The 224,334-nt window shown below is 40.9% G+C and overlaps 15 protein-coding genes across 29 annotated transcripts; 8 read left to right on the top strand and 7 right to left on the bottom strand.

Annotated features, from left to right (window-relative positions):
- Positions 1 to 1,262: 1,262 nt before the first annotated feature.
- Positions 1,263 to 2,903, bottom strand: LOC117735787 (hydroxycarboxylic acid receptor 3-like). Its single transcript, XM_034540623.1, has one exon. It carries the CDS (start codon positions 2,809 to 2,811, stop codon positions 1,837 to 1,839), a length of 975 nt encoding a protein of 324 aa, XP_034396514.1. The 5' UTR covers positions 2,812 to 2,903; the 3' UTR covers positions 1,263 to 1,836.
- A 3,178-nt stretch (positions 2,904 to 6,081) lies between these two features.
- hip1rb (huntingtin interacting protein 1 related b) lies at positions 6,082 to 25,308 on the top strand. Of its 2 annotated transcripts, none has more exons than XM_034541949.1 (32): positions 6,082 to 6,601; positions 14,232 to 14,295; positions 14,816 to 14,958; positions 15,266 to 15,322; positions 15,520 to 15,600; positions 15,725 to 15,801; positions 16,016 to 16,077; positions 16,784 to 16,924; positions 17,066 to 17,123; positions 17,426 to 17,501; positions 17,710 to 17,835; positions 17,983 to 18,038; positions 18,124 to 18,196; positions 18,709 to 18,892; positions 18,981 to 19,069; positions 19,169 to 19,285; positions 19,381 to 19,482; positions 19,682 to 19,876; positions 20,255 to 20,402; positions 20,523 to 20,609; positions 20,720 to 20,827; positions 21,055 to 21,191; positions 21,724 to 21,834; positions 21,953 to 22,011; positions 22,287 to 22,317; positions 22,450 to 22,512; positions 22,656 to 22,756; positions 22,901 to 23,006; positions 23,170 to 23,293; positions 23,380 to 23,441; positions 23,891 to 24,121; positions 24,224 to 25,308. In XM_034541949.1, exons 1-32 carry the CDS (start codon positions 6,521 to 6,523, stop codon positions 24,230 to 24,232), a joined length of 3,159 nt encoding a protein of 1,052 aa, XP_034397840.1. In that variant the 5' UTR covers positions 6,082 to 6,520; the 3' UTR covers positions 24,233 to 25,308. The 2 variants fall into 2 exon arrangements, with proteins under 2 accessions (XP_034397840.1, XP_034397839.1); XM_034541948.1 differs by having other exon boundaries at positions 6,083 to 6,601; positions 17,710 to 17,877.
- A 392-nt stretch (positions 25,309 to 25,700) lies between these two features.
- LOC117736769 (RILP-like protein 1) lies at positions 25,701 to 31,037 on the top strand. Of its 3 annotated transcripts, none has more exons than XM_034542314.1 (8): positions 25,701 to 26,606; positions 27,044 to 27,194; positions 28,711 to 28,829; positions 28,969 to 29,244; positions 29,372 to 29,551; positions 29,990 to 30,072; positions 30,144 to 30,242; positions 30,636 to 31,037. In XM_034542314.1, the coding sequence occupies exons 1-8, from the start codon at positions 26,316 to 26,318 to the stop codon at positions 30,724 to 30,726; spliced, it is 1,290 nt and encodes a 429-aa protein (XP_034398205.1). In that variant the 5' UTR covers positions 25,701 to 26,315; the 3' UTR covers positions 30,727 to 31,037. The 3 variants fall into 3 exon arrangements, with proteins under 3 accessions (XP_034398205.1, XP_034398204.1, XP_034398203.1); XM_034542313.1 differs by having other exon boundaries at positions 29,912 to 30,072; XM_034542312.1 differs by having other exon boundaries at positions 25,702 to 26,606; positions 29,909 to 30,072.
- A 6,709-nt stretch (positions 31,038 to 37,746) lies between these two features.
- On the top strand, positions 37,747 to 40,377 carry rilpl2 (Rab interacting lysosomal protein-like 2). The gene is made up of 4 exons (XM_034542234.1): positions 37,747 to 38,243; positions 38,343 to 38,494; positions 39,368 to 39,490; positions 39,953 to 40,377. Exons 1-4 carry the CDS (start codon positions 37,950 to 37,952, stop codon positions 39,972 to 39,974), a joined length of 591 nt encoding a protein of 196 aa, XP_034398125.1. The 5' UTR covers positions 37,747 to 37,949; the 3' UTR covers positions 39,975 to 40,377.
- Positions 40,265 to 44,689, bottom strand: kmt5ab (lysine methyltransferase 5Ab). The gene is made up of 8 exons (XM_034542232.1): positions 44,554 to 44,689; positions 44,232 to 44,335; positions 43,367 to 43,514; positions 42,869 to 43,076; positions 42,650 to 42,737; positions 42,446 to 42,505; positions 41,882 to 42,072; positions 40,265 to 41,329 (listed from the first exon to the last, which is right to left on the bottom strand). Exons 1-8 carry the CDS (start codon positions 44,561 to 44,563, stop codon positions 41,119 to 41,121), a joined length of 1,020 nt encoding a protein of 339 aa, XP_034398123.1. The 5' UTR covers positions 44,564 to 44,689; the 3' UTR covers positions 40,265 to 41,118.
- A 464-nt stretch (positions 44,690 to 45,153) lies between these two features.
- Positions 45,154 to 46,561, bottom strand: c9h12orf65 (chromosome 9 C12orf65 homolog). Its single transcript, XM_034540654.1, has 3 exons — positions 46,433 to 46,561; positions 46,049 to 46,327; positions 45,154 to 45,856 (listed from the first exon to the last, which is right to left on the bottom strand). The coding sequence occupies exons 2-3, from the start codon at positions 46,325 to 46,327 to the stop codon at positions 45,626 to 45,628; spliced, it is 510 nt and encodes a 169-aa protein (XP_034396545.1). The 5' UTR covers positions 46,433 to 46,561; the 3' UTR covers positions 45,154 to 45,625.
- Positions 46,562 to 46,620: 59 nt separating this feature from the next.
- On the top strand, positions 46,621 to 87,080 carry LOC117735795 (membrane-associated phosphatidylinositol transfer protein 2-like). Of its 6 annotated transcripts, none has more exons than XM_034540645.1 (25): positions 46,621 to 49,852; positions 64,439 to 64,674; positions 68,693 to 68,907; positions 69,649 to 69,770; positions 70,380 to 70,613; positions 70,744 to 71,079; positions 72,633 to 72,728; positions 74,835 to 74,939; positions 75,025 to 75,089; positions 75,987 to 76,231; positions 76,460 to 76,649; positions 77,004 to 77,123; positions 77,335 to 77,543; positions 77,668 to 77,843; positions 78,133 to 78,303; positions 80,802 to 80,966; positions 81,841 to 82,131; positions 82,646 to 82,794; positions 82,892 to 83,008; positions 83,197 to 83,313; positions 83,404 to 83,552; positions 84,010 to 84,159; positions 84,265 to 84,445; positions 84,658 to 84,786; positions 85,042 to 87,080. In XM_034540645.1, exons 2-25 carry the CDS (start codon positions 64,597 to 64,599, stop codon positions 85,408 to 85,410), a joined length of 4,179 nt encoding a protein of 1,392 aa, XP_034396536.1. In that variant the 5' UTR covers positions 46,621 to 49,852; positions 64,439 to 64,596; the 3' UTR covers positions 85,411 to 87,080. The 6 variants fall into 6 exon arrangements, with proteins under 6 accessions (XP_034396536.1, XP_034396541.1, XP_034396537.1 ...); XM_034540646.1 differs by lacking the exon at positions 46,621 to 49,852 and adding an exon at positions 61,690 to 61,835; XM_034540650.1 differs by lacking the exon at positions 81,841 to 82,131 and having other exon boundaries at positions 48,290 to 49,852.
- Positions 87,081 to 88,837: 1,757 nt separating this feature from the next.
- arl6ip4 (ADP-ribosylation factor-like 6 interacting protein 4) lies at positions 88,838 to 90,970 on the bottom strand. 2 transcript variants are annotated; one of them, XM_034540652.1, is made up of 5 exons: positions 90,437 to 90,970; positions 89,967 to 90,356; positions 89,624 to 89,741; positions 89,473 to 89,542; positions 88,838 to 89,390 (listed from the first exon to the last, which is right to left on the bottom strand). In XM_034540652.1, the coding sequence occupies exons 1-5, from the start codon at positions 90,600 to 90,602 to the stop codon at positions 89,334 to 89,336; spliced, it is 801 nt and encodes a 266-aa protein (XP_034396543.1). In that variant the 5' UTR covers positions 90,603 to 90,970; the 3' UTR covers positions 88,838 to 89,333. The 2 variants fall into 2 exon arrangements, with proteins under 2 accessions (XP_034396543.1, XP_034396544.1); XM_034540653.1 differs by having other exon boundaries at positions 90,033 to 90,356; positions 90,437 to 90,959.
- Positions 90,971 to 93,185: 2,215 nt separating this feature from the next.
- On the top strand, positions 93,186 to 94,678 carry LOC117735926 (C2 calcium-dependent domain-containing protein 4C-like). Its single transcript, XM_034540844.1, has 2 exons — positions 93,186 to 93,993; positions 94,190 to 94,678. Exons 1-2 carry the CDS (start codon positions 93,376 to 93,378, stop codon positions 94,634 to 94,636), a joined length of 1,065 nt encoding a protein of 354 aa, XP_034396735.1. The 5' UTR covers positions 93,186 to 93,375; the 3' UTR covers positions 94,637 to 94,678.
- A 1,517-nt stretch (positions 94,679 to 96,195) lies between these two features.
- vps13a (vacuolar protein sorting 13 homolog A) lies at positions 96,196 to 130,508 on the top strand. 5 transcript variants are annotated; one of them, XM_034540640.1, is made up of 76 exons: positions 96,196 to 96,382; positions 97,005 to 97,048; positions 97,154 to 97,196; positions 97,284 to 97,379; positions 97,864 to 97,965; positions 98,671 to 98,780; positions 98,987 to 99,046; positions 99,219 to 99,278; positions 99,512 to 99,592; positions 100,022 to 100,079; positions 100,927 to 101,054; positions 101,246 to 101,352; positions 101,466 to 101,637; positions 102,206 to 102,268; positions 102,976 to 103,108; positions 103,275 to 103,369; positions 103,985 to 104,127; positions 104,397 to 104,598; positions 104,686 to 104,800; positions 105,439 to 105,575; positions 105,667 to 105,799; positions 106,035 to 106,152; positions 106,292 to 106,421; positions 106,631 to 106,742; positions 106,880 to 107,034; positions 107,179 to 107,335; positions 107,469 to 107,548; positions 107,655 to 107,714; positions 108,009 to 108,213; positions 108,322 to 108,438; positions 108,600 to 108,703; positions 108,996 to 109,163; positions 109,739 to 110,046; positions 110,182 to 110,329; positions 110,578 to 110,749; positions 110,969 to 111,093; positions 111,199 to 111,368; positions 111,732 to 111,988; positions 112,151 to 112,335; positions 112,451 to 112,594; positions 113,196 to 113,405; positions 113,605 to 113,748; positions 114,017 to 114,118; positions 114,224 to 114,376; positions 114,461 to 114,719; positions 115,176 to 115,336; positions 115,506 to 115,609; positions 115,766 to 116,078; positions 116,680 to 116,816; positions 117,054 to 117,348; positions 117,813 to 117,917; positions 118,078 to 118,224; positions 118,599 to 118,730; positions 118,917 to 119,050; positions 119,658 to 119,726; positions 120,905 to 121,037; positions 121,290 to 121,347; positions 121,713 to 121,884; positions 122,533 to 122,686; positions 122,840 to 122,986; positions 123,118 to 123,199; positions 123,297 to 123,366; positions 123,686 to 123,800; positions 123,964 to 124,077; positions 124,339 to 124,484; positions 124,596 to 124,677; positions 124,786 to 124,899; positions 125,211 to 125,286; positions 125,669 to 125,832; positions 126,026 to 126,071; positions 126,273 to 126,396; positions 126,629 to 126,743; positions 128,560 to 128,645; positions 128,755 to 128,878; positions 129,015 to 129,089; positions 129,341 to 130,508. In XM_034540640.1, the coding sequence occupies exons 1-76, from the start codon at positions 96,283 to 96,285 to the stop codon at positions 129,389 to 129,391; spliced, it is 9,810 nt and encodes a 3,269-aa protein (XP_034396531.1). In that variant the 5' UTR covers positions 96,196 to 96,282; the 3' UTR covers positions 129,392 to 130,508. The 5 variants fall into 5 exon arrangements, with proteins under 5 accessions (XP_034396531.1, XP_034396532.1, XP_034396534.1 ...); XM_034540641.1 differs by having other exon boundaries at positions 112,154 to 112,335; positions 129,341 to 129,391; XM_034540642.1 differs by lacking the exon at positions 119,658 to 119,726 and having other exon boundaries at positions 96,197 to 96,382.
- A 49-nt stretch (positions 130,509 to 130,557) lies between these two features.
- Positions 130,558 to 138,205, bottom strand: LOC117736552 (guanine nucleotide-binding protein subunit alpha-14-like). Its single transcript, XM_034541954.1, has 7 exons — positions 137,786 to 138,205; positions 133,723 to 133,907; positions 133,355 to 133,509; positions 132,341 to 132,469; positions 132,100 to 132,229; positions 131,858 to 132,011; positions 130,558 to 131,304 (listed from the first exon to the last, which is right to left on the bottom strand). Exons 1-7 carry the CDS (start codon positions 137,904 to 137,906, stop codon positions 131,114 to 131,116), a joined length of 1,065 nt encoding a protein of 354 aa, XP_034397845.1. The 5' UTR covers positions 137,907 to 138,205; the 3' UTR covers positions 130,558 to 131,113.
- Positions 138,206 to 139,756: 1,551 nt separating this feature from the next.
- Positions 139,757 to 156,531, bottom strand: LOC117736126 (guanine nucleotide-binding protein G(q) subunit alpha). Its single transcript, XM_034541221.1, has 7 exons — positions 155,477 to 156,531; positions 147,858 to 148,042; positions 145,386 to 145,540; positions 145,044 to 145,172; positions 144,666 to 144,795; positions 143,733 to 143,886; positions 139,757 to 143,286 (listed from the first exon to the last, which is right to left on the bottom strand). Exons 1-7 carry the CDS (start codon positions 155,610 to 155,612, stop codon positions 143,096 to 143,098), a joined length of 1,080 nt encoding a protein of 359 aa, XP_034397112.1. The 5' UTR covers positions 155,613 to 156,531; the 3' UTR covers positions 139,757 to 143,095.
- A 3,090-nt stretch (positions 156,532 to 159,621) lies between these two features.
- wdr31 (WD repeat domain 31) lies at positions 159,622 to 167,731 on the top strand. Of its 2 annotated transcripts, none has more exons than XM_034542658.1 (10): positions 159,622 to 159,911; positions 160,629 to 160,699; positions 161,170 to 161,302; positions 161,557 to 161,631; positions 161,741 to 161,885; positions 162,425 to 162,525; positions 162,718 to 162,785; positions 164,002 to 164,143; positions 165,082 to 165,244; positions 165,402 to 167,731. In XM_034542658.1, exons 2-10 carry the CDS (start codon positions 160,653 to 160,655, stop codon positions 165,602 to 165,604), a joined length of 1,077 nt encoding a protein of 358 aa, XP_034398549.1. In that variant the 5' UTR covers positions 159,622 to 159,911; positions 160,629 to 160,652; the 3' UTR covers positions 165,605 to 167,731. The 2 variants fall into 2 exon arrangements, with proteins under 2 accessions (XP_034398549.1, XP_034398550.1); XM_034542659.1 differs by having other exon boundaries at positions 165,377 to 165,567.
- Positions 167,732 to 167,901: 170 nt separating this feature from the next.
- Positions 167,902 to 173,216, bottom strand: bri3bp (bri3 binding protein). Its single transcript, XM_034541708.1, has 3 exons — positions 172,885 to 173,216; positions 171,622 to 171,724; positions 167,902 to 171,522 (listed from the first exon to the last, which is right to left on the bottom strand). Exons 1-3 carry the CDS (start codon positions 173,059 to 173,061, stop codon positions 171,101 to 171,103), a joined length of 702 nt encoding a protein of 233 aa, XP_034397599.1. The 5' UTR covers positions 173,062 to 173,216; the 3' UTR covers positions 167,902 to 171,100.
- Positions 172,414 to 221,596, top strand: stpg2 (sperm-tail PG-rich repeat containing 2). The gene is given in 16 exon segments (XM_034541709.1): positions 172,414 to 172,559; positions 174,684 to 174,867; positions 175,349 to 175,449; positions 175,692 to 175,859; positions 177,594 to 177,710; positions 177,712 to 177,762; positions 180,624 to 180,739; positions 181,696 to 181,807; positions 186,764 to 186,871; positions 193,009 to 193,168; positions 194,468 to 194,631; positions 194,740 to 194,826; positions 211,256 to 211,421; positions 213,252 to 213,367; positions 220,889 to 221,065; positions 221,479 to 221,596. Coding segments are annotated over 14 exon segments (1,716 nt in total). The 5' UTR covers positions 172,414 to 172,559; positions 174,684 to 174,761; the 3' UTR covers positions 221,033 to 221,065; positions 221,479 to 221,596.
- Positions 221,597 to 224,334: the final 2,738 nt, after the last annotated feature.

Raw genomic sequence — 224,334 nt, 5'->3', positions numbered from 1 at the left:
TCCGTGGCTTGTCTCCGTAAAAACAGTTATAACTTCCGCCGTCCGCCATGAAAGAAATAGCCACTATTTTCTACTCTGTACTTGTTGTGGAAATACCACAAACGTCGGAACATCAGCCGCCGTCGTATTTGGGTTCATAACATCACCCGTCGCCGCACACAGCTCGGTGAATGTCACCGTCTTCTCCAGGAACTGCGTCTGGATGACTGCCGCTTCCAGCGCTACTTCAGGCTAACCTGTAGCTGTATTAAAGAGCTCGGGGGTCCGCAAACCGCTACGATGTCATCCATGTTTTTCTGATTCAACAACGGCGGCACAGTGACGGGCGGAGCATCTCAACGCTGATTGGCTGTCGCTCGAGGCGAATTTTAACGCCCGACGCCAAAGTTGAAATATTTCAACTCGGGCGAAAAATTCGCGCCGCCCGATTCGCGTCTAACGCGCCGCCCGACGCGAATTTGCGTCAAACGCGTCTGTACGTTGACTTTACATGGGATCCGGACGCGCGGACAAAAATTCGCGTTTGGTGTGAACACAGCATTAGAGATGAAATGACTGAAATGTCAAACTTGTAAAGTTCAGTTGCCAGTTTCCTATTTTGTTTTGTTGCATACACATACATTAAGTATGTGAATGTATTGTAGGTTTTGTTCCTATATATTAAGCCTTAATTTGTATTAATTTAGGTATTAGCTATTTTTTTTGTGTAAAATGTGTTACTTTCACCTTTTGTGAAACATATCCGGCCTGAGTAAATCATTTTAACTCAAGTCTCGAGTATATTTAGTAATACACATTTGAGGGCTACTTTTTTGAGATCCTCATCATTCTTAATGGAAGACTGATAGTTCTGCAGGAAGCAGGAAACCACAATGAGGCACCTTTGCACTGATCTTTACTCCTGCGAGAGAGTATTATACGAAAGAATTCAAGGATATGCAGCCCTGCATTTTGTCATTGCGGAGAAAAGGCCCACTTAGTCAAGGTTCAGTTTATACTTGGTAAACGATGATAAGTGAGTACTCACAGATACCAAAGCAGCTGATGTGGTAGTTAGTGGCTGAATTGCATGCACTGTTCTTTGAAAGGGTGCTTCCGGTTTGATTCATAGAATAAGGAAGGACCAAACCACAAAGTATATATACACATGTATAATGAGGAGGACAAAAGTCGTAATTACTTGTTCCAATAAGGAGGACTTTGCAATGACCAAAAACTAATATTTGGAATTTTCTAAAATACCTTTATATAGAGAGGTCCTTTTTAGATGAAACGGAAAAAAATCATTAATAATCATTATCATTAATATGACTTGGTATCATAATGATCACAGATTGCCTGCTTAGAGAAAGCTATAAGTCTTGAGTCATTTGTATCATCACAGTTGATATGTGTGTTTCCATAATTATGATAGTTTTCACTTTATATTATATTTTATTCATAAGCTGATATTATTCTTGAAACAATGTCTGGTTAATGTATTGGTCTTCAGTAACACAACAACAACACAGAATGTATGGTGAGTTTAGACAATTGTCTGTAAATTGAACAAAATATTATGTAGATAAAGGATTTCACAGCTTTACAGTAGCATATGTTATACAAAAGAAATATTCAGAAACGTGCAGTCAATATATGGACAAGATAAAAATAAAAACGTTGCTATGGCATATGTTTTCCGAAGGCAATACATTTTTTGCATTCAATATAAACTGGATAACTGCTTGTTACAAATAACATCGCTAGCACTTCCATGACAATTTTGAAAGACACATGAAATCTTAAAATTGTAACTACGGAGCTGCATCCATCTTAATGCTTTCCTTGATTGTGTGATCAGAGCTGGCTGAGCGTCTGGGAGCCTGTTTCTCGAGTTTTCCTCTCTGTGCTTTTATCAGTGTCGGCCTGGGAGAGACGAAGAACTTTCCTGTAGATGTTCTTGAAGGTAGGGCTGGATAAGTAGTACACGGCAGGATCCAACACGCTGTTGAAATAGGTCAGGCTAATGGTGACGAAAAACACAATGGTCAGGTCTTCCAGAGCAGAGCAAGCTTCAGTATCGGGGAGTTTGCTGGCTAGATGTTTGGTCTGGATCCAAATCACCAGCTGTGCGATGTTGCTTGGGAGGTAGCAAATGATGAAGAGCACCGCCACCACAACGATGAACCAAAGAGCCTTCTTCATCTTCGCCTGCTGGGCCAACTGTCTCCTTCGCAGGTGGCCAACAATGTGGAATGTGCAGTAGAGAACCACGAGCAGAGGCACATAGAAGGAAAAGAGAAACTCAAACTTGTGCCAGTTCAGATTATGGTGCATTTCAGTATCAACCATGAAGCTCTCACAGCGGGTTGTGTTGATGTGTTTCAGATTGAAGACATGAACTGTCAATGAGATGGTGAGCAACCATATTGCAAGTGCACCACACATGGCTTTGGAGATACTCAGAGAGTTGATGGGATGATGGGGATGCACCACACGCATGTACCTGTCCACAGCGATAGCCATCAAGAAGAAGGTACTTCCACTGCGGTTCATTGCCAACATGAAGAGGCAGATGTTGCACAGAGCGTGTCCAAACTTCCACTGGATGTCTGAGATGTAGTAGATGGCACGGAAAGGCAAAGCCATGTTGAGCAGAAAATCCGCCATTGCCAGGTTGAAGAGTAACACTGTGCTGCTCTTCCAGGGCCTCGCGTGGAAGCAAAAGATCCAGAGTGCCAAACCATTTCCAAGGACTCCAAATAAAAACTCTGTGAATAACACTGGCGGCAGCACACTGATCAGCAGAGTTCCATTGAAATTGCATCGCATGTTGACTAACGTCCTGCCTCACTGGCTGCAGATCAGATAAATAACCCCTTGACAACTGTTTGCATTCTTTAAAGGGAACCTTGAAATTTAAAAAAAAAAGTGTTTGTGGGTTTTGCATTTACAGGAAGCTCGACAGTTCCATTTTGTAATAATGTTAACCCACAGAGTCATCTATGTTTTTTCAAACATGCTATATTTCTCCAGAAAGCTACAAAGGAGATGGATTACTGCTGGACTTAAAGGACCTAAAAAGTTTTTTAAAAAGTACTACTTCACAATCTCCTTGCATGATGAAACCTATATTATTTACCCTCAAGTCTTGTATAAAAATCACTAATTACTTATTTATTTGATTGCATCAATCTTCAATTAAAATGAATCCACTTGACTAAAGTATGTAATCATCCACGTCGGGGACCCTTCCCTGGAAGTAAATACACCTCTTTGTAAAAACGTTGCTTGTGATTCCAGAGCTTAAGGGTCTAACTTGCTCAATTAACATCCCTGTCACTGTAATTGACTGCTTATTTTGTTTCAATTACAACTATTATTAAGTCTCCCTGAGAAACTCTTTTTCTTGGTAATTTAGAACTGGAAATACGTGAATTTGTTGGTTATGATTTTAGCCCCTTCACTTTTGCCACATTTTGCTGTTATATAATTAATTTTAAATCTTTGTAAATTAATAACAACCCCATTAACAACAAAGCAAAAGCATGCATTTTACTTTTTTACAAAGGTTAGTTGTCAACTAACCTGGCAGCTTTACAGTGCATGTGAAATGTGTGAAATTGCAGCAACTGCAGTAAGCCACACGACTCTGGTGTTGCTCGCAACTTTTAGGACTGCTAAGAAAATTAATTGTGGCCTGATCAGACAAAAACTCATTGTTGAACTACAACTGTGGAAAAGCAGGCACCACTCCTCATCACAACCTACAGTGAAGGTGGTGGCAGCATGATGATGCACCCCCGGAACAGAAGTCAGAGACTCAGGATTGAGAGGACAATGAACCAACAGGTGTTGGACAAAAAAACTGACCGAAAGTAATCTAGACTTCAGACTGAGTTGAAGGTCAAACCCCATCAACCTATTCTTTTTGTAAAGTGAGGGAATCTGGGAGGTCTGACATAATTTGTACAGATAGGTGAATGGCCAATTTAAATATAATCAATTAATTGAATTACCAGGCAAATTAATGTAAAAAGAAATTCACATTCAGGACAAGTGAGTCTATCAAACAGCAACGTAGTTGCAGCAGCAATGTGAAGTAAACCCAAAATGGTAATGCTTTTGTTTGTTGAGTTGAATGAACATGTTACTGAATTAGGCCTTTCACAGCCTTCCAAAAAAGAATATCTGGGTGTTTGTGTTACTTCCTCTGGGTAGAGCAGCTTTTTATTGTGAGTGTCTTCTCACCAGCACTGCTGAGGCAGATGTTTTAATGTTGTGCAAGTTCAGATGTATCTGTGGATCCTTGTTGGTGCACACACACATGCGGCTGCAAACATTGGCAGATTACAAGTACTATTTACAATGACTAATTATTCTGTGCTGGGTGAAGTGTGATGGTTTTGTAACTCAGCAGCATTGTGTAAGACTGAACTCAATTGAACTTTTGTGCATGAGTTCATCCTTTAACATTGTTAATAAAGAAATAATCACAACAAAAGAAGAGTAGTAGTTTTTGTTTAATCGAATACTTTATCTGGAGAATGCTTTGGAAATGATAAGAAAGGAGGCTATGAAAACATTATTTTTTGTGTTTTGTAATGTGGTAAATGTGATGTTTTATGTTAATTTGTTCAGTTATCAACAGTGTCAATTAGTCTTGTTGAATGAATTGTGTGGAGAATTAATTCATAAACATTATTTAATAATCAGAGGCAACAGAAGGCTGAAATGGGATACGAGGGAGCTGTTTGTCACACACTCAGTTTGTAACCCTCTACTGCAGTCTAGTGGATAGCATTTGAAAATGCTGCCTTTGCGTTTAGGAGACCAGAAGCATGTTTCCTCGACTGCGGGGGAAAACCCTAACCCTAACCCTTTTGGATTGCTATCCATAGACTCACAAGTGTGCACTAAACTATTCTCACATGACTTATCAGTCACTATCATGTCACATGCCAGGGCTCCCACTCAGTAATGTATCAATGGATGTGAGTTGGGCCTTGCCAGTTCAGAGACTAGCAGAGCAGTTTTAAGACCATGCGTAAAAATGTGAAAAAGCCAGTTTAGCCTGCAGGGCAAACCCTTGCTTTTGTTCCCTTCTCCTGTTGTCCCATCACCTGCATACTTGGGAACAAAACATCAGTCACAACTCTACCCGGCGCAACAAACGCGAAATTCCAGTCCTACAACCTTGACGAGGTTTGAAATGAAGCCAGAGCCTAAAATATACCTAAGAAACAAGTGATGTGTTAGTTTTCTTATTCCAGTGTCAAACAATATAACATAATATGCATGTTGTCCAATTTTTTTAATGTATGACCATTTGCTTTGTATCTTTCCTTCCCTGAATAGACCTCTTCCTGAAGGTTTGGCCTGGCGCTGTGAAATGATAAAAGCTGAAGGAAGCAGATAAACAAAACAAGTTATTCCACGTACCTCAGCTCATGTCAGCCAAGTCGAGTAAAGATGAACAAAGCAAGAGGCGCCACCCTCCAAATCCATTTAAGAAGGATATAAGTGAGAGGAAAAACATATTTTCATTTGTTGATTTACTTTATTAAAGCTAACCAGAAGACATTTAAATAACCAGAACCAGATTAATTAGAGTGTCTGATCCATTGCTGACGTTTTAAAGTTGTGAGCCTCATAAAACAGCTGCACCTCAATGTGAGGAAAATGTCCCTGAGTGAATGTATCATAAATGAGTACAGGACATTGGGGTTTGTAGTCACTAAAGGGAAATAAATCATAGATTTATAGAACTCATCCATGTTCATAATATCTTCACACATTTATCTACTGTTTCTGTCACTGAATTATCCGGAAAGACTAAACATTTTGAACAGTGTTAATTTTATTTTAGAGGACTTATAAGCATTGCTTGCGTTATTTCCCTCTCCATTTTCATCAGAGCTGCTGTGCTAAATACTGCCCTAAACATTCATCTAAACTAGTACCATTTTTGTAATATATTGAATAGTACGATGCTTTACGGTTATGGCCTGGCCCATGTTTCGACGTGTCACAGCAGTAATCTGAGCATCATTTCCTGGTGTATTATTTCACATCTACTTGACTGTCATTTTAAAAGCATATGCAATATCGGGATTATTGGAGAATCACGAGAGAAGAAAAACATTATAATCCTCATGTGTTTGGATCTCATAGAGGTGACGTCACTGCAGCAGGATGAGAAAGACGGCCAGATGAGCATGCCTCGTCAGAAAATAACCGAAAAACAATAGCACGATATAGAAAGTAAAATGCTGATTCAAAACACTTATCCGCGATGATTTGGGCGGTAGTCGATATGATGATGGTTTCCTCCACCTTGGGGGCGGATCTATCGACGTAATAGACTCGCTGCTCTTCCTCCTTCAGTCGATGCAGCACTGAAGCCGCAGCTTGGAGATGTCCCAGACACCATGGAGTAAAGATAAAAGAAGACGCCGCTGACATTTACCTCGAGCCTGCACGTATTTTGTGTATAACATTTTGGTTTTCTCGCTGAAACCTTCATTGTCACAACGAGAGGATGAACAGCATGAGGCACGTGAAAACCCGACGAACGGAGGCCAATCTCGGAGCGGAGAGGGAGCATTTTGACAAGCAGCAGGTACAAATACAGCCGAGACCGCGAGACTCTGCGTGTGAATGAACGCTCACTGCGGGAACGAGCTTTCTAAAAGTGTGTGTGTGTGTGTGTGTGTGTGTGTGTGTGTGTGTGTGTGTGTGTGTGTGTGTGTGTGTGTGTGTGTGTGTGTGTGTGTGTGTGTGTGTGTGTGTGTGTGTGTGTGTGTGTGTGTGTGTGTGTGTGTGTGTGTGTGTGTGTGTGTGTGTGTGTGTGTGTGTGTGTGTGTGTGTGTGTGTGTGTGTGTGTGTGTGTGTGTGTGTGTGTGTGTGTGTGTGTGTGTGTGTGTGTGTGTGTGTGTGTGTGTGTGTGTGTGTGTGTGTGTGTGTGTGTGTGTGTGTGTGTGTGTGTGTGTGTGTGTGTGTGTGTGTGTGTGTGTGTGTGTGTGTGTGTGTGTGTGTGTGTGTGTGTGTGTCACAGTGAAGGGTACCGCATAGGCCACATTTTCAATTAACGCCTTGACTTGGGAATTGAATGTTTGAAATTTAAAATGTAAATGGGGCAAAATACATATTGTTGTTCTTACCTGTAGTGTCATGTATACATCTCGATTGTTTCTGAGTGAGTGGCCGTGTGTTGGCGTTATCTGCCTGCTCTCCAACAGTTGGGACTATGTGGCACTCGGCTCAAAGCGACACCAAATACAACAAACAAAAACCCCAATTTAATTCAATGTCTCCTCACGTGGGTTCTTAAAACAATTCACATACCTTGTTGTGTACACTCTAGATTGATAAATAGCACCACAGGTAAGGTCATTGGTGGTGGACCTTTCCTTTTTTAAATGTCTTGAAGGCATCTGACTGAATGTCCATGCATTGTCACCATTTAGTCCTCCCTGAAGTCTGTTCATTGGCATCATGCTGATCGAGTCCTTCCTGTTTGACCACCCTTCCTCCCATACAGACATTTGTTTCTCTGTCTTTTTAACAGCCTTGTTGTTGGATATAGCACGTTCTCATGGAGTTATATTCATTACCGGTGTGGAGTACTTCAGCAAGTCAGATTCAGTTTCCTTTCTGTGTGCACTGACGGAATGAGGTTTGTCACATTTTTCGTGCAACAACAGGTGCTTTGTAGTTTCTAGCAGTTACCTCACTACATCCTCTGCCAAGTATCCTCATTTATACTCTTTACCATCTAGATTCTTCAATGTAGACAGTGTTGTTGACTAGGCACTTCTATCTATTAAGGTCATGGAGCTGCCCTCCCACTCCCCCCCCAGTCTCGCATGGAAATGTGAGATTCAGACAAGGTTGAGTAACTACACAAACTGAAACGGTTGCATAGGAGTTCAGACTAAAAGCACGTTCGGTATTATGCTAAAATGGGCAGTGCTTTTCCTCCACTTGGTTTATATTCCTGTGTCAGTGTTTTATTTGCTTATGAAGCACGTGCAGAGAGGTGGAGCCAAGGTGCTTGGACTCCTGCTTGTCTTTCATCTGCACCGACTCTCTCCCGAATACATCATCTGTAACCATTCAATCATAATCACACGTGTGTGTGTGTGTGTGTGTGTGTGTGTGTGTGTATAAGAAGGAGATATATATATATATATATATATATATATATATATATATATATATATATATATATATATATATATATATATATATATATATATATATATATATATATATATATATATATATATATAATCTTTTACCCAGCCACCTCCCTACTGCATGTTTGTTTCCTCATGTAAATGTTGCAGCATATTTGTTAAGAATAACAAATGGCATCAAGCATTGTTGCCCCACTAAGTTTTATGCTGTGCAACAAATATCCAACAAGGCATGTTGTGTGTAAAGGACAAGTGTTGTTTAAAATGCACAGTTTTTTCAGAACTGAGTGGAACTAGTAACATTTTAAGCTTAAAACAGGGGTTCTCGTTTATATGAATGAGTGCAATATGCAAATTAAGTAGGCAGTACTAGGCAGAATCTCCTCCTAATAATTGTATGGCTCTTTACCGCCTCCTGATTAGCATTTTACTACAGGTAGTTTGGTGGACGTGGAGACTTAACTGGTTAACTACTTGCAAAATGTACTGACTAAGCAGTTTTAAAATGGCAAATGGACAACAATTTAACCTTTTTATATGTTTTAAAAGGCTGCTGTATTTTGGCTGAAGCCCCTATAATCCTCTATTATTTATTTATTTATTTATTTATTTATTTATATATATATATATACATACGCACGCACGCGCACACACACACACACACACACACGTGTTTCTGAGTATTGCTGAATCATCGAGTGCCCTGACAGAAACGCCTTACTGAAAGGAGTGACAGTGCTGCACCTCACTGTCACTCCTCTCCTGCGCTCTCTCCTCTTCATGTTGACCTTGGTACCAAGGTGAAATGTCTCACACAGCGTCCTGTGTGTTTGTGTGTCATGTTTGCTTTCCCTCACTCTTGTTGCCTGAGTGAGCGCCCATGAGAGAGGGAAGGGGGATGGGAGTACCAGAGGGCAAAAACGCAGCTACTGAGTAAGAGTAGAGAATTAAAAGCATGTTGGTGAGGATTGTTTCACTCTTTAATTAAAAAATAATAATAATAATAAAAAAAGCTGAAGTGTTAAGTGAATACTTTGTTTTTGCAGTGAGATCTGATGTCAGTGTTTGTCATCAAACAAAAAGGCGATGGCTTCAAGCTTTGACTTTACCTTTAACCGCTTCTATCAGTGTTTCTACGCACCAAATGCTCATGATCTTTTTTTAGTCCCGTTTTTGCGAAGTCTAACCATACAAACATTATTTACAAAATGTGCTCATAATGCCCAAAATAGCACTGAATGTAATCATAATACTGTCTATTGTATCATATCCACCAGGTTATACAGCAAACTCATAATCATGAACATCATGTGAATCATTAGCTTATTAAACGGCTCTGACAACTGGCCAAAAAACATTCTGGTTGCTAAAGAACCGTTTGTCTTTTGAATATTTTACTTACTTTTAGACAGAACCTAATAATAGAACACAACTTTATCTGTGCAGTCATTCAATAAATATGTCAATTATTCACACTTTCTTAAGTTCCTCCATCATGCTGCTTTCGTTAACATATTTCATGAAAAGAAAGTTAATTCTCTTCAGTGCGAGAATTTTGTAATGGATATGATGTATGAACACTTTGTTAACTTATAGCAATAAGAGTAGACGGTGAACCTGAGGGATTACAATTCACACCACGTGTGGTTTTGGGGCTGGAAAAATGCTTTTTATATTTCTGTTTAGTGACGGATGAGCAAAACTGGATGTCCACTGTTGGTTTCTTTGTTATGAGCATTGTCTGTTGATGTGGGAGAGGCTGGCTTAGTTTAATTAAAAAGGGACAAAGAAGTGGTGGGAGCACAATAATACATTAATAAAAAGCAAAAGTAACCCTTTTTAAAATCATTTGATCTGAAAAAGAATATAAAATTGACAAAGCTGTTAAAAGCGAACTGAAAACTGTCAAGGATATCCTTCATTTGGCGTTTGCTTTATTGCGTCTGTGACTCACGGCTTCCACTGATTTTGATACACCGGTCAGGTGAATTGTTAGCATTCCTGTTAGTGCTTCATCGAGCTAGTGTGAGCTGTGCTAAAGACTGTTTGTGACCTTGTCAGCCAGATCTCCAGCAGCAGTCTGTTGAATTAAGCTGATAAGGACTTGCAATAAGTGCTCTTGCCTCGGGTCACTATGTCCAGTGAGAAGCAGCTCAGGTGTCGCGCTGATGCTTTGACTTCATTAACTTCATACACTCGGCCACACCAGGATGTCCAAGCACATGGACACACTGCTGAAAGGCAAAGATGACAAGGTAAGGCGGAGACGCCTCAAGGTTGGAGGTATTCATACAGTGTGGAGACTGTGGAGGCTACAGTAATGCTAGCTGGCAATACACCTCATGGCAGGCCTCAGGGATTAGTCCAGGCTTTCCCTCCATCTCACTTCTCCTCTCTGCTGGTCAGAGGATTTACTGACGCTTGAGCCACATGCAGCATTAACTTGTTGGCCAGTCGACAGCATGTCTGGTGCGCTTGGACCAAATTGCTCCGTTAGTAAAAAGTTTGAATTTCAACTGACTTCCATTTGACCATGATATTAAGAAAATGGTATCTGGGTTTGTGTGTGACCTGGGTGTAGGTTGACGAAAGGCTAAATAGTGAGACTTGTATCATGTGTAGTTCATAAGATGTGTATTATTAGAGATTTTCTCAGTTTATTACAGTAAACTAAGAAGTAGTTGCATTTTAATGGAATTAAACAATGGTGACTCGTTATAACAGCTGTCACGAGAAGTTGATTAATTGATCGAATAAAACGACATTTGATGAAGTCACCTTGATCTCCAAGAAATTATGATGTTCTGTAGACCCACGGGTTAATCAAGGAAATAACAGGCAGATTAATCGATTATCAATAATCATTAATTGCAGCACTTCTAGTAATTGAAGGGCTGCAACTGTAGTTTGGTCCCGATTGAACCAATGCCTTTTACTTCTCCAGTAGCCTTGAGCAAGAGAAGGTAAGGGTATGTACACTGCAGTGCCACCCCCCCTCCCAAAAAAAGCCCACTACCTGGTGGTTGTGTCTTTATTCTGATAGTTAATCGGATGTAGTATTCCTCCATCACCCTCCATCTCTTGTCCTGCATTCAGTGTCCTCCTTGCTGTCCCCTAAGGCTGGGCATCGATTCAGTATAATAATGTATCATCTTTCTATGGAATCATATCGTGATGAAATCGGTTATGGAGATATTGTGGTACACAATCACCTTGTCTAAATTGATTAAATATGATTATTTGTGCACTAAAGTTCTTAATTAAATGAGGAAACATAAACTATTTATTTGAGTTACCAGAAAACATGTTGTGATATGTATCGTAATCGAGATATGAAATTACCAATATGGGGGGTAGAGATTTTGACCAGATCTCCCAGCCCTACCGTCCCTTCTCTCGCTGCTCTCTGACGGACAGCAATTCTGAATGTACCATGAGAGTCTCCCTGCTCAGCGGCCATCTGTTGAGGCCTCAGTGCCAGGCTCTGTGAGCCAGAGAGCGGCCCCCATCCAACCCAATCTTCTGCCCCAGCTGTCGGCCTTCCTCCCCAAACAAACCCCTCATTGTCACACGGGCCTCCATGCTCGCCCTCTGCCCTTGCCCTGAGTAAACGCCGAGGCAGCGGTTCATGTGTGTCAGAAGCCGTCCACCTCTCTCTCGCCCTGAACGCCACAGTAGCCCCTCTGTGCTTTTTTTATGTGACCATGTATGTTTTGGTGGTTCTGTGTGTGTGTGTGTGTGTGTGTGTGTGTGTGTGTGTGTGTGTGTGTGTGTGTTGTTGTTGGAGGGGGGGGGGTTATTAAAGAGGCTTTTATCGGGTTGGTGTGATTAGGGGCATCTGCCACTGATATGTTATTATGTTTCAAACAAAGATGTGACATGGATTTCTAAGCCTGTGTTTGAGGGTAAGACCAAAGAACCAGAGTATTATGCAGTCATGTAGTGGTATGTCTTTACATGCTTTGGTTACACGTGGTCTAAGGACTGTTTTTATGCGGGAAGATACTTTGGGAAGAGAGGCCGAGATTGAAGATGCTTCTGCTTAAATACTTGAACTGTATTTTGGATTAGTCTCTTATGTAATACTGTGATGGGGAAGCTGGCTTGCCAGCATCATGGAGATTATATTCGTCTCAATGGATGTGTTAAAAGGACACAGTGTGCACATAAATAAGTCCATGTGAATTTGTAGTACATCTCTGACTTAGTTTTTTCTATTTTGTTGCAAATGATTTGACTGAGGTCCATTAATACTAAATAAGAGTTATTACAATATAACATGTATTTTCCCATTTCTGTAAACTGCACCCAGCTGTTTTTAACAAAGACTATCAGTTCTGATTGATTGCAACACCTCAGTGTAGATGTTCTCTTTAAACAAAACACAGCACTGAATTGTGACTTAAGGCGAGGCCCGCCACACCGTTTTAAAGCCTAGTTGTGGGTGTTGTCACAGTAGTCCAGGGTAATTGTTAATGCCATTTAACAGCATCGATAATTATATAATCATTATGTGTAAGTGAGTAATTGTTTCAAATCGCAGGCAACAACATAGTCATTGTATAAGAGTTCTACATCTGCTGTGCATTTGGGCTCAAATTGAAATGCATTTTTACTAGATAATCCAAAATGTATTTGAAAAGCCAGGAGGGAAGGAGAGGGTTAGTGTTAGTGAATGTTAATGAATATCAACAGTCCCAAGTGATACTCGTTCTCCCAATACTATTAAAAGTATATTTTAAATGACCTTTCAACGGTCTGAAAATGCAGTTCAAACACATGCTTTTCTTTGCAAATCACAGCCCTGAGCACAGCTGCCGTCAGCCATTATCGGTGGTTATTTCAGCATCAAGATACTGTGAAGAAATGCATTCTTCGGCTCTGAGAAGGACAGTCTTTGTTTTCAGACTTGTGTAAAGAAATTATGCGTGTGCATGAAGGACGATAAAAGATACAGAAACTGAGCAAATGTTCTTTTTTTTCTTTTTTATGCGCACTGCTCCGTTTTTCTTGGTTGCTCATGATTGAAAAACCTTGTAAATCATTTGGCATTAAAAGTAGTCCATGAAAGAATAGCATACACTTCAAGAGGGATTCATGGCTATCACATTTATTTGCAGATAAGATTGTTTCTAAAAACATTAATAATTATGTTCTAAATGTGTTTGTGTTCAACAAAGTCCTTTTTTAATATATCAATCAATTGGCACAAAAGGGGGATGACCACAAAGAGCACCCTGATGTAACATAACCATACCAGTTATCATATTGCTTTTGTATCCGAGGTTCATTGACATAAGTGACTGTCTTTGGGGGGACACATCCGACAGTGAGGAAGTACAGACTGTGTTTGTCTTTTTCTTTTTTCTCCCTCCCTTCCTGCTCCTTTTTTGCAACACTTGATTTACCTGCTGGACAGGTTGCAGAGCAGCTTGTGTGCTCTGTGGTTCTGGTGACGCTCAGTCTTTCCTGATCAGGCGGATCGTTTGTGATGTTATCTTTAGATGCAGGGTTTGCTTTCTCTGACCTGACTTCACATAGATGACTAGGCATAAAGCGTAACGCCACACACATTATTTTTGTTGACATTAGAGGTAGGTTAGCAGCACTAGATATGGAAGTACTAGGTTTCAATAATTCATATCTTAATCAAGATCGTGATATCGCACCAGCAACGGAACAAAGGGAATCTGCATGCCTTCTTTTCTGTGGCCATCTTTCACTTTAAGTCAGTCTAAGCTTCGCATCAATCTAGTTTAGCTGCCAGTTCATCCTGAATTACTAATTTAGTTTTTGGTCAAAATTAGGCTAACCACAAGGTGAGAGACAGAAGTCCTTCTGTGTGTACACAGTGCAGAGTCATTGTTTCTCTGATTCATTCCCGTCACTGCAGCGCAGCCTGTAATCATTTCTTTGTCTCCAAATCTTTATTTAACTTCTCATGACTTGTGTATTTGTCTTTGTCTATTGTAAGCCCTACATTTGATGGTTTTGTGGGTGGAGAAGCAAGCCGTACAAGATCAAAGATTAATTCCTCTCCTCTCCTTTCAGCTGAGCAGTATCAGCAAGGCCATCAACTCCACTGAGATGCCTGTGAAGGAGAAACATGCACGACGTATCCTTAAAAAAAAAAAAAAAACAGCAGAGTTTTACTGTTTGGTTTATCACAACTTGTAAGGTTGTTTATTTGTAAAACGTTCATATCCTATTAGTGTCACGTGTATTATTTAGTCATCATGAAACAGCATTTTCTGAGACTGTTTGTTTATTAAATTTATTTATTTTATTTAATATTATGATAGGATCTAACAACAGAAGGCACAATTCAGAGGTGTAAACCAATAAGCTACGAAAGGCAGAAAGAGGCTATTGTATATGTTTGTCAGAAGGATTGGGCTCAAATCTGTGATGGCACACATCACAGATTTAGGGGTTACCTTTAAGAATATGTATGTATCCAAGGAGGATAAAGTAATGAGATATAGATAGATAAATACAAATGGTCACCAAAGATTTTTCCTAAAAAGATCATGGATACCTAGCTATCAGGAACATGTTTATTTTCATTTTGTAGAGTGTGTGTGTGTGTGGGAGTGGCACATGTTGTACGTGCTTCCTTAACAACATGACAACAGGAATCATCCTGGGGACTCACAGGGAGAAGGGAGCCTACACCTTCTGGTCCTACGCTCTGGGCTTCCCTCTGGCCAGCAGCTCCATCCTCAGCTGGAAGTTCTGCCATGTGCTGCACAAAGTCCTGCGGGATGGACACCGCAATGTACGGCACCAAGTAGCCCTCTCTTACTGCCTCTTACTATCTGTTGAGTGATCAAAGACTGTTGCAGCACCATGAGTTCAACAAAAAGCATGGGAAAATAATTAAACATAAGCATTTGTTAGTGTGATCTAGTGTAGAAGAAAATAAACTTGTGATTATTGATTATTAATATTGTCTTTCTTACTTGTTCTATTATATCTGGTAATAACATCTGAAACGGTTCACTTTTAAAGTGTAAATTAAGGCTTTTTAACATGAATTTCAACGTAATGACAAGAGTTGTTCATTAAAGCTGTCACCTTCATAGGTTTTACAAGACTGCATGAGGCATCACAGCTCTCTTGTTGAAATTGGGAAACTATGGGTGAGTCCTTGCATCTTTTTTATGACATAACTTTCCTAAATTATTTCAAAAGAATGCATTGTCAGAAAATATACATTTGTGGTTAACTGCATTGTGTGTAAAGGCTGAAATAATCTCCCTCCAGTAAGACAAAAGGCTTCAACTTGACAAAATAGAATAAATGTATAAATATTATTCTTGCCCGCCTGCATTTCCAGAGCAACCTCCATGACAAATATGGACAGTTGGTGGTTGTGTATACCAAGCTGCTCTGCACAAAAATGGAGTTTCATGTGAAGGTAAGAGCATCCTCCGTCGTATGGCTCACCACATGGTAGATGGTACACCTAATGCATGACTCGGCAAAATGATATGAATTCACACATGAATAGACACTAAACCTCCAACAATGCACCTCTGCAGCATTCAGAAATCCCTCCGAACCTGGAAGCCACCGATGAAGTCCTAGAGCGCACTGCAGGAAGCGACATTAATAATGTGTGAGTTTCTAAATACTGCAGGAAGTGACTTTATTTAATTATCTGTTTGTCCTTATATCTACAGTTATAATCAGCAGTCATAAGCACAGCTGCTGGCAGCCAAACCACAAAAATGGACAAGGCCTGCTGCTCGTTTAATTCTACAGGATCACATCATTGTTTTTTAGTGGGGCCTCTTTTCTGTCTAAGAGCGGTATCAACTTCTCTCCTGCAGGTTCCAGCTCACAGTGGAGGTGTTTGATTACTTGGATGCAGAGCTGAGACTGGCTGAGACAGGTGAATAAAAAACCTCCCACCTTTCCCCCATCCTACTCTTCCAAGGAAGAGAAACCTGAGCTACAGTAGAGGGCTGCAGCCTGCTGACATGATCTATTTATGTTCAAGAGCCAATAGCCTTTTGAAGAATGGGTTATTGTGAGCAACTCTTGTCCAGCCTGTTTTCACATAGACTGTAGTCCTTTTTTTCTTATCTTTTTTTTAAAGTGATTTAAATCACTTGGTCCAGTTTTAACTCGTGTTTAAGGAAATGCCTTCAATTAGAGGACATTAAGTTGATTTCCTCCAGTGCATCTGCAATGGTATGCTCCTCCCATGCCTGCAGGGCGGGGGCCCATAAACCCATTGTGCAGCTGTACTGTTAAAGAAGTGTACTTTGAAGGACAGCAAGACACTTAAGTAGCAAGATAATCAAATGTAAAAAACTAACTTTTCAACAGTAGCTGACTCAATAGAACCATCTGCACTTTATTTTATCAGGATGATTTACAGAATGGGTAAAAGTACATGATTGTACAAGCCTATGATTGTAACACAAGAGGCCTTTAACAATTACCCAATGAGGCTTAGACATGGGCATCATTTAGAGGCCAGCATTTAAAGTGTTCTGCAGCAAAGATAATAACAAAGGTAAAGCACACAACAAAATGTTTGGTGTGACAGGTCAAAAGTGATTCACTGTATGCTTCTGTGATCTCTCTCCTAGTGATCCGACAGCTCAACACATCCATCGCCATCTCCACTCTTTCGTCAGGCCAGTGTCGGCTTTCTCCACTCATTCAAGTTATCCAGGACTGTAGTCACCTCTACCACTTCACCGTCAAGCTGCTATTCAAGCTGCATGCCTGTAAGAACAGTTATTACCTATAAATTCTAGGATAAACTTGGTAAATGTGCTCTATCAACAAAATAAAACAAGTCAGTTATGTCTGTAATTCAAGCTATTGTTTTAAAGCAAAAGACCGTTGTACGATGATGTGGATTTCAGGTCTCCCCGCTGACACTTTACAAGGACACCGTGATCGTTTCCATGACCAGTTCCACAGGTAGGACATCCACAGCCTCAGGCTACGAGTAAATCCGAGTGGCTGCATCACTGCGGACAGTCATTCTTTTACCAAAGGTAGAGTGCAAAATAATCATGGCTCACCCAGCAGTGCCCATGCAAATGTGCACATGCACTGCTTCCCATCTCCCGCCCTTTGTGGTGTCAGATGATGTCACGGTCTTAAACTCTGCTGAGTTCAGTGAGGATGGCACAGTTTGCCATACCTGCCAACTGTAACGCATAAAAGCCATCTAATAACTCTCAAATGTATTATATTAACTTGTGTCCTTTGTTCCACAGCCTTAAGACCTTCTTCAATAAAACCAGAGACATGCTGTACTTTAAGAGGCTGATTCAGATCCCCAAGCTGCCTGATGTAAGAGCTCAGAGGGTTAGAGAGAGGTTGGATGACTTCAGTCACAGCCTCCCTCTTGGATATCAATGACCTCACAATAAACCTAATGCTGCTTATGCTATCTACAAACTGGGGAAATTTGCTTTTGTTGTATTGTTTATTTAGAGAGCTATAATCTGTTGAATCTTCCCATAAAACGGTAACGTACCTTTGTCTGTCTCCTTGTCAGTCCCCACCTAACTTCCTGCATGCAGCCTCACTAGCTAAGCACGTAAAGCCAGTGGTGGTCATCCCCGATGAGTACGAACCAGAGCAACAAGAGGACGACGACGATGATCCCGAGCCGCTCATCGAGGTCAGCGCCTTCTCAACATCCAGCATACAGGCACAGGCACCGGTATGGCACATAGGACACTGATGCATGCATGCAGTCACTTGCACTCATACAATAGTACCCTGACGGTGTGTTTGCTTTTTCACTTACTATTTTACTTTTTCTCAGCAATTGGACATATTTGATAAGACGTTTGGACCTCCAAATGGAGGATTCGATGACCGGTGAGCCAGAGTATTTTTAACTGTAACCTTTTGGTTTCAGTATGTAATCTGTGCCAGCATATTATGACTGTTTTATCTCTGGCAGGGATCTCCAGATTGAGAGCCTCAAGCAGGACCTGGAGTTGTTGAGAGCAGAGCTGGAGAAGGTCAAAGCAGAGGTAAGGAATGTTGGTCCTGAATCTTTTGTGTGTGCACAGAAGACGTGTGGTAGTAGAGGGCATTATTATCTACGTGCAACAGAATCTGGGTGTTAGGTGGATGCAAATGCTGCTCTGGACATCTAGAATGTGGCAAGTAGTCTTTGAACGAGACAGGGGTGTCCACTTGAGATTTTTGACGTCACGTTTGGACTATAGTGTTTTAATATGTCTGTTTCACAGCAGCCATTTTTACATTGCAGGGTAAACATCGCTGTGATCCATAACATTAATTATGGCCCTGTTCCTTTTAGGTGAGCCAGGGCCATGGTATTGTGCATGCTGGCTCATTGGAATGACTTTGACACACTAAATGGAATGGGACCATGATATATTTGATCAATTACACCTGTGCAGACGAGCTGATGGTGTTATACATTAATCTTGTGAGATGAAAATGTCACGTTGAATATTGAACAGCATTTTTAGTAGATGGTTCCTAAAATGCAGATCTCTCTTTTCCCCTCCTGAAGGCTCAGCGTTACATCACACAGCTGAAGTCCCAAATCAACAGTTTGGAGGCAGAACTGGAAGATCAGCGTGCACAGAAGCAACATGCTCTTGTGGAAAATGAACAACTGCGCATGGAGCTGGAGGCTACGCGTCGCCGAAACGCAGAACATGAGAGCACACAGTCCGTCTTCATTGAAGCAGAAAGTAAAACATAGTCGATACTTTCTCTCATATACAGTCAAAATGTGGTCCTGTGCATATGATAACGCTTTCCCCTGTCTTTGCTGTGCAGATAGAGCACAGGCCACTGAGCAGCGCTACAATAAGCTGAGGGAGAAGCACACAGAGCTGGTGTCCAGCCATGCCGAACTACTTCGGAAGGTACCGAAAGACTGCAGACCAGTCCTCGGATGTTTGTTTAAATTAGATGTCAGCACCTGGCTGTGTGTGGTAACACTAAATGTGTTAATGTGCCGACAGAGTGCAGACACTGTGAAGATGCTATCAGCAACCCAGCAGACCCAGGAAGAGGTAGAGAGGACCAAACAGCAGCTGTCGTTTGAGGTTGATCGAATAAAACAGGAAGCTGAAATGAAGGTTGGTGTTTTTTCTTTACAAGAACATGGAGGTTTCAAGGTAGCAGTGCAGTGCTAGTGTACACGGATATAAATAATGTTTTATTGTCACTGTAGCTGGAAGAGCAGAAGTTTGAAATGGAGAAGCTGAAGAGGGAGCTGGAGGAGAAGATGGCAGAAGTGATGCGCGTCAAGGGGACTCTGCAGACCAGCGAGATGGTGTGGAGTGTTCACCTGTAACCGTATAATAAAGCCACCACCTCAATGATGTTTAGCCAACTCGCCACCATTTAGTATTTAGAGTTGTTCTGTGTTTGGAGGCTTGAGGCTTGTCACACATTTCCGGATGGACTTTCCTTCCGACTCTCAAGGCCATCTGCCTCTTCTGGCTTCCCTCATCGCTCTCTCCCTTTGCCAGACGTCGGAGCAAATGAACAGCTCAGTGACGGCTCTGCAGGCGGAGAAGGATCGTCTGATGCGATCTGCGTCTGAGAAGGAGGCGGAGCTGTCGTCTCTGCGGCAGGCGGCGCAGGCGCAGCAGTCGTCACTTCAGCAGGAGCGAGAGAGGAACAGCAGGGAGCTGGGAGACCTGCAGGGGAAACTGCAGGAGAAGGTCAGTCAGGACGGTCGGGCCGAGCTCGGCGGTGTGAATCGCAGACAAGTCCCCCCCCATATTCTTCGTCCTCACTTATTCCCGAGAATTATATTTGTACAATGGCTATATTTACATGAATGCAGTCTTATAGAAGTCAACTTAAAATAATACTCGCGATCCCCCCCAAAATTTGGATGTAGAATTTCTTCCATCTTAGTACAATTATTGACATGCAGTTTAGACCTGTACTGTACAGTATAAACTTAACCAAACGTTGACATGCAGTCAGTTTTTAAGGATAATGGTGTCCTAGCTGATGACAAACTTTCTACCATATACACCATACACGTATGCATGATCTTTTGAATGTGTAATTGTGTGTGCGTGTACATGTAGACGAATCTGGGGGAGCAACTTAATCGGAAGCTTCTGGAGGAGCAGTTTGCTCTGCTGCAGGGTACCGTCACAGAGGCTGAGAACATCATCCAAGATGCTGTTGCCAAACTGGAGGACCCCCTTCATATACGCTGCACCAGCTCTCCAGGTCAGACCTCTCTTCTATTATTTCCACAGTCATAAACTAAAAAGATTAAGAGCAAAGTGACTTGAACAATCTTGTGTTTTTTTGTTTTTTTTCAATTGTATGTTTGTCTTCCAAACACAGATTACCTCATAAGTCGGGCGGAGGCCGCGCTGGGCTCCGTTGACAAAGTGAAAAAGGGTCATGCAGATTATCTGAGTAACATGGGGGGTGAGTTTTCTCTGCTTCTGATTCAACATGACCCTGCTGACCTCATGACAGTTTGTGGCTGGTTTGTTGATGTGGCATACTGCTCTCTTACTGTTTGCTCTTGTAACCAGATGCTGGAGGACTGCTGAGGGCTTTGACCCAATTCTCCCACTTGACTGCGGATACAATCATTAATGGCAGCGCCACTGCACACACGGCCCCCCCAGACCATGCAGATCGTAAGGAATATGAATACCTCATTGGCATTACATTAGTTGTATTAGTATTTATTATCCACACCATTCATTCCAATGTAAAGCTAAATCTCCATCATAAATATAGCTTTTTCCAGTTCAAACTGCTTTAGTGCTTCAAGCTAAATTTAAGAAGTGAGTTTTCAGTGTCGGTGTAAAAAGAACACAGCATTATGTCCGATTGCTGATCACTGCTCTTTTACACCCAACAGGACTGACTGAGAACTGCAGAGGCTGCGCCACTCAGAGTCTGCAGTTCTTCAAGGACCTGAAGTCCAAGACCACCCTCCAAAGGGCAGACCCGGCCTCCATTCGAGTGATTATTCAAAAGATCCTTAACTTGGGCCAGGTGAGATAAACTAACGCAGCATATCTATATTAATTTTGTATTGAATACTACTTCCAGTAATCGCCAGTGCCTTCACTTGCATTACAATAAGGAGACCCAGGTTTACGATATTATATATGAATGATAGTTCTATAAAGAAGTATGTTCTTTAAATGAGTAGACTTCTCTGACAGTTTCCTGCTTGCAGATACTGAATGTTGCTGCAAAAACAAACAAAGAGACAGTGCTGTTTATCTAGCATTCATTACTGATGCATTGACAATTTTAGATTCCCTCTACAAAAATATAAAAATGCATAGCATCTCCAACTACCTTCTGCATTATGAACACTGGTAATGCACCAGTCTGTTCTAATGCTGGATGTGGATATACAATTTGTGGTCTTGTTTTACATTGGTATTTTATGATTTGTCTGGATATCAAATCTTATTTCTGCAGCAAGACTTGTTAACATTTAGATTATTTTTCTCCAGTGATGTTTTAAGTCCTTTCTAATAGTGCTCACTAATCATGTTTCTCTTGTTATATCTAGGAGCTGCGACCAAAAGGCATGGATGTTCGTCAGGATGAGCTAGGAGATCTGGTCGATAAAGAAATGGCTGCAACATCAGCAGCTATTGAGGAGGCTGTCCGCAGGATTGATGTAAGTAATGTAACAGTTGCTTTAAGATGTGCTAGTATTATCTGTAAAGAATGTACCTGGTATGTTGTGCAGTGTATCTATTGTAACTGATAAATGTTGTGAATGGTTTTGTATGAAGGAAATGATGGACCAGGCACGAAAGGACACATCGGGAATAAAACTGGAGGTCAATGAAAGGTTTGTTTATTTTTGGGACTTCAAACAGCAACTTGTAACAAGATGCATCATCTGTTTAAGTCTAATATCAAACTGGGAGGTACAGTTATAGTGTTTCAGATTTAAAATCTCTCATCAGACTAATGGCACAATACCAAAATGCATCCTCTTGTCTTTGTTGCCCTTGTTACTCTTTTGTCATTCTTCAATTAATGTTAAATGAAGAAAAACCTATGAATAACTATCACCACTGACTATTTCACTCTTTTTTTTTTTTTTTTTTTTTTTTTAAAAAGAATCCTCAACAGCTGCACAGACCTGATGAAGGTACTGTAGTTTGATGTGTTTCTACTAATATACTGTATGTTCTGTACTGCCATAGTCCACCTTGCTTATATCCTGTTTTTAATTATCCACCTAATTTGTTGGTTCTTCTTTGTTATCATTCACTTTTCTTAGGCCATCCGCATGCTGATTATATCATCTACAGACTTGCAGAAGGAGATTGTCGAGGGTGGGAGGGTGAGTCACATTGTTCTAATTTTGAATCCATAACTCGGTTTTGTTTTGAGTTCAATCGCTTTTGTTTCAAACCGGGAGCTGCTCTGTTCCATTCAGAAAAACTGCTCACAGGGACTAACGGTATTATTGTTTGGCTTGTTCAGGGTGCAGCAACCATGAAGGAGTTCTACGCCAGAAACTCTCGCTGGACTGAGGGGCTAATCTCTGCCGCCAAGGCTGTGGGATGGGGAGCCACAGAGATGGTGTAAGTCATACAGCACATTGCATCTTGTATTTCATTATAACACAAGGATTATTACAGCTGCCAGGGCTAGTTTTTCAAGGCACATTGCTAGACATATTGTGTTGCACCTCAAGCGCAGTGAACATATTGACCTGTTCCTCACAGGGAGTCTGCTGATAAGGTGGTGCTGCACACAGGAAAATATGAAGAGTTGATTGTCTGCTCCCACGAGATTGCTGCCAGCACAGCACAGCTGGTTGCTGCCTCAAAGGTAATAAGTCTGATTTCTAAGAGAAATACAATGATAACTATACCTTTTTGAGATACTGTATTATTGTAGCGATAAACTACATTGTAATATGTCAATAGGTCTGTTTGTTTAGTGTCTAAATTTAGCCATCTGGTCTCACTCAAGCTCTCTCCTCTGCACTCAGGTTAAGGCAGAACGCAACAGTAAGAGGCTCTCAGTTCTCCAGCAGGCCTCTCGCCATGTGAATGAAATGGCAGCTAATGTGGTGGCCTCAACAAGGACGGGCCAGGAGCACCTGGAGGACAAAGGTGAGTACAATTTGATCTGTGCACTAGATTATTTTGGACTCTGATGAGCATCTGTTTAATGACTCTTAAACACTTTTCATGTGCAGAAACCATGGACTTCTCTGGGTTGTCCGTCATCAAGTTGAGAAAAGAAGAAATGGAGTCACAGGTGAGTCATGGTCACAGAACTGTGAGCAGTTTCAAAGGCTGGAAGTGTACCTACCTTACTTTTGATATTTACTAATGAAAACATTAACTCCTCTTAGTTCTTTAGAAATAAATGTACGTTTTGTAGTTCGAAAGGCATCATCTAAAACACAGGTCATGTCATATTTTTTTGATCTCTAAATTATATTGATTGCAGAAAGGTACATGTTTGCAGTGTTTCTTATCAAAAACTGGACCAATTCAAATCCAGACATAATTAAATTGAAAGAAAAAACAATTTAACACTGACATATTAAATGCAAACACAGGGTATAATACTATAATGATGCAGAGTCATTATAGTATGCAACATGCAATTGACATGCAACTGATTTTACATGGACTGCAATTAAATTAATTTGAACACGATAAGATGGATCGATAACCTCCTGGTTATTTCCCGCCGCTCAGGTGAAGGTGCTGGAATTAGAAAGTCATTTGGGGAAAGAGCGTATGCGTTTGGGCGAGCTGAGGAAGAAGCATTATGAGTTGGCCGGAATTCCTTCAGAGCAGATTTCTGAGGGGAACGGTGAGACCTCTTTGCTGGACCATCCTGTCACCATGTCACCAAAACCCAGCAAGCCTGTTCTCCTCAAGAAACCTGCGTTGTCCCAGAAACCCAACATGCCACCCAAAACCACGGTAAGGGGTGTGAAGAAAAGTCTGCGTGTTGCATGTGATGAAATATAATGGACATGTTGATAAATCCAATCTTTGTTTGTCTCTTTGTTCTGTATGTTACAGTTTAAGTAATGCCTGAGCAGAAGAGGACAATTCTCCACAAATGGATGGTCGGTTTGACCAGATTCACCATGTTGTGACCATACGGTTCCTTAAGTTGCTTGCTGACAATCCTGTGCCTCATTCTGCAGCTTACTGTTTTCCTTTTCTTTCTTTTTTTTTTTTTTTTTTTGTTGCCAAAATGGACCCGAAGCCTGCTTTTGGACCCTTGATGCCTGTTAGGATTATGCTGTCTTTACTTAACCCCTTTTTTAAAAAGACACATGCACATGCTTATCCAGGCAGAACCCTTTTGATCTTAGTATTTGGCATCAAGAATTTAAAAAAAAGGTCAATATTATACTTTTAGGCTGTGTGAAAATATTTTTGCATCACAACAACATTTTATATGATAGTACTAATGCTGCTTTTAGAATAGAAACCTTGATAATAACTATAAATCGATGGCATATATTGTAGTTTTTATGTTATCATGCATTGGACAACCTTTTTTGCACACAATGTTTAATCACAGAGCGTATCACATGTTGTGGTGGGAGGTAATGGAAACCTGCGATTCACTTCATGTGTGCATGTTGCTGCAACAGTTTTACATACATCTGGCTTTGCCTTCATGATTGACAGTTTTCCTTTTTATGTGCAAAACAGCTTTCTTTCTCAGCGGGAACAAAATTGTCTGAGGCCTTGGAATGTACTCTACTAATGCATTAAATCATACCTGTAAAGACATACAGTCTGTTTAGGACTGTGCCACTCGCACTAAGTATAATTTATATTCTCCTGGATATTTGTGTGACAAATATCGGATGTCGGTGTCTTTAATTGTCAAATTCTTCTTTTGGGCTGACTGAAGATTTAGGGTTAGCTATTCTACATTATATGAAGGTTCCAGATCAAGCTTTCTTTTCCCCTGGGAGCCTTTCATACAGGGTCTTAAAATGCCTTTTTTATGTTCTTTCCTTTCTTCTGTACGAAATATCTTTATACACTCGGATCTATAATATATTTTAGTAAAGATAATAGTGGTTTCACCTTGTAAGAAGTGTAAATGTCAAACAGATGAATAATAAATGTTTAATTTAGTGTCCCATTGTGTTACTTTGTCTCTTATTAAACTTTTTTTTAGCTTTTATTTGTTCAACGATTTGATCAATAACGACATCACAAAAAAGCACATTTCAAGAAGACGCAAAGACTTTTATATCCCAATACAAATACTAGATACTGGCAAGGTTGGTTACTAAAAATGAATTCAGTGAATATTCCATATATACTTTATTTTGATATTCTGAACAAGAAATTCACTTACCTTTTTTGTTAATACAAAATAGAATAATTACACACACATAAATACAATACACTTTTTTTTGTCTCAAATTGAATGTTTTATTGCTTAATACTGACTTCCTGTACCTCAATTGCAAAGTAGAGCTGGGATATTTTGAAAGCTGAAACGGTGTAGGCTTACATAGAAGGTCAAGGCATGCGCACAAGGACTTTGAGTCAACGTGGAGGTAGGGCTGCTGCCTTCAGGAGCGACTGTAAATATGGCGACTTCCACAGACATGACGGTGATTCACGGAACAGGAATATACAATGCTAGTCAAAAGAATGGATTAGTAATGATAGATATGTTTTTTATTGGTCAGTATAGGGCAATATTAAGTACTGGTGTTTCAAATAGCAGCTACTAGCTCTTGTTTATGCCAGTTTGGCACATTGTCTGACACTATATTGTCAATTGTAGCACTTCGCCATTTAGCTTGTTTGACCAACAACAACAACAACAACAACAACAACAACAGTACAGCTACAATAACACGACTTCGGTACATGTCACTGAATATACTGTACGCTCATGACCTGTACGAGGCTCAGGGAAGGCAGCATCAAAAGTAACGCACTGAACTCAGACGTCGGCAACGTTTACGACTGTCAACTAACTGGAACAAGTTTTCTGCTCGTCCGCACACGCTTCGGCTAGTTTGTGTAAACGAGTTTGTTTTGTTACCTCCAGAATGTGAGTCTACTAAGAGTGTCAGAGGATAGACCGACATGTTGAATGTCGGAGGTGTAAATAAAGCAGAGGGCAGACATGGAAACCTGCGTTATGTCCGCGCTGGACAGACCCGCTGCGGAGCTCACGGTCATGGATGTGTACGACATAGCGGCGGGGCTCGGACAGGAGTTTGAGCGGGTCATCGAGAGGTTTGGGTGCGAGTCTCTGGTCGGGGTGGTGCCCAAAGTGGTGCGCGTCCTGGAGCTGCTGGAGGCCCTGCTGAGCAGCGGAGCCGCCGGACAGGAGGCCGAAGAGCTGCGGAGGGAGCTGGATAGGCTGCGGCAGGAGCGGAGCGACAGATTCGGGCAGGAGAAGAAGCACCAGAAAGTGCGTGTGCGTGTGCGTGCGTGCGCGTGTGTGTGTGTGTGTGTGTGTGTGTGTTCGTCACAGATAAGGTAGATACTATATGTTATATTACTATATGATTAAGTGATACTATTGCATGAGATTAGTGGAGTTATAATCTCTTTCCAACACACTTAATTACTATCCGATCATAATGATTAGGGAGCAATTAATTAATTCGTGGTATATTTCATTAACAGCACACTTTCAATAAACTCAAATAATGTGTGATCACAACAAAACAAAGCGATTTTGAAGGCAGCTACATCTGAAGTAAAGTGTTGTTGTTGACTGTCGCGCATGCCCTCATGTTCACCCAGCTATAATAACACGTTTCAAACAAATACCACTTTGTGCAGATACTTGACTGCGTTGGTGTTTTCCCTTATTTATATTTGTTGTTTATCCCTTATGCTCAGGAGTTGGAGCTGGTGGAGGATGTGTGGCGAGGAGAAGTCCAGGACCTGCTCTCTCAAATCACCCAGCTTCACGCAGAGAACCAGAGGCTGTTAGTGAGCCTCTCGCTCAGAGAGTTCCCCGTCACAGAGGAAGACCTGCAGAAACCGGAGGGTGGGTTGACTAAGTTTGGAAGGTTTCAACTAAGATCAGATATGGGATAAGAAAAACGGTTTTCTTTTTTAACACACCTCATCATGCCATTTTTTTCTCGAAGGTTTCTTCAACTTTCCGGGTGGAAATGCAATATTTAATTTTCAAATTATATGGTGATAGATACCAATCCGATACGGCGGATTGGTATCTATGCCAGTATCGACATTATTAAGAGAATCGGGTATCAGCCATGACTTGACCGATCCACAGTTGATACAGTTTTTTCCCCAATGGAATTTAAAGAATTAAGTGTTTCCAATATTAGTTGGATTCTTTCAGTGACAGTAGGCTGCCAACTCAACCCAATGAGTTATATGCATTAGTTAAGATAGATATACATCAGAATCAACATCAGGAGAGAAATAGTTTCAGTTAATCTCTTTATGGTGATTATAGAAGATGGTGATCTTTATCAATTTCAACTTAATTATTGTCACAAAGCGCTTTAGTTCATAGGAATTCACTAATGCCTATGAACAAAGACACGTTACTGTGAAAATTAGTATTGCAATGTAAAATATACAAGTGTTAAGAATATGAAAATGTACTAAGCATTTAGTACAATAACTACTAATAGCCACAACACAGACATCTGTTGTCTGTTGCCATGCATGTCATGTTGTACAGTATATCTTGTGATGACTCTGGATACTAAATTAGTTTAGTCTTGGCTGAGAGTTCCAGTACAGATTTGATTTATGTTAGGAATATGTGCTCACTGCAGATTTGTGTTGCGCTGATTAACCATCTGCAGTACGCCACACATAATCACCCTATGTTGTCACATGTCATCCCACAGTATATGTTGCATGTTGACATGAAAAAGGGGGGCTGTGAAGAAAGGCAGTCAGGAGCTTGTAACGGATACTATTTAAAGCACACCAGAATATATCGCTCCTGTGTGAGACTTTCATGGTGGTTGCAGCTATACTTACCATCAGGGCCTCAGTGTCCAAAGTGCTTATAAACATGCTCATCCAAATGAATGGGTACCGTGTGATATGATTACGGACTCGAAATACATTCCTGGGGTAGTATATGTTTTAATATATTGATTTCCTATCATTCTAGTCAACCATTAGTTGTACTTCATTTTGGTGCAGTGTGACAATCAACTTGCAGAGGCCTGAAATGTGTTTGAGATAATGCAATCCATCTCACTGAGGGTTTGACTTGAAAAATTGCATTCAATTATATTTCCATTGTCACGTGGTAGTACAACTGCAAAAAGTATCTTTTCTGAAACTCTTTTTAATGATGCTTATATTTAGATGTTTGAGTCGCCTGCCAGACATGTTGCACTTTGAACCTTTCTCGTCAAATGGATTTTTATTAATTTGGTCATTTAATCTATTAAAAGGGTTGCTGTTTAGCCCTAACCCTATGGCAAAAGTGTATGGTAAGAAAGAAATGGTTAAGAAAGGAAATTAATGTTAGATTGCATTTTTTTACATGTTCTTTTTGATGTTCAAAGGAATGTCAGAGAAAGAAAAGCAGGTGATGAAGAAGCTGAAAGACTTGGTGGATAAGCAGAGGGATGAAATTCGGGCTAAAGATCATGAGATGACACAAAAAAACGAGGATATTGAAGCGGTGAGCATTTAGACCATATACAGCACATATGCTGGCACCTGACGGACTTTTTACATTAATTGACAATTTAGCTCCATGGACCAGATATTGTGAAGTCACAATATAATATACATTATGATATACATTTCCTCAACTATAGTTCCAGACGCAGCAGCATCGGCTGATTAGAATCAACCAAGATCTTCGTCACAGGACGGGAGTGATGGAGGCTCAGGGCAAGGCACTGATCCAGCAGAGGGCTGAGCTGGAAGCTGCAGCCCAGGCACGGCAGCAGGAGCTGGTCACTCTGCAGCTGGAGGTCACAAGGCTGAGAAAGGAGCTCCAGGGTTGGGAACTGGAGAAAGAGGTCACTGATATGGAAGAAACCACGCTTACCAGATCTGGGATGTCGCCACCTACATTGCCACAGATGTTGGTAAGAAAAATAAAAAGGGTTTATCTTCAGCAGGCTGGAAACCATGAACAACATTAGTTTGAAATTAGGTTCGGCCATAGTTCAAGTCTGGCAGGTTTTAAGTGGATCTTTTGTGTTACCAATCCAGTCCTCGCCATCTAACTCCATCAAACCAAATTCAGTGTGGGTGGAATGCGGAGGGGATCCTGGTTTCCTGGCAAACTGCTTTGAGTCTGACAAGAGTCCTTCACTTCTCCCAAGGTCATCGAAAAGAGAAAATAATGAGGAAGAGGGTGACAAAGACAATGGCACAACAACGTTGTTACTGGTAAAAACCTGTTTAACTTCCCGCCGTACACAGTCTGACTGTGGTTATAGTGGATGCCTACACTATTTACATAAAACATGAAGCATGATCATACTGTCACGCTGGTGTGTCCTTAAGGCGGAAGCATGTTGGATACATTTCCTATCCCATGAAACATTTACAAAATCTTTTTCTAATGTTTTTTAATCTGTTTTGTGTACAACTTCAGTGTTCCTCTTATTTTATTGTCGCATTGCTTCATTCTTTCATAGCCAATTGTTGATAGGAATTACCACCACCACTCTGCAGTTGGCAGAAATATTTATCAGTTTAAACCTCATGCTTGAGAGAAATGCTGAATGTATGTTTTGACTGCAGAAGGTGTCGGATGATACAGACTCAGTGCAAGACACAGACAGCCTGGAGCAGGACTCAGACAAACCTCCCTTCACCCTGCAGGAGCTGCGGGATGTCCTGCAGGAGAAGAATGAACTCAAGGCCCAAGTGTTCTTGCTACAGGAAGAGCTAGCATTTTACAAAAGGTATGTCTTGTTTCCAAAATGATGACGTGACTGATGCAAAAGTTAACAATTACCTCTTATGTATCTCTCAGTGAGGAGTTTGAGGACGACATTAGCTTCATGGTTTGTCCTCCATCTCCTCCACCATGCTCCAGTTCCACTGATCAGACCGAATCGGGAATTAGACGCTTGTAAGTAATGAGTTGACTTGGCCTTCACACACTTTTCTTCTTTTACAAACCTTTACCTTTGTATTTGTCAAGAGGGCCCTTATCTCTCCGCCCTGTTCTAATGTTTTCCTGTGGCACTGGATTGGTGTAATTTATCATCATAATGTGTCTTACAAATGCCATCAGAGAAACATTCTTAACTGATTGTACAGTAATCTGTAAAACAAATAGTGCTTGTTTTTGTATCTTGTGAGGTGTCAATAGCGAGTGTCACTGTGGTTCATTGAGGGTAACAAAACATATAATAACGATTAGAGATCACAACCCTTCTAATACTTTTGGTGTGTTTTTTTTCTAAATATCCCTCTGTCTCCATCTCGTTGTGTCACCATTTCCATTGTCATCTCTGGACAGGATCTTCACTGCCATAATGCCGATGGTGGCAGCCGGTTTGATTGCAGATGACCCTACGTTGTTGCCAATCAGAAGACTTTTCTTTGTATAAATTATATTTGTTTAAATGATTGCTCTTATTTTTTCCACTCTGTGTCTACACCCGTTTATTTCTCTCAACAACGGTTGTCCATCGACATATTTAAAAAAAGATGGTGTTACTGTATACCTGCAGCACTACATTGTGGCACCACATTCTGTAGTTTACACCAGTGCAATCACACTGGTAAAACACCAGTAGGACCAGTACCTATTCCAACAAGAGTTTCATATGAGTAAAAGCATGCCCTAACAGCAAGTATGTGCTGTGTTGCATCTGGAAAATAATGCTTCTCCAAAATAAAGTATTATAGTTTTATTTTTCATCTTTTTAATGTTGTTATTGTGCTAGAAGTAGGTACGTTTTTATGTCCTTTTGTGGAGGCAATAAACTTTCCCTGGTCATTTCATTTTAATAAATAAAAAATTATAGAAGATAGATACAAATATTCCTCTATTGAATCCTGGAGGAGAAATTCAGGAAAACGTACCGATAAATTGAGAAAGTAAACTATTATTAGAGGAATCTAAAATTAATTATACAAGAGCACTAGAACTCAAAGTTCCAACATAATGTTGTGATAACTAGCAGCAACGTCAGCAATGTAAACAGTGTACACCAGATCAATACTGTATATATGATAATGAATGATACTTGGTGGTTGTACGTATTAATATGGACATATATAGTACGTAATGTAATAAAACAATAAGTAGTATAACACCAAAGCAACATGAGAACATTTATTTATATATATATATATATATATATATATATAAATAAATGCAGTTTATTTGGTGTTGAGGTGACCAAATAATATCCTTGAGGGTTTTCCATCCACTTCATCTCACTTTTCTTTCTTTAGCTGCTTCTTCTATCAATTTTGAGCTTTTTGCGCATGATAACTGCCGAAAATGTATATTTATTCATCTGGTCTGGGGATTTCCTGATTTACAAATGCATGCAGCATTTCCCACAGTGAAGCGTTTGAAACCACTTTATTTTACTCTTACCATTAAAAACCTGTGACATGTATTTTAATTAAAACTTGTTTATACTCCCAGTGAGTCTTGGGAAAAATGTGAAACGTTCAAATAGGAACAAATATAGTAGTCCGATACATCAACGATTCCTTCTAGATTAAGGGTATTCAACTAAAGTTCAGCGAGGTCCACTTAGAAATAATTTCCTCCTCCAGAGGTCCAGAACATCACGTCAAATGTTGCGCTCTATGGTTTTGTGCCATATGTATTGAGGTAGCCAACAGTTGTATTAATGTCTGTATATCGTCAACAACTTAAATAAAGTCAAATTAAATAAAAAAGTTCAATTGGATAACATCTAAACAATATTTATTATTACAGATTTGAAATGTAACTGGATTAAATGTAAATAATACATACTCTAATAATAAATACAGTATCTTCTCTTATTTTAAAGTAATATAAAGGCTGGATTTACAACAGAAAGCTTTTGAAAAAATGTGACTTAAAATAAAGCACTTCATTTTAGAAAGAAAAATAATTTTACTGAATTGGCTGCACGGTGGTGTAGTGGCTAGCACTGTCGCCTCACAGCAAGAGGGCCGTGGGTTCGATTCCCGGTCGGAGCGGTCCTTCTGTGTGGAGTTTGCATGTTCTCCCCGTGGCAGAGTGGGTTCTCTCCGGGCTCTCCGGCTTCCTCCCACAGTCCAAAGACATGCTGCAGGTTAATTGATCTCTAAATTGCCCATAGGTGTGAATGTGAGAGTGATTGGTTGTATGTCCCTACATGTGCCCTCGATGGACTGGCAGCCTGTCCAGGGTGTCCCCTGCCTTCGCCCTATGTCAGCTGGGATAGGCTCCAGCGCCCCCGCGACCCTAATGAGGATAAGCGGTATTGAAAATGGATGGATGGATGGATGTCCTGCAGCTTTAAAATCAGTTTTACACCCTCTGGAAATACAGGTCTACACCCTCTCTTAAAAATGCAGTTTTACACCCTCTGGAAACACAGGTCTACACCCTCTCTAAAAAGTGTCAGGTGGCGATCTGTGGACGAGAAAATAAAAAAAATGGTATATTATATTATTACAATACATCACATTAGAACCTAATCCTACATGTTTTTCGGTGGAGAACATGTAAACTCCGTCCCAGAGTCCCACCAACTCCATTGTCCAGTAGAGAGGGGTAGACGGCACGGTGGGCAAGAGGCTGTGTCAGTATGTTGGCGGGAATCGTACATACTGGAGGCACAGGTCTACACCCTCTCTAAAAAGCGTCAGTTGGCGATCTGCGGACGAGAAAATAAAAAGATTGTATATTATATTAATTACATTAGAACCTCATCCTACATGTTTTTCGGTGGAGAACATGTAAACTCCGTCCCAGAGTCCCGCCAACTCCATTGTCCAGTAGAGAGGGGTAGACGGCATGGTGGGCAAGCGGCTGTGTCAGTATGTTGGCGGGAATCGTACATACTGGAGGCACAGGTCTACACCCTCTCTAAAAAGCGTCAGGTGGCGTTCTGCGGACAAGAAAATAAAAAGATTGTATATTATATTAATTACATTATATTACATTAGAACCTCATCCTACATGTTTCTCGGTGGAGAACATGTAAACTCCGTCCCAGAGTCCCGCCAACTCCATTGTCCAGTAGAGAGGGGTAGACGGCACGGTGGGCAAGAGGCTGTGTCAGTATGTTGGCGAGAATCGTACATACTGGAGGCACAGGTCTACACCCTCTCTAAAAAGCGTCAGTTGGCGATCTGCGGACGAGAAAATAAAAAGATTGTTTATTATATTAATTACATTATATTACATTAGAACCTCATCCTACATGTTTTTCGGTGGAGAACATGTAAACTCCGTCGCAGAGTCCCGCCAACTCCATTGTCCAGTAGAGAGGGGTAGACGGCACGGTGGGCAAGCGGCTGTGTCAGTATGTTGGCGGGAATCGTACATACTGGAGGCACAGGTCTACACCCTCTCTAAAAAGCGTCAGTTGGCGATCTGCGGACGAGAAAATAAAAAGATTGTATATTATATTAATTACATTAGAACCTCATCCTACATGTTTTTCGGTGGAGAACATGTAAACTCCGTCCCAGAGTCCCGCCAACTCCATTGTCCAGTAGAGAGGGGTAGACAGCATGGTGGGCAAGCGGCTGTGTCAGTATGTTGGCGGGAATCGTACATACTGGAGGCACAGGTCTACACCCTCTCTAAAAAGCGTCAGGTGGCGATCTGCGGACAAGAAAATAAAAAGATTGTATATTATATTAATTACATTATATTACATTAGAACCTCATCCTACATGTTTTTCGGTGGAGAACATGTAAACTCCGTCCCAGAGTCCCGCCAACTCCATTGTCCAGTAGAGAGGGGTAGACGGCACGGTGGGCAAGAGGCTGTGTCAGTATGTTGGCGGGAATCGTACATACTGGAGGCACAGGTCTACACCCTCTCTAAAAAGCGTCAGGTGGCGATCTGCGGACAAGAAAATAAAAAGATTGTATATTATATTAATTACATTATATTACATTCGAACCTCATCCTACATGTTTTTCGGTGGAGAACATGCAAACTCCGTCCCAGAGTCCCGCCAACTCCATTGTCCAGTAGAGAGGGGTAGACGGCATGGTGGGCAAGCGGCTGTGTCAGTATGTTGGCGGGAATCGTACATACTGGAGGCACAGGTCTACACCCTCTATAAAAAAGTGTCAGGTGGCGATCTGCGGACGAGAAAATAAAAAAATTGTATATTATATTAATAATATAATTACATTACATTAGAACCTAATCCTACATGTTTTTCGGTGGAGAACATGTAAACTCCGTCCCAGAGTCCCGCCAACTCCATTGTCCAGTAGAGAGGGGTAGACGGCATGGTGGGCAAGCGGCTGTGTCAGTATGTTGGCGGGAATCGTACATACTAGAGGCACAGGTCTACACCCTCTCTAAAAAGCGTCAGGTGGCGATCTGCGGACGAGAAAATAAAAAGATTGTATATTATATTAATTACATTATATTTTATTAGAACCTCATCCTACATGTTTTTCGGTGGAGAACATGTAAACTCCGTCCCAGAGTCCCACCAACTCCATTGTCCAGTAGAGAGGGGTAGACGGCACGGTGGGCAAGAGGCTGTGTCAGTATGTTGGCGGGAATCGTACATACTGGAGGCACAGGTCTACACCCTCTCTAAAAAGCGTCAGTTGGCGATCTGCGGACGAGAAAATAAAAAGATTGTATATTATATTAATTACATTATATTACATTAGAACCTCATCCTACATGTTTTTCGGTGGAGAACATGTAAACTCCGTCCCAGAGTCCCGCCAACTCCATTGTCCAGTAGAGAGGGGTAGACGGCACGGTGGGCAAGAGGCTGTGTCAGTATGTTGGCGGGAATCGTACACACTGGAGGCACAGGTCTACACCCTCTCTAAAAAGCGTCAGCTGGCGATCTGCGGACGAGAAAATAAAAAAAATGGTATATTATATTATTACAATACATCACAATATAACCTAATCCTACATGTTTTTCGGTGGAGAACATGTAAACTCCGTCCCAGAGTCCCAAAATCATGCATTTCTGCTCTAACCTGTCAACTGGAATCGGACACACTGGAGAAAAAAGTGCTCCACTAACGAGTCGGATATGTGACACAAACCCATAACCTTGTGATAAAGGAAAGGAGGTATGTGTATGAAGCTTTTTGAACAATACAACAATTTATGTACCTTCTTCTGAAGGAAGGGATATGATATTCTGAATTTCCCCATAAACACCATCGCTGAGCTTTGCAAAACCGTCTCTGCATCTCTTACTGAGGGTATAGCTTTTGCCGGTATACACCAGTCCTTTATGCACCATTCTCTTGTGCACTACCATTTCATCGGGTGCTTGTTTTTGTGCAGACACAAAGGCACTCTGCTCATCAGTAGTGGTCTCTGTCACTCTTCTGTTATCCAGAATAGTTGTGTCTTGAAATGTTGTGAAACGTTGAACTCTTCTGTCATTTGTCATCTCCAAACATAACTCCTTGACTTGCTCCCTTACTGCATGTGTAACATAGTTGAAAAAGGTTCACGTTAAATCAAGCTAAATGGGGAAACTGCCACCTCCTGTTGTAAATGTGTACCTGCGCTGAATAATAGACGCAAAAGACTAGGTAACGTGTCTGTGAATGTCTGTGGACAATATAGTGTTAAAAAATTGGGAAAGTACATCAAAGTTGAGCTGGCTTTATTTATTTGGATAGAAATGGTCTTATATTATACTCGCCATGTTTTCATTGAGTTAACTATTCGTTTTGTACGTGTTTTATTGCCAGTAAAGAATGTCTCCAGTACAGCTAGCTAGCTAACACTAACACGATGCCGTCTTTCTAGACTGAGCATGCGCAGTTGCCCACACGATATGACCGTACTCATATCGGCGCTTTTTTAAATGAAAGAATATATTTTTGCAGTCGTTTCATTCTGCTGCTCAACGTGTTAATGTTGGGGACACAGTGACATAAAAGTGACACACTTATGAATGTGTAAAATAGCCTCCTTAAATATGAAAAACATCACAAGATTGTTGGTATTGGGTGAATTATGAACATTTTCAAACAATAAGGATTACATATATTGTCATGCGTGCATCGCTTATGATCTGTATCACCTAACTAGCTAGATGTCATATTTAATAAAAACAAACGTCATGTTTTATTAGTAGTTCTCATTATTTAGTTAGCTACTAGCTAATGCCAATGGTCGGTTCTATAAAACCAAGCAGAAAGCAGCTTTGGTTGAGATAAACATGTTTAAACTTGGTCACGACAGTCAAAAAGTCAGTCCTAGTGGATTAATATACACTAATAATTAAAAATATTAGCAATGTTAGCATAACAATGTGTATTTTGGAGGTTCAGAAAGTCTCTGGTAAAATACATTGAACCCACTCTAGAAAGTGTAAAAACCTCACCTTTTCTTGGAAATAGTAGTCGGTTTGATCACAAGTTGAGGGTCCATGTAGAAAAACTCGCCGTTTGAAGGTTTTTTTCCGAGATGTCAAGTGAAAGGAGAAATAAATACTTTTCCGACTAATCCAGTGAACGTTGGATGATTCTGACAACAGAAGAACGCGCTTCATAGAATCACACGCACCTTGAGAACTCTCATAGGTTGTTACCGTGGCAACCGGAATCTTCAGGTTAACCGTCAATCAAACACAACTTTGTGAGGAATACACACGCTGCCTCCTGTCATGTGACCTGCTCAGAGGTCCACCACAAGTTAATTTCAAAACCTCTTACAAAACACGGTCTCAGATCAAATTAAAATTAAAATTAAAAAACCTTTACCGTCTTTGTTTTGTGTTTAAATCGGACATATTTGCCACAACGTTACATTAAATCCGCTCACGATGCAACTTCCTTTTTAACTCCACGAGCCGCCTTCAAAATAAAAGCATCTTTTCTCAAAACAGGAAACAAGACACGTCTTGCTCAAGGCTGTCAAAAATATGCAACAAAAAACAACCGAATTAATTGACAAACAGTTTCCAAAGCCAAAACACAAATTGTGTTACTTACACTCCCATCAGATTATGAATGTTTTCATATTCCATTACATGAACTATGAATATGTTTCACATTAGTATCAACAATGTCCCTTTCCAGTTATGAGCTTAAGAAGCCTCTAACAACAGAACTAACTTCTGCACTGGGCGCTCCGTTATGGAGAGTTTTCTAAGGCTTCAGTCTCTTATCTCCCACTGAGTTTTGCTGGTGAAGCTGATATTTTAAACGTGTTTTCTTTCATTAGTATCATGACTTCAATATTGTAATTAGGGTCATACCATGTCATTTAGCTCTCAAAAATGTTACAATTAAAATTAGGATATACAAATAATATAGTGATCATGGCAAGAATCTACTCATATTGTGCAAATCATCAATGTTGTCATTGTAACGTGAGAAAAGGACCCGCATTGAGGGCGTTAATTGAGTCATCTGTATAGCTATATACGATCTTTGTGTCTACCTGTCGCTAGGATACTTTGCCCTCCTCTCCAGAGAGTCACGTCATTGGTGGAGGGCCGATGGAGGAAGCGCTGCAGCTCTGGAAGTTTTACCTTCTGCCAGTAAACGTGTTGAACAAGACAAAAAGAAAGAAAGAAAGATATATTTTACAGCGTTGTGAATAGTAGATAGCAGAGGAGAGTTCACTTTATTTCGGACTCGTATCGTTCCGCCATGGAGCTTGCCGAAGAGCCGTCGCCGTCTCTGGCTTTCGAGAAGGACGCGTTTGAGCTCACGGTGGAGGACGTGTATGACATCTCGTATGTGATCGGACGAGATTTGTTGAAAATAAGCAGCACAGGCGAAGAAGTGTCGGACTTACAGTTCAGAATAGTCCGCGTGTTGGAAATGTTCGAGACTTTAGTGAATAAGTACAACTTGTCCCTGGAGGAGCTGAGGATGGAGCGGGACAACTTGAAGAGCGAACTGGACCGGGTCGTCCACGAGAGCTCCTCCGGGCAGGGCACGGTGAGTGTTACGGGCTGCATGGAGGCGACGGTTGGCTGAAGCTCGTTGTCAGGCCTGAAGTGGACGTTGAGAGATGCTTTTCTTGTCTGCCATTTAAAGCAAACAGCGGGTCCAAACCAGCTGCTGGTGGACCTCACGGACCCCAATAGGCCGCGCTTCACCATGCAGGAGCTGAAGGAGGTTCTGCAGGAGAGGAACCAGCTCAAAGCTCAGCTCATGGTGGCTCAGGAGGAGCTTCAGCTGTACAAGAGGTGGAGTCCACTCTATGATGGGATTTAAAATGTTGTTATTGTTTTATATATATATATATATATATATATATATATATAGTATTTACTATATTAAATATATCTTATATCATGTCACCTCTTTTCTAAAAGTGCATCTTTCAGAATGTGTCCACCTACATTTACACACAATACACCACCACCTCTAACTACAGCTTTAAAAACGACCTCATAGCTAAATCAAATCCTCTCTCAGTGACAACCAAATGGAACATCATAAGCTTTTTGCAGGGTTGTTGTATAGTACTGCATAAGATGTTTGCTAATTAAGTTGTTTTAGGTGGAAACTCTAATGTGAAATCCAATTGTTACCACTTATTCTTGTTTTAGGCTGATAAATAAATAAAATGAGAATGAGAGACATTTGAAACCATCTGTTGACCTACATACAATATGCATTCACATCTAACACTCATAAACACTAGTGATACTTAATGGACACTATTATCCTGTATTATCACATCCATATCTGCCATTATTAATACAGACTCTGTGTATATATACAGACATGACAGATTTGTAATCATCTGGTTTTCATAAACACTTGTATATTATTTTTTATATGTTGTTAATTTGACTAATGTGATCCTCAAATAAACCGCAACAATATCAGCACCACAGTTATAGACACCAGCTGTCGAAATGGCCTATAATTGTTATAATGCTGAAATTAGCCACCATTGCTATTTTCATCTTTTTGATAACAACACTGATTGCAGTTTAGAAGGGGAAGAGATTAATCTCATTCATAGCTTCAACTTGATCGTGTGGATTTTGATGTACAACAACTTCGCATTAAAACATTCTCAGTGACCAGAAAACTTCTTTCTTCTGCAGTGGGATTCTGCCACAAGCTGAACCAGCCATGGTGGAGGTGGATCTGGAGACACAGACACCCACGGGTCACAGGCCAGCCATAATAAATGATTCAAAAGAGGAGAAGAGCACCATAAGCAAACTGTGAGTAGAACAAACAAGGTCCATGTGTCATTGTCGTTGTACAAGGACATGCAATTGTAGTCTCTTAATGTCAGCTAAGAAGAAATAAACAAAGGAATATTAATATGCAGGCAACAAAGAAGTAATTTGAAAGAAGAAGCACAAAGTAACATTTTTTTTATCTTTAAAATTTCGATGGAAAGGTTTCAAGTAAAACGTAATCAGCAGCCACATGATGTTGAAGTAAGCTAGCAGGGCCGACTCCTGTCTCCTAATGATGTGCTTGTGACCAAATGAATTAATGCTGATGCTTAGGATGTTTTTGTGAGCACTGAACGAGAGAAAGAGAGAAGTGTCTGTCTGCCAAACTGCTGCAGCCATCAATTTTGCTTTCTTGCTTTGGGCATTGTTACTATGTTCTCTCACCATGCTCAGGAATAAACATTACCTTACATTAACCCTTGACCTTTTTTCTGTTTATAGGTTTTCATTCAGGCGAAAATAAGAAAAATCTCAGAACTGACCAGAAGAAAAACGGGAGTTGCCGGTACACTTAATTAACCACTTTTATATGCATCATCTTTTTTTTTTTACCATGTCTGCTTGTTTAACGAGCACTGTATTTTGTACTGGTAATTTTAAACTAAAATACTTTATCTTAGTGGATGTAGTAGAGATATATACCATGTTGAAAGTTTGGTGAAGATATGAAATTAAACTGGAAAGTATTATGTCAATAGTGTTGGAGGTTATGTTGAACGCATTCACTCGAAAGGAAGTCATTTTAGACTTAAATTGATAAAAAAAAATTTTTAATGTGTTATTTCACATCGATGATACAAGTTCTCATCTCATATCAAAGTAGACAAAGTAAGATTGTATTGTTAATCCAATAAAGTCACAAGTCCCCTCAAAACATTGTTGCACATTTCTGAAAAGGTACTGTTGACATTACTGTTCTAGAAGCCACTGTAAGGTCTGTACAACAGAAAAGCAGCTGAAAGGCCAGTCACAACATTTTGACATCAATTTATTGTCCTGTCTTTTAGTCTCAACTCAGTAGCTTTATCTTCAACGGTGCCGTGAGATGTATGTAAATGACATTCAGGAGCCACGCTAGCGTAAATATTAAGGTTTATACCACATAACCACAACATTTTATGCACCCTAACAAGTAAAGATGCCCAAAATAAGTGTGTCATCGTAGAATAGCATATTTCATAACCATGTCCTAGATAGTCTTCAACATTAACTATATCATCTTCTGGAATGAAAACTGTGTTTTATTCCTTAATTTACAGCACAAGTAATAATTTACAAAAGTGAAATTGCATTGTCAGCTATATTCATTACAAAAGGGAACACAATAGACAATGTGAAACTCTAATTAACTCGGAGAAATACTTTAAGCTAGCATCAATTTGCTACAATAAGATTTTAAAATAAAATAAAACCATGGTAAGAAAAAGAAAAAGAAAAAAAACGTTGCAAATATACACTCTCGAGTTGATCGCCCTCGTTTAAAATTTGTTATACTTAATAAAAAGGCCTTTTGAGGACTGTTCATCTCTAGCTTCTTCTACATTAAGCTGAACAGGACAGAAGAGAGCACCAATTCATCTGAAATATGAACACCTGTGGTCGTGGATTCAGTATTTGAGCCACGGGTGAGCCAAGACTGAGGTTTTACTTCGATCCCCGTAGTCATACAGCAGCTCTTCCTCTGCGCCGATGTCTCTGGAAGCCACCAGGATGAGATGAGGCGCTCCATCGATGGCGTGAAGCCGAGTTTGACAGTTTCCAGTCTTACTGTGGTTGATCAGCCTGCCAAGGCGACTCGTTTCCTCTGTAGCGTCCACACTGCAAAGCGTAAACAATTAAAGATTAAACTGTCACTAAAACACAAGACAGGTATCCAAAATAAAAATCCAAATTGGTATTTATTATTATTTAAAGCCTTTTGCAATCTTAATGACAATTATGAAAAGTATTTACTAGGAGACTGCTTATTAGAAAAAAATGCATTTCCTGAGACAGTCCAACTCTTGACAATTTACATTTCCATACATTCTCTGCACACCTGAAAAACAACAACAACACGGTCTGAGTCGGGCGTAACCCTAAGCAGAGAACTTAACTTCAAGGACCATAAACTCATCTGCCCAAACAAAGTATTGTTTCACTAATATAGATTTCCTTCTCCGTGTTCTCCAAACATGGAAGTGTATTTTTTACTAATTCCATGAAATGTCCAGGTTTTTCCATGAATGCAAGGACCTTGCTTTATTGAAAGCCAGCAAAGGTAAACAGGAAACGAGAGATGGGTATGTTTATGCAACTTACATTTTTAGAATTATTCAGCATAACAAATAGTTGAAAAAAGAGTGTGGTGGTGATGATGTTTGCACTTACCAGTAGGTTTTGGATTGATACTGGAAGTAGTACATGTAACAGCCTTTTTGGGGATCCTGAGTGTACTGGGCCTCTCTTATTTTGGCCTCAGCTAGCTCCAGTAGGTCTCCGTGGTACTCCACGACAAACTCTCCCTTTTTGAAGATCTTGGCAGCAAATATCCCTCTTCCTTTTCCTTCTATCGGTTTGATCTATTGACGTTCAAAAGGAGCAAAGTGTAAAATAAGACTGAGTTAGCCATGGTGCAGGGGTTGCTTTACTACTACTTTAAAAAATATTAATGTTACAACATTGTGGCTTGTGATTTTTTTTGCCCAAACTAAGCATCAATTACTGTTTAGGAGAAAATGTAGTCACAAAAATGACTGATTTGCACACAAAACGGTAATGGTCAAATATATAACTGCCAAAAAAAAGATAGCCAATGATTTATATTGTTACTCAACAGAATACCATTTACAGCCATCAACATCAGTTAAAGTGCAGAAATGGGAGAACTTTAAGTAACGGACAGCAACGTTTGGACTGAACTGGGCACAGTCAATTTAAACCATTAAATGTTACCTGCATTCCTTCTTCGATGTGATTCTTTATCAGGTCATCAATGTGTCTGTGTTCTTCACTCTGTTGACAATTTGAGTAATTGGGTCAAAGTCAAACTTTCTGTTGTTATGGGTATCGATATAGAGTTGCATAATAGAAACTATCATAAAAAAAGTCAGCAAAAATAACCAATTATGATAACAAAAAACACTTTTTCTTACAGACCTTTAACTCCGTCTTTGTTTTTCTGTTACTTCGTCTGATGGGATAATAGTCTGTGACCTTTCTGTTTTGGGGAGCTTTGCTCTCTGTTCTGAAAAGAAGAGACATTATGAAAGTAATGGCAGATTGATTGTGCAACTATCTGTGAAGCGCCAGTGTCTTTTTTTTCTTCTTTAAAAAAAAAAAAAAAAAAATGTATCCTGGCTTTTTTTCTGTGCTTACTTTTTCGCTCCGAGTTTGCGACCAGTTCTACTCCGAGGTTTGTCTGAAACTTTGTTGCCTGCTGCAGACTTTGCACTTGTGTGCATGGTTGACTCTTTTTGCTCAAGTTGGTCAGTGGATTGTTTTCTGATCCCATGACTGTGACAAGCCGTTTCAGGCTTCTGCTCCTTGGACTCACAACTCTCAGATTTTATTTCATTAGGTATGTCTAGAGGAAGAAACAAAGACTGAAAGTGACAGCTGCCATCAACACCTTGCTTTTATCAATATGGTGAAGTTCCTTAAAAAAAAAATCTGTTAAATTGTGTCATAAGATAAGTCAGTGAACACTGCTACCGTTCACGTGCACAGGAAATGTTTCTGTGGTACAGGTGGATTTAATTAATATATTATAACATAGGGGGTGGCTCAGACAATAGATATGAAATGGAAATGACCAAACAACCACATTCCAGATTAATTGATTCAAACCATTTAAAATGTTAATTAGGTACTCACCTTTTTTTAATTTTGACATGAATGCATTAGTTGCATCAGATTCATTTCCCTCCTGGATCAGCATGCTTGAATTGTCGCTCAGAGGGGATCTAGGTTTGCTTGGACTCCGTAGACTTTGTAAAATTGACTGCACTGTACCTACGCAATCCTGCAGAAATAATAATAATTTACTCTGGTGAAAAAAAATGTAAACGCTTTAATTCACCTGAGGACTTATATATACATTAAAATCACCTAAATCAGACCAGCTGCATTACACGAGATGTCATATCTTATGAGGCTGTGTTTTGAACCATGTAGCTGCTGCAGATTGTATGTAATGCCTTTATTTGTGTTACCATAACTAACAGCATACATGTGAGAAAACAAAGTAAACAGACTGCTGATGAAGACTTCACCGCTCTGCATGCAAACTGTAAAAAAATAGTATGATTGTATTGCATTGTTAATGCATTAGGATTCAATGATAGTTTATTAATAAACTAGGTACCTAACCAGTGCCAGATGTAAATGCATGCATAGTTATTCATTTCAAACGCGTATAGCTCATTGGAAATCCACCTTGTACAATGTTAGTGTACGTGCGGTTTATTGAGCAATTGCTCTGGTGACAATGTGTATATGCGGGTGCTCTTTCTTTCTACACCGACACCTTCCTTTTGGTTGGTCACCGGGGTAGGTTTTGCATGCAAGTCTTAATTCTGGGATAAGATAATATATGTAATACAACGTGAAACGGAGGCAGGACCCCAGCAGCAGTATAGTCACCTTTCATGTTGTGGGTTAACACAGAATGTGGCCACAAAAAAATGGCCGTTTCCTTCTGTACGTTTCAAACACAAAAGCGTTAAACAACAAAACAAACCTTATTATTTGCGGGTTTGTTTTCCTTTGTCTCCTTCCGCGAGGCGACTTTCTGTTCAACAGTGTCCTCGGGCTTTTTCTCGGTTCTTAGCACAACTTTCTTCCCTTTATAAACACAGAAATACATCAATGTAAGCACTACCGTCTCCTTTACACGACATTATACAAACGCACACTTTTGCCGGCGAGTAAAATTAAAACTACTTGGAGTTGCATGCATTTAAAAAGTGTGTTCTTTATTTAAGCTAGCTGGCGATAGCTACACTAACCATACTGTGTGACATGCAACACATGCGAAAACGACAACACATTAGGACATTTACCTTTTGCCATGTCCGTTCCCAGAATAAAACGAGAGGACCGGGAGTCTATTTGATTTCCCTGTGTCCACGGGCTCCTTGCTTTGATTAACGACGAACATCAGGCTGCGAAGTAAAGAGCGAGAGGGTGGTGGATTTAAAAACTGTTCTTCGCCTCTCATTGGCTTATTTGTAGAGGCGGGAGGGGCACAAGTGTGAAGGCAGTTCTCTCATTGGCTGCTGCTATGACGTTGCACGGCCGGTCAACACAGTCTGGCTTGGTACATGTGTCCCACCCATACAGGCTATGGTCCACAGTACTTTAAAAACTTTTTTTTTTAAAGTATATATTATACAATAAAAGTGGCAAATGTGTTTTAATAAGAAAAGATGTACAAGGCTGTTGAAAGAAATTGTCCTGGGGATGTAAGAGTCCAGGTCAGTTCCCCGGGCTTTGTTGATGAACCCGACTGCAGCTGGAAAGAAACTGTTCTTGTGGCGTGAGCTCTTGGTCCTGATGGACCGAGGCCTCCTGCCAGAAGTAAGGGACTCCAGGGTCAGAGGGTTTGCAAACATCCAGCGATAACTTGTGGTCAATGTTATGCAACAAAATGATCAGTGCTGCAGCTTTAATATTGTTGACTTTTATTGTTCTTTGTTTTCAATATCAAATGAGGCAGGAGGAAAGGCTTTAGTGTGTGGACACATTCAGAACAACAACAACTTACAGGAAACGAGTGAGGGGAAATGATGTCATCAAATGATAATGTTAAAGACATATGTATCCAAGACCAATACAACCTACAGGTAAAAGGTAATATTTTGCAAATTTAATCTATACTGTATTTCCCAATTAATGTTTTTTTCTTCTCTGGAGAACATCTCTTCAAGCATTTTATTCTATTTTGTTCTTTTCTCTTATTTTAATCTCCAGTCTACATTTTGATCCTGTAACTTTGAATGAAATATGCCATACAAATACAAGGCTTATTGGATATATAACTGTTGACAGTGCACCCTTCCAGGTTTAGTTATCCATTCTGTGTAGGCATAGATACATACAGAACCTCTCAAGTATTAATTCTATACACACCCTTCAAACAGTGTCATTTCCAGGTTTGGAGTTTGCAGCCAGAGTTTCTCTAAAGAGTCTTTTTCTCTCTAGATTCCCATTTGCTTTCCTCCTCTTCTCTTGTTTCCTCAGCTCAGACTCTTTTTTATTTACAAGAACTTCACTGAGTTCTCCTTTATAAAAAACATCAAGTTTCCCTCGCATGATTTCCCTCGCACGCTTTCGATTTATATCCACAGATCTGGTTTGATGGCACTGCAGGGAGAAAATGGTACAATAAATGACATTAACATTGTTAGTAATAACCACATTTAAAAAAACAATCCCTGTGAATCTCAATTTATAAGCCAACCTGGACATAATAACTCAGACAACTTCAATAACACATGGAGCAATAGATACCAGTATTGACAGTTACGCAGAGGTGGGTTTAAAAACAGGATTAACCTTCACAACAGTCCCACTGGGGATGTGCTTGAGTACCACACAGTTGCTGGTTTTGTTGGTGGCCTGTCCTCCGGGTCCAGATCCTCTCACAAACTGCTCTTCAAGCTCGTCCTCGTTCAGGACTGGCAGGTCTATCAGGTCCTTTTTACCGGCTGCCAAAACACACATCAGTCCAGGCGGGCGCGGCCTCAGCAGTAGAGGAGCACCGTGAGGAACTCCCCAGATGACCCGACTGGACAGACTGTACACACAGCTGATGAACGGGGAAAGCCGCAACATCTATTCAAGTGAGAATATGAAGGGAGACACAGCACGTGCGTTACCGAACATTGAGTATCAACAATATGACCAACACCTGCTGTCCGTGCAGGAGTTAAGACTTACTGTAGGCTATGACATGTTCCCGTCTGTTTCACGGTCATGTCAACGAGTGTCCACGTCTGTTTTTGTTCAGTCTTCTCTTCTTCTTCGTTTCCGTAAACAGTCATCCAATCGGCAGTCGTCGTGTTTTTCTTCGTGGCCAGAAAATAAGGTCCGCGTGAACCCTCTGCCGCCACCGTGTGTCGGTTCACTGAACAAACCTCCGGCAGGTAAGAAACGGCAAACATGTTTTAAACGCTGACGGTCGACTTTTAAGGTTTGAGCTTTCTGGTGTGTGTTTTCAAAAGCATGATTGTGCGTGAATGGTGGTTATTTGTGGGAGATAGATATGAAAGTTAACAGGGCCATGTCTACAAGGACTAGCTCAGCTAAGTCTTCCTGTTCAATGTGTGGTGTGTTCGGTGCCTGATTGCCGTGAAGGATAATTAACAAACTATCATCATGTGTGAAGAAAACGTAACGCTTGTTCTCTTTCTTAGTTTATTACATGTGACTTGGATATTCACATTTACTCAAGTTATTTAATCACATATAACCGTAAATATAATGAGAAAGGATATGAAGTTGTATCGGCAATGTGGTAGATTATAGGTACAGCTTGTGAATTTCACATTACCTCAAAGTTTTGCCTGTCTATGATGTGCATATCTACAGGATGTGGTGTAGGTCTAGAAGGTTACGCATCTGCACGGGGCAAGGCGCCTGTGTGTATGCGTTCACCCCTCCTGCAGGCCACACATTTCAAACTGGCCAATCAGCAGAGTGGTGCCTTGAGTAAAATGAGGAAGGCGTGTGGTGGGAGGTTGAGGACAGTGGGTGACTTGGGGGACTGAACTTTGTCCAGGATTATTGGCCAGTGCCACATCTGTATTTGTTTTGGTGAAGCTATTTTTAGATACACATTGTCAAGCCATTTTGTTTGTTTGGTTTTTAGATGTATTAGCTAGGCCTAGTTTTGTTATATTGATCTCTATTGTTTGACACAACCACTTTGTCCCATCCTCTCCCACATTGTTTGAGAACTTCTGTTTGCACATATTGAGTATAAAATAAATCTCCTAAATTGTGACTTTTACTCGACATTTTCTTTGGTTGTCATGTTATCATCTCAAGTTTATCCAGAGAATACAAAATGGGACGTACCAGATGCTGATTTAGTCTTGACATCAATCTATATAAGATATGATTGATGGTTGTTTGTACATGTCTGAAATGATGATCTCCGCTGATATGTCTTTTTCAAAGAAGACATGTTGACTTGTCAAACATTCACGATGGCTCCAATAGTTGTTGTTATTGATTTGACAGTTTTTTAAATTTATTTGTCATTCACCCCACACAATACGTAACTTTCTTTTTTAATTGTTCTACAGGGCACACAACATTGATATTGAATCTAATGCTGTCGCCTAAATTCCAGCTTTATTATTTCCATCATTTGACATCCATCACTGCAGTGTCAAACACTTGCGGAAGGAGAACAGTCTTGTATAGTTTCTGAAGGATTCCTGAATAGGTCCAATGTTATTGTACTAACGATACCCATTTAATGCTTTAAATACATTTATCGCAAAATAGTTTAACATGGCCAAACAAATGGATTGTGATGTAATGCTTCCTGCTCTCTCTCTCTCTCTTGACAATGACTATAATTAGTAAATCAGGAAAGTATAGGTCACCAGGAAAGGACAATCTCTCCGATTGTGGGGAGGTGCATTTCTAATCACTTGAAAGTTATATGTAGTTCACATTAAAACTGACCCTCATTTTGGTACAATATAACCTTAACTATTTAATTTCTGTGTATTTTGCAAAATAATCACATTTCCAATACCTGCAGTATTTGTAAGAAATCTGTTTTATAGATTACTTTTTCAAACAGAAATAGACATCTTCACAATCTGTCAATTTGTTGTCCACAAATCAATTTGTGGTCCACAAATTATTGTAGTATTTTAAATTGTATGCAAAATAATGCAGGTAAGTATTGCTGCCAGATATTTTATTTACAGTACAATGATACAATATTATACTTAATGATATATACTATATCAGGACATGTATAAAGATGTGAAATGGTCGACATACAATCAATGACTTGGTCCCCATAAGCACCAATATGAAAAATATATTTTCTTTAATTTGCCCATTTTACTAAGCGAGATGACAACAATAAATGTACAGTAGCAAAGCAGATGTGCTTCAATAAATGACAAAATAAAATAGTTATTTGGGTGAACTGAGTTGGGGTAGGTTTCTCTATCACTACATGCCAGACTATAACGTCTGCTTGTTGAGTGTAACACGACTGCAATAAATGCACCGTTGCAATTTTACATCCAATAATATTGCCATTGCCTGCAGAACTGCGTAACCACTTGTGATTCTAGTTCAGGCCATACACTCCAATGCCGACAGGGGGCGCCCCGCGATCAAAACGGCTCATTTAAACTTGTGCTAGTCTTAAATTTTGTAAAATCTGCAGAAAGAAAGACCAACACCGAAAATGAAGTGACTAATTCCTCAGAATAAAATACTAAATGCGTTTGTGCTGCTGATTCTTACGATTACACTAATAATGTGTATAATCCGAAACTTTATTATTATGTTTCGAATAAGCCTTTTATATCTATAAATCTACATGGATTGATGGATTGCGTGGAATTGTAGACTTTTACTTTGAAAACCGTACCGGAAACGTGGTTCAATTGGGTTCCCTTGACAGTATTGTGTGTCGTGCCTGAAAGGGTGACTGTGAAGTCTTGCAGCGGCTCGGACTCGGGGAGGGACAACTTACGATGGTCGCTCTTCAACTGTTTGCGTTTCTTTCTTCCCGGTTCTGAGGACGGGGCGACCGCGGCTGCACTGAACTCACTGCGGCCAACTCCTGCGAGAGGAGCTCGGACAACCCCGGACATTTTTTGTTGACGTTAACATCGCTACTTTGGCCTTTTACTGTCGTTTGAGGAGATCCAGCGTGCGGTTCTCCGGCGCGAGGATGTGGACAGATTTGGTAAAAACAGGGGTCGAAACTGCGATTGATATGTCATGTGACCCGATCCGGAGCTGGTGATGTTTCTTTCCGCGTCATCCATACATGTCGTACCCGCAGCCCTTTCCTCCGCCCAAGGGCCAGACAACCGGCGACGTAAAGGAAACCGGTCGCTGAGTTTCGATGCGTTCGTCTCGTTGATGGCACCGTGTCCTGACCTCGTCGAGTCGGCGGCCGTCTCTCGTTGAAAGCAGCCGTGTTGCATCGGGAAAACAGTGACCCCGGGACGCGGGAGAAGGGCAGGTGAACTCTGCTTTGCTGAGTGCCGGAGTGTGGTGGAGCCAGGTGGAGCCAGGTGGAGCCAGGTGGAGCCAGGTGGAGCCAGGTGGAGCCAGGTGGAGCCAGGGGTGCAGCAGCAGCATCGGGTTCAGGTATGTGATGAGCATCGCAAGCAATCAGTTTGTCGTTACCGTGCTGCCATGTTGCTAGGTAACTAACCGACGGTGGGTTTACTCCAGTTCAAATGTGATGGTCCCCTTCCAGAGATGCCACGACATGTTGTTGTTGTTGTTGTTGTTGTTATGTTTACTATGTTTACAAGTCTTTGACACCATGTGCTGTCGCAGCTCGCCATTACATTAGTTTCGACTCACTTTGTGCTTTCCGTCAGACCTGAAGAAGTTCAGCCTGCGTGTCTGCTCTCGTGCCTCGGCCTTGTTGCTGTCACACGAGTTACAACTCTTGAGATGTTCCTCTCTATCGTGACTGCAAGCGGGTTTAACCACGCCATCTAGTAGCATGTTAAAAGACAAGTTACTGGCACCATTGGTGGATCTTTCAGGCTCTATGCACTTTTGCTACACTTTCCAGTGATACCCAGGTGTGAATGTATTTATGACCCATATCCCTGCTGCACATTACAGCATGTTTGTGTTTGACTCCCCATGGTCTGGACCTCAGTCACAAGGTCCACTTGGAAAGAAAGGAAAGAGAGTCCATATTTAATTTAGTTTGCAGTCAACTTTACTACAACCTACCTGCATGACACAAGCTGGTTTTTGGATACTCTCGGCCCATTTCTATTTCATTCTGAGTTTCAACATCAAGATTAACTCAACTTGATTAAGCAAGTTGGTTGAGTCTTTGAGGCAGTGCTGACTCTGATGCTGGGCTGTCTGATGGCTCTGATTAGGACTGGAACTGCTGCAAGGCCACTCCACTGTTACCCCGTTTCTTTCTTTTTTCAACCATCGCATGCAGTATGTCTTTGGATTAGGATTGAAATCTGAGACAAATGTTGGGAATATGAATCTGAGCCTCATCTTTTTAAGAGCAGGATAAGACATCAGGAGACGCATACTAAGATGGGTTGATTCGGGGCCAAAAGAAAAGTGAACTAATGTGCACCGAGGGTGCAATCTCTCGTTGACAGGTTAAAACCTGTCTCACTGAAGCCGTAATGGTTGTGAGGGTTATGTAACTCACACTGCATCGGCTGCTCGCTGATCTTTAAGATTTAATTGGTTTTGTCATTTGGAATAACATAAAAGCAGAACTTGGAGTCCTGAAGTTGTCTGCAAGTGCAGTTTGTTAAAATAATAAATACATATATTTTGTCCACTCTATACTGAGCTGAATTATCAGCAATCTGTGCTTCATTTTTACAGAGATTGATATCTTCTGAGTCACTTTTGTTTTTTGACTTTTAGACTGACTCATGACTTGTCTTTCTCCTTTTTGATCTGAAACGTGCATAGCTGCTTCAGATGCTGATTGTAACGATTACCACACACTAAAGCTGGCAGATGCCATTAATAATGTTGGTCACAAAGAACTATACCATGAGCAATTTACTGATGTCGCTGCCTGTTCTTCTGTTCATGGAAGTGCTGGTCCGATGATTAAGGGCAGACTACTTGAAGGGAAGGCCATTGATGTCAGCATCACTGACCAACAATTCAAGAGTTCCTCACGTGAGTGCACACTGCCCTCTTTACCAGTCATACCTGACCTTTTAAGATGAGGTGGAGGTGTCTGTAGATATGGCAGCTGCTATCTGCCTAACCAGTTTTCTGGTCGCTGCTTTCCTTCTCTCCAACTAACAAAATACATGCATACACCACGGTACATGGGGAGGGCTTTGTTGACGAAACAAATTGATAGTATTCCTAGATTCAAAATTGTATCTTGAGTAAGAACAAAGACGTATGGTTCCTTTCACAGTATCTTCAGTTTGTTTAAGCAGTACCAGGTCTGATTCGGGCTTATTCCCAATGTTGCCTAATTAAATGATGATCAGTTTGAGTTCACAAAGCAAACAAACAACAGACTTATTGCTGCGATATACGCTTTGAGTGTTTAAAAACATAATCCTTTCCTTTTCCATTGTCGTTCTAATCATTAGAACCCAGTGAATTGTGTGTAATTCTTTGTTTTGCAGCATTGCAGACAGGCAGAAAGGTGCATATAGGGCTCAAAGTCTTCCAAGCCCGCTCTGGTTTACCGTCATCGATAATGTTATATTTGCAAGTCTGTGACAGCAATATGTTGCCTGTAATATTGTTATTAAATAAGGTCAATTAATTGAAAGTAGTTGGATATTAATATCCCTCCCTCAGAAATGTGCTCACTGGACGACTTTATTTTTTATTCCAAAAGATTTCAGTATAAATATTGTACGAGTTATTTCCTGAAAAATAAGATCTGTAGCTTCAGGATTGCAAATTTAATCGCAGCCATGTTCTTATTGAAGTTTGACACAGTCCAGAAGTTGTGTTTTTTACTTTCTAGGATAACCATACATGGACATCTTTACCTGGTATTAATCAGTAGTTTTCTTATCCTGCTGCAGATCATTTCTGAGCTGAGGAGCCATAATGTCGTAAAATATGTTTGATCATGTTTTAGTGCATCTACAGTAAACCAATACATACTACTGGAAAACTGTAGTTAAGAGGTTGAAATGTAATAGTGCTTAACTCTCAGATGTCTCACTTGAATCTGACCCACCAAACAAACACATTCTCACAGAGGGAGAAGAGTGCAGGTAGTTATGAGTCAGTCCATTGTCTGTACAATTGGGATTTTGAGACGTGGCGGGTTTTTTTTATTGTTTTTTTTCCCATGTTCACCATTTGCATTTGATGAATTAAAGCGGTTGCTGTGCTGTTTTTTTTTAGCGGGCTCAAAAAGCAAAGTGGAGGCACTGCAATGACCTTATGGATAAATGAGGATAATAATTTCTAGCTGCACTCCGATACTATGCTAATGTTTGCTCATATTTTTCTCACAGGTCTCTTTCCCTAAGATTAATATTACCCAGCACTCCACTAATGTTATACAGTTACAGGAGTGCCTTACCACCTCCTGATGGTCAGGAGGGAAAGGCTGTGAGAATATGTAAATATATGCTGTTTGCCTGGGCGACTGTGTGGAGTGGAACATTCTTGGCAGAGGATCCTGTAGCTTGTGAGCATGTGTTTGAGTATATTCATAGCACTGCGTTTTGAGAGTTTTATTTTTATTCCTACATGTTACAGGTCTTCTGTTCTCCTTACAACCCTCAGTTTTATTATGATTGTCTTAGATTACAAATGAGTATACAGCCATTTTAGTCAAGGAAACCAGAAAGACTCACTTCCTGTCAGTTATGGTTCGAATGACGTATGCAGCTGCTCACCACATCTTTTGGTTCCATGTATATTAGAGCTGCTGAACACATGAGATTGCTCTCACAGGAAGAGCAGAGAAACATCAGGTACAAACGCAGTAAAATCAACTTCATGAGGCTTTTTTGAGGAGCATTAACATTTTGTGTGGCTTTAACATCCTGTATATGTTGCACTAGATATAATCAGAACTTGAGCTTCCATGTTTATGTGGTAATTTGACATTTTCTTCAACTGGCCCCATCTCTCTTGATTTTGTAAAAGTCTGTTATATTTTGATACATTCTTGTCTGTTTAAGCAGAGGAGCGGTATAGTCTTGGTTCTTTACTTAGACCAGACTATGGACAGTTTATGAAGTCTATTGCGTGTTTATCTCCTGTGTCTTGTTCCCACCCACCATATACACACAATCACTGTCACCCAAGACAAGGGGGCAGTGATAAGATGCAGTGGATAGTGACCTAACAGTTAGGAAGAAGAAACCGTCGACAAGTTTGTACCTAATAATCACACTGGGTCACATTCCTCACTGTAGGTGAATTGTTCATATGGAATATTGAACAACTTTGACGATAAGCAGATTAGTTTGTGCATCCCTATTTAAAGTGAAAAAGATTTCTCGGAGCTTCCCAAAGGAAGTTGAAACTATTTTACTATTCAGTAACATATTTGTGGAGACTAAAGATGAATATGGGTCCCTTTTTAAAAAAATGTTAGGGCACCCATAGGGGTTTGAAGCAATCGTGCATAACATCTTTTACAATTTAGGATGTCCTCTTAGGGGAGTATCTGAAGCGCTACTTTGTCTTTTTAATTAATCTTGAGTACACAATCGGGCATCATGACAGTATTTCAGATGAACCCCCATCATGCATCTCGGTGCCAGCCAAGCACTGAATGGAACATTGTGTTTTGTCTGCACCTTGAGCTCCACAGACTGTCCTTCTTCTCTAACGCACCCTACCGCCTCAGCTCCCTTAACAAATCAGGTGATGCTAATGTCAGTGTTTAGCTGTTAACCGGGACAACATGACATTTCACTGCTAAAGCTCCTACAGTGTGGTTGTCTGGGAAATAAGACAAAGATGAACGCTTTGTGCAGGCTTTACCATTTACCGTCTCTTTGGACACCAGTTTTGCTAACTGTGTGGGTGGACTGGCAGAGCGGAGGTCTTTTTATAGCAGTTGACCACCTCCCTGTGTCCTTACTTGAGTTAAATTTTATGTAAGAAGAATGATGTCTGTTATGTGCATCCTGGGGTGTTGTTTCGTGGTGATATTTATTAGGCTTGTGCGCGAGGTGAAAACGAGACACTCTGACACACACCCTCTCTCTACCAGGAAACTTCTTGGCTCTTCAGCAGAAAGATGCAATAATATCTGCTTCTGTGAGGCAAAGTTCCAGTAGATAATGTATTAGCTAATCTAATCTGCAGGGGTCATAGTCTTCTGTGAGTTAGAAATCAAGTGTACTTCTTCCTACTTGGTATTTTTCATTTGTATACATTTAGCTTGTGTTTCATGTCAGTATGTACCATATATGCCAATTTATATTTGTTTGGGTTTTATTGCATTCCACCCCCAACCCTTGCAGCGCTCTCTGACTCACATGGATCATATAAAATGAAAGCGACAGTGCTGCTTCTTGTCACTTTACTCACACTTTTCTTTTTCATGGGCTGCAGACACCTGATTTCTCTGAGGCTAAAAAAAGACTCCTTCAGACCTTAACTCCCCCCTCTTCGATGCCCTCTCACGTCTATCCTCCCAGTGTACAGGCTTTCTTTGGAAGGTCTCTGCGTTATGCCCATTGTTCGCTTCCATGTGCCAGACAAATCTCCACGTCTCCATTCAGAGTGGTGTGTCTCTGGTTGAGAGGCGTCAGAATGCTTTATTGTAAAGACTGAAAGAGAGTTTGGGGTTTTTATTGCTCTGATAAGAAAATCCCAAGGTAATAACGCCTGGTTTCCCACAGAGCTGCAACCTGACCTCAGAAGGAACTCTTTGAAATGTGAAACAAAGTCGTAGGACCATGAGCATCTTTGAAAATGGCCTTTTATGGTCAGTGTGAGAGACGGCCTCTGTCTTTGGTCACTGGGTAGAACACTTTTTTTTTTCTTGCACATTATTCGTACTGCACGGAAGAGTTTGAGGTATTCTACCAAAGGGCAGCAGACGACTTCAGCTCTTCATGAGCAGCTTTCTTATCACTCAGTTAATTTGCCTTGATGCATGGCATCCTCTTAATAAACACAGGCCTACTAGACACTGGACTGATGACTCTGATCTAAATTTCTTTCAACCAGAAACCCAAGACGCTACATGTCATTCACCCATTCACACCCATTCACACACTCATTACAGGGGCTACTATGCAAGGTGTCGCCTGCCCAACAGGGGTTAAGTTTCTTTCTTTTTGAGCTGGAGTTGCCCCATTAAGGTATTAAGAGACAAACGGAGATTGTTGAGTTAAGATCAGAGTTGTGTTCTGTCCTTACTTTTATGAACTCTATTGGTCTGGGACTTTTGCAGAGAGGTCAGTTTTATATTGCTGTACCTTTTTCTGGATGAAAGCTGATTTTCCAAAACCTTTAAAGAGTTTTGAAAAAACAACCTTTAAACTTTCCTCTTCTTGCTTCTCACTCTTCCTCTAATATACTAATTGGCTAATTCTTGCTTATTTTTCTGTTCCTCGGTCCTCAATTCACACCAAAGTTTTCAGATCCAATTTCTTCTCGGCGTCTAGAACATGAGAAAAAAGGGGAAAAAGACAGATTTCGTCCCAAGGATTATATCAATTCAGTATTTGTATTCTGTGTTTCTCCATATTCCTCTCGCTCACTGCAAAGATGTTGGAAAGCGAGTCATTAGTGGTTTACTCGGTTAACTCTGGGAAAAGAACTTGCATCATAATTGGTTTAGGCATTTTTTAACTCCTCGAAGTGGTCGTAGGAGACTTGTATTGACATTGCTATTTTTTTAGTTTATGTATAGTATTGGCAGTAAATGCAAAGTACTTTCAACCAGCATGTCAGCTTTGTGAAGTCCACATGTACCCTGCTGTATTTAGGCCTGCACCTTAGCTAATGTGTATCACTGTATTTATAATTCTGCATTCTGTTGTATAGACAATTTTACATTATATTACAGTATATCAAAGTGGCATATTAAGGTTGATGGTTTATTGGAATCGGTGAGAATCGCAGGCTGATGCTGTCGCCAGAAGAAAGAAACCAGAGAGCCGAGGTTGCGAAGAACAGAGACTGACAGAAGTGAAAGTGGAGACAGGAGAAACGGGAGAAAGATGAATCTGCCCCGGCAGCGTCTGGTCTTTACTTTTCTCGTCACTCTGACTATAAGAAAAGAGCCCTGTGTCTCCATGGTAACCCCCCCCCCCCCTTCTTTTCAAGCAATGATGCAGAGGATAAAGAGGCAGGAAAGAAAATAAATCTTGGCCTTTTTATAGAATAGTATCCATTTCATTTGTCTTCTTCGACACATTTATTACAACAAAGTTGCATTGCCAGTTATCAGAGTGCTAATGACGTTTTTGTGCAAAATAAAGAACTGTTTATATGCGTCAACTATATTTATCCAATGGCTACAAAAGTGTGTGTGTGTGTGTTTTGGGAAAGTACTCAGCAACAGGCTCTACATTAGAGGGCCTTGATTTTAATCAGCATCTTGTTGCTACCAAACACTCATAAAGATGGAGATGTTTGAGAGAGATAATCTAAATCTACAAAAGCATATCTTGCCCTGTGGTCTGTAGCTACATGGATTGGTACGGGATGGACGAAATTCGTAGCTTACCTCTTCTGTGTCTGAGTTACATAAGACTTCTCTCTGCGCAGTTGATTTAGGCTGTCTGAACGCTCCAAAAGTGACAGCGAGGGGAGATCCTCATTTAACCTCGGAACATAACTGATTAATCCAAGTGTAATTTGCATACGAGGTCATCTAATTTTGGATTTCAGAGTGAAGCGTAGCGTTGATTAGAGATAGAGCTGGTATGTAATGGGCCCGTTTTGGAAAGCTGTGGACTGATGAGCACTTCTGAGGCATAAGAAAACAATGCCTTCACGTATTAAAGCAGCTTAAAGTTCTCAGCAGTCACTGGGCACCAGATTTATGTAGAATTTCAATTACACGCTGTGGGGGTATCTAATCTAAACCTTAAATGCTTCAGATGTAGTGAAGTTCACTGATCTGCCTTGGAGTGAGTCCATGTTTGCCATGATTTTGTACATGAAACGCAATATACAACTAACTATATATTTGAGGTTATTTAGAAAGAACAAAAACTAGCAGCAACGGCTATATTTCAAGTGTTGCCTAATGTTATAATCCGGTATTGCTTTTCATGTTGTGCATCCTACCTCCTTAGCCTGTGGATGAGCATGGGCCTCCTGAGGGACCTGTGGTCTGATGCTAACAGATCAGACAGTCTTAGGAGATCATATTATGTTGCATTTGTTTTTGTACCTCAGCCTCAGCTCAACTTGAAGCTGTTATGCAGTCTAAATGACAGCTTGCTCCAAATGTTTTCCCCTTTTTTGCTGACCTGACCTCTTTTTGAATATGGAGAAAAGATAAATGTTTGCTCACCCTTTTGTTGCTTTATTGAAGTCAAACAACGAACAAAACATGAGCTTTGTCAGAAAGCCTACAACCAAACTACAGCTGTATACTAAATAGAAATGTTCTAGTCGCTGTCCCATGTACGATAGAGATTCAAGTATCTTGTATCAAGGGTAAAATGTATGATTAATACCCCTGAGCATTCTCAAATGTGGTATAGATGAAAGTCAACATGAATACCAATAGATTTAAAGATGATAAAAGGATCTCATTCTTCATTAAACCCTAAGCGGGCAAGTTTTGAAAGGTGTAAACTGCTCATGTATTCAGTTATGTGTGCCACATGTTGATCCCAGTTATATCCCTGATAAATGATTAATATTTTGCCCTTAATAGATACTCTTTTGGACAGAGAGGGCTAATCTTCTTTAAACGGCAGGCTTGTTTTAAATATGCTTCATGGGCTCTTTGGTTATTGCAGGTGTACGGTAAACTCCATTGCTGTTGCCTCGGTGTGTACACAGCCTAGAGCAAACAGCTTTGTCTTAAAGCCTTTTGACATTTTAACCGGATTGTCACAGGCAGAGGCTGTGTTTTCAGCGGTTGTCATAGCTGAAGTTGTCTCTGCAATGTCAAGGCAATGCTGTGTGAAACTGATCTATGGTATTTTCGGCAGTCCAGGGGAGAACATTTTCCATTTGTATTTTAAAGGGGTTTAGCCTTGAGTCAGTCATGAGGGAACCCCTGCTCCCCCCCCCATCCAGCTTCTCTGGGATCCACCACCTCCTCTGTTGCTCGGCCTCAAAGTGGTGCTCTCTGAAATGAGGCTAAATGTAAAGGAGCATGACCAAAAAGCCTCCTGTGAGTCAACACCTCCTTCCCAGTATTGTGCTTTGTGTCAACAGCCAGGTCCAGCTGTTGATCTCTGTCTTGTGGTCAACCTGTCTGCTGTACTTATATCTTTCAATCCTAATATATGTTGCACCTTCAGAAGGATTTAGCAATGCCATTTTTCATTATTGTGACGCAGGACAGTTTGGGCTGGCAAGGGAAATGGATCTTTTGAAAGGTTTATTTAATGTTTTGGGTAAAATGTGAGCCTCTGCTCTGTGGTGGATATAATCCAGTCTTTGCAGGGACGGTAGGTTTGATCTGTTTAGGTCAGACACTTCCTGTTAAGAGGTGAGCAATTGTTTGTTTATTTCAGCTGTAGGAGTCCCATTTATGTAATTGTGTTTACAGGCACTGTCCTTCTGCCGCTTCTGGTGTTTAGCATCATCTGAAAACGTCTTGACTATAAATAATTAAAAAAAAGTAAAGTTTGTTATATTCGTCATATACACACAGGTGCATACATGACATTTGATCATTAGGAGCAGTGGGCTGCTGTAAAGCGCCCGGGGAGCCACTTTGGGTTCAGTGTCTCACTAAATGACTCTATGACATGCAGACAGTAGGAGCCGGGGATCAACCCCTAACCTCGTGGTTAAAGGACGACCCGTTCTATCCACTGCACTTCAGCCTTCCCATCTAGGATCATTCCAGACATCCTTAGTTATGTATAGGGCAACATTTACAGTTTGTTTTTAGTACAGCGGACATGGTCCATAGAAGGAAAGTTCAATTTGAAGCACCAGTGTTGCACGTATTACTTTAAAGCAGATGTGTTATTTAGTAGTTGGCGTCAAACTGTGGAATTCTCTCTTGATAAATTTCAGTTCAAGAAAATGTATAGGAAAAAAACCCGTTAGACAATATGAAGTGTCGGGTAAGCTGTTTCCTTAGTTGTTGATGAACCTTTGTGTACTTGTCCTTTTAACTCCCACGTTAAGCAAATCTCAAGGATTTTTTCATCTACGTAACATTTAAAAAATCAGGCACATCTTGTCTCAAAAAGATGCAGAAAAGCTGGTTCAGCATTTGTTACTTCCAGACTAGATTACTGCAACTCCTTATTATCAGGCTGCTCTAATAAGTCTCTTAAATCCCTCCAGTTGATCCAGAATGCTGCAGCTCGTGTACTCACAAAAACTAAGAAAAGAGATCACATTACTCCTGTATTAGCTGCCTTGCACTGGCTCCCTGTAAAATCAAGAATCACATTTAAAATTCTTCTCCTCACCTACAAAGCCTTGATTGGTGATGCACCATCATATCTTAAGGAGCTTGTAGTACCATATTGCCCCACTAGAGAGCTGCGCTCACTAAATGCGGGACTACTTGTGGTTCCTAGAGTCCTAAAAAGTAGGATGGGAGCCAGAGCCTTCAGTTATCAAGCTCCTCTTTTATGGAACCAGCTTCCACTTTCAGTCCGGGAGGCAGACACAGTCACCTCATTCAAGAACAGACTTAAGACTTTCCTCTTTAATAGTGACTATAATTAGGGCTGAATCAGGTTTGCCCTGGTCGAGCCCCTTGATATGCTGCTATAGGCTTATAGGCTGCTGGGGGATGTTTTAGGATACACTGAGCACCTATCTCCTCTTCTCTCTCTCCTTATGGATGAATTTACATCTCTCGATTGCACCTTATTAACTCTGCTTCCTCCCCGGAGTCGTTGTGACTTCATGTCTCATAGGGTCCATTGGACCTGGAGGTGTCTGATGCCTGGTGAGCCGGCCTCCCGCGGTGGCCCTGCTGATGCGCCCAACCCCCCCCCCCCCCCCTCTCCCCCCCTCTACCTCCTTCTGTTTCATGGATTGGAGTTCCATTCATACATTGTCATATTCATGTCATGTGTTTATGTAACTTTGTAATGCTGTTCATTCTGTACACAAGACATCTATTGCTTCTGTCCATCCGGGGAGAGGGATCCTCCTCTGTTGCTCTCCTGAAGGTTTCTTCCCTTTTTTCCCGTCAAAGGTTATTTTTGGGGAGTTTTTCCTGATCCGATGTGAGGTCCTGGGACAGGGATGTCGTATGTGTACAGATTGTAAAGCCCTCTGAGGCAAATTTGTAATTTGTGATATTGGGCTATACAAAATAAACTGAATTGAATTGAATTGAATTGTACAGGTCTTGATTCTTCTTTTTCTCATATTAGGTCGGAGAACGTGTCGGTAGACATGTGTTTTGATCGTGAACTGCTTTTTTGGTTTTATTTATTTCTGGAGTTGCATAAATGGAACAAATAATAATGCTATGAAATACTGTTGCCTGGAGGATTCAGTACCTCTGATGGTTCATCCCACCTTCTGGGTCACGCAGATGAGGCGGTTGCAGCCTTATACACCTCGGGGTGAACAGTCCTGCCACAGGTGGCCACACGTGTAACAGGCCAAAAAAGCGGTGGTGGGTAGAAAACACAAAGCAGTCCTACTTAAAGTTTGTTGTAGCTATCGTTGGCTTCAGTTTTTTCCAAACGGGAGCAGGAACATTGGAGGCTGCTTTGTGATGAGTGCTGTGCAGTGGCGTGTGCTGCTATTGCGTCACTGCCTAGAGGGGGCAGAGACTGTATTTTTAGAAGGGAAGGAGCATATTCTCTGAACAAACAACGTCAAGCATTCTGCTTGCGTATGCTAGGATTATTGTGACCAGGCTATTTATAAGCTGTGTGTGTGTGTGTGTGTGTGTGTGTGAGAGAGCGAGAGAGCGAGAGAGAGAGAGAGAGAGAGAGAGTGCTTTTTTTTCTGGGTCAAGCATGGTGCCAGTACACTCTCTGGGCGTCTGCTGGATCGTGCATTACAGCTCCGATGATGTGCACAGCATCTGCATCATTCACAAAGGAAACACAGGTTTAACAGACAGGTTTAACCAATTAGGGCATTGTAGGTCTGTATCTGCATTGCTGCTGTAAAGGAGACATGTTGGTTATAATTGTGGAGCAGTCGGACACTCTTGAAATCAGCTAATTAATCTGTAGTTTCAGGAAGAGATATTGCTTATTGAGCCACAGCCACAATGCATACATATCCGTGTGCTGTTATAATTCTATTTCATTTTTTCGTTTACTACTACTAATAAACACAGACAAAATATGTAAAAACCTAATTTTTGTGGCGAGCAAGTTTGGGTGTGTCCACTCGAATAGGAAAGAGACGGCTACTAAAAGCAACACTGGAACAAAACATGAGAAGTGGTTTATTTCAACACGACGGGAACAACAGATTGTGGGGAGGAGTGGGAAGCGGAAGCTAAGATGAACATGGAATCTCTGCTTAACAAGTATGTATGTATGTATGTGTCTCTTTTAAAAATGTTGTCCTGGCTAGTTGCATGTAACCAATTTGTGTTTATCCTGAAACTACATTGGCACACAAACTCTCACTATCTAAATAAATATTTGATTTTAAAGATATTCTATAAACTAATAGTGTTACTACTGTAACAATTAGTTGAGCAATTAATCAATTATTCTGAGTATGTATTTATTTATTTTTTATTGCAGAATGAGAGTATTAATACAAAACAACAACAGATCAATTCACGGTGAAAATAATGGTTTGTTGCGGCTCTAACAAATAGGCATACTGTCATAATCCTCTTTGGCAATTGGGCACTCAATTCACATGCATCACGACAAATCCCACTCCCTCCTCACCATCACCCCAGGCTGCGAATTCATCCTGCTGGATAGAGTGATGTTGTGAATGAACGGCATCCCTCTGTTATGCTGCCTGTTGCTTTTCCTATCTCTCTCTCTCTCCGTTTGTTTCTCTTTACATACCTGGTGCCACGTTCTTGTATTGTGGGTTGCCAGTTGGTGGCAGCCGGCTGGGCTTTGATTCACCGACAGACAATCTCACAGTAAATTAATCTATTCTCCCGTGTCATACGGGTTACAAATTGAAATAACTGTCACGTACAGAATTGTTTGCCAAGAGAAGTTTGTTGCAGCATCAGTTGCAACCCACACTCAAACTGTTGCCACATTGTTGAACCATGCTTCAAGTAGATTGTGAAGCTGTTTATCATCAACACTGTCAACCCGGGTGAGCTTTGTGACCTTCTCTAAAGCCTGGCACTAACACCTAGAGGCCTTTCTTGGGCTGTTGAGCTGCAGGCTTTTCTCTGGGCCTCTCCAGGCTAACCTAGTTTTATTTCAGTCTTTCCCAAGAGTGCAGTTATTTTTAACAAAATGTGGCTTTCTGCTCCAATTTGGTCAATGTGCTGTTTTTGTCGAACAATATTATATGAAAGATTTATAGAAGACTGTGGGCACTCCTAATCAGAACACCTCCTAGTCTGTAAGTAAACATCTGCTCCTTACTGGCTACATCTTTGTCCTGGCAAGTGTGTCAGCGAGCTTATGCGTCTTCAGCGGGGAGTTGTGGGGGCGAGCACTCAATAGAGGGTAGACCAGAGCCTTAGCCGACACCAGGATCCTCACCAAAGCTGGCCTTTGTTCACGGGATAAGTAACGCACTGTTAATATTAATGTGATTAGCCAGAATAACCGGGTGCCAGAGCAAGGTCCGGTTGCTGCCACAGGTTAGAAAAGAGTGAATATTTGGGTTATGCAATGCTGTGCAGTCCCATTTGGATAACCAGTCAGTTGTCACCTGTCAACTGACTGTACAATACAGTCTCTGCACATGGTGACCAAGATCCCGTCCCCCGTGCTTTCACGAACCCTTTCTAAATGCATCCCTTTATCAACTAGACTTTTTAATATTTTGTAATATTTTCTCTTGTCGGCAGATGTGGAGAAAAACCTAAAAGTCTTTCTTTACATATATTCAATAATGTGCTTCATCACTTATTTTGACTAAAGAGATCTTTTGTCTCCGGTTCCTTTTGGACTCATGTTCCACTTTAGCTGACAGTCAGAATCTTGTTTTGTACTTCCTTGGCTCCGGAGTTGTTCTTCTCTTCGCGGACAAAAGCAGACTTCTGCAACTCACGCCACCCACACGTTGGTTATGTATAGCCCACACCACCTACCTCTATCTGCCCAGTGGTTTGAAAACAATGCTCTGTGTATTTCCAAGGCAGCTATTTGTGAAACCTTGATGCACATGTGGTTCTTACAAGGTTATGTAAGGCTCCCCACTCAACTGTAATCCTTCTTACGCTGAGTGAGCCCCTCATGTGACGGTGCTGAAGTGTTGGGAGAGACGGGGTGGCCGTTTGGACCGTCGGCAAGGCACGGGTGCTCTGCGTAGACTAAAGCCACCTGACCCCACCACACACACACTGTCACACACACACACTGAGCTGTGGCTTTTGTATAAGAAGAGAAGTTTATTCTGGAAAATGCCTTATTTGGAACTGGGACGCTGGATGGAGACACAATGCTGATGCTCGTCCTCGGTGCCGGGGTTTGGACCAGACATACAGTAACTACATTGAGCATATTCCCTGAATGATACTCCGGCTCTGCTCTCCTCTTCATCTGCGTGTGAGCCACGAGAATGAATCTTTGTCCTCGGTTATGTGTGAAGGAATGTTAAAGCTTCTGAAATGTGCCTGCGTGCTGCAATATTTTGCTCATGATGAATCTTTTGTGTTGCTGATTGAAGCTGATTGAAGCTGGTTTCTGCTTTTTGAGTGATGTGTGTTGATGAAGACCTGTTTGAAGAACCATTACCCTTTTTTAGAGATCCAGAAATCAGATCAGGGTTAAGAGAATGTTTTGACTCAAACAAACACTACTGGCTGGAAGGTATTTTTTAAATTATTTATATATATATATATATATATATATATATATATATATATATATATATATATATATATATATATATATATATATATATATTTTTTTTTTTTTTTTTCATTTTCATAGCTTAGGTACCTAATGCTTTTATTTTGTTCTTCCCCTACAGGAACCGTCAATGTGGACGTCAGCTGGTGATTTGACAAGTCGCATCTAGGAGCCGCCTCGAGTGTTTCCTGTCCCCCCTCCCTCCCTCAGTCCCTCCCACCCCCTTCCCTTGTCAATCTTCTCCCTGATCCCCCTTTCCCCCTCCTTTTAATATCCACCATGCTTATCAAGGAGTACCGCATCCCCATGCCCATGAGTGTGGAGGAGTACCGTATCGCCCAGCTCTATATGATCCAGGTGAGGTCACAACGCTATAGTCCCCACCAAATTCTCACCCACACACACTTAGCCGAAAACAGCCAGTGGTGCAGAAACCGGAATAAAAAAAACAAGCAGTCAGAGAGGAGAACAAAAATAACAGAGTGCATCTGCAGCATGCCCAATTATGAAATGATTGGTCACACGGTCTGACGTCAGTGAGGTAATGGGACAAAGAGAGCTTGTGTGCTGATAGATTAGCCAATTTAAACTATATAAAGCTGGCTGTTTCTAGCCGTCATAGACTGCATGTTTCTTCAAGAGGAGGGTGGGGGCAAACTCGATGCACACATACTGATGTGATGGATCTGGACATACTGCTTTGTCCGTGGCAGAAAGTTTCATTTGTCTTCCGAAACCTAAGCTGGAGTCTCTGGGTCTGTGTAAGAGCTTTAGGGTTTACAGCTCCAAGCAGGAACGACTTGATTTATATAGCTTAGTATTCTGTGTGTCAACCTATTTTCTCTTCATATGAAATGTGTACGTGAAGGAGGATTTATTTAATCCCGTGGTATTACCAGGTGCACTTTGAGCCGCATTACCCGGGAGAGGCATGCAGAGCAACCACAATGACTTGGACTGTGGGGAAAAAAACAAAATGGCCGTAGTTATAAAACTGTTATTGTTGAGGCAAATGCTTGGCACTTAACATTCAGCAGTTGTGCTGGGATTTGAGCTGCATGGGTGTGTAATGTATATCACAAGTAGTTTTACGTTTGTTAACGAGTAGTTTTAAGTTATCAGGTGGAGGCCTTTTGCTGTGTAAAGAGTGTACTGCTTCTTCTGTGATCTTATATTGTGCCGGTTATGTCACTGAAGGAGTGCTTTCATCAAGAAATAATAATTGTCAAATATGTGAAATATTCGTAGTGCAGTTTCAAATGAAATAACTAGCTAAATCTGGTAAATCTAAGCTATATGAATTCACCTTTACAGCCGATACAAGGCATTATAAGAACCCTGAGATATCTTAATCGAACTGTTGCCTAGTTTATACTCTCCTTCTACTCATTTATATGAGGTAGGTGATTATAAATGTGAGCTGCACAACAATGCAGCTCCATTGGAGAAGTAGAAGAAACCAGAGAATGTCTTCTTTTGATCTTTTGACCTTTTCATAGACTTTCAATCTTAAAACATATTTGATTAGTGTTGTCTTGAATAAATATTCACCCACTAGTGTAACAATCCAGCAACACGAACGAAGGCTTTGTCCACCTGTATTTGCTCAGATGGCCTCTCCCTTCGGTTCCCAATGTACTATGAAAACGTTTTCTCCCAAAGCGATGGAAGGTTAGCTAGTTGTAGTAACTTAATATCAGCGTAAAGGCATTTCTTTGTGCTTTCTGTAAATTGGTCTCCAAAAGAATATCAGACTTTACAATTGACAACTGTTGTTTCCCCCGCAAACCACCAAACAGACCAGTAGAGCTGGAGATGGTAGGGAACATGACTCGACAGTCATGCCCTGAAGCAAGCAGACGTTACAAGACAGCACAAACTAGTCACTGCGCCACACTTTGACACACTCAATTTCTTTGGCACGTTAGCTGTTAGTTATTAAGCTTGTTACATGCATAACTGCAATAACTTAATTCTCAGATCTTCTTCATGCCCCGTGTTAGATCTTATCAGACAGGGCATTGTGGAAATAAGACATGACGCATGTACAAGCAGGTTTACAGAGTCTTAAAAGAAGGAGTTAATTCTCTATTCTTGCATTAGTGACCCATAGTTACCTTTTCCCCTGACCTCAGCCTCTCTGCACAGCCTTGTTTCTGTGAGACTTCTGTCACTATGACAACCATGACATCAGCAGCGTGCCGGTGGTCAGGTTTTGTTCGAGAGAAGGAGTGAATGAAAAAAGGAAATGGAGGATAAAAAGAGAGGTTGCAAAGGAGTGAGAGGAAGAAATGAGAGAAGGGGTGGAATGAAAACAGAGAGCTGTATTCGAAGCGGAGAGGATTTTGCTGGCGTCTGTGAATACCCTCGCTTCACTTCTGTATGTTACCAGGGCAACTGCAGCATGTAGGCAGACATGCCTGCCATTCGTCCCTGGTGTTAGCCTCATAGATGAAGTTGGGCCTTAGGACAGCCTGGACATATCTGCACCTCAGCCAGAAATGCCCCACCCCATCTCTCCTCCCACTTCATTTCCTTTGCCCTCACAATGGTGCCTTCTCATTTTAAAGATAATTGGAAATTAATTATCACCACATCGGGATTTGCAGTAATGCACGAAGCAAATGCTGAATGTGTGAGAAATTAAATATGAGAAGATCTCACTGTGTCTCATTCATCCGCACACATCCATCATGTTCTGACTAAGCAACTGTATCTGTGGAGTGGAGTGAAAAGAAGCATCTCAAACAGGAAACCCTCGTCACTAACTTGATGGCAAGGGAAAACACCAGGATGTGACTCCCATCCTGTCAGAGTGGTCAGATCTAAATGCATACAGCAGGCTTTCATGTTGATAGGTTTATTTGTAAAGGTTTTATGGCTGTTTAAAGAACGGTTGGTTAGAGAGAGAGAGGGCAGGACTTGAAGTTCCAACACAGTGGCACTTTGTCACTGTGTGATGAGCCAAAAAGGATTTCACAGTAGAACGGTGTAGAGGAGAGCCCCTTTGGAGATAGTCAACATGCCTCCTGAGACTCTTGAAAACTATTTCTTCCTTAATGTTCCTCAACAGGTACAGTTTGTACCTGTACACAAATGAACAAAGCCCCTTTGTTTTCATTAAGAATCTAAAATTACATTGAGTGTTCATTTAACTTGTAAAGCATGTTAGCTCTTCCTATGGCCTATGTTTTGTGATCTTTCTCCTGCTCAACTGGAGAGAACCATCTGTCGCATTGGACAGGTCGGCTATCTAATTAATTAAGGGACAGGAGAACATAATGAAACTTATTTGTTTCCTTCTAACTAGACGGCTGACTTTACATCCAGACATTATTGGACAATCTTTGGAGTTGTCTGTCCACAAAGGAAAAAACAATGTGGAAAGATCAACAGCAATATAACTTTCCAGATATAATGATAATGGTACTCACAATAATGGACAGACCCGATTGTGATCAGTCGAATTGAAAAGCCGTGTAAGGTACTGATGTGTAAGGTGAAAGACATGTGTTTTGTTTTCTGGGGTGAACGCCTTTACATTTAAATGTGTTAATCTGTACACGCATCTATTGTTTACATGTGTGTACTTCTACATTTTCACAGTCTTTGCTTGGTTCATGTCTCGTGTACTGGTTTGGCTGTATAGCCAGTGTTGCGGCGTCTGTGCTGTGTCTTTGGATCTGTGTCTGGGCTGTTGAGAGCAGAGCGGTGGCTAATGAATGACCTGTCAGAGGTAATGAGGTCCGGAGCACTGGACGCCTGCATGGCTTCCTCTTCCTCTTACGTTGTGTGTGTGTGTGTGTGTGTGTGTGTGTGTGTGTGTGTGTGTGAAAAGATTGGCCAGCGGTTGATGAGCGCAAGATGATACATCAATAATCTCTGACATTTATGGTCCTTGCTCTTTGCTCCCTGTGTTTTTAATATCGTCAGCACTTGGACTATGCTCTTCTGTCCACGTTTCCTGCTTCACTGATTTCATAACAATTCTTCTTGAGAGTCTTCCTCTTTCCATGCCACACATTCCTGTTTTTCACCTAGTGACTCACCTAGCTGTAAGTCACCTCAACTGCATCGGCAAGCTACACCCAGCCTCTCTTCCAGTGTGCACCTGTAATGTAAATATGGAAAAGGTGTGGCTCCATGAGCTGGTTTTGTCTTTCTGATTTGCATTCAGAGTTGGCAAAGCTTTCAGGAAGCTATTCATTGTCCATACATTTGTATGTTTTTCATATCCTTCTTCTTTTATTTTTTTACAGATCAAGGGTGCATTTGTATTTTTAAATGTAGAACTCCCTTTACACTACACTACTTGTATGCAAACATGAAAACCTGACTAACTCACTTCAACCTCAATTATCTATTCTTCCAACAGAAAAAGAGCAGAGATGAGAGCTGTGGTGAAGGAAGCGGGGTGGAGATTCTAGAGAATAAGCCCTACACAGATGGACCGGGTGGGACGGGCCAGTACACCCACAAGGTTTACCATATTGGCATGCACATTCCCAGCTGGTTCCGCTCCATCTTGCCCAAAGCAGCACTGAGGGTTGAAGAGGAGTCCTGGAACGCCTACCCTTACACCCGCACCAGGTGAGGGTTGCAGGAAGGACACCTACACACCCCTTCAGAGCAGGCGTGAGAGTGTATTAAACTCTGCCAAGGGTTGCAGAACACTCTAAATGTGTTCTTTCAATAATAAAAAGGCTCTGTGCAGAGGTGTCTAACTACTGCAGCAAGTAGTTGTACACATATTTAAGAGACAACAATTCCCCTTCCACCTGTTAAGGGAATCATTTTAACCTTGCTTATATTCAGTATAAAATGCCACAAATCTGATAATGCCCATTCTGAAATCCTGCACTAGCTGTTGTGTGAGAAAAATAATGACCTCAGAGCAAGTTGTCTGAATATTGCAGAGCAGACCATCAGATCGGCTTGTGGCCAGTGGCGCTTACAGGCTGTTGGATTTTGGTGGGCCCTCACTCACAGGGTGTGAGTGTTTGTCTGTGTGCGCCCTGACAAACACCAAGACATGAAGGTGCTGAACAGAGATGTGCCCTTGACTATACTGTCAAGATATTGTTAGATTGCAAGTGCCTGTTGACACATCTAATCAACCAGTGACGGCTTTGCTGCACACACCTCAGATGCAACAGATGGGCATGGCTCACAAGTTTCCTATCTTCAGCAGTGAGAGGGTATTGTCACTTTTAATAATATAGTTCTGATCTTAAGCCATTGAGTTGAGAAGTCTCTTATTGAAAGCAGATGTCAATCATAATGCAATGTTACTTTATTGGGACATTTGTTCCGTTGCCTCTTCTCCTTCAGATACACCTGCCCCTTTGTTGAGAAGTTTTCCATTGACATTGAGACCTACTACAAACCTGACACAGGCAACCAAGCAGATGTCTTCAACATGTCTGCAGTAGAGAAGAGGCAGAGGACTATTGGTGAGACAATTTTGCCCTGAACATTGAAGACAACATAAACCCAGATATTCAAATTGAAACTAATGTGTATCAGGCTGTTTTAGAGCTCAGAGTCCAACACATTTAGCCAGCTCAGTATTCACACTGTGTCGCTATATTATTATATTTCTTTCAATAGTTATTTAAGGAGACGGGTTAGTACACGTTTATTAGTCAGAGGTCTTCTTAAATCTGTCCTCTTGTGTCTCAAACAAAAGGAGCAGACGAGGCCCACTTGTGGCAATATAGTGCAACTGCATGTTTTTTTCTGTTTGGTAGCAAACCCGTTGAATATGAAGCTGCTTGGTAATGAATGGTTTTAGGGCATGCAGTGACCCGGTTAAAACATTGATTTAAATAATTTTAATGAATGATTTATTCTTGTATGTGTAGTCATAACCCTGAAATTCAGTTAATAAAATAATGTCATGCCTTTGAACACAAAGGCCTTAAAACTACTCCAGCATATTATTTACTTTTGAATTCATGTATGATTACAGATATAGAGTATCAGAGTATAATTGATGCATTACATTTAAAACACCTGGCTCCATTAGTCTTTGCTTTCTGGATTTGAACATCCTTTGGCAGACCCAATCGACATCGTGACAGATCCAATGTTGCCTTATGAGTACAAAGCAGAGGAGGATACACGGCTCTTCAAGTCAGCAAAGACCCAGAGGGGTCCTCTGCAGGACGACTGGATAGAGGAGTACAATAACAACCCTGGCAAGACCCCCATCATGTGTGCCTACAAACTCTGCAAGGTGGAGTTTCGTTACTGGGGCATGCAGTCTAAGATCGAACGCTTCATCCATGATGTTGGTGAGTATGCTGTCACAGCATGTTATCAGGAATGTTATCTAATAATTATATATAATACTCTAAGAATAATCTAAATGTAGAAACCGTATTGTTTGAAGTGTGTCATATTTTACACATTTTTTCTGTCTAGGACTGAGAAAGGTGATGGTGCGTGCCCACCGGCAGGCCTGGTGCTGGCAGGATGAGTGGTACGGTCTGACCATGGAGGACATCCGGCAGCTGGAACTGGAAACTCAGCTGGCCCTGGCCACGAAGATGGCCCAGTTTAGTCAGGCAGAGGAGGCCACCGAGGCTAACGGAGGTGCTCAGTCTCCGGACAAAGAGCAGGAGGTTAAAGAGGCGATCAGTTCCATTGAAGCTGAGGAGGTGGTTGTCAGCTCAGGTGGAGAGACTCTCCAGCCTCGAGGTGTACTCACCAAACAGTGGTCCACTTCATCCCGATCCTCCCACTCATCAAAGAGAGGAGGTGAGGAGCATGCCTTCTTCACCTATTCATCTGTCACCACTGTGTATGACAGTGTGGATATCCTAAGCCGTAAACCTTCCTTCACATATTATCTTGTCTATTATTACACTCTTTACACCTTTTTAGCTTTAATTGTTCAATCTGTCCCCAGACTCCTTTCCACCTTCAAGGTTGAGGTATACCAAAAACACACTCAAACTGTTCCATGTGTAAACACGACCAGTTGTAATTTTTGAGACTTCAGAATTCAACAAGGTCAAAGTAGCACAATGCTTTATTTTGTTTGTAGGATTTTTTTCTTTGTAGTAAAGTTCTAAATGTGAGTATCAACCACTCACCACCCCTGTAAGCTTGAAAGGTGGCTGTTAAAAGTTACTGGTTTGCTGTTGCATAAAGATTAGCTGGTGATTGAATAATATGTGTTACAATGAACTCCTATCCATCAAGATTGCCTCAAAACTCTGTAGCTCCACAGGAAGTATCATAATGTCTCAGTTCTGAGTGAAGAAGCAAACTAAAATGTATTTGTTCATCTCTTCTAAAAGACAGTAGATATTGCTGAAAGTTGGATATGGTCAAATCAAAAATGCCTCACCAACCGAAAAGTCTATCCAATAAGAGAACATGGACAACACTTATTTTATGGTTTCAGTTGTACACGTGTGTATACACTGACGGTTGCTCCCAGCTGAATGAATCAATGGCTACAGAGGAGCTCTGAGCTCAAATTGCTTTTCTGTCATTTGGAATGTTTTTACTCTACTCGACTGTTTGTCAACTATCAAACTCACCTCTCCTCACCCCTACAACTGTGTATCTCACCGGCGTTATTTCTAGCAGCAGCTGTGACTTCACAAACCACATGTTTGAACACGCCTATCTCCAGTGTCACCCCTACCTCAAGGTAGTGCTCACTGTAGCTGCCACTTGGACCCTGACTCTCATCCAGCGTGTCTTGTCTCACCCCTGTAACACCCCCCCTGTGGTTCTCTCCTGGACTATTTTTAGCAGCAGTGCTGACGTCACAGACCACAGGAGGCTGACGCTCTTCACAGTGAACCTCCCCTCCAGCACTGCTGTTTCATCCTGTGTGCTGACAGCTACAGCTGTGCCCCCCTCTCACCAGTCTGCCCCTTAGAGCAACATCCCCTCTGTCCTCCACACTAATTATATACTGTATATGAAGCCTAGACGGAAAGAGATGTGATAGACATGGCCTGCTTTTAGTATTGCCATTTTCCCCGGCTGGCATTTGGTAGTCGGGGTGCTTGTAGCTAGTCTGTGTAACATTGTGCCTCACTTCTCACACAACCCCTCTGACCACCAAGCAGTCCATCTGTGATGCATCACAGAGACTGTTGCATGTTTATATAACACTGTGTGTGTGTGTGTGTGGGCTGGGGGAGATTGTGCAATGTTTCTTTGTTGTAGAGTGTGTGTGTGTGTGTGTGTGTGTGTGTGTGTGTGTGTGTGCGTGCAAGTGTTAAAAAGGGAAAGAGAGAGGCTGAAACACATGTCCCAAAATAACTGATTTTTTTTGTGCGGTGTTTCAGTGAGCCCATCACGTCACAGCATCTCAGAGTGGAGGATGCAAAGCATAGCTCGAGACTCAGATGACAGCTCTGACGAGGAGTTCTTCGATGCTCATGGTAACCCAGTTTTGATTTTTAATTTGAGTCAATAGTTAGTGTTGTTTTTGTGTTCAGTTTTCCAAGAACCTGCTTGTTCTCCTCTCCCTTGACTCTGCATGCATCTCTTTAACCACAGATCAGTTCTTAAACTTCCCAGATACCCAGCATGCTTTGGGGCTGCAGTTGAAATAGGTGGGTGTGGTACGACATCCTTGCTCTCTGCTGGATGAGACTGGCCGAGGACACGGGCCAAGTGTATCATCCTGTTGTCCAGTACAGATTTCACAATTATCTCTGCATCAGTCCCCCTCATTGTTTACACACACATGATCCTTTGCCATTCATGATTCCAAGCAATAAATGTGGGGTGGGGGGGATTGTTTCATTTAGTGATGATCATGATGATGAAATGAGAATAAAATTGTCATTTATTATATTGTTGGTACTGATTTAGCTGCATTTGTTTGTTTCCACTTGTTTCAAGTTCAATACATTTCTGTTCATGCCTTTGTGAGAAACTGGTATGCGATCATGACAATGAATAGTGTTGACAGAAGTGTGTCGAATAATTTATTGCGTTGGAGTATTCATGTTTGTATGGACTAATTATTGAATGTTGGGAGCCGGACATTACATGTTATCAAATGAATGGATTAAATGCATGAATACTCTGTCATAAAGTAGTGTACATAACCCTCTGTCTCAGTGACCGTCAATACAGTGATTACTGATCTCCTGCGCCACTGCCCATCTCTGGGTTATATTTGATTTACAGATGTTCTTATGCTGCAGTTATTTCATTATGGTAAATAAATGAAGGTGTGTGTGTGTATATATGTATGTGTGTATATATATATATGTGTGTGTGTGTATATATACATACATACATACATACATACATACATACATACATACATACAGAAAGAGACTGAGTAATATCAAAGGCTCAGCTTACCTTGATCTTTACCTTTTTAAAATGTTTGTGGTCAAGTTCCTCTTGCAGTAATCCTCTCTCAAAATCTTGAGAAGCAAGTTTATTTTTCACTGTCAAGTTCCTCTTTTGCTGTTCTTGGTGCAAGTGAATAAAGGAAAGCTTTCGGAGGAGAACTCCTCATGGATGCCACATTCAGTGTGTCCGGTATTGCAGTACTTATTCTTCCATCTGGAGAAAACAAATGTATCTGCTACAATTACACATTTCTATAATCTAACCACGATACAACTTGCAATTGAAGCTGAAATAAAATGTAATTTATTGATTTAGGTAAAGCCTATTGATTATATAGGTATACCTCTTTACCGGCACACCTTATTTTTTTTATCCAGTTATACATGTTTTAGAAATGAAGCAACTCAGAAAATTACTTGAAAATGAATAAAAGATAAAGTCACTTAATGTTGAACTGTGTGCAGGACACACTATCTGTAAGAAAGACAGAAGTCTTACTCTTGGGTTTGTGTTTCTGAGAGAATTTCTGCAACGTCCTGTTTGCAAAGCAAGTCATATAAAATGATTTCCAGTTGCAATATTTATTTTTATTATAACTGCAGTGGAAGTGAAATGAAGCTAGTGGCAGTTTAAGAGAGAAATGATGTGGTAATAAGGGATATCGCTCATATCCTGCGCCGCCTTTTTCAAATCACAGATTCATGTCAGTGGATGGATAACACAGTCCGTCAATTGATTTATGTGAATGCAAAAGATACATACTAGTTAAAGCCTCTTCTCAGTAGGTCATTGTTGAGTAAATAGATTTGTTTTTCTACTTTAAAAATCCATTGTGTTAATAAAGCTACACTACTTATTGGCCACTGTCATCCAGCACACAGGGACAACGATTACACATCAAACATGAGAATACTCAGCGTAATATGCATTTGATGGCCACCATTATGTAGTTATAAATATTTATTGAGTGGTTTATTTGACTATCGTTCGGGAACACTTGACAAGGTACCTTTTTATATTGGTCAACATGATATAACTGAGGAATCAAATGACACTCATATGAGCCTGTCGATCATAATAAATTGTTTGTACTGTTGGCGCTATGACAAATTTGTGACCCCTGAGTGGTACATGTCCTTCAGTTGATGACGTTGCGTCTTGTGTCGCCCCTGCAGAGGATCTGTCAGACAGCGAGGAGGTCCTCCCAAAGGAAATCGCAAAGTGGAACTCCAACGAGCTCATGGACAAGATTGAAGCTGCAGACACAGAGGAAACGCCGGGTATGATGAAGAGTATGAGCACGTTATCATGAAAGGTCATTCTGCCTTTGTAGTTGATGTTAAGAGTGTGTGTGTGTTTTTACAGGTGAGCTGTTGAAGGAAATGACAGTGGATTATGAAAGAGCAACCAGTGAGGAAAGACTAGATGAGGTACGTGTGTTGGAAGGTGAATGTGTCTTTACAAAACACAATGCTAACCGGCAGAATCGTGTCTGAAATAAATATTCCTGTAAAACCATTCACAGAAAATGCACTTCAGGACCCAACAGCTTCAGTTAAACATGGTGTCATGATCAAAAGCATCGTCATTTGCATCAGGGTTTACAGTTTGGAGGAAAGGAGAAGGGCTGTTTTGTCCCTGAGCCTCTCTGTGCTCTTGTGTTCAGATGCGTGGCTCTGTTAGCGGCCACACCGATAGCTCTCCCATTCCCACCATCACGCTAACGAGGCACCAGTCAGTAAGTACACATTTTGGCCAGAGTGCACTGTGGGCTACAGCAGCTACAGCAGCTCCACAGAGACCCCCGATCCCCCTGAACAAACCCAGTACTTTATGCCCTTTTTTGTTGCCAAAACCTGTACTCCCCAACCTCTGTTCAACTTCTGTGTTCAACTGTGGCGTTGAGTGTACATAGAGTGCTTCTTTGAAAAGTTTTGTGTCAGACATAAAAGACAAAACTGCACATTATGTTGTATGTAATGTGACTTGTCCTCGGGACGCGTTGTCATGGTTTGCTGTTAGTTGAACGGTCATCCAGGTGGAGTGTCGGTTGGCTCTGTTCTGTTTCCCTTCATGGTTCCTTACCCCTCTCTGGTTTTGAAAATTAAGTTTGTTTGTTATTGTGCTGCCCATGTGACTCACACGTCTGACAAAACACAATAGCTCAAGCATTATTGTTTATCTGTAATGCTTCCCCCTCTGTAAGCATGTTGTCTTTGGTCATGCGAATAAAAGGGATATCTTCACAAGTAAATGTATAATGTATTGAACATTCTTTTCCCTGTCATCCGCATCCATCACCCGTGTTGTTTTATTTCTCTTCTCAGGATAACTCGTCCCAGCAGTGTCTGCAGCCTTCCAAGATCCATGTGCTGATCTTAGTTCTGCACGGAGGGAACATCCTGGATACAGGCGGCGGGGACCAGAACAGCAAGCAGGCCGACGTCAACACGATTAGTACGGCTTTCGACACGGTCATGCGTGTTCACTACCCCGCGGCGCTGGGACGCATCGCCATCCGCTTGGTGCCCTGTCCTGCCATCTGTGCCGAGGCCTTCTCCCTGGTGTCTAAGTAAGAGGACACACATGCTCCCATTTGGCTGCGAGCATCGTGGATAATGATTGACGGTTTCTGTTTAATGACTGTCATTGCTCTTTGCTTTTGATGGAAAAGCTCCAGGTGCAGCTCATGACATTCTCTCATCCTGTGTTTGTTTCTTCACACTCCTCTGTGGATTACCTTGATCTGAAAAAAACTTCACAATTTAATAATTGTTTCCCTTTGTGTCTTTTGCGGCAGCCTGAGCCCATACAGCTACGATGAGGGATGTCTGTCGAGCAGCCAGGACCACATCCCGCTGGCAGCTCTCCCCCTCCTGGCAACCTCTGCTCCGCAGTACCAGGATGCCATGGCCGCCGTCGTCCTCAGAGCCAACCAGGTGTACACAGACTTCATAAAGTCTCTGGATGGGGCAGCTTTCTCTGGCCAGGTCAGTTACTGAAGTGTAATATGCCATATTATAAAAAATGTGTGTGTTTTTTTATTTTTTTATTTTTAAAGATATATGTACATAATATCCTCGCATCATAGCTGAGCCTTTTTTTATGAAAACGTATACGTATGCGTATAAACCTTTTTATATCTAAATATTAAAAACATAAATGTCTTAACATCCAATTTTTTCACTTTCTGGAAAACAGCCTTTGTATGAGCATATTCCCTGTATTTGTGTTATTAAACTGTGTAGGTGCAGGTGTATAGGTATTTTCAGCAAACTTAAACCTTATGGATGTATGTCCAAAATATAAATATTTTTTCATTAACCTTGTCTGACCCTTTTTAGGTGTGCCTCATTGGGGACTGTGTGGGAGGAATCTTGGGATTTGATGCACTGTGCAGTAGCAATCAGACAGTGAATGAAAGCCAGAACAGCAGTCGCAGGGGCAGTGTTGTCAGTGGACAGGTAACCATTCAGAGTCGTTAATACACATGTCAAAAATATATTTTAACATGGTTACTTTTTAGACTTGACATTGTTTTGACAAATGCAATAAATATGATTACATCAGAAATTGAATATGATCCTCCCTCTGAAAATGTGCTTATTTGTATAATTTGTACAATGTAAACCTTTTCTCCATCATATTTGATATATGGATTGTGTTCCCCTGCAGGACCAGGATCTCCTCTCTCCTGGCATTATTGTCAACAGCGGGCCTGCCTCTCCGACCCTGGAGGGCAGTCGCCACCTCAGTCGCAGTAACATCGACATCCCTCGTGCTAGTACAGGTGACGACACCAAGCGGCAACTGCCACGCAAGAGAAGTGACTCCTCCACTTACGAACTGGACACAATAAAACAACACCAGGCCTTCCTGACCAGGTGTGTTGAGTGTGCAATGACAAAAATCCAAATAACCCCAGTCTCATTTATTGCGTTATGTACTCTCAGAGTGTGATTTATTCTTTGCTCTGCACGAGGACATTACTTTTTGCTGTCCTTCCAGCTTACATTCCAGTGTTTTGCGGAACGACACAGTGTCACGCATGTCCAGCAGCAGCACTATGCTGGATGGAAGCTCCCTGGGGAAGTTTGACTTTGAAGTGTCTGACTTTTTCATGTTTGGCTCTCCGCTGGGCTTGGTACTCGCCCTGAGAAAGACTGTCATTCCTATGCTGGATGGTAAGCTAATTTGGACAGATGTTGTGATTTAATCAATGATAGTAAACATTGTTTTTGACACATTATTCAAGAGTAAAAAATAATACCCTTTCTGTCTACAAAAGTGCAAAAGGTTTGTCCAAAGTGGAGATGTAAAAATCAACATAGTGACCTGAGGGCATACCTACAAAGTGTTAATTGCATGTCTAATTTTCACGACCAATGTTTTAAACGCTAGTAAGATATCTAAAGAAAGTCTGTGGGAGAGACTTCTCCTCTCTCATGTCTTTGGTTTGGTTTCTCCCCCTAGTGGCCCAGCTGCGGCCTGCCTGTCAACAGGTATATAACCTGTTCCATCCAGCTGATCCCTCAGCCTCCCGCCTGGAGCCTCTACTGGAGAGGAAATTTCACCTCCTGCCTCCCTTCAACGTTCCGCGCTACCAACGCTTTCCCCTGGGAGATGGAAACTCCGCCCTACTGGGTGAGCCCTCTGCACCGATGATGAATAAAAGCCTCAGTGATATCAATTCAGTGTATATCCAGACATACATTTACAGTCAATTTATGTAGTTCAGGCTTCACACACAGGGAGGTAAATGGCTGTTTGATTTATTCTTTTAATTTAAGATCAGCTGACACGTGAGACACTGATTGTCCCGTTTCCCAGGGATGCTTGTCACAGGCAATATGTGCCTTAAAGATACCGTAATAGCACACTATGAGTTTCTTCACACACAGTAAAACTAAATTCTACTGTTTGTGCTTCAACATCTTTTGTGAAGCAGTTTATTAATTTAAATGTGATCATAGTTCTGCTGGTGGATTCAGTTTGGACACTCATTATTGTGGAGTAACCCTGAGAGTCTCCCTCTACCGTGTTTATACAAATATCTGTCTTGTGAATCCCGAAGAAAAAAGCTTTTAAAAGGTCTTAGGTTTTTATTGGGTTTTTACAAAGGTATAAACCGAACAGTACGTTATGAAAGATGCAGATAATAAAGTACGTTATGCACACAAATAAAATACAAATATATATATATATATATATATATATATATATATATATATATATATATATATATAACAGTAAGTAGTTGTCTTGAAACAATTCTATATTCATACAAATATATTTTAATTGATTATTCACTTGGTTGGTGTCACATTTCATATACAAGTTCCATTTCTACAAGTCCCTATTAAATGTATTGTCCTTGACTCTCAGAAGGTATGTCGACTTTTCCATAACAAAAATGTCTTGGACAATTTCCAGCCAATGTTTCTGTTTTGGGATGTTTACATCAAGCCAATTTCTGGTAACAGCTTTCTTAGTTGCTGCACGTACAAGTAGAGGTCCTCTCTCATCACAACACTTTGAATGTTCCCAAGATACATCACAGGGCAGGTGTTCGGGATCTCGTGCCCCCAAATAATTTTAACAAAAGCATTAACATTTTCCCAGTAAAGCCTTATGTTTGTACAGTTCCAGTCAGCTTGCATGCCCCCACACAGCCTCATTGTTGTTATGCTCCATACTAGTGAGTTTGTGGATGTACATTGTCTCTCACACATTTGAAACCATTCTTCCTCTGTTATGCCACAGCAATTCTTACATTAACTAATGAAGTTTTAAAGACAAATTCAAGATAATCTTTGAGTTAAGTCAAAACGGTTTGATGACGAGCAGATATGACGGTATATGACTGACTAGCAGTTTCAATTTAAAAGGATTGGGCTCGACTCTGCTTTTTTGTCTTATGTTCAGTTGTTCTTGCTTCATATGTTTTTGTGTCTTCCTTGTCTTCTTTCTCTCTTCCTCTCTCGGCCTCCTGTCCCCATATCTGCGTACGTGGCTCTCTACCTCGAACCCCCCCTGCCCCTTCTGCCCCTCCACCTCCCTCTCTAGTGGAGACAGTCCAGAGCAACGCTCAGCTGCTACTTGACAGCGGACCTCTTCTGTCGCTTCGCTGTCAGGAGACCATCAGCGAGACCTGCATCCCTGTGCCTGTGCTAAACTGGCAGGAGGGCTTCCTCAAAGCCACACCCGCTACTATGGAGTGTGTGTAGCCTCTCCCTTTCACCCGCATCTGTCCTCACCCCCATTCACTGTGTCTCTTTTGTCTATTTGTTACAACCTTTTGTTTTCACGTCTAAGATGCTCAGATTTATAACTGTCTAGTGTATTTTCTGAGTATTACCATCACTGTTGTTCCAAGAGTCGAGAGATGTTTCTGATAAATCAAATACCCTGATAGACCATTATATAATATGATGTGCCTTTGCTTGTAACTTCAAGCTTTTTGATCTAAATTACTTTGTGTAAGATAATCATTAGTCATCTTACTGGTTTAATTGTTTGCCTCTTAAGAATTTATATTTAGACATAGAAATAGTACAACATTTGTACAACTTGCCATGGAAATACTTTTGAAAATCTAATAAGCATATCATGAGGTGTTACATTTACTGGTTGCCATTACATATTCATGTCCCATTTAATGTTTTCAAGCATCTGTGTTGTGCGTGTGAAAATTGTGCTGTGTGTGTGATGTTGTGTTTGTATAGCTGTCCGTGGAGCTCTACTTATTCATCATAAATGTTTCTTGTTGTGATAATGGTCAGAGGTCATCTGATGTCCAGACTTACGGTAAACATGATGTTACTTGGCTATGAGATACAAAGCACCTTCTTAAGCAATAGTAACACAAGGGTGTGACTGTAACACACAAGGACATTTGTGAGTTTAAGTGTTTTATGTACTCATGCTCCCGTGTTTACACTGACCTGTTCCAGTTATCGGACCTTGGTCACAATACGGCTGCCTTTTGGTGTCATGTGTCCTCTGAAACCATGGTGCCTGCTGTCACATTTATCTGTTATCTGTTGCCCCCCCCCCCACCCCCCCCCACCCCCTCTCATCACTGTGAGTTCCCATTACCTGTGTCTCTTGTCTAATGGGATCTCCTTGTTTCGGCTCAATAGCGGATGTTGTTCAGTCTCATGGTGGTGTCTTCATGGACAGTTCGTACCCCTCATCCCCCGTAACGGGCCCCCTCTCCCGGGGCCAGCGGAGGGCCAGTGAGATCAGCATTGCCAGCCAGGTCTCAGGAATGGCAGACAGTTACACTTCCACCAACATAGCCAACAGTAAGTGTTCTTAATACCAACAAGCCCGTCGCTCTCTCTCTCTTCCACTCACACAAACACTTGTTCAGTTATTCTCACACTTTCTTTCTATTCTTTGTCTAAATCTTCTCTCTATTTCTGTATTGTTTCTTTTTCTGACTCTCTCTCTTTTTCTCTCTTTCTCTCTCTCTCTCTCTCTCTCTCTCACTCTCTCAACCCCGTTACTCTGACTCTACACACACCATGCAGTCTAGTAGGCCAGATAGATATTTTTCTACTTCTGATTAGCAGAGAGTTTTTTCCACATCGTTCAAATTCAAAGTCCCACTGTGAGCAAGCAAAGTCCTGAAGAAGAGCAAGTTCAGCGTCACTTTTCACCGTCTGTCTTACTTATCCACTGTCTCAATGTAAATGCAATGAACGAGTGCTGCATTTATCTAATGTGGACACCTGTGTCCCTCAGCCATTCCTGCATTGTCCACTCTTGAGTCAATTGTCTGCGGAGATGACCAGTACTATGTTGTGTTTTATGTGAGATTGTCCACCAACGTCCGCCTGTTCCTCACATTGTTTCTAGAGCATTTATTTGTACCTCCCAGTATTGTCCTGCACTCTGCTGTTTTGGCACCTACAGTAGAGTAGATGACATCAACTGTTTATAACCGTTTTTGTTCATTCAATACCAGAGCAACAGAAGACTTTCAACAGCACCCCTGCCCTAGTGCCTTTAATGTTACTGTACTAACAATATTTGTTTACCTTTTACAGTTCTTTTTAAGGCAGCTTCCTGAAACCAGACGCATCGCGAGATCACTCTTCAAACGGTTTAAACTGTCACTTATCAACATTAATCCATTGCTCATTAGTTTTCTTTGTGTTTGTTTTCTCCCCATAGCCAAATCATGCCAAAATATCCAATCCAAAAAGTTCAGTCTTTTGTCCCAACTCGCCCTTTCATCACAAAACAAATTCTTCCTGAAAAGTCCTCCTAAGTCCCGTAAGAAAGCAGAGGCTAAGCCGGCCGAAGGATCTCCTGCTGCAGATGTAGTGGCAGAGCTGGACAGTGAGGCAGAGACTAGTGAAAGTCTGAGTCCCATTGGCCAGTACGAGAACTGCCTGTCAGCAGGGCTGCACTGTGCTATATCTGATCTGGTCTCACTGGACTCCCAGGCTGAATTGGACCAAGGTATTTTTCTAAGGGAGGGGACATATAAAAACAATGTGAGGCTACAGTTCTTTTCTGTTCACTCTTTTATACTGTGTCAAAAGCCAAAAAGTCAACGCTGCTCTTCCAGAAAGCCTTCTTTTTTTTTCCCCTTGTACTCTTTCAAAATTAAACTCATAATTGATGATTTATGGGAGTCATTTCTATTTATGAAGCATAATGTATAAATCCATAATCTTTTTTTTATGTCAATACTAACATGAATAACCATCTTCAGTTGCTCATATAATCACGTGTCAGATCTAACTATCTTTCTCTTCCTTCTGCACTTGGTCTTCCGGTAATAATAAACTACAGTTCTTCTTTTTAGCTGAAAAACTGCTGGGATCTGTGGTGATTGCGGCTCATGATTGAAATCATCTTTTTTCTCCAGCTTCAGGGTTGTTGCACCTTTTGCGTGGCATTGCATGCCTCTACTGAATCGTACAGTTTCACCTTACGTGTCTGCACCCTATTTACTCCGTTCCCATCGCAGTTGCAGCACGTTGGTGGGGCACAAAGCGGCTGGACTTTGCCCTGTACTGCCCCGATGCTCTCACCGCTTTCCCCACAGTGGCTTTGCCGCACCTCTTCCACGCATCATACTGGGAGTCCACTGATGTTGTGTCTTTTCTCCTGAGACAGGTGAGTCAACATCAGAATTGCTGCCACCCTGTTAATAAGTGACCAGCAGGTCTGCTTCAGAGATGCTGAGGATGAGTTCCTGAAATGTGTCCTGTAGGTCATGAGGCATGAAAACTCTAGCATCCTGGAGCTCGATGGAAAAGAAGTGACTGAATTCACTCCCTCAAAACCTCGAGAGAAATGGCTCCGCAAGAGGACTCATGTGAAGATCAGGGTAAGCATCAGATCTACAAAAGTCAGTGTCAGGGGACTTTAGTGCTTCACAAAAGTCTGAATTCCTTCCTTTTTTGCTGACCTTTCTCTCATGCATCAAATAAGGGAAACATGTGTTATGACAGTTACCATCAGTAACTTGTTTTGATTTACATGTCAGCATGTACCTTTCTTTCACTCCTTTGACAGAACGTGACTGCTAATCACCGTGTCAATGACGCAGTGTTCACAGAAGACTCCCAGCAGGTCGTGACAGGTCGCTTCATGTATGGCCCTCTGGACATGGTCACCTTGGCCGGGGAGAAGGTGACCTCTCTTTTGTCACCACTACAGCATTCATAGACTGATGTCAGTAATGTCTGTGGTTTGTGCTCATGGTTTTGTAATCCTGTACAGGTTGACCTCCACATCATGACCCAGCCTCCATCAGGAGAGTGGGTGTACTTCAACACAGAAGTGACCAACAGTAGTGGCCGTGTGTCTTTCGTCATCCCAGAGGACCAACGTCTGGGCATCGGAGTCTACCCGGTCAAAATGGTTGTCAGGTGAGTTATTTGGACCTTTTCAGTTGGCCAATTGCACGTGTGTGTGTGTGTGTGTGTGTGTGTGTGTATATATGTATATACGTGTGTGTGTGTGTGTGTGTGTGTGTGTATATATATTTTTATATATGTGTATGTATATGTGTGTATATTTGTATATGTAAGTATACGTGTGTATAAATATATATACATACTGTATATGTATGTATGTGTGTGTTGAACTATAATAGAAAGACTTTGTCAGATATCTTGTTGTGTATTGTTTATACCGTATGAAAAGGGCCTGTACTCAAACGCTGATGGGACATCACAGTCTTCTGAATTATTATTAAGACTTTATGTGCATTTTATCAAGAAGCCTGGGTTATATTTTGGTTTTAGCTCAGTTTGTTGTTGTGTTTCAGTGTGCTCAAGGGAAATGTCCCTTTTTCATACTCGCTGTTGTTCTTTCATTTCTCAGAGGCGACCACACATTTGCAGACAGCTACCTGACAGTTATTCCACGTGGCACAGAGTTTGTGGTATTCAGCATTGACGGTTCATTTGCTGCCAGTGTGTCAATCATGGGCAGTGATCCCAAAGTCCGTGCAGGAGCCGTGGATGTTGTCAGGTACCGAGCTGCTCTTCTTCCACCCCTGTTTTCATAAAAGTCTCTTTCAGACTGCATTAGCATGTAGCTTTGTTATTTACGTCCTAATTCTCCTCCTCGTTGCAGGCACTGGCAGGATTTAGGCTATTTGATCATCTATGCGACAGGACGACCAGACATGCAGAAGCAGCGGGTCGTGGCTTGGTTATCTCAACACAACTTCCCTCATGGCATTGTCTCCTTCTGTGACGGCTTGGTCCACGACCCACTCAGACACAAGGCCAACTTCCTCAAGTCCCTGACAGAGGTCAGTATGGGAGGAAGGGAGGATGGAGGGGGGTTTATGTGCAGTTTTATAAGTATCCTAGTTTGTGCATGTGTGGACTGGATTTTTGTGGAATGAATGAGGAATAAATACTTTTAGAGGTGAAAACAATAGTGCTGACATGGTGTTACTCTGAGAGAAATATTGACTCAGTCGCCAAGAAATAATGCTCTTGTTCATTTGACCGATTCCAGGTTCACATGAAGATTTTCGCTGGCTATGGATCTAACAAAGACATCTCAGTCTACACTTCCATTGGCCTCCATCCCTCCCAAATATACATTGTCGGTAGACCCTCGAAGAAGATGCAGCACCAGTGCCAGGTACCGTTTGATTATTTAATGCATAACTTTGGGATTTGATCTTGCTTTTCAAAAAAATTACTCATTTCAAGGATACTCAGATAAATACCTAAACCCCGATGAAAATGATTTAACACTGGACACCGGTACGTCTAATACTGCCACTCTTACAACCAATTAATAACTAATTAATTAATTAATTATCAATATATCAATAAATATCAATTAACTTAATACAAAAGTTAATATTATACTTGACATTATGTCTCCTCCCAGTTCATCACAGAGGGATATGCGGCTCATCTGTCCCAGCTGGAGTACAGCCATCGATCTCGTCCAGCTAAGTCCAGCAGTGCACGCATGGTCCTGCGTAAAGGCAGCTTCGGCTTGGGTGCCAACAGTGACTTCCTAAGGAAGAGGAACCACCTGCTGCGCACCATCTCCTCCCAACCGGCCCCCAGCTCCCCAACAGGCAGCATCCACAACAGACCAGAGCGTACACAGAGCCAGTCAGACGGCGAGCGGCTGGAGGGCGCTCACAGCTACAGCCAGGGAGCAGCACAGCGCAGCATGAGCATCACAGCCAGCTGCTGGGGCCGCAGCAGCAGCACCAAGCTGGAACCGGGCATTCTCAGCCCCAAATGAGACGAGGGACGGTGTAAGAGTAAGATGTAAGACTTCAGGGGAGTGACTTTAAAAATACAGTGCTGAGGAGGAGACCCATGACAAGGAAGCGCCAAGGGTTAAAAACAGCTGTCTTTCACCGGATGGGTAAATACAACAATGGAAACAATAGGTGCTACAAACCACTCTTTATAAACTAATGCCAGTCACACTCAACATAGATACTTATGAACGGAGGCTTTGGCGATATTTATTATACAACACACACATAACTCAACCGGCATTTCAAAGAGCATCTTCCTTAAACAGGAAACTTGCACACAAATAGACACATCTTATATTGTAGGGATCCAGACTGTTTCTACTTTCTGTCCTGTTCAGTACATATTTATCAGTCTTGAATACAGGGTCAGTTTGTTTCCTAAAGCAGGCTTTTAGATTGGTGATGGTTACACATACTAGCATCCCAATGCTGTATACTTAAGCAAACAACACAAAGTGGCTACAGACAGCCTGTATCAGGTCCAAGTTCTGATACTGCTCTGCAACTGACTGCTGCCACTGCAAGCACCGCAATTACCACAGAGATCAACTTTGAGGCTTTTTTTATGTGATAATAAGATATGTTCTCGTCTGGGAGCAGAGCTAAAAATCAGGTAAAACTGGATTTTATGTGTTTCTTTTCCCAGTGTGACCAAACAATCAGTTTGCCAAAATGTACCTTCTGAAGATTCTTTTAGAAAAACATTATTCATCAGCATGTTGCGCCCGGCTCGTGGGCCGCAACAAAGCAGGAGAGACGCACACTAGACTTAGCATTAACAATCTCAAGTAAGTCAAAGTAAAGAAGACACAACAGGCTGGTGGAGACCGACCGACCACACCGGCGTCTGCTCACATAGATGAAGAACACTGGCCAGGAGTTCCCAAATAGGGTGACGGCACCGTAGCTCCACTTAGCAAACAACACACAAAGAACAAGGGCAGCAGGACCGAGGCAACAGGCCTCTGAGGTCGTCACAGCATTAAGAAGGTTTTTTGAGGAAGCTAACAATAAATGTATACCGTCCAGTTTTGCTTGTTTTCTAGTTGCCCCACAGAACAAAGTACCATTTAAATATCACATGAAGCAAACAGAGAAATGACCCTTTAACTATGGTTGCAGCGGGAACCGTTGCTGGGACTTAAAAGCATTTGACCACATCTCACCACACTCGGGAAAGCTCCTGCTGCTGTACGGTTAATGTGCCAAAGTAAACCGTATAGAATGATATGCTGTACATGAGGAAATGATTACGGTCTCCTGTGTAAAAATGTAATAGATTGTGTAAATATATGTAGTTGAATGGCTTATTGAGGCTTGTATATAATTGTTATATTACAGTGCAGATCTGGTATCTGGTCCACTGAAGACCAGTTTCAAGTGTCTTCTTTACTCTGGGGGTAAACGCCACCTCATTCAAAACAATTGATGATCATAACGATTCTTATTTAAGATTATAGATATTTTAAAATGTATTGATTTTGTGAACAAAGTGTGATTTAAGATTACTTAAGATATGTTGGTTTTCATTTTCCTTTAAATTCTGTTGCAACAGCCAAAACTCGGAAGAGTTGCCTGGCACAGTATTGTATTTTTATTATTTTATCTTACAGATCTCCAGAATTGTATAAACAGAACTGCTATCTTGTGTCATATTGTATGTTTATTATCTATTTTGGAAATTTGGGATATGGCTTCTCTCTGGTTATAAATGAATTAGGCGTTGAATGTGCTTATAGATAATCCTCCTTTAGGTTAAGATCTGTTTTCTCTCTTCTGCTGCGCCTTTAGAGGAAGAAAAATCTGAAAATTGTAAATTCTGTACAAAATTCTGTCAGAAGTAGGAACACAGAGCTCAGACTTACTTAATGCTGTTCACCATTTATTACTGAAATGGGTACAGATGTTTGATTTATTCATTCAAATGATTTTATTTGGCCCTCTAATAGGCATGTAGAGAGCTGACTGCAATGGACCAATATGGCTCAGATAAAAGGGAAATGTGCAATATTACTCAACCGCAGCACAAGATCAAGCAGACTGTTGAGGAAATGTTACAGTGCATTGACAATCAGTTCAACAGGCACATGTTCTACAGATGTCAAATTGCAGAGGGAACCTGAATACATCTTAGCACTCAACAAATACGCATGTAACATTTTAGAGTCCATAAATAAAAGTAGAGATTTCTCACAAGAAAGTGCCACTGACCTGATCAGTCGTAACTGATCGACACTCGGTTGTCAGTTTATTAGGTACACCTATCTCAAATAGAGTGCAGCAACAAACCCTGCCTTCAGGAAGGTTACGATTTTTTTACGAGAGGATCAACCTAATGGTGATTTTGGAGGCTGTAGTTTGTGATGCTGTTGAATTGTATTGTGTTCTACTGTACGGTGTTTCTAATATTTTGGCCAGCCCTTTGATATCAATGAGGGAGACTTAATGCTAGATAACTGAGTTTGCATCCTAATGTATAGGTATCTATAACTTACTTAATCAGGGCTGTTTCTAGCTTTCCGGGTAAAGAACGGCGCTATTACAAACTGTACTACAGTCCCTCTGCATTTTGACCATTTCAGAGATCATATAAATATAACTCTTTTGGAGGCTGCCGGCTCAAGAATAGCGGTTTGTAAATCAATAGTAATTAGAAAAGAAAGGAAATACTGTAAAACATGCACTCATCTAAAGTTGGCAACTACTGAACTATATGTCCTTATTCAAAAATCTGAATTGCCTGGGTATTAAAAGCCAAAACGTGTAAAGAAGAAGCGGTGTGGTTATCTGTGAAGTTTGGATACCTCTGGGCAGACAGTCGCTATGATTCTGCTACTCACACACACACATTACCAGAGGCCTTACATTTCCCTTTTCTGCCTTACATTACTATTGTGTTGTGAGGCCGAGTATTAACGCTGCTGTCTCCCCAATTCACTTCACGGAAAAGGACCGACCGTTTACTTTGTGGAGATAGAAAAGGGCCATGTTGGCTTAAAGGCTGTGGCTTGTTTTCACTTTAACGGAAATGTACAACAGAGAAATCTTTTTGAAATATTACACCAACATTAGGCCAACGTCACCGTTTCAAGCTGTTCCCCAGGTTAATGCAATGCCACCACTGTTTCATCAACAGTTAGCATTTATATATAAATATATATATATCTGTATAGGCAACACAGCTTGTTAAATATTTTCCTTGTACAGGGTGTGTATCTTGTAGGTTTTGGATAACTTCATTGTATTCATTCCCTTGTGTTTTTATGTACAGTGTATAAAGAACATATAAAGAACAAAGTTATTTGGGCCTTTTTTCCACACGCAAAATGGTAAAATTGTCATGAATAATATAATCAGCTTTATAGTAAGAGAGCGCATGGATTATTCAAATATAGGACAATTCACTGCAGCTGACAATGTTTATTTTTCAGGAGTCATTTCATCCAAATGCAGATTTGTTCAGAGAACCAAAGAAACAGAAGTGAAGTTCAGAGTATGAAGCCAAAAGAGTCGAGTCAGCGCTTAAACCAGCTTTGTAACGTACGACACAAATCAGTTGATTTCAAATGAAGAAAACATTTCAATGGTCAGTCTGTCTTCAGTCAGCAGGTACAGAAAACCTATTCAGGACTGAACCTTGAATATACTCATTGAAATACTTAAAAAAAACAATAAAAATACATTTACCATCGCATGTGATCACTAGTTGGGACATCACCAACTCCAGCTTAGATTTAATAAGGCAAATCAGTCGGAGAAACTGTCTTTTACCAGGAATGAACTGGGTGAACATCCAGAGTAAACGTCCTTTACTTTGTACCGTCACTGTGCAGTGAAGTCAGCAACCGTTTGAGATGTAACATTCAGCTTATCGAGGCTCCAGAAGGAGATCCAGCATCTTCTACCTGTTCACTCCCAGTTTCCTCTGGAAGTCTTTCCCGTCTCCCTTCGTGGATTGCTACGGGACAAAAGGAAGTTCACCGTTAGACATAAGGGACGTCTTTGTTTATTTCACAAGGCTAGAATTTAAACTCTTGTACCTTGTTGATTTCTTTGTGTTTTTCTCGGCTGACTATCTCCTCGATGATCTCTCCTTCTCCTCTCACCAATCTGGAAGAAGAAGAAGAAGAAAAATCTTCAGCTGTAGAATTTCTTACGAGGACATTTGTTTCCGTCTGCTCGCTGGCTCACCTGGTGCGTCCGGTTTCCGGGTCCACCACCCTGCGGATCACACTCTGCCTGGCCTCGTACTCCTCTTTGGTGATGGGCCTCTTCGTGGAGAGTCGGGCCTTCTGCTCATCGGTCATCACTGAAGAGGAAACCCAGTATTATACCCTCCATGTGACGTCCTCTAACAATATTCATACTACGAATACATTCATTTGTCAGCCGTCTGAGATGTTGACAATAATCTTTTAGACGAACTTAACAGAAAGTGAAAAATACCCATCACAATTTCTTAAAACATAAGGAAACATATTCAAATGTCATAATTGCGCCGTCCAACAGAAGGAATTCAATTATTAGTTCTGACCCGTCTCCATTATTTCAACAACCAGATGCGATGGATAAAACAGAGTGAAGTCATGTGTTGTCCCACCAGGTCCGAGCTCCATGGCCCCCTCATCACTCTGCCACACTTCCAGGTAAGATGGAGGCTTCTCTACAGGAGGGCTGGGCACTAACACCACCTCTGCTCTCTTCTTCTCCTCCTTCAACTTCTCCTTCTTCTCTTTCTCCTTTTTCTCCTTTTTCTTCAGCTTCGCCTTTTTCTTCTTCTTCTCTTTCTTCTTTTTCTTGGCTTTACTTTTCTTCTTCTTCTTCTTCTTCTTTTCGTCACTAGACGACGAAGAAGACGACGAAGAAGAAGTGGACGATGAAGAAGAGGAGCTTCTTCTTCGCTTCTTTCTTTGTGTTTTCACATCTGAGGGAAACAGAAAACATGAAGTTCAACAAGTTGTAAAAGAATACGTCAACGCGTCCTCCTTCTTTTAATGTCCCAACCTTGACTTGTGTGCGATGCTTTCTTTGAGGATCTGCTTCGACTCCTGCTGCTGGATGAGGAAGACGAGGAGGAAGAGGAGGAGGAAGAGGAGGATCGTCTTCGTTTCTTCTTCTTCTCGTGTTTTTTCTCTCTTCCAGCTCTATCAGGTGATCTGCTGCGATCCATCACGGAGACAACACAACGAACCACACGGGCGAGTCGAAAGCGGCTCTAGTTTACGGAAGTGTGCGCGTCTACAAATGTCTTCCGTCAGCGTCTTTAAATACAAATGTACGGTTCCTGGTTCCTACGTCAGTTTACCCAACACGTGTACATAGTTTGAATATGCTCCGCTATGGATAACCACTTTGACATAAACTAATTACCACATCCTGAGCATCCACATCAAACTGGACACTTTACAACGTTATGGTATGTCATAAGCAAACCGGAAGTGAGCTCAACAGGTCGACTGTAACTACGGAAACTGAAAATCAAACATTTGTTCAATAAATCAAAGAAAACCAACATAAATCAAAGGGCCACTTGTGTGGATTAAGCAGCCAAAATAATGCATTGTGCATGCAGGATTCTGTTTTTTCTGATAATTTATTTAACAAAACAAATAAACAAAAGGAACTCCCCATGCTGCTGTAGAAAAAATAAATACATTACACTGTTGGCAAATAACTTGAGACACATAGGCTTTTATTACGTTATTGGTTTAACTTTTGACGCATGCGCAGTAAGGCCCCCTGAGGACAGTGACCCTAGAGTGGGAAGAACACAGAGGAAGCTCAGCCACAGTAGAAAGCTACAAGAAAAGAACGGAGGTTGCTCTAGGGCAAGGACTCAAGGTTAGTTGAGAAGCACTCACTGATAACAGGGAACGAGAAGACAGACAGTGGCTTACTGATGCTCGTACACATAGAACAACTCCTATGCTGAGAGAACAGTTACAGCTAGTTCTCAGGAGCTGCAGCTGTGTTTATCAAGGCCCTCTCATCCCGCCGACAACGCCATGCCCCCACCCTTGCACCCCGACAAAATGCACACACACTGATGGATGAAGACCACCACAACCAATGGACGTGAGCCAGTGTGAGCGGAGATGCTCAGTGCTCCAACGGGGGAGCTTCTAGCTAGAATAAGCTCTGCCTGCTACAATAGTCTTAACCAATGGGACCTCACAAGAGGAATCCTATATGAAGTTTCAGCGCACTCTGTTTAAGCGCCTTTTCCCCTGGACATTCAACCCTGTTGATTGTTTTGATTAGGACCGTGCACGTATAACTGTACGGGATGCAATACTCTGCTTTTTATTACTGAATAAATATTTGTGATTTTACCTCTCGACTCCGCTTGTCCGTTGAAAGCCTGAGCCGCACACTTGTTCCCTGCGTTTTTACGCACAACACTGCCTCTCCTGCGCTGGTAAAAAAAAACCTAGTCCTGTATCTGCCTCCTACATATAACCCCAGGTGCCCACAGTGTTACCCAATTAACAAATGAATAAACAACCAAAAGACTAAGTATATCTAGACAACAACAACAACAGATAATTAAACTAAACTAAAAAGCATCAGAAGAAAAAGCTATCCTAATATATCAAAAAATATAACCAAAATAAGCAAACATCTAGAAGAATTAAACAATATTACTTGTGAATAAAATAACTAAATACTAATGAACAAATAGCTCCTCCAGTTCATACCTCAACACCGTTGCTCTGGTTAGGTCACTTGAGCATGCACCGTCGTTTGGAACACAGCATCACTGGCAGCGGCTGATTTTATTCGCTGCCGCAAGGAATTGTGGTGTGGAATTATCTCCTTTCCTTTTGTGAAGAAAGATCCAGTGTTTCCTATGCTAAAGGAGCTAATTAAGGAAGCATTGACCACAACCAAAACCACCGTGAGCTCACCTTTCCTTCTGAGTGTAGAGAAGCCACATACATCTGTGATGTTTGAAATACTGAAAAAGTAAATAACTAAAAACAGTATTGGTCTAATCACTTTTCAGTAAGGATCAATGCAAAATCACAAAAGGTTACCTCGATTACGTGAAAACCAGTGACCAATTCATTTAAGTGAATGTGTTGCCTATAATCCACATCAGGTCAGCTTTGTGTCTGGCTGTTTAAAGGTCAGTGGGTCTTTGAGAAGGTGGGTTCTCTCTGGTGTCCTGGGATGCTTCTGTCTTTGAACAAAAAGGCCAGCTCTCTCAAAGGCAGCTTATATTGACCTCATCATGACCACAACCAGACACACCTCCATATTTGTGTGTTTTAAGATGAATGTAATAAGTAGAGGTCGAGAATGAGGTTGTAAATATAGAATCTAATAGTGGTGCATAATCAATATTAAAACTCAAGATATCTAAATATTTGGCCTGAGATATCTAAATATATTTGATGTATGTGAAAGCTTTTATGTGTATATATTTGAATTGTTAAATGTGTGTGCTGCATGCGATAGAGAAATTGACAGCATCACAAATAATGCTTTGTGACTATATGGCTTCCTTAATATGCAGTCCAATAAGCACAGTTCAGTGTTGATGCATAACTAAATGCACAATGATGCACCTAATTCTAATTGCCACCCACCCACCCAGTGTCCAACACACACTGAGTCACTGTATACACAGCCTGATGCAGCCGGGGGCGGCAGATCACTGACGTAGAGCCTCACACTCCACTTTAAAATCTGTCATTGGTACCTCCATCACACTTAAGCAGTTATTTCCTCAGAGGTGGACACATCAAGACCTAAGCAGGTGAGGAAAAAAAATACTTTTTACCATTTTCCACTAACTTTAACTTTTTTTTATAGTTCTTAAAAGGTGTGTTCTTGTTTGTTCTATTCATCTAAATTATATTTTGTGTTCTTGTTGTCATAGGACAAAAGTGTGGACTTTACAAAGGCATCACATTGTATTAAATTATCAAAAAACAACAATGTGGGTGTTTGAGAAGATCAGGGAGAGCATTCCCCTAGAGCTGAGTCGTTATCTGGGGAAGAGTGAGGAGGATATCTTTCGGTCTTCTCAGGCCAGTCTCTCTCACCATCTGCACAACAACATTCTCACCCCAGATAAGATCCCAGAGTTCTGCCTGCCCCCCAGGCTTCGCAAGAGCAGCTCGCTGCTGGAAGCTGAGACGGTGTCTCCTTACCGGCACCGGCAGCACCAGATGCCCAAGAGCAGCACTTCCTCAAACACTACATATGTAAAGACAAAGGACATGAAGACGAAGAATGGGGGTGCATCAATGGCTTGGAAAGCTACAAAAAAACCTTTGCCATTCTCTGCAGAGGGGTATGGCCTGGCTGGGATATATGAGAGTCCCAACACTCGAAGGAAAGAGTCTCTGTTCCACTCAAAGTGCCCTGTTTACATGTTTGATAGAAGCCTTCCTACTGCAGCACCCAGACTAGCAGAGGCGACAAACCTCCCCAAGAAAACTTTATCTGTTTTTTTCCCTCTGTTTTCATCCAAGAGCCTTTCAGAGATAGGAAGCACAGGAAGTGAAATACCTTCTTCGAGTGACTTCTCTACCCTTAGTTCCCCTTATAGTGTTAAATCCTCCCTCTACTTCCCACCAGGACGTAGACGTCTTAAAGGAGCAACATCCTGTCCTTCCTTAAATGACAGAATTGTGGACAGAGAGAGGTGGAAGAGGGGTTGGTTAAGTTTAATAAACTCACCCAGTAGCCCTCCAAGCTTAAAGGGAAGTTCAGTCACCTTAGCCCCACCTGTCGTCTTCCCGTTAGATGTTCGGCATTGCCAGGACATACTTCAGCATGAGCATGTTCTTTCTTTGCAGGGTCGGGGTAAGGTTCATCTCTTCGCTGAGCACAGCACATTCTCCACTAGCACGTGTCCATCCACACACCACAGTCAGAGTCCTTGTGGTGTCTGTGGAAGGTCTATGGGATGATAGTGACCGACGTACCCTGAACTGTGCAGTACATCTGTGTCTGACCCCAGGGAAGCTTCAGCAACAGGAGAGCGCCACCATCAGGAACTGTCGCAGCCCTGTGTTTAATGAAAATTTCTTCTTTACAGAGCTCACGAGGGAGGATCTGCTGAAACTGCAGCTCTGGTTAAAAGTGATGTACAAACCTACAACTGGAATATTGGGGAGAGGGACAGTGATTGGAGCGACCACCAAACCACTGTCTCAGTTACTGTCTCTTAAAAAATGGGCTAAGGAATAACTCATTGTGTCTAGTCTAATGGGAAGATAGCACATGATATGTGATAATTATTACAAAAGTGAAAAGTTTTGTCAGTGAGGGACATAGGAGTTTGTGTTGGCTATATGAGCATTTTGCAGCTGCTATGTAAAAATGTCCCAGATGACAAGAAGAAATAATATTTACTCATCATACAATTTTTGTTATCACGTGCTAAGAAATGTAATTTAATTTGTTGTCTGTAAAAGCAAGGGAGAAAAGCACCTTCGTTGTTGCACACAAACTTGTAAACGTACAGTTCCTCAGCCACCTGCAGGACGAACCAATCAGAGGCCGGTGAATAAAATGATCATCATTTTAATGCAAATTCCAAATATATATTGATTTAAAAAAAGAACTACAATATGACAAATAAAATATGACTTTTACTTCATAATAAACGTGTAAACAGTGAAACCTGCCTTTTCCTTCTGCATGATGCCCTTCTCGTAGTAGTACCTCAGAGAGCGGGTCAGCTTTTCTTCATGAACACATGAACACATGAGAGAATGTTTGGATCTAAAAGTACAAATACAACAAGTAAATACATGATGTATACAACTAGGTTACAAATTAATTAAATATCAGAGAAAATAAATAGCATTAAATACGTCTGTATCAATAACCTAGATAATTAAAGACATAGGGAAATATAACACAATCTATGGTTTAAATACACTTATAATGCCATTTACTGATAGAAAGGGGAAACCCTTTTACTCTGCGTCTCCTCATACTGCTGCTCCCTCAAGAAACAGCACCATAAGATGGAAAAATAAATATGAGTGCTAACAGCAACAACTCTGCACACAAAAATGACTTTGATTAAACTGTATTACGAACTGTGTTGCATTACTATGCAACAATAATTTAAACTTGATTATTGCTGTGAACATACATGAATATTAAACTGCCTGTAGTCAACTACTGTTGCTAACATGCTCGCATTGGCCGAGGTTTATTTATTTATATTGATTAATTTATTTTCTTCGAATAAGTCTTGTTATGGGTTTGCATCATAGACTGTAAATAAAAATGTCTTGCCTACAATCCTTCTATTGTCGTGGCTTTTATTTTTGACAGACTCGTATTTCCGGTCACCTGCCCTTATCAAAAGACACAGGCAAATATAACTAACTAAACTCTATTACTTGCATGCAATACTTCAATTGCTTTTGCTTTTATTTTTGACAGACTCGTATTTCCGGTCACCTGCATTGCTTTGCGTCTCTCTTCAAAGGAAACAAAAAAAAGAAGAAGAACTAAATCTGGTCGTTAGTTTGATTCTCTCGTAAACCTGCTGTGCTGCTGTGCTATTCCGTTTTTGGTTTCAAACAGACAATGGAAAAAACATGGTATTTCTGTATTTTCCTTTTTTCAACTAAACTATAAAACAAACGATAACAACTTACACGGACCATAAAATGACCGTTCACTATCTACCTAACCTCAGTTCCACCCTGTTGCAGCCAGAAAGAGAAGGGAGTGGATTCATTTGACCGGAAGTAACTAACGTTAATCGCGTGTCATCATAGCTCCGCCCACCGCAAAACGTCCTAATCTGACGTTGAGACTAACGACTCCTCAGAATGTAAACATGGTGACAGGTAGATGAACCAAACGCCAAGATGGTTTTCGAAAGCTTGGTGGTAGATGTCCTCAACCGATTTTTAGGGGACTACGTTGTCAACCTTGACAGCTCACAGCTAAAGCTTGGCATATGGGGAGGTAACTGAATTTGTGTTTGTAATTTTAGTGGACAGGCTCGCTCGCCAAGCTAACTAGCTAACGCTAACAGACGTTAGCCACCAGCCGCGTGAGCGAGGCTGCCTCAGCTGTCAGGTTTAACGTTAGCTGTCCAGTGTGGGCGAGACAGTGCAGCCAAATACGAGTTCATAGATAGTTCCGTCAGCGTTGTTCATTTCCGACCGACTATATGCACCTGGTGTGAACGTGCCTTATTTCCCACTGCAAAATTGTTTACTCGGTATAATCATGCGAGTTTCAGTGAAGTGGGCAGTTGGGGGTTACACCCTTTCACACAGCGACGGAGACGAGGGCTCTCAGGCACCACAGCAGTGGGAGGATTAGGAGAGCGGTTTCAGAGCCACTGCTAAACATGCACCTACTTGTAGCAACTACTCCACAGCGTGACTCCCTTCGATTGACCAACGCTGTCGTGTGTGGCTTTGAAAAAAATATGATTGTTGGTGCCTGAGTGTTGAATTTAATAAAAAGACAAAGGCCTCCTCTGTAGATTTAAGTTAACTGTTTTTTATGAGCCTCACAACACAACACTATCAAAATGTACATGTAACCGACCAGTAAACAAATACTCCTGTCATCACAGGTGATGCTGTTCTTAGAAATCTTGAGATAAAGGAAAATGCCTTGGTAAGTTGCAATTAAATGCTGAAGTGAGTAAGCAAAATGAGTTTTGACAGTTTGGCATTAATGATGGATTTGTGTCAAAAATGATTTACTGTTCTTTTGTTGCAGAGTCAACTCGACATTCCTTTTAAAGTGAGAGCAGGTCATATAGGTGAGAATGTAGTTACTGGCACATCTGCATCTGCTGTCCTTATTTGCCGCTTTTCCTTTTTATACGTATTTGTGTTTCTGTTATCAGGACAGTTGCAGCTAAAGATACCATGGAAAAACCTCTACACTCAGTCAGTAGAGGCGACACTGGATGGCGTCTATCTGCTCATAGTCCCAACATCAAGTAAGATCATAATCTGTGTCCAGCAAAATACATACAACATTATAAGATTAAAGCACTCATCATGATAACATGTATGCTGTTGATTCCCAGCATTTCAGCAGACACACCAAGTGCCTGAAGGATATTAACCTGCTCTAAGACAATGATGATTAGGTTCCACTGTTTACATTTTAGATCTTTAAAATTCAAAAAAGCATTAAAACATCTTTGTTTTTGAATGAGTTGTACTTTAGTGAAATCCCAAACCATGCATTTAAAATAACAGTAATATCAAGTTCACTCTATTGAACCCTTTTGTTTAGCAGTCACAACACAGTGCAGCACAGTAGTCAGACAAAGAAGGTATCTCACTTATTCATGACTCTAAAGTACTTGTCTGGACAAACAGGAAACTCGTTACAGGAAAGAGCGTAACCCTCTATGTTTAATTGTTTTCAGAGATGTACACACAAATCATTATTTGTATTGGCCCCCTTCTTTCCAGGTATAAAGTATGATGCAGCAAAGGAGGAAAAGCAGCTACAAGAGGCTCGTCAGAGGGAGCTACAGCGGATAGAGGAGACAAAGCTGAAGGCTGCAGAGAAAGGTCTGTGTGTGTGTGTCCGTGTGTGTCCATGTGTGTCCATGTGTCCGTCCTGCATTCAGAGACATTCTTAGTCAAGCTTTAAGACTGAGGCAGTCAGAGAGAGATATATAGGAAATATCCCTCAGAGAAAGCAATCAAATAAATACTACAACTTCAGGTGAGATGGAATGTTGTGTTTAAAAAAACAATGTAAAAGAATGACAAAGGATTTACAAATGTGTTGCCCCTTGTTATCTAAAGTAAAGCTTTAGGAAAGCTGCAGGATCAGATCTGGGGCCCATACGACAAAGCATGATTTTAGATCAGAGGGGTAGATAACTATGGTAACTCTAATTACATGGGTATTTTCCATTGAATTAATGTGTTGCAGAAACAGTGTTACTTTTAGCCTGAAATAAATGCTTTTCTTCATATATTTGTCTGATATTCTCTTTGTTTGTAAAATATGCCACGCTGTTGACAGCTGATTTGTCCATGTTTGTGTTTGGTCATGTGCTGCCACACTGCCCCTTTTATGTAAACACGGCCACAGCCAGATTGAGAAACCATGGGTTGACTTAGCGAGTTGATAACCACCGTCGTAGGACCAATTAGTGTGACCACGGTTGTTAGGGTTAGTTAAGCCAGATACCCAGGGTACGTTGAACTTGCGTCATAGTACAGGCCCTTGGTCTCATATGTATCGTATTGGTCTGTGTTTGACAGAGGACCCCAATCTGGAAAAGCAGGACACCTTTGTGGAGAAGCTTGTCACTCAGGTCATCAAAAACCTGCAGGTCAAGATCTCTAACATCCACGTACGCTATGAAGATGATGTGAGTATTCAAGCTGAGTTACCTCAGTGGTGTATGTACGGCACAACTCAATTTTGTGTTTGTAAAGTAAGCATTATGAGAAAAATATGCACACCAAGATTTGATTGCATTTTTTGATCTCCCAACAATAACAGCATGTATCATGCAAAGTACATAGTCTTAACCAGGCTAGCTCTTATTATATTTCTCCTCTTTGTTTTCCACAGGTCACTAATCCAAATTGTCCCTTGTCATTTGGAGTGTCGCTTAAAAACCTCAGTCTACAGGTAATGTGTTGCAATGTCCCTCCGGTCAGAATACATTCTATGTAACATTCAGCTGGGTGTTCTTAATCATGAATAAAACATCAAACTTAAACACAATTATAAGATATGTATACATACATTTAATTAAATATCATGAACTGTCTATATATCGGTGCTTGTTTTATCTTTCCAGACATCTGATGAGAACTGGAATCCAAGGCTTTTGGATGAGAATTCCAGGCTTTTCTTCAAGGTAACCTAATTCTTGGTACTTTTTTGTTTGTTTCTTTCTGAATGCTTTTTGCGCAATTTGGGCCACTTGGTTCGATTAGGCTGCAGTTATTCAAGGAACCAATTGTTTTTCATAATAACCTCACTATGGTGATCAACAATTTGGAACTCATTGCACACTGACAGTTATTTTACGTCGTCATGGTAAGCATCTGCACTACTCTAATTGCTTTGTGTTGTCTTTCTTTCTCTCAGTTGGTTCAACTAGACAACTTGTTTGCCTACTGGAATGTCGACTCTATACTCTTCTCCAATCACAGTGCAGATGAGGCCTTGGTGAGTGTCCCTATTATTACAGTATGTAATTATGCTATTTTCTGTTTTATTCTGCTTTATTGAGGATTGATAATCAACCTTATTATTGTAAGCCCAGAGAACAGCCAGTCGGTTTCACTTCTAGGGAGTAGAACAGTTTCAAAGCAACTTGGTCACAATTTGAAAGGCTTTTTCTCAAATCTTTTTAAGCTCTTTCTATTACCTTCTTCCAAGTCTTCTGAAAATTCTTCTGAGCTCAATGCAGATTTTGCTAACCATCCATTTAATTCACAAGGAGTCTTTCTCGAATGAGCCGAATGTCTAGAATGGTTTTAAATGTGGCGTTGTGATCGTTTACTCCTGCATGTTGTTAAAGCAGTTAAGAGGTGAAGAACATGTTGAGTAAAATGTAAATGAAGCTCTCCTTCCTGTTTATTTATTTTTTTGTAGCAATGTCTCCTGAGCAGCGTGGAAATCCACAACTCCCTGTCTATCAGCCATGACTTCAGTGAGTGTCTTACTACCATCCTTAATTCACATATGTTATACTTTTTATATAACTTAATGACTTTAACAATGTTGTTCAGACCGCCTGATGAAACCCATCTAAAGCCACATCTTGTTTGAAATGAATCAGCAGTTTGCATGTAGAATGGGACTTTGCACTTGGTATGTTATGTTTCGCTCTGACACTGCACTTCTTGAAGAAAATGTGTGAATCACACAGCTTGATGCGCCATCACCAACAACAGATTGTAACAGATTTTCAGCACATTTTAACAGATTTTGTTTTGGGACACAAGCGAACAACTCTTTTATTTAAAACCTATTCATAATTTTCATATCCCCCACATTTGCCAATACAAAGTAACATAAAGCCATTTACAGCCCTAAGTTTCATAAAAACATTATTATGCCAAGGCTAACCATTTTAAAGCGTTAAAGCCAGGGTTGGTGGTCTTGAGAGACCAGCAAGGGTAAGCTAGATTTCTATTTTTTATTATCAAATCGAAAAACCCAGCACAGTGTTTTCTTCTCTTTATCAATGAAAGAAGTTAGCAGCACTAGCTCCAAGAGTCGCTAAATCTAGCGAGAAAGTCGCTAAATCGGCCGGTGACAATTAGTGAGCGCACAGGCATGAGAGAAGGCAAAGGTAGACATGCAGGTGACCCGTCCAATCATTTCCTTAGTTTAGTACAATGCTGCAATAATCACAGATTCCCATTATTTTCTTCTATATTTTTGTCAGAGCATTTTATACATTGATTGCTGTCTGGATGCAATGAGAATTTCAACAAATAGAACAACATTTTAAAAAAGCGTTAAATAATCTATTCCTTGTTGCTGGTCCACAGTTTTTCGTCCTATCTCAGCGGGCGCTAAACTGCGGATGAATCCCAGGTCAGATGTGGACTTCTCCTCTCCCAAAGTGGACCTTATGGTCACTCTCAGTGAGGTGGCAATTGAACTCAACCGACCCCAGGTAGGTGTTGTTTATTTAAAAGCCTAGTGAAAATAAAGTGTTTTATTTTTTTGGAACAGAGGAAAAGAAACGGATAAGTAAAAGACAAACACGTGGGGAGAAATTTAATACAAGATTTAAAAGGCTGAATAGTTAAAGCGGCTGCCAGTACTCTTTGCCAGTGAGTAATTGCTTACTTCCTCTGTTTCCAGTACATTAGCATCCTGGAGCTGCTGGGCTCGGTGGATATGATGTCTCGGAATCTGCCGTACAGGAAGTACAGACCCATGGTCCACGTTCACAGGAATGCCAGCATTTGGTCAGAAAACACTTTGACTTTGATTAAGAATTACATATGATGATATTTTAATATTTGACCAACCTTGCATGTGTCCATAGTTAATATTTCATATTTGACTTCATGCCTTGCAGGTGGAGGTACGTGATCACAGGCATCTTGGAAGTGGATGTGAAGCCTCGTCTCCAAATGTGGTCATGGCAACGCATTCGCAGTCACCGGCGGATGGTAAAATGTTACCGAGAACTCTACAAGACCAAAATCACCAACAAGAAGCCCAGCGAGGAGCTGCTCAAGGCACTAGAGGTGGGACAGGGTGGAACAGAGCGAAACGTGGGGAGAGGAAGTTCAAGTTCTTCATCAATTTAAGTCTTTTGTAGAAATAGATGAAATAATTACTTTGCTTAAATAATCCCATTATTATTTTTAACTGTTGGTAATGTCTTGCGAACACATCCATTAGTTTTTAAATGTCTTTGATTTGTTCACAAATGCTTTTACAGATCCTGTATCTGCTATGTTATTAAGGTCTATTTAAATTTTTATGAAATTCAAATGAAGATTTGACTACAAGGGAGGAAGGAAAGTTAAAACTATTTCTCAGACAATCTGTCCCTAAATGTAACTTGCTTTGAGTTCTGGACCTTTTTTGTGTAATATTTCCCTCGCTAAATGTATTTCTAGATTACTGCTTGTGCAATTTCAGACCTGCTGTTCCTGCTCGATTGTCACTGACAAATAGCCACAGTACTTAACTGTATGAAATGTGAATGGAATATAATATGCAAGTAGTTAATAACAGAGATATTACCGTCTCACGATCCTTTCATTGATGCTAAAAGGTCTAATTAGCTTGTCTGTTATGTATTCTCAGGAGCCCGAGAAGACCTTGGATATTTTTAACATCACTTTGGCCAGACAGCAGGCTGAGGTGGAGGTAAATTCTGTCTCACCTACTGTATGGTGCACATCTACACTTTGTACTGTATCTCTAGCTTAAATCGTTGTCACTGCAGCGAACACATTCTGTGCTCAAATGTCCTTTTTAAATCCTTATGTCTCAAGTATGCTAAAAACATTTAATCCAGCCATGCCAATGAATTTAAGAAAAAATAGTCAAGGAAATGATACAGAGTACAATTCCTTTTCACCACTGTTTCCATCAGTATCCCACATATTACCAAAGTGATACAACAGCACAAAACAGACAGTTGCATCTAGTGGTTGAGAAACCACTAGATGCAACTGTTGTGAGGAGACAGTTGTGAGGACTTGACCGCTGCACTTGTGATGCAGCGTTCAAGTCCTTTGATTTGACAGCTGTTAAGAAATTCTTACCTACTCTTGGCTTTCCTGCGCAGCGCTTTGCTATGGCAATTTTACAATAGAGTATTTCTCTTAGAATTTAAACCTAATACGTAATGGTTGTCAATCAAATAATATTTAGTTTTCATGTGACGGAGTGAATATGTGCTTCCTTGATTCATCTGTGTTGGCACAAACTGAATAGAGAAAACTGTTTAAGCTTAGCCTTTATACTCACACATTTTTCGATACAATTAGTTGAGACTCTCGCAGATTTAAACCTTGCGCTTCTCATTTGTTTGAAAATTGTAAAAAAAGAATAATGTTAAACTTCCCCAGGCAAGCAAGGCAGGCCTACGCATTTACCGTCCAGGGCTTAAGATGGAGGAAGAGGAGTCTCAGGGGTGGATGAGCTGGATGTGGAATTGGGGAGGAGAGGCTGATGCAGAAACAAAAGAGGTCAAGACTGGAGGTAGGATGTAGAAAGGCATGTAAATAAAAGAGAATGTGCACATGTGGCTAACAGGACCAAAGTAAAGTGCTCCAGTAGAATTGTATAGCAAGAGTATATGGTGTCATCTAATGTTTTTTTCTCTCCTCATATTCGTTTTATTCCCTTTGCCCTGTCACTCTCTCAGGCTTTGATGAGCTGTTAACCACCGCTGAGAAAGCCAAACTCTACACTGCCATTGGATACAGTGACACAGCTGCAAATCCCAACCTGCCAAAGAATGTGAGTCACTCCCCCTCGACACGCACCTGTCAACAACACTTGCGTTTGGATCTCTATTCCACCTAAAGGAATACTTCACCTCCAAAAAGATCATTTCTAAATTAGTGACTCACCCCACGTCACCTTGAATTCACCTTGAAAACTAGAATGAAGACATTTACATTTACAAACTCTCACACATCTAGTTTGGTATAATCCAAGTCGTATACTCGCTACTTCCCAAACACATGCATTTGCACTAAAACCTTTCTATTTCCAACATTTCTTACTCGTCCGGACTTGCGCAGACAAGTAGTTCACCTGCGCAAGGGTTAGACAGTTAAGTGTTTCAAATAGTAAGGTTTTAACTAAGACACATGTGTTTGGGAAGTTTTGATTCATACATACATATGTCTGGATACATGACACTTGAATTATACTGCACGAGTAGCATGAGAATTTGTAAAGGGATGTTTTGACATGTGAGAAAGAACTCAAGGTAACACGGGGAGAGTAATTGAAAGACAGATAATCATTTTGGGGGTGAAATATTCCTTTCAACAATATTACCAAGAACGAAATGCAAATACTGAGTCAGATACTGTGATTATTTATATGTTGTCTTTACTTTTTTAGTTTGAGGACATGAAGGTAAATTTCCACATGGAAAGGCTGTCTGTGTCCATCAAAGACGACAAAGACAAGAATGAGATCATCAGGCTGACTGTGGAAGAGCTCAAGTCCACACTCACACAGAGACCTGGAGCACAAGCCATCAAGTTCGTCATAACCCTTTTTGTTTTAACCATAAGATAACTCGGTAGAATCAGTTCTCTGTTTTACTTTTGGACAGTTAAAAAGCAAAATTCCTTATTAACACAAAATCCCTGTTGGGGAATTTTTGGTCCTTTATTTATGGAGGAGGCTGGACAACGTAGAGACGCCTCTTTAGACACCTCTTTGGACACCAATACTTGGAGTACTTCTCGTATTTAGGATCCTGGCATGGGTGTCACTGACATTTAGTCTCTTTTCCTCTTTTTATCAGACTCACAGCTCAGCTTAGTCTGTTTGAAGTCACCGGCCTGGCCAGTAACCGGCCTGCACCAACCCTCCTGTCATCAAGGAAGGCAGCCACGGGAGCAGGGACGCCGCTGCTTTGCATCCTGTTTGAGACCAACCCGCTGGATGAGAGCGCTAACCAACGGCTTCACGTGGAATCGCAACCCTTGGAAATCATCTATGATGCTGTAAGTGGTGTCCGTTAGCGTATGAGCATGAATAAAACATAAATGGGGTACATATCAAATGGATTATTTGTTTGTGTGTCTGTGTAGATAACAGTGAACAGCATGTCAGCATTCTTCATGCCTCCTGACGACCTGCAGCTGGATGAGCTCACCAACGCAACCCTCATGAAACTGGAGCAGTTCAGAGACCGCACAGCCACCGGTCAGTTGCACATACATTTACAACTGTCTGCTGTGTATCAGGTTAATTCCAAGCCTGGACTCAACCCTCTGATGGGCAAATGTTTCCATTCCTTACTCCTGGTTTTTATTGGCTCATTTTAATTTTTCCTTGTGCTTAGTTGCACACAGCCTGCAGGTCTGAGCCATTGATTCAGTTGGATTGTGGTGTTCCTGTTTATGTTCTTCAGACTGAATGTTTCCTAAGATTATTTGCTGAAATTTCAAGCTCATTTTTGTCTCTTGCAATGGCATTATTCCGTGTAGCTTATTTGGGCACATTCCACAAGGCTCTAATGATGTCGGTGCTCATCAAGGGACTGCAGTTTGAAATTAGATTCAAGTAAATACAATTGTCCAGTACGACGGACATGTAATTTATGAATTAAATTCAGCCAATAACTAAATCAGTGGTTGTAATAGATCCATGATCATAATTTGTATATTACAAACACGATGCTGACCGTAGTGCTTGATGTTGAACTCTATCAAGCTTTCTTTCTATCGTCATCATCATCATCATCATAAGAATTCTTACGACATCTTTTGTATTTGATAACAAAGCTCATATATTGTCCGTCTGTTCTGGCTGTGAGTGATAAGTACATTACTTTTTTTTAGGTTTGATGTATGTGATCGAAACACAGAAAGTCCTCGACCTGAAAGTGAACCTGATGGCCTCCTATGTCATCATTCCACAGACTGGCTTTTACAATGGCACGCAGAACATCCTGCTGTTGGACCTGGGGCATTTCAAGGTCAGGGACTAAAACACTTGACACTGGGCTTTAAAACAAAAAAGTAGATTATAATGTATGTTTTAACATTTACATTTTGTTGTCTTTTCAGATGTCCAGTCAAAGCAAGAAGCATCTGCCTCAGCTGTCAGTGGGCTCCAGCAACCTTGAGGACATCATGTCCAGAGCATACGACAGCTTTGACATACAGCTTAGCAGCCTGCAGTTCCTTTATAGTAAACCAGGTACACAGACTATACTTTTTAGATATTGCAATACATTATACACATCATTTATAGAAAAAAAACTGAAATGTGAAAATTCAGTGGATAAGTCTTGGAGCCTTATTGACTGTACTGTGTCCTTAATATAATACATAGACATCGAAAATATATTTTCTCAACGCTTTTACGGTGTTTGTTTTTTGTGTGATTGTGTTTGTGGAATTAAAATACATGTAAAACATCTTTGTGTTTATAGATGGCGACTGGAAAATGGCCCGTAAGCAGAGACAGTCACCGCTCCACATTCTAGAGCCAGTAGATCTAAAAATGGTTTTCAGCAGGGCGATGGTCATCAAAGACTCCCGCATGGCAAAGTACGTTTTCTTTTCTTCTCCCCCCCCCGATACATTTTGTTATTTCGTATTTCATGTTGCAAGGATGAAAGATGCACACTGGAGTGTATATGTTTGGGTGTGTATCTATTGTGTTTCCATGTTTGTATCTGTGTTCCAGGTATAAGATGTCTGGAGAGCTCCCCCTGCTCTCTCTTCGTATTTCCGATGTTAAACTCCGAAATGTTCTGCAGCTGGTAGAAAGTATCCCACTGCCTGAGAGCAAACCTGCTGCATCATCCACTCCAAAGGTAAGACCAGCAGCATGATTCTTACATTTGGGGAAAATACTTTTTTCCTGCAGTTTGCTGTTGTTGTGATCTTATTGTTCTTTTTAGTAGAGGATGGATACATATACAAATGTATCAATTGATGAGTACAATGTACTTTAATTATAACTTCAGTTTGTAATACCTTTTTTGCTGATATATCTCATGTTTTGGTGTTGTTTTCTCCTCAGCCAAAGCAGTCGTTCACCCCACAGCTCACTCCCAGAAGACCTCTGAACTTAGCTGACCAGCGCTCCTCTCTCATTTTTGAGTCATGTGAGACCATCAGCATCACCTCATTGGGTAAGACACGATGCACTTTCCTTACATATCCTCTTCGCTCCGCACCCCTCGCACAGCCACACATGCGTAATCATCACGCTACATACCTTGTAATACTCTGTTACATTACAGTTTAACAGATTTTTGCCACCTCTCAGGGTCAGAGGAAGATTTGTTCTACGATGCTCCCAGCTCTCCCGTTGGTGATCCTTCATTCTTCCCAGATAATCCCATGCCTCTGAGCTACAAAAGAAAACAGTCAGAAGCACAGAAGAACATGACAGAATTCATCATGACGTTTGAAATCAGTGAGGTACAGAGAGGTCTTGTTGAACTAGGTCACAAGCATAGTCTGTTTTTATATTTGTATTTCTCTGATTGTCTTTCCTTTTATTGTAATCTGTTTTTCCTTTGTCCCTCTGTATGTTCTCTTCCTCTGTCTTCTTTGTTCATCTAGTTTTCTGTTCAGTTGTGTCGTCTGTCCGGGGATCAGGAGGTCACAGTGCTCCACTTGGACATAGAGGGTCTGGGCACTGAACTGAAACTACGCACCTTTGACATGACATCTAACACCTACCTACGAGAGATCTGCCTCAAGTGCCCTGAATACATGGGTCAGTAGATGCTGGCAGGACTCACAGTTCTTGACACATTACATATAAACATTTTAATAAGCATTTGTGAAAACTAGTGAGTATTGACAGCAGTTTTTATTTGTCGTGTTTTGTTTATTCCAACCTTGTATAGATTCTGAAGAGAAGCAGGTTCAGCTGATTACTACTCTAGACAACACAGAAGTTGACCTTCTCACCCTGGAGTATATTAAAGTATGTGTGATACCATATGTTAAAACGGACCTGTCGGTATCCTGAATGATTATTTTGCAAATGGTGGTAAATTGCTTTTTCATTGAGGATTGTATGTCTTTTTTAGGCTGATAAGAATGGCCCTGAGTTCAAGACTCAACACAACAATACAGAGAAACTCATTAAGGTGAGGAATTCACTCGTAATACAAATTTAGATGCTTCTATACCATTATATCCGCTGTATTGGAATACATTTATTAGATTGTGCAGGTTCATTCAATGCTGGACAATAATGCAAAGCAGATATGAAACAATAACTCATAACTCATCTTTATCTTCACAGCGTAAACAAGCCAGTATAAGAACCAAAAATAATACTAATGGAAAAAGATGCCATATTATTATTATTATTATTATTATTATTATTATTATTATTATTATTCTCCACCAATATTTAAATCTTTTGCATTTCCCATCAGGTGACCTTTTCATCCCTGGATGTCCATCTCCATACGGAGGCTCTACTTAACACCATGAACTTCCTCAGCAACCTCCTTCCTCCATCCACTAAGAAGGAGGGAGGGCATGAGGAGCTCCCCCCAATCCCAGAGGAGGAGGAGGAGGAGGCAGAAGCAGAGAGGGAGGGAGAGAAGAAGGAGGAAGCTACTGTAACCAGGAAAAAAAGTAATCTGTCCTAATAAACCCTTTCAGTTTCATTCAACTTTACATTACAAAGCCTTCATTCGCCTGTGGTTGTCTTTTTTTTTTACTCACCTTTTCTTTTTATCTTAGGCACAAAGAGTTCGAAGTTTGCAAATGTGGTAAATCTGCATATCAGAGCTGATCTCCGCTGTCTGAAGGTTTTTATTCGAGGACAGAAAGCCAGGATCTCAGAGATTAGTATCGAAGGTATGGAAGAGTTGTGACGTTCTTTAAGTCTGTTGCCAACTAACGTTCTAAATGTGTCTCATGATGCAACCTTTCTGATTTGGTCCTCCTTGCATGCATTGCATGAAAGTATGCTGTTAATTGAAAAGAACAAATGCTTTCTCACTTTCTCAACCAACCAGGTCTGGTTTCTGAGGTTCTGATGAGGAAAAAGGAGATGGAGGTTCTGGCCAACCTGAAGAACATTGTGATCCTAGATTGTGACAAAGATGCGCTTTACAAGAAGGTACAATCAGCAAGCTGCCTTTTTATCAAAATATGAATGCTCTATTCTATCTTGTTGCAATGCACTTATTGTACTCTTAACTTGTCTTTTTGTTTGATAATAATGACATGCTATTTATTTCAGTCTATATACACTTTGTCTCTTCCTGTGCTTTTAACTACTTGTGTTTCTGGCTTCATAAATGTTGAGCATAGAGCATAAGTCACTCTGGATACGAATAATAGATGACTGATTATTCTGATTTGTGTTTCAAAATGGCTTTTTAATTCTCCAAGTCTCATTTATTTCTTAGGCTGTGTCTATCGCAGATGAGGAAGTGTTTGCTTTCCGCATGGTGAACTACACAGACGCAACAGAGGGAGATGCCTATCTGGACATGTCTAAAGTTGACACCTCTGTCACGCTGACCGTGGGATGCATCCAGGTCATCTTCCTCAACAAGTTTGTCTCCTCCATACTGGTAAGAATCACATATCCCTGGAACAATTCAAGCCTTTAAACTTCAAAAGCATCTAGGAGACAGTACAGATACTAAGTTCAAATAAGAAGTCTCTCATTTTCCTGACATATTTAACAGTTTAAACTCATAAACAACCATAGAAACAGACAGCACAAAATGCACCCATCATCCCAGACAACCCACCCTCCCACATATCCGAAGAGAATAAACTTCCCCGAGTGACAGATGAAACAAAACCCCAAAAAAACGTGGATAGAGAGTTAATGTTTCTCCGAGTTAGGGAGTTAATATATGAGAGTAAGGGGTCCCATGTTCTGTGAACATCTTTTCACAGATCTCCTGACTGTGCTTGATTTCTTTCTATTTGGAGGAAAGGCATTCAATCTTTTATCCAATAAGTTGTGCCAGGGGGGTTAGGACCCTTCCAATGTAACAATATACGATGGTTTGGTTATGAGGGTAGCGAATGCGACAGTCATCCCAATATGCCTCGAATGTACCCAATTATTTATGCATTCCAACCCAAACTTCTATTAATTTCTCTCCCGTTATTGACCATCCTTTTTTCCTCCAAGGCATTCATCAATAACTTCCAGGAGGCTAAAGAGGCCCTAGCTGAGGTGACTGTCCAGGCTGCAGAAAAGGCAGCATCAGGTGTGAAGGAGCTGGCAGAGCGGAGCTCTCGGATTGCTCTGAACGTCCACTTCAATGCACCCGTCATCTTCCTGCCCCAGTCCTCCTCTTCCTCTAATGTCATCGTAGCTGACCTTGGTCTGCTGTCTGTCAAGAACTGCTTTGCCAAGCAGCCCTTTAAAAGCGATGCCAAGATCCCGCCTGTTGTGGATGTAATGATTGTGAGACTGACTGACCTCAAGATGTACAGGTCAGAGACAAGTCCTCTTAAAGATGTTTGATTAAATGATTACTTGCTGAGTAGAGGAGAGCAGTAAAACATTTGTAGATGGCTTTAAATTTCAATACTTCTCGAGATAACTTCTCTCATTGTTGCTTCTTCCAGGACCACATACGTAGATGAAGGTTTTCAGGGAGAGACCCAGCTGTTGATGCCAGTCAGCCTAGATTTGGAAATCCAAAGAAATCTTTCATCAAACTGGTACCACAGCATACCTGACATAGAGATCACTGCTCATCTTAAGCCCATGAGTGTAAGTAGTGCTGTATGGAAGCATGGGAAGGAATGAATAGTTTACAGCAAATGTAGTTTTTCTTATAGACTACGTAGATTTTTATCTGTGCATTTTGAGTATTGGATTAATAATTAACAGGCATAGAGATTATGATATATTATTAATTTGTTGTCTTTTCTAAAATATCTGATCCCAAGATAAGTTAGAGGTTATGGTAAACATTTCTTCCTCATATTACTATAAAATGCTATTTCTGTTCCCAACAGCTGGTCCTCAGCCAAGATGACATGACAGTGGTCCTGAGGACTCTTAGTGAGAATCTGTCAGAGAGTTCTGATGCTCTCCCACCTGCAGCTCCTCCACCCAGCACTGACCGCTCCTCTGACTCTGTGTCTAACAAAGAGTCCCAGGGCTCTGGAACCACTGGACCGGCTAGCAGTAAGTAACACAATAACTTAATGAGCTTATGAAAACATTTGTGTCATTCCACAATCTTAAAATGTCCCATTTTAGTTTAGAGCTTGATAAGTGAAAGTGGGGCATCTACAGGCCTCCAAAGACCCGTACCAAATCCTAGAAAGCTTATGGAATCTTTCGATGGAAATGTTTTAAATCATTGTAACCAAGAGCTAATGAACCTTTCTTTGTGCTTTGTAGGCAACACAGTAGTGACGGCTGCTGTTGTGGAGCCTCGCAAAAGCAGCAAGCTGAAGAGCACACTCAAAGTAGACTTCAAGTTTGACTCCATGACACTCGTCTTGTATAGCCCTAATGTGAATGAGGTAATGCACACACACACGCACGCACACACAAATGATGTGTGAAATGAAACCTGTCCGTCATCATTTTACAAAACAGTCTAACACAGTGTATATGTCATTATCTAGATACAACTGTTGGATTCCCATGATGAACAGCTGAAGTTGGCAGAGTTTACTCTGGGCACCATCTCCACCTCCGTCCACATGTTCTCCGACAGTTCCATGAAGGCTTCAGTCCGACTGTCTGCCTGCCTTCTAGATGACAAGCGACCCAGAATCAAGATGGTTACCCCGAGGTACTCGTGACACACACTCACACACGCACTCACTCATACTCACTCATGCACATACATCCTGCGCTCTACACTTTTACATGCATTAATGTGTATTATCTGTGCACATCAAGACAGCTGGTGACTTTTGCACACTTTCCTATCAAAGCATTTTAAATGCCCACAACTCAGGCTGACAACAGTCTACAGTATGCTTTCGTATTACAATACAATATATCCAAACTTAATGATGACATATGGTTGTTGTGGGATATATATATATATATATATATATATATATATATATATATATATATATATATATATATATCTCTCCTCTACATCACTCCTGTTCTTTCTTTAACCCATTTTCTTCGTCTTCTCCAGGATGATTGCAATGCGTCCTGGTGCAGAACAGAACATGATGGTGGAGGTGAACTACCGTCAGGGCCGTGATGGCACCACTTTAGATACAGTGGTGCAGGATGTGTACCTGTGTGCCAGCATGGAGTTCCTTCTCACGGTGGCAGATATCTTTCTCAAGGCCACCCAGCAGGGTTTTGATCAAAAGCCTCAACCCAAGAGCAGTACTGGAGTGGGAGAGAAAAAGAACATTAACTCCTCCACCACATCGAGAGAGTCCAGTGAGTTAACCATAGCAATTTCAATTTATTTTAAAGTAAATGAGTAATGAGTCATATACTATGCCATATAACTGTAGGTTATAAAGAATTGAATTAATCTGACTATTTGTACCCTGTTGCCTTACGACCTGAGCTGACGTTTTCCCCTGACTCTGCTTTCAGCAGTAGCTCCAACTGTGGTGTCAAAGACCGAGATGAACGTTCTGGTACGTAACCCAGAGATTGTGTTTGTGGCTGACTTGACGCGTGCTGACGCCCCGGCCCTCGTGATGACCACGCAGTGTGAGCTAGTGATGAAAAGTGGTGCAGAGGGCTCTCAGATGACTGCTGTTATCAAGGACCTTAAGGTTTGTATTGTCATTGTAATACAACCCTGAAAAAGCAGATTGTTTAAATCATTAACAAGATTTCTTGCATGCAGAAATATAACAAAGTTTTTTTTTTATGTTGCTGTTATTGCAGGTAGTGGCCTGTCCCTTCTTAAGAGAGAAGAGGAAAAAAAATGTGGCCACAGTGCTGCAGCCGTGTCAGGTGTTCTTCCAGAGTACTCAGTCCCTGACCTCCCCTCAGGCTATGGAGGTCTCCATCAATGCTCTCACATTGAAGGTAGTTATTATTATTTTTTATTTTCATTACACAATCTGAATCCAAGAATTGAATATATAAAAAAGCATTTTCTTTAAATACAAATGTTAAAAGTATTTCCAGGGATTTAATTGTTCCATCTAGACGTTGATGTTAATACATGCCTTGCCTTTTGCAACTAGTAGCCTGTTTTATCTTTGAACTGACTATAGTGTAAAGCTTGATTTATACTTTATGCATCCGCAGTGATGTCACACCATCAGACACGCCCCTTCCTATTTTTTGTATGCCTCCATTCAATTAAGAGCTATAGAGTCAGTTAGTATTTCTGGGGGACACCATCTTACATAGACCGAATATGATGATCATGGCACCCTTCAATGTCATTGAATATGAGATAAAAAAATATGCCACAATCTTATCAGAGTGGCATATTTTCTAATAATTGTTACAGTTAGGCAACACATGTTAGCTTCTTACATATAAGTGTGTATCAGCCGCTGTCAATGGACATTTTGGCATCTAGTGAAAGCAACATTTTAAAGCAATGAAAGTTACTTTGAACTTTTAACTATGAACTTGGTACAAAACAGTTGTGTCTCTGCGACCTGACTCTGCCTAGGTATCTCCAATAATCATCAACACAGTGATGACCATCCAGTCTGCACTGACTCCCACAACGGAGACCCCTGAGGAGCTGGTTAGTCCTGTTCCCGTGGACTTGTGGGAGAAACGGGGCTGGAAGGAGCTCAAACTTTGGTTCCTAGAAGAGGAGGGGGATGAAAACACAGAGTCACTGGTCCCACTGATACCACAGGGAGAGTCATTAAAGGTATTTGGCTACAATTTGGCTCAACTAATAACACTTTATGGTTGATTGTATGCTATGTATTTTCCAGTATTTCTTTATTAATTTTGGCCATGTACTATAAACCAGGGATCTGTTTTGCAGTATTTCAGTCTATCCACAGAATACAAGTTTGATGTATGAGAGCATTTTGTGTCATTTCATTGGCCATCTATCCCTGCAGGTGACTATCAAATCTGTCTGTCTGACTCTGGAGGCGGGAGTGGGACACCGCACTATCCCCATGCTTCTGGCCAAGTCCTCCTTCCATGGAGATGTTACAAACTGGTCCACACTTATTAACTTACACAGCGAGCTCAACCTGGAGGTAATGCACTATCATCACTATATTTATTTCATGTGACATTAACTTGATCCTAGGACCTTATCCTAATTCTTACATTAACATTTCACTATAAAATAGCCCAAAACAATGTTTGACTTTTGCACTTTTCTTTGCTTTTGACATTGTTTGGTCCATTCGTATATGAGGAACTCAAAATACTCTTTACGGTTATATATTTTTTATACTTTAAGTTTACATATACCTATTGATGGTAATCTACCACAATATCTCAAACATATTTTACGTTTAGGTTCACTATTACAATGAGATGATGGGAGTGTGGGAACCGCTGCTGGAGCCCTTAGAAGATGAGACAAGAGATGGTTTTAGATCATGGAGACTGGAACTGAAGGTACTGCTATACATAACCATGACAACACACATACTGTATACATACTGTATGTACTCAGACATGCATGCACGCAGTATTTATAACGTTTTTCTATCCTATAATCAGATGAAGAAGAAGCCAGTGAAGTACACAAGTTTGTCAGATGAAGTAGATTACCACGTCCCAGACTATAAGACCGTCATCGTCATCAGCAGTAAAGACCAGCTCAACATCACCCTCTCCAAGTGTGGCCTGGCTATGCTTAGTAACCTGGGCATGGTAAGAGAAGAGATGTAAACATTTTAAAAGGAAGTCTAAGAATAGGCGGTCATCTATAATGTTCGTGTCCCTGCCCGTCCCCAGGCATTTGCAGAGGCTGCCAAACAGACAGCTGACTCTTTCCAGAAGGATGAAGCTCCGTTTGTAGTGAAAAACCGCCTTGGCCTGCCAGTGTCCGTCCGCCACAGTGAGATGTTTTGTCCCATCGGCCAGCAGAGCACCAACGACACTGTGAAGCTGCAGGATGGAGAAACTGTCGGGATGGACTATTCCACCAAAGCAGACTCTGACCAGTTCTCAGCCATGATCTCCTTGAGTGGAAAGGACTACTACATAGAGCCTAGTAAGTTGACCTGAATACACAATTATAATGTGTATGCATATGCAAAAGTGAATCATTAGTTGCAATATCACTAATGAACATAAAGTGTTTAGTTTTACACACAGCGTACGGTATACTCAGTTTGTGTTTTATCTGTTTTTTTAAAATATGCTTTTAGATACAAACCATGTTAAAACTGGGCAGTCAACTTGATTTAACAATGAAGTTAAAGCATAAAAATGTATCATACAAAATGTATGATAAAAGGAGATTTCATTTTTAAATGATGAATTAATTGATTTTGTGTGTATTTCTGGAACTGGTGATTATCGTCTTTGACACATGTCGTCATCAATCCCCTCACTCTCTACTTATTTTTGCATCAAGCTATATAATCAAAAATGTATCCAAGAAAAATGTAAATATAAAATATTTTCAGGTTTCAGGAATTGCTCTTACTTCCTCTGCTCTCTCCAGCTCCGATGGGCCACACCTCAGCCAGCGTGATCCCCCTGATCAGGGTGGGCGGGGGGATATACAATGTAATGCACAAAGACTCAGGAGTAACTCGTTTCCTGGTCTGTCAGATTAACTCTGTGGAGGGCAGCAAGTACATCAAGATCCGCTCACCTTTCCAGGTACTACACTTAAATTATACAAGTTTAGTCATTTGTATCCTTTTTGATATAAATGACAATGGCAGCAGTCAGAGGTAAAATGTTATGTAGTAGAATAGGATTATAAATCAAACTAATAAAAGAAAATACACCTCCTAAACAACAATTGCTTTTCTCTCATGTCATTTAGATCATCAATCATTTCTCAATCCCATTCAAAGTTTTGGAAGGATCAACATGTCTGGGTACAGCTCTCCCTACTGAAGAGTTCTGTGTTCCTCTGGACTCGTATAGGTGAGAGAAAACACACAAATAATCCGGCACATCTTCATACAGTCTCTTTTTTGTCTCATTTAATCTCTGCACAAGACGGCAAAGGGAGAGGATGACTAAGAGAGAGAAAGAGTATACACTCCTTCTCACACATCTGACCTCTGCTGCCCCCCTCAGGTCTGAGCTGAGCCTTCAGCCGATAACAGAGGACGATGCTGACGATCAGGGTGAGCGGTTTGAGTGCTCAGAGGGTTTTAGCTACGAAGAATTCGGCAACAAGCAGCCTGAGACATGCCTCCAGCAGACCTGCCGTCGCCGTGGAGATCAAGGTGGTGTACTGATGGTCAACATGGTGCCATTAAGAGATGATGTGACATTCAAACACGCCGGAAGTGTTGGGGAGAACTTTGATGTTCCCTTTGTGCTTCACCTTTGGCCCTCCATTCTGCTCCGCAACCTGCTGCCTTACCCCATCTCCTACAAACTGAAGGTATGATGTATCTGGTTATCACAACTGAGAAGAACCGAATGGGTTTGTGCATGTTTTAGCACACTGCAACATTTTCCCACCTGTACAGTATATGGTTTATTGCAATTAATGCAAATATAGCTATATTTTTCAGAGACCACTTCCCTCAAGTTGTTTAAGCATAGGTTTTCTATCACAGTGGATATTTCATATAGTGATTTTCAATAGGGACCTTTTTCTACTTTGTTAGGATACTGACATTCTTATAAAATGTCTGTCAGATTACGGCTGTTTTAGCATCAATGAATGCACCAACAAGAACATTACTAGTCTTGGCTTGCAGCTGCTTTGCTGCCTGGAAGATAGAAAACCTAAAATAAAAAAAATTGCTATGCCTTGTAAAATGGTCACTATGTCTACTGGTCTACGGGTCCAGTAAATATTACTCTTGGATTTGTCACCATATCATCATCTGTTACAAGCTCTAAATGCAGTACGGGAATTGCTTTTTTCAGTTTTTTACATAATTATATTGGATTTAATGCTGCCAATTATCTTTCTGAAATCCGAATCTCCGGATTCGCTTTTGAACTCACTGTTGTTGACCCTCTCTGCGAAACAGGACAGCGGAGTCTCTGCCCCTGAGGCCACTCTGAACCCAGGCCACTCAGCCCAGCTTCACACTGCAGTCATCAACCAATCAAAACTCGATCTCTGCCTACTGAACTACATGGCTCAGGACTGGTCTTCGGAGTATAGGTTTGACTTCAGTTTAATTAATTGTTAAATTTTTGCTTTCCCATTGTTATAACACATTGAGTATATTTGTCATAACATGTTTGTGAAAAGGTAATTAGTTTTTTGTGAGGGCCAGAGTTCCCAGACAGTATGTTTTTAAGTTAAGTTTTTTAATTTATTTTATAAAGGGCAAATCTAAAATCACCCATTCTGCAATAACATTTCTCATTGAAATAAACAAATCATCCTGTCATGCAGTTTTCACAGTGAGGAGGAAGAGATCACCTTCATAGTGTTCCAGTCTCTGCGAGAGTTTGACGAAGACGACGGTGAAGGGACGGAGAGGAAGAGGGCCGAGTTGGATATAGCGGTGCATGTCCAATATGACCTGGGGCAAACGGTGGTCGCCATCCACTCGCCATATTGGATGGTGAACAAGACGGGCAGGTTGCTGCAGTACAAGGCGGATGATATCCACCGTAAACACCCCCTGGAGTATGACATGCCTCTGCTCTTCTCCTTCAAGCCTCGTTACTTCCTGAAGAACAATAAGGTGAGAGGGTTTCAAAGATAAGAGTTTATTTTATGTTTTATCAATATTTGTTATGTAGATGATTAATTAATATATATGCACATAATTCAGCATTATGGTGAAAATGGAGAAATGGTAGCCATATCTCCGACATTACAATAACATTCACAAATATACATTTGTCTTAACATATGTGTGAAAGAAATCCCTCTGTATTTAAAGCGTCACTGGAGAGGAACATCAAAAGGATACTGGAGAAATAATTAAACTGTTTTCAATTATAGTATTGAATGAATTAGCCAAGATAATCCTATCACTATCATTAAACTAGGAAAGTAAGTATGTTAGTCATAGACAACCTTTTGTGCCAAAGTAAAAAATACTGCAGCTTTGAACTCTGGAAAATTGAGACGATCCATATCTATAAACTCTGGCTGCCATTTCTTTGTGTATATGAGTTTGATGCCATTCTTTTCATCCCTCAGGTCCGTCTTATGATCTCAGACAGTGAACTCTCTGATGATTTCTCCCTGGATACAGTTGGTAGCTATGGAGATGTCAAATGCAAAGGCCAATTCAAAGATTACTTGGTAAGATTTAGCTTCTTTGGCTGATATTCACACATATTAATTCAAACTTTCTGTTACACATGCTTTCCTTAGATGTATGATTTTAAATTACTTTTGTATGTAAAGTATGCCGCTTTGGTTATTGAATCTTTGTATATGTGCAACATCTGTCTGATCTCAGGTTGGTGTGAAGATTGACGCGAGCAGTTTCAGTCTGACCCGCATCGTGACCTTCGTGCCGTTTTACATGCTGGTCAACAGAACCAAGCACAGTGTCTTCATATGTGAAGTGGGGCAGAACAACTGGACAGAGGCTCAGCCAGAACAGGTCAAAGCCAAAGCTGTTATTTTTTGCATCTGTGTTTCCCTTCTTTTTCATTTTGAGATACTGCTGTTTTCACAACCAGTGAATTATGCTGCACTTAAGTGCTTTATATATATAATGGCAGCAACAAATACCACACAGTAAATGTACAGGTACCTGACAGTTGGACATATGATTTTGACTCTCATTAATCAAGCACAATTATATTGTTTGTACTTTTAATTATTACACATTTCATTTATTTTTTACTTCTAAATTCATACGGTCTGGATGATGAAAATAATTTACCATGTTGTACAGGTTGGGATTTTCAAATACTGAAATGATGTAACCGTGACTGTACAGTGTTATTGAATGTTCTTTTATTCCTCCTTTAGTCAGCCCTTCCATTCTGGCCTGAGAATGACACTAAGCAGCTAAATATCAAAGTAGAAGGTTGTTTATTACCTCCTCGGAAGGTTGACTTCACACGACCAGAAAACTGCTTATTGCTGCATCTGGACAATTCGGTAAGTACAAACAAAGATGAGTGTAGTCCCTTCATATTAAGTATTTAATTACAAGATGCACTGTATTAAGAGATGTTCAAGTATGTCTAGTGCTGACACAAATGTACTTACATTGGCTTCCAAAGCATTTAGGAAACCCTTATACTATATACCAGTGTGTAGACCGTTATTTGTTTATTTCTGCAGGTGGGTGGGATTGCTGTAAATGTGAACTTGTCAGAGCACTCAGCCACAATCCGATTCTCTGAGTACCACGACGGTGCGGCCCCTTTCCTCATTATCAACCACACAAAAGACCAGACTCTGCAGTTCTATCAGAGGTGAGAGATCAGAAGGAGGACTGTAAGAGGGACATAAATAAACATTTTCAAACCGTGCAGTTACTGGGGAGAATGTATTTGCAAATAGGCTCTTGTAAAATCGGTTTGCTTGGTACTTGTTACTTACAGCTAAGAGTGCATAACATCTCCCGCTGGTTTATTTCATAATATTTCAGTGCTTTGTTGTAAGTGTGCTTTCAAAGTGCTCCAAGTTCCCTTTCAGTTTAATTGTGGATGTGGCATTCTTGTCCTAAGGTGAGATGCTGTCTCCATTATGAATGGAATATCTCTCAAAAGTAAGATGTTTTGCCAGTTGTGCCATGCCTCTGTGTTTTATTTTCATTTTCGATTTTTCGCGTATCTCTGAGTTTCTGAATGATGTCTTTGCATATTACTCCCTTTTGTAAACATCAGGTTTACATTTGACCAACAAAGGACAATTTCTTCATGCATAATATTCATATTTGCATTTCATTAATGTTGTTTATTTTTGCATATTTCTGAATGATGATACTCTTTCCTCTTGTTGCAGCAGCCTTAAACAGATAACTAACAGTGTTTGTTTTTGCTGATAGAGATTTATGTTTTTGCTTTGTGGGTCATGCAGCGCCCGGACAGAACTCGCGTGGGTGGCTGACGACCTACTCGACCTCTCCTTCTCCCCAGAGGAGGACAGGTAGAAAAATATGAAAAGGGAAATCTCCTGACACAACTCGGATAAAGATCGGCCTTTGGTAGCTAGTTTAACGGATAGCAAATGCCAAATGTAGCAGGGAGATGAGGAAGAATTAAGTATGACAGGAAAACACGTCCAAAAAAAACAAGAAAGATACAAATACGGCAACAATCTTTGGGGCAGGCAAAAGGGCACAAACACACAAATAATGCAGCATGTAAATATGAATTGGGGGACCATTATTGGGCTGATGTCATAATCACTTCACTGTGACTTCACAATTAAGTACATAATCAACAAGTCAGTACAGTCAGATCAAGAGTGCAGGTAAAGATCAGTAGAAGAAAAAATATTCTGGTTTGTGTAATCTGCTCCTCATCCTTACCAATGATAAATAATTACTGCATCAGCAAATATATACCATTATTGTGCTGGCAATATACATTTAGAAATCAGAAAACTACTTCCACCACAATTATACTGTGTTTTGTTTTAGACTGACATCCAGTTTGTTACACTACACAAATTGTTTATTTACAAAATACCTCCTTAATTCCCCTCCCTTTTTATTGATCTGCTGGGAATGTACACTGATTAAGCACCAGTGTGTCATTAAAAGGAGCAGGTTAGACATCTAAACACATTTACTCATCTTTTGCTATGTTCCTTTGATGTCCTATCTTGCTGCTGTCTGGATGGGATTCTGCTGGTGGAATCACAACTCTCGCTTCTTCCAGTAGTTCTGTTGCTTGACACGTATCCTCTGATTTTCCATCTCCATCTGTAGATTATGCCTTATTTATTCTTCTTATGTCCGCTTTGTCTCGTCCGACTCAAGATCAGTATCAGAGTGAACATGCATATTTAAACCTTATTTCTACAGTGTCGGGAGTGTTGGGGACTCTTTCAGTGTTTGGCCGTCGTTTTGTCATATTCCTGTCTGTTAATGGGAATTGTTTGTGTATTCTGTCGAACAGGTACTTTGGATTGTTGGTTGTCATGGCGGTATATTCTTGGTGGCTGGGCTCTGCTATAGTGTCTTCATTGCAGCGTCGTCTTGCATTATTTGCTTTCTGTCGTCTCAAATCAGTGAAATATAGTTTCTTGATCATTTTCTTTAGCAGTGAAAATGAATGTTACTGATATATACAGTATGTGTGTGTTTAATGTGTGTGCAGCTCTCAGAAGGAGGTGGAGAAGGAGGAGCTGGCGGCTGGGAAAGCTGTGCACTATACCTGGACTGAACCCACTGGGTCCCGAGAGCTTTGCTGGAAGTGTGGTACTTACAGTGGGAAGCTGAAAACTGAGGAGGTACTGTGCTGTGTCTGAGGCACAATCATGCTTGTGGTTGAGAAATAATACGATAGTTTAACTTTTTTTCTTTTCTTTACTCAGACATTTCAGTTGGTCTAATTCATCCATTTTTCTGCCTCTTTTAGGGCCAAATAATAATCTTTTGCATGTAATATTATTAAAAGTAAGCACAGTTTAACTGTTGTTGTCTTTTAGATGTGAACACAATTGTTAGATGACATTTTGATGATTGTTTGTCTCAATCTTTAGGACCTGCGTAAGGACATGAGCAATGAGGGAAAACTGTTTGTGATCTCCTTTTATGAAGGTAAAGTACAAAGAGCAACAACTTAGACCACTTAAGTTTGCTTCACACAGTCTTTTCTTCACCTAAAAGTATCCTCACAATAGCCTGTTTGTTGTTAGTGCATGCATCTTGTCATGTAGTAAGACCACATTGGCTAGAACTGTCAAAATATACAAAACAAATAGACATCGAGGTGTCTTATTGATTCGCAGGATTCAGGTGTAAGCTTGTGTTTGTTCTTGATGAATTGAATAATAAATCACATAATTTCTACCAGCTTTAAGAATAGGCTTACTATTTTTATGCTGTAACTGATCCCGACTTCTGATCTCTGGGGATAAAAGGCTGTGAAATCATTAGGGTTTGTGTGTTTTGTTTATCCAAAGGGCTCCAGCGCGTCGTGCTGTTCACCGAGGAGCAACGTATCTACAAGATGCTCTGTGAAAGCGAGAAGGCGCAGCTGGCCGAACAGGAAATCATCCTCTCGCTACAGAACGTGGGCGTGTCTCTGGTCAACAACAGCAGCGGCCAGGAGATCTCTTTTATTGGGATCACAAGGTAGCCAACCAGCAACATACACGTGTGTACACATACACACACGTAATAAAAAGCAGAAAACATGTTCCAGGTTCATGTTATGACCATGGCTCACTGCCAATTGTATACATCAAAATGTGTTTGTGTTGTGGCATAGATAGTGATGTTGGGTTATCTGATATGCAGTTGAGATTGTCCAAAAATATCCGGTATCAGACACTTGAGACACAGACGAAATATAATTGTTGAACAAATACGTTTTGATTGAAATCTTACCTTATTTGTGTTTTGTTGCATGTGTGCTTGCTTGATCTTAATTTTATACAAACTAGAGACAGTTATTGTTCCGCCAAATGCATCGTCTCCTTACACATCGCTCCGCAGCTCAGTGTGAGTGAGAGACAAAGTTTGCAAGAAACTGGTCGTAGCAAAAACACAGAATTTCATTTTATTCTCATTGTAGAATAACAGAAGAGGGTGCTGTGTTAAATGGTTCTCATTGTAGAATAACATGGTAGCAACTGGACCTTTTTACCTATAAATCGTGTTATCTGAACACTGCAGTAAGATGCTTATGAATGTGAATGATGTCAGGCCACTCCTGTTCAATTTTGCCGTTTTATATACCATGCAGTGATTTCACACTCTTGTTTCACTTTTTTGTCACAGCTCTGATGTGGTGTGGGAATTAAAGCCAAAGAAGAAGAATCGGTGGAAAACACTGAGTTCTAAAGAAGCTGAGATGCTGGAGGACCGCTTCAAAGAGTACACTGAATCTGGACCCGTAGACCACGCCATCGTTGACCTGGAAAACAACTTCCAGGTTAGAGACTAAACGCGTCACCCATGTCGGGTGTATACTCTACATTACTACTACATTAAAGAGTTTTGCAGGTCCAGGCGATTAAGTAATAATGAAAATAATCATTAGTTACAGATCTATTATTTCAATGTGGTGTTTGTAATTGGCCTCCAGGTGTCCTTTACACCCAATGGCATGGATATGAGGATGCTGCAGCCGTGTGAAGCTCCTCTCAGGAGGCACTTCCTGCCTGGGGTGAAGGTGGAGTACAGCGTATCGCCACGACAGAGTGCCTACCGCGTCCAAATCCATCGCATTCAGGTGAAAAGAAGTCAAATAGAAACAAATATCCATGTCTGTATTACAAGTCATCCAATTGCCTTCCTCATTTAAGTCCTTAGTTCAATGTCTTCTATTCAGTAGCTTTAGGTATAAATGCTTTCTTCCTACAGATCCAGAATCAGCTGCCAGGAGCCATCTTCCCTTATGTTTTTTACCCTGTAAAACTGCCAAAATCTATCACCATGGATGCAGGTCTGTTAATCCACTTTGTATGTCATGTTTAAGTCAACATTATGTTCTGTTGATATGCCGTGTTTCATTCTGTAATCCGATTTTCTTGTTCTTGCAGAACCCAAACCTCTAACTGATATCAGCATTGTCACCAGAACAGCAGGACACTCTGATATCTCTCGCATCAAGTAATTGTTTTTCCTTCTGATTCGTTTCACGCTTTGTGTCCCTTGTTTGTCTTCTCTCACTTTACTGTCACTTCCTCCAGTGCCCCACTGCTGCCTTTGTTTGTTGTAATGCTCAGTATTGTATTTGCTCTGTCGACCATCTGATAAGTGATTGTAATGCATACTTTGATTCTGATATAGTCCAGACAATCCTATTGCCCTGAAAAGCCTTTGTATTGGAAATGTTTTTTTAAATTTAGCCACATTCCTGTATATAATTAATTTAACAATATTCTAAGTTTCCCTGCAAAATGGTCATGGAAGATTCTGTCTTCTTCAGGTACTTTAAGGTGTTGATTCAAGAGATGGACCTGAAGCTCGATCTGGGCTTCCTGTATGCCATCCTGGACCTGTTCACACCTGAGAATGCCAGCATCGTGAACTCAGACCAGGAGGTCAGATACTCGTACTCACATTTCCAAACACAATTACTGTAACGTACCCTGCGATTTGTTCTGAATCTGATATACTTACTATAATCTTTATCGACTTGAGGAGTCCTCTATTCTGACTTTTGTGTTTCTGTGCCTGTTTCTTTGTGCTTGTCGTTTCCTCAAGGTGGAACTGTTTGAGAAGGACATAGAGTATATAAAGACAGAACTAAACCATGCCTCTGCTGCTGACACCTCTCCCATCAGCCTATATGAGTACTTCCACATTTCCCCCATCAAGGTTTGTACACTACATAGTGTGCATTTAGGTAATGCTATGTCAATGAAATGATGAACAAATACTAAGCATCACATGCCTTAATGACTCCAACATGTGGTTCTTCACCTCTGCAACAACACCACAAGTTATAAAACAACGTATTTAGTGTTAAGAAAACATGAATAAAACGGCATCAAAATCTAGACAAAACTACAAAGCACATTTCTTTTTTGAGTTTAACACAAGAAACAGCCATGCTCAGTCATGTTGTTTTATTTGCAGCTTCATCTGAGTCTCTCTCTGAGTACGGGGGGAGAAGACGGCCTGAAGGAGAAGAGAGATAAGGAACTAATTCCCGTCCAGTCCCTCAACCTGCTGCTGAAGAGTATCGGCGCCACACTCACGGACGTGCAGGACGTTGTCTTTAAGTACGAATGCATGTGAAGGCCCAAATAGACGGCACATAAATCACACACAGCAGCATTCTTTTATTTCTGTGCGAATGCCTGCTACTTGACTGATTCTGTCATTGGTTTCAGGCTGGCGTTCTTCGAGTTGACCTTCCAGTTTTGTACCACCCAGCAGCTCCAATGGGAGGTCATCAGACATTATTCCAAGCAGGTAACGCACATGCATATGCACAATGACAAAGCCATGGTTACTCGGAAACTATGGAAGTGCTGGAGTGGAGCATTTGTCATGTGTAATTTATATTTATTCATATTTCAGGCTATCAAACAGATGTATGTGCTGGTGCTGGGCCTGGATGTACTTGGAAATCCTTTTGGACTGATTAGAGGACTGTCAGAGGGAGTGGAGGCATTCTTCTATGAGCCTTATCAGGTAGGAATGTAACACAATTACTGATAAGTGCTAAAATAATGTATCAATGTAGTGGAATAAAAACAACAACAAAAATCAATTATTATCGAGGGTGAACTACATGGAACTATCTTGAATATGAATATATTTTAGTACTCCAGAGATAGTGAACAGCTATTAAAAACCCATTGAATATTAGAGATGTGTTATGTGGAGACATATCAGCATTAGGTTTATGTTAACATTTACAGCCTGCCTAAAGCGCCAACAGTACAGACGGTACAGAGTGTCTTTATGTTTTCTTCCTGTTTAACTGATGTGTGGTTTTCCAGGGAGCCATCCAGGGGCCCGAGGAGTTTGTTGAAGGAATGGCTCTTGGGGTGAAGGCTCTGGTGGGAGGAGCTGTCGGTAAGTACAGGGTTTAAAATATAGATTAAAAAAAGATACTAATGCCTCTGTTGCACACAAATATATTAACACGTAGTTGCTCCTTTAATTTAGGTTTTATAGTAGATAAATGTCATAACATTGTTATTCTAGCAAATAAAAGACCTAAATCTATATCTACATTAAAAAGTTTTCTCTGGCTTATGATTAGTTATTGTCTGTGGGATGTCTTTTTAGAAGGTGGGTGGTGTTCAGTGTTTGTACTTTTCTTTTTTTCGTTTTATTTGATCAGCACTTCCAGTTTACTTCTGATGAAATGTGCGTACATTAATTAAATTGCCTTGCCTTAATATGGACATATCAAAGAATGAAGTAACTTTACAGACTACTATGTGCCTTCCAGGGGGTATAGCAGGTGCAGCATCTAGGATCACAGGTGCCATGGCAAAGGGTGTTGCTGCCATAACGATGGACGAGGAATACCAGCAGAAGAGACGAGAGGCTATGAACAAGCAACCCAGTAGCCTGAGAGAGGGGCTGGCCAGGGGTGGAAAGGGATTAGTCTCTGTACGTAAATATACCTTTGACTCGTGTTTTTAATTGCACACATTTCAAGTAATGACCTCTCTGTCGCAATTGTCATTCAATCATGGAACAAATTAACTACAAATATGAATAATAATGTAGGTTTGCCACCAGGAAGTCTGCCATACTGAGCGAATTGCTGCTACTCGTTTATGTGGTTGTGCTCTCTTTTCAGGGTTTTGTCAGTGGGATCACAGGGATTGTTACCAAACCTATTAAAGGTACGCTGAGTTGAACCCGTACACAGATTTAAGTGATGACGTTTGGCACATGCTGGTGTGAAAATTGAAAAGCCAAAATAGTGGCATAAAATCTAAATATTGGTACTATTTACTGTGCATTGTCATGTTTGTGGAACAGCGTACTAGCTCTGCTTTTTATCAATTTTCATAAATGTGGTGATATGTTTTATTTCTTTGCAGGAGCCCAGAAGGAGGGTGCAGCAGGCTTTTTTAAAGGTGTTGGGAAAGGTCTGGTTGGTGCAGTAGCCAGACCTACAGGAGGCATTATTGACATGGCCAGCAGTACTTTCCAAGGAATCAAGAGGTATGTGAAGAATTTAAACTTTAATAATGTGAGTAAGAAGTAGAGTAGTAAAGTAGTTGCACAAAAAAACGTCAATGGGTCATAGAAGAAGCTATTTAAGTCTGTACTCGTGTACATGTTCGAGTGCCATAGTCGTACTGTGAGCATGCAGGTATGCATTCGCCCGGCTTTGTGCGTGTTCATAAGAAAGCTGTGTATCAAACAACATTTGCGCATCTTGTCTCGTTTTCAGGGCAGCAGAGACTTCACAAGACGTCGCCTCTCTGCGTCCTCCTCGCTTTATCCACGAAGATGGTGTCATACGACCATATAAGGAGAGGGAGGGCCTCGGAAGTCAGATGCTTAAGGTAGGGGAAAAAAAGTGTTTGTGCGTGTGTACATGCAGGCACATTGATAGAGCCAGAGTTATTATAGGAAGATTATTTGTAATAATAAACAATCTATTATAACAATCCTCCCTTAGTCTGCTTTATTTTAGCCATTGTGTTGGCCTTTCCTGTTAACAGATCCTTATAGAGCTCAATTCTCACTGTTTAATTCACCCCGGTGGCTGTTTTATGTTGTGCGAAAGATTTACTGAGACTAGTGTGTAAGTTCTGTTTCATTTGTGGGTATTTATTTTGCTGACATTATGTAGCTTTCATGCTGGATGGAGTTGGTGGAAGTTTGTGATCACGAGTGTCAGGTCAGAGCTACACTGTTTGGTTCATAGAGAAGATTTACAGAGATGTGACAAATGAAAGTGTCCCGTTAAGGTGCTGTGCCACAGTGAGCCTCCAGAAGAGCTTTGATGCTCCTTTTATAAAGAATCTAAAAATATCTGAATTCTACTGGAGTGTTATTCCCTATCTGGCCTTGTGACCATGTCACCAGAGGAGAGCGCTGTCCAAGAAAGACATCGGTTTGGTCGACATCTGGTGACTGAAGACGATATAGCATACGAGTCATTTTCATTCTCATCAAACCATTCTGTAGCCGTCCCTTCATTTCATTTAGGTTTTTCCTTTCATTTGTCACCCATCTGGATCGCCAGCTTCAGACTGAGGCTAGGTTTGTGTCTGTTGATGTGTTGGCAACCGTAGTATCCTTATGCCAAATTAGGAACTAGTGACTCAAGTAAACTACGAATCACGTGATGTCACATTTCAGTCTTGTGTCATAAGTTTCTCTTTTAGTGGCTTAAAAATTGTGAATTGGCTTTAAATATATTGTGATTTAATTTACTTTATACTTTGGGTAGAAAACTCTTGACAGCAAAGCAAATGGACTGAAGCAAATTGAGCTGGTCTTGAAATAAAATATCTAAAGAAGACCTATACTTACAAGGCCAAACACACTCTCCCATCAATGAGTGGTTTTGATCCGTCTATTTGACAAAATGCCAGTAGCTGTCTGGTAGAAACACGCTTTGGTTCTCTCTGCTCTGACCTTGACTCTTCTCTCTCGTCGTGTCCACAGAGGAGATGGGCCTTCAGTAAATGGCAAAGAACTGACTCGGAGGATGAGGGTGATGAGGAAAACGAGCTAGAAGCTAGAAGTGGAAGCTGTAGTGTAGCGGCAGTGCTTCGTCTTCAGTCTGTGCCAGAGTTATAGTTCCCGTTTGAAAGGTTTAAACAAAACAAAAGAAGCCTCTGAGTAATTTAAGTGTTTCTATGTATATTTTTGTTTAGTTGCTTATTGACTTGATGTGTATTTCATTATTGTTTGAGTGTATTTAGATTTTATTATCTAACTCCATCACTTTTCTTTCATCTTTTTCTCACAAGCCACAAAGGAAACCTTTTGCTTGGTTTTTTTAGACATTCATTCACTGTCAAAGACATCTCATAACCATAAATATTAGTCTACTTTCTTCATAACTTAATCCTTGTTTTTATCATTATCATTCTGTCATTCACTGCCCTCTTCTTCTCAATAAAATGTTCACTCTTTAAACCTCTGCCTGCCATCACTTTGTCTTTGTTTCATCCCATCAACCCCACAATGTTTTCACTCTTTTTCCAGAGGACCATTGTAGCAAATACTTATTTACAGTATGCAGTTTTTTTGTGTATATAAATGGTCATGAAACATATACATCTTGGTATCTTACTAGTTCTTGTTTTTTTTTAGTCTCGCTGTTTGTTTAAATATTGACTCACTTTCATCCTCTAACTTCTTCAGAAAATTGAGAATGGCCGTTTTGCTAAGTACAGGTACTTTGCTCATGCCAAGGTCAATGAGTCCGACTTCCTCATGATCACCAAGAGGTGAGTGTCGTTCACATCGGATTTGGGTACTTTCTCCTTTTGTGTTTGAAACATTCATATATTCATTTTGTTGCTTTCCCTAACCCTTTTGATATGGTTTCTTTTCCAGGGGAATATTCTTTGTGACCAAAGGCACATTTGGCCAGCTGACCTGTGAATGGCAGTATCTGTTTGAAGAGTTCACCAAGGATCCGATGATCGTAGAGGACCGGCGACTTCGCATCGAGGCCAAGGTACAATGGCAAACGCTTACAACTGAAGTTTACTTTGTCCCCGTAGGAAACCTGTTTATTAACAGATTTTTTAGCATGGTTTGAAAAAATAATGTATCAGATTATTTCACCAAATACATTATGTTGTGTTCTGCAGGAGAGAGTGAAGTCTGTCTTCCATGCCAAGGAGTTTGGGAAGATCATAAACTTCAAAAATCCTGAGTTAGCCAAGGTGAGAGGCCCATGTGGACTATGCTGCCAAATTATACTCCTAGTTATATATTATTTTATATATAGATTCATTTGTATTGTTAATATGTTTAGGAAATGCCTCATACTGTCTATTTATATTCAAACTATCCCATCGGTTTTAGTGAAACCTTCCTTGTGTCTTCCAGGCCTAAATTACTGTGTCCAAACTGAAGTCCCAGTCAATGTTTCAACAAAAATAAGTTCTAACTTCAGTTCTTGTTTGTTTTTTAGTGGGTTCTTGCCAGATTGGCCGATGCAAGAGACAGTTTACCCAAATACTGACTCATCAAGAAGAGCAAGAAATGATAATAATTTAACAAAAGAAAACGCAGACCAAAAAGTCTGTGTCAGTGCCTTTGTTCTTTACTGCATGCCACTTTACTTTACCTCCATGTGTGCGTCGTGGTAAACGATGCTCTATGTTGACTGTTCGTGTGTGTCTGGGATGAAAGACTGCGCAAGTCGTGTGGATGTGCGCATGCTTACAAAAGTGCTATAAATGGATGGCTGACTTCCATTAATTTACCACAGAAGCTCTGAATACACTGAACCAAACATCGTCTCACTGTCTCTGAAAAGTAACACAGCCTTGACTTTATTCACTGCGTGGTTCTGAAATATTGGTGAAATTGGAAAATATCCTCGACCTTTAGTTTGCCATACTCAATCAAACGCATATTAAGTCACTCATTTCATCCCGTTTTAGTTTTATTAAACATATTTCAGGTTGTTTGGCTGTAGAAGTGACACTGTTACGTTGCAACAGCTTGTAAGAGACATGGTTGAAAACCTCCTTGAATAACATTGAGCCTAAATCACCCATAGTTGTTTAATGTTATTCACTGCTTAGTTACTGGATTATATAAAAGGGAAACAAATTGACAATTTTGAGTGTGGCTGTGTCACACACATAATTCAAAATGTGGTTTTCAAACCCTTTTTCTTTTACTTTCGCTAATCTGCTTCTCTTCATTTTCTTATACATTTCAGCTCGATGAAGACTGTTCAGTGTGTGATTTAGAGCTGCATGCTATTTTTATACCGTACTATTGAGCTGTATCTTGATCCAATGTATATAATCATCAAAATACAATCGTCTGTATTATGGCGTTACAGATTGTGATTTTTAGGTTTTTATACTACACTTATGCAATGCCAACTATGTTGATGACTTGTGCAGAGAAAAGTACATTTCAAAGAAATGAATGGAAATTATTAACAGCTGCTGTTTACTCTGGTGTATATTTTTTGCTTTTGTTTTGAAGTGCATCGCAGTTTAATATGACCTAATAGTTCAGTTGCCAGTAATTGTCATTTATGGAAAAAAAAGTGTTCACTGCAGTGGCTTCATTTTTTTCCTCTCACTGTTTAAAAAAATAATAAAAAATAATAGAATATGTGTTTCAGATGTATCTCTTTGTCCCCAGGTACACAAATGTCACCCTTAATTAAGTAACTATAATTCTTTATTGAAAATAACCATAAATAGAACTTCATTTCTCCAGAGAATAAACAGTTGAGAAGAGTTTTCCAAAGCACAACTTGGATTATTTACACCTCAACGCACTGAGTAAAAATAAGGCACAAATATACGCAAAAGCAAACGCAAACGCATGTGGCTCAGTGTTAGAAAAAGACATTAAATCACAAGACTCGGGACTAATGAGATCCTTGAAGCTATTGCATGAGCAGAAATTGTATACTTGGATCCTATTTCTGATAACTGTATTTGTAAAAGTAATATAAGTAGCCCACACAATAGGTCAACAATATTACTTTGCACTAAGTTTCACATTTTTACATCTACTGCAATATATAATTTTCTTATAACACATTTCTAAAAGGCTGGAATGGGAACTACAATACACACACAATCCGCATTTCAGCCACAATAACGTTAAGTACAATAACTGTTACATGTTCATATTCTCTTTGGCTGCCAAGAAACAAGCCCTGCAATGTTTTGTTTTAAGTAATTCTCCTATCTTGGTCCTCCTGCTCCTTTCATACCAGATTGAACTCCTTCAGGTTGTGTCTGAGGATGGTGTCTTTGACGGCCACGAAGACGAAGCGGATGTTTTCTGTGTCCGTGGCGCAGGTGAAGTGAGGGTACAGCTGCTTGTCCTTGTCCGGGTTTTGATCTTGGTACATTTTCAGGATGAATTCTTGAGCAGATGTCGTATCCTTCTGAGGTCCTGAAATTCAGTTTTGATATTATTTCAATAGGTTTATTTTCATTTCTCTAAACATTTATAACGTGATGAGAGACCAAATGTGACAAACATAAAAGACGCGCTGGTCCGGAGAACGTTTCTCAGTGCACAACGGTTCTTGGTGTGTTGTAGGGTTGTGAACCTTTGGAAACACATGTTCAGTGTTTCATGTGCCACATGCCACTCAGTTGCCAGTTGGTTAGGTACAAGCCAACTAAAACTAATCTAATACAACAATTCTGCAATAAATCATGTTGAAGTTTACAATGTTAATTTATTTACTAAAACCGTATTGGAGAGGTTTTGATTCAACTTTATGATCCTTTTGGAGGATGTAGTTTGTGGTGCAGTTGAACTTTTCTGAATTATAAAGAGTGGCTCATTGAGCATTTCCTCATTGATAATAACTAATTGATGATTGTGGACTAAATAAAAACGTCTGTCAGTATGTATTAGACGGCATTAATTTGAACCGTTCCTAATAAACTGGCAAATGAGTTGTACATCGCAAGCACTAACTAACTAACTAACTAACCTGTGAATTCAGGGAAGTAGTTGGCTAAATGAGAGTGTATGATCTTCTCCTTGAGGATGTCGGTCTTGTTGAGGAACAGTATGACGGAGGAGCGCTGGAACCAGGGATAGGTTATGATGGTTTTGAACAGAGCCTTGCTCTCCTCCATGCGGTTCTGAAATTAAAATTGCAGCATATAAAATGAAGACACATTTTTAAAGGGGTCAAAGTCTGGAGCACGAACTACTGAGCTGAATTCTCACCTCGTTGTCGCACTCGGCAAGCACCTGGTCGTACTCGCTGAGCGCCACCAGGAAGATGATGGAGGTGACGTTCTCAAAGCAGTGGATCCACTTCCTCCTTTCTGACCTCTGGCCCCCCACATCCACCATCCTGCAGTAACGACAACACAAAAGGTATGCAACATCACCTGTGATGCCTCCTGTTCCAATGCAACATACATACGCAAGACATTTCCTGTTACGCTGGTATGTTATAGCTTACCTGAAGATGACGTTCTCCATGTCAAAGGGGTATTCGATGATTCCCGTGGTCGGCACTCGGACTCTGAGGATGTCCTGCAGGTCTGGTATATAAGAGGGTTGAGAAATGCGATCCAGGTCGGAGAGATAGCTGAAAAAAGGAGGAGAGAATGAGAGGAAATCTAAAGGAAAATAACAGTGGGGACATTTTGTAGCTATTAAAACGGGTAGAACGCGACGTAACATGAGAAACCTTGATTTATGTGTGTGTGTGTCGCTTTGTGAGACAGAGGGGGCGTTGACACCATTAGGAAAGAGTTTTGCTTCAATAAAGAAGTAAACTTACAGTGTATTTTAGTACTGCATTTGCGTTGCTTAAAATAGCAACCACAAGCTAAAAACGGTTGCCTTTCTTTTCTTTAGTTTTATCTGGATCAAATAAACGCTTCACAAAAAACAGGATCTTTAATGATGCTTATTTGTGTCCCGTTACGAGCAGCTACTCGTCTGTGTGGTCAGAAGGGACACCGTCTGTGCTCATTAATGTTTCTTCTGGGAATAACAAAACATGGCAGCCAAGACACAGGGTGTTTTTTTAAATACATTTTATCTCCCAACAGTAAGGTCAAAATGCTCAAAGATGGACAAAGAGATATACAGAGTCCCATATTTCATTACTTATTTATGTTGTGCTAAGAGTAGTCCGATTTTAATATTCTAGGAATCAGCATCATTTAATTTAATTGGTGGAATTTTGAATTGTAGATAGATTTCCCGCAGGTTGTTTAAAAAATAAATAAATAAACGGGCAATGGTATCGAGGACATACAGTCGCTGTCTTCAAAGTCAGCTACAGCCCGGACTATTGTAATGCGAAGCTAGCCTTGCAACTTTTTCTAGACCTCATTCTGTGGCGGTGAGGCTTGACCTTGTTGTCTGGGCCTCCCTCGGTAACATCTGGTGGTGAATACGTAGCAGAGCTGCAGAGAGTAGAAGCTCAACAAGTTGCAATTTGCACTGTGTGTCTAATGCTCACTATTTGGTGGAGTCGGACAGCTGGTATTCTCTGCGTCTGTCATAGCACTCCTGTATCCCTGCGTCGTCCCACAGACTCCTGATGGCCACCGCGAGGCTTTCATCGAACTCATCCACCTTATCCACTTCCACCTCCAGAACTGAGTTTGCATGGCTCTGTATGGACACACAGACTATAAGAGAACGGTTGATCTCACGAGTCCCACATGTCCCACTTTACACTTTCTTAGATTTATCAAATGCTAAGACGTATAGCTGAGTTTATCCTTTAAAAAAAAAGGGGACTTTACCAAGATGAACCTGGACTCCGAACAAGTTCTCACTGGTAGGAAAAGGAGCAGACCCAGTTCGATAGGGTCTGTACTGTACCTGGTTCTGCGGATCAGTGAAAGAAATACTAAGCGTCTCCATGGCTCGGGTCATGGCCTGCATGGAGGTGAAGATGTTCTGGTACACCAGTTTGGCGTAGCTCTTCTTGTCCTCATCTGTGTATCCTCCTCCATGGATAATCCTCATTTGTTTGATGAAGGTACTCTTTCCACTCTCTCCAGTACCTGTTAAAATACAGCGAGGCTTAAAACAGTCGTATCTTTTCACACTTATTTGTCTGTTTCTGCGCATTCTAGGAGTCAAGTTGGAGTGAGATACTATGGTATCGTCTTCTTTGTATTCAAATACACATTGCAATAGAGGGGCGTGTGACACACACTGGCTTTCCTCTGACAGTCAAACAGAGACAACTGCCGGCCTACTACATTTATTGATAATAAATTACAAATGCACTGCTTCACTTGTTCACTTACTGTCTATGTTACACACACACACACACACACACACACACAAATAGATTCTCTGTCTGCCACGTTCCTCTTCCGTTCTTGCCGCTAAAGCTCCTCATTTTTTCCTTCAGGCCACATGATGCTGAATCTATTTGTTTAACAAATGTGTGTTTGTTCCCAGACCGTGAGTGTGAGTGTGAGTGTGAGACTATACACCTGCATCTGTCTCGCTGCCTGTCAGCAAAGTGTGTTGAAGCTTTGTGAGGACTCTGAGTGGGAGCAGCAGTCTTCTGGTTTCTTGGATGTTTTGCATGGCATCATGAATACTTGGGTCTTAACATCTTAGCAAACGAGGCTTATACAAATTGTCTGCATTTGAATGCACCTTGTTTACAAGTCAAGTTTCTTGGAGATGAGGGCAAGACAGGCAGGTAAATATTGAGATGGAGGCAAATCGTGATCCTGCCCGTCTGCTGAGAGTCCGCTCACTCTTTCATCCTGGTGTGTGAGTCTCGAGTAGGATTCATGTTATGAAGTTCATGCTTATTGTGATGTGTCAGTCTTTAATGTTACATGTGGTGTAGTTATTTCAGTTGCCTTAACGTCAGACTTTTCTTTTTGTTTCTCACCTTTGGAGCTGATGTTCATGAGAATCCAAACAGAAAGAATCTGCTCTTTTATTGTATGTTTATATAAGGATTCAACAATTTGATGACAGAGAATTTATGAATGAACTATCTTATGCTGTAAAAGCTCATACAGCCACAAACGTGGACATCGAGCAACCAGTGTTGTGTACACATTTCTAAACTAAGCTCTTTGCGTTTGTTACCATGCCACTACTTTTTACCTTAAAGTTCTCGCTCTAAATTGAATAAAAACTAATTGATTCCTGAATGACTTACAGACAAAGTACTGTTTAAATTAAATAAACAATTGAAATGCTGAATGGGGGACATAAAGATAATTAGATTTGTCAGGGGATGCGAACATGTGTTGTCTTTACATGAATACCTCTTCATGTGCGTGTGTGTGTGTGTGTCAGAGGGGTGCCATGTGGTGATTTACAGTTTACCTGTGGGTGACAAATGCTGACCACAGATGTACACACACACACACACAGAGAGAAATAACCACAAACGCAACGTCCCACCTGCACACACTTCCTTGTTACACCGGCTCTGTGAATGATTGCCGAGATAAGACCCGTCACCGGTCATACTTTGCCCTCGGAGTTATATATATGAATAACTGATATGTTAATTGAGTTCTGATTAGGATTATGTGAAGTTTAAATGGAGGTTGCACAATAATTTATAATATACTGCAATCAAATTATATTTGAAGGTTTTGGCATTGCACCCCAATGTGCTTATCTTGAGTATAATTTTATTTTGAGGAGGGGGGGCGTGGGTTCATAAAGGAAAACCAATAAAAATGTAGTCGCAAAGATTTTTACAAACATACTAAGTGAGTTTTTGGAGGACAATTTGGGGAACAAATGAAGATGTCACTCCAAAAAGTTGGAGTTTGTTTTAACTGTATGGCAGCCATCACACAAAAACAACACCTTTTTTATGCCGATTTATATACATGCACTTTGTCAGTGTACCTGTTCGGCATGGTCTATATTTCCAATATGTCATACATTTAAGTTTTTCAGATTTAGCTACTGAATGGACAGAAGAGGCAGAACTTGTGGTGTTGATCTTTCATTCTGGTTCACTCCCACTCGTCCTCTCTGGGGACCCGACTGTGACCATCCTAATGAAACCCACTGAGAGCTCTGAGTCACTCTGACCGGGAAAATACATTTTATTGTTACAGTACACAGGTGTACAGACGACTTCATACTTTTTTTCCTTCATCTATTTGTTTGTAATATTTGAGATTGCTGGAAAATCAAAAAAAAAAACAATAGGGTTAGATACAAAGAGTCACAATGCATATTGTGTGTTTTAGACGGTATCATTGCTCAGCATCATTGCCCATCAGTTCAGATTCTGCAAAATACTGTGTTTTCATTGTCAAAAGGTTTCAATAGTTACACTGAATACTGAGCTTTGATGATGCTTTTTCTGGTGATGTGATAACCATATTCCTCCTGATTGGACAGTTATAGCACACTTTTAAAGTGCTTTGACACACAAAGCAAAAGTGTGTGTACATACTGTACATGTCTTACTTTTGTTTTCCTGGGCAGCAATGAACTGAAGCAGTGTGCACAGAATCCACATACTGCTGAATGTTAATGCCTATCCCACCTTCTTCAGATTGTATCTGTCAACGATTCAAGAGTCATCTACTGTTCAATGAGTCGAGCAATCTATTTTCAAGCAAATTAAAGGGGGATTTTACTAAGATGGTCTAGGCCTTTCTTAGAGAGCAGTGGCGGCCAACCCACTGCTCAGGTCCTGCTTGGGGCTGGATTTGCATGCCTTTTGCATGAGGTCCACCCGCAGCAGCTAGTTATGGCTTTCTGTCACACCCCTGACCAAGACCTTGACAGAGGCTCCTGTCCCTGAGCGGCTCCCACACTTCTGCAGTAAAACGTGTTGCGCCCAGAGCACTGAGAGTCATGGATGCTCTTCGGATGCAATTTGGCGATTCTCTGATCTGGCACGCGTTGCCAAAGCTACAAAAGTAAAACGTAGGACACCGTATCACGGCACTGACCGGTATAGCCCTCAAGCTCTTTCTCAAATGGCCAGCCGAAGTGTGTATGAGCAAGTCAGTGAACTCATACCAGGAAGTAAGCTGTGCACCTGAAGTAAGGGGAAGACGCTTCACGTTAGCGTCGCTGTGAAAAACCCCACAGTGTTTAAACGTCACAACCATGAAGCAGGACAAATAAGGTTGACTCACACCGTCTATCAGCTGTGATTATGAATGACTTCTGGACATCACATTCATAACCCCCCTCCTACTAATGCTCAGAAGATGCTGGAGTTCATCCCAACAGAGGATGAGGAGGACACGCCCACATGTGTCCAGTCCATCGTGGAGCCAACGCAGCTGTGTGGGGGAATTTAACTAGAAGCTACGTTTAGTTTCTCTGGACATTCCTGGAACCTAGCAAACCTCAAATGTCCGCGACAATCTCTGCGTGGGCCTGTTTTCAACATCTCTGTGACAGCTGTGTGAGCCAAACGAGTCCAGGAGGCGAAATGACGACATGCTCCACAGTGCGTACGAGTACGACGATGGCGGCCGAGCCGCCGCTCACACCCTGCACGCGCGGGGACTACCAGCGCGCGCGCCACCACATCCGGAGACCAGCATGAGGAGATAGGAAATGTAGAGAACAGTTACAACGTGAATCCCTTTTAAAGTTTCAGCTTATTCCTAAATCCTAACATATAGTATATAATACAAATACAGTTTAGTCGACAGTCCGCTGAGTGCTGGCCATGGCACCTGTGTGGCCATGAAGCAGTAAAGTAGTCCCTTAAAGGAACTTCGGTTTTTAATATATATATTTTTTTAAATAGCTTTGCAAGACCATTTTAATGACATCTTAATAATGTACGTGTGAGCCAGGAGTTTCGTCCCCTGAAGAGCATCACAGTCTGTAATGTACCCCCAAGGTGTCCCTGTCTGCGGCTGTGTGAGCCCTCAGTGACCCCGCAGATTCGATCCCCGGTGACGCTCACCTAACAGCAGCAGCTTCAGCTCCCTGCGAGAGTCCTTCTTGTCTCTGCGCAGCTGCCTCTCGATCTCCTCGTTGATCCTCTGGTTCTCTTTGTCCTCCGCCGACACGCAGCACCAGGCCATGGTTGAGACTGAGCCGGTCGCTGTCCAACGTCCGAAGAAGTGCTGTGGAGGTGTCCGCGACCGCCTTCTCCACTCACTGCCCTCTCTCGCTCCACAAAGTCAGTGGGAAGAGACGCAGAGCATCTTCAAACGTGAGGCCTCCTCCTTCTTCTTCCTCTCGAGTGAGGAAAGCAGAATATGGAAACTGTTGAATATCCCGCGGTTTGAACAGAGAATCCTTTTTATTAAAGGGAAAGTTGTTGTTCTTTTTTCAGAATAAAAGGCGTTGACCCTCTCCGATAAGGTGCTGCGGTTGGTCTGAAGCAGGAGGACACTTGTTGAACTTTATCTCGGGAGGGCGTGGCACCGGCTGCAAGTAGAAGGGATGCATGGGAAGTTATAAACCCCCCCCCCCCCCCCCCCCCCCCCCCCCCCCTTCCATAGAGATGACCGTGCCATGATGAGTACTGACATGTACTGACAAATGGCAAATCACGCTTTTATAACAAAGACAACAGCAAAAGCCAAGAAAGGTAAAGGAGCACTGCCCCTGGTGAGATGGCTGCCAAATGCAAATAGCTTTCTTGGCAAATGCATACACAAATACATACACATCAGACGTATTGCAAGGAGTTAAGTGCGTGCGGCTTCCTCCATAGTTTCACAGCTCCACAGGAAGAGGGAACGTGCTTCTGACACTGCAATGCTCCTGAATGGCCACTAGGGGTCAGGAAGGCCAGCCGTGTCTATGCCGTGGGCTTTAATGAGACATTTTGTATTTTCAACACTTTTAATCTTGTTTAGACAAAGGAGAGAAACAATCACCATATTATCACCAATTTATTTTCTGGAAGAGATCATTTAGACCGTAACACCGATCCTTCAAGGATATAAAAAGCCACGGATTTTATGAAATGTGATAAGTTGTTGCCTTAATTTATAATAAAAAAACGTCTTGCATCTAAATAAACTTTATTTATGGCGGCAGGGAAACAAAATTGTCTCCCTGCCTGCTAAATTGTCTTATTTTTCTCAAAGTATTTTGTTGCCTGTCTGTTCTTTTTTCTTGAGCATTTAAATAAATATAAATCAACCATTATAATAAGCTGAAAATGTAGACAATTATCTTCTGAGGGCGGAGCTTACCATCGGCCTATATGATTCAACTTCACAAGAATCAAATATCTGTTAACTTTAACTACATTTGCAGTGCTTGACAGAGGTTTGTAATACAAATTGGAGTTAAAATACAACTAAGGAATCGTAATATTAAGGAATCTGGCTGGTAATATGGTGGGGACTGAGATATATAGATTCAGAGGCATTAAATTAGCCACATTGTAGAAATGATAGCTGAAATCACCATGAAAATCACAGTCGACACACATTTAAATAGAAACTTGGCATTTCATTCAGAAACGTGGATGGATTGCATGGAATAGGAACCATTTTTAGACTATTATGATTGGAGATCATCATACTAGCACTGTTTCAACATTAGTCATTAAACGTCATATCTTCAGGATGAAAGCAATCAGATGATGCGTATGAGAGTAAAAGAGCAGTTTATGTTCTTCTTTCTAAATGACGCAGTCCTTAATGTACTGTATACGTAACGCTGCTCATTAACGTACAACATGAAATCAGCAGCAGAGATTTCAAACTGTCAACACCAGCTGGTGTCTCTCAAAAGGGAAATCCAGCCTGAATACAACTCCCATGTAATGATGTCAATGTGTCATTCACAAGGCTTGGAAACAGTCCTCTGTGGCTCGTATTTATTGAACCAAATTATCAAATTATCATTTGTATTTTTGCCAAGACAATGATGTACAAAACCAAAACCAAAACAATAAATAGCAAGTACTTAGTCTGTTTTTTCATCTTTTTATTAGTCTTTGAAGCTCACAAACAGGGCCAGGCAATCTCTGCTCACTGGGTTGAATGCAGTGTGAATTGTTTAAACAAGGATTCCCTTTAAGCAGCAGCGACAGTGTAAATAAGCACTTTATCACAGCAGGGACACAAGTTACTGATTACTGCAACTCTACAACAAGTGACCATCAACACTGATAAGTTGAAACTATAGTCCATCTTCGAAACTTCTCCTCTGGCAACGAGCAGAATCACATTAACACCGTTTTTAGCATCCAGGTAAATGTGTGACAAATTGGCCCCCAATTTTTTTTCCTATGAGGCCCTGCTCTTGAGAAGTGGTTATTGTAAGATTTACTCAGCTCTCACTGGGAATCGGGCTGGAAATTAACTTGTTGAAGCGGGCGTTGCCTGCCAAAATCAATCATCCTTGTAAGAAATTTTGCCCGCCAACTGAAATATGTGAAAACAACAGGACCTCTGAGGGAGGGCTGGTTGCCTGCCAAAGTGGCTGCTAGATGCCAAACCACAGCCAAATGTGGCAACAAAAAAAAACAACTCCACAGGTGGCTGGTGGTGGATTAGAGTCCAGACTGTGTCACATACCACAGATCCTGATGATATGTTGTATAAATGCAGTCACATCAGGCTGTTTAATGCATTATAATGCACTGTGGCGTGAGTTTTTAAGACATTAATCTGATGCGACAATATTATGAAATCAATAAGGTGTGTTCAGATTTCAATTCACTCATGACGTTCTTACATCCTGTAATGCTTTTATATTAGCTGCACTTCAAAGCTGTTCCCAGGGCGTCTTATAGCACAGAATAACAAAGAGAGACCACCAAGCAAGAACCAAACACTCCTCCAGCTGCACAATGGGACATTATTGGTTGCACTAGCTTCACTTCTCATAAAAACACAGGTGCCTTGCACGAGACTTCAGAGGCACAGCTTACTCAATAAGGCAATATGTACATGTGAACTGTTGTGTTTTTGTCTATTATGTTGTCATTTCATAAATAAAGTCTAAAATAATACTGTACATTTTAATGAAATGGTGGCATTCAAGATTGAAACAAAGTAAAAAACAACAACAAATATAAAAGCACCTGTGAATGTACCATCCTAATTAGGCCAAATTGTTGAGTCTTTTTTTGTGTACACACTGACGATACTGAGTTTCTATTGGGGTGGAGTTTCAGTTGAGGTGGTAAGGTTGATGGCATCTCATAGCACAAACAATCAGAAAAATACATCCGTAACAGGATGTTTTGTACAAAATCTGAGCCAAAGCAACACTTAACCTGCCTGCCATCCACCCCGTTCTAGCAGTACTTGTTAAATAAAACATACTAAGGTAGTGGAGTGGGGAGTGCCCAGGATCACAAGGTGTGCGGTACACTACGAAATCTCAAAGTTAATAAATACTTATTGAGACAGTGTGTGATTAAGTTAAATATAAAAGAATCAATGAGTGACGTGATTACACCTATATGATGAGTGCTCTGGTTCTGAAGCCAGTTAAGAACTAAACTATTACAATTAGCCCTGTAGATTGGATTCAGTCTGCAGTTGTTCCCCATATAAAAGTACATTTAACAAACTGGCTACTGTAAGTACTGGCATACCGATCATGTGTTTTTAGATAATGATATTTCTGTTAATGTCGTTCTGATGCTGAACAATGTCTCATTGCTGAGAAACAAAACTAGCAAGACAACAAATGTACATTCTCCTCTTCAAAAACAAGAAACAAAAACAAACATGTAAATAACATTATTTCTTGAAATGAATTTGCCATTTGACGTACAATACAATTACATAGATACATATTTTCAACACCGCACATTCAATCTGCCAAAAAAGTTATGATTACAAAGCCAACAAAGATTCTGCCATATATATATATATATATATAGAACGATGTATGTACAATGATTATAGCATTTATAATTGCACTATGCCTCAATAAATGTAAATTACAGGCTTGTTACAAGTTGTTACAAAAAATACTTAAAGTAACAGGGAATAAGGGAATTGCCAATTAGAAAGAAGAAGGGCCTACTTTAGTACAAACCAAACATCAACACTGTGTCCTTTTATGTAGGAATTAGCCAAATGTATTCTCCACTGCCATTGAACTACAACAGTCAAGACAGCTTGGGGGGGGGGGGGGCATTGACTTAGTTGAATACTCGCAGGAGTTGATAAATAAGTAAAGTCTTCATTCATTAGACCTGCTCTTTTCCTGTCCTCAACACTTTTGGTTTAATTGAAGCAGCAAACAGCGCAAGGTGGAGTACATGGTGCTCGAGTTGTTTTGGCATTTCGCAATAAATATACAAATTACCATAATAAAAAGTGTTAATGTGGCACAGCTGAACATAATTTAACAACATGGTCTCATACACTATCCCCTCAATTCCCTTCAGTCTGTGTAAAGCAACATCAGCGACATCATGATTTCCGTGACCTGACAGAGCATGTGCCTCCTCGCCGAGCCGCTCAAAGCTCAGAAAGCATTTCAAAAGCCGGTTCCTCTCAAAGTTCTCACCTTCATGGTTACGTCGCTGCTGGAGAACTAGACTGGGAAGACTCGGGCTATGTCCCCCCAAAATGTGGAGAATGTACCTCCATAGTCTCACATCATCGGATGGTACCAAAGTAAATAATACAAATAATAATGATAATGATTTCAGTCAATAAATACCAAATCAATATGAAATAATTAAAAAAATCACAGTTTATACCGATTCAACAAGAGACTTGCCAACCAGTCCTTTGAAGGAGAATGGAAGCTGTCAATTAGAGATGTTACATCATTTCCTGTTGTGCTAACAGGTAAAACACCCAGGACGAAGCTTCAGAATGACCCGACAGTTACGGGGGCAAGAAAAGGTAAGAAAACTAGTTTGTTCTTCTTGTTATAAAAAGGCAGGAGGCAGGGAGCTCATTGGCTCTGATGTAACTCACTGAGCCCCCAAACCTAACCTCAAGCGGACAAAGAAGTTAATTTTTTTCTGTCAAAAAGCAAAACAATTTAAATAAAAAAACTTCACAATGCGCAAAATGAGCATTGTTGCTGTACATATTCAACAGCACCCCCCCCCCCTTATTTCAACAACTCCTTAAATAGCTAGATACAATTTACTTTGCTCAACACTTGAGGACCAAAAGATCAACAAATGGAAAAGAAATTAGTATTATGCAACCATTAGATTTTTTCTCGTTCCGAGTATCTTTTCATGTGTGAGTATATGATCCATATTTTCACAGATTGCGTCAGTCAGTGTGTGCTGAGGGCCTCCTGTTGGTAGCCCCGCTCCGCTCTACACCAGGTTGTACTCCTTCAGGTTGAGCTGCAGGATGGTGTCTTTGACGGCAGCGAAGACGAAGCGGATATTCTCTGTGTCAGTGGCACAGGTGAAGTGAGAGTAGATGATCTTATCGCTGTCTGGATTCAGGTCCACAAACATCTTGAGGATAAACTCTCGGCCTGCTTGGGCATCCCTCTGGGGGCCTGGAGAAGGGAAGACGAGGCTCCGTGAATGCACTCGCCAGTTTCTTTCATCACAGTGAGTACCAATAAGTTTAATCCAAATACGACAATGTTGCTATTTAGGTGTTGTGTTTGCTGCCATAATACAGGATATCATTGACCAAGACAAACTGATATATAGACTCGGTATTGTCCAATACTATTCTTAAGGCTGATTGACATTCTGTGTTACTCATAACATCAAATTACCAATAATACAAAAGTCACACAACATAACTTTCAGAATAAGTTACCCTTAGCCCATGTCCGAGAGTGTTGGTGTTTCAAAAACACTGCCATCAATTTAAAATTGGCAAGAAGATCTGTGAGGGTGTGCAAACTAGCAGCAACTGAGAAGAGCTGTGTGCCTGGCTTAGATGTTTGCTGTTGGAGCTGGACAGAGTTGACTCGATGCTGATGTTACTCACCGTCATACTCTGGGAAGTAGTCCACTAGATGAGAGTACATGATCTTCTCCTCTAACAGGTCCTTCTTGTTGAGGAAGAGAATGACTGAGGAGTTTTGGAACCAGGGGTATGTGATAATTGTCCTAAACAGGGCTTTGCTCTCCTCCATTCGGTTCTACAGAGAGTGTGTGAATGTGTGAGTGAGAGAGAGAGAGAGAGAGAGAGAGACTTAATTAAACCACCGTTTTTCATAATCATTAAGTACAGACTTTAATAAACGTTTTACTGCACCAGAGGGAGAGCAGTAACAATGGGAGGTAGGCGGCCATATTGCCTTCGAGACTTTAATTTCTCCCTTGTACTTAATTTCCGTATTTAATTGAACAAAACAACCGTTCTGAAAGCAAGCCTTAGAAATCACATCGCTAACACTGCAGTGTATTTAGAGTGCCAAACAGAATATCTCCTGTATATTGTAAAAACTAATCTAGTGACGTTGGCATACAGAGGACATGCAGCTGGTCAGTCTTCTCCTCTTTCTGCAGTTTGCAGGTAACAAAGAAAGCTAAATACAAGGGCGCAAATACAGAGTACACACAAGTATGAACACACACCTGCTCATTAATATATTTTAACAGGCGGACACACATGCTATGTCCTCTTAAGAAGGAGATGTGGCCCGAGGTGGTAATCAAATCAGCTGGCTGATCGTTTACAAATGCTTCCCTAGGGAAAAAAAGGCGGAGGAGAGTCTGATTTCCATTGTTTTAAATAAGGAATATATCTTCATCTTCAGAGCCAGCTCATCTTCAACATCACATGAAATAATAAAGCGTTTAAATGGATGACGTTGGTTTGACCATGTGAAACTAAGCATCACACACGTTTTGAATGTAATAACTTAGTGTGGTTATTCAGCTTACTTTTAGATTAAAGCATGTTTTTATCATTCACCTCATTGTCCGATTCCACCAAAACTTGGTCGTACTCGCTGAGCGCCACCAGGAACATGATGGATGTGACGTTCTCAAAGCAGTGGATCCACTTCCTTCTCTCCGACCTCTGACCTCCGACATCCACCATCCTGTGACAGCAGCAGCATCCAGGAGAGAGAAAACAGCCACGATGAGCAAAATGTTTGCAAATCTGTGTGAATCTCTTCTCGACACATTTTGAGGGGTTTAGGCAGACACATGACTGAATAGGAAAACATCATTGTTTGGGTTAAAAATAATATATCTATAGATATATATTGATGTCTATATATACAGTCTGTGTTGTGCAGACAATGTTATGTATGTTTTCTGATCCTGAATATGTTTCTTTCCTCACCTGAATATGACACTCTGCAGGTCAAAGGGATACTCAATGATGCCCGTGGTGGGGACTCGAACCCTCAACACATCCTGCTGTGTGGGAAGGTAGGCTGGCTCAGCGATCCGGTCCAACGCATTCAGGTAACTACAGTCGCCGAGAGAAGAAATGAACCAGGGTGAGTATTTGTCATCACGGGAACCATCCAAAATATAACCATTTTGCCTGCTTGTCTAAACATTTTCCAAAAAACGTCTTCCCCGAGACTCCTTATAAGCCTCAAGTTCAATTCATACTCCACTCCAGAGTTTAGAAGTCTGGTTTTGATATCTGTATTGTCCCTCCCCCCCGTCTACTCACTATTTAGTGGAGTCTGAGAGTTGGTATTCCCTCCTTCGATCGTAGCACTCCTGGATGCCTGGGTCATTCCATAAGCTCTTGATTGCATCTACATAAGGATTCTTTAACATGCTGACCTTTTCTACGTCCACCTCTCTCACAATGTTTGCGTTGCCCTGGAGTGAAGAAACAAAGAGAATAACTGCCATGACTTACGGAGACACATCTTATTTACCCACACTATGCAAAACATAATACTTAATTTATCAAAACCTCAAGCTTTTTTGATCATCTAAAAACACAGTGGCTATAAACTTTATTTTATCGTTACATACAAGACATTTGACCTCTGCATTTAACCTTTGAGGAGCCGCGACCTGTTGTAAAGCACCTAGAGCCGGAGCCAGGAATCGAACAGACAACCTTGTGATTATAGGAGGACTCCACTCTACCCCCTAAGCCACAGCCACCCCCAATGATGAAAAACAATCAATATATAGATTATGCAGTCCTAATTATCACTGGTTATTTTTCTCACTCACTCAACATATTCTATATACAGAAATGACTTCACACCCACAGGCACACTATCAGAAGCTCAATCCCATCGGGGCTATTAAGAGGAAAGTTTTGCTGCCCCAGATCCCTTAAAACTATGACAAGACATCAACGTGTACCTGAATGTGAAACTGTTCCTCTTTTGCATACTGCACTAATTATAAATAATAACCAAACAGAATATTGTATAATAAACAAGTAAGATGACATAGAAGACAAAACAGGTATCCAGTAGATACTACTTTCATGGCTCGATTAGCCTACAGGTCAGATCATGACATTATCAGTGCCCAGACAGCCAGTATAAACGTAATAGAAATGTTTCATTTTCACTTCCTTTGCGATGTCAGTGAACTCCTTTGTCAGAGGTATAATACTTCCCATTTTAGCCTTACGTATATATGAGAGCAGAAGGATGTTGAAAGGCAGTCAGTGGTTCTGTTGTACACATAACTTTAATTTGATCATAAACGTTGTTGTTGGTGGTACGATCATAGCACAATACTACTATTCTAAGTACTGAATGTCTCATACAAAACCTTGATGTGCACACTAAACCCACAACAGCCCTTTGTTTAGTCCAGATACTAGATTATAAAGTATGAAGGAGCTGGTGGTAAACTGGAATATCTGTATAGCAAGACGTAGTATTATATGATAATATTTGAGGGATTTGCTTGGTTTGTATTGAGTTCAAAGTGGGTAAACCAATGGAGAAATGTCTGGGCCGAAAGAGCACATTCAGTTTCATTCTTCATGTGCATGCAAATGTGGGACGGGAAGCAACGGCTAACATGGACACTGTGATCCACCACAACAGCAGAGAAGTCGCGCTGCTTTAAAATCTCAATGCTGACAGTGTGAACCTGTTCTTTCACAAAAACTCAATGTTTAAAAGATAAAAGTGTGACAACTAAAAGCTGTAAAATAAAACTGTCAACATAAAAATGCAACCAACATGTAGCGACATCGGTAATCTGCCAATAAGATCGGCTTATGATTACCGTACTCAGAAATACAAAACTAGGTTTTGTTAAAAAAAAACATCTAACTTATGATGTGCAATCAAATGTTCTGCACAGCACAATAATTAATCTATTAACAATGAAGGAAGTCCCTCCTTTAATAAAACTGATTAGAGCCAATGGCGACTGGTCTACTTGTTGATTTATAGACATGGCAATGCTGATAAAATGTGACCAAAAAGCATTTCTAATAGTTCCACAATATCAAATATCACCTTCTACATTTGTATACCCCTTTTGTCAGTGCAATAAAACTCTTACTGGGTCCTGATACTTATCCCAAGATTATGATCTGACTTTAGGATATCACACTGAAAACGACGAAATGTATTAACCCCTCGTGACCAAATCTCTACCAAACCCTTCAGCAAGCAATGTCTGACTGAACTGTGGCCAGACAGGAATGAGCTGAAGCAGGGTAGTCAGCTGTCACCTCACATGGTCTGAGTTATAAAAAAGGGTTGCAGAGGTAATGATGCTCCACTGCGTTTCATTTGTCATTCTCATGGAATAAACTGCGAGTGAGAGGTTACGGTATCAGCTCCCAAAGCTATGATTACTGAACTAGTGGGGGAAATGACCTGCTGCAGTCCTGATAAGAGTAGCTGAGGGCAGTTCTCTCTTATGTATTTGTGTTACTGTATATGCACTCGTGTATTTGAGTGTACTGAAACACACACGCAAATACAAACACACACAGGAGCACAGATGGAGCGTTTTAAGGACACAGGAAGTGTCATAAAGGACCGGAAACGATTAAGGATGGCTGTTCCAAATAAGATAGACAGCAATCTAAAAATATACAAGGACGCTGGGGCCACTTTCTAGAGCCGTTTTACTCACCCTTCACAACTGTCGTCATTTCAGTTGAGGAATTTGAAATGACTTATGGTGAATAGATCTCATTTACCTTGTTGTGCTCATATTTGTAGGGGACCCTGAGCGTCTCTGCGGCTTGGATCATGGCCTGCATGGCTGTGTAGATGTTCTGGTAGACCAGTTTGGTGAAACCCCTTTTGTCCTCGTCAGAGTAACCGGTGCCGTGGATAATCCTCATCTGTTTGATGAACGTGCTCTTCCCACTTTCTCCAGTGCCTGGAAAAAAACACAGGGAAAGGGAACAAAATACATTGAAGATGATTATTCTGTAGGTTTGCACCGTGTTCTTATGTTTAACCAGACAACACATGGACTGTCTTGTGTCAGCATTCATGTTCCTTAGAAGGATATTTAGTCATTTTTGACTTTCCTGGACCTCTATGATCAAAACAAAAACCAGCAACAACATAAACACAAGTTGGATTATCATAAAAATAGTTGTGCAATAGAAGACAGCCATGAATAATGTAGGCATGATCGGCTAAAAGGCTGCATAGAGTTGAGTGATAATTCTCTTTGGGTTTATCACTCTAAACAATGCTTTTTACACATCATTTGAGCCATTACAACATCCTGTCTGGTAAGAAACATTTGCACACATAATACACACAGATGTACAACACATGCATATACATACACTATATGTACTCGGCTCCCTCAGTCAGTCACACATCTAATATCATGCGCTGGCTACTTTCCTCTCAGCCTGTTTGCTTGGTCTGGTGGCAGACCAAGAACAACATCGCTCTCCTCTCAGTGGTGACAGGGACTATTTGTGTGTGAAGAGCCGGGGGTGTGATTCCTCTCTGCTTCATTGAGCATCTTGGCAGACCAACTGAAAGGTCTAACTTCACCTCACCACCAACTCTTGAATAACTTTGGCAGGAAGGATTGATGTGTGTGTTTTGCATTTCAGTGGCCAAGAGATGTGTACTTCAGTGTGGCCTAAAGTTTCTGTTATAAAAGTCTGGAAGTGTTGCACTCCTTGATATTGTATAATATAAACTCAATGTTAGCCACATTAGCCTCCCTACTGCGGGCCCACAACACAGACAGAGCACACAAAACCAAGCTAAAGACTAAACTAGCACTGAAATACCATAACCTCTAGAGTAATATTGTAGGGTTGCCAGTTTAGAAGCCTGGAATGAGCATGAAAGGCAGTAATAACCAAACACTTTTGAAGTGATCTTGAGCCCAGCACGTAACCCTTCAAAATACAAATTCATGTCAAAAGGTGCATGAAGCAGAGAGGAAATGCTACCATGCACACAAAAGCTGTTGCTAATTTATTCTAACATAATACATTCAAGCTAAATATACGACATTGTTCACACTGTAATCGGTGCGTTATCCTTTGGTGCACTTTACCTTGTAGCACCAAACCACACACTCTGCCCACCTATAATGAAGTATTACATTAACCTCAATGACAAGTCATAGTTGTTGCAGGCTGTGCAACAAGAGTTAATGCCTCACGGCATGCGCCCTAAAAATAGACACAATCTATTTTTCAAACAGACAAAGTAGAACAATGAGAAATCTAAAAAAAAAACGTTAATGAAATGCAAGTGGGTTCTGGATTTGAATGGCACACGGGATCTGGGTTGCTCTTCTGCGACACAGTTCTGATCTCCTCGTGGCCGTTCAAGAAGAGGAACGTGAGCGGCTCAGAAGTTCATCCATGAATTTAAAAAGTTTATGTTATAGTTGCCTTTCATTTTGACATGCCTGGCCTGAGAAATTGGCGCTGAGATGCTGTAAGTGAGTTTGATGTTACAAAATTGGAATGTAATGTATTTCAAGACACTTGACTTCTACTTGTGAAGGTTTCTTGTGGGGATTCACCCATTCAAGAAAACAATCCTCACAGAATAAACTTAATTTATGAGACAATACTTTTATACAGGTTACCCTAGGTTAGATAGCATTAGAAGATTCTGCAACATCGTATAGCCAACAGCTGGATGCATAACGAGAAACAAATATATATTCAAAATTGAGGCCAACAATTGCTCCAAAGATTTCCAGGATTGTTTGACCACATCTGGGTCCTAATGGATCTTCTCTATAGCACCAACAAGAGACAATGAGAAAGAAAAAGAGACAGAGTGTGAGTGTGTGCCGGCCATTGGAGGCTGCTGAGTCACCTTTCAAACCAATGCAGTGACCCAGGATTAACCCTGAGGTCTCAGGTTGGTGTGAATGGCTCGAAGTCACATCTTTGAAGTGAGCGCGTCTGATTCGCCCCAGGACTCGTTAACATGGTCCAACTCAGTAGCAGTAAAGGAGGGACAAAAAAAGAAGGCAGGCTGCTCTGTGGTGTCTGGTGCACTCAATCACTCGTGTAACACTCTGGACATTTCAAAGTTGACTGTGAGAGGCCAACGATTCACAACCTACGCTGTCCAAACTTTAGATGGGAGAACAAACATAGCGCCTAATGAAGCGTCATTATTGGCTTTGCACTGCAGCAGATTTTTTAAGCCAAAGGATGCAAGAACACCGGTATGATGCTCGATCATCATAATAAAAAATGCATGAGCGAAGAAGAGGAAATTAATTCACCACTGAGAGCAAAGCATCCCCTCAAGGAGAGAACACAGAGCACAGGGAGGCCATTGTTCCACGTTTACTTGAACACATGTTTTAGTCTTTAACTACAGTCTGTAGTATCCGTATAGTAGTCAGATCTAGAGAACACCGTATTGGTTCATTCAGATTGATCTGATTATGAACACTTTCCTATGGTGACAATAGAATTTGAATCCAATAACATTCGTAGATATTGGCAAGAACGTTACGCTCTCAACCATGAATTGTGCTCCTCTCCATTTCAATGACATAGACATGATTTTGAGTTTTCTCGCTTTTATAAAGTGAAAGTTGACAACTCTGTTCTTGGATCTGAGGAGCATGTTTTCGTTTTCAATTTCATAAAGAAACTCACTCCTGTGGGTGTCGAAACATATTTAGTGTTGGTGACACCAAGGCAGCCTTAGGCCAGCAAGAGAAAATCTCAAGACAAAACAGGAATTTGATAAAAAAAAAGATTTTGATCATGTCAATGTCACACAAGACCTAGATTGTATTGTAGAAAATGCAAATACTCGGTTAAGAATGTAACTGCTTTGCTATTTGCTATAGTGGAAGTGAATCATTTTTGATCAAGCTTACTCATAATTCTGCACCTTGTATCGCTGCGCTGTTAACTTGGCTGCATTCATACAATAATCATATGATGTCTTTAGTGCTTCCTCTCATAATTACAACCATGTGTTTGTTAAAAGCTTGTTAAAAGCTTGTTAAATGCTGCGGTTGAGTCGTAGCCTTGAAAAAGAACCAACAGCTTTCATTTGTCCGATAAAAGCAGCTGACACTGATTGAGTCCATCAACACTTTTGCAAATGTCAAAAGTTCAGATTAAATGCGTTGTAATGCTGAACTGATTTTACAAGTTATCTATCAGTGCACACTGTGTGTGTCCTTCAAAATGATGTTCACATACAGCTAAAGTGCACTCAAACTACGATTAGAAGGGAAAACATTTCCCTCACGACTAAATAGTCGCAGTTTTAAAGTGTTAACTGTGGTTAACGAACAAAACATAACATAAATGCTACAAAACTACTTTATTGGGTTTAAGCAACGCAGGTACTTTGTTAGGTTAACTTGGTTTGGCTTAAAAGGACTATGAAATTGAAATAAAACCAAAGAAAAAGGCGACAAAACTACTTTGTTCACTTCCTTTTCTGTGAGCATGTGTGAGTGTGTAAAGGGGGACAGGCGTCAGAACTAGGTCCAACGGTCTCTTGAGGATCGGCGCTGGGCTGTGCCACTTTTGTCACTGAGCAGTTTCTAATCAATTTAGCAAATGTAGACAAGCCTGATAATTATTCACGTTAACCCTTCCGACTGAAAACAGACATTTCAGATTTCAATGCTAAATAAATAGAAATCTGATGCATGCAATACATAAAGGATTGCAACAAGAAAGTACGTACTATGCGCTGTACTATATCCTACGGGTAAAAATCAAGGGCACCCACTATAAATTATTTTGCCATTTACATAAATCTCCAGGTCTTTTAACTCGATTAATAATTTTGACAATAACATGTCAGACAATTGTGACACATTTACATTTAAACTTTACTAGCAACCAAGCCAACGATAATCAAAAAGGTTGATTTTTTTAATTTATTGATGGACTAATTAACTCTAGTGAAAATAAATCATTCTTATTTCAGTACAGGTGACAATAGAGGTAGTTCATCTGGTTCAAATGTATTTAAATAGGTTTGGTGGAATAAAACAATCTCTCAGTTCAATCTTTCACTAACTTTGAACAAATAATAATAACCATCATAGGATGTATGCATGTGCTCTTTCAGTAGTTATCCTTCATTGTAAAACCGTTGTATTCATGATCCACACACACACAAACATGGGCGTCATACTAAGGATTAAGGGGATTTAGTGGATGATCACAGCTAGTTTTAAATGTCAGAGCAGCCTTTATATCTCACCAAAACAAGCTCCAATAACGTATCTTGTTACAACTATAAGATGAACTCAACCTGAAGATGAGAACATATTTAATATGATTAATATGGGGCTATCTTCTGAAAGTCATTTTGTATAAAACCACCTGAAAGGTTGGTAGCCTGTAAGGTAGAAAATCACTCGTAAAATATACATCAGGAGGATGGCCAGCAACAAAATATACACAATTTGAGGCTAATGTGCTAAATGAACAATAAAATAACAACACAAATAATTCTCAATTTCCCTCTGGTCTCCAGCCACTATGTCACCATTCCTAGGCTCAGCTGCTGCTTTCCTCTCTTCTTCATTCATCTTGAACTTCCCATGACTGCACAGGTTTGGAATCTCAGCTAATGTAACGCAGCCTCCTTCTACCTGCTTCCCTCCGCCGCTTTACATTTCTCCAGACCTAAAGAGAAGTTCACTCATCAAAAACAAAGAAGGACAGAGCAATCTAATTCTAGGAGTATGCCTAATTTATTAATATGTAACATGGAATTGCCCTCATAATGTCTTGCCGACCAAATCCACATTGGTGTGTACTAAATGCCCCCCACCGCCTGCACATCTCAGAAGGTTTGGCAAGTGAAGGAGAAGTGCTCTTCTTTATCTCAACCATGAGTGCCCTCTAAGCCGCCAACCTCCAGAAGAGGAGCCGAACACTCAATGAGCTTTGATTGGACAACAAGAGACTTCACTTGTGTGTAAACATGCACACGGCACCTACTCGATTTTTGCTGGCTTCTCTCATTAAGTCTCATTTCGCTCACAGAAATATGTCAAAATCTAAGATCTTGTCTGGATCTTGATGTTATTATGCTCCACTTTACTCTGACAACATGTACGTTTGTGTGTTGTGACCAACTATGATCAACACATCTTCTGATTAACGTAATAAAACATCATCGTATGTGACGTCCTACCCCGGCTAGCACGTTTGTTTTCTTTTGGGAATAAGTCTTGTTAACGGCAAGCCTTATTGTTCCCAAATGAGTCAGACGTTTTCACAGCAGACATTTTGACTTCTCGTAGCAAGTAAAGCACAGGTGGCACTATAATAAGACCAGTAATGACGTTTTTTAGCCATGCAATACAGCAATTATCAGAGTTATTAGTTGGCACAGTACATTGTGTGGGAAAGCTGTTGGCCCTGTTGGTTAACAGGCTGTTTTGAGCATAGAAAGGTGAGGAAACGCCCTCTGAGGCACATTTGGGATTTTTTGTCAAAACAAAATGAATTAAATTTAAAAAAAGATGTTGCTGTATTTCCTTTCCTTGTAAACACTGAGAGGTTCGAGCTGTTCTAATGTACTATAACAGTGATTTAGTTTGTTTGTTAATGCGTTTATCTTCATGCTGTAAGAGATCAATTTCAGCAGCTGGTTCTTGCTAAGATGCCCCGCCTCATTCGGACATCGATTTTAGCGGAACTCATCCTGAGTCACCAATCTTAGTGAATCCTTTAGTGTCTCTGACTCATTAGCTGGCTTTACACTGTGTGTGTGTGTGTGTGTGTGTGTGTGTGTGTGTGCGTGTGTGTGTGTGTGTTGGAAAAGTTCTCAACACAACGGCAGGTTTTGTGCTCGGTCCCACGGGACGTTGAGCAATTAGTGAGTTTGAAAACCCACAATACACAGATAGCAAATGGAGCCATATAGATGCACAGCTGGTTAACTAGTAGAGAAGGAGCGGTGGAGTGTGTATGAAAACACAAACACTTTCACTGTGAATTTAAAGCACTGCATAAGCTGGTATTTAATGAGCTCTAATCTTACTGAGAGAGAGAAAGAAAAAAAGGTTGATTGAGCCATAATTGTTTTGTGAGCTCAGCCACCAGCATGTTGGTGTGAGGTCACACAAATGGGCCACCATTACTGGAAACTTTTTATTCTGCTACTTAATGGATCGTATATATTCCCTGCAACTCAATGTTCAAAGACATTAATTGTAAGCATCCTGTCATTAGAGGCATGCTACTAAACCACTGAAACATAACACTGTATTGATAGAGCCCACTGATAAGCAGCTACTACACAAAATATACATATTGGACATTAATCATAATCATTCATTTGGTCAAATCAAATCACAAGAGTCGTGACTATTGAATAAACACGAGGAATACAGTTACGGCCTCAGACTTAAACATCGTAATTTTTTGGTTTGGGTCAGTGGCTGTTTAAGCTTTTGCACAATAGGCGAATTGTTGGGTATTAAAAGAGATTAGAGGAAAACAACAACAACACAAATATGTGTCCCGTTAACAAGGGAGGTGGCAGTCAGCCCGTTCAAATCCTGTTAAGGGGGATTCATTTCATCATTTGTACCAACAGGATGGCAAAGGAGACCTTCAACCTCTCTTAAAACGTCACTAAAGAGACAAAAACCTTGCATGCCTTCTTCAGAAAGTATATTCTGGATGATGGGATCTTAACTCCCAGCCTGATCTTCCACTTCATGTTTAAAGGGACTGAGAGAGAGGGCACCGGATCGGGGAGAAAGGGTTCTGGCTCCGCTCTCCACAACCACGGTCATCACAACTAATGGGCTTTTTTTTTTTGCAAATCGAATGAGTGATGGTGAGTAGATGACTTGTTTACTTCAAATTTCCCAGTGTGACAAATACTTCTTGACAGGATTAACACCCACCTCATATCACAGCCCAACACTGTAAAATAAAAAATAAAAACACCGGTAATAAAGGTACAAATAAGATAATGTTAACGTTTTAAGAATTGATGGCAGTCTATTTCAAGTCATCATGTCTCTGATGATTTTGATTGATGATTCGATTTGTTTGAGGATTAGTCAAATGTATATTTATAAAAAGCTGTATGCATGAGCACACCGCCACACACGCCTTCCAACCTCGCGCCACAGACCGACACCTGTGATATAAGCTCCCCACCTGGACTCTCTCTCTCTCTCTCTCTCTCTCTCTCTCTCTCTCTCAGGTGGGAAGCCCCATTATTATTATTACACTCCCACCCACTGCCCGACAAAAGGTGCTTATTTTTTTTGGGGTGTGAGGAATTTGGGCTGTGCGTCTGTCAGGCGCCCCCCCCCCCCCAGCCCCCACTCAAGGGGCCCTGCCAAGCTTACCGAGAAGCAACAGTTTCAGTTCCCGGCGTGCGTCCCTCTTATCCCGGCGGAGCTGCCTTTCGATCTCGTCGTTGATCCGCCTCGCTTCTTTCGCCTCCTCGCTGAGGCAACACGCCATTATGGATTCCAGGGTCATTCTCGCTCCTGTTTGTTGTTGTTGTTGTTTTTTCTCGCCTTTTTCCCCTCTTACTGGTTCATTCCGATTTCAGTTTCGGTGGTGGAAAAAAAGAAAAGAAGCAGAGGCCTGCGAATGCCAAATAACGTCCTCGTGCAGGCCCACTTGCGGTGAATTAACGCGTGTACGCCTTTTTTTTTTTTACAACAGCGCACACATTGTGGTGGAAAGGAACATTTGATATTATTGAGCCACCCACCCCCCGGCGGCCCCCGTTTCAACAGCTTCAAAATAGTGTCCAAGGCGGTTTGAGTTGAATATCCGTGCGATCCTAATTGGTGTAATCTGCTTTTTCCTTCTCAAAATGAGCAACAGATCCCTTTAAGACGCATCTTCCTGCTCTGTGGGATCTCGTCAAGCATTATTCGCGTCCGGCCGCACTCACTTCAAAGTCTTCGGTGTTGTTGTTTTCCAATCAACACGACCCCCCACCCCCACCCCCCGCCCCGTGTTTACGTTACCGTCCGCGGCTGATGGCAATGTGGTGAAACCATGAATAAAGCGGTCCGTTTATTTCCCAGCGGCTCGACTCCCGGGCGTGGTGAGGCGGAATATGGCGGACTCTCACTCCGATCCGATAGGCTGGGATACAGTACAGTTATCTCTCTCCGTCTGCTCACAAAAGCCAAGAAATCCGCGCATAGCATCCCATTTGAGCCAGAGCGGTCGATGTCGCCTCTGAAATGTGTCCAGGCTCGTCTCCAAAGGCTCACCAGCGGTGGTGCGAGAAGAAAGGAGACGCCATCATTTCCCCACGGCCAATCTTCTCCTTTTCCTCACTTCTCTTCATGTGTTTTTATGACAGAGGCCATCCTCTCCTCCGCTGGCAGGGTGACGTCGGCCTTCCATCGGCAAGGAGGGAGTGTCACGTCAAACAAACGCCACACAAGTATTCATACTCCAACCTGTGGAAAAGAACATGTTTATGAATGGAGGAGCTGCGGCCGTGATAGGGGATAATTACACTTAAACTCGTTTTTTGTGTCAGAATAGGCTAAATGTGACATTATAATGACAATACAGGATTTTCTAGGAATACGAGTCATGGTTTTGTGCACTTTTGTGATGGCATGATGACCACAGCTGTGACAAACAATAACACCTGTAGGCCTATGCAGTCCAGCAAATATGATTATGTGGACATTTTTGTGGCGGTATTGTTTTGGATTGATGTTGTGAAGATGGCCTAAAGATATAGAATGCAATAATATACATGCCATACACTCCACACATTGTATTGCAGTTGGATTACATTGTGTTGTACAGGCGTCCTTTACATTGTACCCACTAACTGTTCGATCATCTGTACCATACACACGCCTTTAACAAACTGGAGAGTTACACAGCAGTTGTTAGTCATATTATTCTAACAATAGGACCCACACACTTACAGGTTGATGAAATGATAAGTGTATGCATGGAGTCCAGTTGTTCTTGTCTGAGCCATTATTGGTATCAGTGAATCCTTTTTTACTTCTGCCTTTTCCACAACCAAACATTTGGCTTTACTCATGATTGAAAGGACAGCCAATCATGTTATATCAACTCTTTATTGTGTTAGCTATTTTGTTTTGGGTCAACAGTGGACTTCTCATGGCCTATCTAATGAGAGACTGTGAGCCTGGGTCCCAAGAGCAACATACTGAATTCATCCTTTAGATCCCATTTAAGGTCCAGAGCTACGAGGGCTGCCCTGCTTTATCGGACAGTTTTGGTTTAAAGAAAAATTGAAGAAAATTGTTTCAAATGATACAGTCCATTGTAGTTTATACGTTATTATGTTTTTATTATTAGGACAGCTGTCTCAGGTGTTTGTTAGAGCCTGAAAGAGCCAGAACAGTCTTGGTGTTACTCATCGCACCTTCTTTCTTTCTTTTTTAACACAGTACATATAGCAAGATCATTGTTTATTGTGTAGGTGTACCTAAAAGATTGTCTGGGATTATGTAAATACACATTTTTATGGAAACAATTATCTTTCTTTCTAATTATGCTACATTTATTTCCACCCAGATTCTTTTTTGTATGTGTTCCCTCCTTTGTTTCATGCTGGTTTCCACCCGGAATACTGACTCAATTACAGATCATTTCTGGGTACTGTTTTGCTTCTTATCTTTGGAAATAGCTACACTCGATGTACATGATCTAAAACATTCAAAATGGATTAATAAATCTTAGTCTAATTAGCAGATGGATATTTACAGAGCAAAGGTCAAGCCTTTTTAACTGCTTCATAAAAGATCTACATTACGACAGCATACTCTCAGTGCTTTCAGCAATGTGTGACATAAATCTCTATGCTATACAGCACGTCTACGTGGGTGAGGCAAATGGATCTTGCACCATCAAGTCAGAGATAGGGATTTAAGTGAAGTTAAAGCATACTGTATGCATTCACTGACATATCCGCAGTGAATAAAGAACAGTTTAGCAGACAAACTAGTTATAGTAACATAAACCATTTGCTGCAAACAAAGTTAGAAGTATGGTCATCTCACATTAAACAGTGCTGATTGTAAACTAACTAAGTGCCCTATTTAGACCTTTCCAATGTGACATCCCAGTGACTCTGTGCCTAATTGCTCGTAATGCATTTGTTTAAATCCAGCTCATGAAGACACAGCCTGTCTTCTCTTTCATGATGTTATGTAAGAAAAATCACAGTTACAATGAAGCTCATGAAAACCGGACAGGAAAAGAACAACTGCAAAATAGTTGAATTCATTTTAGCTGTCCAGGGACCTGTCTGATTTGTCCCAGATTTCAAGCTTAGGGAGCTATTCAACCTCTGCCTGTAATGAAGGTCAACCAACCTGCTCTGTAGAGCGACACCCAGCCACAGGTTAGTGACATTTTAGCATAATCTTACTGAAAGATTCAATTTTAAACAAATGCATTATGTTGTTGGCTGAAACTACAAACCCATACATTTTGAAATGTTAGGACATTTTGTTGGTTTAGCTTTACATGTACCCAGTCAAAGGTGTTACATATACTGTAACATCTTAATTTGGACTTTAATTTCAACCAAATGATCATTTTATCTCATTGTACAATGTGAGGACCAAATGTTTGAGCTGTGGGTATTTAGTTCTACTTTTATTTGTAATAAAATAATATAAAGAAATTGGAAAGTTTCAGAATAAGAGCATATACAATAGATTTCCAACAGTGTCACTACCTGTCAGATTAGGCTAGGCCTATTCAATATACTATCTATGCAGATAGTCAGTATATGGTGTCTCAAATTATGTTCACAAGGCTGGATTAAGCATGAGTAAAATCCAGGAACACTGGACCTGTATTTGACTACATGTCCATTTGATCACTTTGTTGTCAGGCCAGCGAGTTTTGGCTTGTAGCTCTCATCAACGAGGCGACTGCCCCAGAGCCCTCAAACACGTGGTATAACATACCCCAAGAAACTACTTTATTACCTGGTCGAGGCCCTGTTTTGTAAAAAATGCATTTGTCACAATTTTTCGAAAAGGCCAATGACCTCAGTATCATTAATAACAATTATACACTTTGAAACATTCACTGTGGTGTTGCTTTCTTTGTGCATTATTTTATTGCAGACAATATTGGGCTCACATATAGTACATGTTTGTGAATGTATTTGTGTTTAATCACCAATACTATAGATAATGCACTGTGAGAGGGGGTCGATGGGAGGAAAGCTAAACAACTCATTATTGCCTGATGCCCCCCTAGCAGGATTAATACAGCCTTGGGTGGAGATTAGCATTTATAGGGGGGGGATAAATGGCGTGGTGTGCCCATGAATTACAATTCACCTCATGACTAGAAAAGGTGTGCACATGTATTGGATGCAAGTGAATTCTAGACGGGGGTCGGCAACACGTCGGGAACTACAACAAAATACCGTGAACGGTAAATCCGACTTTTATTTTGTAGGAGAGCGCTTTCGCTGACTTCCTTCCTCGTGTCACATGACCTCGCCCTCGCCTAGATACGAGAAAGCGTCGCTCCGCGGTCGCTACGGAGAGAGGGATGGTTCTGCCGTAGTTTAAAGACACTTCTGTGTTGTTTCCCACGCAGTTACAACAACTCACTGCCATGGCCGTCTGGGGGAAATGCGTTTCCGTCGTTGCGACAACGACTCTGCCAAGTTTGAACGTGTGTGTAACCACGTTTCGGCGCTACTAGCGCGTTATCTTGGCATGACAGATAAAGATTAGTGAGCATGCTAGCGAGCTAGCCACAGCATCACGCAGAGACCACACCTGCCGGGGACAGGTAAGATATCTGGATTCACTCATCCCAGGGCGGCGTACCACGAGTCATGACTGGGTTTTCTATCACAAGTAACTCAAGTTTCGCTTAAAATCCTCGGTGTCCTTACGTAACTGGTTGCCTGCACAGTTCATAGCAGGTGTTTACCAGCGATTAATGTCTTGTGACAGTAATGATGCGGCTCTAATAGGATTTGAGCCCTCTCCTTCCTGTCGATTGTTTGAGGAGTACGTCGGGATAACGAGGGAGGAGCTTATCTGTGCGTGTGTGTGAGAAAGCGGCGTGTGCGTGGGAACTCGTGGTTTAATCTCACTTTGTAGACTAGTCTGTCTCAGCCTTATGCAAGATATTTGCTGTAAGAGGCTGTCTACTTAAGTTGGGATGTGCGATGTATGGGCCTTAAAGACATTTGTCTGGCAGAGCGAAGTGTACAGTGATACATGTGCAGCAAGCAAAGGCCTTTAGGTTCCCAAATCAAAGCATTTAGGTTTCAATCGGACATAGTAAGGATTTCAGCCAATGACCTCAGTGTATATAATCGCAATTACACACTTGGAAATATTAAGTGTGGCGTTGCTTTACAATTTCCAACCTTTCAAACTAAACTCTTCTAAATGCCCCTTATCATCACTACTGCTCGCTAAAGGCAAGGTTAGACATTTATGGATGCAACAATGATTTTTTTTCTAGTTTTTTTTTGCATTTTTCTCTGTGTGTCAGTGTGGCTGCAGGTTCCTAGCAGACATGGGCAAACTACAAAGCAAGTTTCGCAAGAGGTCTGACCTCTACAGGTGAGAGATGCACGCTACTGAAACAAGGTACTACATACTAATTAGAACCAGGATTTCAGAGTGTAGTCCGTTCAAAAACAAAGTACTATTAAACATGTCATTATATGCATAGTTAGGTCTTTTGGGATCGGTCCACAATACAGTGCACAGGAGCTACTCACAAATGCAATTAAAAAGAAAAAGTCACTCAAAGTAAATAAATTGTGGACAACAGTGAGACGGCTCGTGGAAAATTGTACATTACATTACATATCATTTGTAGTGTCATCAACAAATATGGTGACATTCATTTATTGAGGATTCATTTTAATAATTAATCATAAGCAGGGGAGTTTTAAGTGCAGCCTGGAAAGGAACATAATATGACAATAATACAGAGATAGATATACTGCAGGCTAAAATCGGCTATGGAAAACATTGGCTGAATATGTTCAATTTGTGATTTTTTTCTATTGATGTTTTCTGTGCAGGGCATCTAAGGGGGAGAAGGCAGATACTACCTTTGACAGTCAGGTGATGCAGTATGAACCTGCCCATCAAGGCTCCATCAACACTGTCACCAATCTTAGCCCAGATTTGTGTGTTTCTGGTGGGAGTGACCAGGTAAATGATTCTATGCTCGTAGGTTAGATTTCTCCAATAAGAATAGCATTTTAATGACATTTCTCTCTGGGTTTTAGACCAGTTTCAGGTTAATAGTTAAAAAAATCATTAGAATGCCTAATGCAAGAAAAAGATACTTCACATTTGCAATTAGATGGTATAAAAAGCAGCAAATACATGCGTTGAACTTGTGGTGATTACTGTGTGCACATGTGTGTCTCAGTGTATATGCACGTGTGTGTCCTCACCCGTAGGCTGTGGTGGTATATGACTGGAAGCAAGGCCGGATGTGCCAGTCCTTCCAGGGTCACAACCGAGAGGTTACCAAGGTAACATCCATACTGTGTGTGGGCGCAAACTGACAAAGGTGTGATGCTCAGAGCTGTTACGCATTTCACACAATGTATCCTCCTGATTCTGCCTCCGTCTATCTGCCAGGTGCTGTGCTATGCAGGCAGTACATGGATCTTTAGTGCCTCACGGGACAAGACTGTTCTGATGTGGGACCTAAACCAGGGGGACGAACCCATTCAGGAATTTTGTGGGCATGAATTGGTGGTCAATGGACTAGCCATCAGCCCTGGTACACACACGCACACACGCACACACGCACGCACGCACGCACACACACACACACACACACACACACACACACACACACACACACACACACACACACACACACACACCTTTTAAGTGCTTAATGTCCATACCGTATGTAGTATGTTCTATCTCTGTGCAGATGTTTTATTCATCCCAAATCATAAACTACTGTCAATAAAATATCCATAGTTATACTCCTGTTATAACATATCCAAAACCCAAATCCTTGTTTTGTAGTTGGTTTGGAACAGATATCTCTGTTCTTACTTCTCATTGCAGCAGTTAACATGGAGTGATACATGTCCTGAATGCAAGCGGTGAATCATCTTTTCACTTCTCTGTTTATTATCTCAGTTTAACAACAAGAACAACAAAAGTTCATGCTTATTTATTACAATCCTGTTGTTTTACAGGCTTTTGCCTGTCATTGGGGGTTTTGTAATTTCATGCACGTTGTTAATTATTTAAGATTATTGATCTGCATTGATAACATGGAACTGTTTGTATTGCGATTTGTAGAAGGGAGAAAGCTGTGCACCGGTTCTCGTGACAACTGGATGTGTCTGTGGGATATAGAATCTGCAAAATGTGAACAGAGACAAAACGTTTCTAGAAACCTGGTGAGAATAACAGTATATGCTTTTGTGTGCACACAACCTTGTACCAATAATTGTTTCCAGCATGCTGGATTGCCTTCGCTGTGTACCTGACTATGTAAGAAAAAAATAATCAAATCAATAAGCCTTTCACTCTGACTGAGTTCATGCCCTCCAGGCGTTTCACTTTTCTACTGTCCTTTCTTCTCTGTCCAGGTGACTCATGTTTGTTGGGTTCCAGGCAGCTCCTCTATAGTCCAGACCTCTGAGGATAAGACCATAAGGTACAGAAAGATTTGAAACTGCAACTATATCTCCTACAGTAAATGCACATGTGCCATCTGCAGCATAGCAACAAAAGAAATCATTATAAATCGACTTTGTTTGCAGTTGGTAAGGTGAAATATGCTGATCTGTTTCTACGTCAGCAGCAAAAAGGGTGAAATGAAGTGTAATGGAGTGTAATACCAGTGCTACATGACAGTTCCAAGCAGTCGTTGAATGCTTCTTATTCGGGAACAATGCAGGGTCAAGACTACAATAAGTAAAACATGAAAGCAACACAGAGACTGAGCGCTTACTGTCACACACTTATTAACAGGCCATCTTTATTTAGATGAATACAAATCAGGAGGTCACAAAAAAACATTAACGTATGCAACTCTTTACAGCAAGTTATTCACTGATGAGTGAGTGACTTCTGGTTTCCCAACAAGGTTAGCCGTCATTTAGTTTCACCTTCGGCAGCCAATTGGAAACCCAGAGGTGTAATTAGTCTTGTGACTGTAGCTATACGCTTTCATAAACAGGGCATTCTCTTTTTTAGAGATGGGAAAAGGAGAATGAACAAATTCAGTTAAACGGAATCAGAAATACTTGTTCGGACGTATGTGAATTTATCTACTACACCAGCAGCTCAACGTAGTAGTTGTGCTTGATGGCAGCTGCACATTATCATTGGTTAGATGGGAGAATGTAATGATGACACATCTTTACACTTCACCTAACCCTCTGACATCACCTCATGCAGCTAACTGTTAGGAATGAATCATGCTGAACATGTTTATTCCACCTCTATGTTTGTAACGAGACACTGAGTATTGTAAACAGTCAAACTTCTTCTGTATATGCGGTCATCATCAAATGACGAGATAATAGGCATGTGTTCAATTTAAGCAGTATTTCACCAGGTTTGCATGACTTTGTAAGTGGCATAATCGCACTGATTTTTATCCCTGTATTAATGCCAAACACGTATGATACAAAACATTTTGAGAGGCACTGGACAGCAGCCTGAGATAGCCCAGTATTACAGCAAACATTAACTGTCTATCCTCAGTATAATGTTAACATGTCAATATTTCATTTGTTTCTGTTTGTGGTTTCAGTTGCAATATTCTTACTCTTTCCATTTACGGTGTCGTTTCAGATTAAAATTTTTATTTTTAAAAAGCTTGCACTAGTGTATTTCTATAGTAATGTTTTTGTGTATGTGCACAGGGTGTGGGACAGTCGTGCATGGCAGGTAACCAATACTTTCCCAGCCAAGCAATACATCCAGACCCACTGTGATGTTTCTCCAAACGGAAACTACTTGGTGTCCAGTAGCAACGGCTTTGGAGGCCAGGGCTGTGAAGCCACGGTGAGACCACTGGAGGGCCTTGTGTGGTCGTTAGAGGGAGATGTAAATATGGCGGATTGGTGCAGGCTGTCAGCAGGTTACCTATCGTCTGAGTTTGTTTCAGTCGAACATCATCTGGGATAAACAATATGTTTATTATTGTAGCTCATAACATAATTAATACAATTTTTCTCTTTTTTCCTCTGAAAGAAAACAGTACTTCGAGCACATGGTGTCTGAATGTTTCCCTTGTGAGTTTGACTCCCCCAGCTTGCAGCTCGAGCTTCCAGCTAAAACAGTTTCCCGTCTAATCTGTGTCTTCTAAGAGTAGCAAGAGGCGAGTCAAATATGAAGTTAATCCTATTTGAGTAATTACCAGTGGTACTGCAGTCCAGTCTGGTAGACAGTAAAGCACATCAAATGTTTGAGAGCAGAGGTTCTCAACCATTTGTGACCTCAAGCCCACTTCTGATTGAGACCACCTTCCCAAATAAATGGGTAAAAACACAACATGACAAAAGAAAAAAGAACAAACATAAACTGGGCTGTAATTATGTGTTATGCCACTTTCAGCTTGATATGATAATACACAACCTCTTACCCTCACCCATCACTGCCTGCCATTATGAATCCAAATGTAATGTATTACGGGTCATATTTCCTCACCACAGGCTTGAGAGCTTTTACTGGCGCAGGGTTAGGGTTCGTTTTGGTTTTAGTTTCAACAAGTGATCCATTTTGTGTAACTGTACAATACAATAACTGTTATGATTTATTCATACTTAATGGAGTTCTTTTAAATAATTATTGTACATTTCAAGAAATTCTCCAGCCCAATATAATTCTAAGTTGATACTTGTTATGGCACAATCTCAGATTCATCAACTGTCCGATGTTGATACTGTTGAACCTTCTGACATTGCCATTTGTTCTCAGTGGAGTTGTGTCTGTGTTATTAGCTCTGGGACCTGCGTCAGCCCGGCTGTAAGGTGGTGGAGTATAGAGGTCATCTCCAGACCGCTGCCTGCTGTATGTTTCTGCCTACGCCTCCTGGTGGCCCAGTTCAGGTAGCAACGTCCTCCCATGACGGCTCCGTCAAAATCTGGGATCAGAACACAGCAGGTAACACCCACTGATGGATGGAAACATTGTACAGACAGACACACACACACACACACACACACACACACACACACACACACACACACCATCATTGTTTTGGTGTGTGAGGCTTTTCTCTCACTCTCATCCAAGCCTCCCTGCACCATCCTCTCTTCAGTCTGTTTAGGGACGTTGTATCTGGATGGTTCTGGTCCACTGGTTTGTCTGGCCCCCACTGACTCCAACAGTCTGCTGTGTGCCAGCTTCAACAACGGCCTCCATCATATCCAGTTGGGCCACGGACCAAACCAGGCTCAGGTTTCCGGGGCGGAGTCAGGTGGAGTTGGTGGCATGGACATACAAGTTGTGGCACGCTTCTAACAGCCCAGAGGAGCCTGCTGGGACTGGGAACCCTGACCTGTGAACAGCCAGCTACTCAGTGAGCGTATCACTGGAATAGGACATCATGTCAGTTCTTCAGTACTATTTTACACATTTCTATTGACATTTCTGCTTTACTAGACTGCCATACAGTGAAGTGACAGAAGAGAACAGTGAGATAAGGAGGCGCTTATAACGACATGTACGGAAGACGCACCTTTTGACCATCAAAGCCACCTGGAAGCCCATCAGAGCTGCTTTTCTGGGAGACTGGTCTGTAAGTCATATTTCCCCTGAATTGATTGTATACACAATGATCCTGCTTTGATTGCTGCCTTCATGGACCAAACCAGATTAAACTGTGGATTGCTCTCAGTTTAATACGTTGCTTCATCTCGGTGGAGTTAATGAGACACATGTTGTATTGTTTTTATTGGTGGTGGTGCGTCCGTGTTCGGAGGACATCCTGTTGCGTCTGGAGTGGTGCTGAAAATGTGGAAACAGAAAAATCAGCTATTTGGTCAGGTGTATTTTTTTTTCCTGGATACAATTTAGTAAATGCAGTCAGACTTGCAGTCTTGTTTGTCAATGTGGAAAGTTATTTTTATAACCAAAACAGAGTAATGGAGTATAAGTGTATGTTGATAATCATAATAACCGTTGATTAGTTTGTTCTGTAGATTTAACCTTTGTGTTAGACCAAATGAGAACCTACGACACAAGACTGTATAAACGTTGGCTTTCTTTAGTTTTTTTAGGTAGAATTCATTTCATAATGGTTTCTGATATTTGTCAACTGAAGCTGCCTAGCTGATGTTGGTGCCGATGTTCAATACATTAAATTTGAAAATGACTATGCAAAGAACCTGAGTAATTCCCTTGTTTGAATAAACTAATGGGATTAGAATATATTGCAAACACAAACGAAAGCTGCTAACATAAAACCTGCGACAAGTTAAGATCGATTGAGGCATTAGACATTTTTAATTTAGTGTCACTACTGTGCTTTTAACAACTTATGCTGACTTAGGATTAGCGATCCAGGCTGCAGTTTAGCCTGCGACTGCTAATGTTAATATAAGAAACTTTAAATAGGTGAATTTGGCCAAAAATCACATTATTGTCAAGAGATGAGTTAAACTACTCTTACTCTATTATTATCTATATAAGTGAACATTGAATACTGATTACTTTGTTACACGGTGCTCAGGAATCCACATTCTATAATTAATTACACGACAAGCAGTAGGGAACCAAAGGTAATTTAATTTCATGAGAATTTACTGTTTGGGTATTTTTCACTCTAAACATCCAGTTGATTTGATCCATCTGTTATATGCATTATAATTGCATAATAAATAAATAATTTCATAATGTCTGATGAGTAAATCTGGGTTGTTTCTCCTTTCGTCATTTGGTCAGACTTGTATTAAGTATGCCTCTTACATGTCACTAAATATGAATGTACTACAGATACATCAACCAGCTTACTCTGAGATGTATCCCGGTACACATCGATAGCGTGTACTTTGTGCCTGCTGTGACAACAAAAAGATTTAGTAGAAACGAGTTCCCACCCGAAATCTGCCGTGTACAACTTAAGTTTACCAGCCGCTGGAGCTCCTTGGGCTTCATTGTTCTGCTCAAGGGCACCGTGGCAATCTGTGAAACGAATGGACTTCCCCTGCAAAGGCTTTGCCCAACTGTTTGCAATCTGTTCACTACAAGTTACAAGAAGCTACACAGCAGGCGGATGCTAGCCATGACAGAAATATGGATGTTATGTTTTTTTAGCACACTTTCTTACATTAAGAGGACCAGCTAATATCAAGAGTGTACATCTAAATGCCTTTTCAAGGTGTCTTTCTAATGTATGTGTACACAGCGAAACTCATTTTAAGGCTCTAAGATAAAGACATTTGTTTGATTTGCTTTTTGTCAAGTAAACTGTTAGAAATGAGTATCTATTCCAGAACTTTTGGGCAACACCAAAGATGAATCAGTGCCATCTTGTGCCAGAAATGTTCCTTGTTGTAAGTTTATTACCAAATTCTACTAAATAAAAATGTATTAATGTGATTCATCAAATAAAAAGGTAATATTTAAATCTGATGGACCTTTCATCTCAAACCACACTTGTATTATTTTAAATAGATTCCTGTGACTTGAAGATCGACTGGTGATTATTTTTATCCTGAAATAATTCTCATTATCACGACACAACAAATGAACACAGTCCCACTTTGCAGGGATATCACATCTGAATGAAGTTATTATTGAATCAGAACGTAGACTTGTTCATACTGTGGTGATTAATTTATTCAAATCGGGACCCCATTTTCAAAAAGAGAACCATTTATCCTTCAGCCGGTTTTGATGAAGACACATTCACACAGACAACAGCAGACAGAACCGTTTGGCGTTTGCCACATCACTGAAGTACAGAAATATTCTGAAACAAATGTCTAAATATATCAATGAAATGAACAAAATTATACAAATAACCTTAAATTAATTAAAAAAATATACATTATTGGCACAGCATGTTATAAAAAGCAGGCGACATGGAATAATAAGAAAAAGTAGGATAAAGTACATTACATTTATGGAATTACTAGACATTCACAGGCAGTTTCAACATTGAATCTGAACGTAGCATTTAATCCAGTGCTAAGAAATGTTACCTGAAAGATCCACTGGCATCTTCCAACATCCAAGTGGTAATGACAATTGGTACATACATGCCTAGCTAGTGGCAACTTTAAGTGTACGGTTTGTGTTTTCAAGCTGTTTTTTGTCTCACAAACTGGCATTTGTGGTGCTAGAAATGATTTTTTTTTAAAAAACAGTGTGAGAGCGCTTGTGTGCAAGTTTAAGACAGTTTCACTTTCGTCCTTTTTCAGTGTCTGAAATACAACACCTGATCGGCAAGCCTCAAAATACTGAATCTTTTAAAATTCTAATGTCACCGTTAATGCCATGATCCATTGGAAACGTAGTAGAAACCTTCCTTAAATAACATACATGAAGATTACTATACAATTAACAATTTCATAAATCCCATATTCTGTCACTAGTAAAACATACATTGGCTTCAGACTCAGCACCAAGCCCCCCTTTCAAGTCTACTTCAAATTATTTTAATTTTAAGATTCCCCAACATGTCAGATTAATTCAGGGGACGCGTGTCCAGTTTAGTCTTTATAAGTAATGTGAATTTGATCTATACAGTATAGTCATCAGTGCAAATGTTGCCGTAATACAGAAAATAAGATTCATAATAATTAACTTCTGGCTAACTCATCACACAACACATGTTGGAAGGGTTCTCTGTCGAAGCAATAAACAACATGTACATAACATAAAAACGGCATGCAAAAAGTTCATTACTTTGGCCATATGGGGTGGGGAGTCACTGCAGGGATGAACTGGGTGTTTGGGGAGACATTTTCAATCAATTGATACACATTAAGACAAGCCGTGTTCAAATAGTAAACTACTTTTGTTTAAATAATTAATTCAAAGATGAGGATGAATTGCAAGATAATGGGTCCAATACAAATCTGAATCCAGCCATTGTACAACAACTAGATGTCATGGTAATTATCTGAATGTGCAGATACAAAGCCACACAGTCCATGTGTCTGGTACTTTGTTGATGCAACACCTTCGTTCTCCAAGAAGAATGCAAAAGAGTGAGGCATAAATGCATCTTGCGCATACAAATAGTTGCCGAGGATTTTGTTAAGGTGAGTGTCAAGTGTATAAATTCTGGCTGGTTCTTTGGCCTCAGTGATGTCATGAAGTAGAAGTACCCTCTGATGATTTCATCCATTCGGCAACATTACCGACTTCTGTTGTCAAACGTTCTCATGTGAAACTAAAAGTTAAATTCCCCCTCCCGAATTTGCACAGCATTAGGGTCATTTGTATAAAAACGTGTGTTTACAGTGTCCAGATTCTATAAATTTAAAATTACAAAAAGCTGTGCCAAGGGGAATATGAATAGAGTAAAAAAGGTGTTAAACCTAGAGAAGCATGGCAGAGAGACATTTTCTTTTATGCGGGACATGATGAAAAAAGAAAAAGAAATGGTCCGAAATAATAAGAAAAGACATAAAAAGCCTGATCAAACTAACCAACTCAAGTTGGCTAAAGTGATGCACGCTAAGCCAGTGTTTAAAACAGTTTAAATTTAATGATAAACTGTAGAAAACATAAATATCGCATTAAGTTACTGGTAAGTATCACTTTCCAAATACTAACATAAAACAATAAAAAAATGATGTGCAGCTTCAAATTTCCAATGCAGGGTCAAATGGGGTTGTACAGGATGAGCTTGTATTTTTGCCACAGATTTAAAAAGGCACTAGACCAAATTCAATCTGTAATCAAGTTGAGATATTGATCCCATTTACACTTAAGTCCTCATCAAAATATCTATTAAGACATACTTCAAGCCAGTGCGACTCTAAAACGTATATATTTTTTTATACATTACTATGCAATTTCAACATGATACAAGAACACAAACCGCACCAATTTAACGACAAGTATTGTAAGTTACCGAGACAGATTTCAAACCAAATCTGATTTTAAGATTCTTGATGTCTCTTTTCCAATTCTATATGCGTGTTGGTTACCTGAGATATTGCTGCCTGTCTGCATTTCCTTAGTCGGATGGGGACTTTTTAATACAGTGCTTTTCATTTCACAAAACACACACACACACAAAATAACGCATTTGCACACATTCGAGTAGGTCCCCCTGATGGATTTGCTCATGCAACCATACACACAAACCCACAGAATGAAAAAGAGGTCCTGATGGCAAACTATTGCCACTATGGTACGGTGACTTCCTGAAACAAACTGGATCTACATGATTAACTTCTTGGATGGAAAATGGAATAAATAAGTCTCGCTATGAACTACCATCTAACATCTTGAGGATTTTTACATAATTGAAATACAATGTTTGTATCGGCCCGGTGTATCATACCTCCCCACCCCTTTCCTATTTCAATAGTTGAAAAAAAGGGGGACAAATGGACCTTTGTAAGAACTGTAACCCCAAGTTATTCACAATATAAAAGAAAAGAGGTAAAAATTGGGAGTTTTTTCCAAAAGTATTTGAGGTGTAGAACTAGGCCAGCATCTAGAAAACCATCTCTCTGACAACTTCCTCACAAACGTAGCAAAAACCTTTCAATCAAAGCTTTAAGACTAATGTACCAAAAGAATAACATATTTTGTTTGGTTGATTTGTGTAAGCTCAAAGTCAACGGTCCACACCTCTGAGGATTTTTTGTAGACATTCTGTAACTGAAATCAACTAAAGCAGTTAAAATACTGTTTTCCCAAACTAGTTTTGTCCCCTATCTGACAATAGAGGTGTAAATACCCAGTAGTTGTGTTGCTGCAGACGTGTACAGGAAAAACCAACTGCAGCTCGTTGTACTAGAACCCCTCCCTCCCCCTCATCCTCGCCGCTACCTACTGGTCCCCGGAGCGCTCCAGGCCGTCGATGACGCGGCTCAGCCTGATGTTCAGCAGCCTGATCTGAGTGTCCAGGTGGTCGATTTTCTCTTCCAGTGAACCGGCTCCACCTCCCCGACGCCAGTACGCTCCGACGGGCCCCGTCATGAAGTACACCGCCATGATGAAGCAGAGGGGCAGCACCGCGCGCTCAGGGTCACCCTCAAACTTCTGCAGGATGTAGAGGCAGGACAGGGCGAAGAGCGTGACACGGGCCAGCCAGAAGAAGCGTCCGAACACAGCGTGCAGCAGGTAAAAGAAACCCCCCAGGAACATGGAGAGGAACCAGTAGGCCACAAGTACCGCGGCAACCAGGAGCAGGGCGCGTGCCGGAGAGTTGGTGAGAGATGTGGGGCTGAAGTAGTGGCTGAGGTTTGAGGCTACAGAGAGGAGACAGAAGAGGAGGCAGTCTCACAATACGTCCCTCTCCTTGTGCCCAGCTTTCTTCGTTAGAAATACACGATACATTTAAAACTTACATTCGATGCCCATAACATCCAGCAAATCTGACCAGATCTTCCAGATGGCGTCAAGAAACGAGTCCACTCCATGAACAAACCGCTCCGTGGTTTTAGAGAAAAACTACAGAAATGCAGAGAAAGGTGAGACCGCTTAATTGATTGAATTTGAAGTCACCAAAGCATGAAGAGAACTGAAGTAGTAGGAGTTAGAGTTGCACAATGACCATGATGTACAGACAATTATCCAATCTACTCTAGCTGCTACCCTGTTTTTTTTTTTAATCCTATAAAAAAGGTGGAATGGACTGAATTAAAACTTGACATTACACATTTGGGGAAGGAACATAACAGCTTTCAATCGTGTAGATAGAAGACAGCATGTTATTTGCATCTCTGACTATTAATGGCCCATTTGGCTAAAAATAAAACAAATAGCTCATCATAGATCAGGTTAGACCTGTATTTGGCACAAAGGGTCTATTGTCACTTGGAAGTCATCAGTTCAAAAGCTGACCAACTAGAGAATATGCTAAACAGCCGAGTGGATGTAGACGAGTTTGATGTATTGTTTGAAACTGATCTGAAACTTTAATCAGCCACTCAGTTTGCATGTTGTGATCAGTAAAGCAGGAGAACTGAGACACGAGGCTTTCATTATACGTTCTCATAATGCATACACACGGGCATGCCTTAAATGTTGACGCATGTGTTCGATGAAGCTGGTCTCTGTGCAGTTAGACAGATTATCAGTCACGTGTGCTGCCTCCTTGGTTCGCTTTGCCCCACACAGGAAATACAATAAGGATCAGAGATGCAGGAAGTGCATCTGACCCAATGAGAGAATACAGGGCAATGCGTTTCCCCAACAAGAGCAGCTTTCTGACAACGTGAAGAGGAAGTCGAAATAACGAAACAAATGGCGTGTACCGACGGGGCTCCTTCGTGCCATCTGTGAGGTGACATTTGATGCACTTGCTGGTGGACTCTAAACAATGAATGAAAATATCGGTTCCACAAGAAATGTCTGGAATTTAAGCGTCACCACATAAAAAACGCATCGTATTTAATTGCACGCCGCGATGCTGCATCAACTGACATCTAGTTTAAATTGGATAAAACAGGAGATACACGGCTAATTTTTCAAAATGGCATCCGTGAAATTGTGGGCTAGGCCCGGGCGGGCTGGTTTCCTGTCCGCCAGTCAGACCTTTACAAGCGAGCGTCTCCGAGCCGCTGAGACGGGCTGAGCTGTCGTCTCGTGAATACGTGTCCCCCGCTCACCTTGTAGATCCCCCTCATGTTGTCCTCTCCGAAAACACCACTCAGAGTCTGGTAGACGCCGTTAGCTGCCCGCCGGAAGCTGTTCTGGTTGCTAGTCTTGCTCCTGGCCGCCTCGGCGGTGCACAGCAGAGACGCGGAAAGCACCAAGAAAACCACGAAAACCCGGATTCCCTTCATGGCACCAACAGTCCCGAGACGTTAAACCAGATAAATGAGTATCGAAATGGTTCAATTAAAGCGCCAGGTAAGACTGTGAGTTAGCCGCCCAAAGAGACACCTTGAAGGGGATGAGGCGCGCTCCTCTGATAATGGTGATAACCCGTGTTGCCTTCAGGGACCCTCTTCCCGTATCCGAAATTATCATGTCGTGTGAGAGGACCAGTCGGTTGATTGCTGCTGCTTTATTGTATCAGTCAACACGACAGTTTGAGCTACTCGTTGCTGCAGTGGCTATATACATATTAAATCAGTATACTAATTTGTAATTGAACTGGCTTACTTGCTAAATAAATATATGTTTTCTCCTGTAAGCATTCAACAATGGCAATTGTTAAAAATACTCATCTGCACCAACACTATTTAGTGTGCCAAGTTAATAAACATATATTTATAACATCTATTCTCCATCTGTTTGCCTTTTGAAACACTTGTATCTTGCTGTCATACCGCTCAGATTTCAAAAGTTCCGATTTTCTCTAAACGCATCGTTTGTCTCAATGCAAATTTGAGGCAGGATAGTCTTAGCTTGCTGCTGCCCTCCAGTGGTGAAGTAGTCTCACTCGTCTCCATGACTTTTTCCTCAATGTTACTGCATCTTTTAGTCTGCCTTTATCTGTGTCTTCAGCTGCACAATAAAACTACTAACCAGCATTTAGAAAATAAACATTATACTTGTGTGCGTGTTGAACTATAATATAGTCAATATCTTCATAACATTTTCTGATGTGCAGATGTTACTGAAATTTAGTACACCATTGAGGAGTTGCCCACTATTGTTGCAGATATCTTGTCATTATTAAAAAACTACATTTGTCTCCACCGTGTTTATGGTTGTTATTGCTCCTGCTAAGTAGTTTGGTGCCCTGTTGTCTGACTAAATGTCCCTCTTGGGGATCAAAAACATCTGTTGAATCGAATACCATTAGGCAGACACAACTCCATGCTCATGAGTCATGAAAGGGAGTTTAAATTAAAGATGCTCCAGAGAGATACTTGTTGTTCCTTGGATGGTTTACCCCCGAGTTCTCATTGTCCATATCTTAGCTGCATTGCGAGACAATGTAATAGTGAAGGGAAAAGTAGGTCAAGACTGCAATAATGACACGAGTGGTGACAAGAGTGGCCGAATGCAGTTACTGTTGCTTTTTACTTGAGAAACGAGCAAGCTATGCTGCTAAAATGTGTTTAATACGTTTTTCTGTGGGCTATTGTTGCACCTTTTCAAAACTAACCATTTAAATATACATGCGATTAATGTAAAATAGGCTACATAGAACTGTGACACATTTTGCTGCTGGTGAAAATCAATTGTAGGTTTATTTCACACATATGTAAGCAACACCAATAATAGTAATAAAGGTAGTATCATTTATTCGAGTTACATATGTTTATGTATGTACGATCATATGATCAATGGGGGGCTCTTTCCCTTCTCTCTGCTTCTGATTTCTGGTGTGTAACAATACGTGGTATCCAAGCAACGACGCACGCACACAGCACTGAAAGAGCGCAGTGAAGGAATGTGTTGACCTCGGGGCTGAACAAGTCAATAAAGTGAGAACTACATGTCGATCCTACAGGTCGAGTCCAGCAGGTGTCCGTGTTTTACAAACACGCGTCTCTGAGCTGCCAGTCGGTTTCAGGCGGGTGGAGTTAAAATGTACGGACGAGCTCCAAGAGTGACCTTGATGGCACGGAGCGGCACTTCATCCTCCGTCGGCCCCGGCGCGTACGACGTCACCTCGCCCGACTCCAAAATATCAGGTAGGAATGAGCTGAATTAAACTTCAGCGAGACTGTCGTACTGCAGACCGAAATGCACATTATTCAGTTAAATGAAGGTTTAGCTGTATGTTAAAACGCCCGCAGTGACGTCACCTGATGACTGAGCGAACATTGGTACATTACAATGACAGAGTAACGTACATGTTGGATTGATTCATTAGAAAGATGACACATTCATACATTATAGTGTCCGCCCACATAGTCGTGCAATATTATCTTGCAGATAAAAGACAAAATAATATGTATGCAGTGGAATATGATATATTATTAATTGCTGGGCCCAGTTTAAATTACTCTTATTTAGTTCCATCACTCCAGCAGCATGACTTAAATCTAAATCACCAATCACCAATACAATACAAATACGAACATAACACAACAATCAAATCAATCAAACCACAGATTAGCTGTCTCCTAATTAATCAACACTGTTCTTGTTCTACTTTTGTGTTTATTCCAGATGGCTACGCTCCATTCCTGACCTTGACCAACAGACAGTCAGTACTCTGTCAGTCAAGTGAGCTACCAGGACCTGGACAGTATGACATCTCACCTGTCAAGGTACTGTAGGTCAGACACAATCCCTTATATACATTATAGCCCATATAGTGTACCCAGGAGCAGCTCTTTAATAGCCTTTTCCTAATAGGACATATACAACTATTGATTTAGGAAGTTAGGAGATGAAGCCTATAATACTGGATGAGGGGGTGAATTTGTTGAGTAAATTAAATCTTCCTCGATTCCAATCTCATTCTCTGTGTGTGTCTGCTTGTGTCTCGGTTGAACACATGTCATAGCAGCTTAACGTCCATGGTGGCCGCAGTCTTCAGAACCGCTCCAAGCGTTTTGCAGAAGTGGCATCCAAGGTGCCGGGCCCCGGGGCCTACGATGTGCTGCCTGCTTCGGGAAACACACTTCAGGCCGTGACGGCTGAAGCCGTGCAGGCTGAGAATCTGAGCAGGAAAATGGTAGGCTTAAGGGTGCAGTTATTTTAGGCAAAGTAAGTATTAGTCAGTTTACAGGAAATTATTCACTATAGATTTTCTCCCTCATATTGTGATAAATTTTGTTTTTTATCACAATATGTTGGCTTTTATGCACCATGTCCTTTGGTATGTGTGAGGAAAACCGCTCTCTTACTTTCACCTGGTCAAGATCCACAATAAATCGTAAAGTCATCCAACACCTGTGAAAAAGACATGCATTGTGCAGGCGTTTTACCTTTGTACTTTTAGTTTGCATATCTCTACTCTGAATAATCAAATGCTTTATTCCATGCACTATCAGCCTTATACTGGACCCTCTGCTGGTGAGAGGTCACTTTTCCCCCCCAGCTAACCAGATGTCTTATGTCGCATTAGCACCACGCATACACACAATTAACAGATTTTATTATTTACACATACAGAAAATAAAGATACAATCAAATGTAAAACTCTCCTCAGCACTGTGCACTGTGTGCTGTATCTGTGCCGAGCAAAAGATATGAATAACAGTGCCTCCTCCAAACGTTGTGCCTGCCAATACTTTCAGAGAGCACCTTGCCAACACCTCAGCCCCTATCTTTGGAAGTTCCACCATCTGCACACCATGCAACACCATTCAACGGGAATTAGATGATGCTATTTTCAAACCACAGAGGGAAACGGGTTCTCTCGACATTTGTTACTTCCATTGTTCATATGAAAAGAACACCACCTGGTGTGACATCTGAAGACGTACCTCATTCAGTGAGGCATTCTTTACATATGAGGCAAAGCACAGGAAAGATAGATCTTTTGTCCATCACAATCTCATGATCATGATGGAAATATTGAGATAATTGCTTTCATCAAATTCAATAAATAGTAGCACCTTGTAGCTTTGTCAATCCACATTTGGCAATAAAAAAATCGTAAATGGTCTCAGGTCCTTGGAGAGTATCAGACAAAACATTAAAACAGTTAATAATTTAGCTCACTAAATACTTTGCATGAAATAATCACTCTGGAGAAAAGATATTACATTTGAGATAATGTGGCCCCCAGCTGCACCTGTGAAGCATGCTAAGTCCACACTTACTGTTAACTGTGATGATATTAGGTTGCTCTTTTCATTCACATACCATGTTCAATGTATGTCAAACGTGTGCAAACAGGTAAGCTTTAAGTTAACGCAGTTTTTATCTCATCTACTGTGTTGCTTTCACCACCAGACCTGACCAATCATGAAAGAGTCCCAATAGACAATATGCCATTCTCCTACTTAACCGACACACACACACACACACACACACACACACACACACACACACACACACACACACACACACACACACACACACACACACACACGCGCACACACACACACACACACACACACACACACACACACACACACACACACACACACACACACACACACACACGCACACACCTTACTTCCAGCTAGCATGCATTTCGACTGGGACGGTTCCCTCAGCAGATATGGTTCCTACACCTCTACTTCTGTCTTTCCTTCTCTCTTCTACCCTTTCCCCTTTTCTATTTATTATCCTCTGCCTACACTTGCTCCTTCTCTTTTTGCCCCTCTTTCAGACTCACACTTTATTGGCCCGAGGCAATACTCAGTTACTTTGTAAGCCAGGGCATCCTTTCCAGCACACACACTGACTTCTCTCCCCACTCCTCCCTGTCCTTTTCCTGCTTTTTGTCTTAGCGCAGTGGCTGCAGGCTAAAAGTCTCCGGCTTGTTCGTCAGTCAGATATCCCATCCATTCCTTCCCCGGGCAAGGCCTTTGGCTATGAGGAGGACGCTCTGGGTGTGTTCCTCAAGCAGCCGCCCCCCCCCCAGAGACACAACCCTGGGGCCAGCCTACTACGATCCACTGCTGGTAAGGTACACACGCACACGCACACGCACACGCACACACTCACACACACACACAAACACACACACACACACACACACACACACACACACACGCACACACAGACACACAAACATCCATCAGAGAATGTGAAGTGTTCATTTGCACGCATGTGTGCTTTCATTAGTCTGTACGAGTGTGTGTCTGAATGTACTTACTTTGCCCGCGAGGCGAGGTCCATTAGTGCTCGGCAGATCTAATGCACCACTGAACCCCCACCCCATTCAGTTGGCTCAGATCCCATTTCAATAGCTAATGAATGCAGCTCCACTTAAAAAAAAAAAGAAAAGCCATGGCGCACCGATACTCATCCATTTTACATGCCAACAAAGAGAGCCATTAGTAATTATTCTTCAAGCTATATTACAATATTCACTTAAAATAATGCACACGCCTGCTGGTCTGGATCTCAATTAAGTTATTTTTCATCTGTTAATGACCAGAGGAAGTCAACAGCGTCCTTGAGTGTTGGCCGAGCTTGTGTTAACCCACCGGCGCAGGCACAGCGGCACACTGGGATTTAGGGCCATCAGCAGTGCATCCATCCTCAGTCTTAACTTCTGTGGCTCTCCCTTTGAAAGTACAACCTCCATCTCTATCTGTCCTCCCTTCTTTGTCTTTCCATCTGACAAACGATTTTCTTTAAAACTCATTTCCCGCGCTCCGACTGAATTCACAAGTGTGGGGACAGAATCAAGTGGTTGTCTGAGGAAGTAACCTCAAAGAAGCCGCGGCAACCTTTGACTGATAAGACATTGGGCAGAAATCAAAAGAGCGTCAGTTTGTTTTCTGTTTTCTGTTATTGAGAAAACAAAAACATCATCCACTGACCCTGAACCTCTGGTTGACATCTGTATTACGGCATTGACTGATACGTACTCACTACTCAGAATTAAAGACACACTAAAATGCTGGAATAGTGAGTAGTTATTGGCTAGTAAAGGCACATTTTGTTGCTGAAAAAAACATGTGCACAATGCAGTAAAAAACTCTCAGGCTAATTTACAACCAGCATCATCAGGGGATATTCAGTTAGTTCCAGCTGTGTAGTTGTATATTTGTCAGATTATCATAATGTAGCTGACCAGATGGTGACATGGAGCAGAGCCTGTGTTTCCATATAGGACACAGAGCACACAAATCAGTTTAGGAAGAGACATTTTGAAAAATTAACATTGCAGCACTTTCTAACTGACAACTTAATCAATGGTTCCCACACCAAAGTCGGTTGTATGAGTTATGGTTTGGTTGCCACTAGCTTTTTGTTGTTGTTACCATTATTAAAACGACAGAACAGATAAACTGGAGAGTGGAGAGAGAAAGGGGAGCTTTATTCTCCTTTCCATTTATTTTCAAGTCTTTACCGGATGGATGAACACAATTCGACCAAAATACATTTCCTCATTGAGTGTTTTATTTTTTAAGAGACTATCAAAATAATACTTTCATTGTTTGTCTATAAACACCCTGCCCACAAATCTAGTCTTGGTCAGTCTCTACGCAGAGACGGAGATGTGAGGTGGAAACACGGGCTACATTGCCCTCTCCATACAACCTGAATCACAGTCAAACCCATGCTGTGTTGTGCATGTTTGTGGAGAGCACACCCGACAATTTCAGCCTGCAGGATCCAGCCCACATGAGACCATACCGACAAAAATGTATTCTCATTTGAATAATAAATAGCCTGCCATTCCATTTTATTCAAGTTTAATGAATATGTTCATACCCACTTGCTGTGTTTTTGTTTTGCTTTTAAAAGCTCTCCTTGACAGAAATAGGCAATTTGTGCCTCTGAAGTCAATGCCAGCTGCGATACCATCACGGTGCTTATATGTGTCTGCGTGCGATGCAGAACAGTTCTGTTTTTTTTTCTTTTTAACTTTAAGCATTTGAACATCCTTGTTTCCTATCTCCCTTCCTCCAAACTGGATTGGAAGATCATAGGGGACTGAGCGTCAGATCTCGTCCTCCAGTCACTATTGAAGTTGAGATAAGGCACCACATGGAGTTAAAAACTTTTTGAGAGTCCCTGCCAATCCTCGCATAACCTGCCTCACAGAACAGACACAGACAGCTGGGTCAAGCAATAGGTAGAAAAGAAAGGGAACATTTTTGGATGCTTTGATTTTTTTATTCAGTGAGGGAAACCTTTTTTCTTACATGTCTGTTTCATTTTAGTACAACATAGTTTCATTTTTTTAGGGACAAACTTCAGACTTCTCTCAGTGTCAGTAATGTGAATCAAAGTAAGTTGGAGAAATTAGGATTTTGTTATCTCATGTCTGGTCTTTAACAAATCCAAACCTCCCACAATTAAAACCCCCAGTGCCAGGCTTTCTTTATGCACCAAATATTCTAATGACCGAATATCCAGAAAATGTGGTAGCATACTAGCACACTAAACTACGATGGTTTGGGATTGAAAAAACAGTAATCTTATTTTGGAGCACACCTTGCAATATATCTTTTAGAAAATCTCACACATTGTCTCCAAATTGTGTTCGGCCAACTCGTTTTCAGACACAGCCTCTTTTAGTAGTCAAGCTGCCAAGTGGACTATCTATCGGAAAGGCTGGAGGCAGAGGAAGCAAGCTGTAGAACTGTAAAGAGATAAGAAGGAGGCTGAACTTTACATTCCATTCAACCCCAACTTCATGAGCTCGGGCTGGAAGAGTAACCAGATAAGTGTGAATGTGTCAATTCTATTTTCTCCTTCTTTGTTCATCCATTCATCCTCTTGTTACCTCCCCTCTCTTTCTCCCTCTCACCTCATCTCTCTTGGTTTCTATCTCTTGTCTCTCTTATTCGTTCTCCTTCTGTAGTCAGAGAAGAGTTCTGCACAGAAGTATAAAGGAGTCCACTTTGGCAACATGACAGGGAAAAGGAGTGCGGCGACAGTGGAGGAGGGACCAGGCCCCGGACAATATTACCCTGAGATGTAAGTATTACATATTATGAGACACTAATACATTAGTGTTTAGCATCAGTTGCATGTGGACAACAATGCTGATCATCATATCATAACAGCGGCAACATGTGAAAGCAATATATTGACATTTTGTGAAATACACTTTTTGGTCGAGGATGAGGTGAGAAGATGGTTGGCATTACAGTTCTCTCTAGGAACCAACGCAACAAGCATGCAGCATCATCTGTGATTCTGAGATATTGACAAATGATCTTAATGGATAAACATTAATGCATGTATTAGGGGGAAAAAAGCCTCCATGAATTCACATGTTGAATCAGGGAATACGGTTGGTTTGATTAGATGTTCCAAGGCATCTATTCTCATGAATCCTCTGCGCTTGAGCTCACGCAGAGAAACTGTTCCACCAAAGTGAAACGTTGCTTTTTTTGATCCGACAGCCCGGACGTAATGTTTGACATTTTTCACACAGCATTGCTATTGATGGGCCCCTGCTAAGCACTTCTGCATTCTTGGCCACACACCCAGCTCTGATATGCATAAAGGAATCGACTAAGTGATAGAGGGGAAAGTTTACATGGGAGCATTCAAACTGTTTGCACCTTGGTAGGCCTTGTAGGCCGACGTCTGTGATTATTGGAATGATTTAAAAATGCTGACAAAGCAGTTGTTTCAGCCTTTTTTCTTTTCTCACCTTCACTCCTCTTTCTCCAGTCATTCATTTCATCACTCATCTTGCCTTTGCTTTGTTTATCTCTTCCTATTTACTTTTCCATTACACCTCCACCTCTTGTTTCTCCCCACAATTCAATATATTGCATCTCTTCATTTCTCCCACGCTATTCCTTTTTTATTTTGTACATTCTTCAACAGCTCTCTCTCGCTCCCTGTCCCTTTATTTGTATCTCTTCTATTTGTTTGTCCGTGCCTTCTATTCTCAAAGTCATTGCCGTCGTGTGTTTCAGAAAACTAGAAATTCACAGTGAGAATGTGAACCTTCAAAAGGAGCAGAGAGGCAGAGCTGAGCTTTTCATCCCTCGCTACCACGAACTGGTTCCCAAGCAAGAAGAAAAGAAGGCGAGTATGTGTTTGTGCCAGCGAGTGTTTGTGTCCATGTGGCGCTTTACATGCTAAGCTTACATGAATGAGAAATGTAAAAGATAAAAGCTTCAGTGGACCGAGATCAATATCAAGCTCTGCGCCTGTGGGGGACAGTGAGCCTATATGTAACTTGCTGAACAGGGGCCACAGTGACCACAAGTGGCAATTAAACCTGCATTTGGGCACTTGGGGACAGTGCAACCAGCTGTAAGCACAACATTGACTTATTAAAGCAACCCAATTATACTTTACGCAAGTCAATTATATCTGTGAGAATATGGGACTGTGCTTCTAAGTTTCTGAACGGAAATACGCATCTTTCACCCTATTCTCCGACATCGAAGAACCCAGATTTGCCTTCTATATTGACCAGGGGTGTAAGAGATCACAAAACTCCAGGTTCAGATCGTATGACGGTTTTGAGTCATGAATTACATCAGTAGAAACAAATGGAGTCATAATTCTCCCTCTGATATCTATTTTAAATTGCTGCGAAAACATCTGCTTGCCAAAAACACAATTTTACATCGTCGACATCTTGACAGCGTTATCGTTTATCTTTGTCAAATGCAAATCTTTACTGAACCGAACCTGAACGCATCATAAGGTAACTCAACGAAACCTTGTTGATCTGTAATCTGCCCAAACAGTGAGCAGCAAAAGGCAGACAAACACACCCCAAGAGCAGAGGAGGCATCTGAGAGCAGATGTTTCTCGAGCACACAGAGCGAGTGTGAGGAAAAAGCTGATGCTGGAACTCGCAAAATCTGTGAAAGCAGAAATCCAAGTGCAAGCAGGGGCTACTTGAGTGTGAGGACAGGGTTTTGAGGAAGAGCATTACAAAATCGGAAATGAAATCAATATATCATGTTCTCAAATTGAAAGAGCACGCTCTTGAATAAAGATAAGGAACAAGCTCCATACAGCTGCCACTACCGAGGGCCTGTATTCAGTGAATTCTTGGGGTTTAGGGGAGACTGACCTGGAGAGTGACCATGTGTTTCTTGTGATCCATGTGTTGCACGGTTTGCAAACTTATTAATACTCATTTACTAATGTTTTTAACATCTATACCTTCAGCCCAATCATTTGTTTTCTTTGTCCTGTTTGTCTTGCCATGTCTTTTCAAGGCTATCCAACATACTTATAATAAGCCTGGGAGTCTGGGTGAGGGTGTGCTCCTCTCACTGACTCAGCGCCACCTCTGTTGGAGAAATAGTGGGGTCACTGTTAAAAAAATAGAAATTATTATAAGTTGATAGGGTAAACGTGGCCACCTGATCAATGTTAGTCCAGTATTATCGCTCTGGTTGCATAGGAACGCTGTAGCTTGTGTGCTCTAACCTAAAGATATTTACATTTTATATTTTAGTATATTGGAATCACACTAAAACACGTATTCTTCAATTTTGATGCTTTGACATGAGTATTTTAATGCTGATTTGGCAGCTAAACAGCTCATCCTCTGTCTTCACTGCACTTTGATTCAGATAAATTCTTAACACAATAGGATTTTACAACGGCAGATTGAGAATGAATGGAGATAGAGAGTGATTTACACTGAGAACTGTTCAAGGTAAGCACTTTGGATTCAGTCTTGAAGTACAGTCGATTGAAGAGGAAAGTGATTCAACCCCTCCTCCTCCCTGTCTTAGTATAATTCATCATCAGTTCACCCATAGAGGGCAGTAGAACATAAGATGTAGTCACAGACTGGCCACCACACACATACAAATACAGAATGATACATTGGAGCTGGTTGAGTGGAGGGGAGTTACTCACCTGCATATGAACTTAAGTGTACCGGCAGAGTAATGCTTTGTGATACTTTATTACTCTGGTCGACGGGTCGGAGAGAGTGAGGCAGAGTCTTAAAAATGTGGGACTGGATTTGTGGAGAGAGAGGTGAACGTGTCCCTTCTGTCAAGGACTGGCACCGTCGCCTCTCTCCCTCTTCTCGTCCTCGCTTTCCTTGAACCGGTTGCTCCGCCGCCTCTCCGCTCTTTTGGTTTGGTTTCAATTCATGTTATCATGCATAGTTCATTGTACATGGCATTTTATAGCAGTGCGTCCTACCTCTATTTAAATAATATATGGCTTTTAAAATTGCACAAAAATATTATCTGACATACTATAAATGATCCTGTGCTTTTGAATGAGCAACTTGGCCTTGTGCGTATGCCTGTATGTGTGCACCATGCTGTATTTGGACCCCTACCGTGATGGCTGAACCTCCATACGTCATCATTAGTACCTGGCACCTCAACTCGCATGTACTCCCACACACACATACACTGACCAGATGGGTCATTAACCACAGTGGGGACACTCAGGACAAACACCTTTACTTCCTAGAGATCAGCCGACTAATGCCTCTAATGGCCCGGGGCTGCTGGTGTCCCATAGAGTTTAAGAGCCTGTGTGTTGGTTTCCCCATTAAACAGGCATTCTGACAAGGCGAGGGCAACGACAAGCAAACCACTTTAACAAACCATTAACGCGTGTACCTCTGCAATCAAAAGCAACCCAGGTGGAGCTGTACCACTGCACACCTGATATTACAGTGTAAATATGAAATTCAGTTGGTCTTAAAAATGTAATAAACTCCATGTTAACATGATCATGGATGATGCAATGTTTGCGCTTGCTATTTTTAGCAAAAGAAAAAAAAGAAAAGAGAAGCAGTATTTTTCCTACAGAAAAGAAGAAGAAAAAAGAACTTGGAACAACTTGGCCTGCTATTATCGACCTTAAAGCTTAGCAAACAACTGAGACAGACGCTATACACCCAATCATAATACACAAGTTAGAATAATAATACAGATTTTTGTAACATTTTCATAATTTTTCAAAATGAGTTTCAATCTGCCAAATATGGAGATTTGTTATGAATCCTCGTGGCTGATGGAAAGTGAGAACGTTTCTTTTCCTAGTCAAAGGCCCCAGGGTTAAACTGGAACACAATATTTTGAAATGGCAGAGGCAAGATGTGCAGGTTCAAGTAAAAAAAAACAACTTAAATATCTTTGACTCCAGGAAGTCTGGCACAGAGCTGAAAGAAAGTAGCCTCGCTCTCTGCGTCTTTATTCCAGAAACTATACTTTTCATCATGAAGACCTTTTCACTCAGGAGACGCACACAAAAAACAAAACAAAAGTACGGGAACATTTATTTCCCACCGGCCCAACACAAATATTTGCATTCTGCGCATGTCAAGGAAAATTAAAGGTCCGCACCGCCACACAATCATGGTTGTCAACGTTGTTGTCTTAAAAAGGAAATAATAAACCAACATTGAACGCTACACAATGAAAATGGGCCCGTTATTCTGGGTATAAATTACTGTGTAGAAAAGTTCAAATGTGTGTTCAAATCCTTTAGGTGGGGCCAAAGAAGCATGTTATTGTGTTGACTGTAAATGCTGAGCTTCATTGCATTGGTTTTCATCATAAATGACTGGACTGAATTATATGTGTGTATTATGTATGTATGTTTACATGGCATACATAATATTACATTACATTACATTACATGTCATTTAGCTGACACTTTTATCCAAATCGACTTACAATAAGTGCATTAAACCATGAGTCCAAACTCAGAACAACAAGAATCAAGCAAGTACAATTTCTTCAATAACGTTTCATTTCATATCATTTCTGACACACACACATGAACTATAATGCATTTGGAAATTAATGGTTCTTTCTCTATACGTTACCTTGACTACAAAGTATGTTACCCCCTCTTTTGTAGGCTACAAGTCACTGTCTTTATAATCTTTCCTTAGGTTGTCAGAGCCAACACTATTTAGCGTGACCAAGTAGATCAATCGATAAATACGACTATTGTCGTGTGGCGTTATGAACATAATTATAACATTGGGGTCCTTGGAAATCTATATATTTTTACGTGAGCGAAAGTAATTATTATATTGGTTGGCTTGTTTCTTATACTTTTTTTTACCGGCTAAACAAAACAGCTGCGAAAAAAACAAAACAACAACAACAACCCTGCGCTGCAGAATACGAACGTTTCGAATTCTGCAATTTGAATTTTTTTATTTAACATGCAATTTAACTTGCATAATTCTTTTGCGTTTGGTCTGAAATGAACTAAAGAAAAGATTCTCTGTGGCAGCATAAATGTACATACCGTGTGTCTGTATGTGCCTTTTCAGATTCTGAGGACAAGAAACTTGTGTCTGGCAAGAAGACTTTGTAGTCAATGTTCACAGTAAAGATTGAGCTGTCCAAAGACATATTGTGCTGATAATCGCCAACGTTCTCCCCTAGAGGTCTAACTGCTATCAAACAACACAGAAATCCATGCTGTTTTACTGCAGACCTAGTTACACCACCCCTGGCCCAGCAACCTTGTGGCTTTACCACACAAACCACTGGCTCTGCGCGAGAGAATGTTGAAATGTGTGTGTGTGTGTGTGTTTCTTTACCTTTCACTGTCAGCATCACTGTGTGTGAGGTGTGGTGTTGTGTGCCTGTTTGCTACGGTAATTACTGCACTGAAATGGCGCAGTAGTCTTGGGCTGCCACATGACATGTTGTTTCCCACGACTTTGAAAAGAGCAGACATGCACATGTGTTTAGTTTCTCTTCCAGTATTCGCTGTCTGTTTAAAAAACAAACATACAGTAAAAGTGGCTCACTCATCTGGCATTGCTTCATTTCTTTTCTCTGCTGTGTCTTTTATTTACTTAATTCATCTTCATAATAGTATTTACCCCCTCTGTTTGCCCATCACTTACCTCAGAAACAGTACTCTTTCCCCCTCTCAGTGTTTCTTTCACTTCCCCGTGCTCTCTCCTTGTCTTCTAATTGAAACAGCTACATGAAAAGTGTTGTTATTGAAGCATTTGACTACAAATATGACCTTGTACTTACTGAACATTTCTTGATTTCTGCTTTCCATCAGGGAGTTCCTGGTCCGGGGCAGTACTACATCAGGAGTCAGTTTGAGAAGCCTGTGAAGTCCAGTGGTAACCTGCCAAAGGTCACATGCCCCTTCCTCTCTCAGACTGAGGTACAATGCAACAGAACTGGACATAGATCACTGTAAAGCCATTTAGTGCTTTGTATGTGAGCCTGTGCATACATTTCCAGGTGAATCGTGCTGTACCTTTTTAGAGCAGGTTCTTTCTCAAGCAGCTTTAGCATTGTTTTTATTCACCAGGGTTGATTTTAGTTTGGCTGTTTTTGCTTTCACCTTCCTATTGTTTTGATTTAAGGCCGCAGCAAAACCTTCATTTATAGTTTTATACCAAACCAGACTCAACTTGCAGCGTGTCCTCAGTGCTCACCAACAGCAATAGCGACGTCCCGCGGCAGCCACATATTAATGCCATTAGCAGCACATTTCCTGTCACAAACTTAGAGGCTTCCTCCACACAAATTTTTCGAACAAAATGATGAGTCCACAAATTATGTTTTGAACGGCGGCGCTTTGGCTGATGTCTCAGCGCCCGGCTGCAAGCCTGTGTGTAATGCAGTCTCCAGAGGACATGCTTAGCATGTATTTCTTTTTTTGTATAATAAGTTTTGTGGGGGCACAGAAGCTTTTTTGCTCCCAAACAACAAGACAATTAACCCCAATTGTGTATGAATGGTTAGCCCTGATGGGCAGGCGGCATCTGGCTGGGTAGCCATTGCCATCAGTGTATGAATGGGTGTGAATGGGGGAATGACATGTAGTGTTAAAGCGCTTTGAGTAGTTGGAAGACTAGAAAAGCGCCATACAAGTCCAAGTTCATTCATCATTTACTGATTCATGTTATGCCGAAAACACCTAGAGAGGATACATTCAAACCCTTTGCAGGCAATGTTAAACTGGGAACCTAAACTTGGACACGCCTTATATCCACTTGAGCCTTGCACTTCAGATCATGCGCTATAGATTGTTTGTATAGGGCCCTTAATGTCTGCATGAAATAAGCAGTAAATGACTCAAGACAACAGTGATCTCTTTCCAGGAAGTATTAGACCTCTTACTTTAAGTAAGTACAACTGTAAGTTGTAATCAAATGAAAATCAACTTTAAATAAAAAGAACCGTTATCCCAGCAAATATTAGCATTTATTTAAAATTTGTATTCAGCTGTGTGGTCACTTGCTCTAAGCATGGACTAGTCATTGAACTGAAAAGTGAACCTCTTACTGGGCTTACATGACATTTTTATATAGTCAGGCTTTTTGTTTAAACCTGCAATCATTAATGTTTTGGCCACTTGCTGGGAGTGCAACAAGCTGTAAACACAACATTGACGTACGTCCTTGTAAAGTTCATAACTTGTTAGCAAAGTGTTGCCCATTTGCAACAGATCCGGATTCATTTGACAACGTGCTTCTGGTTAACTGATCAATGAAAATCCAATATTCAAAACATCTTGCTGCTGTGGCTTAAAATGAGGTTGATGAGAACGCTGGCACCAAACAGTGAGGTTGTGAGGCGTGAAACTAAAGCAATGAGGAACGCTCTGTTGTCAGGTAATAATTCTCTGTGACACCTGTCACATTGCACATAGTCATTTGATTCATTGTTGATAAGAATGTTGATAAGTGCAGCGTTAAGAGACCGCATAACTCGTATTGTCTGTAACGAGTAGCTTTGTAGCCCCGTGAAGCTACGGATAGCTACGCATGAAAGTAATTCATTTTTAGCTTCCATTAGCTGCGATAATACCGATCAGGCTTGAGCTCGAAGAGAAGATAAACAAAATTGGATCCAGAGATGTTCTGGTGTTACTCTACATAATGCACTGTGCACAGAGAAAACAATCACATCATATTGAAAATACTTCTCAGACATATGGGAGGCAAATATATTCAATTTACAATTTCTCAAAGGAGACTGAATTTTAATATGGAATATTTAGGATTAAGTTACAGATCCAAGACACTGAGCCGGGCTTTGCTTGTTTAATTGATGTGCTGGGAGTGGAGGGTTTCTTCAGATGAGGGTGAAGATGAGTTTATTGAGAGGCTCAGAGGAGCAGAGATGAAGGATGTGAAAATGTGTAGTTTTACGTCTCAGGAATAGCTGAACTCCTCTGTGGCACTGCCCCATAACTTCACTCCTGTGAATCTCTCTGACTGATGTTTTAATTATCACACTGACACACGTGGACAATGTGACACACATTCAAACAAACACACACATAAACAATTCAGACATACCTGCAGAATTTCACCTGCAGTCAGATATAGACATAACAGACAGGTTTTTAAGTACTGCTGACATGCATGCAAATGAACGCACCCAAATTTTCATCTATATACAAACACACACATACACACACACACACACACACACACACACACACACACACACACTGGAATTACGTTAATGATGTTTGAAACATAAAAACTCTTGGTAGTTTCCTGGTGTAAACAACTGATGCAAGATTCTTGGGTTCATTTGATCTGTGTGTGTGTGTGTGTGTGTGTGTGTGTGTGTGTGTGTGTGTGTGTCAGTTTGCTCTGACCTAATTTCCCTGGCCACATGCTGTGTTCGTGCGTCGACCCTGTGATGTCATCACTGACACCCACCGAGGAACTCGGCGAGTGTGCGTGAGTGTGTGTGTGCATGTGTCACAAGTCATCTCCCATGAAGAACTAAGACCGACAGTTTTCTTAGATCTTCGTCACCCAGTGAGTCCGGCTCCATCTGACACTGTTACCCTGCAGGCGGATGGAGAGGAAACGAGGGAAGGAGGGAGTTAAGGATGGAGGGAGGGGAAGAAAACAGGAACAGCTGGATAGCGCCGCTCTCATCTTTCTCTTCTCCTTTGACTTCCCAATTTCCTAATACTAATGCAGTGCCTGTTGAAAACATGGCTGCTCGGAATGGGCCAATTCCCTATAATGCTGCGTGCAGCTTTCTTGAGAACCGCTCATTCAAACAACTCCACATTCAACACTGCGTTTCTTTGAGTCCTGAGCGATACACCGAGCGGGAAGTAGTTGCCATTGGTTCCAAGTGCTCAAACAAACATTAGCATTAGTACCCAGCATGCCGTTCAGCGGTGCAGCGGTTGATAGGAGTCCCCTCTCAATACACTACACAGTGTGTATACATAACGCACTGCTAATAGTTGTGTCCAGTAAATCTTAAGAGCTTGCTCTCAACGCTGCACCTTCTTGGTCCTCAGCAATACTCCCTCCAAGCTTGAGATTGGTTGGATGAATGGCTGTTGAAAAAATTGAAGGCCAGACATACAGAAAGAGACTCTTTCCATTTTAGTTAGATCAAAGCATCGATGGTAAATGGACTGATGGCAGTGGCTAAGGTGCGACCTGCCCATCAGGAGTAGCTGACATTCATACACACATTCATACACTGTAGGCACGGCTACGGGAAAAATTTGCCCAAGGACACATCGACAAGGGCTATTGGAGCTGGGGATCAAAGCACCGATCCTCTGAGTGAAGGGCGACCCTGCTCACCAGTGAGCCACGGTCGCCCATCAATCCGACACTTAGTGAAAACATCTCTTTTCCTTAATTTCTCCCCAACCCTTTATTTCCCTTTCCTTTCCATTTCTCCATTAGCTCGCACTCTATTACTTGTTTTATTCTTGATATTTTTAAGGTTACAAGACTCTTTTGTTTCCCTAATTTATCTCTTCATTTACACCCTCTCCTCCTGTTTCCTTTTCTCTCCTCTGTTGTTTCATCCTTGAGTCCCTTGTGTCCCTGCCAGACCGTCTTCTCCCTTGGTGATTCACAACCTTTTATATAAAATCTCAACAAAACAACTCAATGTAGAGGAAAGAAAAATAATGATATTGAATAAAAATAAAAATAGATCAAATATAATAGGCGAGGATTAGACAATACTAAAAGGCTGCTACAGATGTTAAGAGCAATTGGGATTTAGTGTTGCCCGAGGACTCTTCGACATGCAGACCAGGAGAGCCGAGCCCCCGGCTTCAGCTGAGCAGATAGCGCCAGGAGAGCAGGGTCGTCCTTCAATCAGGGGATCTGTGGTTTGATCCCTGGCTCCACTACATGTCGATATACCAGCGGTGTATGAATGAGTATGAATGGTTAGTGAGAGTCCTGGAGGGCAGGTAGGACATTGCATGGTCGTCAGTGAATGAATGGGTATCATCCATGAATGTAGTAAAGTTCCCAGGTTTATTATTTTCCACATCAGTGTACAGATGGATGTTATGGCGAACAAAGGAATCCCCACTGATGAGATGAGTTAAGGTCAGTCTGCAGATTTGGTTGAGTGGGATAGTTTGTTTTGACTGAAATCCATAGATTTCCTTGTGTAGCGACGCTACACTTGGGTTGTCGAAGCGATGCAGTCCGTCTGCTGTGTTTTCTTAACCTCACCATGTGACTCCCCAGTCTAAACTCATCTCAACAGTGAAAATGAGGTTTCATTTGGTGCCAGAGGGACATGTGGGCACTTACACTAGTTATATTGTTCCATCACTCTGTGGCCCCATTAATCCACATTAACAGATGTCTATCACGGAGGTATCCACAGAGGCATCTTGCATGGACAACATGTCGGTTCTTGGCATTGAACTCAAAAGTATTCCTTTTTGGCATTTCCTGTCATACTGTATGAGAGATGCAAACAAAGCTCAGCCTCTAAGTTCGAGAGAAAAAAAAGTTCTCATGAATAAGACACTATCAAAGCCAATTGGGCAGTGTTGGATTGACAGATGGCCACAAACCCCAGCTTTGACTTTGAATGAACACAGTTTTCTTTGGCCTTGAAACAGCATGTCTTGTAACTCCTGCTCCTCTTTTATTCTTCTCTTCAAACACTCACTCCATTTCTAACCCAAACACTCTCCTCTCAGTCATTTACTTCATTCCTCTCCATTCCCTCCCCAAGCTGCACTGCATGTCTTTACTGGTTCTTCGTTTCTCATTTCTCCTTTTCGACTGAAAGCTCAATAATTCAACTGTGCATTACTAACACCATTTTCATTACCCCACAACTAATTTTCCATAGGCTGCATTTTGTTTAAATAAAAAGTGTAAATGATTGCCATGTTTCCCAAAAAAAAGAGGTTCAATTTAAAAACATTCCTATAGTTTGAATGTCATCTGAATTGACTGTATATATGTGTGTGTGTAGGCATGTGGACAGGCTGATATTTAAAGTTGTCAAGTTCTTTTTACTCCTCCATTGCTTTTGAAAACAACCAGCTGAATGGCTCAGTTGTAAGAGGCTGATAGAGATTTAGAGGTACAGTGAAACACAGTTTACCTTCAGGAATTTTGACTGAAAAGGCAGCTTATCTGCTTTGGTCCAATGATTGCCTGTGTTGTTATAATAGGTAATCAGATGAACACATTCATACCCTGGAAGTGAAGCTGGTATGCAGTTGCAGTGCTGAATCATTTCTTATAGTCAAAGAACATTACAAACCTGATCATGTGCGTCATTATTTTTGAGTTATTTTCCCTCTCCTCATCGCACCACTTTGTTCTCTCTGTATATATTTGACTCCTGTTGTTTCTTTTTTGTCTTTTCTGTTTTCTCTCAGTTCACTTTAGTATATTTAGGTTTTCTGAGACAGCTTTTTGAATTTCTGCATGCAAATGAGATTGCAGAGCAGCAGACTAGCCGTACTGGCAATGTCCATCTGTCAGTCGGTCCCACCACTTGGTCCCGATGGAAATAGGAAATAATTATGAAATGGTTTGCCTTCTTGAATTCAGGCTTAATTTAAACAAAAATCTCTCAAGCCTCAAAGTTTAGCAAAGTCTGACAATGCCAAGCCGAACCTGGGATGTCCTAAAATGGCTCTTACGGATAAACTCTTAAAAAACATGGCCCCTTCCTTCCATCATCCATCTGCCAAATATGCTTTCTGGTGTGTAATGAGCAATAAAGCGCCACAAGGCTGATGGTGAATTAGTTAGATTTTGGTCAGGTTCTGTCTCTGCTTGGTATCTCTGAATGTGAGATGCCATATTTTGTTCCTGTGAATGTTGCAAATATTCACAGCTGGATTTGTTTTAATGTTCCAGATGGGTAGTCGTTAGAGAAAATGCATTGATTATTTAAAACAGTGTGGCGATCTCAGTTTCATCAATGGATAGTGAAATTAATTGTTAAATTGTTCAATATCTCTGTTTCAATGTCGCTTTCGAACCTTTATCTGTCTCATTCCCTTTTATCTCGTTCCATTAGAGGTTCAGCCCTGTGAAAGAAGTAGCGCCCCCTGTTGGTGTATATAATGGCCCACGCTGTGCCCTGGAGCTGCTGAAGAAGGCCTCAGGAGTAAAGAAAAGTCCATTTGGCATCACTGCAGTGCGCTTCACTCAGAACCACAAAACATGCTCTACACCAGGTCAGTACAGTTTGTGTGTGGTAGTCTGTGGCCAATCTATGCTAATATGATGCTGTTTAAAGGGATATTCCTTTTAGATGTATGTAGATGGAGGTTAGTTTTAGCTTTTCAACAAATATATCATTGTTAATTAGACTAGGGGCTGGAACAAATAGTTTGAATTATTATCAAAAGTATCATAAGCAAAAATGAACAGAGACATTGATAATACAAAATGCGTCTCTTAGTCGTCATCGCTGTAATTGTATCTATCCTCAGTAGGAAAGTCAACATTTATTGAAAAAAGATAGATTTATTCATTCGTCAAAATCCACAACAGGTTTTTATCTAACAAACGTATTTTGCTTCTATCCATATTTGTTTGCGTTTAGCCTTTCAAAAACAACATTTGTACTGCATCAAAACAACTGTTTGCTCTTCTGCTTGCCGCACACAAGGAGAGGCCCGCACCTGTGTTAACGGGTTTATGGTTCATGTTAGTGTGCTGTTAGAGTACAGGTCTGAAGAAATGTTTGACATACAGAGAGTGGAGCAGGTGAGTCTGCACTTAATGCCTAAAATATCGTTGTTGTACCACATGGCTGATTTTAAGGGCCTTCTTTCATTTCTTTCATTATTATCTTGTACATAAGTTGTACTTGCAATTTGTTGCTTTGTTGTTACTTCATTTTTGATAGAAATGTTTAGTTCTTATTTCTAAGTCTAAGAATTTTGTAAAATGATTATTTCATTTTTAAGTTACAAGCAAAACACTCATATTTCTCATTTGCTTTGCCCTGCAGGTTGTTGTATTTCTGTGTTTACGCTTTCTGTATTTGTATCATGTTTATAAATCTGCATACTGCATCATTTTTGTCACATTTATGAAAGTGTTTTCTTTATCTGCTTGTGGTTATATATTCCTTGTGAGGGTTTCCTTAAGTTGTAGTACGCACGGCTTTTTCAGCCATGGTATTTATAATTAGCTTTACAAAGAAATCATCATTCTTCTGTGTTTTTGAGCATTTCGAGCTGTTACCAAAGCGGGCTTTCACACTTGCAGCGATTCTTGTGTATTGTTGAGGAGACAGCTATTAATATAGTAGTAACACATGAGTCTCCATATGACATTTGGTGTAGCACAGGTGTCATTTTCAGTTGAAGCCTATACTACTTACACACTGGCAGAACTAAGGACGCTAAGCCAAAGGTCACACCTACGCTACATGTGTTTAATGTCTATGTCTTCACTGTAAGTTTACGTTAAGTCCTTTTTACCCAAATAAAAACAATAATCTCACCTCTCCGTACTCTGTGCAGGTCCAGGATCCTATGATATGTTTGAGCAAGGTTTAGCCTGTGAGAGTTTTAAAAAGGCAGTTTTAGAAAGAACCAGGAAGGGAGGTTTTGGCTCCACTGCTCAACGCAGTTCCCTCTTCCACAACAAAGAATCGATAGAGGCCCCGAGTCCAGGACAATATGCGGTAGGAAGATCAATAAATTTTTTTGTAATTAGGCTGCAATATCAAGCTGTGTTACTCATTTCTTCATTGCAATGTACATGTGTGTGAATGTTGTTTGTTTGCATTCAGACAGAAAAGAAGACAGAGGAGCACTACAAGAAGCAGCACACGGCAGTTTTCAAATCAGCCACCGAACGTCTGGCCCTGCTGGCGAAAGTAAGTCTGTTTCCCTCTGTCTCCCAGCATCCCCTACAGTCATCTTTGTCTCACTCTTTCTTATCCTCGCACCAAGTTTTTGTTGCAAAGCCGTTAAAACCTACTTAGCAGAGGAGTCTAAGATGAAGTAAAGCAGGATTACATGCCAAGTTCTTACTTTCATAAATGGGCCATCGCAGCGGTAGCATCTGACCCACTATGCCGAGGGTACTGTTTTCCACCAGTTAATTGTCTTTGACTGCTTCTTTTCTTGCATTGCTCTTCCTCCCAACGCTCATTGATACTGGAGAAATTTGTGATAATTAGTTTCTTATTCTTCTGCCTTGTTCCTTTCCCTTTTGCTACGCTCTTTCTTGTTCCTCTCTTGCCCCTTTCCTCACTTCTTTCCTCTCGAACTGATGTTAATATAAACCTCATATAATACAGTACATTAACGGATGTGACTCTCTAAACCTGATTTAGTTGTTTTTTCCAAAGAATAATCTTCTTCTCTTCTCTTTATTCACGATCAGAAGTTTATGCGTTTTCTTTTATGTTCATGATTATACGTACATTTAATGTTGAATACTTTATTGTTATGGTGAAAAGAGTATTTCTATAATCACCAGGCATCTATCTTAAGACAATGATACACAAGCGTGTCTACTACAGACTCACTGTACAAGCAGGTTTTATTAAATGTTGTCATTTAAAAGTCCTATTCGACTCCTTCAAGATAACTTTCCATCAGTGACCTGAATATTAACTTTTGTAAGGTAGTGAAATTAAATATCTTTATGGAACTAATTGAGAGAAAATAAACAGTGGAGGATGTTGTAATATTCTAGGGATGTGTGTTTCATAAGTACGTCCAAAATGAAATTTAAATTTGAACATATTGGAAATAATGCTCAAACCATTGTCTTCACACTTTCACATTACACCACTAATCTAGCATTATGTGTACCGCATTTGATGTCAATGTCATTAGATACATGATAAACAATGGTGCTGCATTTAAAAAAGTGACAATATTTGTATTGTGAAAGCTGCATTTCTTTGCTCTGTATGACACATGATGGTGTTTACTTGCATATAAATAATGTGTTAATGAAGAAACAAGCAGCTGGACGTGAGGATTAGCAGTTATTATGGACTCTGGTATTGACAAAATGTTCTTGGAGAAAATTATGTAAATGTCCCGCTAAAGTGTATTCCACGAGCATTTTAATATTCCAGATACACAATTTGTATTTTAAAGTACCCTCCAACTGGTGTTTACTCTGATTAACTCCAAAGGTTAGAAGTGTTTTCTAAATCTTGAGGCAAAGGTCTCCAGATCTGATCTTAACATTGCAAACTGTCCTGCTCTCGAGAAAGACAGGGTTGAAAGGGTAATTTGGCACTTCTCAGAGGGCAGAACATTGTAGGTGTAATGCTCCACATCACCGGTTTTAGTCAGTCAACTTGTAGCTTTCATTTGTATCTTTCATCGTTTAATGCTGCTGCTACATTTCTCACTGTAACATCACAGCTTCAGCAGTCCATGTCTATTAGAAACCTGGCTACATACAAATCACTTTTCTCTTCTCACCGACCACGATGATGGTCTCTTGTTTACATGATGTTTAAACACAGGGGGAAATGACGGAGGAGGAGATTTCTACCCGGTTATACGTTTACATCTATGAGCAATGCTTTTCTTTCTTCACAGAAGGCACATTTTAAAGTCTCACTAATAACAAAAGGATTGGCAAGAAGGAAGGAACTGATGTTTTACAAACAGCCGTGCTTAGGTCTCACCTGGGCCAAGTAGTTATCAGTCCTCACCGTCAGGACACAGAGCCCCGCTGGTTTCCATCCATGCTCTCTAATCAGGTAGTGATTTACACCTTGGAAAACCAAGACACGACCAAGCCAATGCAATTAAGTACTTGGTCGGACATAAAACCAGCAGGACTCCAGGTGCATTAAAGAGGAGCGCAGGTGTTACATGTGGAAATATCACTGAATACACCTGCATTAGTAAGTGAGCATACTCATGTTTTACATCAGCAATTCCGTTGTAGTGAGGTCAGAGTTCAGGGTCAGCATCGTCTGGGGAAAGGATGGCCACTTTATTCCCTGTGCCACCCTACGGTGGCCAGCATAGAAGAAAAATAGTCATAACACCTTCTGGATAGTAAGGAACATATGTTGTTTGTCCTAATGAGTTGTACTGAATATATCTGCAACCAATGCACCTCTAGCATTTGTTACAGTTATTGATTTGGTTTGTACGGCACTTTGGAAAAACTTTGTTCCCAACTTGTGTGTATTTATACATTTATATTATTGTTAGTGTTACATTGTTAGTAAGTAAGTACAGTTTAATTATATTGCACATTTCACAGGCAAAGGTAACTAAGTAGTAAGAAACCATAAATAAACATAAATTGTTTATGCATTCAGATAATGCAGAACGCACATTTTGTTAATATCACAAATGAACAAGTGTGATGAGACTGATTAGAAAATTGAGAAAGATCCATCAATGATTATGGTGCTGACCACTTCTGTTATAGCTTCTACCTCATATATCTGTCATATAGCGTAGTTTGCCATTTTTCATGACAATGGCTCTGTGTAGTTTTCTGTCATGCTGCAGTTCATTGCGCTGATGGATGATCCCGCTTTCTCAGAATCTTTGGTGTGCTGGAGAACTTGACAGCCATGCCAACCTCCGTCCACATAAAGTCTGAGTTTCACATTGTCATGCACTAATACGGTGTAGCTACAGTATGGATCTGGATGTCGAAGGTCTGCAAGCTCCAATGATCACTGGAACCTTCATTTAAAGCCAGACACACAGAGTGATTAAATATTTACAATGGCTGTAACTTGCTTCAAATCCCAGTGGCAGCACCTCCAGCTTGGTTTTGTGTTCACAAAAACATAATTGGCAGCAATCACAGAGGTAGCGCATGTCTGTCTGCAGCACTCCTTCGGCAAACAGCAGGGTTAGCTGTGACAAGCACGGCAGTGGACAGGGTTTGGACTTTTTAAATTGGGGGAAAAAACAAGACAAAAAAGCAAAGGAAAATATGCTTATTTAAATGTTCTTTAGATACAGAATATTGCTTGCATATTTCTCTGCTCGCCTTGCTCTTTTTTGCTTTCTGGGTAGTACCTCTGAGTGCTCTGAGGAGAAGATCTAAGGCCACTCGTAATGGCTCCACACAGAGCCTCCTTTATGACCAGTTAATGAAAAATCACCTGGGGATGTCTTAGCTGAAACAGTGAGCCGCATGCCGGGCTGCAGCCTGGAAACGGCCGCCCACTGGGACATTATTAAAAGTATCTAATTAGGAAACGATCACCATCATGAGAAGGGGTTAAGACAAGAAAGAAAGATGAAAAATAAAAGAATACAGGCAAACAGGACATCTTCGTTATCGGTTTTATGTTTGGAGGTTTATGTCTTCAGTACTTTGACTTAGAAGCTTCATCTCGCGGCAGAGGTTGACATTGTTGGAGAAATTATTCACACTGCATGGTTTTTGAAATCAGAATGATAAAAGACGCACCATATCTGTCGAAATGATAGAAGCTATCTTGTGAGGTGTATTAAACATGGCAGGGAGACCTGTTATCTGACTTCCGATATTTATTACAGTCTTTCCTCTTTGCTATTAGTTGCTCTGCTTTTTATGTTCCAGATCTTCTGTTTCTCAGTGTTTCTTTTCTTTTGAGGCAAAGTCCAGTTTATGTTACAGTTCATGATATTTATTCCTTTCACAAATCTGTCTTTTCCCAAATGTATGCCATACACTCAATACATTTTGAATAACAGGCATGGCATTATTTATTTTAGTAAATGTTCCTTATCTTGTGGTATGACCTCATTCAAAGGATGCTTATATTTCTGACATTCCAAATCAAACACACCTCGACTAGTTCAAATATTTGAAGCTATGTTGGATCTGTACTTTAGCTGCAGGTTCGGATCTGATAGGAGTTGATTACCTGTCTGTGGAGAAGAAAGAACCAGACATGTTGTTGAGAAATGACAGATCTGCAAGAAGAGATGATTATGAGTAGAGCATATCTCACCTCTAATCCAGGGCTCTTTCCCAGTTTTATATATGCTGATCCCCATCTCTCTCTTTCTTGTTCTGTTCTCTCCTCTTTATTCTTTTCCTTTCATCCCTCCTCCTACCCTACTTTCCACATCCCTCCTCTCCATCTCCTGTCTTCATTTTCTTCTCCTGGCCAACCCTGGCTGACAATGACCTTTATGTTGCTGATGTCGTGGGATACCCTCAGGCAGCGCTGGGAGAGAATAAGTGTGGAATTTAATTTGGTGCTATGTTTTAACCCGAGGCAGTGGAATCCCTCTCCTGTATCAGTGAAATATTGCCTTGTCCCTTCAAGTGAAATGTGGGTTGGTTGACATGGCGTTTTGTCTGTCTGTCAGTCAGTTTTTACTAATGCATGTCTGCCTTTGTCGATTGTGACGTTGAGATTAATAGAGGTCTTAATGGATGGTTATTGTTATACTCAGAGAGAGAGGGATTGTCAATGGCATGGAGGTTGGTTCAATAATGAGGTGTTGTCAATAGCTTTAATGAGAAGTGCACTTTCACTTAATAGTGCACTATTAGTAAATTGTGGGCAGTGGGTTCAATTTGCACTGTAATCCATCAACTCTCAAGATTATTTGGTACACAAGATCGTCCATGAGTTGAACATGTAAAAAGTAGTAAAACAGAATGTGACATTTTTTTAAATCCATCGAAGTAAAGACACAGGTTTGTACAACAAGAGCCTTAATACTTTATCAAAAGATGAATTAATCGAGTCACACAAGGTTTCCTTCATCCTAAAAGTCTTTTCAAACCCTCTCAGTTTCACATTAGTTTAATAAGTGTAACTCATGTAATCCTCAGTAACATCAGTAATAATAATCCATTTTCAGTTTCATTCAAAGCCAAATATTTGACATTATTACATTTTGTTATAGCAAATATGTTGGCTCCATGCAGTTATTATTATGTAACCAAGCAATAAAGTCTCTGCCAGTCAAACACATTTCATTTTATCTGCACTAATATCTGTTATGCTGACAATGAACACCACTTCATAATTCTCCTTCCACAGTGTGTCACTGTCCTGATGGAATCAGACAGACAATATTAATACATGGCTTTTATTACATGTATCAATGACAGTGATTGTCGGCAGGATTCATAATACGGCAGTGGTGTGAAATAATAACGAAAAACAAATAGAGAAAGGAGGACTTCACACATCCTTCACTTGGCAACTCTCACTGTCGCTGTTGGGGATAATACACTGACTTACAACGGATGCCATAGCAACAAATGGGAATTTTAGTTTTCATAGTTATAGATTGTTACCATGATTGACAGGTAACAAGGTACTTGTTTCAGAGTACCAGTAATTTGTGTTAAAAATAACGGTGATTGCTATATCTGTGTCCGATGTTGCTGTATGTGAGGAAGCTCTCTATATATATATATATATATATATATATATATATATATTGGTTGACTTGATGTTGTCCATGTGCTTCTCCTCAAAAATATAACTCCAGTACGTGCTACTTTACGTGGGCTATGTGGAGACTGGACTGCTGTGTTTCCCTCCCCCCTTTTTATGACGCTAGTTGTCTTCATACAAGCCATATATACAATATCAAATCCCATTCAGTAACTACTCTATTGTATTTCTGGTCCAGTGACGCAGACAGACATCATTCACAAGGCTTGACGCAGTCAACGGAAACCTCATTGATGTCAACTACAAGTGGAAAAACACCACATAGCTCTCAGATAAAGATACCACACACAATTGGCTTGAGAAAGACTAAGAACGAGAGGAGAGATGAAACTGAATGGAAGATGCAGTGGGAGGTAATGAAGGAAAGACAAAGAGGATGAGAGAGAGAGAGAGATACTCTGTGTATAATATGTAATTATCTATCCTATTAGCTCTGGTTGAGATAATAGAGTGTTTGCTAAACATACATTTATCAAACTGAAGCACAGCATCACTCCCTCCTGCTCTCCAGAATGAACCAAATAGCAAAAATCCAGGAGGTTAAATTCGACTGAGAATGAAAGGGGAGTGAGATTGACCGAGGGATGAAGGAATGAGTGAGGAAAGAGGGACAGACTGGGGGAAAGAAAGGTTGACCCTGTAGATGAAGAAAGATGGAAACGATGAGAAGAAGTGAGGCATTGTTGTCTGTGGCATGAATAAATACAAGCCGTGTGGTATCAGACAAAGAGTGTGACATTTGCGTGGACGGTACTGCCATGGGCAAGATACTCCTGAAGTAATCTGGAATAGGAAAATGTAGAGCGGCCCGGGGTTTGTCACTTATTGACTTTTTGTCTCTGTGTTTTATTGCATTTTTATGATATATCCATGGACAGCTAATAGCATGTCATGGTGCAGCCTCCATTTATTGGAGACAAGGGAATCGGGTGATGAAAGAAAGGAACAAAATGTGCATATAAACACACAGATGCACATATGTTTATGCAACTATACCCAGAATGCATATACAGTACACATACATGCATGCGCTTATGAATGCATCCTCATATGTTGCTGTACCACATGCCCAATTAAGTGACCGAATGAGAAGAAGGACTCAGGCATCCTGAGGCTTCAGATAGAAGCACTGCCATCATGCTCGCCTTAAAATGTTCCCGTTGACACAGCCCCACTGCTTCAACTCGCTTCTATCATACATCAATGAAGTACTTTAGTGTCGATCAAGGAACATTTTAGGGCGAGAAGAGAACATTTCTCTTTATTTTATAACATTAAAAGTAGAGTTAGGCCTTGCTGTCGCGTTGTAATTCATTTAAAAACAGACGAGATCGTGTGAGTAAGCTGGGAGGGCGAACACCATAAGAGAAGGGAGACAGAGCCGCGAATGAGAGAAAAATATTTGTGTTCTGATTGTTTCACGGCGGTTACATTCTAAGGCACAAATAGATAACCCATAAACACTCAATAGATCATTTACTGCAGAGACATAAGCTCTTAGTTTCATTTTCATTCATTACAATGTGTACAATGCATCCGTAAATACTTGGCAGATGTCATCGCAGTCAGACAAAACATAGGGTTTTTGTTTAGTTTTTACATGAAACGGGGGCAGGCTGCAGATTGTGTTCACTCTGCGACCACCAGCAGCCCTCGTCTCGTGTCATGTTGATTTTTCCTAAGTCAGCTGACTAATTTGCCTAATCTTCACAGGTCTTCGGAAACGCAGACAACAATGAGCTCAAGGAACCTTCTGGTTCCTTGAGAAGTACTCCCCGAACTAATGTCGCCAGGAATTTCTTAGTTCTATGGGTTCGAAGATTTATCAGAAGTCACAACATTGCACAGCTGTCTATAATACAAAGAGGAAGCTTTTACACTTCCGGAGAATAATCATGGCAACAATAGTTATATCCTCCATTGCGATGACTGCCCGATAAATGGTAGCAATTTGATATATCAGGGACTTGCGCTTGCGCTTACGTGATTGCTCAACACAGAACCTTTCTGGATAACATTGTTTTGAGTTTATTTATTATATTTTTTGGATCTTGAGTGGTGGCCTCATTGAAATGTATGAGGTGGCTACAGATCGGGTGTTGGTTTGAACGAAGCTTATAATTATGTGTTGTGTCATTCACATTCACCACTGAATCGCTGCAGTGTTTATTAGCCCCAAACTGCAAATGTGCTAACTGTTAGCTGTAAGCTGTAAGAACCCCAGCTCTCTTTGTTATTTCCTTTCAGTCTCTCCTTTGCTGTCAGTTGTCTCTGTACGTTTATGAAGTAGATTAATTTAGCGCCGGGCTAATTGCGTCTATTTGCATCTCCGTATTCAATCTCCTGCAGCCTTTAAAATTCACTTCACGTTCTGAACACACAGTAAGTCTTCAGCGGCTTACGGAGCCGCCGGGCCAACATGTGACACTGACACCATCGACATCACCATAAGCCCGTCTCCTGCACAACTTCTGAAGCAGAGGGTGGAGGCAATCAAACAAAATGCTGGTGAGCCGACAAGTGCTGTCCCTGCATGTCAGAGTTGTCTCGACCCAGGTCTTTTGCTCCTTGTGTCCAGTTTTCAGACTTGGAAAAAGACTCAGAAAAGTCCACCGAATAAAAAGTGATGAAGAGAGAAGACTTGCAACAAGACGCAACATATATAGAATACATGTTAAAGTACACATGGGTCTAAGTTGGGGTTTCAGAATGAATTTTCCTTCCCAGTAAGTAGAAGTATCTGAATTAAAAGCTGCAGGTCAAGTGCTTTAGCCTGATCTACTGTATGTCTCCCTTTTTTCCTTGCAGATTTATTATTTACAGACAGTTTGAGGCTATCGTCTGGATTCTTAAGTGCTTCGGTCTGGGCTTTTAATCTCTTTTCCTGCTTTACCTTTCAGTCAAATATATGTTAGATTGCTGTCCATTAAAAGATGTGTGAGTCTCAGACTGGTTGGGAAAAAAAGTCTCTTATTGAAACAGTTTGCTGGGTCAAAGTGAAGTCTGATGCTCAGATCACATAATGGCCCAATTAGCTAACAGAGATGGGGAAAAAGGCTGCGTGACAGATGATGATCGAAAGACAGATAAAAGAACGGGACTAAAAGTTCAGCCAGTGACTAGAGGCTGCATTGTTCATGGCTCATATTACATAATTACACTCAACAAATAACAAACAAATCATTTTTTGGTGGTGCTCAGGAAAGGTTATGGAGTCAATAAAGTCAAAGCAGATTATCCCCCTAGGAGCATGAATATTCTCAAGAAATTATAAAGCAATTTGGAGACTGTCCTCGCAAGAACAACGGGAGCTCAGTTATTTCAGTAAATGCCCCAAAACTACATTTGTTTGTGAATGAATGCGCTCAGTTAATTTCATGGCAGTCTTCTCATGAGAGTTTTATATTCGTGTGGGCAAATAGAAAGTTTCGCCTGAGAAAAGGTCAGGGGAGTCTACAAAATGATAAAGGAGACTATTAATTATTATTATTATTATTATTATTATTATTAACAACATGTTTTATGGTCAATGTCAAATGTTTTTGCATGGTTTTATTATTGTCTGGTAACTCAAAAATATAGATTTTGGGAGCTGGGAGAGAATGTTCACCGGCCCTCTAAACAAATTTCACTAAGCTTTATTTCCTGGCTGGATTAATATCTAATATAAATATTACTTTGACGTCTCTTAATAACTCTATCACATTGTTTCAATCCTGTCTTGATGTACAATGGCACCACGGGGAGGGGCATGGGCGGTGAAGCAAAAGATAAGTGAAAGTAAATAACCACACAGAAAGTAAAAGGAGAGCTTCAGCGACTGGAATAAATGAAGAAAATGTGAGTCCTAAGATATGTGACAGGGCACAGATGGAGAACTTGTCTGTGTAGCACTTTCAGATTTGATGATGTGTGGATGCTCTCTAAGTTATTGCTTGGAGGAAAAGATCACATACGCTCGGTGAAATTCTTTTTCTCTCATTCCTTCGATTTCTCTCTTGCTGTGAAGTCCTGGTTATTGTTACCTCCCTGCTGTCTTGCAGTTATAAAACAAGTGAACTGAAAAACAGCCCTTGCTCAAAAGCCTGACTCAAAATAAAAGACATTTTACAAGTGAAGGTGGATAAAGGCGACATGATTTCTCACACATTCGCACAACTCCAAAGCAAGCCTTTGTGGAGACCATCCTATTGTATACAATGTAAACAATGTAGAATGGAAAATATTTGTAAGAATTGGCTTTGCATTTGTTTAATGAAACTATTGTTTCAAACTTCTTTTATTTGAGCAAAGAACCACCAACTGCTGTCCTGTTTTTCGGGTGAGGAAAGTGTTGCAAAAGTACTGCATAGAAGAAAATCCACATTTGGGTCAGTGCTAACTGTGTTTTTTGTTTTCAGTAAGCTGAAGTGATTTCTATTTTTTCTTCTTCTCTGTCTTGGAAAAAGATGGCACATACACAAAGGAGATAATGTCTTCTTTCAACAGTTGTCTGTCTCTCTCCCCGTCTTAAATCCAGATCCATGCTCAAGGTAGCTGCTGTCATACAATACTTCCCCAGTAGATAATTTTGATAAATGAAGCCTTTTTGCGGATGCACCTTTTCTGTCTAGTGTCAGAATCAGCCACGTGCTCCGTCCGTCAAATTTAATTTGTATCGACCTGTTTTTGAAAATCTTCAGGGGCATGTGAGAGATTGGCTACCATTTGTATTTATTTATCTGAGAATAATGGAATCGTCAGCAGATGCCTCCGGACCTGTGACACTGCCCGGAATAGAGATCAGTATTTAAGCAAATTAAAAACTTATTTTCCCCTTTTAGATTGGATTAGAGGAAGTGAAATAATACCAGGCCTGGGCCTTTAATCTGATATTGTCCATGTTTATTATTAGGCTTGACTTTTGCTTCATATCCTGTCTTTATGTCTTCTGCAATTTTCTTGTCATCTTGCTCCATATCTGTATTTTGTTTCTCCGTGTGAACAAATCAGTCTCCCTCTCTTCACCCCACTCCTCATGTGGATGAATAGGCACATGGTGTAAGCGGCTGTGTCCGGTGTTTGCATGTGCCCGCCTTCATGTCCATTTCTGGGTCCAAGGTTTGGGCTCCAGCTGTGGCCAGCAGCTGTGTGTGTAGTGCATTGTATGTGTTTGTGCACCCAAATGCAGGTGTGGGCACGTACCCATTTGATGCAGCAGCTGTGTGTTTTGTGTGTGTTTGGTTATGGACAGCTGCTTAGTAGCAGGTGATGATTTTAAGAGCCAAGCTTGCAGTCAGCCAGGCAGGCGGCCAGGGGAACGATGGGGAGAGCTCAGCCCAATAAGATGTAAGGAGGCCTGGGCTGGGCGGTCACTCAACCACACCTTCTGGACCTCTGCTGGATGCTAGTGGTTCAGGAGAGACCCAGCTGTGGGTGTCAGTGTGTATACATGACTCTAAACTGGCTAGACTCCACAGACAAACTTACTGATACTGCAGTATATAAATCAGTCACAGGAAGACAGTTACAGTAAGACTAGGCTTCAAAGGCTCTGGGTTTAGATTCACTGTGGTTCAGATCTAAACCGGAATCCAATCCTTCCACTCAAAGTCAGTTTAGCTGTTTAGGTCTACATGTACATGTCAATGTAGCATGATATGTGGTGAAGAAGACAAATATGGCACTTATGAGATGAAGAGAGATTACCCAAACCAAAAAAGTGAGACTGCAAAGATGCAGTTGATTTGATAGACGTATGGAAGATGGAGTTTTTGAACCATTAGAAGAAGAGTGAGATGAAAAAACAGATAAAGTAGTGTAGCAGCGGGTATAAAAAGGTAATGGAGAGAGAAAGACTACAGGGAGCGAGAACGGCAAAGTAGAAAACAATAACGCAAGGGTATACAATGAAGGAGAAAGCAAGATAACAAGACTACTAAACACAGCAGAAAACTGAGGCTGTCAGCAAATTGTTAGACTAACTGCTGCCTATAAAGTGTGAATAGGAAGCAAATGGGACCCATATGGTTTCCCTCTGTCATTCCATCTGTATTGAAGACCTGTCTAAAACCTCATTAAGTCCTTATGACACCTCCACCACTAAAATCAGACAGATGGTTATCAAGCTCTATGATGAGACACCAGCTGTGCTTATGAACCAGAATGACATCGACTATTTTGAGAAGAAAAACAAGCAAACAAAAGCTGGGTTCAATTTCATTTAAATACTAGAAATCTATTTTGTTTGTAGAATCACACAAACATGAAAAAAGGCTTACTTAAGAAAATAAAGCACCACACAGCATTTATTTTGAATGTCACGCTTGTAAATTGTTTTGTAATAATTGTCAGGTCAAGTGTAAGGACATCTTGAGTGATAATGGTATTCATAGGACACTAACAGATGTACCAACATCTGTAAGTTGAGTTGCATGGAGCACCAAGCTGTGACCACAGGGTTTATTCTTTGTGCAGTATTTGTCCACACTTTTTAAATATGTGTTCCTGCCAATAAGTTTCACTATTAATAGGTACAGTTGAACCTCATGTGACACTGTAGAGTTAAGAGGCAAAGCCAAAGTGACCATTATTATTTATTAGACTCTCAATGGGGATATCCAACTTGTTCATTGTGTGCCTGCAAGACCGAGGACAACAATGCAGTTTGAGCAAAGGTCAGTTTCACGGTGCTAAATTAGATATTCAGAAGATTAATATAGCAGCAAATCAATCTGGTACATATCACCTTATAGGATGTGCAGCTTTTAAAGCATGAACAACCTTTACACTTTTGTCTCAACTTTTCAACTTTAATTAAAACAAATTTGCCGAACATTCTCAAAGCCTCGGAGCATCACGTACTAATTATTTCCCATCAAGACTCATACATGAGCCCCAGACTAGTATCACTTATTTCCCAACACAACACAAACTACAAAATGTATTTTGAACCCGAAAAAGATGAAAGATAAAGATGACCCAGAGCCATGACACTGAGCTCAATAGTGAGTTTTTAAATGGATTTGTGAATATGTCATGGACGCAAGGTGTCACACACATGCGTAGGTATGCACAAACACAGTATGAATGTATATTATCTATCGTACACTGATCTAACATATGGAAATACAGAGTCTGGAAATAGCATTCTGCTCTCCGTGGAAGAATGAAAGGTTTTACAAGTAATGAGAAGATGAAGACTGGGATGTTGTGGTAGCGTGCAAACAAGCTGTCTCTCTCTCTCTCTCTCTCTCTCTCTCTCCTATGTGTTATGCCTGGCCATTAGTTAACGCTGTCACTGTACATACTAAGCCAAATCATTAGTGTGGTGGTTGTCAGGATTACTTGAATGGCCATTAGTGTGAGAGAACTTGGTGTGGAAGACATTCTATAGGAAGATTACAAGTAACATCTGACTTTGCGTTTATATTTAGTTTTGTTTAAACCCTTGTGAGGCGGGCCATTTAACTGTGAATATGCTTTGCATTTTGTATCCGATGTAAAGGATGCTACCGTATGATCTGTTGTTGATTCTTGCATTTGACTTGAATGTAAAAGAAGGTGAGAGCAGAATGAACATGCATTAGCTTAAATCAGTTACAGATACGGCTCATTATTTAGTGTTACAGTGGAAACTTCTGGGCCAAATTGATCACTATGAGTCGATGATTATTACAACTAATTGACATTTGTCAGTCAAGGCTGCTAGTGATGGAGACAGCAAAGTAGGCCTAATGAAAAGGGCAGATTTGCTTTTTATTTAATGTTTAATAATATAGGAGAGCTGTTTGAAACGCAGCTTTGGCTGTTTCAAGGGCGGCCTCATCCCAGGTGCTTTCTCCGTGCATATTCATTTCCATCCCCAGCAGCCATGACTGTTAGACTACACAAGGTCGCCTGAGGAATTTTCGCTGCTGCCATAAGATTCGAGGAGAGAAAATTACTTTCTCTCTTGTCATAATTTCAATGGGCACGTCGCACGAGTTGGAAACAAACGAGTTAGTGCGAGGTATCGTGAAGTATCATGGGGGTAAAGTTATAATATAGAATTTCTACAGGTAAATACAATTTCCATATGTTGCTACGTCTGAAAAGACTCAAGATGGACACTGCGGACTACTTGATTGAACTGCATTTCTAATGCAGTAATGCAGAGGCTGCTCTCCAGCAAGCAAGAAACACTCCAACAAGAAACTACATATTAAAGATAGAACATTTTAAAAACAAAAAAGTAAAACAAAGTCCTTCCTGCAAATTCATTGTGCTTGGCCAAGGCAACGTCTCTGAGTTGTGTACACTTTTCATGAATAAACTATCGAAGGAGAAATGTTGCTGCCGATGTGTTGTGCTCAGGGGATTGACTTTGGGGATTGTGCAGCTGCCCTGTTTTGTGACCTGACGTTTTTATGCCTCCACGCCGTCAACAGCTGTGGCCAGAGGCATTATGTTTACGGGTTGTCCATCCGTACATAAGTACGTCCGACCTGTAAAGTTTCGTGATTGCATCTTGTAAGGTAGTGAACTCAACACTACTTAAGCACAGAGTGCCTCTTTACAGCATCGTATCTAAGGCAGCAAATGCAGGAATGAAGTTGTTTTGTAGGAATGTTTAACTCTTTGGTTTATTATTGTGATTTAATTATTTCCTTTCACAGTATGCTTGATTGGTAGTTCTATATTGTCTCGATTGACTAGACATGCAGTGCACCTGTAAAGTACAACCTCTTGCATGCATAATAAATAGAAAGTTATTCATTTATTTTTTAAACAGAAAAGAAAAGAAAAGAAATGAGAGGTTCAGGTCTGACAATCTGTCTTGATGCTAGCATCACATCAATATTCAATTTCAGTTATTCTGCATCACTGGCTGCCTGCCACAACTGTGTATCTGCCATCTAAAGTTTACTATATGCACTCTGAGGTATTTTTCAGACTGTCAAGGGCAATGTGACATCAAGAATCGTTAGGAAAAGGTGTGTTTGTGTGCCTCTCTGTGTGTATGTAGCAAGATAAGCATTTAACTGTCTAAATGTCGAAGGTGTGTAATTAATGTCAACCTGAGTGCTGTCAATATGCGACGACTGCGACTGAGAACAGTGTTTTGCCCCATCTTAAGGTTTAATCATGGCCCATAGGGTCCCTCGACAGGTGTATGTGTGGGCACATTGTGTTGCAGAGGTTGGAGGATGATTGCTCTGCACTGTTAGAGAGATATGTGACAGATGTGTGCCTACAGGTGCCTGTGTGTGTGTGCGTGTGTGTGTGCAACAACCCTTTTTTTTTCACCATCATTCAATTAATCTTATTTTCCACAGTTGCTTTTTTGTGTCTTAAGGTTTGTGCCTGTGTATGTGTGCATGTGTGAGTTCGTATTGTCGTGCACATGTTGTCCTTGCCTCCTTTTTCCTCCTACTGTGTCTATAATGAAAAGCTAAATGGGCTGGGTTAGCAATGATTAAAGATGGACAGCTACCCAGGAGGAGACGGAGAAAACAGCGGTCGGGAAATGACAGTTGGCGGTAAATGACAGCTCTGCTATGTTTAGGATAAATGGATCGTGCAGCTATATTCAGCCTTTCGCCATCAATTATTCAAAGACCCACCGACAAGACAAATCCCCAATAACTAAGATTCCTCTGCAGTGATGGTGAAGCAAGTTTCTAACAAGGTGACATGATTCACCCAGTTTCTTACAAGTGGGATCCGTTACATATTCACATCCGCAAGAGTGCCTCCGTGAATTAGCTGTTAATTATTAGCAATTCACGAACAACTAAGAATATAATGGCCTTGTTACATGGGCTATTTATCTGAAATTACTTTTGATATGTTCAATCATTGGTCCTCCCTCTGTGGAGAAGAAGCATAATGACAGCTTTTGAGACAACCCCTCATTTGTGTCATGGAGGAGATATCAGTGTGTGTGCGTGTGTCTGCATTTGCATGTAGATGATGTGACACGTACTGTATGTCCTTGCATACGCTGATATTCATGCATGAGTGTGTACACATTGGAGCAAGTGTGTTTTAATAACAGATGGGTGAATGGGTCATTTGTTATTTATAATGAGTGTGTGTCCATTATATTCTGGACCTGTCTGTTGTGTGTGTGTGTGTGTGTGTGTGTGTGTGTGAGTGTGAGTTACACTATCAGACATTTCCCAGAAAGACAGTGTCAGGTGACACTGTGACTCAACCTTACGTTACCGTCACCGTTATTTTCTCCCTCCAGTACAAAGAAATTAAGTGTGAAGTGTCTCTGTTTTTAGTGTATTGATTTTACTGTTCCCTTGACTTTTGAGCATAAGTTTAACATTTTAAATGTTTTTTTTTTTAGTTTAAATTTCTGGACAGCTATTGAATGAATTGCCATGCATTTTGATGGAGATGCTGTCCAGAGGATTAATCGTAATGACTCTGGTGGTCGCCTGACTTTTCATATTGCATGACCAGTAGGTCAAATTTACATTATTCAGTGAGATACCTCAACATTTAATGTAAGTACATAATCTTGAGCAGACATCCATCTATGGTCCCCAGACAATGTATCATTATGAATTTGGCAATCCTCTGACCTTTGCTTTCATGATGAAATTATCAAAATGTTCAGACTTGTCATGACCAAGTGCCTGCCAAACTAGAACATTTAATTTTAGTGGTTCATGATGCCTGCTGAACATCAGCATGTTAGCATTGTCATTGTCAGCATGTTAGAATGCTGCTGTTAGCATTTAGCTAACCTCACAGACTGGCTAGCATGTCTGTAAACTTGAACACTTCTCTCCTCTCCTTTTCTTTTCTTCTCCTCTCCTCTCCTCTCCTCTCCTCTCCTCTCCTCTCCTCTCCTCTCCTCTCCTCTCCTCTCCTCTCCTCTCCTCTCCTCCCCTCTTTCCCCTCCTCCCTACAGGATACCCCTCCTCCCAACAGTTACAATGTGAGTCAAACATTTGAGAAGGCTAATGGACGCTCTTACTTAGAGCCTCGAAATGAAGGCGCTAAGAGACGACAGAGCTGCTTCCTCTCTGCTGCGCCGCGGGATAATTCCCTCCTGCAATGTGACCCCACTGTACCAGGTAACACACACAAACACATATGGAGTCACATGACAAAGAGAGAAACTGATCCATCTCTCTGTTTGAAAACCATACAGTTCCCCCTTTCTCCATAATACAGTCCAATTAGCTCGTTCTCTGCAGGCTTCTAACCTAATATTTACCTAAATTACACACCCATTGAAAAATGTTGTTTCAAAATTGATAGATTCATGACTTACTTGGATAATTTATGGCTAGCCCCATTTACCAAGGGACTGAACCCATGAGACACCCCAAACCGTTTAACCAAAATCCAATTTGCATATAAATAGATTTGGACTGTTTGTAATAGTGTTTCTTCTTCATACACACACGCACACACTGAGGCAGATGTGCAGACACAAGCATATGGACATGCGCACATACGGAGATACACACATACAATTGTTTTGCCCATATTGAATTTGTATTTATGAATAGACCAACAGTATGTGCAACATTATGGAACATTATATTCCTCATCATGCCGGGTCCCCAGTGATCACATTCATCAGTGTAAGAGCATTTAACTGTTCCCTACAGAATGAATGTGTTTCTTATAATGAGGATGTGATTCAAGTTTTGTTTTGTTTTTCTATGTGCACAGTTTGTTTTGCTATGTGTCCCTTAATTATTTATTTTTGCAGTTATCTTTTGGGTTAGACAAGCACCTGCTGCATTCTTATTGTAAAACTGTGTTGGACCACTGATGGAACATTTTTCTTATATTCGTCATCGTCATTTTTATCGTACAGAATACAATGTGTAGCCGTGGGTTCAATTAAACATTTCAAAATTGATTGTAAAATCAATTTTGAAATATACATGTTTCTATAGTATGAAAAGTTGAGGTTTTATGTTTTTTTTTAAGGTTTATGGTAACCATGTTTTGTAATGGATAACCCCCTGAGGCTTAATTTCTTCATTTTAAGAACACTTTTCCTTTGTTCAGTTCTTTGAATGAAAATGGCTTTGTAAGGTTTTTTTAGCTGCAGCACCACGAGTATATGCGTCAGTGTGTGGTTAGTGCCGCTTGTTTGTTATCATATCAGAAAATATGATGCAAATATGTGTATGGAGCTCTGTACACCTGATTATGTGTTTCATTCTATTTTCATAACATGGGCATTTTCTCTAAAAAGACAAACATCATTTCTAATCCCTGCAGAGTGTTTGGTTGATACCACGTCTTGGACAGCAGGACAGCAGGACGGTTCAGTATTCTGGTAGTCTGAGCTTCGAATTGAGTTCAGGCAATTTCAGTTACATTAAACTGCATCACATCAAAAAAGCTAGCAAACCCTGTCAACTCAGTTCTGATTCATACTCTACAATGCACCCACGCTGCTGTGACAATTGCTGTCCAATATATATGACAAGGAGCAAAACATCAGAGTAGCGTTTTACATAATAGAGAAAACGCATTAATAACTTTTAACCTTGAGCTAAATAATTCATCCCAATCTTAATGCCATGGCTGATTAAAAAAACAGCAATTCTACATCATCTGCCACCGCTGCTTTGCTGTAGACCTATTACCATTGCTGAGGGCAGAATGTGCAAAAAGTTGGAAGCTTTAGCTTCGACCAAAGGTATGTAAGTTACCTCAACCCACAACTGTGACATTTAAAAAACGTGGAAGAGTAGCTGTGGTGAAATAAATACCTTGGATGCCCAAACCTCTGGTTTCTTGCATTCCCTGAAGGTCACATTATGCACTTCTATAAAGTAGCTTCAAAGTGTCTTTAAAGTACTTATGTGCCTCTGTTAAAGCTGCTTAATGTGAAATGAAGTATTTGGGTGTGAATTACGTGTGCATGTGTTCATCAGGCCCTGGCCAGTACAACCCCAGTGTGAAATCCTTCCCACAAATGGCTCTGATCTCCTCCAGAGAAGAACGATTCAAAGACTCTGCAGATGCCAACCCGGGACCAGCTGCTTATCAGGTAACATGTCAACGTTTTGCTCTCGTGAAACATTCTTACCTCCCAACACACTCACAGTCTACATGATGACTCATTGAGCAGCCAACATTCAGTAAAAGTGCACTGACACATCAGTGTAGGTATGGATGTGTGTGTCCTTTTTTGATTTGAATTTACTGTACGACTAAGAGTGAGAGTATGATGAAATCTGGTTGTGCGTAAACAGACCCTGTTTGTGTGTCTGGCATATGCAGTAGAGGGCACTCATATATGCCTGACATCTTATGTTTTGATCCTTACAGAACCTATCAAATTTCTCTCTCTGACCTTGAGCTTTGCAGAAGAAATTGATTGCTTTGTAAGAAAAATCCAAACTTCAATACATTTCTGTGGTTTCGACCTAACTTTGCTGATGCAACATGAGGCTGAATGATGCAGTTTCCTGTTTAAGGCAGCTTTTCACTTTGTGGGAGACGTACTTAACTGACCTGCCTGGTTAAATTAAAGTGGACAAAAGTGAGTGCAATTTCTATTAAGTGTAATGCTGTTTAATGCAGCCACCTTAGACTGCTGACGGAGACAAATGCACTTTATGGATGAGGCAGAATACAGCTGTAATGGAACCTAACCAGAACCTAATCTCTCCTTGCTCCATTTCTGTGTGTTTTAATAGGAATTACAGCTTTGGGTTACAGCTGCAGGAGTGTGTGAGTGTGTGAGTGTGTGAGTGTGTGTGAGTGTGTGAGTGTGTGAGTGTGTGAGTGTGTGTGAGTGTGTGCGTGTGGAATGATTGAAAGAGCTAATGTTGCTTCCAGTCCCTCCTGACTTTGAGTGGTGAACATCAAAGACAAAGCTACTGAGTTTGATTTAAACCTTGCTACGGAGTTCATCATCATGTTCATGTCCATGGGTGTAATGTTATCACAGGGCTCTTTCTTCTCTTCTCTTCTGTCTGTCTGCCTGTCTCTCCATCTGTCTGCTGTCTGTGTCGATTCATCCCCTCTACTTCCCCTCTGCAGTTCACTGTCTCTGTCTCTCTGCCTCCACGTCCGTCTCTTCTCATTCTCCCAGATTCCTTATTGAGCATACACTGTTCAGCAACTGTGGAGATTACAGTACCTATAGCCGGGTACACACCATATGATTATTTTGCTGATCATAAATATGGTTTGGGCTCTACAACCAATCTTGATCGTCTTCTGATAGTTTTACTGCCCCTAATTCTAACTTAGATTATTTAAACAAATTTACATTTTCATGACAGGATTTGGGACCACTACAATTATGGATTGGGAACAATTATACAGCGAAGCACAGTAATCGTGACAGATGTCAGGTTATAATTGCCACACTGTATGTATACCTGCTTGAATATGACTGGACATGACATTAGTCAGACGGTAGCCAACCAGCCTATGAATGAAGCGTGACATTGCTGCTGCATCTTACACAACGCTCCATTCCACCTCATCAGGTTTCAGTACAGAGCAACCGTTCACTAGAAGTTTCCCTGCACTTATCACGTTTAACTATTTCCAGTTATCTCTTCCCCCTTTTCTATGGGAATTGCATCATAAATTATCAAGGCAAACTGTTTTTGATGGATGTCTTTTTTGGTACAGAAACATGTGAGCTCTTGCTGCATTTAATTGCTTGGATATGATTGGACGGTACCAGTCAGCTGGTAGCTAGGCATCTGATTAATAAGCCAGTGATTTTGATGCATGAAGAAAGCAGCTAACGCTGGTGCCACTTCATTGCTTAGCCTGACCCCCATCCTGTATTCCAGTTCATTAGGTTTCAATGAAGAGCCACAGCTCACCTGGAATTCACATCTCTCTTATATGAAGTTCATTCCTCTCCAGCTTTCCCTTTTCTGCAGAGCTCTCTCCCTCCATCCACCAGCTCTTCTGATTTGTTTTTGTTTTCTTTGTCTTTTCTGTGCAATATGGAACTGTTTATGATTGTGACCCATTTCTTTTTTTGGCACTGGAACATGAGCGATTTGTATTCAATTGAAATTGTGCTTCTTTCTGACCACAATATTAGAAATCCTGTGAATTTTAATCATTGTGAATAGTCATTATTTTAATACGTGCTTAATCTTGATAGGTTTAAAAAAACAAAATATACCAGTGTATGAGTGAGGAGTGTGTATCACTTTGTAAGTACTACGCTTCAGTAATGTCGGCAGAACGCAGTGCATATTTTTTCCGCGTGCATTTAAAAACCTCTATCGTCCTCCTTAGACGTTTGCTGATGGTGGTTCTTTCATCACCATATGCTGTGTTTTCTGCTCTTTATCTGCTCTACATGTCCCTCTCTTACTCTCACTTTGAGAGGCATTTCTCTCTCTTAAGGGGAAACTGGGGCTTTTTCAGCTAGTAAAGCTAGTAAAACCGTTGAAGTATCACATACAATCCACCACTCATCTCCTCTTCGAAACACATATTCTACGAATGCATTAAATTAAAAGTAAAATCTAAATTCTGTATTTTGGCTTGTTAAGTGTTTGTCGGCAGCCACTTCAGTCAAAGCAGAGTGTAGAGTTAATGTTGGGAGATAATTGGCTGAAAATAAAAATGGCTTAGTTTACGTAATTAAGCTAATAACAATGCTCCCTAATGTAGAACTCAATTGCAGACCAATATTTATCGTTTTGACTGGCCGAGGGCTCTTCGTTCGTTCCTCCCGCCTTTAGATGGCCTTATCTGGGTGCTCCAGTTTCCTCCCACAGTTCAAAGAGAACAAGCAAGTCTGTCTGCATTCACAATCACATCACTCTATGTTAGTAATGCAACATTTAAATATGGTTGTATTTCTACTAGTGTTGCAGACACAGGAGTCGAGGTGAGGTGAAAAAACTCTTTACTAACACAAAGTCACACCAGTGTGACTGTGAATCTATATGATGCCATAGGCCATGCAGAGTTAAAGATGATGTGAAGGGATGTTAGGTATAGCGTTAAGACAAGCAGGCAGAGAGAGTGGCATGAAAGCGACGAGTGAGAGCGGCAGGGCAGGGGGGAGAAAGAAAGGAAAGACCGGTACAGAGGTGAGACAGTGACGTAAAGGAGTTGGCAAAGCGTAGAAGAAGAGAAGTCTAGAGACAGACAGCAGCAAATTGCGCTGCTGAAGAGGGTAGTTCAATTCAACAGCTGTAAAATGTGTTCCTAGGACACTGCAATCTGAAACAGACGGCCGCAGAATGGCATCAGTGTGTTGGCATAAGCATCCACTCAAACATGTGCGTGAAATGTCATATAGCTATCTACTTGAGCAGCATTAGGTCACAGTGAGGGCTCATTTAGTGTTTCCATTAAATGCACCGCGTGAGGCACCTACTTCTGGAGGCTCGATTACCTTTCCCATAGCACGGCACATATAGGCTCTTATTGGTTGGGCTTAATTTAACAGAGTGCGAGGAACACAGGGGTATAAATAGACACAGCAGCAGACGGCAAGCAGAAACAAATATGAATTAAATGCTGTGATCTTTGCTGATATATAAACCTGCAGAGTGCAAATCACAAACAGAGCCAAAACAAGAAGCTCAAGTTAATGTGATATTCATTACGAGTTAGAACAGATGGTGTCCTTAACAAAGCTGACATTTCATCAAACTTTCCTCAGGGTGTGCACTTTATGTCTCTACATGTGCTTCCTTCCAGTGAGAGTTTTTATAGTTGTGGGAAGCACCGCCACCTGATACCACCTCATGTTCTCATCATTATTTCTGATGAGGGCTGCGAGGTAATATTCCTTATAATTTATAATGCAAAAATGTCTCTGCATGGCGGCATAACGCACCCACTCTGCACCCACTTTGCAATGTTCTTTTTATGTGAGTTTGGAGAGTTGGAAATCTTAACTTAACACAGTTGTTTGCATGACTTTACAGTATGTATGTATGTATGTATGTATGAGTGTGTGTGTTTATAATATATATATATATATATATATATATATATATATATATATATATATATATATATATATATATTATAAACGGCTGACCTAACTACTCTGCCATATTCCTCCATGCACATTTCCTCATATATATATATATATATATATATATATATATATATATATATATATATATATATGTCATATATGTCCTCAAAAATGTACAACCCAGATGGCACGTGTAAACTTAGAATGACCAATATAGTCACATTGAACACATTTGCGGGAAGTTTGCTGTCATTTGCTGCGGTCCAACCAACATTTCAGAAGCCAAACCTCCACCCCTGCATCCACCTGAAAGCTGGCAGGAGACGATTATCGTCACTACTCTCTGCTGCGCTGAGCTTGATGTTTGGGGATGGATGAGCTCATAGCCCACACACCAACCATCACGACTGTACATACATACTCTACTTCATTCTCATAATAATCTATTCCACATGTGCAGGCGGGACAGCACTGAACGGCTGATGACATCAAGCTGCCTGTCAATAAAAAGGTGTTTTGATCATTCTCTCCCCATGATGGTTTACCCAAAAAACAACAGTAATAAATTATTACGCTTAAAATGACGATGTTAACCTTTTCCCAACCAGTCTTAACCATTTATTACCTTTACCCTTTATGAAAAGCAAATCTTACCCACAGAGGTGGCAGATCAGACAGCAGTCTCACAAATCATGATTGTTACGGCACTGACGCACAACCTATTTTGTTGTTGAGGATTGAGATATAAGGTCTCTGTTTCTGTCTTTTGAATTATGTACGTGTAGCAAAGCAAGGGCTTCTCCTTATGTGTGGTGAATGTGGGTCAGTGGTTAGTAGGTCCGTCTTTCAATCAGGGGCTTGGCGGTTCAATCCCCGCCCTAGTCAATCTGTCCTTGAGCAAGACACTTAACCCTGCATTGTTCCCTGTAGCTGTGTCTACAGTGTATGAATGTAACATGGTTGTAAGTCACTTTGGATAAAAGCGTCAGCTAAATGACATGTAATGTAATGAATGTGGCAAGTGTGCGTACTCCAACAGAGAATCTGCATCCGTTCTGCACGTGTGTGTATAGGAGGAAGCTTGGGTTGTTGTGTCATGTACTGTGTGTGTGTTGTGGGAAAGACTTTGCATCCACTCTCTCCTCTGTGATTATGTGCACACTTGAACACGTCGACATACCAAATAACATCATCACCAACTCCCCGCACAGATCTCCTTTTCCTTCGCCCCTCTGTGACCTAGTGAAACATCCAATAATCTCCCTTATTATTGCTATGCTGGTGGAGTCGTCACTTCCAAGAGCTCTTCCACATCTTCCCGACCTCCTGGGCAACCCTGAGGGTGACCTGGAGTTGAACCCGCAACCCTTTTCCCATTAGGATCAATATCTGAGATCTGAGCGGCTCCGCCAATGTGCCTAATCCTGCTGTGATACCTCCTGGCATACTGATTTGTGTATGTGCGCTGGAGGTTGGGTGGGGGAGAGGGTGGGGGGGGGGGGGGGGGGGGGGGGGGGGGGGGGGGGGGGGGGGGGGGGGGGGGGGGGCTTTGTAAAATAGAAGACGTAGATTCTTCAGGCAGTACCTGTGTGTGTGTGTGTGTGTGTGTGCATGTGCGTGCGTGCGGGTGTGTGTGTGGGGGGGGGATATCACAGAGTGGGTTTGCATACAGAATGCATGTAAATTAATATAATAATAATTATTAATAATTATTAATAATAAAACGCTTTTCTAGACACTCATAGGACGCTTCACATAAGGCAGACAAAGAAAAAAAAAACTAAATAAAAAGACAAGGAGCAAACAAAACAAACAAACGGAGAAAATAAAATGTATGTCTGCATCTTAGCCTCTGTGTGTGTGGGGGTGTGTTTTGTTTTTGTTTGGGAGGTAATTTTGAAGTGCATGTAGACGATATAAAATGCCTTCTTATTTTTGGTCAAGCATTTTGATTTATTAATTACAATCAGGATGTGATGAGAATTTCAGTAAATATTGCAAAAAGCATTTTTGAAGCAGATACCAACACTGCTTTTAATGAACACTTTTCTAGCAGAAAGACAAGTGTTTGAATACTTGTTGTTTAAGATGAAATGATGCAATAACTAAGTAGTTATTTCATTTTTACAGTCCAGTGACCTTTTTCGAAAGTTGAACAAGGACCTGACAAAGACGACGAAGAAAAAGTCTGAAAAAAGAGGCAATATATCTTAGTTGAAAAATAGTGTGCTTCACACTCCACTTTGAGACATGTTAATTCAAAGATAATTCCTCAGCTCAGTCAGGACACTCAACACTCAATACTCATTTTAGTGGCTTTGCTAATGTGATGCTTTGGAACAATTCTGTGTTCAGCAGCTTGATGTACAGAACGTATGTACGACTACATCATGCTCATATCATGATAAATAATAATGCTAAATGATGCTAATATAGGAAGAGGCTGTTGAGGTGGAGAGAGTTATGGACCACCTGTTGTGAGAGAGGTTGTATGATTGGATAGTGTAAGGAACGTGTGACAGTAAAAATGACTTCCGTGCCCACCTGAACTATCGTGAGGCTCCATCCTTAAAAATTTCTGTCTTGTGGGGACTTTTCCATTTCTTGGAAGATATTGTAAAGCAGTTTCATACGAGGCTGTTGGCTTCAATACTCAGTTTATGGGAATTTTTATTAGACGGACAAATGCAGTAAAAAAACAGGGTGGTTTGTGGAAAACGCCAAGAACTGCAGATTACTCCTGTTTTAAAGAAAAAGGACAACTGCCCATCATTCCCCATTTCATCATATTGGCTGCCATCCATTCATTGGTTGTGTGTTTCTTTCTATTTTCCTAAGTCTTTGTTGCCATAGAGCAGTGGTTCCCAAACTTTTTCTGTCAGACCCCTTTGATGATATAGGAACATATATCATCAAGATATACCGCAACCCGACCCCAATTTTTTCTTGGTTTTAATGAATTGCATTATAATGCATGAACTGTATAAAATATTTTTCTTTCTTTCTAAAATAAGTACATATCACTTCACAGTTTATTCTTCAGTTTGTCTCTTCCCGCACTCTCTCTCTCCCTCGCTCGTTCGCGCTCTCTCGCTCTCGCTGGTTTTGCCACAGTCGGTCTGTGACATGAGCCGCTCTGGTGGCGTGGTTGGAACACAGTGCATGTCACGTCGGTTATTTTATATTGTTTTACCGGTGTATGTGTGCGCCTGTGTGTGTGGGTTGGTGATGAAGCCGCGACCCCCCTGTAGTACCACCGCGCCCCCCCTAGGGGTCGCGACCCCCACTTTGGGAACCACTGCCATAGAGTATGTCTGACAATAAACTTGTGTTTACAAATTTTAGATATTTGTCTTTTCATACCTATTTTTCATAGTGTAACATCCGCCTGTTGTCAGGATCTTTTCACAGCTAGTGCTGTACAGTGCTGCATAAAGGGACTGCCTGTTGTTTAATGCACGACAAACTGCATTTTCAACATTTAGGACACCTCATATTTCACACAAACATACTGTATTGCTCTTATTTGACTTTTTTCATCCCCCCCCATCGTCCCTCCTCTCTGTTCTGTTTGTGTCTCTGCAGTTGAGTCCAGGCCTCATGAACACAGTACTGAGGGGCACCTTCAATGTGACGCTCAATAACCCTCTGGGCCCCCGCTGTTCCCCCCGTGTGGCCCCTGGCCCTTTAACGGCCCACAACGCCTTCATCGATACCAGCATTTCTTAGCGCTCTTTGTGGGTCAAAGATTAGAGGGGAAAGGTGAGTGGGGTTAAAGGTCAATCTTAAGGTCATCACATTTCAATTCATATTCTATGGTAAGCTTATTTGTCATGAATATTTATGCCTCTATCCATTTCTGTTGAATATATAATAGACAATGAGTGATTATTTTCAATTATTGAATTGTACCTTTACTAAGCGTATTAATTACATGAACAGAAGTATATATATTTTACTTTTGCAATAGTCATATGTAAAAAATATATATATTCTATTTCACGGTGGATCCCATGTTCTTCTGTGATAGCCTTCAGTGTTTCAAGTGTTAGACATTTCTCTCACAGTTCATTTCACAGTTCATTTAAAAATCAGAGTAGCTAATTGTGATGTTTTTCTTGTATTTATCAGAGCAAACTTCTGAAGGATTAAAGTATTTTTTGTAATTGTTTCAGGCAGAAGTTTGGAGGAAGATGGCTGCTCTTTATTCAGTGTCCCAAAGTAAAAATACCTGCAGCTGATGGTTCCCTCATTCTTTGCAGTAATGACACGTTTGACACACTGATTCAGCTGTTTTTGTGGATCAGTCCCCTCTGCAAAAAACACTTTGCTAATCAATAACAATTAAAAAGCTATTACTGTGAATATTGCCTGAGGTTTTTTGAAAGCATGTTTCTCTTGATGTCTCTTTTTTTCCCCTGAAGCAGCATCAAAAGATCCGATCTGACAAAGAATAAATATGATGAGAAGGTTTTGCAAGAGAGATTTTACTATGCTGCTCATACTGGATAATGACAGGAACGCTGGGCACGCGGTAGCACTGGATCATTAGGCTTGATTTAAACTCACTTATCCTTTGGAGGCCAAGATTGTCAGAAAGCTTGTTTTATTGAAGGACAATGAACCAATGCATGTGACAATTAGACATTTTTTTGTGTGCAGTTATTATAAAGTGTTACTGAGGCATATGACCAGAGAGAGACTTCTCTAGGCCACTGCTGCCTCTAACATGACCAAATATTACAGAGACAAACAAAAATTAACAGTAACACTTTATAAATTGCACACTATGAAGCATTATATAATACTTCATTTACAAATGGTGAATCCATCATGTATAAAGTGTGGAACAATGCTTTATAAATGATGAATTAAGTGTTTACTCGTACTTAACTAATGCTTCTTAGCGTGCAGTTATTATAAAGTGTTACCATATTTTTTGTAATTGTCTTTTGTGGCTATACATTATTGCTAAGCATGCATCAATCATGACATCATTAATTATGTATATTTATGCTGACCACCAGAGAAATAGAGAGAAATACAGAAGTCTCATAACTTATTTTCTAGTTTGTTGGTACACTGATAGGCTTTGTTCATTAATAAAATTCCCCCCTGCCCCCTTTTTGTTTCACACACACATACACACTCATATACTGCGGAGCATACAGAAACACGCATCCAAACCAAGAGGCAACTACACATAAAATTACAATGCATTCTGCTCCTAACGACCATGGATTTTAGGTTTTAACTGAGCATGCAGAGGGGAGATCTAATGTGTGACCACAACATCATATATTACGTGTACAAAACTCTGACTCACCTCTAAGAGGAGAGAGGTTTGAGATTCAACAACAGGAGTGAGAGAAAAGGTGTGTGGAGCAGTGATGGAGGACACGATAGCTGAAACTAACTTGGCAGTAAGCAAAATACGCTTATTTGCTTTCTTGCCAACAAGAACTATGAAGCATTTCTCATTAGGCCGTTAAATATGAACTTCAGCCGCAGCTGCCAATGTGGGCGAGTCTCTGCTGATTGCCTGGCATATCCAAAATGACAACTGTTACGGGCCAAGAAAAACTCTGGCACATATTTACCCCATGTAAAACCCCACTTACGTTTTTGTACAGATGAAACAAACCAGCTATAATGTGTTAATGATTGAGCTTTACAGGTTCTTGTTGGTGGATTCTGTTCCCTTCAGACAGAGCCAGGTGAGCTAAGCTAATTTGCGACTGGCTTTAGTTTCATATTTAAGTACAACACAGACATGAGAGTGGTATCAATCCTCTCATCCGACTCTCAATAAGAAATATACAAGTATGGCTTAGAAATTAAGAAAAACTTGCCTCATTATAGTATATGATATGTCTTTTTGATTATCCTATACTACTCGACCATCCCTGGACCCTGACCTTGTATATCTAGTAACGGAGAGGCAGAGACAGCCGGCTGTGACTAGGCGATGACTAGGCGGTTCAAAGTGTCAGATAAACCACTTTTACTGTCCGTTACCTCTGGAGAGTGTAGATTTATGATCCTCATCTCTGCTGATCACTCACCGTAAATCAGCTCTTCATGGCTGTGTGTAAATGTGTGTGTTCCCAGCATTTATAGACATAGAGAGAAAAAGCAACACAAAGTGTTTAAGTATCAAAAGAAGATGTAGAGATGACACCGTTCAGGTAGATTGTGTTGTTGTCATATCTGATATGAAATAACCTTTCTAGTTGACTGGCTCCCCCCAGCCTCCGCCTTACTTCCTGTGTTGGATCCGTCCACGTCCTGCAGTGTTCAAAATGTCTCTGTGAGCATCCAGAGTAACAGGTTCGATGGAGCACCATGTCTCTGATTGTTCCTGTGGGCCTTTTAGCCTAATGAGGTGTTTACCCCCTGTCATTATTCAGCTGGGAGCAGAGTGGGAGACAGAGGGGAGAGAGAGAGAGAGGAGGGTGAGATATACAGTAAAATGGAGACAGAAGAAAGGAAAGAAAAGAAGAGAGGAAAAGGGAAAAAGGCAAATGGAGGATGGATGGAAAATGAGAGATTGTATATGGGCAGAGGAAAGATCAGGGAGTTGAAAGAAAAGGAGAGGCAGAGGAGGAAAGAAAGGCAGAGAGGACGGCGAAAGAGCCTGGTGTTATTTATGCATCCCTCGGCACTCGTCTTTACCATTCCCCCCCCCCACGAGCTGTTTTACATCGGCAATCTAATTAAATCAAATAAATCACAACATCCCCCCCCCCCCCCCCCCCCCCCCCCCCCCCACACACACACACACACACACACACACACACACACACACAGCCACAACAGCCCCTCCTGTTTCTGGGATTGTGAACACCCCCTCCACCCGAGATTGAATAAATCTCGATTATGGTGCATTACACAGCACATCATTCATGTTGTTTATAGGTCTAAAATATGCAAACAGACCAGGGGCGTAAAAGTGATCGATGCTCAAATGGGCTCTGTTTTCTGTTCTGTTCTCATCGCTCCCGCAGCACCAAGCGGCGTCACTTACATAT

The sequence above is a fragment of the Cyclopterus lumpus genome, chromosome 9, assembly GCF_009769545.1.
Source record: "Cyclopterus lumpus isolate fCycLum1 chromosome 9, fCycLum1.pri, whole genome shotgun sequence".
Lineage (NCBI taxonomy): Eukaryota > Metazoa > Chordata > Actinopteri > Perciformes > Cyclopteridae > Cyclopterus > Cyclopterus lumpus.
The sequence above is the reverse complement of the archived record's forward strand: the minus strand, read 5'-3'. Positions and strand labels throughout refer to the sequence as shown.

Bases quoted from the DNA above. Each gene is read 5' to 3' on its own strand.
- LOC117735787 (XM_034540623.1), bottom strand. From the start codon at position 2,811: ATGCGATGCAATTTCAATGGAACTCTGCTGATCAGTGTGCTGCCGCCA.
- hip1rb (XM_034541948.1), top strand. From the start codon at position 6,521: ATGAACAGCATGAGGCACGTGAAAACCCGACGAACGGAGGCCAATCTC. The intron at 18,039-18,123 runs GTGAGCCAGAGT...TATCTCTGGCAG, and splicing joins AATGGAGGATTCGATGACCG to GGATCTCCAGATTGAGAGCC. The intron at 23,294-23,379 runs GTGAGTACAATT...TTTCATGTGCAG, and splicing joins GGAGCACCTGGAGGACAAAG to AAACCATGGACTTCTCTGGG.
- LOC117736769 (XM_034542312.1), top strand. From the start codon at position 26,316: ATGGAAACCTGCGTTATGTCCGCGCTGGACAGACCCGCTGCGGAGCTC. The intron at 27,195-28,710 runs GTGGGTTGACTA...TGATGTTCAAAG, and splicing joins AGACCTGCAGAAACCGGAGG to GAATGTCAGAGAAAGAAAAG. The intron at 30,073-30,143 runs GTATGTCTTGTT...TGTATCTCTCAG, and splicing joins GAGCTAGCATTTTACAAAAG to TGAGGAGTTTGAGGACGACA.
- rilpl2 (XM_034542234.1), top strand. From the start codon at position 37,950: ATGGAGCTTGCCGAAGAGCCGTCGCCGTCTCTGGCTTTCGAGAAGGAC. The intron at 38,495-39,367 runs GTGGAGTCCACT...TTTCTTCTGCAG, and splicing joins GAGCTTCAGCTGTACAAGAG to TGGGATTCTGCCACAAGCTG. The intron at 39,491-39,952 runs GTGAGTAGAACA...TTCTGTTTATAG, and splicing joins AAGAGCACCATAAGCAAACT to GTTTTCATTCAGGCGAAAAT.
- kmt5ab (XM_034542232.1), bottom strand. The intron at 43,515-44,231 runs GTTTGTTTTGTT...TTATTTCTGCAG, and splicing joins ACAAACCCGCAAATAATAAG to GATTGCGTAGGTACAGTGCA. The intron at 43,077-43,366 runs GTGAGTACCTAA...TTCTTCCTCTAG, and splicing joins CATGTCAAAATTAAAAAAAG to ACATACCTAATGAAATAAAA.
- c9h12orf65 (XM_034540654.1), bottom strand. From the start codon at position 46,327: ATGTTGCGGCTTTCCCCGTTCATCAGCTGTGTGTACAGTCTGTCCAGT. The intron at 45,857-46,048 runs GTTAATCCTGTT...TTCTCCCTGCAG, and splicing joins CCAGTGGGACTGTTGTGAAG to TGCCATCAAACCAGATCTGT.
- LOC117735795 (XM_034540645.1), top strand. From the start codon at position 64,597: ATGCTTATCAAGGAGTACCGCATCCCCATGCCCATGAGTGTGGAGGAG. The intron at 76,650-77,003 runs GTCAGTTACTGA...GACCCTTTTTAG, and splicing joins GGGCAGCTTTCTCTGGCCAG to GTGTGCCTCATTGGGGACTG. The intron at 82,132-82,645 runs GTATTTTTCTAA...TTCCCATCGCAG, and splicing joins CCAGGCTGAATTGGACCAAG to TTGCAGCACGTTGGTGGGGC.
- arl6ip4 (XM_034540652.1), bottom strand. From the start codon at position 90,602: ATGGATCGCAGCAGATCACCTGATAGAGCTGGAAGAGAGAAAAAACAC. The intron at 90,357-90,436 runs GTTGGGACATTA...TGTTTCCCTCAG, and splicing joins AGCATCGCACACAAGTCAAG to ATGTGAAAACACAAAGAAAG. The intron at 89,391-89,472 runs GTACAAGAGTTT...TTTGTCCCGTAG, and splicing joins AACACAAAGAAATCAACAAG to CAATCCACGAAGGGAGACGG.
- LOC117735926 (XM_034540844.1), top strand. From the start codon at position 93,376: ATGTGGGTGTTTGAGAAGATCAGGGAGAGCATTCCCCTAGAGCTGAGT. The intron at 93,994-94,189 runs GTTAAATCCTCC...TCTTCCCGTTAG, and splicing joins CCCTTAGTTCCCCTTATAGT to ATGTTCGGCATTGCCAGGAC.
- vps13a (XM_034540640.1), top strand. From the start codon at position 96,283: ATGGTTTTCGAAAGCTTGGTGGTAGATGTCCTCAACCGATTTTTAGGG. The intron at 107,336-107,468 runs GTCAGTAGATGC...AACCTTGTATAG, and splicing joins CAAGTGCCCTGAATACATGG to ATTCTGAAGAGAAGCAGGTT. The intron at 111,094-111,198 runs GTAATGCACACA...GTCATTATCTAG, and splicing joins ATAGCCCTAATGTGAATGAG to ATACAACTGTTGGATTCCCA.
- LOC117736552 (XM_034541954.1), bottom strand. From the start codon at position 137,906: ATGGCCTGGTGCTGCGTGTCGGCGGAGGACAAAGAGAACCAGAGGATC. The intron at 133,510-133,722 runs GTACAGTACAGA...GTGTCCATACAG, and splicing joins TCACTGATCCGCAGAACCAG to AGCCATGCAAACTCAGTTCT. The intron at 132,230-132,340 runs GTAAGCTATAAC...TCGTTACTGCAG, and splicing joins ATGGAGAACGTCATCTTCAG to GATGGTGGATGTGGGGGGCC.
- LOC117736126 (XM_034541221.1), bottom strand. From the start codon at position 155,612: ATGACCCTGGAATCCATAATGGCGTGTTGCCTCAGCGAGGAGGCGAAA. The intron at 144,796-145,043 runs GTGAGGAAAGAA...CTGCTGTCACAG, and splicing joins CTGCAGAGTGTCATATTCAG to GATGGTGGATGTCGGAGGTC. The intron at 143,887-144,665 runs GTGAATGATAAA...CACTCTCTGTAG, and splicing joins TGGTGGAATCGGACAATGAG to AACCGAATGGAGGAGAGCAA.
- wdr31 (XM_034542658.1), top strand. From the start codon at position 160,653: ATGGGCAAACTACAAAGCAAGTTTCGCAAGAGGTCTGACCTCTACAG. The intron at 161,632-161,740 runs GTAACATCCATA...TCTATCTGCCAG, and splicing joins ACAACCGAGAGGTTACCAAG to GTGCTGTGCTATGCAGGCAG. The intron at 162,526-162,717 runs GTGAGAATAACA...TTCTCTGTCCAG, and splicing joins AAAACGTTTCTAGAAACCTG to GTGACTCATGTTTGTTGGGT.
- bri3bp (XM_034541708.1), bottom strand. From the start codon at position 173,061: ATGAAGGGAATCCGGGTTTTCGTGGTTTTCTTGGTGCTTTCCGCGTCT. The intron at 171,725-172,884 runs GTGAGCGGGGGA...GCATTTCTGTAG, and splicing joins ACATGAGGGGGATCTACAAG to TTTTTCTCTAAAACCACGGA. The intron at 171,523-171,621 runs GTAAGTTTTAAA...TCCTCTCTGTAG, and splicing joins GGATGTTATGGGCATCGAAT to CCTCAAACCTCAGCCACTAC.